Source organism: Scyliorhinus torazame, chromosome 6 (assembly GCF_047496885.1).
Source record: "Scyliorhinus torazame isolate Kashiwa2021f chromosome 6, sScyTor2.1, whole genome shotgun sequence".
NCBI classification, from domain to species: domain Eukaryota; kingdom Metazoa; phylum Chordata; class Chondrichthyes; order Carcharhiniformes; family Scyliorhinidae; genus Scyliorhinus; species Scyliorhinus torazame.
The window spans coordinates 62,101,192-62,337,505 of NC_092712.1; the positions used below are offsets into that span (position 1 = coordinate 62,101,192).

Genomic DNA, 236,314 nt, shown 5'->3' on the forward strand with positions numbered 1-236,314 from the left:
TTATTTATAATAACATATATATACACAACAGCAGCAGCAACTTCGCCTGCTGCTCATTCCTTCCTGCTGGTTCCAAACTAGCCAGCTTTACTTATACAGGGAGTCTGCTAATGATTTCTCCGCCCCCCTCATTGGGGAAGCTCATACTCACACAGGATTGTAGGATTGTCATTAGTCCCCAGCCAAAAGGTTATAACATCCCTCCCCCCAAAGTCCAAGGAATCCACCGAAGACCCTGGCGAAGGAGGGCGTCGGACTCATTTTGCTGCTGGCCGGACACCATTTGCACGAGCCGCTGGATTGGGCGGCGTGCAACGAGACGGAGACCGGCGCTTCCGTGATGAACGGCGTAACGGTTGTACATCCACGGCCTGTGGGCCCAAGGATTCCCCCTCTGCGTCCTGTGTCTCCAACACTGAGTCAGAGTCTGCTGCCCCCGTCATCTCGGCGTCTATCTCCACGCAGTTCTGTAACGACCTGCGCAGGCTTTGAGTGAGGCACCAGTGGAAGATTGTGAGGACTACTTTCCATTGCCTCTGGTCTCTGTGGTTGTAGAAATGAGCTCCGGGGGCGGGGAATCTTTGGAAGGGGTAGTCTTCTGGACCGAACGTGGTCTACATGTTTGCGCTGGAGATGACCCTGGGTTTGCACCTGGTAAGATATAGGGCCCGTTTGGCAAAAGATTACGCCAGGGACCCACTGGGCACCACCTGCAAAATTCCGAACGAACACTGGGTCACCGGGCGCAAACTGCCGAATCGCCCGATGCCGAGAAAAACCATGTCCCTGCCGTTCTTTGTGCGGCGTACTCTTGCGCCAATGTCCGGGAAAACCATGCTAAGGCGGGTGCGAAGTCTCCGGCCCATTCGGAGTTCTGCGGGAGCTACCCCAGTCACCGCATGGGGGGGTCCAATGCGAAAACAAAAAGCGAGCCAGTTTAGTGCCCATTGACCCGGAAGACTGCTTCTTTAGGCCTCGTTTGAATGTCTGCACTGCGCGCTCCGCCATCCCATTTGAAGCCAGGTGGTATGGGGCAGTGCGGATATGGCGGATGCCATTCATCTTCATGAACCTCGCAAACTCCTCACTTGTGAATGGAGTGCCGTTATCCGTGACCAGCACCTCGGGGAGGCCATGCGTACTGAAAGACAAACGCATCTTCTCAATTGTTGCGCAGGACGTTGTGCCTAGCATCTTATGCACCTCTAGTCATTTAGACTGGGCATCGATTAATAGAAGGAACATGGATCCTTGAAAAGGGATGGTGAAATCCGCATACAAGCGCGCCCAAGGCTGCCCTGGACATTCCCAGTGATGTAGGGGCGCGGCCGGCGGAAGCTTCTGGTGCTCCTGGTAAATGGAGCAGTTTTGGGCCACCTTCTCAATGTCGGTGTCGAGGCCTGGCCACCAGACATAACTCCGGGCCAACTTTTTCATTTTGGTCACACCTGGATGCCCAAGTCTCTTAGTATCAGCTCCTGTACTTTTTCCGGGCCAATCACACGCGTCCCCCACAAGGGGATGCCGTCTTCCACGCTGAATTCTGACAGCTTGGAGGAAAATGCCCGCAACTTGCCTGGGAGCTGTCTATGCTGCCCACCATACAGGACTATATGCCGAACCTTTGCCAGGACTGGCTCCGTCTGGGTCCACTCACGAATCTGTGATGCCGTGACAGGCAAGGTGTCCATAAAATTTAGGGTTGCAACCACCTCACCGGTCGTGGGGGTCGACATGGGGCCGGTCGATAAAGGCAATCGGCTCAGTGCGTCGGCATTCGCTTTCTGCGTTTGTGCTCCAGAGAATACTTGTATGCAGCGAGCAACAAAGCCCAGCGCTTGATCCGTGCGGAAGCAATGGGCAGTATTGGCTTATCCTCTCTGAAAAGTCCCAGCAGTTGCTTATGATCAGTCACGATAGGCGGCCATACAAGTACTGGTGTTAACGTTTCACCGCAAAGACCACTGCCAGGCCCTCCTTCTCGATCTGCGCGTACTTTTTTTCCGCTGCAGTCAATGTGCGGGAGGCGAAAGCTATCGGCCGCTCGGCCCCGTTCTCCATCTTGTGGGACAGGATGGCCCCAATACCATATGGGGATGCATCACATGTGACGAGCAAAGGCTTTCCAGGATCATAGTGGGTTAGTAACCCAGATGACGACAATTGTCGTTTTACCCACGGGAAAGCGGTTTCTTGCAGCTGACCCCAAACCCAGGTGTGATTTTTCTTTAGCAGAAGGTGCAACGGGGCCAGCGTAGTTGCCAGATTAGGGAGGAACTTCCCGGAATAGTTTACGAGGCCGAGAAAAGAATGAAGATGCGAAGTGTCAGTCGGGGCGGGGGCCTGTTGAATCGCGCGCACCTTCTCTGCGACGGGGTGCAAACCTTCGCGGTCCACCCGATAACCCAGGTAGACTACTTCCTTCACCTGAAAGACGCACTTTGTGCGACGAAAACGGACTCCAGCCTCCGAAAAGCGTCTAAGGACAGCCTCCAGATTTTCCAAATGTTCCTGCTCCAATGTCCCTGTGATCAAAACGTCATCTAAGTAGATAGCGACACGCGGTAAACCTCTCAATGCCCTCCATAACGCGTTGAAAAATAGCGCAGGCAGATGATACTCCAAAGGGCAAACGTGTATATTCATACAGGCCCCGGTGTGTATTAATCGTTACATATGGTCGGGAGGCAGGGTCCAGCTCCAACTGTAGGTAGGCGTGACTCATCTAATTTTGCGAACGAGAGTCCGCCTGCAAGCTTCGCGTGGAGATCCTCAATGCGAGGCATTGGATATCGGTCGAGTCGGGAAGCCGTATTCACTGTATGTTTATAGTCGCCACACAAGCGAACTGTGGCATCTGGCTTCATTACAGGTACAATTGGTGCTGCCCAGTCAGCGAAACGGACAGGCCTGATAATACCCAAAGTCTCCAAACGAGTGAACTCCCCTTCTACCTCTCGAGCAAGGCGTAAGGCACTGGGCACGCCCGGAAATAGCGTGGCATGGCTCCTGGTTCGACTTGGATACGGGCTCCAGACCCTTTTATTTTCCCCAAACCGGCCTGGAATACATCTGGGTATCGTCCTAGCACCTCAGTCAAACCTCCAGAAACCGTTTGGAGGATGTGCTGCCACTGCAACCGCAAATGGCACAATCAGTCCCGAACCAACAGGCTGGGCCCATGGCCACGCACCACGATAAGTGGGAAACGCCCCTCCTGGCGTCCATAAACAACAGGGGTCATCGTAGTTCCTGCAATGTTCAATGGTTCCCCCGTGTAGGTGGCCAACCTGGCCTGTGTGTCAGTTAATGTAAGGGTCTGTATACCCTGCTTGATGCGGTCGAATGTCCACTGGGCGATCACAGAGACCGCTGTGCCAGTGTCCAACTCCATCTCAAGCGGGTGACCATTGACCCGTACTGTCACCTTAATGGGGGCCACACAGGGAGCTGCCACACATTACAGCTGCAGGCAGTCGTCCTCCATCTCCATGTCCTCAGGAGCAGTCGGCGCAGGTTCATCCACATGGAAGGTATGGCCCCTGGGCTGGTCCCAGTTTCAGATGGAATGACGGCGCCTCTGGCGCCCCCAGGACCGGCATCCGCGACGGGGTCGGCGCCTACAAGTCTGACACGAACATGGCTCCTCATCCTTTGGTTCTGGAGAAAGCTCCCTTCGGGGAGGAATGTCGCCTCACCCAAGGTACCGCAGGAGTGCAGGGGGGCATTTTTGGAATGAAGGGGTTGCGCCCCAAGGCATGCACCTCCATTCCCTGTAGCTCCTGCACTCCTCGTTCTGCGCTCTCTCGGGACAATACTATTTGAATGACCTGTTGAAAAGTCAATGTTGGCTCAGCTAACAACTTTCTCTGGGTGGCCGCACTGTTAATACCGCAAACCAAATGGTCGCGTAACGTTTCTGACAAGGTCTCACCATAGTCACAGTACTCCGCAATCCTGCGTAGCCTGGATAGAAAGTCGGCAAGGGATTCTCCTGGGGTCCTCTCAGCGGTATTAAACCAGTAACGTTGGACTATCGTGGACGGGGTTAGGTTAAAATGTTGCCCCACTACGTTCACAAGTTCATCAAACGTTTTGGTGTCCAGCTCAGCTGGGTACACAAGGCTCCTAATCACCCCAAACAAATGCGGGCCGCAGGCAGTGAGCAATATGACCACCTGGCACTCATTATCGGTGATGTTGTTTGCCCAGAAATAGTAACGCATCTGTTGTGCGTACTGGTTCCAGCTTTCCAGCGCAGCATCAAAAACATCCAAACATCTGTACAGAGGCATGGTGTAATAGAAAACAACTTCCAACCTGTATCCAACAAAATTCCAGGGAGGTGGCTTCAGCAGTGCAGACAGCTATTCACTTTAACCCTCATCGCCAGTTTTGTGACGGCCACAAAGAATCCAGCACGAGTTTTAAGCATACAAAGAACTAACATTTATTTACAATAACACATATATGAGCATCAGCAACTTCCTGCTGGTTCCAAACTGGCCAGCTTTATTTATACAGGGAGTGTGCTAATGATTTCTCCGCCCCCCTCATTGGGGAAGCTCATACTCCCACAGGATTGTGGGATTGTCATTAGTCCCCAACCAATGATAAGCAAGTAGGTTATAACAGGTTATGAATCCAATAACAAGGTGGTGGTGCAGTGGTGTTGTCACTGGACTAATAATCTAGAGACTTCTGGGGACCTGTGTTTGAGTCCCACCACAGCAGATGGTGAAATTTAAATTCAATATATGGAATTGAAAGTTGAACTTTTGGGCAGCACAGTAGCACAAGTGGATAGCACTGTGGCTTCCCAGCGCCAGGGACCCAGGTTCAATTCCCCACTGGGTCACTGTCTGTGCGGAGTCTGCAAGTTCTCCCGTGTCTGCGTGGGTTTCCTCTGGTTTCCTCCCACAGTCCAAAGACGTCAGGTTAGGTGGATTGGCCATGCTAAATTGCCCTTCGTGTCCAAAAAGGTTAGGAGGGGTTATTGAGTTACGAGGATAGGGTGGAAGTGAGGGCTTAAGTGGGTCGGTGCAGACTTGATGGCCTCCTTCTGCACTGTATGTTCTATGTTCTAATAACACTCTGCCACCATCTACCTGTTAAGTGAGCTAAAGGCGACATGAGGAAAAAATGTTTTAATGCAAGCAGTATCCTAGGCTTTAATAAGAATGGCATGGAGTACAAGAACAAAGTTATGTTGAACTTTTATAAGACACAAGACCTCAGCTGGAGTATTGTGTACAGTTCTGGGTGCCACACTTTAGGAGGGATGTGAGCACACTGAGCAAGTGCAGAGGGGTTTACAAGTATGGTTCCAGGGATGGAAACTTCAACTATGAAGATAGATTGGAGAGAAGGCTAAGAGAAGAATTGAAAATATATTAAAAATCAGGAGGGGGATGGACAGAGAATGGGGAGAAATTGTCCCCGCTCCTAAAAGCACGAGGGTACAGATTTGAAGAAGCAAATGTGATGTGAGAGAAAAGAGTTTCACACAGTCAGTGTTTTGGGTCTGGAATGCACTGCCTGGAAGTGTGGGCGAGGAAGCAGGCTCAACGACGCATTGGATGATTAATTGAATAGAAACAGTTTGCAGAGTCACAGGGAAAAGGCTAGTGGAGATGGCACGAAGTCAGTTTGCTCATTCGGAGAGCCGGGTACGGACACGATGGGCCGAATGGTCCTACTTCTACAGCGGTGGCAAATTCCGTGGCCAAGTCGCCGGCGGCTTTGAAATCGGAATTGAATAAGTATGTGGACAGAAAATAGAAATGCACGGGTGTGGCGGTAGTCTGGGCGGGGGAGACGAGGCAGGAGGATCTCGGTGTTCCAGCAGCGAGCTGGCAGGGAGGCCAAGGGGCCGAGCGGCCTCCTCCGAGAGCGGCCGGGAGCGACTCCTATTGGTTTGGAAGGTGGGCGGGGCCGCACTCGTTGTTGTGATGACGCGCCGCTCGTCTCCCAGCGACAGGCCTGACGAACAAAGGAGGCGCGCAGGCGCAAACGGGGGGATGGGGGGCCGGCAACGGGGAGTGGGGGAGGTGGCGAGAGACCCTCACTCACCATGGCAACGGCTAACTTCCAGGCCGGATCCACCGCTTTATTATAAATATATAATCTCCATCCAAAATCTGTAGTGGTGGCGGGTGGGGGGGAGGAGGAACGTAAGGATATCATTCATAAATAGAGAGAGAGGGGGGCATCCGCTCTCCCCTCCTCCCCCACCGCTCACACGGGGAGGCTGGGCCCGGGGAGCAAAGCGATGAGAAGAGACTGAGGGATGGCACCGAGCAGCTCTGGCCTCTTGACCCTGGTGGCTTCGTGCCTGTTGCTTTGGCGCTGCTCGGCAGCCAGGAAGACGATGGTGGTGCTGCACCACAACATCTCGAACGAGGGGCAGCAGCCGCCGCCCGTGGCGCCGCAGGCCGTGTGCCCGGAGCTGTGCCGCTGCTACATCAACATCCTGTCCTGCCACCCGGCCGGCAAGCCGGTGGGCTCGCACAGCCACGACGCCGCCACCGGCCTGCTGGAGCCCGGCCCCACCGACGACAGCGGCAAGTCGCCGCACTCCAAAAACCACAACACCACGGCGGAGGAGGGCACGGACATTCTCACTGAAGTGCCCCAAGGGATCAGAGGCACCATGTCTGGCAATGTCCTGACACCATTCTCTGTATTGTAGGTTTTCATATCCACTTATTCTTCATTTTGTGTGTTTTCCTTTCGTAGTGGTGCTGTTAAACACGTTTGTCCTTGTTCATGAGTCACCAAAAGGTAGCATGCCAGGTGTACAGTTTTGGTCTCTTTATCTAAGGAAGGATATACTTTCCATAGAGGAAGCGCAACGTTGGTTCACCAGACTATTCCCTGGGATGTGGGGATTATCTTCCGAGGAGAGATTGAGGAAAGTGAGCCTTGTGTTCTCTAGAGTTTCGAGGAATGAGAGGTGATCGCATTGAAATGTACAGGGTGGATGTAGGATGTTTCCCCTGGCTCGTGAGTCTAGAACCGGGGGACGCAGTCTCAGAATAAGGGATAAGCCATTTCAGACTGGGATGAGGAGCAATTTCTTTGCTCAAAGAGTGGTGAAACAAATTCTCTACTCCAGAGGGCTGTGGAAACTTAATCATTGAGCATGTTCAAGACTGAAATCTACAGATTTCTGGTGAGTAGTGACATCAAAGGGTATGGAGATAGTATGGGAAAATGGTGTTGAGGTAGACAAATCAGCCATGATCGAATTGAATGGAGGAACAGGTTTAACACACTGAATGTTGCTATGTTCCTAAACTATGCTAAGTTTCATTTGACATTAAATGTTTTAAAATCCATGTGTTTAAAAGTGTTCTAATAGCTACTTCAATAATGTCATCTTCAATTTACGCGCATTATAGGAAAACGTCATGCAACCCATCCAGCTCACTTCATTCTTGCTGACTGTTTCATTCTACAATGTATCATAATTCCAAATGCCCAAACCATTGTGCTTTTCTTGACGAATTGGAAAAGGATCATAATTTGCATTATCATTCACGTTGCCATTTTTGTGTTGATTAGCAGTAGTTTTGTGTAAACTGCAAAGGTAGCCCTGTAAACCTGGAGATTCTGGAGTGTTTTAATGCCTTTAGGTATGAATCCAGCAAGATTATTCCCATTCAGTCAGCTTTTATGAAACTGTTGCACTTTATTGCACATGTCAACAGCATTACAGAAGACTTTGCATTTACAGAATCACAAAGTACAGTGCAGAAGAGGCCCTTCGGTCCATTGAGTCTGCACCAATACCTACCTATTCCTATTTGCCAGCATTTGGCCCATAGTCTTGACTGCTATAACGTGCCATGTGTTCATCCAGGTACTTTTATAAAGGATGTGAGGCAACGTGCCCCTGCCAGTGCATTCCAGACCGTCACAACCCTCTGGGTAAAATTTTTTTTCCCTCACATCCCTGCTAAACCTGCCCTTCACCTTGAATTTGTGTCCCCTCATGATCAACGAAGGAGAACAGCTGCTCCCTATCTGCCCTGTCCATGCCCCTCATAATCATGTACACCTGGATCAGGTCACCCCTCAGTCTTTCTGCTCTAATGAAAACAACCCTCTCTTCACAACTTAAAATGTTCCATCCCAGGCCAGATCCTGGTGATTCTCCTCTGCATCCAATCCAGTGCAATCACATCCTTTCTATAATGTGGCGACCAGAATTGCACACCACTACTCCAGCTGTGGCCTCACCAAAGTTCCATACAACTCCACCATGACCTCCCTGCTTTTGTAATCTATGCCTCAATTGATAAAGGCAAGTGTCACATATGCCTTTTTCACTATCCTTTAACCTGCCAACCCTCTTTCTGAGATTTAAAGAAAAAATAAAAAAAATTCTTTATTCTCCTTTTTCACATTTTCTCCCAAATTTATACCCACCAACCCCAAACATTAGCCCGCATGTTCACATAAACAAATGACAAAAAGGAATCAGGAATCACCCATAGTCACCATCAACACACACCGCCCCACCCAACCCCCCCCCAACTAATGTTCAATGTTATCCAGTTCTTGAAAGTGCATAATGAATAATGCCCATGAATGGGGGGGGGGCAGCACAGTAGCATTGTGGGTAGCACAATTGCTTCACAGCTCCAGGGTCCCAGGTTCGATTCCGGCTTGGGTCACTGTCTGTGCGGAGTCTGCACATCCTCCCCGTGTGTGCGTGGGTTTCCTCCGGGTGCTCCGGTTTCCTCCCACAATCCAAAGATGTGCAGGTTAGGTGGATTGGCCATGATAAATTGCCCTTAGTGTCCAAAATTGCCCTTAGTGTTGGCTGGGTTGTTGGGTTGTGGGGATAGGGTGGAGGTGTGGACCTCGGGTAGGGTTCTCTTTCCAAGAGCCGGTGCAGACTCGATGGGCCGAATGGCCTCCTTCTGCACTGTAAATTCTATGTAGAACCCCGCCATTGGCTTTTCACAGTAACTTCATTTGAAACCTACTTGTGACAATAAGCGATTTTCATTTCATTTCATTTTCATTTCATTTCATTTCTTCCCCTCAGTTCAAACTTAACCTTCTCAAGAGTCAAGAATTCCAACAAGTACCCCCGCCATGCCAGGGCACAGGGTGGAGAAGTTGCTCTCCATCCCATCAGGATCCGCCTTAGGGCGATCAACGAGGCCAAGGCTACAACATCTGCCTTCGCACCCATTTCCAACCCTGGCTGGTCCGACACCCTGAATATGGCCACCCGGGGGCCCGGGTCCAGTTTCATGTGCATCACTTTAGAAATTACCCTAAAAACTTCCTTCCAGTAATCCTCTAGCTTTGGACAGGACCAAAACATATGAACGTGATTAGTAGGGCCCCCCACCCGCAATGTTCACACACATCTTCTACTCCTTCAAAGAATCGTCTCGCCCTCGCGAGGTGTGCTCTGTATACCACCTTCAGCTGTATCAGCCCCCACCTCGCGCACGTGGTGGAAGCATTCACTCTCTGGAGCACCTCACACCAGAACCCCTCCATATCCTCTCCCAACTCTTCCTCCCACTTTGCTTTGATCCCTTCCAGTGGTGCCTCCTCCTCTTCCAAAATAGCTCCATAAACAGCTGATACTATCCCCTCCCCCAGTCCCCTGTCGTCTGCACCTCCTCCAGCAATGTGGAGGCCGGCTCCTCCGGGAAGTTCTGTATCTCCTTTCAGGCAAAATCTCGAAGCTGGATGTATCTAAACATTTCTTCCTGCTCCAGCCCATACTTCGCTTCCAGCTCCTTCACTCCTGCAAACCGACCCCGAAGAAACAAATCCCCTTCTCCTCCCATTTCCGAAAATTTCCATCCCACCTCCCTGGTTCAAATCTGGTTCCCCCCGAATCGGCATTTCTCTTGTCCCTGCCCCCAACCCGAAGTGTTGGAGAAACTGCCTCCCAAATTCTCAATGAAGCTATTATTACCGAACTCTCTGAGTACTTCCCCGGGGCTCTCTGGAGAGGCACTGTTGCTAGTGCTTTCAATCCCGGCCTCCTGCACAAACTCTCCTCCATTCTGACCCATTGGGGATCAACCCCTTTTACCCAGCTCCGCACCTTCTCCACATTCGCCGCCCAGTAGAAATACATCAGGTTCGGAAGACCCAAACCCCCTGCCTGCCTTCCCCTCTGTAGTAGCACCTTTCTAACTCTGGTCACCTTCCCTCCCCATATGAACCACGTAACCCTTCCCTCAATCGCCCTGAAAAAAGCCTTTGGCAGGAAAATCGGCAGGCATTGAAAAATATACAGAAATCCCGGCAACACGTTAATTTTAACCGCCAGTACCCGACCCGCCAGTGACAGAGGGAGACTGTCCCACCTTGCCAGATCATCTTTCACTCTCCCCACCAAACTAGAAATGTTGTACCTGCGGAGCGCCCCCCCCCCCCCCCCCCCCCAATCCCGGGCAACCTGCACCCCCAGGTACCGAAAGTGAGCCCCTGCCCTACAGAATGGCAGCCCCCCCACCCAGCCGAGACACCACAGAATACTCACTCTTGTCCAGATTTAGTTTGTACCCCGAGACAGACCCAAACACTCGAAGCAGCTCCAGTATTCCCCCTATCGATGCACTCTGTTACTACATGTATAACAGCAAGTCATCAGCGTATAAGGACACCCTATGCTCTTACCCCCCCCCGCACTATTCCTTTCCATACCGCCGAACCTCTTAATGCGATGGCCAACGGCTCAATCGCGAGTGCAAACAGCAGGGGGGACATAGGACATCCCTGCCTAGTCCCACGGTGGACCTGGAGCTGATGTTGTTTGTGCGGACACTCGCCCTCGGCTCCTTGTATAGTAGCTTTACCCCGTTTACAAACCTTGGTCCAATCCCAAATCGCTCCTGAACTGCCATCAAGTACCCCCATTCTACCCGGTCGAACGCCTTCTCAGCATCCAATGCCACAACCACCTCTGTTTCCTTCCCCTCTGCCGGTGCCATAATGACATTCAATGCCCTTCTAATGTTTGAAAAGAGCTGCCTCCCTCTAATGAACCCCGTCTGATCTTCACCTATCACCTTCGGAAGGCACTCCTCCAGCCTACCCGCCAGTACCTTCGCCAATACTTTTGCGTCCACATTCAGAAGTGATATGGGCCAATACGACCCACACTCCGTCGGATCCTTATCTTTTTTTAGTAACGGGGAAATCGATGCCTGCCCCAAAGTTTGTGGCAACACCCCCTTCCCTATCGCCTCTTCAAACATCCCCACCATCAGGGGTGCCAACTTATCCTTGAATTTTTTATAATATTCCACCGGAAACCCATCCAGCCCCACCACCTTCCCCGACTGCAGTCTCCCAATCGCATCCTTTATCTCCTGCTCCACTATCGCTCCTTCTAATGTAGCCCTGTCCCCCTCCCCTAACCTCGGGTACTCCAACCCATCTAGAAATTCCTGCATCTCACGATCTCCCCCCAGGTGGCTCTGACCTGTACAACCTCTCATAAAATTCCTCAAAAACCTTGTTCATCAGATCAGGAGCCACCACCAACTTCCCTGCCCGATCCCTCACCTGCACCATTTCCCTTGCCACCGCTTTCCTCTGGAGCCCTATCTCCATGTTCGTAAACTGCATCCATTGCTCATCTCAGTTGGCGCACCGCCTTCCTGGTAGATAGTCGGTCAAAGCTCGTTTGTAATTCCTTCCTCTTTTCCAGCTTTGCTGGGTCCCCATCCTCTGCATAACTCCTATCTACCTCCAACGTCTCATCTATTACTCTCTGCCACTCCAACCTCTCCTCTTTGTCCATCCTGGCCTGAAACAAAATCATCACCCCCCTCACCACCGCCTTTAGAGCCTCCCAGACGACCGCCTTCGACACCTCACCCGTACAGTTGAAACCTACATATTCCTTAATTACCTTTTCAATTTTGTCACAGAACACCTGGTCCCCAAAAGTCCCACATCTAATTTCAACCTCTGCGCTACCCCCTTCTCCAGCACCATATCCAACCTATGCGGAGCATGATTTGACACTGCAATTCCCGAGTATTCCGACCCCTTAACCCCAGCCAGCAAAGCCTTCCCACCACGTAAACGTTGATCAGCGAATATACCTTATGGACTGCTGAGAAAAACGAGTACTCCCGATCCCTCGGGTGCAGAAACATCCAAGGGCCAACCCCTCCCATTTCCACCATTAGCCCAGCAGTGTGTGTCCAAGTCGGGGATGGGCCAAAACACCTTCTTTGCAAATCCCAATTGGGGCCGTGTACACTTAACAGCGCCACTAACCTCCCCTCCAGCGCCCCTGTCACAATCACATATCCCCCCCCCCCCCCGATCTGACACCACCTTCTCCATCTGGAAGCGTAATCTTTTGCTGACCATTACCGCTACCCCTTGAGCCCTTCCGTCAAGTCCAGAGTGAAACACCTGACTAACCCAGACCTTTTTAAGTCTCACCTGGTCCATCCCCCTCAAGTGAGTCTCCTGCAGCATTGCTACATCGGCATTCAAACTTTTAAGATGCGCAAGCACCCTTGACCGGACCTCCTAACCCCCTCATGTTCCACGTAACTATCCTAACTGGGGGTCTCTCACTTTGCTCGGAGTCCTCTGTTGACCTCCACCACCCTCCGCAGCTCGTCCCCCATCGAGGTGAGCTGGTCGCTGTGCTGCGACGCGGCCTCCTCCACTTCCTTCATCTTCTTGCCCAGCTCTCTCACCTCGGCCGATGTCTTTGCCACAGCTACTCTCACCTCCTCCAATGACTTCAATGTGACCGCCATCTCCTTCCTCAAAGCCTCCATGTGCCTCGCAAACTGCTTTTCCAGCTCCACCGCCATCACCTCGGTCATCGTCTCCACCGTAAGCAGTGCGGCCCCACCATGTGGTCCGACCGCCGCCATCTTGTCAGCACTTTTGTTCGTCCTCTCATTCAACGGCGAGCCCGCGTTTCCTCCCTTCCTTGACGCTGCTTTTTGCATCCTTTTAACGGTTTATTATTTTTCCTTTTTCTCACCCATCCTTCCTTCTTCAATCTCAAATTTCTTTAAAACTTCTTTCTCTTCTTTTTATTTTGTATACCTCCAGAATTTCCCTGGGACCGGGCTTCAGTCTTCTTACCACATTTTAGGTGGGAGCCATCCGATGTGGGACATCTCACCTAGATCGTGCCATTAGGGGGGAACAAAGTCGCGATCCCTGCTCCTCCTCCATGTGCAGCCGCTCCGCCGAACCCACCGGGCTCCCTCTTTCAGAGATATATGGGCAAACACACCCAGTGTCATGCTGTTCATTTAATACTTCCTTGTCAAATTTCTCCTTCCGAAGTGTATCACCTCACGTTGCAGGGTTAAATTCCATCTGCCACTTTTCTGCCCTTTTGACCATCCCGTCAATATCTTCCTGTAACCCAAGGCACTCAACCTCACTATTAATTACCTGGCCAATCTTTGTCTCATTTGCAAACTTCCTAATCCTAGCCCTCACATAGTCGTTTGTATAAATGACTAATGGGGGAATCAGCACAGATCCCTGTGGTACGCCACTGGACACTAGCTTCCAGTCAGTAAAACAGCCGTCTGTTATCACCCTCTTTCTCCTACAAAGCCAATTTTGAATCCACCTTATCAAATTACCCTGTATCTCAGGAGCATCAGCCATCTTTATAAGTCTTCCATGTGGGACCTTGTCAAATGTTTTGCTGAAATCCATATGAACTAAATCCATATGAACTACATCAACTGCACTATCCACATCTACACACACACACACACCTGGTCACCTCAAAAAAAATTCAATCAAAGTTGATAGGCATGACCTCCATCTGACAAAGTCATGCTGACTATCCTTGATTAAACCTTGTCTCTCAAAGAGGAGATAGATTATCTCCTTCAGAATTTTTTCCAATTGTTTCCCTTCCTTACCACTGACATGAGACTCATTGGTCTGTTGTTCCCTGGCTTATCTCTACAACCTTTCTTAAATAGTGGAACCACATTTGATGTTCTCCAGTCCTCTGGCACCTCTCCTGTGGCCAGAGAGGAATATAATATTTGGGTCCGAGGCCCTGCAATCTCCTCCTTTGCCTCCCAGAGCAGCCTGAGATACAATTCATCTGGACCTGAGGTTTTTCTACTTTTCAGCCTGCCAAAACCGCCAATATGTTGTCTTGTCACTCCCTATGTCAGTTTTCTCAAGAACCTCAATCTCCATACTTATCTTATTCTCTTGGTTGAAGACAGATGTGAAATATTTGTTTCACACCCTATCAATGTCCTCTGGCAATCCCACAGATTGCCCCTTGGACCCTAATGGGCTCTACTCTATCCCTGGTTATCCTCTTTCCATATGGGCGGCACAGTGGTTAGCACTGCTGGTTCACAGCTCCAGGGTCCCGGGTTCAAGTCCAGCCTCGGCTGACTGTGAGGAGTTTGTACTTTCTCCCCGTGTCTGTGTTGGTTTCCTCTGGGTACTCCAGCTTCCTCCCACAGTCCAAAGATGTGCAAGTTAGGTGGATTGACCATACTAATTTGCCCCTTAGTGTCATGAAGGTTAAACGGGGTTAATGGGTTACGAAGATAGGGTGGAGATATGGGCTTAAGTGGGGTGCTTCCAGGGGCCAGTGCAGACTCGATGGGCCAAATGGCCTCCTGCACTATAGGGATTCTGTGAATATATACTTAAGAATATCTTGAGATTTTCCCTACTTTTACCAGCCAGAGCTTTCTCATATCCCCCTCGTTGCTCTTCTAATTGCTTTCTTTAGCTCCGCCCCCACTCTCTGTACTCCACTAATGCCTCGGTTGATTTGCTCCCTTCATAGTTGCGAAAAGCCTCTTTTCCTTCTCATTGTATCCTGAATATCACTGGTCATCCATGGTACTTTGGGTTTGTTACTCCTGCCTATCACCCTAGAAGAAACATGCTGGACCTGTACCCTACCCATTTCCTTTTTGAATGCCCCCTCTACTGCTCTTCATAGCACCTGCTTAAGTAAAACTGACAAGCATTTTGCAAGAGAAAGGCATTAGAAAACTAGCCTTTGCCTGAATATATAATTAATTATAGAATTTTCAGCGTCATGAGGAATTATAAGTTAATAACATGAGTAATGGGTTGATAAAATTGGTGTCATTGCAAAAATATTTGGAACGTTGAAGTGCTCTATTTTTTTTTTAAACAAACAATTTTATTGAGGTATTTTTTGGCATTGTAAACAGTTACAGATTACAGAAATATGCAAACATCAACGAAAAACCAACACTTCAACTAAACCATCATGCACATACCCACTCCTCTCCCATAGACACTACCCACCTATTTATCCCTCCTACTCTACTCTAATCCACCCCACCCCCCCCCCCCTGCTGACGTTCACTTTCCCGCGAAGAAGTCGATGAATGGTTGCCACCTTCGGGCGAACCCCAATACAGGTCCCCTCAAGGCGAACTTGATTTTTTTCCATTACCCAGAAAACCTGACATGTCCGAAAGCCATAGTTCGGTCTTCGGGGGTTTTGAGTCCCTCCATGCCAGCAGTATTTGACGCCGGGCTATCAGGGAAGCAAAGGCCAGAACATCGGCCTCTTTCTCCCCTGGATTCCCGGGTCTTCCGAAACCCTGAACATTACCACCTCTGGACTCCTCATCATCCTTGTTTGCAGCGCCCGGGACATGACCCCCGCAAATCCCTCCCAGTACCCCCTAAGCTTAGGGCACACCCAAAACATGTGAACGTGGTTCGCTGGTCCTCCCGCGCATCTAGCGGACTTGTCCTCTACCCCAAAGAATTTGCTCATCCGAGCCACCGTCATGTGGGCCCGGTGAACGACCTTAAACTGAATCAGGCTGAGCCTGACACATGTTGCGATTGAGTTTACCCTACTCAGGGCTTCCGCCCATACCCCGTTCTCCGCCCATACCCCGTCCTCCATCTCCCCGCCGAGCTCCTCCTCCCATTTGAGTTTCAGTTCCTCCGTCTGGGACTCTTCTCCCTTCATGAGCACCTTGTAAATATCCAAGACTCTACCCTCTCCTCCTTCTCCTCTAGAGACTATTCTGTCCTGGATCCCTATTGGCGGGAGGCGTGGGAAAGATGTGACCTGTCTGCGTACCAAGTCCCGCACCTGTAAGTACCTAAAGTAATTTCCCCTTTCCAGCCCAGCTTTCTCCTCCAACTCCCTCAAACTCGCAAAGTTCCCCTCCAGGAACATATTGTCCACCCTCCTCACCCCTGCCCGCCGCCATGTTCGAAACTTCCATCCATGTTCCCGGGGGCGAATCGATGGTTATCACAAATTCGAGCCCAGACCGACGCACCCACCTCCCCTGCATGCTTTCTCCACTGGCTCCAAATCCACAGTGCCGCCCCCACTTCCGGGCTGGTGGAGTACCTGGCCGGCGCAAGCGGTAGGGGAGCCGTGACCAGGGCTGCCAAACTGGTGCCCCTGCACGAAGCCGCCTCCACCCGCTTCCAGATAGACCGCATACCCATCATCCACTTCCTTATCATGGCTATGTTAGCCGCCCACTAGTAGTAGATCAGATTCGGCAATGCCAGTCCCCCCTCGCTGCGGCTCCTTTCAAGCATCGCCAACCTCACCCGCGGGGATTTTCCCACCCAGACAAAGCTCATGATGATTTTGCCGGTCCTTTTGAAGAAGAACCGTGGAATAAAGATCGGGAGGCACTCGAAGATGAACAGGAATCTAGGGAGGATTGTCATCTTTACCGTCTGCACCCTCCACGCAAGTGACAGTGGGAGTGCATCCCATCTCCGAAACTCCCTCTTCATTTGTTCCACCACTCTAGTCAAATTTAACTGATGTAACCTGCCCTAGTCTTGTGCCACCTGTATCCCCAAGTACCAGAAACTTTCCCCAACCAGCCTAAATGGCAGCTCCTTCAGCTTATTCTCCTGGCCCCTTGCCTGCACTACAAACATCTCATTCTTGGCCATATTTAATTTGTACCCTGAGAACCAGCCAAACTTCTTCAATGTTTCCAGTACATTTTCCATCCGGTACAGGAGCAGGTCATCCACATAGAGAGAGACCCTGTACTCCACCTCCCCCTAGTCATTCCCTTCCACCCCTTCGCAGCTCTCAGCGCAATCGCCAATAGTTCTATGGCCAGCACGAACAGCAACGGGGAGAGTGGGTATCCCTGTCTGGTCCTGCGATGTAGTCTGAAGTAATCTGACATTATCCTGTTCGTCCTTGCGCTAGCTTTTGGGGCCTGGTACAATAGTCTGACCCAATTAACCAGTCCCTCCCCAAACCCAAACTGTCCGAGTACCTCCCACAAATAGTCCCACTCCACCCGGTCGAAGGCCTTCTCAGCGTCCATTGCCACCACTACCTCCACCTCCTTGCCCGTCGGGGGCATCATAATCACATTAAGCAATCTTTTCAAGTTGGCTGTCAGCTGCCTGCCTTTCACAAACCCTGTTTGGTCATCCCCAATCACCTCCGGTACGCGGTCCTCAATTCTAATCGCCAGGACCTTGGCCAGGAGCTTGGTGTCCACATTGATCAGGGAGATTGGCCTGTATGACCCGCAGGATTCCGGGTCCTTGTCCCGCTTTAATATCAGCGAAATGGTGGCTTGCGACATCGTCGGAGGCAGGGTCCTTCTGTCCTTCGCCTCATTAAACACCCTAGTCAGGACCGGTCCCACTATCTCCAAGAACTTTTTGTAAAACTCTACTGGGTATCCATCTGGTCCCAGGGCTTTCCCCGACTGCATGGCCTTTCGGCCCCCCCAGTACCTCCTCCGCTCTAATCGGGGCCCCCACCCCGCCCACCCGTCCCCCTACTTTTGGGAAGGTTAGTCCGTCCAGGAACCGTTTTAGCTCCTCCGGGGGCTCTGAAGTGTAAAGCTTACTATAATAGTCCCGTAATTCAGTACTGATGGGTCCTCCACTCTGCTCCCCTTCCCGTCCACCACTCTACTTATTTCCATGGCCGCCTCCCTCTTCCTGAGTTGCTGTGCTGGCAATCTGCTGGCCTTCTCCCCATGCTCAGACACCACTCCCCTTGCCTTCCTAAGTTGTTCCACGGCCCTACTTGTGGACAGCATCCCCAGTTCCGCCTGCAGTCTCCGTCTTTCCCTGAGTAGGTCCTCCCCCGGGGATCCCGCATACTCCTCGTCTATCTGGTGAATCTCCTTAACCAATCTATCCATTTCTGCTCTGTCCGCCCTATCCCTGTGAGCCCAAATTGAGATCAGCTCCCCACTCACTACTGCCTTCAGCGCCTCCCACAGGGTCGCTGCTGAAACCTCCCCCGTATCGTTCACCTGCAAGTAACTTTGCATACACCTCCGCAGTCTCTCACGTATCCCCTCCTCCGACAACAATCCTCCGTCTAACCTCCATTGCGGGCGTTGGTAATTCGCTCCCCCGACCTGCAGGTCCACCCAATGTGGGGCATGGTCCGAAATAGTGATTGCCGAGTATTCCGTATTCTTTACCTCCCCTACACAGTCCCTGCTCAAGATAAAGAAATCAATCCTAGAGTGTACTTTATGAACATGCGAGTAGAACGAGTAGCCCCTTCCCGTCGGCTGTCTGGCTCTCCAAGGGTCCACTGCCCCCATTTGCTCCATGAACCCTTTCAGCTCCCTTGCCATTGCTGGGAGCCTACCCGTTCTGGGACCTGACCGGTCTAGCCCCGGGTCGAGGACCGTATTAAAGTCCCCCCATCATCAACTTGCGTGAGTCTAGGTCTGGGATCTTCCCCAGCACTCTTTTAATAAAGTCAGCGTCGTCCCAGTTCGGAGCATGTATGTTCACCAGCACCACTCTCCTCCCCTCCAGCTTGCCCCTTACCACAAGGAATCTGCCCCAGCCGTCTGCGATTACGCCCTCCGCCTCAAATTGAACCCGCTTATTTATCATAATCGCTACCCCCCTGGACTTGGAGTCCAAGCCCGAGTGGAAGACCTGGCTGATCCAGCCCTTCCTTGGCCTAGTCTGGCCAGACACTTTCAAATGTGTCTCCTGTAACAAAATTACGTCCGCCTTTAGAGCCCGCAAATGACTGGCCCATTTAATCCTCTGACATTCCAGGTGATCAGCCTGGTTGGGGGGCACACTGGCCCCCCCACGCCGGTCAGCCATAACCTTTCTTGGGCACACCCCCGGCCCATGCGCCGCGCCGCTCTTGGCTCGCCTCTTGGCCACCTCCACCCCCTACCTCCTCTCCATTACCTACTTCAAACCCCTCCCACATCAGCAGAATAACCCCCCCCCCCCCCCCCCCCCTCCTCCTAGCAACATCTCCCGATAGCCCCACCCCTGCCATCTACTGGCTGTATTCACCCCCCCCCCCCCCCCCCACCTGACTCCCTTGACTAGCCAATCTGCTAGCCCGGTGACTCATCCCTCAGGCGCCCCCTTGTCTCACTCCCATTGTTTCCCCGACCTCATCGCCCCACTCATCAACACACCATCCCCCACTCCGACCCACTGGAGCAGTCTCACTAAAATGGGAAAGATCAAACAAGATGGAAACATCAAACAGCACCGTGAGGCTGCTCCAGGTACAATACAGTTCCAGCTGTATACACCGATGAGTGTTAACCCACATCCCTTTCTGAGCATTAATAAAATAGCAACACAGTAACACAGTACCCGTATATCACCCACACGAAACAAACATAAAAACCATAGACATAAAAAAAACCCCCAACCAACATCTTTAATCCCCATTGCTTACCGGCCACCTTTATGTTACAATGAAGGCTCCAGCACACCCAGAAAACACGACGAAAGGTACCAACAACAGCAGAAAAAAGAGAAAAGAAATAAAAAAGAGCATACGAGAGGGGCATCCCCTCCCCTCCCGTAGGCAAAAGCTGCCCAAAAATACAACACATGGCACCTTTTAAAGCAGTAAACAGTCGACTGTCAATCCAGGCACAGTAGGCACCCCCCCAAACGGTAACTCTCGGACCCTAGCTTGCGTCCATGGGTCCTTTTTTCGGGACCAGCCACTGATCCCTCGCGAAGTCCATCGCTTCTTCGGGCTCAGAGAAGTAGTGGTGTTGGCCCTGATGCGTGACCCAAGACAAGCCGGGAAGAGCAGACCAAACTTCACGTGCTTTTTAATAACACCTCCTTTTTTTAAAAAATAATATTTTATTGAAAATTTTTGGTCAACCAACACAGTACATTGTGCATCCTTTACACAACATTGTAACAATACAGATAATAATGACCTTTTTTAAATTTAAACAAAAACAACAACAAATAAATAAATATTAAATAACAAAAAAAATAAAAATAAAAACTAGCCCTAATTGGCAACTGCCTTGTCTCAGGCCCCCCCATCCTCCCCACTCCCATCCCCCCCCATCCCTCCCCCCCCCCCCAAGTCCTGGGCCGCTGCTGCTGCCTTCTTTGTTCTCCCCTATCTATCTTTCCGCAAGATATTCGACGAACGGTTGCCACCGCCTAGTAAACCCTTGAGCCGACCCCCTTAGGACGAACTTAATCCGCTCTAACTTTATGAGCCCCGCCATATCATTTATCCAGGTCTCCACCCCCGGGGGCTTGGCTTCTTTCCACATTAGCAATATTCTGCGCCGGGCTACTAGGGACGCAAAGGCCAAAACATCGGCCTCTTTCGCCTCCTGCACTCCCGGCTCTTGTGCAACCCCAAATATAGCCAACCCCCAGCTTGGTTCGACCCGGACTCCTACTACTTTCGAAAGCACCTTTGTCACCCCCATCCAAAACCCCTGTAGTGCCGGGCATGACCAAAACATATGGGTATGATTCGCTGGGCTTCTCGAGCACCTCGCACACCTATCCTCCACCCCAAAAAATTTACTGAGCCGTGTTCCAGTCATATGTGCCCTGTGTAATACCTTAAACTGAATCAGGCTTAGCCTGGCGCACGAGGACGACGAGTTTACCCTGTTTAGGGCATCTGCCCACATCCCCTCCTCAATCTCCTCCCCTAGCTCTTCTTCCCATTTCCCTTTTAGTTCGTCCATCATAGTCTCCCCTTCGTCTCTCATTTCCCTATATATATCCGACACCTTACCGTCCCCCACCCATTTCTTTGAGATGACTCTGTCCTGCACCTCTTGTGTCGGGAGCTGCGGGAATTCCCTCACCTGCTGCCTCGCAAAAGCCCTCAATTGCATGTACCTGAATGCATTCCCTTGGGGCAACCCATATTTCTCGGTCAGCGCTCCCAGACTCGCAAACTTCCCATCCACAAATAGATCTTTCAATTGCGTTATACCTGCTCTTTGCCACATTCCATATCCCCCATCCATTCCCCCCGGGCCAAACCTATGGTTGTTTCTTATCGGGGACCCCCCCAGTGCTCCGGTCTTTCCCCTATGTCGTCTCCACTGTCCCCAAATCTTCAGTGTAGCTACCACCACCGGACTCGTGGTATAGTTCCTTGGTGAGAACGGCAATGGGGCTGTCACCATAGCCTGCAGGCTGGTCCCCCTACAGGACGCCCTCTCTAATCTCTTCCACGCCGCTCCTTCCTCCTCTCCCATCCACTTACTCACCATTGAAATATTAGCGGCCCAATAATACTCACTTAGGCTCGGTAGTGCCAGCCCCCCCCTATCCCTACTACGCTGTAAGAATCCCTTCCTCACTCTCGGAGTCTTCCCGGCCCAAACAAAACCCATGATACTCTTTTCTATCCTTTTGAAAAAAGCCTTCGTGATCACCACCGGGAGACACTGAAACACAAAAAGGAATCTCGGGAGGACCACCATCTTAACTGCCTGCAGCCTCCCTGCCATTGACAATGCTACCATATCCCATCTCTTGAAATCTTCCTCCATCTGTTCCACCAACCGCGTCAAATTTAGCCTGTGCAATGTGCCCCAATTCTTAGCTATCTGGATCCCCAGGTAACGAAAGTCTCTTGTTACCTTCCTCAACGGTAGGTCTTCTATTTCTCTACTCTGCTCCCCTGGATGCACCACAAACAGCTCACTCTTTCCCATGTTCAATTTATACCCTGAAAAATCCCCAAACTCCCCAAGTATCCGCATTATTTCTGGCATCCCCTCCGCTGGATCCGCCACATATAGTAGCAGATCATCCGCATATAAAGATACCCGGTGTTCTTCTCCTCCCCTAAGTATTCCCCTCCATCCCTTGGAACCTCTCAGCGCTATCGCCAGGGGCTCAATCGCCAGTGCAAACAGTAATGGGGACAGAGGACATCCCTGCCTTGTCCCTCTATGGAGCCGAAAATATGCCGATCCCCGTCCATTCGTGACCACACTCGCCACTGGGGCCCTATACAACAGCTGCACCCATCTAACATACCCCTCTCCGAACCCAAATCTCCTCAACACCTCCCACAGATAATCCCACTCCACTCTATCAAATGCTTTCTCGGCATCCATCGCCACTACTATCTCCGTTTCACCCTCTGGTGGGGCCATCATCATTACCCCTAACAACCTCCGTATGTTCGTGTTCAGCTGTCTCCCCTTCACAAACCCAGTTTGGTCCTCATGAACCACCCCCGGGACACATTCCTCTATTCTCATTGCCATTACCTTGGCCAAGACCTTGGCATCTACATTGAGGAGGGAGATTGGTCTGTAGGACCCGCATTGTAGCGGATCCTTTTCCTTCTTTAAAAGAAGCGATATCGTTGCTTCTGACATAGTCGGGGGCAGTTGTCCCCTTTCCTTTGCCTCGTTGAAGGTCCTCGTCAGTAGCGGGGCGAGCAAGTCCAAATATTTTCTGTAAAATTCAACTGGGAATCCGTCCGGTCCCGGGGCCTTTCCCGTCTGCATGTTCCTAATTCCTTTCACCACTTCTTCTACCGTGATCTGTGCTCCCAATCCCATCCTTTCCTGCTCTTCCACCTTGGGAATTTCCAGCCGATCCAAAAACTCCATCATTCTCTCCCTCCCATCCGGGGGTTGAGCTTCATACAATTTTTAATAAAATGTCTTAAACACTTCATTCACTCTCTCCGCTCCCCGCTCCGTCTCTCCATCTTCGTCTCTCACCCCCCCTATTTCCCTCACTGCTCCCCTTTTCCTCAATTGGTGTGCCAGCAATCTGCTCGCCTTCTCTCCATATTCATACTGTACACCCTGCGCCTTCCTCCATTGTGCCTCTGCAGTGCCTGTGGTCAGCAAGTCAAATTCCACATGCAGCCTTTGCCTTTCCCTATACAGTCCCTCCTCCGGTGCTTCCGCATACTGTCTGTCCACCCTCAAAAGTTCTTGCAACAACCGCTCCCGTTCCTTACTCTCCTGCTTCCCTTTATGTGTCCTTATTGATATCAGCTCCCCCCTAACCACCGCCTTCAACGCCTCCCAGACCACTCCCACCTGAACCTCCCCATTGTCATTGAGTTCCAAGTACTTTTCAATGCATCCCCTCACCCTTAAGCACACCCCCTCATCCGCCATTAGTCCCATATCCATTCTCCAGGGTGGACGCCCTCTTGTTTCCTCCCCTATCTCCAAGTCTACCCAGTGTGGGGCATGATCCGAAATGGCTATAGCCGTATATTCCGTTCCCCTCACCCTCGGGATCAATGCCCTACCCAACACAAAAAAGTCTATGCGTGAATAGACTTTATGGACATAGGAGAAAAACGAGAACTCCTTACTCCTAGGTCTACTGAATCTCCACGGGTCCACCCCTCCCATCTGCTCCATAAAATCCTTAAGCACCTTGGCTGCTGCCGGCCTCCTACCAGTCCTGGACTTCGACCTATCCAGCCTTGGTTCCAACACCGTGTTAAAGTCTCCCCCCATTATCAGCTTTCCGATCTCTAGGTCTGGGATGCGTCCTAGCATTCGCCTCATAAAATTGGCATCGTCCCAATTCGGGGCATACACGTTTACCAACACCACCATCTCTCCCTGTAATTTGCCACTCACCATCACGTATCTGCCCCCGTTATCCGCCACTATAGTCTTTGCCTCGAACATTACCCGCTTCCCCACTAATATAGCCACCCCCCTGTTTTTCGCATCCAGCCCCGAATGGAACACCTGCCCTACCCATCCTTTGCGCAACCTAACCTGATCTATCAGTTTCAGGTGCGTTTCCTGTAACATGACCACATCTGCTTTAAGTTTCTTAAGGTGTGCGAGTACTCGTGCCCTCTTTATCGGCCCGTTAAGCCCCCTCACGTTCCACGTGATCAGCCGAGTTGGGGGGCTTCCCACCCCCCCCCCCCCCCCCCCCCTTGCCGGTTAGCCATCATCTTTTTCCAGCTTCTCGCCCAGTTCCCACGCGGCTGTATTTCTCCCAGACGGTGCCCCCCCGCCCATCCTTTCCCGCACCCACTCCCCCCTTTCCCCAGCAGCAGCAACCCAGTAATTCCCCCCTCCCCCCCCCCCCCCCGCTAGACCCCCCGCTAGCGTAATTACTCCCCCCATGTTGCTCCCAGAAGTCAGCAAACTCTGGCTGACCTCGGCTTCCCCCCGTGCGGCGCCCCCTCCTTCCTGCTTCTCTATTCCCGCCATAATTATCATAGCGCGGGAACCAAGCCCGCGCCTCTCCCTCGGCCCCGCCTCCCATGGCCAACGCCCCATCTCCTCTCCCTCCCCACCTCCCCCATCACCACCTGTGGGAGAAAGAAAAGTTACCATACCGCAGGATTAATCATACAATCCCTCTTCGCCCCCCCCCCCCCCCCCCACTCGTCCCACCACTTTGTCCAAACGTTCATTTTCGTAGTCCAATCATTCCAATTTTTCTTCTACAATAAAAGTCCACGCTTCATCCGCCGTCTCAAAGTAGTGGTGCCTCCCTTGATATGTGACCCACAGTCTTGCCGGTTGCAGCATTCCAAACTTTATCTTTTTTTTGTGAAGTACCGCTTTGGCCCGATTAAAGCTCGCCCTCCTTCTCGCCACCTCCGCACTCCAATCTTGATAGACGCGGATCACCGCGTTCTCCCATTTACTACACCGAGTTTTCTTCGCCCATCTAAGGACCATTTCTCTATCCTTAAAACGGAGAAATCTCACCACTATGGCTCTGGGAGCTTCTCCTGCTCTCGGTCCTCGCACCATAACTCTGTATGCTCCCTCCACCTCCAACGGACCCGTCGGGGCCTCCACTCCCATTAACGAGTGCAGCATCGTGCTCACATATGCCCCGACGTCCGCCCCCTCCACACCTTCAGGAAGGCCAAGAATCCTCAAGTTGTTCCTCCTTGCGTTATTTTCCAGTGCCTCCAACCTCTCCACAGATCGTTTCTGGTGTGCCTCCTGTATCTCCGACTTCACCACCAGGCCCTGTATGTCGTTTTCATTCTCTGCTGCTTTCGCCTTCACGACCCGAAGCTCCTGCTCCTGGGTCTTTTGTTCCTCTTTCAGCCCTTCAATCGCCTGTAATATCGGGGCCAACAACTCTTTCTTCATTTCCTTTTTTATCTCCTCCACGCAGCGTTTCAAAAACTCTTGTTGTTCAGGGCCCCATATGAAACTGCCACCTTCCGACGCCATCTTGGTTTCTGCTTGCCTTCCTTGCCGTTGTTCCAAAGGATCCGCTGCAATCCGGCCACTTTCCTCTCCTTTTTCCATCAGTGTCCAGGGGGAACACCCTTCTGGTTTACCGCACGGTGTTTTCAGCCGTTAAAATTGCCGTTGGGGCTCCTATCAAGAGCCCAAAAGTCCGTTTCACAGGGAGCTGCCGAAACGTGCGACTCAGCTGGTCATCGCCGCACCCGGAAACCTAAATAACACCTCCTTAACTTGTTTAGAGGCTGCTCGACGACTGGCCACCTCCTGGCTTAGGTCCTGATAAATGCAAAGAATACTGTTCTCTTAGCGCTCTTTGCCCACTGCAACACCCGCTCCTTCTCCACAAACCTGTGGAACCTGATCACCATCGGCCAGGGTGGGGGGGGGGGGGGGGAACTCCCAGGACGCATCTGCCTCGCCTGTACCCTATGTACCCCCTCCAGCTCCGGTGGTCGCGGAAAGGCGTCAGCTCCCATCAGCTGCATCAACAGGTCAGCCACAAACGCTGTGGCATCTGCTCCCTCAGCCCCCTCCGGGAGGCCGATGATCCTCGGATTTTGTCTGCGGGCTCTATTTTCCAGCACCTCTACTCTGTCCAGCAGTCTTCTCTGTCTCTCCTTTAACCCATCGACTTTAGCGCAGCCATCGTCTGCGCGTTCGCCTGCTCCTCCACCGCCTCCCCAGCTCCTTAACTTTTTCGTCCTGGGCATCCAATCTCTGGTTCAATTGATCCACTGCCTTCTGAAGTGGGTCCAAGTTATCCCGCTTCAATTATTAAAAACTGCTTTTTATCACTTGCAGCATGTTTTCCAGCGCTTGCTGGATTGCCGGGTCCGTAGGTCCGCTATCTTTGCTCCCGGGTCAGCTTTCCCTGCACCTTGCCTTTATACCTTCCTCTCCCGTTTTCGCCGCTTTCTGCTGTCTGCGGTTCCATGCAGCTCTGCCCGTTCCTCAGCACCTCCGTGGCCACCTTTCCAGTGCTCCGCAGTCCCGCAAAACCGGGGAATCAGGTCCTCAAATCCCGCCCGAGTGAGAGCCACCAAATGTGCGGCTCACTCATTCATCGCCGCCACCAGAAGTGAAGTGCTCTATTTTGACTGTTGTGGTGTTGTACTTCATCTAGAAAAAGTTTTACATGTTTATTTACAGATACTTATAATGTGGAAGAATTGAAGCTGGGGACAGCACGGTAGCACAAGTGTGGCATTGTGGCTTCACAGCGCCAGGGTCCCAGGTTCGATTCCCTGCTGGGTCACTGTCTGTAGGTTCTCCTCGTGTGTGCATGGGTTTCCTCCGGGTGCTCCGGTTTCCTCCCACAGTCTAAAGACGTGCAGGTTAGGTGGATTGGCCATGATAAATTGCCCTTAGTGACCTAAAAGGTTAGGAGGGGTTATTGGGTTACGGGGATAGGATGGAAGTGAGGGCTTGGGTGGGTTGGTGCAGACTTGATGGGCCGACTGGCCTCATTCTGCAGTGTATGTTCTATGGGGACCTATGTGGGGTTGTGGGGCAAATGAGTCACACTGGTACAAGTCCAAAGTTGGAATTGTTTTGTTCATTGAAAACACAAATATGTTGAGTGTTCTCCCACCTGTGACTTGACTAGTCTGGGAGGGGAAGTCCTCTACCCATAGTTCCACATAAAATACTTGTGTATTCTCAGCTGAAAATTGGAGATCAGCAATATTACTGCTGGAAAAATAATGAAAGAGCAATTGGGAATTCTCAGAGATAAAGGGAAAAACTGAAATAAAGCAATAGTCAAATTAACGTTCCATTTTTTCAGGTATTATAAATCTTGTGCCTTCCTCCCGCCATCTTGTAAGATTTATTGTCTCAGTACTTTTCATTGTAACTTTCTATACCCTAAAGGAGACATTAAAGAGAATCGTCATTCAGATTCTATAATCTGGCCATCACCGTTTTCTTCAAGTACTGATTTTTGGTTTTCAATTGTTGTTTTATTTTTGTTTTTTCCACTCATAAGTAGAATTCTCAATGTCCAAAGTAAGAGTTTAGTCAATTAAAAAAAAAAAAATACTTGATCCACAAGAACATGATTTAAAAGTTTCAATTTATTGTCTTTTATGCCTCTTTAATGCCATATTAAATCTTTTACTCAAAGGACTCCACCTCCTTCTCAGACTTGGGCTTGGAGCTGTGGAATTACTGAATTGAACCAGTTGTATATTATTTAGACTTGGTAGTGTTTTCGTTTTCATTTGAGGCAAAAATTATTCCCAACATTTTATTTGCTGCTGCATCAGTTGAAAGTGAATCTTGTTTTTACTACTTAAAATGTAAATTAATTAATTTAATCCCCGATTTAATTGTTGCACATCCCTATTAAAAATGTAGATACCACCTTGTTGATCCTGTAAGTAATCCCAAAACCTTTGTGCTGGAGTAGTCTTACAATGCTCTATATCTAATGGTAGTGTAACACACATAATCTAGCCAACATATTGTGCCCATAATGTACTCTGCAATCTTTTTGGAGACTGACAAAAAAACATTTTTCGAACAACAGCTTTATTTTGAAGTATATGAACTTGCAGCACAGTAGTTATGCTTAAGATTCACTTCATTCTATCAGTATAGTTTGTTTTGGTGTAACACTGCAAAAGTAATAAACATGCTGTACAGCCCAACATTAATGAATCCATCTTCCTTGATTTTGCACAACATAACATCAGATTATTCCAATGCGTTCTCCTTCTGAGCTTGGTGACAACATGCAGCTACCATTTTCTCTTTCAGAACCTTTCTGTTTCTGTCTTTTTATCTTTCTGCATTCACTGACTGAGCTGAAATCCTTGTCCAATCTCAGTGCTACAGTCGCGTTTTAAACACTGGGGATGAAATACCGTATCGGAGTTCCTAATAGAAGACACAAGAAACTGAAGACTGGTTGTCCTCCTCGTTCTTTTCAAAGGCACATGAGAACCATGGAGTCAAGCCAAGAGAATTAAACCAGTGCCACCTCCTTATATGACTGGAAGGGGACCTTGAGGAGTCATTGTGGCAAGGACGCTGAGTGTACAGAATTATATTTCCCTCTGTAAATATGTATATGGGCAACGCTTCAGAAAGCCAGACCAGTCAAACAGCCTGTCGCCCTGAAGAGTGCAAAATTGACTTGGAACCATACAATGAGCAGGAGTAGGTCATTCAGCTGCTTGAGCCTGCTCAACCATTTAATCAGATCATGACTGATCTGATAGTGACCTCAAAACTGCATCCTATTTACCCCCAATAACTTATCACGCTCTTGCTTACCAAGAATCTATCCATCTCTACCTTAAAAATACAAAAGATTCTGCTTGCACCACCTTTTCAGGAAGAGAGTTCCAAAGACTCACGACTCCGAGAGAAAACATTTCACCTCACCTCCATTTTAAATGGGCATCCCCATATTTTTAATTGGTGACCCCTAGCTTTAGATTCTCCCACAAGAGGAAACTTCCTCTCCACATCAACTCTGTCGAGACCCCTCAGAGTTTTGTATGTTTCAATCGAGTCACCTCTTACTCTTCTAAACTCAATGGGATACAAGCCTAACCTGTCCTCATTAGACAACCCATCCATTCCAAGTATTAGTCTGATAAACTTTCCCTGAGCTGCTTTCAACACATTTACACCTTTCCTTTTAATAAGGTGACCGATACTGTACACAATACACCAAATGTTCAACTGAAGCATAATTTCCCTCCTTTTGTATTCAATTCCCCTCACAATAAATGATAACATTATATTAGTTTACTTGCTGTACCTGCATACTTAACCCTTTGTGATTCATGTACTCGGACACCTCGGTCTCTCTGTACCTCCGAGCTCTGCAGCCTCTCACCATTTAGATAAAATACTTGTTTCTTGAACTTCCTGAAAAATGGACGATCTCACATTTTCCCACATTATACTCCATTGCCAGATCTTTGCCCACTCACTTAACCTATCTATGGCCGGGATTCTCCGGTAACCGGCGGAGCGGGCCGTACCGGCGCTAAAGAATGGCGTGAACCACTCCGCCCGGAAGGTGTGGAATCCTTCGCACCTTCGGGGGCTAGGCCGGCGCTGGAGTGGTTGGTGCCGTGCCAATCGGCGCCGTAGGGCCTCTGCCAGCCGGCGTGAGTTGGCGCATGCGCAGGAGCGCCAGCGTGTACCCAGAACCGCTGGCCTGATTCTTGCGCATGCGCAGGGGGTTTCTTCTCCACGCCGGCCATGGCGGAGCTTTACACAGGTCGGCGCGGGGGGGAAAGAGTGCCCCCACTGCACAGGCCCACCCGCAGATCGATGGGCTCCGATCGCGGGCCAGGCCACCGTGGCAGCCCCCCCCCCCCCCCCCCCCCCCCCGGGGGGCCGGATACCCCCCCTCCGCCCATCCCGATGACTCCGTAGGCTGCCCTCAGAGCCAGGTCCTGCCGGTACGGACCTGGTCAAATGGCCAAATCCACGCCGGCAGGACTGGCCGAAAACGGGCGGCCGCTCGGCCCATCAGGGACCGGAGAATCGCTGGGGGGGCCACTGCCAACGGCCTCCGACCGGCGCGGCGTGATCCCCGCCCCCGCCAAACAACCGGCACCGGAGAATTCGACAGTCGGAGCGGCGGGGCGGGATTCACGCCGCCCCCCCCGGCGATTCTCCGAGCCCCGGGTCGGAGAATCCCGCCCTATATGTTTTTGTAGCCTCATGTCTTGGGGGCTGGTTTAGCACAGTGCTAAATCACTGGCTTTGAAAGCAGAACAAGGCAGGCCAGCAGCACGGTTCAATTCCCGTACCAGCCTCCCCGAACAGGTGCCGGAATGTGGCGACTAGGGGCTTTTCACATTAACTTCATTTGAAGCCTACTTGTGACAATAAGTGATTTTCAGGTCATGTCTTCTTCACAACTTACTATTTTATCTCTTTGTGTCATTGACAAATTTGGCAACCATTCCTTCACCCAAGTAATTTATATAAGTTGTAAACAGTTGTGTTCCCAGTGCTGAATCTGTGGCACACCACTTGTTACATCGCACGAACCTGAAAAATGCCCATTTATGCCAACGCTTGGTTTCCTGTAAGCCAACCAACCTTCTATCCATGCCAATAAGTTACCACCTATCATGAGATTTTATTTTCCACATTATCCTTTTATGTGGCACCTTATCAAATGCTTTCTGGAAATATAAGTCTAGTACATCCACTGGTTCCCCTTCATCCAGAGCACAGTTTGCTTCATCAAAGAACTCCAATAAGTTGGTGAAACATGATATACCTTTCACATTACCGTTAACGTATCCTAGTGCTCTGCTATAACTTGTTTAATAGTAGCTTCGAACATTTTCCTTGTGACAGATGTTAAGCTAACTCGTCTAGTTTCCCGCTTTGTCTCCCTTTTTGAATAATTGATTTCTGTTTGTTACCTTCCAGTCTAGTGGGACTTTCCCCGAATCTAGGGAGTTTTGGAAAATTAAAGCCAATGCGTCATCTCACCAGGCATATATTTTAAGACTCTTGGATGAAGTCCATCAGGACCTGGGCTCTTGTCAGCCCGCAGCTCCAACAATTTACTCTACCATCACATCTCTGGTGACTGTAATTTTGAGTTCCTTCATTCCCTTCCATTTCCTGGTTTATAGCTGCTTTTGGGATGGGTTATTTGTATCCTCTATAGTGAAGACTAATGCAAAATACTTGTTCAGTTCATCTGTCATCTCCTTGTTTTCTATTATCAATTCTCCAGACTCACTTTCTATAGGACCAGTGCTCTTTTTAAAGATGTATAAATGCTCTTACTATCTGTTTTTATATTTCTGGCTAGCTTTCTCTTGTCCTCCAGTTCTTTTCCTCCTCATTAATCCTTTATTTCTAATTTGCCATTCCTTATATTCTGTTCAATCTTCTGACCTGCCACCTGTCTTTGCGCCATTATATGCTTTTTCTTTAAGTTTTATACTATCTTAACCTGTCTAGTTAACCATGGATGATGGTGTGTCTGTTCCTTGGATATTTTTTTCTTGTTGGAATGTATTGCTTCGAGACATTCTAAAATATCCCCTTAAATATTTGCCACTGCACCTCTATTGACCTATCCCTTAACCTAATATGTCAATTCCCTTTAGGCAGCTCAGCTCACATGCGCATATAGTTGCCCTTGTTTAAGTTTAAAACACTCTCCCTCAAACAAAATGTACAATTCAATCATAATGGTCGCTTCTACCTAGGGCACCTTCACAATGAGATCATTAATTACCCCTTCTCATTGTCCAATACCATGTCTAGTGTAGCCTCCTGTTTGGCTCCAGAACCTGGCTTCAAGAAACTATCCCCAAAACATTCAGTGAACTCCTCATCTAGGCTACCTGTCCATCTGACTTTCCCAGTCTAAATGTAAATTAAAATCTCACATGATTATCACTGTGTCTTTCTCGCAAGCCTTGAATTTGTTTTAGTAGACTGGCCCTTTTGAAGTGCATCATGGCCCGTTTAGAGGTGAGGTTGGGTTCCCTTTCCTATGAGTGGGTGGGTACTGGACTTTCCAGTCGGCCTAATATGCCGGAAGTAGTGTTTGTATCCACCTGACCCAAGAATATTCGATGCTCTCTTACTGAACTTCAAAAGCTCCAGAAAAGTTAAATACCATCTCTCCATCAGCTTTGAGTTTATCATTTTTACAAGGCGGACACTGAGCTAACTGCCCTACACAATAATGCCTTTATTACCCAGGTGGTTGCATTGCAGCACTTCAGAAGCAGCTTCCTCATCTGGAATTATATGAATCAGTTTTGTGGCCTGTAGCCTGGTTCCTCCGTGTTGGTTTGCTTTGTATAACTTCTCTGGTTTGTCATTAGTTAATCTAGGACTCTTCAGTAATGATACCATATGGAACAGCTTCCAGAGGGAGTTATGATTTAATTTTCTTCTTGTCAATCATAGAATAGTTACAGCACAAAAAGAGATGATTTAGCCTGTTGTGTCCATGCTGGCTTTCAAGAAGGCGTTCAGTCCCACTCCCAGCCTTTCCCTCGTAACGCTGTAAACGATAATTCAATTCTCTTTCGAAAGCCTCAATTGAATCTGCCTCCATTACACTCCTGAGTATTCCTGATCCACATACCAAGTTTAAAAAAAATAGCTATCACTCATGTCGCTGTTCCTTCCTTTGCTAATCACCTTGGTCCAAATCTTCCAGTATTGGATTGTCAGAGATTTGGTGTAAACTTAGAGATGGGCGTCAGGGCCCTGCTGAAGTCCTGACTTGCACATATTCCATAGAATCACTACAATGCAGAAGTAGGCCATTCAACCCATTGACTCTGCACTGACCCTCCGAAAGAGCACCCTACCTAGGCCCACTCCCCTACCCTAGCCCCTTAAGTCCACCTAACCTTTGGACACTAAGGGGCAATTTAGCATAGCCAATCTACTGCATATCTTTGGACTGTGGGAGGAAACCGGAGCACCCGGAGGAAACCTACGCAGACACTGGGAGAATGTGCAAACCCGACACAGATAGTCACCCAAGGCTGGAATCGAACCAGGGTTCCTGACGTTGTGTGGCAGCAGTGCTAACCACTGTTTCACTGTCGGAAATTGCCTGAGGCGTTGCTAAACATCTGATGAGCTGGTTTCTGCTGCCGCCACTACACTGAGATCCATGTCAGAGACTTGTGTCAGATGTGCAAGACCTGCCTACATACTTATACTAGGAATGTTGTACTGATTAATGCCTGGTGTAAGTCAGTGATTAGCCAGTATAACTGAACTGTGCACCACAACCCACACCGCCCCCAATCTGAACCATCTGCCCCCTTTACCACTCACTTACCACTAAAAACTTGAAATCTTTTAAAACCTATCTGAATATGGCACCTACTGTTGCAAAAAGGGGGAGTGATCTTCCTTATGGATTTTTGCGCTGACCCTGTGTTGCTTCAGCTGGGCCAGATGTTCGACTGAAAAATCACAAATGGGTTGGGTCGCAGAAGTCTTTGTCTTTGAAATTTAGTGTACCCAATTAATTTTTCCCAATTATGGGGCAATTTAGCATGGCCAATCCACCTAGCCTGCAAATCTTTGGGTTGTGGGGGCGAAACCCACGCAGACATTGGGAGAATGTGCACACTCCACACGGACAGTGACCCAGAGCCGCGATCGAACCTGGGACCTCGGCGCCGTGAGGCTGCAGAGCTAACCCACTGCGCCACTGTGCTGCCCCAGGGTCGCAGAAGTCTTTGCGGGCATCGTCAATGCACGTAGCATTGATGCTGACTAGAAGATCTGGGCCTTTAAATCAGTACCCTTTGGCTTTCTCTCGATCCTTCTGCCCAGAGGAACAGTTTCTCCCTGTTGTCTGTCCTGCTCCCTAATAATTTTTTTAAATCTTTATCAAATCTCTTCTTCACCTTCCCATGGGAAGCAGCCACAGCTTCTCCAATTTATCCATGTTGCTGAAGTTCCTCATCCTTGAAACCATTCTTGTGCATCTTTTCTGTACCCTCTGTAAAACTTTCACGTTCTTCCTAAATTGTGGTGCCCAGTGGACACACTATTCTAGTTGACGCCAAACCAGGGTTTTATATATGTTTAAACTGTGATTTCTTTTTAACCGTTTTTATTTGAAATTTCTAATTTTCTCAAATAAAGCCGAGTACTTTGCACCTTTCCTTTCATTTATCGTGTTCATTATTTCACAGCTGCACAAAACACACACCATTGGTCTAATACTGTTTTCCTTTCAAAGATGAATGCTTATCAAGCACAATAATTGCAGGTTGCTTCTTATGTGTTCTGAAATATGATTCTAAAATTTTTACTGGTGGTAAGATGGACTATATGGTTTCAAACTGCGCTGTACAATTGTGTCTGTGGTTCTGCGATATTACTGTTTTCCGTCACAGCAAAGCTGTCACCTAATGTGGGAATTTTCCTGCAACAATATTGAATCTTTGCTTTATATCTATAATACTTCATGAATCTTTATTGGTATAGGTGAGATAGAGGAAGAAAAACAAATCGGTAGTCTTTTCACCCATGATAATTCACAATTTATTCTTCAACATTACTTTCCTCGCTGTACAGTGGCATCGCTGCCTCGCAGCTCAAGGGACCTGGGTTCAATTCCGGCCTTGGGTGACTGTGTGGAGTTTGCACTTTCTCCATGTATCTGCATGGGTTTCCTCCAGGTACTTCGGTTTCCTCCCACAGTCCAAAGACGTGCCGGTTAGGTGGATTGGCCATGCTAAATTGCCCCTTAGTATCCAAGGATGTGTAGGTTAGGTGGTGTTACAGGGGTAGGGCGGGGAAGTGGGCCTCTGTAGGGTGCTTTTTCAGAAGGTTGGTGCGGCCTTAACGGCCAAATGGCCTCCCTCTGCACTGTAGAAATTCTATGCTTTTAGATCCCTTTCAAAATGCATATTGTTTACAACGAGGGTGCAGAGTGATAAACTCCTGGGCTTCCTTTATATGCCGTAGGTATTCAGATCTTAAAGCACTAATTGAAGAATACTAGAGTCCATCATGTGCCCTGGTAAACAATCCTCCCGCAAACAAAGTATCAAAAATAGATGAATTACTGTTACGAAAGCAAAAAACTGCAGATGCTGGAAATTTTAAAGATAAAATACTAAACCTACTAAGCAAATCAGGCAGCATCTTTGGAGTTGAAACTGAGGTAAGGTTTTGGGTAGATGATCGTTCATCATCAGTTATTGACTTTAAACGTTAACTCTATTTCTCTTTGCAGTTGCTGCCTGACCTATAGATGAACTACTTACCACATTTAGTTGTGGGACTTGCAGTGCACAAGTTGCTTATAAACGTTTACTTTTTCTTGCTCCACCACAGAGATCTGGATTGACTTGGACTGTAATGTAACCTATAGGGTGAACATGGGACTGAGTACCCTATTGCCTACACACTATGTAAGCTAACACCTGATCTGCCCCATGGGGGTCATTCTAGTGTTGGATCATGCGCACAAGCAATCATTGAGCCAGCTCCTGGATTGAAACTTTTTCTGTTTGTATGTACGTAGTTCTTGAAGTTAATGAACACATTTAGTTAACTTGCTTGGGTCTATGAAGACTTCATTAAGACCTAATGAAAGGTATCCAACACTCCACAACATGGTGGCAGGGAATGTAAAAAAACCCCACCAAACTCTGAAAAAATGCAAAGAGAAACTGAAATCCTGCAAGACTAAAGAAAAATTTGAAGAAGCATTCAGACCTGAAGAAAAACTCGAGAAGCAGATGCGCAGAAGAAAATCGCCACGGAATAGCTCCAAAGAAAGTCACGGAAGTTGAAGGCAGAAGTTTGAGGCTCCTTGCTGCAGTGAGAAGGCTCCATGGGATTTCTTGGGTGTCTGGAATGGTTCCCAGAACACAGTCAGCAGACCTTGCAGGGGTGAGCTAAAACTTTGAAATTTCAGGAAAGCATGTCCTGATAAACTTTCAAATAGCTCAGTGGTCAGAAAGTAATTTTTGAAACCCTTGTTGGGAAAGCCAGATTCCTGAGCCAGCTCCTTAGTGTCCAAGCTTGCTCCAAAAAGGGGAAGAAAATTAATTTGGAAGGATTGCAACTAAGGAATCGGATTTGAAGACCAGCAAAGGTCAGGATTTGACATTTTTGTGACCCTAATGCTGAAAATTAGAAGTCTGCAGCCAGTTGATCCAAGCAACCAGTGTTTAAATTTTTGGGGGGGATTTAGCGCGAGTGCTATTGTAACAGAAGCCTGGCAGACTAGCAGGACTGGGTGAACCCTTGTCTTCAAATGAGCGGTGGAATCATTTTCAATTTCATGAACTTCATAAAAACTGAACCTAGACTTGATTTTTTTTTTTAACCTGTGGGTCAAAAATCCAACATATGATCAGTTTAGGCTTATCCAAGGTCCAGATCAATCATGTAATTGGGGACCTTTGAGAAAAAGATTACTTAGATTCATAATTGCTTCAGACCTGGATAAAAAGACAGAAGCTGAACACGTTTAAAATGTTTTTTTTTTTTATTAAGGCATTTATATAAACAACAAACACATAAATAAGAGCAAAAGCAAACGTTGACAGCATAATAAATAAACAGCACCCCCTGCTGACACCTCAATCCTCCTTCGAGAAGTTGATGAACGGCTTCCACCTCCAGGAGAACCCATCAACTGACCCTCTCCTAATTTAATCTTGGGTGGCACGGTGGCGCAGTGGTTAGCACTGCTGCCTACGGCGCTGAGGACCCAGGTTTGATCCTGGCCCCGGGCCAATGTCCGTGTGGAGTTTGCACATCCCCCCCCCCCCCCCGTGTCTGCGTGGGTTTCACTCTGACAACACAAAAAGATGTGCAGGTTAGGTGGATTGGCCTTGCTAAATTGCCTCTAATTGGAAAAATAATTGGGTACTTGTAATAATTGAACAAAAGACTAACTTAATCTTTTCGAACCTTAGGAATTCCGCCAGGTCACTCACCCACACCCCAGCTTTCGGTGGCTCCGAGTCCCTCCACCCAGGGTTGTCAGGGAGGCAAAGGCCAAGACATCGACCTCTCTCGCCCCCTGAACAACTGGGTCTTTCGAAACCTCAAATATTGCTACCTCTGGAATTGGGACCACATTTACCCCCAACACCTCGGATATTACGTCCGCAAACCCCTGCTAGGACCCCTTCAGTTTCGGACATGCCCAAAACATGTGGAAATGGTTTGCAGGCCTCCCCGCGCACCGTCCACACCTAACCTCTACTCCATCAAAGAATCTACTCATATACGTTCTGTGAACTATTTTAAATTGAATAAGGTTGAGCCTTGCCCACAATGAGGACGCATTCACCCTCCGCAAGACCTCTTCCCACGTCCTGGCCTCCTCCATTTTCGTTTAACATCTCCTATTGGGGCTCCCTCCCAGTCCATCAGCTCCTTAGAAACCTCAGACACCTTCCCCCCCCCCCCCCCCCACCTCCTCCCTCGACAACATATCCTGCAGCCCCGAAGGCGGCAACCCAGGAGAAGACGGCACCTGCCTCTTCACAAAGGCCCAGACCTTAAGCATCTGAACCCATTCCTGCTGAGCAGCGCATATTCTTCCTCCAGGTCCTCTAAGCTCGCAAAACTGCTCCCTACGAACAGATCCCCAAACCGCTCAATCCCCGCTTGCTTCCACCCCCGTAACCTTGCATCCAGCCCCCTCGGTGCAATCCTATGGTTATCACAAATCGGTGCCCAAACCGAGGCACCATCCAATTTCAGATGCTGCCTCCACTGCCCCTATACTCAAGACCGACACCACGGTTGCACAGTGGTTAGCACTGTTACTTCACAGTGCCAGAGTCCCAGGTTCGATTCCCGGCTTGGGTCACTGTCTGTGCGGAGTCTGCATGTTCTCCCAGTGTCTGCCTGGGGTTCCTCGATTTCCTCCCACAAGTCCTGAAAGACGTGCTGTCCGGTAATTTGGATATTCTGAATTTGAAGTGTGGCGACTAGGGGATTTTCGCAGTAACTTCATTGCCGTGTTAATGTAAGCCTACTTGTGACACTAATAAAGATTATTATTATTACCATTGGGCTCACAAAATCGGCAGAGGCGCCATCAATAATGCCCCTGAATCCATTCCCCTGCAAGAAGCCGCCCCCATAGCGACCCCTCTCCCACTACCCATTTCCTGTCTATAGCCATGTTAGCTGCCCAGTAATAATTCATTATATTCGGCAATGCCAGCTCCGCGCCCCCACGCCCCATTCCAAAAACACCCACTGTACCCTTGCTGTCTTCCCCAGCAACACAAACCCCGAGATCAACATGTTTTATTTTGGAATGAAGATCGGGAGGTTCTGATACACAAACAAGAGCCTTGGCAGCACCGTCATTTTCACTGTCTGTACCCGTTCCGCCAACGACAATGGAAGCACATCCACCTCTTAAAATCCGCCCTCATCTGCTCCACCAACTGAGCCAAATTCAACTTCTGTAGCTGTTCCCAAACCTGCGCCACTGGGTGCCCAACAACCTGAAACTCGCCCCCACCACCTTGAACAGCAGCTCCGCCAACCTCCTCTCCTGCCCTCTAACCTCAAACGGGAACACTCTTCCCAGTGTTTAGCTTGTATCCGGAAAACGTCCAAAGTCCTCCAAAATCCCCATAATTCTGCTGATGCCCCCAGTGGGTCGAGTCGCGCGCATACAGCAAAACATCATACTCGACTCTTTCCTCCCCTGCACAATCCCTTTCCAACCCCTCGGCACTCTAAGCACCATTGCCAATAGCTCTATTGCTAAGGCAAACAGCAACGGGGAGAACGGGCACTTGTCCCACGGTGCGACCCGAAATATCCCGAGCTCACCCGGTGTGCCGCACGCTCACTACCGGCGCCTTGTAAAGCAACCGGACCCAAACCATCCCAACATCTCCCACAGATATTCCCAATCCACCCGGTTGAAAGTCTTCTCTGCATCCATTGCCACTGCCACCTCCACCTCCTGCCACTCCGGGGGCATCATAATCATGATATCCAACCTCCTTACATTTGCCAACAACTGCCTTCCCTTCACAAATCCCGTTTGATCCTCGCCTATCGCCCCTGGGACACGCTCCTCGATTTGCGAGGCCAGCACCTTCGCCAGCAGCTCGGCATTCACATTTAGCAACGATATTGGACGGTCGGACCCACACTGCTCCGGATTCTTCTCTTTCTTGTTTCAAGGAAATAGATGCCTGCGATAGTGTAGGGGGAGCTACCCCCTCCACCTAGCCTTTTGCATCGCCCCCATATCCCCATCACCTCCCTCAACCCAGTGAGGACCCCCAGTGCCTCTACCAGGTCCTCAAGTTGGTGGGCCAGCATCCTACTCTCCTTCTCCCCATACTCGTACATTGGCCCTCTGCAAGTGCGCTACTGTGTTCCCGATAGACACCAGCCTAAACCCCATCTTGAGCCTCCACCTCTCCTTCAACACGCCTCCGAGTACCTCCTATCGACCCTCAAAATCTCTTCCACCAATCTTGCCATCTGTGCTTGTTCCACCTTTTCCCTGTGCGGCAGAATCAAAATACACAAACTTGTATACCCTGCCCCCTAACCACCGCCTTGAGTGCCTCCCACAGCATGGTGGCTGTAACTTTCCCCGTATTGTCGTGTTCCACATAACCCCAGATGTCAGTCCTCACCTGCTCGCACACCACCTCATCTGGCAACAATCCCACATATTTCTAGCCTCCACTGAGGATGCTCCCCCCCCCCCAACAGTCCACTCGCAAAATGGCCCGTGGTCTGAAACCGCAATCGCCGAATACCCCGAATCGACCACCCCCACCAGCAACGCCATGTCCACCGGAAAGAAATCAATCCGGGAGTACATGAGAAAAGTACAAAAGCTCCTTCGCTCTCAGTCTCCCAAACCTCCGCGGGTCCCCCTCCCCTTCCTCACCCCCATGTGCCCCATAAACACCTTCAGCTCGTCGCCACCGCTGACACCATCCCCGATCTCGGCTCAACTGGTCCAAGCTTTGCTCAATGAGAAGCTGAACAAGTTAACGTTTTGCTTTACCCCCGGTGCAGACAAAATTATTGTTAAACAAGGAATCAATGAGTTGTCTGCTAAAATCACCGGATATTTATTTTAACCTAAGAAGTAGCAAAATCCTTGACATGGCTAGGAGAGGCAGTGGCCTAGTGTTACTGTCACTGGACTACTAATCTAGAGATCCGGGGTAATGCTCTGGAATTAAAAGTTGTCAATTGTTGTAAAAACCCATCCGGTTCACTAATGTCCTTTTAGTCCTCTGCCGCCCTTACCTGGTCCCGGGATCTACCTAACTCGCAATTCCTCGTGAGATTTAACGCAATCACGCGAGACATTGATCAGTGAATCCTGCCCACAGGCAGGATCACATTTTAGCAAACCTGCAAATTTAGCAAAGGCAGTAAGCCTTACTCAAATGTGCAGATTCCTGAGGTTCCTGTAGCTTTGGAATTCAACCCCATCACCTCCGACCTCGGTGGCTGTAATTTCCCCCGTATCGTTGTGTTTCACATACCCCCGGATGGCAGCCCCCACCCACTCACAAACTGGTGGAACGGCACTCGTAGGGGTATCCAAGGGGATCGGAGCCGGAAACACATGGCTAAACGCGCTCATTCAGGGACTTTGTTCCCTTTTGGGAACATGCCTGCTGAAGCTGTGATTAAGGGGGTCAACAGCTAAGCAGACTGTGATGTTACTCATTGCAGGTGCTGGGTCTTTTTTTTTAGTTTAGTTTTTCTGCCCTGCCCTGTGTCTGTTGTTTTTTGTTTCCCCTTTAGAGTATTGCTCTGGTTTCTGAGGAAAGGAGATGTGTTTCTCAGACTGACTTCTCTCCCAAGGACTTTGAATAAATCTGTAAGCCACTGAGTGTTAATTTTAATAAGTGGCATTTGAGCTATGTGCATGGATTTTGCTTACTTTCTTATCTACTTCGAAACTTTTAATTAAGCTCAAAGACCTATTCTAATTTTTTTGTTACAACTGTTTAACTGTTCATTTAAAAAATGTTTTCTTGAATGTTGATGGAGTAAACTGCAACAGATTTATCACAAACAAATGTGTGATGAGGAGTATGTCTGCATCCATCGTTACTTCCAATAGGGGTAGCCATAACAGAGACCAAGTGGTGCTATCATGAAAGCTTGATCCCAAAAAGAAAAACACTATGGTAATAGATGAGCTCCTGGTCTGCAATGAGCAGCTAGTCACCCCAATCTCCCTTCGACCGGAGATCCTTCAAACAATAGACCCAAGACCGCCTGGGCATCACCAAGTGCAGGGCACAAGCCCAATCCACTGTCTCGTGGCCAGGCATTTCCAAGACAACTGAAGACACCGTAGCAACCTGTCAAGTGTGTGCACTGCAAAGGTGGGAACAAGAAGAGAACCTTATCCCACATCATTCCCAACAAGGCTGGGAGAGGCTGTACATTGACCTATTTGTCTTCAACAGCAAATTATTCCTGATAGTACGCGATTACTTTTGAGGTGGCAACTACCTACGACTAACACAGAGGCAGTAGTTAAGGCATTGAAAGAGAATTTGCGAGTCACGACATGCTGCAAAAGATTGTGTCTGATAATGGCCCACAATTTTCAAATGAGTACTTTGCACACTTCGCCACCATATCCAACTTCTACCACCATTCCAGCTACACGAGATATCCACAGTCAAATCGGGAGGTTGAAAGAGAGGTCTGCACTGTCTCTTGTCTTCTTAAAAAAGAATGAGGACTTTTCTGTATCACTGCTAACCTACCTATTAGAATGAGGCCTGGCCTTATCCGAACCTCTGGGCAGGAAATTCCGCACACAACCTCCAATCTTGACAAAAAGGCTGACATCAGCGTTGGAAACCAAGAATTGTCAGAACATACAAGCAAGAGAGCAGTTTTACAGACCGAAGCAGGCTTCCATCTAGAATAAAAAGCACTGCACCAAATATTTGCTTCAACTACAAAAGGATGGCAAGGTCTGGATTAAAGACCGAGAGGGAGGCAGTGGCGTAGTTGTATTGTCACTGGATTAGTAAGCCAGAGACCCAGGAAAATGCTCTGGGGACGAGGGTTCGAATCCCACAAGATGTTGAAATTTGAATTTTAAAAAAATCTTGAATTAGAAGTCTAAAGATGACGATGAAGCCCTTGTTGATTGTCGTAAAAATCCATCTGCTTCACTCATGTCCTTTAGGGAACAAAATCTATCATCCTTGTGTGGTCTGGCCTTCATGTGCTCCAGACCCACAACAATAATGCTGGCCCAGCCTGCGATGCCCACATCCCATGAACGAATAAAGGATTATCATCAGCAAGGACGATGAGCAACCTCAATCCTATCTGATTGGCAGAGGGTACAGTCAGGAGACTGCCATACAGTGGAAAGACATTGAGGCAGTAACGCAGATGGATTTCTTTTTTAATCTGAGGTACACTCTCCTTATTATCTCCCATCAGATTCCCTTTACCTTTTACCACTTGAATATTTCTCTTTTCCCCAGTTTCTATCCCTCACAGGCGGAAGCTGATGTCAGAAACCAAACTTTGATTTATGAACTAATTCAGTGATCTTCAAAGTCGGGGGTGCGACCCATGGGTGAGTCGTGGGCGTGTGTCGGGAGGGTCGCGGAGCCGTCCATCGTGGCGCTCGCGTGCGAATTTGCGCAATCGGAACAGCTGCAGCAGCCAGCTTTTAACTGTCGGCTGCGAGCAGCCTTTTTACCATATATTAAAAAAATGCGGCCGCACTGTGTGTGCGTGCCTGTTCATCGGTGCTCACCGATGAGCGGGCACGCATGCGCAGTTCGGACGCATTTTTGTTATATGGTAAAAAGGCCGCTCGCAGCCGGCATAGTTAAAAGCCGGCTGCTGCTCGCTCTGCCTGGTTCGGAAGTGCTCGGTTTTTCTGAACGAAGCTAAGGCCGAGTTTCCCCCTGGCGACTGGCACCATTGGACCTACCCGCAAAGATCCAGTGTATGGCCTCCACCTCAGAACTCGCCTGTATCTGCAATGCGCTCATCCTGCTCAACGACGAGGTCACTGTCACCGAAGACCTGATTAAACAGCTGGTGTGTCCATTGAGCCTTTCTGGCCCAGTCTGTTTGCCAAGACATTGGCTAATATTGACATCAATAATCTGATCTGCAACGTCGGTGCTAGTAGCAGTGCCCCAGCTGCTGCAGCAGTTGTGTCCACCGCTACCCCTGTTGCTGCTGAAGAGAATAAGGTAGAGAAGAAACGGGAAGAATCTGAAGAGTCTGACGATGACATGGGCTTTGGTCTCTTTGATTAAAACATGCTGTGCTACAACATTGTTACAATTTCCTTTTTGCTGTGAGGCCGAGTCTGTGATCATGGGTAAATGTCGTGGTCTTCGTACTGCCAGAAAGTTGCGTAACCTTCGGCGTGATCAGAAATGGCATGATAAGCAATACAAGAAGGCCCACTTGGGGACTGCCTTGAAGGCCAACCCATTTGGTGGTGCCTCCCATGCCAAAGGAATAGTCTTGGAAAAAGTTGGCGTTGAGGCTAAGCAGCCCAATTCGGCCATCAGAAAGTGTGTTCGAGTCCAGCTTATTAAGAATGGCAAAAAAATCACAGCTTTTGTTCCAAATGATGGTTGCTTGAATTTCATTGAGGAAAATGATGAAGTTCTAGTGGCTGGTTTTGGTCGTAAGGGTCATGCTGTTGGTGATATTCCTGGTGTCCGTTTCAAGGTGGTGAAAGTAGCCAACGTATCTCTGTTGGCCCTGTACAAAGGCAAGAAGGAGAGACCAAGATCTTAAACTTTTCAGTTTTATTAACAAAGATGGAAAATAAAACATTTCAAATAGAAAAAAAAACATTGTTACAATTTACAAATAAATAAAAATTGAATATAAAAGCCTGCTGCTGTGGCTGAAGACCGTAAATTTGCACAATCGGAGACGCAGAAGATTTAAAAAAAATTCTGTGTAATCTTCCTGTCTGAGGGAGGCAGAGAGCAGGTCATGGCCCCGAAAGTTGCCATCACGTGGTTTGGGCGCAATTGCGATTCCTCATTTTGTCAGCAGCAAACAAGGTAAGAGAAAATGGTGGGTCGCGAAGGTTGGTTGGCGTGGGTCGCGAAGGTCGGCCGGCGTGGTCGCGAAGGTTGGCCAGTTGGTAAAAATGGTTCCCCGGAATGAAAGTTTGAAAAACACTGAACTAATTCATAATCATCTGCCATTTCTGCTGCCAATCTCGCAGTTTTAACCCTCTGCTCTTCCACATGAGTTCTCACTACATCGGGAATTGAATTTTTAAACTCCTCAAAGTATAATTTCTCCAAGAGGTTCATACATTTTCTCTATTTTCAAAGCTCTTATCCACCTATCAAAATTACTCTGTTTGATCCTTTCAAACTCCATGTACGTTTGACCAAGTTCTTTCCTTAAATTCCTAAACCTGTGTCTGTAGGCTTCAGGCACTGTTCATATGCACCTAAGATGGATTTTTTTCACCTCCTCATACATCCCAAATACCTCCTCTGATAGTGATGCAAACAGTTCACTGGCTCTACCTACCAACTTTGTTTGAATCAGTAATACCCACATATCCTGTGGCCATTTCATTTGTTTCGCTACCTTCTCAAATGAAATGAAAAAGGCTTCCACATCCTTCTCATCACACCTTGGCAATGCTTGGAGATATTTAAATAGATCCCCACCAAGCCTTCGACTATGCCGCTCTTCCAATGAGTACCTTTTGTCTCAGCAGAACTATTCAAAAGTAATATAGGAGCAAAAATATAGTTACAGAGCCAGCTATAATTTATACCGCAGTCAAGTATCAGAAAATGTCCCCCAACACTCACTATCCTCATCACTATCCTCAAACTGTACGTTTCTCCTTGCATCCGCCAATTTTAACTGACTGTCATGTTTCATGGCCATTTTCTAAAGTTCAAAATCTCTCTCTTTTCCCTTCTCTCTCATTTTCTTTACCCATGTTATGCTTCTCGTGCTCAATGTGGGAGTTCAGGGACGCAGCCGATGCCCCTGACTCCTTCATGTGCGGGAAGTGTGTCCAGCTGCAGCTCCTGTTAGACCGCATGACGGCTCTGGAGCTGCGGATGGACTCACTTTGGAGCATCCGCGATGCTGAGGAGGTCGTGGATAGCACGTTCAGTGAGTTGGTCACACCGCAGATTAGGATTGGTGAGGGAGACAGGGAATGGGTGACCATAAGGCAGAGAAAGAGCAGGAAGGCAGTGCAGGTGTCCCCTGTGGTCATCTCCCTCCAAAACTGGTATACCGCTTTGGATACTGTTGGGGGAGATGACTCACCGGGGAAAGCAGCAGTAGCCAGGCTCATGGCACCGTGGCTGGCTCTGCTACACAAGGGCGGGAAAAAGACTGTCAGGGCTATAGTCAGAGGGGATTCAATCGTAAGGGGAGTAGACAGGCGTTTCTGTGGTCGGAAACGAGACTCCCGAATGGTATGTTGCCTCCCGGGTGCACGGGTCAGGGATGTCTCAGATCGGCTGAAGGGGGAGGGTGAACAGCCAGTTGTCGTGGTGCATATAGGCAACAACGATATAGGTAAAAAATGGGATGAGGTCCTACAATCAGAATTTAGGGAGTTAGGAGATAAGTTTTAAAAAGTAGGACCTCAAAGGTAGTAATCTCAGGATTACTACCAGTCCCACGAGACAGTCAGAGTAGAAATTCAAGAATAGTCAGAATGAATATGTGGCTTGAGAGATGGTGCAACAGGGAGGGGTTCAGATTTTTGAGACATTGGAACCGGTTCTGGAAGTGGTGGGACCGTTACAAATCGGATGGTCTACACCTGGGCAGGACTGGAACCAATGTCCTAGGGGGTGCTTTTGCTAACACTGTTGGGGAGGTTTTAAACAAATGTGGCAGGGGGATGGGAACCAGTTTAGGAAGTTATAGGTCAGTAAAGAGGCAGCAACTAAAGCCAGTAAGGTACTAGATAATAAACTCATTGTGACTAAGGGGAAGAGTAGACGGGGAAGAGATAATGAATGCAAAGGGACAGGTGACCTGAGGTGCATTTGTTTTAATGCGAGAAGTGTAGCAGGTAAGGCAGATGAACTTGAGGCTTGGATTAGTACCTGGGAATATGATATTGGTATTACTGAGACTTGGTTGAGGGAAGGGCAAGATAGGCAACTAAATAGCCCAGGGTATAGATGCTTCAGGAGGGATAGAGAGGGAGGTAAAAGGGGTGGAAGAGTTGCATTACTGGTCAGAGATGATATCACAGCTGTGATTAAGGAGGGCACTTTGTAGGATTCGAGCACTGAAGCAAAATGGGTAGAGCTAAGAAATAGGAAGGGTGCAGTAAAATTGTTGGGACTTTACTACAGGCCTCCCAAAAGCGAGCGTGAAGTAGAGGTACAAATATGTAGACAGATTATAGAAAAATGTAAGAGCAATAGGGTGGGCGTGATGGGAGATTTTAACTTCCCTAACATTGATTGGGACTCATGTAGTGTTGGAGGCGTAGATGGAGCAGAATTTGTAAGGAGCATCCAGGAGAGTGTTTTAGAGCAGTATGATAATAGTCCAACTCGGGAAGGGGCAATACTGGACCTGGTATTGGGGAATGACCCCGGCCAGGTGGTTGAAGTTTCAGTCGGTGAATACTTTGGGAATAGCGATCACAATTCCGTAAATTTTAGAATACTCCTGAACAAAGACGAGAGTGGTCTGAAAGGAAGAGTGCTAAAATGGGGAAAGGCCAAGTATAACAAAATTCGGCAGGAGCTAGGGAATGTTGATTGGGAGCAGCTGTTTCAGGGTAAATCCACATTTGAAGGAAAGGTTGATTAGAGTGCAGGACAGACATGTCCTTGTGAAAATGAGGGATAGAAATGGCAAGATTAGGAAACCATGGATGACTGGTGGAATTGTGAGACTAGCTAAGATGAAAAAGGAAGCATACATAAGATCTAGGCGACTTAAAACTGATGAAGCTTTGGAGGAATATCGGGAAAGTAGGACAAATCTCAAACGCGCAATAAAGAGGGCTAAAAGGGGTCATGAAATATCTTTGGCTAACAGGGTTAAGGAAAATCCCAAAGCCTTTTATTCGTATATAAGGAGCAAGAGGGTAACTAGAGAAAGGATTGGCCCACTCAAAGACAAAAGAGGGAATTTATGGGTGGATTCAGATGAAATGGGTGAGATTCTTAATGAGTACTTTGCATCGGTATTCGCCAAGGAGAGGGACATGACGGATGTGGAGGTTAGGGTTGGATGTTTAAATACTCTAGGTCAAGTCGGCATAAGGAAGGGGGAAGTTTTGGGTATTCTAAAAGGCATTAAGGTGGACAAGTCCCCAGGTCCAGATGGGATCTATCCCAGGTTACTGAGGGAAGCGAAGGACTAAGTAGCTGGGGCCTTAACAGATATCTTTGCAGCATCCTTGAGCACGGGTGAGGTCCCGGAGAATTGCTAATGTTGTCCCTTTGTTTAAGAAGGGTAGCAGGGATAATCCAGGGAATTATAGACCTGTGAGCTTGACGTCCGTGGTAGGCAAACTGTTGGAGAAGATACTGAGGGATAGGATCTATTCACATTTGGAAGAAAATAGACTTATCAGTGATAGGCAGCATGGTTTTGTGCAGGGAAGATCATGTCTTACAAACCTAATAGAATTCTTTGAGGAAGTGACAAAGTTAATTGATGAGGGAAGGGCTGTAGATGTCATTTCATGGACTTCAGTAAGGCGTTTGATAAAGTTTCCCATGGCAGGTTGATGGAAAAAGTGAAGTCGTATGGGGTTCCGGGTGTACTAGCTAGATGGATAAAGAACTGGCTGGACAACAGGATACAGAGAGTAGTGGTGGAAGGGAGCGTCTCAAAATGGAGAAGGGTGACTAATGGTGTTCCACAGGGATCTGTGCTCGGAACATTGTTGTTTGTGATATACATAAATGATCTGGACGAAGGTATAGGTGGTCGGATTAGCAAGTTTGCAGATGATACTAAGGTTGGTGGAGTTGCAGATAGTGAGGAGGACTGTCAGAGACTACAGCAAAATATAGATAGATTGGAGAGTTGGGCAGAGAAATGGCAGATGGAGTTCAATCCAGGCAAATGCGAGGTGATGCATTTTGGAAGATCCAATTCAAGAGCGGACTATACGGTCAATGGAAGAATCCTGGCGAAAATTTATGTACAGAGAGATCTGGGAGTTCAGGTCCATTGTACCCTGAAGGTGGCAACGCAGGTCAATAGAGTGGTTAAGAAGGCATACAGCATGCTTGCCTTCATCGGACAGGGTATTGAGTACAAGAGTCGGCAGGTCATGTTACAGTTGTGTAGGACTTTGGTTAGGCCACATTTGGAATACTGCGTGCAGTTCTGGTCGCCACATTACCAGAAGGATGTGGATGCTTTAGAGAGGGTGCGAGGAGGTTCACCAGGATGTTGCCTGGTATGGAGGGTGCTAGCTATGAAGAAAGGTTAAGTAGATTAGGATTGTTTTCGTTGGAAAGACGGAGGTTGAGGGGGGGACCTGATTGAGGTCTACAAAATTGAGAGGTACGGACAGGGTGGATAGCAACAAGCTTTTTCCAAGAGTGGGGGTGTCAATTACAAGGGGTCACAATTTCAAGGTGAGAGGGGGAAAGTTTAAGGGAGATGTGCATGGAAAGTTTTTTACGCAGAGGGTGGTGGGTGCCTGGAACACTTTGCCAGCGGAGGTGGTAGAGGCGGGCACGATAGCATCATTTAAGATGCATCTAGACAGATATATGAACGGGCGGGGAACAGAGGGAAGTAGATCCTTGGAAAATAGGCGACAGGTTTAGATAAAGGATCTGGATCGGCGCAGGCTGGGAGGGCTGAAGGGCCTGTTCCTGTGCTGTAATTTTCTTTGTTCTTTGTTCTCTCTATCTTTTTCTCTTTTTCTCTAATCTGTATCTCCCTTTCTCTCTCCTTTTTGTTCTGCGTGGTCAATTCCTTCTTCATCCCTCATTTTGTATTCAAGCTGCTTTAATTCTTCATGTTCAAGTTGCTTGATCTGTGACTGAATTCTTGCCATTTCCAATGAGTCTGACTGTCTTAGGCAGTTTTAAATGCTCAGCTACCACTGCAATTATCTCTTTTCATATGTTGTCAGGTAATGTTAACTGCAATGTTTTTGCCAAATCTAAAAGCCTTTTCTTAGTCTCTGTTCGTAAGGTACTGCGTGTGACCTTCTCCACTCCCAAAAAGCTCTGAGCCTCTGAAAGAGCTATTGTCAACAACACCCCCCCTACTTAAACTGGAATACCACATCTGAAAAGCAAACACAAGTATGTTCACCCCTTACTGTCTTTAAGTTCACTAAGCCAATCCAATAGATAGACTTTTATCCTGGACGAGCCCCCAGTTTGTTATGGGCCAGGGTTTAGACAACATCAAAGTATATCATGGAGTTCACCTGACCTACAACTGTTTATGGATTTTGGTTATGAGGAGCACAAGGGCTCTTTCCAGGTTGTATTGAACAGAAGGCCTTGAGCACTTTAAATCAAAAGCAAAGTTTATTCTACGAATTCAGTTAACATTTTATAAACACACACAGTAAGCATTTTATCAACTACAAACATAAAACCTCACACAGCTACAGTACTGTATATTTAACTCGTAATAATTCCCCTTTACTGTTTTTACGAAGTAACAACATCCTGTTATGGGTCAGGGTTTAGAGAATCCCAAAATGTATCATAGAGTTCACCTGACCCACAACTTTTAATAGATTGTGGTATGGGGAGCACACGGCTTACTCTACAGGTATGGTACAGCAGGAAATGGACCAGTGGTTATTAAAACAAAATAATTTTGTTTATTCTATGAACTCAAGTTAACCTTTTTAAAACAAACCGTGAATATCTTAGCAACCATTAATTCAAATATACCCCCAAAGAATAAAACACTAAGTAATCTGTATGCTGTTCTTTTAACATCCAAAAACGTAACAAACCTCTAAACAGGAGCACATTAGAGTTTACATTCAATGCTGAAATCCTTTATAATTCTGAATTCACCAAATGATTAAGATAGTCTTTGGATGGCAGACTTCAGATGCAGATCCCTGAAACACAGACACACCCAAGCTCTTCTCAAACTGAAACTCAAGCAGAAGTGGAGCTCAGCTCCACCCACACTCTGACATCACTCCAGTAACATGAGCAGCTCCATTTCTTAAAGGTACATTTCTTAAACACCCATTTCTTAAAGGGTACTCTCACATGACAATCCGTAAACCAAAACACCCTTTTTTTCACAAATCATTAGGTTTGAATTCCTTACAGAAAACAGGTATTACTTTGAAGTTATCAAGTGATCTGGAGACACCTTTAACATGCAGAGAGACCAGAGAAGCCTTATTTTGTCTGAATCCAGCTTCCAACTGTCTTAAACCGAAAGTAAAACTCAGAGCCCCAAACAGCTTCCAGCTCAAAACGAAAGTAAAAACTAGAGCCACAGTCCAGCTCCACCACACAATGACATCACTGCAGCCATTTGAAAAGACAAACATTTCTTAAAGGGACATTCCCATGATGATAGTTACAATAGTCGATTTAGATGCGAAAAGATGGACGGAGGCTCCTGTACATCATAAATTCCAACGTGGAGTTTTTATTCTTTCATGGGATGTGGGTGTAACTGGCTAGGCCAGCATTTATTGCACATCCTAATTGCTCCTGAAGGTGATTTGTGAATCGTCTTCTTGAAATGCTGTGGCCCACATGGTGTAGGTGCACACAGGAAGCGAGTTCCACAATTCTGACCTAGTGACAGTGGAGAAACAATGATAATAGTTCCAAGTTAGGTTGTGCGTGTCTTGGAAGGGATGTTGCAGGTGGTGGTGTTCTCCTGCATCTGCTACCTTTGTCCTTGTAGGTGTTAGAGATCATAGGCATAGAAGGTGGTTTCTAAGGAGCCATGGTGAGTTACTGCAGTGCATCTTGTAGATCGTATACACTGCTGCTACTTTGTGGCGGTGGAGGAAGTGAATGTTTGTGGGAGGGGTGCCAATCAGCTTTGTCCTGGATGGTGTGGAGCTTCTTGAGTGTTGTTGGAGCTGTGCTAACCCAGGCAAATAGAGAGTATTCCATTGTACTCCTGACAGGCTTTGGGGAGTTAGGAGGTGAGTCGCTGTCTGCAGAGTTCCCAGTTTCTGACATCTTGTAGCCACAATATTTATATGGCTAGTCCAGTTCAGTTTCTGGTCACTGATAACCCCCAGGATGTTGATAGTGCTTGGGCCGAATGGCCTATTTCTGTGCTATATTGCCTATCCAATCCTTTGTTAGATTTTGATAATCCCTGATAGCCAATCATTTGACGTTGACCAGTATTGGTGGCAGTGATTACATTTTTATTCAGCACAAGTGTTACCATCTTGGCATAGATCAGTAACTAAAATAAATTTAAGAAATACAAAATCCCTGTTATTTGTTAAAGCCTCAAGATACCGCAGTTTAAAACTGAAGAATTTTTACTTTGCATGTTTCAGCAGAGCAGACACTAAATGTTCTCTCCTCTAACATCCAGTATTAATATGAATTAACAGGAAAATTGTGGTCAAAGTGAACTCTAAATTGCACTAACTGGTAGATACATCTAAGACAGATCTTTGTCACTCAGATTTTGGAGATCACACTCAAGTCAGAGTCCTTCCAGCTGTTTTCCTCATGAGGCATTTCAGCTCCTCTCCTTCTCTGAGCTACTGGTCCCCAGCTGACAGCAATGCACAAACAACCCGAGTTCCATGGGCACGGCCTTCATCACAAATAGCACGTCTGCAGTACCTGCTCAGCTCATTCTGGATGGGGTTGACGCACCAATGTCATCTTCCAGTAAAGGAAACAGCTGTAACAATGAATTCTAAGCTTCTAGATATGGACTCTGTCACCTTCAGCTTGCTTGTAGTGCTAGTGCATCAACTATTGCTATCCAACTTGGACTGGTTTTTTCTTTTATATCTTTTAAATAGTTTCAGTTTTCCAGAAGTTTTGGTTTCCAAACCTCAGTTTATTTTTGTGTTCTTAGAAAGCGGGAGGCTCTGGTTCCTTGCTATGTTTACCTGTTCTTTTCCCCTTTTGTTCCCTTTTCTTCTGTTCAATTTCTGTTTTTGTTAGAGTTTCCCCACCAATACAAATTCAATTTAAAAACACAGATGGCCTCACATAGGCGGTGGCATAGTGGTATTAGCCACTGGACTAGTAAACCAGAAACCCAGGGTAATGCTCTGGGGACCCGTGTTCAAATCCACTGCAGATGGTGAAATCTGAATTCAATAAAAATCTGGAATTAAAAGTCTAATGATGACCATGAAACCATTGTCGATTGTTGTAAAAACCCATCTGGTTCACTAATGTCCTTTTGGGGAAGGAAATCTGCCGTCCTTACCTGGTCTGGCCTACATGTGACTCCAGACCCACAGCAATGTGATTGACTCTTAACTGCCCCCCTAAAGGGCAATTAGGAATGGGTAATAAATGCTGGCCCAGCCGGTAACGGACACGTCCCATGAATGAATTTTTTAAAAAGCAGGACTCTATGTTTATACTCACTCACTTTCCGCATCCCTGGTCCTCTTGAGTATCTGTTGAATTCCCTGATTTCTCGCTGAAGTCTTTTGTACCTCTCGACCATTTCAATCCCCTTCTTACATCTTTTTGTACAATTCAAAATTATTGAATTGTATTCTTATTGAATTGTACTCGACCTATCACTGACTTACACCCATCGTAATATTGCCAAGTTGTAGATTTGACACATCCATAAAGCCAAGGCTTCCTCGAGCCTTGTGACCCTCATACATCGCTTCTTATACTGGGGCTGTTATTTGTACAGTCTTGGCAATTAAAGAGCACATCGTCAATTTGGAAACTCTTGGCACCCTTGTGTGAAAGTTTCTGTGAAGCTTTTATTATCTGAGGCTTTAGCAGAGACACATACTCCCTTTTTGCAATATTCCAATAGGCTATGGCCAACCTTGGTTCTCATGCACATTCAGTCTTGCTGTATTTCATTCTTGCTCATGACAAATGTCTAACTTTCTGAACCATCCACAACTTGTGACTAGCTATGGCAGTGTCTCTTTGTCTCTCTCAATTTCAGTTATGAAAGTCATTTACAAAAAAATGACTTCACATACAGTGCAGTTAAGGAAGCATTACTGGAGTATTGGCATGTGTTCGTGCGTGTTTATTTTGGCACCGTCTAAAATTGTGGAAAAATCATGTGAGGATATGTGTGCTAAAATGAAGTGACTTTGGGATTTCTGTTCCAACTGAAATTAGCCTGATATTTGAAAAGTATCCTGACAAGTAAATATAAATAGTTTGTATAATGCAAGAGAACACTAAGGATAATATCTGAAATAAAAATTCAGAAATGTTCAGACTATAGCCATTGGATTGATACATTCAGAATAGTTTTCTCCTTGTTGTATGATTATTTTTATCCATTCATGGGATGTGAGTGTCACTGGTTGGGCCAGCATTTGTTGCCTATCCCTGAGAACATTGCTGTGGGTCTGGAGTCACATGTAGGCCAGACCAAGTAAAGATGACAGATTTCCTTCCCTGAAGGACATTAGCAAACCAGATGTTTTTTTTTTTTTACAACAATCGGTGATGGCTTCATGGTTATCATCAGATTTGTAATTCCAGATTTTTATTGAATTCAAATTTCACCATCTACCATGGTGGGATTTGAACCCAGATCCCCAGAGGATTAACTGGGGTCTCTGGATTACTTCGCAACAATACCACTACACCATTGCCTCCCCTAGCACTGTTAAAATACTGTATTCAGAATTGAGAGATTTAATTTTGAGGAGGAGCCATTCGGATTAAGGGAGAGGGGGAAACATTTTTCACTTGCCAGTCAAAATGCTAAACAATTGAGGAAAGCCCTAGCATCCCTGAATGTATTGGCTCCATCCATTTCCCAGTCAAACCTGTTATGAAGTGCGGCTGCCTGGTGATCATGAATGGAATATTAGGTGGCAGAAGGCCACCTATGGCTAAGCCCCTGGCAGTCTGGCATATGGTTTCGGAGGAGAATTGGGGTGGCCTCAAGAGTGGACGGAGTCCAGACCAGGAGAGGCTCGAGACCAAATCCATAATTGAGATAAAATTAGTGAGCATGTAGATGTGCATAAGCTGAGCAAAGACAATGAGCATAGATTTGTTAAGAGCAAGTCATTTTAAAAAATTCATCCATTCCCAGGATGTGTGTGTGTGTGTTGCTGGCAAGACCTGCATTTTATGGTCCATCTGCACTTGTTCTTAATCAGGTAATCATGGACCACTTTCTTGAACTTCTGCAGTCTATGTGAAGTAATCCCCCCTCCCCCCCATGTGAAATAACCTGTGTGGTGTGACTGTCACTTGCTACTTATCGGTCCAAGCTTGGCTGTTGTCCAGGTGTTTCTGCAAAGAGCCATGGACTGCTTCATTTTCTGAAGATAAATCTAATAGTCATTTGAAGGAGTATGTGATTGAAAGGATCACTGAAGGGATTGCAGTTGATGATATGGATACAAATTTGCAGAAGGTGTTTAATAAAACATCTCACAAAAGACTTGTTTAAAAAAAATCAGCTACATGATGCAAGAGGAAATGTAGCAGCATTCTCCATAGATTTAGTTCATCCAAAGTCCTGCTGCCTCTATTCTAACTTGCACCAAGTCTCTCTCACCACATCTTGATTGCTGAGCTGGATTGGATCCTACTTCCCAAATGCTTTCATTGTAAAATTCTCACCCTTCATTTCAAATCCTTTCATGGTCTCTCACCTCGCCCTATTTTTCTTCAGATCTTCAACACTGCCTCCCCCTTGCACACTTCTCTGATTCCAGTCTCGAGCATTTTCACCCCCTTTTTAATGCCTCCATTTTGGGACACATCTATCTTAAAGACACTGTATAAATGCAAGGTAAACAACATTGAGTTAGGATTAATGGAAGCTGTGCTGAACTGCAAAGGGTTGGAAATGGTACACTTCAGGAATTATTGGTGGAACCATTTTAGCTTTTATTTACCAATGAATGCGGTCTTGAAATTTGCTGATAAATGTGGACTGTGGGAGGAAACCGGAGCACCTGGAGGAAACCCACACAGACACGAGGAGAACCTGCAGACTCCACACAGACAGTGACCCAGCAGGGAATCGAACCTAGGAACCTGGAGCTGTGAAGCACCTGTGCTAACCACTATGCTACCGTGCTGCCCACATAGAATTTCAAGTGCAGAAGAAGGCCATTTTTCCCTCTTAGGACAAATTTCACCTTATCAACATGTAGGAACACTTCGTTAGATCCTCCAGCCTCGATGAGGCACAGGTTGGAGAAGCTGATTTCCATCCCAACACAACCCGCCTGCGAACGATCAACCAGGCAAAGGCTAAAACATCTGCCCGGCTCCCGTCTGCAACACCAGCAGGTCCGACACCCCGAATATGGCTCCCAGGAGACCCGCATCCAAATCCACATGCAGGATTGCCGACATGGTGCTGAAAAACAACCCCCAAATTTGGACAGGAACAGAGCAAATGATTAGACGGGGCCCCTCCCACACCGTTCTCAAGTATCCTCTACCCCCTCAAACAACCAGCTTATCCTTGACTTCATCAAATGCGCCCTATTCACTACCTTCAACTGTATTAACCCCAGCCTCGTGCACGAGGTTGATGCATTTACCCTCCTCAGCACATCACACTACAGCCCCTCCTCCAGTGCCATCCCCAACTTCTCCTCCCACTTGGCCTAACACCCGCCTTAGGTACCTTCTCCTTCTCCAAAATTCTCCTATAAATCGCCGAGATGACCCCATCCTCCAACCCATTGCCGACAGTACGTCCTTCAACAACAAGGAGCCATGCGCTATCAGAAAGGTCGGAAAAACCTTTTTAGCAAAGTTCCGCACCTGCATATACCAAAACCCCCACATGCGTGGAAATCCAAACTTCCCCCTCAATCTCTCCAAGCTTGCGAACCAAAAATAAATCCTTCATCACCTTCACTCCTCTTTCTTCCCATCTCCGAAATCTCGCAACCACCCTCCCCGGCTCAGCATCAGCCTCGACCCTGCTCTCAACCTAAAGTGCTGCTGAAACTGCCTTCAAATCTTCAGTGTGGCAGTCATCACAGGTATTCCCGAATACTTCCCTGGGGCAAACGTAAGCAAAACCTCTGCAAGAATGCGCCTCCATCCTCACCAGGGTGGCATGGCACCACTGGTTAGCAATGTTGCTTCACACCGCTAGGGTCCTGGGTCCGATTCCTGCTTGGGTCACTGTCTGTGCAGAGTCTGCATGTTCTCCCCATGTATGTGTGCCCCCCCCCCCCCCCACAACTGCTGGCCCTCTGAAGTACCACCTTCCTTATCCTGGCTACCTTCCCTGTCCAAACAAATGACAAAACCAACCTGTCCACCCCCTTAAAAAAAGACTTCAGCAAAAAGACTGGCAGGCACTGAAATAAGAATAAAAACCACAGCAAAATATTCATCTTACCTGCCTGCACCCAACCTGCCAGTGACAGGGGAAGACTGTCCCACCTCAATAAGTCCGCTTTCACCCTCCCAACCAGACTTGTAAAGTTCAGCTTATGAACTGCACCCAATCCCGGGCCACCTGCACCCCCGAATAACTGAAATTGGTTGTTGGCACCCGAAACGGCAAACCCCCCCCCCCCCCCACCCCTGGAGAAGACACCACAAAATACTTGCTTCTACCTCAAATTAGACTTGTATCCTGAAAACGCCCCAAATCTCTTAAGCAGACCCATTATGTCCCCCATCGAAGAGCTTGGGTCTGAAATATGTAACACCAGATCATATGCGTACAGGGACGCCCTGTGCCAACCCCCCCCCCCCCCCCCCCCCCCCCCCCCCTACTCCAACCTTACATAAATCTTTGCATCTTGGCGCAATGGCCAAGGGCCCTGTCACCAGCACAAACAAGGGGGAACATGGGGCATCCCTGCCTTGTTCCCCACAGCAGAATGTACCCTGAATTCATATAATTTGTTCGCACATTCGCCCACTGGATCGTTTTACAACAATTTCACCCAGGCCACAAACCTGGGCTCAATCCCAACTTCTCCAACACTGCAAATGGATAGCTCCACTCCACCCGATCAACGCCTTCTCTGCATCCAATACCACCACCACCTCCAACTTTCTTCCTTCTGCTGGAAAAAGCACCACATTCAGCAGTCGCCGCACATTCGATGGCAACTGCCTACCCTAACAAACCCCGTCTGATCCTTCCTAATCACCTTTATAAGGCACTCCTCCAACCTCAACGCCAACACCTTTGCCAGCATCCACATCCAACAGAGATATGGGCCGAAATGACCCACACTCCACCGGCTCGTTATCCTTTTTAAGCAACAACTAAATGGATGCCTGACCCATCGTTTTCGGCACGGCCCCCCCCCCCCCCTAACCATTGCGTCCTCAAACATTTCTACCAACAGTGTGCCAACTTATCGTTAAATGTTTTATAAGATTCCAAGGGAAAACTGTCCGGGCCCAATGCCTTACCTGTCTGCATCTTCCCAATCGCTACTTGCACTCCTTCCACTCCTACTGACTTCCTCCAATCTTGCCCTCTCCTACCTGCGAACACTCCAACCACCCCAAAAACTCCCACATATCCGGCGTATCAGACCTATACAGGCCCCTATAAAACACTTCAAAATCCTTGTTCAACTGTTCTGGCGGCACCACCAGCTCACCCTTCCCATCTCTTTTTTAAAAATAAAATTTAGAGTACCCAATTCGTTTTTTCCAATTAAGGGGCAATTTAGTGTGGCCAATCCATCTATCCTGCACATCTTTGGGTTGTGGGGGCGAAACCCATGCAAACACGGGCATAATGTGCAAACTCCACACGGACAGTGCCCAGAGCCAGAATCAAACCTGGGACCTCAGCACCGTGAGGCAGCGGGGCTAACCCACTGCACCACCGTGCTGCCCCTACCTGTCCCATCTCTGACCCGACCTATCTTCCTCGCCGCTGCTTGTCTGTGGAGCTGACCCGCCAACATGCGTCTGGCCTTCTCCCCATGCTCATAAATGACCCCCCTTGTCCTTCTCAGCTGCCGAACCACCTTCCCCATAGACAGAAGATCAAGCCTCACCTATAATTCCTTTCTCCTCACTAAAAGACCCAGATCCGGGTCCTCCGCATACCTCCCAACCACTTCCAAAATCACCTCTATCAACTGATGCCATTCCACCCTCACCTTCCTATCCACCTGAAACAAAATAACATCACCCCTCACTAACACCTACAGCGCTTATCATACCACTGACTGTGAAGCCTCCCCATTACGATTAAACCCCATATAATCTTCGATCACCTTCCCCGTTTTAGTACAAATATTTGGGAAAAAGTTTAGAGTTAAAGAGACAATTGCAGTAACTAGATTGGATTGGATTTGTTTATTGTCACATGTACCAAGATACAATGAAAAGTATTTTTCTGCGAGCAGCTCAAACAGATAATTTAGTGCATGAAAAGAAAATACGTAATAGGGCAACACAAGGTACGCAATGTAAATATCTCGACACCTGCAGCGGCGAAGTATACAGGAGTGTAGTATGGAACAGATCACTCCATAAGAGGGTCGTTTAGGAGTTTAGTAACAGCAGGGAAGAAGCTGTTTTTGAATCTGTTCGTGCGCGTTCTCAGACTTTTGTATCTTCTGCCCGATGGAAGAAGTTGGAAGAATGAGTATGCCAGGTGGGGGGGTCTTTGATTATGCTGCCTGCTTTCCCAAGGCAGCGGGGGTGTAGATAGAGTCAGTGGATGGGAGGCAGGTTTGTGTGATGGACTGGGCTGTGTTCACGACTCTGTGAAGTTTCTTGCAGTCTTGGGCCGAGCAATTGCCATACCAGGCTGTGATGCAGTCAGATAGGATGCTTTCTGTGGCGCACCTGTAAAAGTTGTTTAGAGTCAATGTGGTCATGCCGAATTTAAAGTGGAACAGCAGATTTTAGAGGTACATGAATCGCCGTTTTCATACAGTATGGGAATTGAGAGCTGAAGCAATTGTGAGCAGTTTGCATTGCTGTCAAGACAAAAATCCTAAAGGAGCTGGTATGAAATCCTGGACTGGACTCACTGTTAAAAGTGGAACAGAGTGGAGGGTGAGACCTCCCCGTTCTGATTGCAGGATATGTATCCACCGATGGCTTGTGGCATTCTCTCGTAGAGTGCCTTATTGGCGAGGAGGCTGTGTCCAGCCTCCATGGGGGTTGCTGAGCCCAGCCTGTCTCCAACCATAATGCCTGTCTAACCAATTTTCGCCATGATTAAACAACCCTTTCTCACTACTGACAAACATTCTATCTAAGCTGCGCATGTGTACAGCTGCATGGCAACCTGGCAGCATCAAACTGTCCACTTATTGGCCCTTTTCAAGATACTGTATGTATGGCATTTAAAGGAATTGTGCATTAAAGTAAATAGGCCAAGTACAAGAAAGAAAGTTAGGATAGGCATTGCTGTTGACCCTTCCAATCTCCCCACCCACCAGCTCTCCAATATTCCTCCCCCTCCCCCGGACACTGAGACCGTGGAACTCTTGAGACTTGGCTCTGTGTGAGGTGTCCCTCTGGACTTCCCCAGCTGACTGGAGGGCAAGTCTGTCAGTAAGGCTTGCTTCTGGGTGGAGAACTTGGCAGTGATGTCATGCACATGCTGTAGAATTACTCCAACACGGAGTGTGAGGGAACCCAGTAAGGCATGTTTTATAAGGAGTAGAATAGCTTTGTGAAAAGATAACTTTGAGATTTGTGACCTAAGCCAGTAAATTCTTCAAAACACCTTTATTCAGTATGTTTGGTCTGGGCTGTAATATTTTACGTATTTATTTTCACTTTAGGGATTTTCGAGATAACAACGTTTCATTTATATGGAAAGACAACTGGTTATTTTATCCGAGTACAGAATATCTGTGAGTATACTTGTGAGTTCCATTAATAGTAAAATTATTTAGCCGATGTCATTTGGCACCATTCATGGCTCAGTAATGAAGTTAAAGGCAGTATCAAATTGAATTGAAAGAAAAAGCGTGTAATTTCGCAAAGGTGAGTGATGGGTCATATCAATGGACAGAGTATAATAAAGAAAAGCAAAAAATGGTTAAGATTAATAAGGAGGGAGGAATTACAATACGAGAGAAAGCTAACTAGAAATATAAACACAAAGTTTATACAGGTATTTGAAAAGGAAATGATTAAGTAAGGCCTCCTAGAGAGTGAGAATGAGGAATTAATATGAAAGATAAGGAAATGGCGATAAATTGAAAATATTTATGTCTGTTTTCATTGTAGAGGATACAGATAACATCCCAGAAATAATTGGGAATCAGGAGGTGAAGGGGAGGGAGGAACTCAAAGCAATTACAATAACCAGGGGAAGGGTGCTGAATGAATTATTAGAACAAAAATTGATAGGTTCCCAGCTCCCTGCTGAAGCCTTAAAAGAAGTTGCTTCTGAGATAGTAGATGCATTGGTTTTAATTTTCCAGAGTTCTCTAGATTCTGGAAGGTCTCATCAGGTTGGAAAATAGTGAATGTGACTGCTCTATTCAACAAATTGGGAAGACAGAAAGCTACTGGGAATTTGCTGGAATCTATTATTAAGGAGATTATAGCAGAACACTTAGAAAAAGCAGAGTTAACGTGGTTTTGTCAAAGGGAAATTATGTTTGACTAATTTATTGGAGAAGAAATAGCAAGCATCATGGATGAAGGGGAATCTGTGAAAGTGCTGTTCTTCGGTTTCCCATTGTGGCCACCTCACATCACCGGGAAACCCATGGGCATTGGTGCACTGCCGGTGCAACGGAGAATCCCACTGGCGGGGAATCCAGCCCAAGGAGTCTGCAAAGGAACACATATAGATTAAATGAGTGGGGGGAAAAGAATTGGCAGGTTGAGTATAATGTGTGAAAAATGTGAATTTGGCATTTTGGCAGAAAGAATCATTAAAAATAATAATTTCATGGGATGTGGGCCTTGCTGCCGAGGTCAACATTTGTTGCCTATCCCCAAATGCCTTTGAACTGAGTGATTTGCTAGGCCATTTCAGAGGGAAGTTAAGAGTCAACTACATTGCTGTGGGTCTGGAGTCACAGATGGGCCAGACCGGGTAAGGATGGCAGATTTCCTTCCCAAAGAGCACTAGTGAACCAGATGGGTTTTTACAACGATGATGATAGCTCCATAGTCACCATTACTGAGACTAATTTTATATTCCAGATTTATTAACTGAATGCAAATTCCACCAGCTAACATGGTGGGATTTGAACTTGTGTCCCTGTGGCCCCAGTGCAGTGGCCTGGGCCTCTACTACTAGTCAACTGATATTTGAATGGAGAGAGATTGCACTCTTGAGGTATGGAGGGATCTGGGTGTTCTCGTACATGAACTCACACAATTTAGTACATATGTGCAGCAAGTGATTTGGAAAGCCAATGGAATATTGTCATTTATTGCAAGGAGAATGTATTATAAAAGTAGGGATGTTCCGTTGGTAAGAAGAAAGGATATTAGTGTGTTAGCTCAGATCAGAGAAGGCTCACTCGCCTGATATCTCTGATGGTGGGTCTATCTGATGAGGAAACGTTGGACAGGCTGGGCCTGTACCTATTGGAGTTTAGAAGAATGGGAGGTGATCTTATTGAAATATATAAGATCTTGTGGAGACTTGGCAGGATGAATGTGCAAGGATGTTTTCCCTTGGGGGTGAGACTAGAACTGGGAGACGCAATTTAAAAATAAGGGTCTCCCATTTAAGTTGGAAATGAGGTTTTTTTTCTTTGAAAGTCATGAATCTTTGGAACTTTCTTTCCCAAAGAATGGTGGAGGCAGCACTGTTGAAAATGTTTAAGACAGAGATAGATGACCTTTGACTCCCTTGTTAGTCAAGACTCTTTCAATCAGGAGGAGGCAAAATGTGGAATTGAGGCCACAATTAGATATGATCTTGTACAAGCTCGAGAGGCTGAATGCCCTAGTCCATCTCCTAATCTTTATGTTCATATGTAGGTTAAGTTCTATTTGTTCCCTACTTTTACCTGATTGTCAGCTTGATAACATCAACACCAACTCTCTGTATGAGAGTTGATGGTTAATAAAACACCTTGATTAATATTGTAAAAGAGTTATTAGCATGGACATTTTTTGTATCAATTTAATTTTACATGATGCTGAGGATATTGGATATGGATAAAGCTTTGGGCAGTGACGTGGTGCTGAAGACCTGTCCACCAGAATTATCCCCTCCTCTACCCCATGCCTCTAGTCAAGCTCTCCTAGAGCAGCTATGATATTTCTCGTCCAACAAGGTGGAAAAACTTTCCAAGTAAATCCTGGAAGTAACAAAGCCTTTTCAAAGACAGGCAGGCTGAGAGGGATGGAACCAGTAAGTGTTACTGAGGTAGCAATGCGGGATCTTTGTGACGGAGAGAATATGGAGTTGGAAGCTTAACTGTGATTTGAATAGAATGCTGAGGCTTGAAATTGCTTGGTTCAACCTGAGAGTAAAGCGCAGATGGGAATTAAGTTTTAGAGTTTGTAGAGATTGCAGTCTTCCCAAAATGTTTAAACATAATTACTCTTGGAGAAGAGTGTGCAGAACATTACAGATGCGTCAGCGCACCATGCAGGAAGCCCTGAGTTCCCTGAACTTCATGATACGCAGTCACTGAAAATGCCTTCCCTTGCATCACTAGAACAGTTCATTCTGTATTTTTAGTGCAGTTTAAAAATATTCGATCATGCCTCACTTAACCTCTCTGTTCTTCATTTTCTTTTTGCCTTCACAGGCACTTTGTTGCTAATTCTACAATCATGTACTTTTCTCGAGTCAAATTTCATTTATTTCAGTATTGATAAACATTTTAGTGTTTTTAGTTCAGTGAACTGGTTGGTCTCTCTCGCTTTCAAACAAAAGGCCAGCATTTGTATAATGATGATCCTTATTATTGTCACAAGTAGGCTAACATTAACACTGCAATGAAGTTACTGTGAAAATCCTCTGGTCGCCACATTCCGGCGCCTGTTCGGATACACAGAGGGAGAATTCCGAATGTCCAATTCACCTAACAAGCACGTCTTTTGGGACTTGTGGGAGGAAACCGGAGCATACAGAGAAAACTCACGCAGACATGGGGAGAACGAGCAGACTACGCACAAACAGTGACCCAAATGGGAATCAAACCTGGGACCATAGCTCTGTGAAGCAACAGTGCTAACCAATGTGCTACCGTGCTGCCTCTAAGGTTTAAATAATAATGTAAACCCCTTTTAATTAAAAAAAAAACATTGAGAAGTGAAAATTAGTAGACAGAAGGAGTAAAGGAGTGGATGTTAAATCAGAGTACAAGAATTAGCAGCTTGTATGAGAAGATGGGCTTTTGAGATTGGCGCTCTATCGATAAATCCAGAAGCGAGATTGGAGACAATTGAAGGCTTAATTAAACTAGATGTTTCCCCCAGCAGCGCAGGTACAGAAGGCAGCTGCTGGGGAGACACGGGCCCTTATACTCCGCCTTACTGGGCGGAATCAGCAGGCAGGCTTAACCAATGAAAATAGTACCTTCTACACCAATGGTCTTACAGCATTGCAGTGTACTGGAATACTGCTAATACCGACTACCACATTCACCCCCTGTTAAAAAAAGAGTCCGGCGGGGGTGGTGGCTTCGCGTTACACAGTGGTAGAGGTTAAGGTTACGGAGGTACCTGGTATACATCAGTACAGTGGTTTTGCCTCGTTACATCGCAACTATTTACAAAATTTATTTACAGTTCAGAATGAAGCAATTACTCGATCGGGGGCCCTGGTCGTCCTCTGCCATCGTCGTAGCTTCGGTGGTGATGCAGGCGCCGGCTCGGGCATCTGTGGCTCCGGGAGCGTGGCTTTGGCTTCTTCGGCAGCTTCATTACCCCTAGACGGGGCCGGTGGTAGGACCGATCCACCTGGGAAGGGGGCGGCTGTGGGGTGCGCGGGTGGGAGGGAGGGTGGGATTGGTGGTGGGGGTGTGTGTGGGGATCCAGCGGGCGCCAGGTCCCGTAGGGAGACCGTTTCCTGTCGGCCGCCGGGGTACGCCACGTGGGCGCACTGAGGGTTAGCGTGGAGGTGATGGACCTTCTCGACCAATGGGTCCGACTTGTGCGCCCGCACGTGTTTGCGGAGCAGGATGGGTCCAGGAGCTGCCAGCCAGGTTGGGAGCAAGGTCCCGGAGGAGGATTCCCTAGGGAAGACCAGGAGACGTTCGTGAGGTGTTTGGTTGGTCATGGTAAACAGCAGTGACCGGGTGGAGTGGTGGGCATCCGGGAGGACCTCCTGCCAGCGGGAGACTGGGTGATTCCTGGACCGTAGGGCCAGTAGGACGGTCTTCCAGACCGTTCCGTTCTCCCTCTCTCCCTGTCCATTTCCCCGGGGGTTGTAACTGGTCGTCCTGCTCGAGGCAATGCCTTTGCTGAGCAGGAATTGACGCAGTTCGTCGCTCATACAGGAGGACCTCCTATCGCTATGTATGTAGGCGGGGAAACCGAACAGCGTAAAGATACTGTGGACGGCTTTTATGACGGTGGCTGCGGTCATGTCGGGTCAGGGGATGGCGAATGGGAACCGGGAGTACTCGTCAATCACGTTCAGGAAGTACGTGTTGCAGTCGGTGGAGGGGAGGGGCCCTTTGAAGTCCATACTGAGGCGTTCGAAGGGGCGGGAAGCCTTTATCAGGTGTGCTTTCTCTGGCCTGTAGAAGTGCGGCTTGCACTCCGCGCAGATTTGGCAGTTCCTGGTGGCTGTCCTGACCTCCTCGATGGAGTAGGGCAGATTGCGGATCTTAATGAAATGGAAGAATCGAGTGACCCCCGGGTGGCAGAGATCCTCGTGGAGGGCTCAGAGGCGGTCCACTTGTGCTTTGGCACATGTGCTGTGGGACAGGGCATCGGGGGCTCGTTTAGCTTCCCAGGATAATAGAAGATCTCATAGTTGTAGGTGGAGAGTTCGATCCTCCACCGTAAGATCTTGCCGTTCTTTATCTTGCCCCGCTGTGCATTATCGACCATGAAGGCCACCGACCGTTGGTCAGTGAGGGGAGTGAATCTCCTGCCGGCCAGGAAATGCCCCCAATGCCGCACAGCTTCTACTATGGCCTGGGCCTCGTTTTATCGTTCTGCGAGGTAGTTAATGAACGGTTGCCACCGCCTGGTGAACCCTTGAGCCGAACCCCTTAGTGCAAACTTTATCCGTTCTAGTTTTATAAACCCTGCCATGTCGTTTATCCAGGTCTCCACGCCTGGGGGTTTGGCTTCCTTCCACATAAGCAATATCCTTCGCTGGGCTACTAGGGACGCAAAGGCCAAAACATCAGCCCCTCTCGCCTCCTACACTCCCGGCTCCTCTGCAACCCCAAATATAGCCAACCCCCAGCTTGGCTCGACCCGGACCCCCACCACCTTCGAAAGCACATTCGCCACCCCCACCCAGAACCCCTGCAGTGCCGGGCATGACCAAAACATGTGGGTGTGGTTTGCTGGGCTTCTCAAGCATCTCCCACACCTATCCTCTACCCCGAAAAATTTACTGAGCCTTGCTCCGGTCATATGCGCCCTGTGCAAAACCTTGAATTGTAAACCTTGAATTGTATCAGGCTAAGCCTGGCGGACGAGGATGAAGAGTTTACCCTACGTAGGGCATCTGCCCACAGCCCCTCTTCAATCTCTTCCCCCAGCTCTTCTTCCCATTTTCCCTTCAGCTCATCCACCATAATCTCCCCCTCGTCTCTCATTTCCCTGTATATATCCGACACCCTACCATCCCCCACCCATGTCCCTGAGATCACTCTATCCTGAATCTCCTGCGTCGGGAGCTGCGGGAATTCCCTCACCTGTTGCCTCGCAAAAGCCCTCAATTGCATGTACCGAAATGCATTCTCTTGGGGCAACCCATATTTTTCCGTCAGCGCTCCCAGACTCGCAAACGTCCCGTCTAAGAACAGATCCCTCAGTTGCACAATCCCAGCTCTCTGCCATGCTCTAAATCCCCCATCTATTCTCCCCGGGACAAACTTATGATTATTTCTTATCGGGGACCGCACCGAGGCTCCCGTCATTCCCCTATGTCATCTCCACTGCCCCCAAATTTTCAGTGTTGCCACCACCACTGGACTTGTGGTGTATTTCTTCGGGGAGAACGGCAACGGCGCCGTCGCCAGTGCTTGTAGGCTGGTTCCTTTGCAGGACGCCATCTCCAATCTCTTCCATGCCGCTCCCTCCCCTTCTCCCATCCACTTACACACCATTGAGATATTGGCGGCCCAGTAGTACTCACTTAAGCTCGGTAGTGCCAGTTCCCCCCTATCCCTGCTACGCTGCAAAAACCCCCTCCTCACTCTCGGGGTCTTCCCAGCCCACACAAAACTCATGACACTTTTCTCGATTTTCTTGTAAAAAGCCTTCGTGACCATCACCGGGAGGCACTGAAACACAAAAAGGAATCTCGGGAGGACTACCATTTTGACCGCCTGCACTCCACCCACCAGTGACAGGGGCACCATGTCCCATCTCTTGAAGTCCTCCTCCATCTGTTCCACCAATCGTGTTAGATTAAGCCTATGTAAGGTTCCCCAACTCCTGGCTATCTGAATCCCTAAGTACCGGAAATCTCTTGTTACCTTCCTCAGCGGTAAATCATCTATTCCCCTGCTCTGCTCCCCCGGATGCACCACAAACAACTCACTCTTCCCCATATTCAATTTGTACCCCGAGAATTCCCCAAACTCCCTGAGTGTCTGCATTATCTCAGGCATCCCCTCCATTGGGTCCGCAACATACAGCAATAAATCATCTGCATACAATGATACCCGGTGTTCTTCTCCTCCCCTGAGTACTCCCCTCCACTTCCTGGAGCCCCTCAGTGCTATGGCCAGGGGTTCAATTGCCAATGCAAACAGTAACGGAGACATGGGACACCCCTGCCTTGTCCCTCTATAAAGATGGAAATAGTCAGACCTCTGCCTGTTCGTGATCACACTTGCCACCGGGGTACCACAGAGATTTTAACGGTGGTGCAAGGAATTGAAGACTTTTTCAGATGACGATTTTAACTAATGCAATGGGAGTCAAGGAACTAACATAGCTGGGTGTGAGCCATTTTAAAGCACCTGTGTGTTGGACAAATAAGTTTATAAAGGATGGGAGGCAGCATGAAGACCTTTGGCGAAAATGGATGTTGAGGTGACACACTGACACAGGTTTTTCAGCAGTAATATAGGTGAGGAAAGGAATGAATAGGAATTTTATGGTGGAAGTAAGCAGTATTAGTGATAAACAAGATGGAGGGATTATCAGCTCCGGCTTGACCAAGAAGCTGTAAGTTTGCCACTTTGTGTTCATTTTTAAAATTCCTTTATCAGAGTTACAAAGACAAAGCTCAGAGTGGACAGGGGCAAACTCCTAATCCATCTCCTTGCCTGCACCAAAACCAATTCAAATTCAAATTGAATCCATTTCATGGTCTCCAGAAGAGAGACATACCAGATCCAGGCATTACATCTGACCTCGCGCTCGGCTGAGAAGCGATGATCTTTGTGTTCAGCCTGAGAATATGACCAGTAAAAAAATTGGAGTTGGATGATTTCAGCTTTCCTGATATTCAGTTGGAGGACTCATCCACAACATGATGTCAGATCAGCATCCTAACAACACAAAGATTGTGGTGGGTGAGGGAAGTGCTAAACAACTAAAACTAGTGTCATCAAAGCTGAAGTTTAAGTATAATAACGAACCGGTTAACTTTTCATTGTATCGCTTTCTGCTTGTTGAATGTCAAAAGTAGCTTTATGGTCAGTATCCTAGTGTTTTGCTCAGTGCATTTTATTCCACTTGTATACAAGTCCATTCATAATCTCCTCCAGTCAGTTGCTCTGCCTAAGTAAATTGTTAATTCAGTTGCTTTCCTCAGTCTTATAGCCAACCGTCATATGTTCTGGGATTGATTTTTGTTAAATTGCACAAGATCTTTTTAAATTACTAAGGGGATAGTCTATATCAGTGATAGGTATCCTAGGCAGGTGAATGGGCTACATGATTGGCCCTCTGCCATTCCAGCCACAAATTGAAATCGGGCATGTTTACTAACCATAATCCCAGGAATAATACGTTTAATACACACCAAATATTTCATAATCAGTTCTAGAAAATTCTTGAAAATTGTAAGAAATGCAATTCGGAAGAAAAGCTTGAAAAATTGGGTCCTTTTTATGAGTACACAGATTTAATTGTAAAATCAAAAGAAATATTTACGTTTTGGTTGGCTGCAGAGGGAGTACACTGCTCTTGCAGTCAATATTGTTTGCAATCAGCACGCACATCACTTCACATGCCCTTGCTGTACGTGTGTATCACTTTAGTCATTTCAGTAGGAAAAAACATTATGCAGGCGCAAACCAGTGGAACCTGGCAACTCTGCTCGTGGGCAACGGTAAACTAAATGTCTTGTGAGCTGGACTTGGATCCCAGGCTGCCCACCACTCGTCTTCATGCCTATAGAAGTTTTTGGAATGGGTTGCATTTTGGACAAGTGTTTCATAAACAATTGAACCGTTGTTTTCATTCCAGTTATGTTTATTTTCAAAATTTGGCTGCTATTCCTGGCCTCCATAAATATACACATGGCTTCAAGCTTCTGCTGTAGGACATGATTGCTGTTTCATTTGTTTTTGCATTCAAGATTTTGTGAAAGCGCTACATTTGGAACGGATTTTTGCTAGTCGTGTTTTAAAAAAAAATTTAGAGTACCCAATTATTTTTTTTCAATAAAGAGGCAATTTAGCGTGCCCAATCCACCTAATCTGCACATCTTTGCGTTGTGGGGGTGAAACCCACGCAGATATGGGGGGAATGTGCAATCTCCACACGGTCAGTGACCCAGGGCCAGTTTTCGAACCTGGGTCCTCAGCACTGCAGTCCCAGTGCTAACCACTGCGCCACATGCCTCTCCTGCTAGGAGTGTTTTAGTCTATTATGTGGACCAGAACAAGAAATAAATTTGACTAGTTGCACAAACAATCCTCCTAGGAATCACTAGCCAGCCTATTACAGAAAATAACTTTGTCCATATTGTAAAACTCCTGAATGAACAAAAATATTTATCAGTATCTACTGTGTATACTTTAAACAATACAATGTAAGCAATACAATTCGGAAGAAAAGCTTGAAAAATTGGGTCCTTTTTATTAGTACACAGATTATGCAATAATAATTGTACAATAATTGGGGAGACGGTGGCACAGTGGTATTTTCGCTGCTCTAGTAATCCAGACACCCAGGGTAATCTTCTGGGGACTCTGATTCGAATCCCACCAAGACAGATGGTGGATTTTAAACTGAATAAAACATCTGGAATTAAAAGTCGGACCATGAAACGATTGTCGTAAATACCCAACTGGTTCACTATTGTATTTTAGGGAAGGATACCTGCCGCCCTTACCTGGTCTGACTCTTAAGCCACTCAGTTGTATTAAACTGGTGCAAAGGAAACACAAAGGAATTACACTGGAAGGACCACCCGGCATTGACCTAGGCACTGGAAAGTCCAAGAACCCTGCAAAGTCCTCCTTGCTAACATTTGATGGTTTGTGCCAAAGTTTGGAGAGCTGTCTCACATACCAGTTAAGCAACAGTTTGACATAGTCATACTCACAGAATCATACCTTACAGATAATGTTCTAGTTAGCACCATCACTATTCCTGGGTATGTCCTGTATCACTGGCAGAACAGACCCAGCAGAAGTGACAGAAGAGTAGTATACAGTCTGGAGGCAGTTGTTCTGGAAGCCCTCAACATTGACTCTGGACCCCATGAAGTCTCATGACACCAGGTCAGACATGGGAAAGGAAACCTACTGCTGATTACCATGTATCGTCCATCCCTTTAGCTGATGAATTATTACTCTTCTATGTTGAACACCACTTGGAGGAAATGATGTGAAGATGTCGGCGTTGGACTAAGGTGGGCTCAGTCAGAAGTCTTAAAGTCTAACAGGTTTATTTGGAATCACTAGTTTTTGGAGCACAGCTCCTTCATCAGGTGAGTGAAGAGGTAGGTTACACAAACACAGCTCCTGACTTCATTACTGCCTTGGTTCAAACATGGACAAAAGAGCGGAATGCCAGAGGTGAGGGGAGAGTGACTGCTCTTGACATCAAGGCAACGTTTGACTGAGTATGGCATTAAGGAGGCTGAGTCAATGGAAATCGTGGGGGGGTGGGGGGGGGTGGGGGAGGACACTCTCCACTGTGGTCATACCTGGTACAAAGTAAGATGGTTCTTATGGCCATAGGTCAATCATCTCAACTCCAGAACATCACTGCAGTAGTTCCTCGGGGTCCTAGGCCAAACCATTTTAAGCTGCTTCATCAATTACCTCCCAGTCCTCGGATACTGAAGCAGTTAATCTCCAAATGTAGAAAAACCTGGACAATATCCAGGCTTGGGCTGACAAACGGGAAGTAACTCATGGCAAACAAATGGCGGGCAGTCACCATCTACAAGAGAGGATCTAATCATTGCCCCTTGACGTTCAGTGACATTACCATTGCTGAATCTTCTACTGTCAATATTCTGGAGGTGACCATTGACCAGCAACTGAACTGGACAAGCCATATAAATACTGTGGCTACCAGAGCAGGTCAAAGGCTAGGAGGCCCACGGCGAGTGACTCACCCCCCCCCCCCCCTCAAAAATAAAGCCTGTTCACCATCTACAAGGCACAAGTCAGCAGTGTGATGGAATACTTTCCCCTTGCTTGGATGAGTGCAGCTCCAACAACACTCCAGAAGCTCAACATCATCCAGGACAAAGCAGCCCATCTGATTACTACTCCTCCCGCAACCATTCAATCCTTCTACCACCGATGAACAGTAGCAGCAGTGTACCATCTACAGGATGCATTGCAGGACCTCACCAAGGCTTTTTAGACAGCACCTTCCAAACCCACACCATTAACATCGAGAAAGACTGAGCAGGTTCCCCTCCAAGTCACTCACCATCCTGACTTGGAAATCTATCACTGTTCCTTTAAAGCTGGATCAAAATCCTGGAATTCCTTCCCTAACAGCTCAGACTGCAGCAGTTCAAGATGGCAGCTCACCATTACCTTCGGAAGAGCAACTAAGGATGGGCAACAAATGCTGGCCTAACCAGCGATGCCCACAAAGAAATATATGATGGAAGCATTTAAAATTATGACAGGATGAACGATTCAAAGGAGCGGCACGTTGGCCCAGTGGTTAGAACTACTGCCTCACAGCGCCAAGGACCCGGGTTAGATCCCGGCCCCGGGTCACTGTGTGGAGTTTGCACATGCTCCCTGTGTCTGCTTGGGTCTCACCCCCACAACCCAAAAGATGTGTCGAGTAGGTAAATGTCCTCCTCTGCTCCTATTTTGTATGTTCGTATTAGATGGAGAGTAAACTAACATGGACTGGTTGGGCTGAATGGTTTGGTTTGTTTGTATGTGTTGTGACTTTTATGTATTTCCAAACCAAACAAAACCTTAAATTTTTTTAATGCAGGAAACCATGCCATACAGCAAAAACAGCAAAGCATGATATTGCTTTATTTGCAACAAGAATGATCTAATGAGCTTAGTTGAAGTTGTAAACTTGAACTTGTATTGTTGTTTGGGTTTGCTTGTTTGATCCATATGCTAGGATCCTACATGCATCCTTCGGATAAGTCATACATGTGTTTTACATACATCTATTGTAGAGATGTAAAAGCAAAATGGAAGGAGGGAAGAACTGAACTTGTAGTAGGATAGTGCCCAATTTTGCAACTTGGATCTGATTAATTGGTTGGAGATCTTGGAGTGGATTTTGTCTCCTTAACCCTGGTGTAAACTGAATATCAGAGCTAAAATTGAGATGATTGATTGACACATTGTCATTGTTTGTATGATGGCACAGAAGCCAACCTTTTGGATGATAGGCCTATGCAAATGTTTATGCTTCACATGATCCAGCTCCCATCCTTCTTCATCTAATCCTATTACCATTAACACATCCTTATTCTTTTCCCCCTCATGTGCTTATCTAGCTTCTGAAATGCATTGGTGCTGTTTGCTTCAGCTACTACTCGTGGTAACATGATCCATATTCTATCCATTCTCTGGGTAAAGAACTTTATTTTGAATCCCCTAGAGGACTTACAGATAACTTTCTTATAATAATGGCCCCTGGCTCTGGTCTCTCACAAAACTGGAAACACCTCTCTGACTAACCTATCAAACAATTTTCAAAAATTTTCAAAGATCTTTTATCAGGCCGTCCCTCAGTCTCCTCTCTTTTAGAGACAAGAGCCTCAGCATGTTCAGCCTTTCCTGATAACATGCTTGCTTTGTTCTATTTGTGTTGCAGTCTTCCACTAGATGGCCCAGGCACCAGTGTATATCAGGCCAGACTCTTGAGTCAATACAAGTTGGAGATCCTCTGTTGTGTGTGGAATTGGCATGCAATTTTACAGGTTTACTGGGTTCTCTGCTCATTTAAAAACCTGGTTGAAGGAGGAAGGGTGCAAAATAGTCCAAGATTAGAATTATTTTTTAGGTCCAAGAGCAAACCTCCTAGAACAGGCAGAATGTGGGCAACCATCCCTCCCCTTCCACCCACTGCATTCCCATGATCACACCAAGCCATGGGCCTCTGTGGTTTAAACAAGGCTCAATACACGTTTCACATAATTTTTCACATAAGGAAATTCGGCATGTCCACATTAACCCTTACCAACTTTTACAGATGCACCATAGAAAGCATCCTATCAGGCTGCATCACAGCCTGGTATGGCAACTGCTCGGCCCAGGACCGCAAGAAACTTCAGAGTCGTGAACACCGCCCAGTCCATCACACAAACCTGCCTCCCATCCATTGACTCCATCTACACCTCCCGCTGCCTGGGGAAAGCGGGCAGTATAATCAAAGATCCCTCCCACCCGGCTTACTCACTCTTCCAACTTCTTCCATCGGGCAGGAGATACAGAAGTCTAAGAACACGCACGAACAGACTCAAAAACAGCTTCTTCCCCACTGTCACCAGACTCCTAAATGACCCTCTTATGGACTGACTTCATTAACACTACACCCCTGTATGCTTCATCCGATGCCAGTTACATTGTATATGTTGTGTTGCCCTATTCTGTATTTTCTTTTATTCCCTTTTCTTCTCATGTACTTAATGATCTGTTGAGCTGCTCGCAGAAAAATAATTTTCACTGTACCTCGGTACACGTGACAATAAACAAATCCAATTTTTCAATTCTACCCTTCTAGAAATAAAACTGTGCTTGGTTAGCTTTTTTATGGCCTTGTTAACCTGCGGTGCAACTTTTAGTGATTGATATATTCATTCTCCAAAGATCTCTTTGTTCCTGTATCCAACCTAGAATTTCACCTTTGAAGCAACAAATGCCATCACTATTCTTCCTACCAAAATGTACAATCTCACATTTATCTATGTTGAACTTCTTTTGCCAATGCCCATTCTGCAAGTTTATTAATGTCCTCCTGTAATTTGTTGCAGTCCTCCTCAGTATTGACTATCACATTAATGAAGCAGCTGAAGGAAGTTGGGCTTGGGACAATGCCCTGTGGAACTCCTGCAACCATGTCCTGGGGCTGAGATGATTGATCTCTAGCAACCACAACCAGCTTTTTTTGTGCCAGGTATGACTCCATTCTTGGAGAATTTTCCCCCGATCCCAATTGACTTCAGTTTTAGCAGGATGCCCTAATTCTTCAAATGCTGCCTTGATGTCTTTATCACCTCACTTCTGGGATTTCCCTCATGTCCATGTTTAGACAAAGGCTAACTGGTTGTCCATGGCAAATGCACACTTGGGAGTGATGGGCAGCTTATTGTAAGTGTCTCTGCATAGCATTATTGATGATTCCTCCCAACATTTTGCTAATAATTGGGAGTAGGTTTATAGAATAGTAAATAGGCAAGTTTGAATTTATGCTGCATTGTGTGGATAAGGTAACTAGGCAATTCTCCACCTTGTCACGCAGGTGTTTATGTTGCAGCTGTACTAGAACCGCTTGGTGGGCCGTGGCATGTTCTAGAGCTCAGACCTTCAGCACCACAGCCAGAATGTGTCAGGGACAGTTGCTTTTCCTGTGTCCTCCTCACTTGGCCTTTCTTGGAGCTATAGCTGAAAACAAGCTTTTGTGATGCGGACTCGAGCAGTGGCAGGTTGGACACTTGGCACTTCTGACAGAGGAAGGTTGCAAATTCTTAAGTTTTTATGTTTTATGCCTAGGTGCTCGGCAATGCCTGAGGATGGTGTTATTTATGGAGAAGCATCTTCTTGTTCATTGCTTAATTGCCTCCCAGTTAGATGTGGGTTACAGAGTTCTGACTTGATCTTTCATTGTTGGATCATTTAGCTTTGTTCATGGCATGCTTATTTTTCTGTTTAACATACATATAGTTCTGTCTTGCAGCTTCACCAAGTTTGTACCTCCCTTTCTGGTATGGCTACTGCTGGACCTGACATGCTCACCTCCACCCTTCGCTAAACCAGGGTTGGTTGTCTGACTTGTTGATAATGGAGAAGTGAGGGATATACCATCCCAGGAATTTGCAGATTATGGTGGTTTTCAGTTCTGTTGCAGCTGATAGCATACAGCTCTCCATGGATGTCCAACTTTATGCTGTTTGATCTCTTCTTAAATTATCCCACTTAGCATAGTGGTAATACGACATGACATGATGTAAAATGACGCAGTATGAAGACAAGACTTGGTCCTTGCAAGGATTGTACGTGGTCACTCCTACCAGTGTTGCCATGAACAGCTTCATTCATGGCAAGTAGATTGATCAGACCGGCATTGTTCCCTTGCATTGTTTCTCTCAGTCCCTGCCTCAAGCCCAGTCTGGCAGCTGTGAACTTCAGGACTCCAGCTCGATTTGAAGAACGTGAACTATTGATAACGAGAAATATATCAATCTGTGAGGCTGAGCAAAGATCCCACAATTTCCCCTCACAATCAAACTCAAGTATAGGTTCATATAAACACAGACTATAGCTCATAATATATACTTGGATTTTGCAATTGTAATGAAGCCATAAGTGTTAGCTGTCATTACCAATGTGAAACAGATAGCAAATTCTATTGTCTGCTTATGTACAGTTAAACAAGGAAATGCAGATATTGGTGTCAGCAATTTCACTACTCTGTCACAAGAATACACTGTTAAAATCTCTGAAATCTTAATCATCACTTAAATTCATGTGAATCCTTGAAAAGGTTATGCCTTGTTAAGTGAGATGTAACAAGTATATAATTACTGTTGAACAATCTCTTTGGCCATGAAAGAACAATTTTGTATTTATGAAATGTCAAATTTTTGTTGTGATAAACTTCGTGAATTTTTAAAGTTTTAGAATTTTTCTATATTTTACCTTTTTCCTTAATTCCATATGTATGTCCAAAGCTTTATTTCACACTCTGCAAAATGAATAAAAAGGATCACCAGTGGTTTTTACTTCATGGTCTGCCCCTCTGAACATTTCTCAGTGTGACTGGCTGCTTAGTCTGTTGATGACTTCACTGTTTCTGGGTGCCAGAGATCACCTTGAGCTAATGCAAAACTGAAATTAGCATCTGGAAAGGTGAATTGCAAACCATAGAGATCCCTAGACCTTTGCGAAAAACTCTTTTGAGGTGAGCGGCGAGCACCGTTGCTTTTTTTGCTGAATGAAAAGCCTTGTGCCATAGTCTCTACAACTGCAAGAGTTTTATCTTTAAAGTGTGAGGCAGTTGACTATGTAAAGCATCTTGATTGTTGGCATAATGTGTTTAAAACTAATCCAATGTAAGTATCTGCACAGGAATTTCCTTGGTGTTCTCCCACTCAGCTGATGTAATTTTGGCACAAGATTGGTGGAACCCTATTTATATGTGTATCTGGGATAATGGGTATATTTTGCTCAAGGAGATTTGCTGAGTAAATTTCCAGTGTTGGTCTTTTCTACTCCAGGGAACTAGTTTTTTTTTTAGAGCTAATCATTAGTACAGTAACTCTGATTACCAGAGCTGAGATTTGGTACTTTTTAGCATGATTAAAAAGCACCCTGTTAGACAGCATGAAGCTCATTATAAAATGTATTAACTTTCAGAAATTTAAAGGGGAATCGTATAACGGATCTGATTCCAGAAACTTTTGACGGTCTCTCACGTTTGAAATACTTGTAAGTTTCAAACTTTACTTGCTGCTTTTGATGAAGTTTAGTGATTTGTGGGTTTTGCCCCTCAACAAGTTAAGGCAAGCTGTGTGTGTGTTGCTTAAATCTGCTTGTTACAATAAGATTGTTTTTTTGCTCAAATATCTTATTGTCACAGATTGTTGCATCTCACGGAGGGAACAAAAACGACATTGTCTTGCTATTCCGTATCAATTAACATGAATAGTAATCAATTTCCTAATTGAAAGAGATAGCATAACAAGAAAATATTAAGTGAGGAATAAAATAAATGATAACATCTCTCCATTGTAGTAGAAGAATCTATGAAGAATGGGGTTTGATTGTGTACAGTTTTTGCCTCTGGGAGCTGGTACAAATCCAGCACGGGTTGTTGGATAGTGTGGACTGTTTGAAGAATAAATCCAGAGTAAGATTCTTAGTAAGTTCTGTGTTACGACACCCTGAGCGAGGGCACAGCCAATCCCAGCGCCTCTTGACCCGGAGTCGCCACACAATTGAATTAACCAATAATTCTTCGAAAAATACCCAAAGTCTTTGGTCTCTGGCTGCTCAATAATTACAGTCACCAGGTTTGTAAATTTAAACACAATTTGTTTTTAGTAATAACAATAACTATAATTAAATGTGCAGCAAGTACAACTGGTTAACTATTATCCAATTCCTAACTCTCCTCTCTAACCCTGTACACACACAAGACAGAGAAACACACAAGACAGAGAAACACGGGGGGGGGAGGGGGGGAGGGAAAGAGTGGTGTAAAATAAAATAATATTAAAAGTTAAAAGGATAAAAGTCTCTCTTCATATGGATGTATTCCAGTATACCTTTCTTCAGTCTACACCTTCAGTTGGAGGTTTTTGCTTTCATAGAATTCCTCCAGGGCAGAAGGAGGCCAATTGGCCCATCAAGTCTGCACTGACCCTCTGAAAGAGCACCTTACCTGGACCAACTCCCCTGCCCTATTCCCATAACCCCATCTAACCTGCACATCCCTGGACACTAAGTGGCAATTTGTATCATGGCCAATCTACCTAACCTGCACATCTTTGGACTGTTTGAGGAAATCGGAGGACCGGAGGAAACCCACATAATCGCCCAAGGCTGGAATTAAACCCGGGTCCCTGGCGTTGTGAGGCAGCAGTGCTAGCCACTCTGCACCGTGCTGCCCTTTATTCTGTTCTCATTTTTTTCTATTAACCTTAATTTTTAAATGCTGCCCTGATGTCTGGAACCTCCACCATGACCTCTGCACACCACCCCCCCTCCCCAATGCCCCAACTTACCTGTTAGGGGGTTCTCAGTGCCAACTTGGCACCCGAGCACCTTGGCACTGTCAGTCCGGCACCCCGGCAGTCTGTAATGATTTTTGCTGTAGATTCATCCAAGTCTCAAAATTTCTGTGCCGATTCAGAAACCAGCAGGTAGGCAGCATTTCTGGAGAAAGAATTGGAGAGAGTCAGCAGCTCACAGCTTCTTCTCTCAGCATTCAGTACACAACTGTCCCTTCCTGGTTTCTCTGAAAACCATCCCACACGGGTAGGACCCAATAACTGCTTGTCATCAGACAGAATACGGCCTTTGGCCAATTCATTAACCACCAGCAATCGAACTGAATGCCTCTGATCTCTTGGGTTCCAGAAAGTGATTTTTTCTGTTCAAAAGCTAAACCTCCATAGCACAGTGTACCATTTTGCAACTTTTGAGTTCCTCACTTCCTTTGCATGACTTAATGGTATATGTCCATTAAATACCCATGGATCAAAATGATGACGACAAAGTAAAATAAATGGGAAACAAGGAAATCAACAGGAAGGTCCCTTACACATGATTTTCTGCTGTTGAGCACACATGTAATCTGGTGTCGTAGCTTCACCAGGTTAGCATCTCGTTTTTAGATGTTGTGGCTCCTGGCATGCTGTCCTGCACTGCTCATTGAACCAGGTACCCTGTCTTGATAATGGTGGAATCAGAGATATGCCGGGGCATAAGTTTTACAGATTATGATTGAATACAATACTACTGCTGCAGATAGCCCACAGTACCTCATGGATACCCTGGTCAGTTGCTAGATCTTTTCTGCATCAAGCCCATTTAGCACGGTGGTAGTGCCACACATAACAATGGAGGTGTCCTCAGTGTGAAGATGGGAGCTCATCTCCATAAGGACTGTGTGGTGATCAATCCAACCAATGCTGTCGTCAACAGATGTTTCTACAGATAAATTGGTGAGGCTGAGGTCATGCAGCTATTCACCTATTTTGTTGGTTCCCTCACCACCTACCACAGGCCCAGTTTGTAGATATGTCCTTCAGGATTCAGTCAGCTATTGTACTCTTGGGACTAACTACTTACATAAAACATAACAATCAGTGATTTGAGATGAGAAGACTAAGGACCATAAATACATACTGGTAGCGGAAAGTGATGACCTGCTGGAATGACAAGAGTTTAAAACGCACTTAGTTGCTCTGGAAAACTTTGTTCAAACGTCTGCTGGCTGGAACTGCTTGGGGCCTGTAGCGAAAGAGCCCTTGAAGGTCACAGCGCCGTGCAACTCTGGAGAACTCGGGGGAGAGTCCCCCCCCCCCCCGTACATTGATGACTGTATTCGTACTGTTTGCCTCTTTTGCCCTTCTGTCACCTACACCTGGTTATTTCCAATTCTTTCCTACCCTTCCTCGATTTTCTGTTCTCATTTTTGGGGTTAAGCTCTCAAACAAAATAAGTCACTGGACTCCCACAGCAACTTGATTATATTTCCTCACACCCGGTTTCCTGTAAGGACCCCATTTAATTCTCCCTGACGACACGACTGTAATGGGTCAGATCTTGAACAGCGATGAATCTAAATACAGGAGGGAGATAGAGAACCTAGTGGAGTGGTGTAATGACAACAATATCTCCCTCAATGTCAGCAAAACTAAGGAGCTGGTCATTGACGTCAGGAAGCAAAGTATTGTACACACCCCTGTCTGCATCAATGGGGCCGAGGTTGAGATGGTTGACAGCTTCAAATTCCTAGGTGTGCACATCACGAACAATCTGTCCTGGTCCGCCCACGTCGAAGCTACGACCAAGAAAGCACAATAGCGCCTATACTTCCTTGGGAAGCTAAGGAAATTCAGCATATCAACACTGACTCTAACCAACTTTTACAGGTGCACCATAGAAAGCATCCTATCTGGCTGCATCAAAGCCTGGTATGGCAACTGCTCGGCCCAAGACTGGAAGAAACTACAGAGAGTCGTGAACACTGCCCAGTCCGTCACATGAACCCGCTTCCCATCCATTAACTCCATCTACACCTCCCGCTGCCTTGGGAAAGCGGGCAGCATAATCAAAGACCCCTCCGACCCGGCTTACTCACTCTTCCAACTTCTTCCATCGGGCAAGAGATACAAAAGTCTAATAACACGCACTAACAATTTCAAAAAAGGCTTCTTCCCCACTGTTACCAGACTCCTAAACGACCCTCTTATGTATTACTCTGATCTCTTCACACATTTTCTCCACCGAGTAGTACTACATTTCTGTATGCTTCACCCGATGCCTGTGACTATGTATTTACATTGTGTATTTTAAGTTTGCCCTTTGTATTTTCTTTTCATGCACGACTGATCTGTCTGAGCTACACGCAGAACAATACTTTTCACTGTACCTCGGTACATGTGACAAACAAATCCAGTTTCTTTTTCTCCGTTGTATCTGTTCTGATTGTGCAACCCTGCATTTCAGCACTTCAGTGCGTCTTCTGTTTTCCCTCAACCTAAGATTCCTCCCATAATATTTGGCAGAGCCCTTGATCCTGTCTCTTCCATTTCCTGTACTTCTCTTGCCCCTTCTCCTTCCCAAAAAGGAGATAGGATTCCCATTGTCCTCACCTTATACCTCAACAGTCTCTGTATTAAATGGATAACCCTCCATCATTTCTGCTGCCCCCAAAGTGGTGTCACCACTAACACATCTTCCCTTCCCAGCATTTTCAGTATTCTGAAGGTACTATTCTCTCCATGAAACCCTGGTCCACTTATCAATCACCTCCCCTTCCTATGGCAACTTTTCATGCATGTGCAGGAGATGCAACATCTTGTCTCATCATCATCCAAGACTCCAAACACTCCTTCCAGGCGAAATTGCAATTTACATGTACTTGTTTCAATTTAGTATACTCTATTCTCTACTTGCAATGCAGTCTGTTCTACCTCGAGGAGACCAAATGCTCATTGGGTGACCACTTTACAGTATTTGGGGGTTTTAAATGCAAATACTCTGCTTGCCTATTCATGTGACTGCTACCATGAGGTAATGTCTGAGGGGATCCATGAATCCATGATGCATTCAGTTCAGTAAAGACATTGCACCTTGAGCTCATAAAATGATGTCAGAAGTGCAGCTGCGATTGAGTTTTGAAAAGCTGGAAGAGAGGCTACAGACAGAGTAACACTGAAAATGTTCCAACCTGCTAAAAGCTGCTGAAAGAAAAATGTACAGAAGGAAAAGTTTACACAACTCAAAGGCTGCAAGTGAAATACTGGGCAAGGCTGTAAATTAGTTATTTTTCTCTAATCAGTTTTTACAGTGGTTTCCATTGTGAGGCTCACAATACTGATCACATTTTTAAATTACCAGCTCATAGTTATTTTTATCATCATTTTCAAAATTAAATAATTTAAATAAGTCGTTGGCTTGTGGTCCAGCTATATTTAGGAGGAGGGCTATTTTTCTATATCTGAAGCTGATTCAAGCACAGAGGCAATTATAAAATTTCAAGTTGTTCCTTGAAGTTTTTCCAATTCAAGCTTCGTATTCCATACATTTTGAAGGGTGCTGGTTTGTTCAGAACTTCCATATTGGTCTCCGTTCTTCTTTTGTTTTTGCAGATTCTGAGATGTGTAGCGATACAATGACTTTTTCTTTCTTCTTTTCTTATTGCTTACACTTTAGGAAAAAACGCCTGGTACCATGTAGTGATCTTTTTGAGGGATTTCCAGGATGGAAGGCGTAGTGATCACAAAGCCACACAAAGCTCTTTTGAAGAACAAAACTAATTTTATTAACAGTACTAACTTTGAGTTTGACACTTATTCTAAATAGTAAACACATATATAAGAATTAAATTACACTCATTAACACCATCTCTATATACTAACTAACTATAATATCTTAACTAGCTCTGCAATACACTTTGAATCTTGTCTCCTTCAGTTCTAATCCGTTCTCCTCCGGACTCTCCTCTGAACTTCCCCAGACGTCCAAGAGCCAGTGCAATATATAGTTCTGTCCCGAAGCTCCATCTAGTGACTAGTTTTCACATAATATTAACTCTTCAAGAGAGGCTTCAACAAAGGGTCACCTGGACTCGAAACATTAGCTCTTTTCTCTCCCTACAGATGCTGCCAGACCTGAGATTTTCCAGCATTTTCTCTTTGGTTTAACTCTTTACAGGCTCTACATTTGTATAATGTCGCAATTCCATTGGAGTTTATTATTACAACAGTTCAACGTTAAAATTGTACATTTCCCCGGAAAGGATAATGTGATTGCGGATGCTTTGTCACAGGTTTAAGGGCTGACTAGTTACCAATATGGAGACTGGGAAGGGAACTTGTATAATGGGGGTGGATTGATTCATACGTGTTTGTGATTTATGTCTTGCTTACCTCATAATGAAACGTCCATGTCCTGACATTTCATTCTTTTAGGAGGGAGGTTAATAAGGTTTTTTTTTGTTTATTCCCTTATTTTATTTTTCTGTTATCATTTTTGACCCGTGGGTGATTAATGACCATGTATCTTTATATGAAGCAGCAGAGAGAATGAGGAATTCAGAAGTTACATGTGAGAACACACTGCTAGCTTTGAACAGGAACTTCAGACTTTTCGGCGCCAGAGAGAACGATGGGGCGGGACTCGATTTGATTGATTGGCTGGAGGCCAAAGAATTGGCCCAAAAGGCCGTACTCTATCCATTAGCTGGTGGTGATTGGATCCTATCCCAGTGGATTTTCAGAGTTCCAAAGAGCTCAGTTTGACTCCTGGAAGCACAGGAACATGGACTCTCTCTCCTCTGTGTTTTCTCCAGAAAGGCTGTGAATGCTGTATTTCTGGAACTGCAGAGAACCTGAATTAATAAATCCACAGGAAGCTTTTGGGTGGCAGGGCACTGAGAAAGCCGATGGGAAGGCATTCCTACTGATGCCGGCAGCTCTGATGCTATTGAACACTCCTCGAAGGCAGGGATTCCACCCTCACTTGGGCAGAAAACCTGCCTTGGAGAGTTGGAGAGTTACTGGCCAATCATGTAGATCAGCAGTTTTGTAGTCCCAGCAGCACCGGTAGGAACAATGGCCACTGCTGGAACTACCAACTTGTCCTTTTGAGTCCAGGTACTGGGAGAACCCGGGCACAGATAAAATGGGGACCTTGTGCCAGGTAGCATAGGAACATAGGAAACAGGAGTAGGCCATTTGGCCCTTCAAACCTGCTGCACCAGACAACAAGTTCATGGCTGATCTAGTTCAACTCTAAATCCTGAAACAAATTTATCAATACTATACGTGCAGTTGAGTTTGACCAAGCTTCTCTGCCGGGAACGACTCTTGCGGAGTTCTGCTGATTCCGATTACTTTCCTCTGAACTCCTCAGGATCTTCTTTGCGAACGATGGTCTTGCACACACTCATCTGTTGTCGCCATGTCTTCTCTTTGCTGGGATGTAGTCTTCACTCGAGGTGGAGACTTTGCTGGGGGTGGTTTCCAGGGATCTCCTTATACCCCCTCCCCTCTCTCTCTCTTTCTTGCCTTTCTGAAAAGTTCTCTGGCTTCCAGTCAATGACGTTGCCGGAGGGGCGTTGCAGCACCCAATCGGATTCCTGTTTCCATATATGGAAGACACCAGGAGCCCCCTGGAGGTTCATTCTCATGTGTATGGAGTGCACATAGCCCTGCCCACGTATGCTGTGGAGGCACCGTTGAGCCTGGCTGATAGTGGATTTGAGATGTCTGCGAGTCAGGTCAATACTAGACAATACACAAAATACTATTCTTATTTCGTCAAGGTCGTGCACCTCCAGTTCCAGCTTCTAGGATAAGTTCAGACTTGCCCTTGTTCGCCTCTGATCCATGTCTATGTTTATAAGGCCTGTCTGAATTCTTATCAGGCCTGGCTGCTGTTCACTTTAGATTGTCCAATTCTGCATTTGGCCTAGGTTTTCAGGCTGTTGGCATTTTGCCATGGTTACTTCAACAATCTGAAAAAGACAGATGACAATATACCTGCAAAAAGCTTTTGCAAGGTTGCTGCTGCTACCGGCTGGCTTTTTTCTTTGGTGTCATATGCGTTCTGACACCCCAGCACTGGTTCACACACACACACACACACACTTGGGGCAGCCTTTCAGCTGGCCTTCATCCCAGTTTTTGTATATTCCTCAAAAGTGAATTCTATTAATCCGTCTGTACATTACGAGGATCCCTTGTCGTCGCCAATCGAGGAAGCATTTAGTTTCTGTATGCTTTAGAAGTATCTTTGTCTGGACACAGGGTGAGTTTCATTGTCTCTCAGAGTATCTTAATTAGTGGGGTTACGTTTGCTACCGTTTGACCTGCAAGAACCATTCCAGAATCTGCAGAATTTTGAAAAATGACCACTCGGGCAAATTAGCATGGCCAATTCACCTTGCACATGTTTGGATTTGGGGGTGAGATCCATGCTGACACTGGGAGAATGTGCAAACTTCACACGGACAGTGACTCTAGGCCGGGATTGAACCCGGGCCTTGGCGCCGTGAGGCAGCAATGCTAACAACTGTCCCACCGTGCTGCCCCAGTTCATAGGCAATCATTAGATAATTTATTAAGTTTATTATAAAACAACAGTTTAGATATGATGCATTAATTAGATGGAAAAGGTATACGACACGTGACAGTTGGGAGGGATCCCAGTGGATGGGGGGGAAGCACAATGTGTTGATCTCAGTCGCTTGTGGTAACAGCATTTTGCTCTCTCGTCGAAGTTTTAGGAAATCCTTTCCTTGGTAGTCCTTCTTGTAATCCATCTGAGGTTACAGTGCCTGACGAGCACTGCAACCTCATCAGGACCCAGCCCCTGTGCCAGAGCATTTATTAATCCACCTTTTTTCTGAGGGCTGGTAGCTTACCTAGTGCCAAAAACATAAGAACTAGGTACAGGAGTGGGAAATTCAGCCCCAATCAACTATTTAAATCCTTCTGACCAATGGATATAGCACAAATACTCATACCTTCCTATTTGTCACTCTGTTCAAGATCAACGTTTTATAGGTTACATATTAAGGACCCTTTCTAAGCTCTTGCATAGTTAAGGGGTGCACCATCCTACCAGCTTGGAAATGTCAACATGGCAGTCTGAATTAAGTGACCTTGCTGTTTCCAAAGTGTTCAGAAATTGTTGTCTTTTTAGAAAGCGTTTGTTAGGTTTTAGACTGCAGAACATACCAATTCATTAAAGGCCCAATTTCTTACTTTGCCTCCTGTAGTACTTTCAATTCCCTCTTGGTTCCCTGTACTTGCTCAGATTCTGATGACTTTGTTCAGCCTTTTCACCTTCTCTGGACTATCCCTCACCTTTCAGGAGTACTATTTTCCAGCCTGCCTTGGCTGCCTCTACCTCCCTGCATAGTTCATATAGTCTTGTGTCCCTTTCTTGCTGTCTTCTTTGGACTTTCCCTCTTCCTTCAGTTCCTGCCATTCTCTCTTTTTTCCCGTTCCTCCAATTCCAGTTCCAATTTCCACTGCTCCAATCTTAATTTCTCTACCACTAATTTATCTGTTTGTGTCCTCAATTTCCACCTCCGGATGTTTCACCAGCCATTCTAAATTTCAGTTCTCCTGGCTTTCGAGTATTACAGACCCAAGAAAACCTTTCGTAGTTTTAAAATGTGTTTGAAGTAACAATTTACTTTCCCAAACTGATCTTTTGTCAGTCTATGGAAACAAATTCTGGATACGAGCCCCCAATTTTGTTATGACTATGTGAGAAGAAGTGAACTGGCTCTCTTCTTATCAGCTCCTTGGTTGGACACAACAAAACTTTAAGTTCGTTTTTTACGAGGAGAAACCATTTTCAAATCAGAATGTGTTCAACTAATGCAGTGAGCAATAAGGAGCCAATCAGACAAGGTTTTCTTGAGTTAAAGAAATAACATTTATTTATCGCTCAACCCAAGGAAAAAAATAATAACACTATGACACACACGCATGCTTATCAGAAATAAGGGAAGTTACAGTGCAATAAAAAAAGTTAAAAGAATATGTAGAAAAGAGACTTGCAGTTAACATAAAAGGAATCCCAAGGTCTTCTCTAAGCATATATTAAAATGAAAACCGCTTATTGTCACAAGTAAGCTTCAAATGAAGTTACTGTGAAAATCCCCTAATCGCCACATTCCGGCGCCTGTTCGTGGAGGCTGGTACGGGAAATGAACCGTGCTGCTGGCCTGCCTTGGTCTGCTTTCAAAGCCAGCAATTTAGTAGTGTGCTAAACCAGCCCCTATAAATAATAAAATCAAGAAGCCTGATTAGGGATAAAAAAAAGACTTGCACGAGGAGGCAGGAGAAATAGTAGAGGTATTAAACAAGAACTTTGCATCTGTCTTTATAAAGGAAGAAGATGCTACCCAGGCCGAGGTGAGAGAGGAGGTAACTGGTGCACGCAAATAATTTACAGTTGAGAAGTAGAGTTGTTTGGTAATCTTAAAATAGATCAGGTACCAGGACCGGATGAAATGCATCCAAGTGAAGTGAGAGTGGAAATTGCAGAGACATGAGTGATAATTTTCCAGTCTTCCGTAGACATCGGCATGTTGCCAGAGGACTTGAGAATTGCTAATGTTATGCCCTTGTTTGAAAAGGGCTCCTAGGATAAAGTTGGCAACTATATATCAGTCAGTTTGAGTTTGGTGGTAGGGAAACTGCTGGAAACTAAAGTTTGGGACAAATCAATAGTCACTTGGACAAATGCAGGGTAATTAAGAAAAGCCAGCATGGATTAATTAAGGGAAAATCATGTTTAACTAGCTTGTTGGAGTTTTTTTTTGAGGTAACATCTTGATGAGGACAATGCTGTTGATGTGTATATGGATTTTTAAAAAGCATTTGCTATAGTTCCAGCCAACAAATTTGTGAGCAAAATTCTAGCTCATGGAATAAAAGTGAAAGTAGGCACTTGGAAAATAAATTGGCTGAATGACAGGCAACAGAGCGTGGTGCTAAATACTTGTTTTTTAGATTGGGGGAAGGTTTGTAGTGGATCTCCCCAGGGGGCTGTGTTAGGATCCTTGGTCTTCCTGATATAAATTAATGACCTCGACTGGTGTTCAGCACATGATTTCAAAATTTGAAGTTGATACGAAGATTGGAAACACTGTCAACTGTGATGAGGATAGTTTTGAATTTAAAATGTTGGTGTGGTGTGATTCATTTTGGCAGGAAGAATATGTAGAGACAGTATAAAATAAAGGGAGAAACTGTAAAGGAGTTGCAGGAACAGAGGAAACTCGATGTATATGTACGTACGACATTATGTAAATATGTACAGGGCAGCATGGTAGCACTGTGGCTTCACAGCACCAGGATCCCAGATTCGATTCCCTGCTGGGTCGCTGTGTGGAGTCTGCACATTCTCCCCATGACTGCGTGGGCTTCCTCCGTGTGCTCCAGTTTCCTCCCACAGTTCAAAGACGTGCAGGTTAGGTGGATTGGCCATGATAAATTGCCCTTAGTGTCCAGAAAGATTAGGAGGGGTTATTGGGCTACGGGAATAGGGTGTCAGTGAGGGCTTGAGTGGGCCAGTGCAGACTCGATTGGCCGAATGGCCTTCCTCTGCACTGTATGGTCTGTGTTCTATTAAAGATGGCATAGAACGTTGAGAGAGCAGTTAATAAAGCACATAGTATGTAACGCTTTATTAATAGGGACATTGATTACAAGTCATGTTGAACTTGTATAAGACACTAGTTTGGCCTCATCTGGAGTACTGTGTCCAGTTCTGGCACCATATGTGAGGAAGGATATGAAGACATTGGGAAGAGTATGGAGGAGATGCACAAGATTAATTCCAGGAGTGAAGAACTGGAGCTATAGATTGGAGAGGTTGGGACTATTTTCCTTGGAGAAAAGAAGGCCGAGTGGAGATTTGATGCAGGTATTCTTAGTCCTGAGGGTATAAGTGGGGGGTCTCATAGAAACCCATAAAATTCTAACCGGATGGGACTGGGTAGACGAAAGAAGGATGTTCCCTTCTTGGATGGTCGGGGTGTCCAGAACTCAGGGTCACCACTTTAGACTGAGATGAGCAGAAGTCTTTTCACATAGAGAGTGGTCATCTTATGGAATTCTTTACCACAGAAAGCAGTTGAGGCTAAAACACTATGCTTTCAAGAAGCAGTTAGTCATAGCGTTTTGGCGAAGGGGATGAAAGGATATGGGGGAAGGCGGGACAGGAATTAAATTGGATGATCAGCCAGGATTATAATGAATGGCGGAGCAGGCTCGAAAGGCTGAATGGCCTCCTCCTATTTTTTATGTTTCTATGTAAATAGTGAGACACTGGTCCCACTCAAAAGAGCATTAAGAACTAGAGGGCACAGATTCAAAATAATTGGCAAAAGGAATAAAAATGATATGGGGAAAAAACCTTTCACCCAGAGGGTGGTTGGAATCTGGAGCAAACTTCCTGAGAGGGTGGTGGAAGCAGGTTTGATTGAGGTCTTTAAAATGGAATCGGATTGCAGATGGGAGGTCCTAGGATGTTGTGGGTTATCAGTTTGGACAGGCCTGAGAAGGAGGGAGCACCTGGTGAATTCAGAAGATAGGTAGATAAATTTATAAATTAATTCTCCTCTGAAATCCCTTCTATGATAGCTCCATGTTAGCTGTAATATTTGTCTCTGAGCTATGAATTTGTGAGTTGCTTCTATGGAAAAGGAAAGTGATATCGATCATAGTCATAGAGATTTACAGCGTGAAAAAAGCCCTTCGACCTAACTTGTCCATGCCGCCCTGTTTTTACCACTAAGCTAGTCCAAATTGCCTGCATTTGGCCCATATCCTTCTATACCCATCTTTTCCATATAACTGTCTAAATGGTTTTTAAAAGACAAAATTGTACCCATGTCTACCGATGCTTCTGGTAGCTTGTTCCAGGCACTCACCACCCTATGTGGAAAACATTGCCCCTTTGAACTCATTTGCATCTCTCCCTCTCACCTTACATCTATGCCCTCTAGCTTTAGACTCCCCTACCTTCGGGAAAAAGATGTTTACTATCTACCTTATCTATGCCTCTCATTATTTTATAGACCAGTCATATTCTTCAAACACCTTTGTGTGTTTGAAGTATTTAAATGCTAATCATGCCTTTTTGATCTTGGTATTTATTCAGTGGGCTAAAGTGCCACCTGTTTATGGAACTGTACATTCCTTCATGTTCTTTTTTTTACATCACAGGTTTTTATCTTATAATCAGATCAGGTTTATTGCAGATTATATGTTCCAGCCTACTCCAGAAATTGAACTCATGTAAGTTAAATTAAAACACAAAAACAAATTAAACCAAGTTTTGATACAAAAGACTGCATATTAAAATGTACCCTTTCTTTCAAAAGTGATATCAGCAACAACCATTTATATGCAATACAAAGGGATCTCTTTAGGACAAAGCACGGATTACCTTCCCTGAAGGTCTTGTAAGTAATTTAAGACTATAAACATCTTTGTCTTTTTCCAGTTTTTCCCCCAAAATATACCTTTCTCATAAAATTTGTAAAAGTTTCTGAGGTTTCAACTTCAAAATAACAGCAAGTGCAATAAAATTCAACTCGACTCCATACAGCATGTTCCACTTTCAGATGCCTCAATAAAATTTCAATACTCCTGATATTCATAAAATGCATCCCATGTCAGGCATATCGCCCGAGCAGGTTCACGCTGATTCTAATGCCTTTAGACAGCAACCATTCACCATCGCAGCTAGGTTGGCTGCCCCAAGCTTTTGTGTGTCCTTCACGTAGTCCTGGACCTTAGAATGTGCCAGTGTGTAACACCTCAGTCGAGGACAACTCTTTGCACTGGAACGCCACATTTCAGGCAGACCAAACAAAACAGCATCTTTCACCAAGTTAATAGTCCTCCAGTGCAACTGATGTTATCTTGGTGTGTGTCCCTGGAACACCTCTTAGAATATAGATTCCTGCATTACATTTCTGCTAAGGATGAACCTCAATACAAGCTACTGCATCTCCAAAGCATTTTTTCAAAGGCACATTCTGCAAGGAAGTAGACGAGGTCTCTTCCCCACCACAGCTAACTCGGGGTCGGTCAACATGCGAAGGGGCTGAGTCTCGGGGCATGTAGGAAGAATCTTGTGGGGGAGGGCCTTTCTCTTCACCAGCCAAACTATTTCTTAGTGCTTGTTTGAAAGTTCTGGCAATGAGGCATTCTACCAAATGACTTTGACAGTTTGCTCGGGGAACGGTCCGACACGATCTATCATGTTCTTTTCTCGCAGGGCCTGTGCAGACCAGTGCCTGATGGACTTGTGGTAAAAGGTGTTTTTTTGCATAAACTTTTCTATGAGGGATAGGTGGTGTGGCATGGTCCAACTGCATGGAGCATTTAACAGCAAGGTGGCCAGACACATCTTTTGCAACACTGGAGACCGGTAGAAACTAGACGTGTAGTAATGCTTGGTGTTTCGGTACCAAGGGTCCAAGCACATCTTGATGCAATTGCACACACAGGTGGCCATCAGAACGAGAGTGATTTTGAGTGTCAGTTTTCTCATGCTAAAAGCAATGGTTCAATCCTCCAGTGCGTGGTTCCACTGTTAGCATCAACCCTTCAGTACTTTACAGTGCACCATTACACAGTGCCAGCAGGCATTTTGATGAGAAATTTAAACAAAAATAGTTTTCTTCCTGTTGATTATAAATGTATTCTAAATGTGTTCGCCTTTCTGTGGTGTATTCACAATTTCTATAACTTGCATGTAACAACAATAACATCTGGATATAAAAGGCCTTGCTAACTTTTATAGCTTATTTTCACTTTCCAAGGAATTTTAACTTTTTTTAACTTGCTGTCGCTCTAAAATCAGAATACATTCCTTGAAGCAGGACCAGTAAGTGTCCCTTCAAGGCAAGGTAGCTCCATGGTCTTATGTTTAGTGATGGAAATATGAATGTTTCCTCTTGTGGGGAAGAGCATAACTAGAGGCCATCATTATAAGATAGACACCAGGAAATCCAATAGGGAATTCGGAAGAAACCTCTTAACCCAAAATGTCTTCATAACCTGGAACCCGCTACCACAGGAAGTGGTTGAAGTAAATATTATAGATGCATGAAAAGGGAAGCTAGACAAGTGTAGGAAGAGAAGGGAATAGTGAGTTGCAATATTAGATTGATATGAGAAAAGATGGAAGAGGCTCAAGTGGAGCACACCGGCATGGACTGGTTGAAGTCAAATGACCTGTTTCTGTGCCATATATGCTATATAATCTTATGAAACTGAGTTAATTCTCTGTGATAGGCTCAGGACAGGCTGGCACCCAGTGCCTCGAGCATTGTTGACTATTAGTTACCCAGGTTGACTGGCCAATTGAGCCTGTAAATGTAACCACTCTGCTCCACACAATCCTGCAAGTAGGTGGCCCTGGCTAGACAAATAATGTAAACTTCTAGCTATTGTCATGGTATGCTAAATGATTTTAGCTAATTGAACTCCTGAGCATATTTATGCACAGCAGATTTGTAATGCATTGCACTTGCTGGATGAGTAGAATTTTCTCCCAAATGAACATTAGCAACACTATTATGGTTCCTGTTCCTGCATTGTTCCCTAGCTACTAATTCCATCCCTCTTCCTGGCAACTGTCTGAGGCTGAACCAGACTGTTGATAACCTTAGTCCTGTATTTGTCCCCAAGATGAGCTTCCCACCACAGATCCATGCCATCATCAAGACCACCTATTTCAACCTCCAAAACATCATCCTACTCCACCCGAACTATTGCTCATCTGCTGCTGACACCCTCGTCCATGCCTTTGTTACTTCTTGGCTGGTCTCCTGGCCAGCCTTGCACCTTCCATTCTCCATAAAGTTTAGTTCATCCATGGTGGTGCAGTGCTTATCACTGCTGCCTCACAGCATCGAGGACTTGGTTTAATCCCAGTCCCGGTCACTGTCCATGTGGAGTTTGCACATTCTCCCCGTGTCTGCGTGGATCTCACCCCCACAACCCAAAGACGTGCAGGGTAGGTGGATTGGTACTCTAAATTTAAAAAAAATTGGGGTACTCTAAATTTAAAAAAAATAGTGTAGTTGATTCAAAATCCTGCTGCCCGTATCCTAACTTGTCCATGTTCTATTCACCATCACCCCTGTGCTTGCTGATCTACCTTGGTTCCTGGTCTGACAACACCTCAATTTTAAAAAAATGAATTTAAACACACCCCGGTCCTTGGTGCCATGAGGCACCAGTGCTACCCACTGTCACCGTGCTGCCCCTATAATTCCCTCCTTAATCCTCTCTGCCTCTTTCTCCCTTCAAGATATTCCTTAAAAACTACTACTTTGACCAAGCCGAATAAAGTAAAAGTCCCAGATGACCATGGCTGCTTTCCACTTTTGAGGGGGAGAGCTGACTGGTGGTGATTTAACCCAAGGATCACCACACCTCAGGCGAGGGGCAAGGTTGAGAAGACGGTACTTGCATGGATAACCTCAACCGGCATGGGAATTGAACCTGCGATGTTGGCCTTGCTCTGCATCACAAACCAGCTATCCAGCCAATTGAGCTAAACTGACCCAAGCCGAATATCTCCTTATTTGTGGCACAGTATCAAATTTTGTCCCTGTGAAGCACTCTGGGGCTCTGTACTATGTTATATATATGCAAGCTGTTGTTGCCAGTCTGCACCCAAGTTCTTTAGGTTTACTTTTCTTACGAGGAAAATCTTGGCGCTCCAGAGACTTTTTGTCTGAGTGTACTTTTCAGCCACTTACCCCTAAATTTTACACTAGGCTTCAGGACCCTAACATCAAGGTGAAAGTGGGTCTCAAGCCTGCACTTGCTGGCAGCAGGACCTGCTGGGCAATTTCCCATGTTGACCTTTAAATGGCCACCTTGTGGGCCTTCCGTCCAATTAAGGCAGTTGTCAGGCTCCTCATGCTGCCAGCCCAATGACATACTCAGCTGCGCCAACAGGATAAATGGTCATTGCTGAGGAATGCAGAAGCCCTGGGAGCCTACAACTGGCAATGTTTTAAAAATGTAGAAAATCACAGGGCTCACTGATAAAGGGGAAAGCTCATCCAGAGAAATTGTGGGGCCACAGGGGCAGGATTTCCTCCTGTAGCCTATTTTTTGATCCATTGGTCCTTCCATCCCGGGCTGTCGCTGGGATGCTACCTCCATAGAGTTGGCATTCCTCAAACCCGAGGGACTGCCTAAGAAGAGGAAGATGAGCAGCAAGTGATAGACAGAGCTAAGCGACTCAACCTCCAAATCTAAGCTCTGCAGTCCTGTCATATTTCGTCATGAATGGTGATGAACAATCATACAACTAGTGGAAAGAGGAGGCTCCACAAATATCCTCACCCCTAATGATGAGGGAGCCCAGCACTTCAGTGCAAAAGAGAAGGGTAAAGCATTGGCTACTATCTTCAGCCAGAAATGATAAGAGTATGATTCATTTTGGTCTCCCGTTGAGGTCCAAGCTATTACAGATGCTAGTCTTCAGCCAATTTAATTCACTTCACATATTATCAAAAAACAGTTGCAAGCTCAACTGTGGATGCTGTAAAGGCTATGAGCCCTGACAATATACTGGTAATTGTACTGAAACCTTTGCTCCAGAACTACGTGCACCCTTAGCCAAGCTATTCCAGTACGGCTACAACACTGGCATCTACCCGGCAATGTGGAAAATTGCCCAGATTTGTCCTGTCTACAAAAAACAGGACATCCGTTCAGGCCAAATATCACCCCATCAACCTACCCTTGATCCTTGCAAAAGTGATGGAGGGTGTCATCAACAGTACTATAATGGAACTTGCACAGCGATAACCTGCTCACCGATGCTCAGATTGTGTTCCACCAGGGCCACTCAGCTCTTGACCTAATCACAGTCAAAGTGCAAACATGGGCAAAAGAGCTTCAATCAAGAGGGGAGATGAGTGGCTGTCCATGAAGTGAGCATTTGACAAGGTCTGGCATCAAGGAGCTCTGACAGGTTTGAAGTCAATGGGAATCGGACTGTCAGGAAAACAAATAGTTTTAAGTGATCTATATTTTTATTGTTAAATTTTAGAAATAAGGTATAGATTTAAGTGGGCTTAATTTAGTGTTTCTGTGTAAAGAAGGGTAAACCAAAGTTAGACACAATATGTGTGGAAGTTTGGTCAACTAAACCTGTGCTTCTATCATGCTAAGAGAGGGTTATGGTGTGAAAAGTAAACCAGCTGGGAGAGGTATAAAATCATTTCTTAGTAATCAGGGGCACCGTTAGGGTAGGAATGGGCTTTGAGCTTAGTTTTAACTGGATTTATAGAAGTTGGGGCGAGGAAGCAAGAGCTCTGCTAGAAGCAAAAAAAGCCATACAATGGAGAAAGGTGCACGAAAGCAAGCTCCAGAGAAACTAAAGGACCGTTGGTTCTGAAAACAAGGGACTGGAAAAGAAGCTCCAAGAATATTGAAGTAGAAAAGAGGAACTGCCGAGAGAACAGGATACTGTTGATGGAAGTCAAAGTCAGACTAGGGAAGTTTTGATCCATTCACCTGAGGAAGGAGCAATGCTCCGAAAGCTAGTGATTTGAAACAAACCTGTTGGTCTTTAACCTGTTGTAAGACCTATTACTGTGCCAACGCCGGCATCTCCACATCAAGACTAGGGAAGAGAAGCGCTGATGAGGTTGGCTGCAGACAAGCCACACACCTGAAGCAGTCATAAGGTTAGGCATCCTTACTTCCAGTTTTTGAAGCAAACACATTCTGTTGGGCCCTGCGTATCTGAGTTTGTGTAGAATTTTGGATGCATGTTGCAATTAAATATAAAGGAAGCCTGAAAGGAGAGGCCGAAAACCTGATGCTGGAATCCTTGTTAAAAGTGGAGCGGAAGCTTTATTTGAAAGGATAGTTGAAAAACCCGGACTGGATGCTTGATGCTGATGGAAAATGTTTTTTGAAAGAAAAATTTCAAGCATGTCCTTTTGGGAGCGGGGTTTGGAGATTCACATATGACAATCATCTGGGGCGATTGAGAGAAAAATCCACGAGTGGCATTGGCCATATGGTTCAGAGTTGGGTGTTATTTTTTGAAAACCGTATACCTTTGTGGCGCTAAAGGTTGTGTAATGGAGTATTGTATTATAATCAAGCTTTTCATGTTTAAATATTTTTTCTTGTTAAAAATTAATTGGCAGTCCTGTACCTCTGTTTCCCCACGTTTTCTAAAAAAAAAGTACAAGTTACAGTCTTTTGAGTCAGGATTCCATTCTTGGATCTACCCATCTAGTTATAACATCAACTGGGATTGCAACACTGTACCGGTTGGAGTCATACCTAGGTGGAGTGCTCTTCTGGAGGGTTGGTGCAGCCGCGATGCACCGAATGGCCTCCTTCTGCACTATAGGGGTTCTATAGAACACTGGAGAAACCTGATGTCCACCAGGATAAAGCAGCGGGGTTGATCGGCACCCCATTCATCACCTTAACCGTTATCTCTCTCCACCACTGATGCCCAGGGACAAGATATACTGCAACAACTCACCAAGGCTCCTTCGCCAGCACCTTCCAAACCCATGACCTCTACCACCTAGAAGGACAAGGACAGTAGACTCATGGGAACAGTTTCCTTCCAAACCCTCACACTATATCCTAACTTGGAACTTTATCGCTGTTCAATGTGAGCAAGTGTGAGGTTATCCATTTGGACCAAAAAAGGTAGAGCAGAGTACTTTCTAAATGGAAAAAGGTTAGGTACAGTGGATGCCCAAAGAGACTTGGGGGTTCAGGTGCATAGATTCTTAAAGTGCCACGAACAAGTGAAGAAAGTAATCAAAAAGGCTAATGGAATGCTCTAGAGGATTGGAGTTATGCTGCCGGTGTACAAAACCCTGGTTAGACCCCACAGAGTATTGTGAGCAGTCTGGGCTCCACAACTTAGGAAGGATATTTTGGCCTTGGTGGGAGTGCAATGAAGGTTTACAAAAATGATACCTGGACTACAGGGGTTAAGGTACAAGGAGAGATTACACAGATTAGGCCTGTTCTCACTAGAATTTAGAAGGTTATGGGGTGATCTGATCAAAGTATTTCAGATATTAACAGGCTAGATAAAGATAAACAATTTCCACAAGTTGGAGATTCTAAAACTAGGGGGCATAGTTTAGAAATTAGGGCTAGACCACTCTGGAGAGAGGTCCCATACCTCTGCTAGTGGGTTCAATGGAAGGTGGAAGTGGTGGGGGGAAGAGAGAGAATTTGGTGAGAAGCCCAAAAGTCAGTTTTACGCCGGCTTGATTTTTCCACAGGATCTTCCTCTGGTGCCCACATGGCAGATCCGCTGGAGGCTGACGTGAAGTTCATCTGCATTCTGCTAATGGCATGCAGATGAAGGCCCGACCACCCACGCCTGATTGTACGCGATGCCAGTGGGTAAACATTCCGGTACAGAAATTATTTGGAGCAACATGGCGTGTGGGTGTAGGAACTAGCCTGAACAATGCCTGGGGCTGGCTCTGGAGATCAGGATGGAGACCGCCGGCAATCCAGGACACCCAAACACCACAACAGTGGGTGGAGGGGGACATTTGTTGGTGGATTTCCAGATTTGGTGTCCTGGTGGTATCCATCTTCCAGCCTCAATGTGCCCACAGATCCGTCTTCATTTTCAGAAGGCCCACCTTCTTTCTTTTATAGTATGGCAGTAATGTTTAAAAAAAATGTTTTTATTGAAGTTTGTTGTTTATGAGAGGCAAATCTAATAAACATAAAATTGCATTACACACCATTTTACTATACATACTTGAAATGTGCTCAAAATTTACACTTGTGTTTAAAAACAAAATACAAAAAAAGAAAAAAGCGGTCTATTTCCATTGTAATAACCAGCGTGGTAAAGATATAGTCAGAGCTGCCCCTGTGTAGCCTGATAACCGCACCCCAGGAAGAAGAAAAACAGGAGATGAGATCTGGCATGGCGGTTATGCCCTTAGTATGGCAGTAGTATTGCTGTGTAGCCGTTTGTGGGCACCCATGCGCCTCTCGAAGCTTTCACCTTCTCCTCCCCAGGCATTGTTCAGGCTAGTCCCGACACCCACACGCCATGTTGCTCCAAACGATTTTTGTACCGGCATGTTTACCTGCTGGCATCGCGTACAATCAGGCGTGGGTGGTCGGGCCTTCATCTGTGTGGTGTTGGGTTCTCTGGTGCACAGATGAGCCAACACAGTTGTATGTGGTACAACTCTATTTTATTTTAACTCTTATATACAGTTCGTTCTGGATACTCTGCACGTGCTGTCTCCCTGAGTGTGTCGTGTAGCATGTCTGTCCTGGTCCTCGTCTCCAGCTAATACTGACCACCAGGTGTCGTGTTTGTGCTTTTATATCTTTCTGTGATTGGTTGTGGTGTTGTGTGTTCTGATTTGTCTGTTGGTGTGTCCATCATGATGTGTGTGTTTGAATATCATGACATCCCCCCCTTTTTACAAAGATATGTGCCTACGTGGTTATAAATATAATCGTGTCGTGAGTGCATCTAAGAGTGTGTGTGTGTGTTGTGTACAGCGTGTGTATATGACGTAACTATTTACATGGGGCGATGTCGGGTGCGTCACACTAACAAGGTTGTACCATAACAAAACATGAATGCGAGAAAAAAAACAACTTGAACAGTGGTCCGGTCAGACGATATCAGAAACGATAAACAACAACAGGTTATAATACAGAAGTGTTTGACTTTTTGAACATATGAACAGCGTTATAAGTCCAGTCTAATGGGTGACCACCTCAAGAATAGGCTGGTCCTCAAGCCGGTTCAGCTGTGGAGATTTGGGTTCACACTGGTTCACCTTGGACTGTTGGAGGTGATGCTGTTGTCGACGTCTCTCGTTTTCCATTTGTGCAAATATAACATTCAACATCTTTGTTAGTGTTGCCTTGGCTGTGGTTTGGTTCTGGTGGCGATGGAAGGGGCATGATCCGTGGCATCTCCACGAAGTCATCCTTGGGAACCAGTGGAGGATCCGGCGTGTGCGTACGGTTCAGTTGCGAGCGTGGAAGGCGGCGCAAAGCTCGCTGATTGCGCCTACGCACCAATCCATCCGCCCTGCATGCCAGGAGCAAGGTGGAGTCTTTTTTCTTTTTATGTTTGTGGTGGACGGCATCTTGTAGCCGATGGGTCGTTGCCATCGAAGAAGCACCATCACTAATATCATGCAAGGCGATGACTGTGCCAGATGTGGAAGTTGGCTGAGACCGTGCACGCTGGTTCCGGCCACCTGCTGTGCCGGAAGGGCGACTCCGCAGAGAAACGTCGAAGCATGTCGCCTTGGAGAGAGAATTGTTGCTCGCATCAACGTCTGGCGATGGCGCGAATTGGTGTGTCCGTCTTGGACCGCCGGTGCTGGTCGCCACTGCCGACCCAGTGGGACTGCCACGCGATCCATTCCCTGTCGCCGTGGCATCCGCCGTCACCCTGAGCGTGCCATCACCGAGGCCGCGACACCGCCCGTCCGGAGCAAGGTCTGGCGCGCGCGAATCAGAGTCGGCGCTTGGCTGCTCCCCATCTGGAGTCCGGTCTGCCTTCCGTCGATGCTCCCCGTCCGGAGTCCCAACAGGTTCACTGGAGGCAGCCGAGATTCCCTGAAGCTGCACTTCTGGAGTCGGAACATGCAGGAATGCACCGACCAGTGGAGAGGCTCGAGCCATCGAGGGTGGAAGCGGTGCGCCGCCACCGCAGTCGTCAGTGGTCCCACCGTGATCGTCGAGTGCCTCGGTACGCACTAGGCGAGGTCTGTCACCTTGCACCTTTTGTATGGGAAGTGGGATGCTGTCGTCACTCGTCTCACATCCCGTGGATAGATCCTCATTAGCAGCTTGCTGTTCACTAGGGTTGGGTAAATTGTCAGAGTTTTCATCTGGTGGTGCACACCATGTCGGTGGACTGTCATTGTCTTGCCGTTGTCCTTCATTTGGGCTTTTCTTCTTTGGAATTTTAAATCTTCCCCCAGACATTGCAGAACCTTGTTTATTACCCCCAAATTCTCCCATATGTATGGTCTCGAATATAGGATCCAATGTTTCTATCGACATTGTACTATTTTCCAAAGAACATTCCGTTTCACTTTTCTTCTCAGGTACCTCCAATGTATCTTTGTCTAATGTACATGCCTTCATGGTCTCTGGGTCTGATTTTGCTGGGACTGGCATGGTCACAGTCTCTCTTTTACTGTTCTCAATTGCCCACATTATACTCCCCATACATAACTGCTTAATCACTGGGGTTAGTGTGGTACAGTGGATAATCGGGTCGACTTTATCTGCATCTTCACCATTAGTGGAAAGCACACTTGGTTCACTTGAAACTGCTGCGGGTTTTAAATTCGTTATCTGGCTACTCGATGTCGGTGTCCTCAGGATTCTTGCTCCAATGTTCTGCTCATTTATCAGTGGAGTGTGTATAGGTTCAATGCAATTAATGTTCCCCTCAAGGTTTGAAGAGTCATTACTGACTAACTGCTGGTCTCCGAAGTTGGGACTTTGCGGCGTTGTGTTGAAGGGAGACATTTGTCCCTGCTGTAGATATGATTCAGGTTGTGTTATTTCCATTACCTGAGGATCAATGTCTTGTCCATTTTTTCGATCCGTACTAAAACACTGGCAATTCTCAGTCTGCTCCTTGCAAGTTAAACATTCAATTAATTTCTTTAGCAAATCCTCAGCATCCTTCTGTGACCGTGCAGCATTATTAATCTCTGTTCGGCTATAATGATCCTGAAGGTCAGCGCATAAACCTTTTTTCTTCGTGCTTGGAAGAGGCGATTCCTTTGGCTTGTCTTCAGTTGGGCTGGAACAGTCTTCAGCGCTGTGCCCTTCATTGTAGCATGAGAGACCGTCATGGTCATGCTGCTGTGTAGTGGAGCATGGTAGGCTGTTATAGCCTTCTTGCTGTTCACGTGAGCATGGCAGACTTGCATCGTCTGCCGCTGGTTGGTCAGGAGAGGTTGCTAGACCCTCATGGTCTTGTTCCTGCAAGGACCGCACATTGGAGTCTTGCGTTGCTTCTATCATGGCGGCTGTCCACGAGCTCTCTGTGGAGGCTTGTGACACTGGAGACACTTCTTGTTCGTGCAAGGACTGCGCTCTGGAGTCTTGCGTTGCTTCTATCGTGGAGGCTGTCCACGAGCTCTCTGTGGAGGCTTGTGACACTGGAGTCACTTCTTGTTCGTGCAAGGACTGCGCTCTGGAGTCTTGCGTTTCTGCAATTGTGGAGTCTGTCCACGAGCTCTGTGTGGAGGCTTGTGACTCTGGAGTCACTTCTGGTTCATGCGAGGACTGCGCTCTGGAGTCTTGCATGTCTTCTTTCATAGAGTCGGGAACGTTGAGCGGGACGTGGACCACGCTCTGTGTGGCAGCAGGGCGCTCTCCGTGTGCTTGCACCACTCCCTGTCTGTTAATGTCAGGCTGCAGCATCATCCGGTACTGATAAGTTGGGACGTCATATCTGCTGGGTTGAAGATCCTCAAATCCGAAAAATGAATCCGCATCTGCGTCGGATTCAATGTGGGGGCCGCCAATGTGCAACACGAAAGGTTCGTCCGAGTCATAGTCGTATAGGACCACAGAGCTATCATTGGGCCAGTGAGGTCCGGAAACACTGTAAAGATCGTCATCGAAGTATTCAAGGTCGGAATCATCGGCTTGTGCGTAGGTAACTGCTTGTCGGAGGGTTCTTCGGAGGTCAAATTCATCTCCTGGGTCAATTTGCGGCAATGTGCTGTCATTCCAGGTGAGGGAAGGTTGTTTTACAGCTTTAACAGATTTTTGTTTTTTTGATTTGGGACGTTTCCCTTTTAAATTGGATTTGGGACGTTTCCCCTTTAAATTGGTGCGGTCTGGGGCCTCTGACATCCTGACGCTCGGTATGTAGCACGTAGGAAGCGACTGCGCATGCTCAGATCGCTGTTCCTTTACCGATGGCCGTTTTCTTGACTGCGCATGCGCAGCATCTCGCGCATGCGCAAACAAAACTTCCGGTTCTGCGCACTGCTCGCGCAACTGTGCTAGCGTGATACCTTTAGCAAGATGGCCGCCGACCTCGACCCAGCCCTCTCTCAGGCCCGGGATTTCGGCCTCTGGGAATTCGGGCTCCGGGATCCCGGCCACGAGGTGAGTACGGCCGCTTTTCTTACCTTTACTTGCCGATTGGATTGCGTTTTCTTCACAGTACTTGGAGAATTTGTCCAGGACTGCCTGGTAATCGTACCTTTGCTGCCTTCTGAAGAACCTGAACCTTGTGAATATTTCTCTTGCCCTTGCACCGGCGATGGTGAGGAGAAATTCAATTTTTTCACTATCATCCAGGTCTTGGAGTTCAGCTGCCACCAGGAACAATTCGAACACTTGCCGGAATCGCCGCCAGTTTTCGCGGAGATCGCCGTGGCACTGGAGCGGCTGCGGAACCGGGAGCTCTATCATTTTGCCTGGGCACTGCTGGTTGTCTCTGTACACTGAGGTATGCCGGCAGGTATCGATCCACTCCTGTACCATGTGGTGTTGGGTTCTCTGGTGCACAGATGAGCCAACACAGTTGTAAGTGGTACAACTCTATTTTATTTTAACTCTTATATACAGTTCGTTCTGGATACTCTGCACATGCTGTCTCCCTGAGTGTGTCGTGTAGCAGGTCTGTCCTGGTCCTCGTCTCCAGCTAATACTGACCACCAGGTGTCGTGTTTGTGCTTTTATATCTTTCTGTGATTGGTTGTGGTGTTGTGTGTTCTGATTTGTCTGTTGGTGTGTCTATCATGATGTGTGTGTTTGAATATCATGACAATCTGCATGCCATTAGCAGAATGCAGATGAACTTCACGTCAGTCATTTTTGGCTAATGTAGTCTTAGAATAAACTTTATTGAGTTTTTGGTAATTTTCGCCAGATTTGAGTTTCTGGCCTTTCATTGGAGAGTCAGCTGAAGAGCCCCAATTCGAGTAATTTAGATTTGATTTTGTAAGACAAATGAGCTATTGCAGATTAGGTAACACTGGCAAGAAGTTTATGCAGGATAGAAATTCTTTGTGGTTTCATTTGCATTATAGAGCCCTATATCAAGGTCTCCATGAACTAAGACGCTGCCAGCAGAAAATTAAAGCTGCACTGTCTTCCTAAATTCCACTTGCAAATCCATCTCAAAATGAAGGTGAAATGGATATAAATTGTGCTCAACTTGTAGGAAGTAGATTATTTTGGATTCATTCCACTGATTATAGAGCTGGTTATCATAAAATCACAGTGACTGTGAAACTCAGATTGCCATAAAAACTCTCCCTAAAAACTCTCCAGCTTACTCATGTTCTTGGGAGACGGAAACTTTCCAGCCTATTTCTCTGTGGTTGACCCCTAACTGACCTCTCAAGTGGCCTAGTAAGCCACTCTATTATATCAAACTGCTCCCCAGTGCTTCATTATTATAATATTATTATCAAGAATTAGACCTTCTAACACCTTCTTAGAACAATTAGGGATGGATTATGATGGGCACTTTGAATTTAGTCCATGGACCAAATTTACCGGCAATTCACGCCAGCGGGATATTCCGGTCCCACCAATAGCGCACGGGTTTCCCGACGATGAGGGGTACAGTCAACGGGAAATCTCGTTGACAGAAAATCCCACTGGCAGGCTCACTCCACCGCCGAAAAACCGTGGACGGTTGTTCGGTAAATCCAGCCGCATGTCTTTTTTCAAATGTCTCTTCAGTAATGAAACAAGTTCTGTTCTATTCAGAAATTGGATAGCTCAGTTATTGAAAATCCTTGCAGCTCTTTCCATTGAACACAAAAAGAAAGATGGCTGGGAAAAAGTTTTGTTCACAAATATCTTGCTTATTGCCCACTGCATTCTGCTGTAATATTTGCCAACATATCAGTATGTTTTTGAAGTTGGCCTGCCCAAGACGAGGCAATATTCTAACTGTGGTCTGACCAGTGATCACCTCCTTATTCCCTAAAGCCTGTCCGGCATCAAGAAGCTCAATACCAACTGGGGCAAAGCAGCCTGCTTGATTGTCACCCCATCCATCACCTTAAACATTCACTCCTTCCACCGGCAACGCACAGTGGTAGCAGTGTGTACCATCTATAACGTACACTGCAGCAACTCACCAAACCTCCTACAACAGCCCCTTCCAAACTCATGACCTCTGCCACCAAGAAGGACAAGGAGAGCATGGGCACACTACCATCTGTAGTTCCCCTCCACGTCATACACTTGGACTTGGAACTATATTGCCGCTCCTTCACTGTTGTTGGATCAAAATCCTGGAACTCCCTTCCTAACAGCAATGTGGGTGCACTTACAACATAGGAACAAGGAGCAGGAGTAGGTCAGTCAGCTCCTCACGCCTACTCCACTATTCAATAAGACCATGGCTGATCTGATAACCTCAAATTCACAATCTGTCTACTCCCAATAACCTATCACCCTTGCGTCCCAAGAAACTATTCACCTCTGCCTTAAAAGTATTCAAATCCACCACCTTTTCAGGAAGAGAGTTGCAAAGAATCATGACCCTCAGTGAAAATAATTCTGCTCACCTCAGTTTCAAATTGCGACCCCTTATTTTTAAACAGTCACCCCTAGTTCTAGATTCGCCCACAAGAGGAACCATCGTTTCCACATCCACCCTGTTAAGACTTCTCAGCATCCTAAAGATTTTGATCAAGTTGCCTATCACTCTTCTAAACTCCAATGGATAGAGGCCTAGCCTGTCTAACCTTTCCAATAAAACAACCCCGCCCATTCCAGATATTAGACTAGTAAACCTTCTCTGAACCCCTCCAAACATAATTGATTTGTTGGGTACTCTGCTACACAGACGAACCAACGTGGTTGCGAATGGTACAACTCAGTTTTATTACTAACATTTATTTACAGTGGTAAACTGGTTACTAAGGTTCGATCATAACCCGAGAATCTGTGGACCTATTCCTAATACTATCTTGTAGTGGCACTCAGCACATGGTGGATGTCTGAGTGGCTTGCTATGAGCTCTGTGCCCTGAGCTGTCTCCTGCTGGAATGCCCAGGAAGTGTCGTGTTCCCTGTTTTGTACTGTGTATGCTCTTGCCTGTGATTGGCTGTGGTGTTGTGTGTGTGTTGATTGGTCCTTTGATCTGTCCATCAGTATGTATGTATGTTTGTACTATGATGTTTACCTGAATATCATGACAATAATTATATATTTTCTTAAATGAGGAGACCAATATTGTACACAGTGCCTCAAATGTGGTCTCACTAGTGCCATAAGCAACTGAAGCCTAACCTTTTGTGTTTAAATCCCCTCGCAATAAATCATAACATTCTATTAACTTTCCTAATTACTTGCTGTACCTGTATATTGGCCTTTTGTGATTCATGCACTAGATCTCCATGATCCCTCTGCACTTCAGAGCTCTACAATCTTTCACAATTTAGATAATATGCTTTTTCATTCTTCCTGTCAAAATGGACAATTTCTCATTTTCCCACATTATATTTCCCCTTTTATTTTGCGGTTGCACTATTGATCTATGGATGATTAATGGATATGTCATTTTAAGGCAAGCAGTCTGTAAGAAGCCTGCAGCTTTAATTCAAACAGAAGAATCCAGAAGGTTGTGTTGGTTTAAACTGGTGATTGCAGACTGTCCGGTATCAGTGAGGACTCTGTTTGATTGATTGATTGGTGGGGCCAATTGCCCCGTTAAAGGTGGTGATTGGATATTATTCCACTGAAACGCTTTTTCAGAGTCCCAGAGTTCCAGTTTAGTTTCAGTTTTGATTCTGGCAGCTCGGTGAAGAGATACAACTAACTCTCTCCAAACAAATCCAGCTAATTCTCTCCAGAAGGCCACTATATGAGGGCTGACTCTCTCTCCAGCAAGCCTCTGAGTGCTGTTCTCTTGAGACTGCAGAGGCCTGAAGCCAAACCACAAGCTGAAAGCAAACTTTGATGTGAAATAAAGTGTCTCTCCAGAAAATTAAGAGGCATGAATGCGGACCATGGGCTGAAGGCCCAGGTTGATGAGAAATAAGGTATCTCTCCAGAAAACCTGTTGCCTGTGAATACTGCATTTTCTAAGCTACAGGGACCCTGAATGAATGACTACAAAGAAGACCCTTACTGGCGGTAAACCAAAGACACTAATCTACAGGTTTGTTGTGAAGAAAGCGTGCTGCAATAGAACCAACCTCTGAAGCAAAGGCTCTTAACTTTTGACTTTTGTTTTATTATCTTTCACCCCTTTCCCCCCTTCAGTCTGTGTTGTGTGTGTGGGAAAAGGGTGGGACAGTTAAAGTGGGTAGTAGGCATTAACCTATCATTTTCCAGTTGTATTTACCGCATAAAGCAAAAAGTGCAGAGGATACTGGAAGTCTGCAGAGGGATTTGGATAGGCTAAGTGAATGGGCTAGGGTCTGGCAGATGGAATACAATGTTGACAAATGTGAGGTTATCCATTTTGGTAGGAATAACAGCAAAAGGGATTATTATTTAAATGATAAAATGTTAAAACGTGCTGCTGTGCAGAGAGACCTTGGTGTGCTAGTGCATGAGTCGCAAAACGTTGGTTTACAGGTGATTAAGAAGGCAAATGGAATTTTGTCCTTCATTGCTAGAGGGATGGAGTTTAAGACTAGGGAGGTTATGCTGCAATTGTATAAGGTGTTAGTGAGCCACACCTGGAGTATTGTGTTCAGTTTTGGTCTCCTTACTTGAGAAAGGACGTACTGGCACTGGAGGGTGTGCAGAGGAGATTCACTAGGTTAATCCCAGAGCTGAAGGGGTTGGATTACGAGGAGAGGTTGAGTAGACTGGGACTGTACTCGTTGGAATTTAGAAGGATGAGGGGGGATCTTATAGAAACATATAAGATTATGAAGGGAATAGATAGGATAGATGCGGGCAGGTTGTTTCCACTGGCGGGTGAAAGCAGAATTTGGGGGCATAGCCTCAAAATAAGGGGAAGTAGATTTAGGACTGCGTTTAGGAGGAACTTCTTCACCCAAAGGGTTGTGAACCTATTGAATTCCTTGCCCAGTGAGGCAGTAGAGGCTCCTTCATTAAATGTTTTTAAGATAAAGATAGATAGTTTTTTGAAGAATAAAGGGATTAAGGGTTATGGTGTTCGGGCCGGAAAGTGGAGCTGAGTCCACAAAAGATCAGCCATGATCTCATTGAATGGTGGAGCAGGCTCGAGGGGCCAGATGGCCTACTCCTGCTCCTAGTTCTTATGTTCTTATGTTTCATGATAGTTCTTGGTATTAATAAACAGTGATCTGTTTAAACTTACAAACTTTGTGGATCTAGCTATTGGGCAGCCAAGGGCCAAAGAATTTGGGTATTTTTATAAGAATTATCGGTTAATTTACTTGTATTGTGACTCCGGGGCACGTGGGGCTGGGATTGACCGCGCATCAGCCCAGAGTGTCATAATAGCTTCCTTATGTCCCCTTCACGACTTCGTCTCCTACTTATCTTTGTCTCATCAACAAATTTATCAACCATCCCTTCAATCCCTTCATTCAAGTCATTTATATAAGTTGTAAATAGTTGAGGCCCCAGCACTAATCCCTGTGGCACGCACCACTCGTTACATCTTGCCAACCAGAAAATATCCATCTATGCCAAATTTTTCCTGTTAGCCAGCCAATCTTCTATCCATGCCAATATGTTACTCTATAACATGAGCTTTTATTTCCCACAATAACCTTTCTTGGGACGGTACCTTGTCAAATGCCTTCTGGTAATATAAGTACAGTACATCCACCAGGTCCACGTGATCCACAGGTTACTTCCTCAAAGAACTCCAATATGTTTGTTAAACTTGATTTCCCCTTCACGAAACCACGTTGAATCTGCCTGATGACCTTGAGCTTATCCTAAGCACACTGCTCTAACATTATTACTTCTAACATTTTCCATAAGACATGTTAAACAAACTGGCCTGTAGTTTCCTGCTTTCTGTGTCCTTTCCTTTTTGAATAATGGAGTTACATTTGCTATCTTTCAATCTAATGGGATCTTCCCCGAATCTAGGAAGTTTTGGAAAATTAAAACCAATGCATCAACTATCTCACTAGACACTTCCTTTAAGACCCTGGGATGAAGTCTATCATGACCTGGGCTCTTGTCAGCCCGCAGCTTCAAATATTTACTCAGTACCATTTCTCTGGTGACAATAATTTTCCTGAGTTTCTCCCTTCCTTCCATTTCCCGGTTTATTGCTACTTCTGGGATGTTACTTGTTTCCTCTATAGTGAGGACTGATGCAAATTACCTGTTCAATTCAACTGGCATCATCTTGTTTTCCAATAACAATACTCCAGGCTCACTTTCTATAGGATCAATGCTCACTTTGTTAATTCATAGAATCATAAAATACCTCACAGAGCAGATGAAGGCTATTTGGCCCATCAAATCTGCACTGACCCTCTGAAAAAGCACCCGACGGTCCTTTAATTCCCTTTCTTTTTGCTCCATGAATGTTTAATAGACTTTAAGGCAAAGCAGCCTGAAAACAGCCCGTACCTTTAATTCAAACAACGGGTTCCCAGAATCACAAGAGTGCAGAAGGAGGTCATTCAGCCCAACGGGTCTGCACCGACCCTCTGAAAGAGCACCCTACCTAGGCCCACTCTCTTGCCCTATCCCTATAACCCCACCTAACCTCTTGGACACTAAGAGGCAATTTAGTATGGCCTGTCCACCTAACCTGCACATTCTTGGACTGTGGGAGGAAATCGGAGCACCCGGAGGAACCCCACACACGTGGGAAGAATGCAAACTCAAGTCACCCAAGGTCAGAATTGAATCCAGGTCCCTGGTGCTGCGAGGCATGAATTGGCCCAAAGGGCTGTGCTCTGCCCATTAACAGGCGGTGATTGGATCTGATCCCACTAAAATGTTTTCAAAGTCATGAGGTTCCAGTTTGGTTCCACTTTTTATCCTGCAGCTTGGATGAAGGAATCTCACCAACTCTCTCCCAAAAGATCCAGCTAAATTCTCCTCCGAAGGCCACCGTGAGGGCTGATTGTCTCTCCAGCAACACTGGGTGTCTTTCTCTTGAGACCACAGAAACTTGAAGTCAAACCACGAGCTGAAAGCAAGGTTTGATGTGAAACAAACTGTCTGTACAGAAAGATATAGGCCTGAATGTGAACCTCAAGCTGAAGGCCCAGTTTGATCAGAACTAAAGTGTGTCTCCAGAAAGCCTCCTGCCAGTGAGTACTAAATTTTCTAACCTGAATGAATGATTCTGGAAGACCATTCCCAGTTGTAAACCGGAGACTTTCATCAACCAGCATGCTGTGCGGAAAGCGTGCCAAGGAACCACCATTTGAAGCAAAAAACTCATATCTTTTGACCTTCATCCTTATTATTTTCAGCTGTTTCCCTCTCTGTGTTTGTCTGGTTTGTGTATATGGATAGAGGGTGTGACAGTTAATAATAATAATAATCGCTTACTGTCACAAGTAGGCTTCAATGAAGTTACTGTGAAAAGCCCCTAGTCGCCACATTCCGGCACCTGTTCGGGGAGGCCGGTACGGGAATTGAACCCGTGCTGCTGGCATTGTTCTGCATTACAAGTTAGCTGTTCAGCCCACAGTGCTAAACCAGTAAAGGGGTAGTGGTTATAAATAAACAGTAATTGTGTTTCAACTTGCAAACCTGGTGACTGTAATTATTGGGCAGCCAAAGGTAATAGGATTCGGGAAATTTTATAAGGATTATCAGTTAATTCAGTTGCGTTGGAACTCCAGGATCACTGGAACTGAAATTGACTGCGCACTTGTCCAGGGTGTCGTAACAGTACCTGAGCCCACATCCTATCCTATTCTCATAACCCATCTAACCTTTGGACACTAAGGGGAAATTTAGCATGGCCAATCCACCTAACTTGCACATGTTTGGACTGTGGGAGGAAACCGGAGCACCCAGAGGAAACCCACATAGACATGGGGAGAATGTACAAATTCCACGCAGTCACCCAAGGTTGGAATCAAACCCGGGTTTCTGGTATTGTGAGGCAGCAGTGCTAACCACTGTGCCACCTTGCCGTCCCATAGTCTCAGACCCACTGCTCTCTCCCTCAAACAATGTAAAACCAATCATATGGTTGCTGCTACATCGGGTGCCTTCACTGAGATAGTTACTCCCATCTTGTGGCACAATACCAAGTCTAGGTATTCTGCTCTCTGGTTGGCTTCAGAACGAGCTGTTCTAAAAAGCTACCCCGAAAGCCTACTACGTTTGCCCGTCTGACTGTTCCAGTCTATATGTAAATTAAACTCTCCTGTGATTATCTGATAAGCTCCAATCATTTCTTCCTTTATGCTTCACCCTACCATATGGTTAATGTTAGGGGGTCTGAAAACTACACCTGCCAGCGACTTCTTGCTTTTACTATTTCTCATCTCTACCCAAACTGTTTCCACATTCTGGTTTTGTGAACTTAGATCATCCCTCTCTATTGTGCAAATATTGTCATTCTTAGAGCTAAACTTCCACCTTTTTCTCACTTCCTGTCCTTCCCAAGTATCCTGTACCCTTCAATATTCAGCTCCCAATCCATGCCCTTCTGCAGCCTTGTCTCCATAATTGCTATCAAATCGTACTTACTTATTTCTATGTGCTCTCACAGTTAATTTGTTTTGTTTTCAATGTTATGTGCATTCAGATACAGAGCATTAGCTTTATCCCTTTTTTCTTTTTATAATCTCCTAATCTCATCAGTTGATTTACTGTTAGATTTGTCTATCCTTTCCTGTCACGGTCTGTTTCCCATTTCCTGTAATAATACCTTTCTCTTTTGCCTTGTCTCTGCTCTTTCATTTACCACATCTTCCCAAATTTGATCCTTTGCCCCCACTAGTTTAAAACTCTCTCTATGTCCCTAGTTATGTGGCTTGCAAGAACACCGACCCCAGCACAGTTCAGGCGTTGACCATCCCAATTTCCCGACACTGGGGCCACTGCTCCACCAACCGAAACCCACCGTTCCCACTCCAGTCTCTGAACCACACGTTCACCTCTCTCATCTGATTTGTCCCATGTCAATTTGCACATGGTTGAGGTATTCCAGAGATTGTGACTGTTGAGGTACTGATTCTTAATTTGGTGTCTAGGTCCTCATACTGACTATACAGAATCTCTTCCTTTGTCCTATGTCATTGGTCCTTATATGGACCACAGCAACTGAATCCTACCCTCCCGAAGAAGCTCCTCTCCAACCCCGAGCAGATATTCTGAACCTTGGCATCAGACAAGCAATACAGCTGTCTGGACTCATGCCCTTTGCTGCAGAGAACAACGTCAATCACTCTGACTATACTGCCCCATACCAGATGGACTGCAGTGTTTCAAGAAGACAGCTCATCACGACTGTCTCATAGAATATAGAACTTTGGTCCTTGGTCTCCAGCACGATAACGTATTCCTCATGCTCGGACACCTTTTTCTCTACCTCCTGGATCGCACGTCTGTGGATTTCTTGATTCTGCACCACCTGATCAATCGAAGCCTTGATCGGGTCCAACATGTCCTTTTTAAGCTTGGCGAAGCACTCTTCAAAAAACTTCACCAGCTGCTCTGTCGACCACTGTGCCGTCTTCCCGCGGCCCTGCTTCTCCGCCATGCTTCCCCGCGTTGCCCGTTCTGCTCGCGTCTTTCTTGTCAAACTTTGTATTTTTACACGGCCACAGGCAGGAGTTATCAAATGTGCGACCTACTCATCCATGGCCGCCACCGGAAGTCTGTTTTATATATGTTGACTACTTGTTTTGATAAAAGTGCCGAGGAAGTCTTAAGAATCACACCTGCAGTGAAGGCTCGTGCTCATCCTAGCCAAATTCAACATAAAAATTATAGGTCAGGTGAGCTTCATAGTTCACTTTGGAGTTTCTAAGCCCTGGCCCATAACAAGTTGATGAGAGGAAAACATGACACATCATTGAACCACTTATTAACTCATTCCTGCTCCTGATAGGATTGTCACCATTTCGCCACGGCGGATTGGACAGGTTACCTGTCTACTTCAGGTGAGAGATCTTGAAGTTCCTATACCAATTGTAGGACCCTGATGCACCTTTGAGGTATCAGTGCATGGAGCATGGATTTTGCTCCCATTAATGCTATCTGTTCAGTGTTTTCATCAATACTCTTTGAAAGGGTTGCATAAGCATCTTTGACAACTGTCCCTTGCAGTATGTGCAGACTTCCTAATAGCTCAAGCATTGATGGAAGCTAGCAGGAATAAAAACTGGGAACCGTGGACAGTGGTCTGAGAAATCAAAACCATGGTGGGGTAAAATCAAGCTTTCAAAAAATTAATTATATGAATAAAACAAAACAAAAAACTTCTCGATGGCAATCGAGGGAACAATGTCCACTAGCAGGAGTCATACCCAGAACAAAGAAGATAGAATCATGGAATTTACAGTGCCATTCGGCCCATCGAGTCTACAGCGGCCCCTGAAAGAGCACCCTAACTAAGCCCACACTTCCACCCTATCCCCATAACCCAGAAACCCCACTTAACTTTTGGACACTACGGGGCAATTTCGCGTGACCAATCCACCTAACCTGCACATCTTTGGACTGTGGGAGGAAACCCGAGCATCTGGAGGAAACTCACGCAGACATGGGGAGAACGTGCAGACTCCGCATAGATAGTGACCCAAGCCGGGAATTGAACCTGTATCACTGGCACTATGAAGGAACAATGCTAACCACTGTGCTACCGTGCCGCCCCAAGATGATTGTGGTTGTTAGGACAGTCGCCTTAGCTGAGGACAGTGCAGCAGGAGTTCCTAAGGGCAATGTCCTAGGCCTGCCATCTTCATCAATGATCTTGCCTCGATCACAAAGTCAGAAATGGGGATGATCGCTGATGATTGCAAATGTTTAGTCCATTTGAAAACCCTCAGATAATGAGACAGTCCTTGCCTGCAAGAACTGAACAGGCTTGGACTGATAAATAACAATACACTTTCACACCACAAGTGCCAGCCAACTGGAGAGAATTAACCTACCTCCCCTGGACATTCAAAGACGTTACCCCATCAGCATCCAGGGGGTTACCATTGACCAAAAATACAACCATATCAGCTCTATAAATACCTTGACAAGAAGAACTGGTCAGCCATTTTGTATTCTGTGGTAGGTGGCTCACCTCCAGACCCCCCATGCCTTTCCACCATCTACAAGGCACAAGTTTGGATTGTAATGGAATCCTGCAGCTCCAACAACATTCAAGAAACTCAAAACCATTAGGACCAAAGCAACCTGTTTGATTGGCATTCCCTGCATGACCACGGCATTCATTTCCTCCGCCACTGGTTCACTGAGGCTGCAGTGTGTACCATCTACAAAGTGCAGTATGGCAACATGCCAAACATTCTTCGACTGCACCTTCCAAACATGACCTCTGACACGTATAAGGACAAAGGCACCAGGTACGTGGGGACACCATCATCTGCAAGTTCTGTTGAAAGTTATGCACCAAACCAGACTTGTAAATACACCACTGTTACTCGGTCAAAAACCTGGAATTCCCTCCTTAACAGCACTCTGGGTGGATCTACGCCAAATGGATTGCAGTGGTTCAAGATGGCAGTTCACTACCAACATTTGAAGGGCAATAAATGCCGGCCTTGCCAGTGATGTCCAGATCCCATGAATGGAAAAACAAGCTGAACAATAGTTTTATCAGTATATGATACATTAACATGATTATTGAGGTAAAATGTAATTTAGAACTTTGCAAACCATGTTCATATGTTTTGGTCCTGTCCAAAGCTGGAAGAATACTGGAAGGAGGTTTTTAGGGTAATCTCTAAAGTGGTGGACGTGAAACTGGACCCGGGTCCTCGGGAGGCCATATTCGGGGTGTCGGACCAGCCGGGATTGGAAACTGGAGCGGAGGCAGATGTTGTAGCCTTTGCCTCGTTGATCGCCCAAAGGCGGATCCTGTTGGGATGGAGATCAACCTCTCCACCCTGTGCCCTGGTGTGGCGGGGGGATCTGCTGGAATTCTTGACTCTTGAGAAGGTTAAGTTTGAACTGAGGGGAAGGATGGAGGTGTTCGACAATTCATGGGCGTTATTCATTATGCACTTTCGAGAATGTACATCGAACATTAGCGGGTAGGGGGTTGGGAGACTTGGTGGAGGGGGGGGGGGGAAGGGATTGTATGTGTTAATGGTGACTATGGGTGATTCCTGATTCCTTTTTGTTATTTGTTTATGTTAACATGCAGGCTAACGTTTGGGGGTCTGGTGGGAGGATGGGATTGTTGTTATTGATATGGGGATTGACATTGCATTCATTACTGATTTATTGTTTATTGTTGGTGGGTGTACATTTGGGAGAAAATGTGAAAAAGTAGAGAATAAAAATATTTTTTAAAAAAAAATGTAATTTGGATTAACACAAAGTACTAACTGCTGAACTTCTGGAAGATCCAATACTGGGAGGATACCCAAAGAAATGGAGAGAGGGGAATGGGGTTTTCTGGGGTTATGCCACCTCGTATGGAGTAGACGAGGAAGCTGGCCCCAGAATCTGCACAAAATTACTCTGAACAGCAATACACTGAAGAAGTATGGAGAAGCTTTCTGTCAGTTTTGCCAAGGGTGGATGTATAGTTAATGTAACATATTGTGATCATTTCTGTTCTTCCTGGATGTTACCAACTGTCTAATGGCATGAACATTGTTTTTTGTTTAAAAATGTTTTTATCAAGGATTTTTCATATTGTACAAAGCAAAGGCAAGCATGACCACACATCAAGAACAAAAGACAAATACATACACATGGTCGCCTTTCATTATTTACATCAGTTGACTTTTGTTATTTACCATGGGCCAGCATGGTAGCACAGTGGTTAGCACAATTGCTTCACAGCTCCAGGGTCCCAGGTTCTGTCTGCTGGGTCACTATCTGTGTGGAGTCTGCACGTTCTCCCCGTGTCTGCGTGCATTTCCTCTGGGTGCTCCAGTTTCCTCCCACAGTCCAAAGATGTGCAGGTTAGGTGGAATGGCCATGCTAAATTGCCCTTGGGTTAGGTGGGGTTATTGGCTTACGGGGATAGGGTGGAGGTGTTGGCTTAAGTGGGATGCTCTTTCCAAAGGCTGGTGCAGTCTCGATGGGCCGAATGGCCTCCTTCAGCACTGTAAATTCTATGATTCTATGACAATGGTTATGGCTTCTTGTTTTACTTTCTCAGTAGGTGTTAATTTCTAGCTGGGTTCCCTGCCTCCCTTTCCACCATTTCTTCCTGGCCCCCCTCCTCTGGTCTTCCAGCTTGCCCTATGTCCTGTTTCTGTTTTGTTGGACTGCCGCCATGTATTATTTTGTTTGCTGGGCATGGTTGGGCTTCATGTTTATTACCCCCCCCCCCCCCACCCTTTGTTTGCATTTGTTGTTATACAGTGGCTTTCCTATCCCTTCCTCTGGCTTATTGGCTGTTGCTATAAACAGGCTGGGAACATCTGGGTGAATGGCTCCCATGTTTTGTGGAAGCCTCCTTCTGACCCCTGGATGGCAAATTTAATTTTCTCCATCTGGAGAAATTCCAATTGGTAGGCCAGCCAGTTTGCAGCTTTGGGTGGTGCTGCTAATCGCCAGCCGGGCAGGATCCTCCGGCAGGCGATTAGGGAGGCAAATACAAGGGCATCAGCCCTTCTCCCCATGAATAGATCTGGCTGTTCTGAAACCCTGAGGTCTGCCACTCTCCGGCACGGCTCCACTCTCATCCCCACCACCATGGACTTTGCCTCGAAGAAGGCTGTCCAGAACCCGACAAGTCTTGGGCAAGACCAGAACATGTGGGTGTGGTTGGCTGGCCCTCCTTGGCACCGTTCGTATTTATCCTCCACCGCCGGGAAGAACCTGCTGATTCGGGTTCTGGTTCAGTGTGCTCTGCGTACTATTTTCAACTGCATTAGGCTTAGCCTTGCGCATGTGGAGGTGGAGCTGACCCTGTAAAGTGCTTCTGAAGTAAAAAGCTCACCACTATTCTTAGAATTACCCCTGTACTAAAAAGGGTCAATAAGACATTCTAAATGGTGAACAGGGATTCTCACTCCCTGACTCCTATGCAGACTTAGGTGGGTGCTATTCGAGTCAATCTTTTTTTTCAAGTTATCGCCCGGTATAAGCCATATCTTCAGAGAAGATTTTATCTACTTACGACTTAGTAGCATCGATCCTGGATCCCGTGTTGCTAAGTAAGTAAAGTAGACTTTGTAATAACCACTGATTCAGGTTAAAACTTGTTATTTTATTATTATATTTTTTCTCTTTCTTTTAAAAGATAAAACCACTGTCTTTACAGAAAAGTAAAAAAGATCTTTTCTTTGGATCCTCCTGGTCAGTTGTTAGACCAGGTCTACCGTGACAATTTTTCTTCTTTCGCTTTTGGTTTTCTCCTGATGGTTTCGCTGTTCTGCTCGGTTTCTGTGTTCTATCCTTCCCATGACCGAGGGCAGCTATGAGAGCTGACTCTGCTGGCTGCTATCGATTTAGGGTTTATATTGCCCTTCTAGCAGTTGTTAAGTTTATATGACATTATCGTAAAGTAACTTTGTTTTGCTCTTGACTGTTCAGTGTACCTTTAATCTTAATTACTTCTAACACGACTACGTATTCATGTTGAGCATGACTTTAGTTCATTGAACTCTGATTTCATTTATTCCCCTTGTAATGTTCAAAAGTGCTTTGATCCTAGAGGGGTTCTGGTTCCTGTCACTTCTAGAGTTGCCTTTTTACCAAATAGTGCCCTTAGCTTGTCAGAACTCTGACCCCGATTTGGTGTTAACTTGTGCTCTTGTGGACAGGTCGTCTCCGGCTTCCCATATTCACCTGGTGTCAGCAGAATTTCACACATAAACATTTGTCACCTAATTCAACTGAAGATCCTGGCAATTCTTTAATAACTGCTTACTAAAAGAATTAACTTCAAAGAAGGTGCAAAATATTGTTTCCCTTCATGTAACTAAAAGTTCAATCTGCTTTAACTTGAAAGACATGCATCAGTTTTACAGCTTGAGCTGTTACAAGCTGTTTTCTTAACGCCTGTTTGATAAAGGCTATCTGCATTTCAAACTTCTTTGCTGATGCTGTTAACCCTTCGTGGGATTTTTTCTTACATTTTCTCATGTATCCTCGGGTCAGGTTTTGCCAGACTTCCATGTTTCAAATGACATATTTTCCCATTTTTACTTTACACTTCGCTCCAGAGTCCCTACCCTATTTCAAACCCGAGGTCTAACTGTCAACGTTCCCCTGTTCTGTCTCCACATTTTGAAGGTGGCGTTCATTATGTCTGGCACGAACCTGTGGTTGTTGCAGATGAAGGCTTTAACGGACATTTTGGTTCATCCGAAGTGCTGCCACAGTTGGTTCCACAGCCGGAGTGTTGCAATCACCACTGGGGCTCATTGAGTGCCTCCCTGAACAGGCGCCGGAATGTGGCGACTAGGGGCTTTTCACAGTAACTTCATTTGAAGCCTACTTGTGACAATAAGCAAATTTTCATTTTCGTTTGTTCATGGGAATGGGAGTGCCGCCGTGGCCAGGGCCCAAAGGGAGGTCTCCATGCAGGGGCCCTCCTCCATTCGCACCCACTCGACTTCTGGCTCCTTTATTCACCCGTTTATCCTTTCCGCAGTTTCAGCCCAGTGGTAATACTGCAGGTTTGGGAGGGCTAGGCCACCCATGGTTCTCATTCTCTGCAGTACATTTTTGGGGATCCTAGAGTTCTTTCCCCCCCCCCCCCCCCCACCTGCCCTCCCCACCACATAAACGCCATGATCCGTTTTTCTAATGCGCTGATGAAGGCCTTGGGGAAGTTGATCCATATGGATCTGAACAGGAGGAGGAACCTGGGCGTATGATCATCTTGATCACCTGCACTCTCCCTGCCAGGGAGAGTGGGTGTGAGACCCACCTCTACAGGTCCTTTTTAACTTCCTTCACCAGACTGGTCAGGTTCCATTTATGGATCCGTATCCAGTCAGAGGCGATTTGGATCCCTAGGTAGCAGAAATTTGTGTTGGGCTTGTTTAAATGGCAGTCCCACTAGTGCTGCCCCTTCCCCTTGCGGGTTCACCAGGAGGATCTCACTTTTGCTCAGGTTAAGTTTGTAGCCCGAGAAGGCTCCAAACTCTTTCAGGAGTTTCATGACTCCCTCCATGATGCTTTGTGGGTCCGTGATGGAGAGGGGCAGATCATCCACATAGAGCAAGATTCTGTGCTGTCTGACTCTTCTCTGATCCCCCTCCAATTCTAATAAATAATAATAGGGCAATTATAGTGGGTGATTTCATCTGTGGGAAGTGCACCCATCTCCAGCTCCTCAGAAACCGCGTTAGGGAACTGGAGCTGGAGCTGGATGAACTTCGGATCATTCGGGAGGCAGAGGTGGTTATAGATGGAAGCTTCAGGGATGTAGTTACTCCGAAGAATCAAGATAGATGGGTGACGGTGAGAGGGGCTGGCATGAAGCAGTCAGTACAGGGATACCCTGTGGTCGTTCCCCTTAGTAACAAGTATACCGCTTTGGATACTGTTGGGGGGATGACTTACCAGGGGTAAGCCATGGGGTACAGGTCTCTGGCACAGAGCCTGTCCCTGTTGCTCAGAAGGGAAGGGGAGAGAGGAGTAGAGCATTAGTCATTGGAGACTCCATAGTCAGGGGGATAGATAGGAGATTCTGTGGGAACGAGAGAGACTCGCGGTTGGTGTGTTGCCTCCCAGGTGCCAGGATGCGTGATGTCTCGGATCGTGTTTTCGGGATCCTTAAGGGGGAGGGGGAGCAGCCCCAAGTCGTGGCCCACATAGGTACCAATGACATAGGTAGGAAAAGGGATAGGGTTGTAAGGCAGGAATTCAGGGAGCTAGGGTGGAAACTTAGATCTAGGATAAACAGAGTTATTATCTCTGGGTTGTTACCTGTGCCACGTGATAGCGAGACGAGGAATAGGGAGAGAGAGGAGTTGAACACGTGGCTACAGGGATGGTGCAGGAGGGAGGGTTTCAGATTTCTGGATAATTGGGGCTCATTCTGGGGTCGGTGGGATCTCTACAAACGGGATGGTCTACACCTGGACCAGAGGGGTACCAATACCCTGGGGGGGAAATTTGCTAATGCTCTTTGGGAGGGTTTAAACTAGTGCAGCAGGGGCTTGGGAACCTGACTTGTAGCTCCAGTATACAGGAGGTTGAGAGTAGTGAGGTCATGAGTAAGGTTTCAAAGTTGCAGCAGTATACCGGCAGGCAGGAAGGTGGTTTAAAGTGTGTCTTCTTCAATGCCAGGAGCATCCGGAATAAGGTGGGGTGAACTTGCGGCTTGGGTTGGTACCTGGGACTTCGATGTTGAGGCCATTACGGAGACATGGATAGAGCAGGGACAGGAATGGTTGTTGCAGGTGCCGGGGTTTAGATATTTCAGTAAGCTCAGGGAAGGTGGTAAAAGAGGGGGAGGGGTGGCATTGTTAGTCAAGGACAGTATTACGGTGGCAGAAAGGACTTTTGATGAGGACTCGTCTACTGAGGTAGTATGGGCTGAGGTGAGAAACAAGAAAGGAGAGGTCACCCTGTTAGGGGTTTTCTATAGGCCTCCGAATAGTTCCAGAGATGTAGAGGAAAGGATTGCAAAGATGATTCTGGATAGGAGCGAAAGCAACAGGGTAGTTGTTATGGGGGACTTTAACTTTCCAAATATTGACTGGAAACGCTATAGTTTGGACAAAAACAGACCCATCTAAAGTACTCAATGTGTGCAGGAGGGTTTCCTGACACCATATGTAGATAGGCCAACGAGAGGCGAGGCCATATTGGATTTGGTACTGGGTAATGAACCAGGACAGGTGTTAGATTTGGAGGTAGGTGAGCACTTTGGTGATGGTGACCACAATTCGATTAAGTTTACTTTAGTGATGGAAAGGGATGGGTATATACCGCAGGGCAAGAGTTATATCTGGGGGAAAGGCAATTATGATGCAATGAGGCAAGACTTAGGATGCATTGGATGGAGAGGAAAACTGCAGGGGATGGGCACAATGGAAATGTGGAGCTTGTTCAAGGAACAGCTACTGCGTGTCCTTAATAAGTATGTACCTGTCAGGCAGGGAGGAAGTGGTCGAACAAGGGAACCGTGGTTTACTAAAGCAGTCGAAACACTTGTCAAGAGGAAGAAGGAGGCTTATGTAAAGATGAGACATGAAGGTTCAGTTAGGGCGCTCGAGAATTACAAGTTAGCTAGGAAGGACCTAAAGAGAGAGCTCAGAAGAGCCAGGAGGGGACATGAGAAGTCTTTGGCAGGTAGGATCAAGGATAACCCTAAAGCTTTCTATAGATATGATGTGGAGATGCCGGCGTTGGACTGGGGTGAGCACAGTACGAAGTCTTATAACACCAGGTTAAAGTCCAACAGGTTTGTTTCAATGTCACTAGCTTTCGGAGCGCTGCTCCTTCCTCAGGTGAATGAAGAGATCTGTTCCAGAAACACATATATAGACAAATTCAAAGATGCCAAACAATGCTAGGAATGCGAGCATTAGCAGGTGATTAAATCTTTACAGATCCAGAGATGGGGTAACCCCAGGTTAAAGAGGTGTGAATTGTATCAAGCCAGGACAGTTGGTAGGATTTCGCAGGCCAGATGGTGGGGGATGAATGTAATGTGACATGAATCCCAGGTCCCGGTTGAGGCCGCACTCATGTGTGCGGAACTTGGCTATAAGTTTCTGCTCGGCGATTCTGCGTTGTCGCGGGTCCTGAAGGCCGCCTTGGAGAACGCTTACCCGGAGATCAGAGGCTGAATGCCCTTGACTGCTGAAGTGTTCCCCGACTGGAAGGGAACATTCCTGCCTGGTGATTGTTGCGCGATGTCCGTTCATTCGTTGTCGCAGCGTCTGCATGGTCTCGCCAATGTACCACGCTTCGGGACATCCTTTCCTGCAGCGTATGAGGTAGACAACGTTGGCCGAGTCGCACGAGTATGTACCGCGTACCTGGTGGGTGGTGTTCTCACGTGTAATAGTGGTATCCATGTCGATGATCTGGCACGTCTTGCAGAGATTGCCATGACAGGGTTGTGTGGTGTCGTGGTCACTGTTCTGAAGACTGGGTAGTCTGATCTCCGGGTAAGCGTTCTCCAAGGCGGCCTTCAGGACCCGCGACAACGCAGAATCGCCGAGCAGAAACTTATAGCCAAGTTCCGCACACATGAGTGCGGCCTCAACCGGGACCTGGGATTCATGTCACATTACATTCATCCCCCACCATCTGGCCTGCGAAATCCTACCAACTGTCCTGGCTTGAGACAATTCACACCTCTTTAACCTGGGGTTACCCCATCTCTGGATCTGTAAAGATTTAATCACCTGCTAATGCTCGCATTCCTAGCATTGTTTGGCATCTTTGAATTTGTCTATATATGTGTTTCTATAGATATGTCAGGAATTAAGAGAATGACTAGGGTATGAGTAGGGCCAGTCAAGGACAGTAGTGGGAAGTTGTGCTGGAGTCCGAGGAGATTGGAGACGTACTAAATGAATATTTTTCATCAGTATTCACACAGGAAAAAGACAGTGTTGTCGAGGAGAATACTGAGATTCAGACTACTAGACTAGAAGGACTTTTGAGGTTCATAAGGAGGAGGTGTTAGCAATTCTAGAAAGTGTGAAAATAGATAAGTCCCCTGGGCCGGATGGGATTTATCCTAGGATTCTCTGGGAAGCTAGGGAGGAAATTGCCGAGCCTTTGGCTTTGATCTTTAAGTCATCTTTGTCTACAGGAATAGTGCCAGAAGACTGGAGGATAGCAAATGTTGTCCCCTTGTTCAAGAAGGGGAGTAGAGACAACCCCGGTAACTATAGACCAGTGAGCCTTACTTCTGTTGTGGGCAAAATCTTGGAAAGGTTTATAACAGATAGGATGTATAATCATCTGGAAAGGAATAATTTGATTAGAGATAGTCAACACGGTTTTGTGAAGGGTAGGTTGTGCCTCACAAACCTTATTGAGTTCTTTCAAAAGGTGACCAAACAGGTGGATGAGGGTAAAGCAGTTGATGTGGTGTATATGGATTTCAGTAAAGCGTTTGATAAGGTTCCCCATGGTAGGCTACTGCAGAAAATACGGAGGCATGGGATTCAGGGTGATTTCGCAGTTTGGATCAGAAATTGGCTAGCTGGAAGAAGACAAAGGGTGGTTGTTGATGGGAAATGTTCAGACTGGAGTCCAGTTACTAGTGGTGTACCACAAGGATCTGTTTTGGGGCCACTGCTGTTTGTCATTTTTATAAATGACCTGGAGGAGGGCGTAGAAGGATGTGTGAGTAAATTTGCAGATGACACTAAAGTCGGTGGAGTTGTGGACAGTGCGGAAGGATGTTACAAGTTACAGAGGGACATAGATAAGCTGCAGCGCTGGGCTGAGAGGTGGCAAATGGAGTTTAATGCAGAAAAGTGTGAGGTGATTAATTTTGGAAGGAATAACAGGAAGACTGAGTACTGGGCTAATGGTAAGATTCTAGGCAGTGTGGATGAGCAGAGAGATCTCGGTGTCCATGTACATAGATCCCTGAAAGTTGCCACCCAGGTTGAGGGGGTTGTTAAGAAGGCGGACGGTGTGTTAGCTTTTATTGGTAGAGGGATTGAGTTTCGGAGCCATGAGGTCATGTTGCACCTGTACAAAACTCTGGTGCGGCCGCATTTGGAGTATTGCGTGCAATTCTGGTCGCCGCATTATAGGAAGGATGTGGAAGCATTGGAAAGGGTGCAGAGGAGATTTACCAGAATGTTGCCTGGTATGGAAGGAAGATCTTATGAGGAAAGGCTAAGGGACTTGAGGCTGTTTTCGTTAGAGAGAAGAAGGTTAAGAGGTCTAAGATCAGAGGATTGGATAGGGTGGACAGTGAGAGCCTTTTTCCTCGGATAGTGATGTCTAGCACGAGGAGACATAACTTTAAATTGAGGGGAGATAGATATCGGACCGATGTCAGAGGTAGGTTCTTTACTCAGAGAGTAGTAAGTGCGTGGAATGCCCTGCCTGCAACAGTAGTGGACTCGCCAACACTAAGCGCATTCAAATGGTCATTGGATAGACATATGGACGATAAGGAAATAGTGTAGATGGGCTTTAGAGTGGTTTCACAGGTCGGCACAACATCGAGGGCCGAAGGGCCTGTACTGCGCTGTTATGTTCTGTGTTCTATTTCAACTTGCCCACCAGAAACTGGGATAGTCATTGTGTTCAGGGCTTAGATAGAGCAGAGTTCGTAAAAGGTATACAAGAGAACTTTTTAGCTCAACATATGGAGGGTCCGACAAGGGATGATGCAGTGCAAGGCCTAATTCTGGGGAATGAAGCTGGACAGGTGGTTGATGTGATGGTGGGGGAGCAGTTTAGTGATAGAAACCACAACATGGTGCAATTCAAGGTTGTTATGGACAAGGAAATAGACAAATTGCTGAAAAAGCAGTCTGCCTCCCCATTCTCTTGGGTGAAGACAGATATGAATGTGAATGGGGAGGCCGACTGCTGACACTTCCAGAAGATGGCGCCGGAGCGAGGCGACTCTGCGAGCTCTCCCCAACAGATCCACGTTTTACTTGACTTATACTCGTTCTCATCTTTAAAATTTAATTCTAAGACTATGCTTCATCCGATGCCGGTGCTTATGCAGTTACATTGTATACCTTGTGTTGCCCGATTATGTATTTTCTTTTCCCTTTTCTTCCCATGTACTTAATGATCTGTTGAGTTGCTCGCAGAAAAACACTTTTCACTGTACCTCGGTACACGTGACAATAAACAAATCCAATCCAATCCAATCCAAAAAGATTGGGGGAGAGCAGACTTCAGTAAAATAAGGCAGGATCTGGCCAAGGTAAATTGGAACAAGTTACTGGTGGGAAGATCTACAGAAGGGGGTGTTCAAAGAGGAAATGGGGAGGGTACAGGCCCAACATGTTCCCTCTAGGGTAATAGGATGCAGTAACAAGCCCAGAGAACCATGGATGACCAAAGATATTCAGGATAAAAAGGAAGAGAGAGGCTTTTAATAAGTACAAGGGGAGCAACTCAACAGAGGTATTAGTAGAATACAGAAAATGCAGGATGGAGTTTAAGAAAGGAATTAGGAGTTCAAAGAGGGGATATGAGAAATCTCTCCCTGGTAAAAGGAGGGAAAATCCTCAAGATATTCTATAAGTATATCAATGGGAAGAGGATAACAATGGAAAAAGTTGGGACCAAGGGGGAATCTGTGGGTGCAGTCAGAGGACATTGGTAGGGTGTTAAATGAATATTTCACATCAGTCTTCACCCAAGAGAATGGGGAGGCAGATATGGAACTTGGGGAGAGAGACTGTGAGGTTACTGAGCATGTTGTCATAGGGAGGGACAAGGTATTGGAGGTGTTGGCAGGCTTAAAAGTGGAGAAATCTCCAGGTCCGGACGAATTGTGTCCCAGGTTGCTGTGGGAGGCGAGGGAGGAGATTGCAGGGACCCTGATCCAAATTTTTAATTCTTCTCTTGCCAGTGGATTGGAGAACCGCAAATGTGGTCCCACTATTTAAGAAAGGCTGTAGGGATAAGCCAGGGACCTATAGGCCAGTGAGCCTCACGTCAGTGGTGGGGAAACTAATGGAAAAAGTTCTGAAGGAGAGAATCTATCTCCACTTGGAAAGGCAAGGTTTGATCAGGAACAATCAGCATGGCTTTGTCAGAGGGAGGTCATGCCCAACAAATTTGATTGAATTTTTTGAGCACGTGACTGTGTGTTGTTGCTAAATGTTGCTCTCTTTCGTTGGCTCTGAATATGGCAGTCAATATGGTCGCCTTCCTTAATTCTAATTACGTTTGCTCTAGAGTCAGCAGGTATCTTTCGATACCGCCACAAGGTTCAAACCGAATACTGATCAAAGACTCGATACACTAGTTAGTTCAAAGTCAAATGCTTATTTATTTACACACACAGTTAAATATACTCATGCACAATTACTACAGACTAAACTATCACTACTGCTAAAGCACCCACTCAGTCAGAGGGACAATGGCCGTTGTTCGGTTCTGAGGCTTCTGGGGTGGAACTTGTATGGGATAACAGCTAAGGTCGTCTGTCTGGTAGCATGCGTTGACCTTGGACTTACTTGTTTCTGGTGCAGCTGGTGGACAGGCCTCTCCTCGGTGAGAGCCGGGTCCAAAAGAACGATTCTCTCCTGGGGGCTCCTTCTTATACCCAAAGGGGCTTCACGCTCTTTTGGTCGGGTCTTGAACTTGGCCCCAATCAATTGGGCTGTTTCTTGATCATTCCTATTGATTTCATCCAATAAAGGGGTGGGTGCCCTGATGGCTGGGCATATCCTAGGTGGCCGTTGGCCTGCTTTGTTCTGGTCTCCTCTGGCGCCGGGGTGTCTGCCTTGGTATCGGTTACTCAAATGTTACTCTTTTGTTCCCGGAGATGGGCCATTAGTATGCTAATGGGCCTACAGTTTTGGTCCTGTCAGAGCTGCGGCTCCAATAAACAGACAAACCCTGAACCTGCTTGTTTTCTCAGTATTGTCCATTTTCCCTGCAATCTTTGCAAAGTGTCCATTTTGTAATCTGGAAATGGCCATCCCAGATGGCTACAGTGTAGATGAGGTTAGTGCAGTTGATGTAGTTTACATGGATTACACCAAAGGGTTGGACATGGTTCCACATGGGAGATTTATAAAGAAGGCAAATGCACATGGGATACAGGGGAACTTGATAAGGTGGGTGGGTTCAAAGCTGGATGAGTTGTAGGAAACAGAGGTTGATGACAGACGGCCGCTGTCCTGACTGGACGCCAGTGTCCAGTGGAGTACCACAGGGATCTGTGCCGGGTTTCCTATTCGTCATTTATATAAATGACTTGGATGATTTTGTGGGAGGTAGGATCAGCAAGTTTGCAGATGACACAAAGGTGGTTATTAGTGAGGCTGAGAGTCTTGGGTTATAGGAAGATATAGACGGGATGGTCAAATGGGCAGAAAGGTGGCAGATGGAATTTAATCTTGAAAAGTGTGAGGTGTTACACTTTGGAAGGAGCAATTTGACAGGAAATATGCAATGAATGGCACCACACTGGGAAGTCCTGAGGAACAAAGAGACCTTTGCGTGTTTGTAAATAGATCTCTGAAGGTAGAAGGGCAAGTTAGTAGGGTGGTGAAAAAGTCATATGAGACACTTGCCTTTATCAATCATGGCATAGATTACAAAAGCAAGGAAGTCATGTTGGAGTTATATAGAACAATAGGTGAGGCCACAGCTGTGAGTACTGTGTGCAGTTCTGGTCGTCACATTATAGGAATGGTGTGATTGCACCTGAGGGGGTGCAGAGGCGTTTCACCAGGGTGTTGCCTGGGATGGAACATTTTAGTTATGAAGAGAGGTTTGATCGGCTTGGGTTGTTTTCGCTGGAGCAGAGAAGACTGAGGGGCGACCTGATCGAGGTGTACAAGATTATGAGGGGCATGGACAGGATGGATAGGGAGCAGCTGTTCCCCTTAATTGAAGGGTCGGTTACAAGGGGACACAAGTTCAAGGTGAGGGGTGGGAGGTTCAGGGGGCATTTGAGGAAAAACCTTTTTACCCAGAGGGTGGTGACGGTCTGGAACGCTACCACACTGCCTGGAAGGGTGGTAGAGGCGGGATGCCTCACATCCTTTAAAAAGTACCTGGATAAGCATTTGGCACGTCTTAACATTCAAAGCTATGGGCGAAGTACTGGCAAATGGGATTAGGATTGCCAGATCGGGTGCCTTTCATGCAGTGGCACAGACTCGATGGGCCGAAGGGCCTTTTCTGCACTGTATTTTTCTGTGATCCTGTGAATTCTTTAAAAAAAAAATTTGGAGTATAAAATTCATTTTTTCCAACTAAGGGGCAATTTACCGTGGCCAATCCACCTACCCTGCACATCTTTGGGTTGTGGGGGTGAAACCCACATGAACACGGGGAGAATGTGCAAACTCCACACGGGCCGGGATCCAACCTGGGACCTCGGCGCCGTGAGGCAGCAGTGCTAACCACTGCTCCACCGTGCTGTCGACACTTGATAAGGTGGGTGAATTCTTAGCCGCCCTGAGCGTGATCGCTCGGGCGAACAGCAGAGGGGACAACGGGCATCCCTGCCTTATGCCGATGGGCAGCTGGAAGTATTTAGAGCAGGTGGAATTTGTCCGTACACTTGCCGTGGGAGTGTTGTATAGGAGTTTCACTCAGGCAGTGAAACCTGCTCCAAGCCCAAATTGCTCCAGTATCTCTGAGAGATACTCCCATTCGACTATTTTGAAGGCCTTTTCTACAAACAGGGAGATGATCACCTCTGGTGTTCTCTCTCCAGATGGGGGTCATTGTTATGTTCAGCAGGTATGTGATGTTCTACTGTTAGCTGTCTACCACCTCAGATGCGCAGTCCTCCAATTAACTGGCTAGGATCTTGGCCAGTATTTTCACGTTTATGTTTAGCAGCGAAATGGGTCTGTAGGACCCCCATTCTGTAGTCTTTGTCTTTCTTGGATATCAGCGAGATTGAGGCTTGTGCAAATGTAGGCGGCAGGCTGCTTCTCGCCAGCAAGTCCGTGAACATCTCCCGCAAGTCAGGGGTTAGTGCCGGTGCACATTTTATGTAGAAGTCCGCTGGGAATCCATCTGGTCCCGGGGCCTTTCCCGCCTGCATGGAGTTAATACTCTCCATGACTTCTCCCAGTTCTCGTGGTGCTTCCATCCCCATTTTCTGTCTTCTCCCACAACTGGCATGTTCAGTCCATCGAGGAACTTTTTCATCCCCAAGGTCCCTGTGGGGGCTTGGGAATGTACAGCCCCCCGGTAGAAGGTCTTGAATGCCTCGTTGACCTTGTCGTGCTCTGCTACTAGTTTGCCTTTGTTATCTCTAATCTGAGTTATTTCCCTCATGGCTGCCTGCTTTCTCAGCTGGTGAGCCAGCAAGTTACTGGGTTTGTCTCTGTGCTCGTACAGGGTTCCCATGCCTGGCGGTGTTGGTGCATTGCTTTCCTCGTGGAGGGCAGGTCAAAGTCCATTTGTAGTTTTTTCCTCTCCACCAGGAGTTCTAAGGTCGGGGCTTCAGAGTATTGCTGGTCTACCTCCAGTATGGAGTTGAGTAGCTGTTGCCTAGCCACCCTCTCGCCCCTATCTCTGGCATGAACATTATTCATGATGAAGTGTACTCTCCCTGTCAAATTCTCGTAGCCGAAGGCCAATTTCAGTTCATATAGCTGATGTTCTCACAGTGCATTGTTAGAAATCTATTTGTATGGCATATTCGAGTGGAAATCCTATAGCAGATCTGGTAACACGTAAATATTTTTGTCAGTAGTCAGTAGAGCAGTATTCTTTTGTTTCCAGGTGTAGCATGTGTTTAGCTCCTGATGTTGATTTCCTCTTACCCGAGGATTCAATATCCTCCTATACCTCATTATTATCTTAGTCCAAGGTGGGTTGCCTCAAGATGTACCAGATGAAGATGACTTATCTGTTGATCGGTCAAAGAAAAGTTTTGATTAATGATTTAGACTAAGGTTTTCAAAGTCAGGGCCGCGACACGTGGGAGGATCGTGGGCGGGTGTTGGGAGGGTCACGAAACGATCGGTCCCACATGGTTCCCAATCACCAGAGAAGCGCCCCACAGCCACTAACGGCTTTTAATTTGAGAATGGCGGCCGCTCCCATCTTTTAAATGTGGATACACGAAGCTGTCTGGAGTCTCCTGGCCAGAAGCAGCAGAGAGCACCCTGCACACAGAATTGACATGAAACACCATGCAGGTCTGTGCTTTGGAGCCAAAGCAGGGAGCAGAGTAGCTTCGGTTTTGCAGCTGCTGGCATGCAAGGCAAGAGAACCGTGTGATGATCAATGGTCTTCTTAAAAGTGAGAGAGGGCCCGAGACTCAAATAGGAGGTTTCCTTATTGGACAGGATCTCACAACAGAATCTGCTTGAAAGAGCTGCTCGGGAGAGTCCAGGGCAGGATAAAGCAGTGGTAGTGTTAGAGCTCCAGGGCCTCTGGTTAACGGCCCTGAAAAAAGATACTTAACTCCGTACAAAGAAATATAAAGATGATTTATTGAGGTCTGGTTTTGTCAATTATGGCAATACAAATAAGGAGGCAAAGCCCGTGTGTGTTATATGCAGGGAAGTACTGGCAAATGAGAGAAGTTTCAGAATTTGAAGGAGAAGTGATATGTGAAAATCTCCTTTTCAGGTTATTAACTTGGAGCTGACTCCAAATTAAAAGCCTCCTCTGCTGTAGTTTACCTGTGATACCACATTAAAATGTACCAAAAGCACACAAGGCTGTCAGCATTCTGGTGTAACATCCCCCAGGAGTACCCAGTGCTGAGTAAAACACGCATTTTGTTGCTATTACCCTTCATGATGACCTTCATGTGTGAGGTTAGATTTCCGTTTTCATAAAGGTGAAGACGGCACAAAGAAACTGGCTGAACTCTGCACCTGATATGCGCATTGCCCTCTGCTCATTTGAACTGGATTCAAGTGATATCATGAGGGCCAAGCAGGGCTCCCCTTTCGCATTAAAAGGTAAGCGAACATGGCGTGTGTCATGAAAGTAGGCCAGCCTGGATCCCGAAAGTTGGTTGATTACCAAAAGTGGGTCCCGGGGAAAAAAGTTTGAAAAACGCTTATTTAGACTGCACTAGAAACTCAAAAGGACTGTGGCAGATGCTGCTGAGAAATAATGTAACTCATTCAAGTATGGCTGAGGAATGAAGACAAGGGATGTTATAAATGAATAACTGTGCAAACTGATATTAGCAACCAAATATGTATCCTGCTTTAAAACCACCGGAATAGTGTTTTTGTAAAAGAATATGTATTTCACACTTTTCAGACACTCAACATACTTGTAGTTATGATTGTTTGCAGATTGTCATTTAGGTCATGCTCTTTTCTATGTGGACTTGAAGACTATTTTTGCTGTATGAATGTTTCATTCATTGTATTCTCTTTTCCTGTTATCAGCCAATTAAAATAATTTATTTGCTTCCAGGAATCTTGTGCAATTTGAGAAATATCAATACTATGTACACTTGATTTTGTTGTAAATAAATAGGTGTTTTTGTACAATTCATCAAAATACACAAGATAATTAGTGTTACTCTTCATGCTGTTTTTTCTTTACCACCAACAGTACATGATTCCACAAAATTTAGTAGCATTTGGTTAATGTCTCATTATTCACATTTAGGAACGTTTAAAAAAAAAATAAATTTAGAGTGCCCAAATCATTTTTTCCAATGGGCAATTTTAGCGTGGCCAATCCACCTACCCTGCACATCTTTGGGTTGTGGGAGCGAAACCCACACAAATACCGGGAGAATGTGCAAACTCCACACTGACAGTGACCCAGAGCCGGGATCGAACCTGCGACCTCGGCGCCGTGAGGCAGCAGTGCTACCACTGCACCACCGTGCTGCCCTTACACATTCAGGAACATAAAGCACGATTCAACTAATTGGGAACAAAGTCCCATAGTGAGCCCGTTTTCCTGGTGTTTTCCTGGCGCTCGCAGCGGCGAGAAACACATGGCTATATTACGTTTCTTGCGTTGTATAAGGGTCCTCAATGGGGGAACGCACGGCCGAGGTTGCACATAGCCCTGTTTTGTACACTGAGGAGCTCCGCACGCCAGAACTGCCCAGTGTAGCGAGAGATAAATGGCGTCCCGATCTCCGAGGCTCTGGAAGCGACCCACAATCCCCCCTAGCCAGAATGCACTATGTGAGGGTCCCCCGCCCCCTGCACCCCCCAAAACCCGCACAGGGCACACCCGGCCCGATCGTGCGTGCACAAAAATGTCAGCTTGGCACCTTGGCAGTGCCCAAGCCAGCTATCAGTGCTACTTGGGCACCTTGGGAGTGCAGTGCCAGGGTACCACCCTGCCCAAAGGGCATGCAGCTGGGGGCCTCCAATCCTCTGGGAGACCCCCATGAGTGCCGTTCCTTCTGGTTCCCGTTTGTGGAGACTAGTACTGAACGGCGCTCGCCTGAGGTCTCCGAGGTGAAGGGGATAAATCCCAAAGCCTCAGGTACCTCGGGAATCTGCCCTAGCTGTCTCACATTAATATGCAGGTTTGCCAGAAAAGTGATCCCGCCGACAATGGGCTGGATTTACATTGCAACGTCTCTTGAGATCACGTTAGATCTTGCGAGGCATTGCGAGCCGGTTAGATTGGCCACACTAACGCCGTGGCGAGCTGACTTTCAGGCACAGCACGGCAATTGGATTCCATGCATAGGAACTGGAGTAAGCCATTTAGCTCCTGGAGACTACAGCACCGTCCAGTTATTTCAAGGCAGATCTGTACCTGACCTCCATTTACCTGTCATAGCTTCATATCTCTTGGTACCCTGGCCAATAAAGATTGAGTGATCTCAATCTTAAAAGCTTCAATTGTCAGCATCCACAACCTTTTGGGGAAGAAATTCCAGATCTCTACTATGATTTGTGTGAAAACGTGCTCCTGATTTTCTTTTTTTTACATTCGTTCACGGGATGTAAGTGCTGCTGTCTCGGCCAGCAATTATTGCCCATCATTAATTGCCCTTGAGAAGGCCCTTGAGAAGGTGGTGTTGAGTTGTCTTCTTGAATTGCTGGAGTCCATGTGGTGTATGTACACCCACAGTGCTGTTAGGAAAGGAGTCTCGGATTTTGACTCGGCAACAGTGACGGAATGGCGATATAGTTCCAAGACAGGATGATGGGTGGCTTTGCGCGGGACTTGAAGGTCATCTGCTGCCCTTTATATGTACTTGTAGCAGATAGTAGAGTTGTGGGTTTGGAAGATACTGTCGAGGGAACCTTGGCGAGCTGCTGCAGTGCATCTTGTAGATTCACACTGCACACTGCTGTCACTGTGCGTTGGTGCTGGAGGGAGTGAATATTTCTGGATGGGGTGCCAAACAAGCAGGCTGCATGTCCTGTTTTCCCACCAGATGACCTAGCTCTAATTTTTAGGTAATGTCTCCTCGTTCTTAATTCCTCCACTGAAAGAAACAGTTTCTTTGGATCTATTCTATCAAATCCTTTTAGCAGTTTAATCAGCTCAATCAGATCAACCTTTAATCTTCTGTACTCGAGAGAATACAAGTCAAATTTATTCAGTGTATCTTCGTAATTTTACTCTATAAATCCCGGCAACATTCCGTTGAATCTGTGCTGCAACACATCTTCTGATGTGTGTTGCCAACGGGAATATAGTACTCCGGGTGGAGTCAGATCACGGCACTATTCAACTGAAGCAGAATTTCCTCCCCTTCCAGCTCCATTGAGGTAAAGGCCAACATTTCCATTAGCCTTATTTATTTATTTTTTAATCTGTTTTCTTTAAATATTTTTTGCACTTGGACTCCCAAATCTCTTTACTCTTCTACAGTTCCTAATTCCTCACCATCTAGCAATACTCAGATTTTCCTTTCTTCGATTGAAAGTGAATGATGCACGCTTATCTACATTATTCTCCATCTGTCATTGTTCTGTCAACTCTCTCAATCTGTCTATGGCCCATCCTTTCTCCCATTCTCAACTTATTTGTCATTAAAAACAAATCTTTTACAGGACATGGGCATTACTGGCGAGACCAGCATTTCTATTCTCCATCCCTAATTACCTTTCAGAAGGTGGTGATAAGCCACCGTCTTGAACCACTGCAGCCCATTTAGTGTAGAAGTCATGTGTCAGAATTTACAGATATGCAGCTGAAAAATATAATCACTTCGAAAGACGAGTCATATCGGACTTGAAACATTAACTCTGGGCGGGATCTACCGGGCACTTTGTGCCGAAAAGCAATGTGGCGCATCATGACTGGTAGATGCCGGGAGATCCCACTTCTGTGATATACCCGGCTTGTCATGCCTCGCGAGATCTAACACAATCTAACAGACAGCTAATCTCACTCCAATATGCGTTCCCAAGATCTAACCAAGGCGTGGGATCTACCTCCGTCGCCTTGGGGATCTTGTGCGAGCGCTGTTCAGTACTTCTCTCCACAAACGAGAACCGAACGGCACTTGGGAGGGTCTCCAGGGGATTGGAGGCCCCCAGGTGCATGCCCTCTGGGCAGGGTGGTACCCTGGCACTACTGGCACCTGGACACCCTGGCACTGCCAGCCTCGCACCCTGGCAGTGTCAACCGGGCACCCTGATAGTGCCACCTGGGTGTCAGACTGGCACTGCCAAAATGTCCAGGCGGCACTGCCAGTTGGCAGGAACACTTCATGTTTTGCGCGGCGGTGATTGGGCGGGGTGGTGATCAGGCTGGCGAGCAGAGCTCCTCAGTGCAGGAAACAGGGCCAAATGCAGCCTCGTCGGGGAGTTCACCGCTGAGGCCCCCGATCTACCCACATGAGTGTTAGATAGCGTGGTGTTTTTCGGAACTCAGCGCAGTGAAACACCCGGCCAATCTCCCGCTATGGGAATCTGTCCCCATTTGGGTAGATCGCGGCCTCTGTTTCCCTCTCCGCAGACATTAATAGAACATAAGAACTAGGAGCATGAGTAGGCTATCTGGCCCTTCGAGTCTGCTCCGCCATTCAATGAGATCATGGCTGATCTTTTATAGACTCAGCTCCACTTTCCCGCCCGTACACCATAACCCTTTATTCCTTTATTCTTCAAAAAACTATCTATCTTTATCTTGAAAACATTTAATGAAGGAGCCTCAACTGCTTCACTGGGCAGGTAATTCCATAGATTCACAACTCCTTAGAAGTTCCTCCTAAGCTCAGTCCTAAATCTACTCCCCCTTATTTTGAGGCTATGCCCCCTAGTTCTGCTTTCATCCACCAGTGGAAACAACCTGCCCGCATCTATCCTATCTATTCCCTTCATAATTTTATGTGTTTCTATAAACCCCCACATCTGATGTGTTGGGTGCTCTGGATCCGTGGAACACATACAGGCCACCAACACTTAAAATAGTGCAACACTATTTTATTAAGTTAGAAACTGTTGAACAATCTTTCACTGTGGGTTAACACGATGTTAGATTAAACTAAAGACCTATGTCTGTCCGAACCAATATATGCCCTCAGCACATGGTGAGGATCTGTGCTGTAAGCTGTAAGCTCTGTCCTTGTTGGAGGCTGCATCCGATTGAGCGGGAACTCTGATGCCCCCTGTCTTTATAGTGAGTGTGCTCTCACTGGTGATTGGCTGCGGTGCTGTGTCTGTTGATTGGTCTTGCTGTGTGTCCATCAGTGTGTGTATCTGCACCATGATATACTGGTATATATTATGACAGCATCCTTTTAAATTCCAACGAGTACAGTCCAAGTCTACTCATCCTCTCCTCGTAATCCAACCCCCTCAACTCTGGGATTAATCTTGTGAATCTTCTCTGCACATCCTCCAGTGCCAGTGCGTCCTTTCTCAGGTAAGGAGACCAAAACTGAAGACAATACTCCAGGTGTGGCCTCACTAACACCTGAAACAGTTGCAGCATAACCTCCCTAGTCTTAAACTCCATCCCTCTAGCAATGAAGGACAGAACTCCATTTGCCTCCTTAATCACCTGTTGCACCTGTAAACCAAGTTTTTGCGACTCATGCACTTGGACACCCAGGTCCCTCTGCACAGCAGCATGTTTGAATATTTTATCATTTAAATAATAATCCCTTTTGCTGTTATCTCCTACCAAAATAGATAACCTCACATTTGTCAACATTGCATTCCATCTGCCAGACCCTAGCCCATGCACTTAAACTATCCAAATTCATCTGCACATTTTGCTTTACCACTCATCTTAGTGTCGTCTACAAACTTGGACACATTACACTTGGTCCCCAACTCCAAATCATCTACGTAAATTGTGAACAATTGTGGGCCCAATTCTGATCCCTGAGGGACACCACTAGCTACCGATTGCCAACCAGAGAAACACCCATTAATCCCCACTCTTTGCTTTCTATTAATTAACCAATCCTCTATCCATGCTACTACTTTCCCCTTAATGCCATGCATCTTTATATGATGCAGCAACCTTTTGTGTGGCACCTTGTCAAAAGCTTTCTGGAAATCCAGATATTCCACATCCATTGGCTCTCCGTTGTCTACTGCACTGGTAATGTCCTCAAAAAATTCCACTAAATTAGTTAAGCAAGACCTACCCTTTATGACCCATGCTGCGTCTGGCCAATGGGATAATTTCCATCCAGATGCACCGCTATTTCTTTCTTGATGATAGATTCCAGCATCTTCCATACTACCGAAGTTAAGCTCACTGGCCTACAAGTACCTGCTTTCTGCCTACCTCCTTTTTTAAACAGTGGTGTCACGTTTGTTAATTTCCAATCCGCCGGGACCACCCCAGAGTCTAGTGAATTTTGGTAAATTATCACTAGTGCATTTTCAATTTCCCTAGCCATCTCTCTTAGTACTCTGGGATGCATTCCATCAGGACCAGGAAACTTGTCTACCTTTAGCCCCATTAGCTTGCCCATCACTACCTCCTTAGTGATAACAATCGTCTCAAGGTCCTCACCTGTCATAGCCTCATTTCCATCAGTCACTGGCATGTTATTTGTGTCTTCCACTGTGAAGACCGACCCCAAAAAACCTGTTCAGTTCGTCAGCCATTTCCTCATCTCTCGTTATTAAATCTCCCTTCTCATCCTCTAAAGGACCAATATTTACTGTAGCCACTCTTTTTTATTTTATATATTTGTAGAAACATTTACTATCTGTTTTTATATTCTGAGCAAGTTTACTCTCATAATCTGTTACTTTTATAACTTTTTTTAGTAGCTTTCTGTTGCCCCTAAAGATTTCCCAGTCCTCTAGTCTCCCACTAATCTTTGCCACTTTGTATGCTGTTTCCTTCAATTTGATACTCACCCTTATTTCTTTAGATATCCACGGTCGGTTTTCCCTCTTTCTACCGTCCTTTCTTTTTGTTGGTATAAACGTTTGCTGAGCACTGTGAAAAATCGCTTGGAAGGTTCTCCACTGTTCCTCAACTGTTTCACCAAAAAGTCTTTGCTCCCAGTCTCTCTTAACCAGCTCTTCTCTCATCCCATTGTAATCTCCTTTGTTTAAGCTCAAAACCCTAGTGTTTGTTGCCAGACATCATGAGTTTTTCCAGCAATTTCTGTTTCTATTTTAGACTCTAGCAACGCAATACTTCCTTTCATTTAATGTGATCACTTGCTGCCAGAAACATGTCTAAACCTGTCTGGATGTTGCCCCCTTGGAATAATGTCTACTTTTGATTTATACACTTAAGGAAAAAGGGTTTAACACGATATGAGATAGGTAAGTAATGCAGAGAGGTTAAAGGAGGTAAAAAAGAAATTGAATTGGTGCAAAGGCGCATTTGTAGATGGAAAAGATTTAATGTGGAACTGATTGAAGCAAGAAATATAGACTGGAAAACTGGCAGCCCAGTTTAAGCAAATATTTAAATTAAAACCATTTAAGTTTTGGTTATTTAATTGGTAAAATAACGATCCTTGCAATTGTTTGGCTAATGAAAGCCTAGTTTTTAATCTGCCAATACATTTGTTAGAATTGCCATTTTCTATTTTAGGCTCAGTAGGTGAGGTCAGACTTTCTTTGCTGTCATTACTTGAATAGTTGGAATTTTTGGTTCCTGGGAGACACAAATTGAAAGTGACCATTTTGCTGTGTGCGTCAGGAGAAAAACATTTCGAAGAAGCAATAGTGTAAACACTATTTGCAACACTAGGTGCAAACACTGAGAAATTTAATTGATGAAAAGACCTAGCAAATTAAATAGATACATGTTCTAAAAGTACTAATTTCTTGAGATTTTGTAAAAATCAACTTCCTTGCATCATTTATGAAATACAGATAGCGATTCTCAAATGTTCAGCCCAGCATCATAAATGTATCAAAGTTAAGAATGTTAGAGAAATGTAAATAAAAGCAAGTTATTGCGGGTGCTAGAATCTGAGTCGTTTACACAGCCCAGTCCATCACGCGAACCCGCCTCCCATCCATTGACTCTGTCTATATCTCCCGCTGCCTTGGGAAAGCGGGTAGCATAATCCAAGACCCCGCCAACCCTGCTTTTTCTCTCTTCCAACCTCTTCCATTGGGCAGGATATACAAAAGTCTGAACACACGAACAGATTGAAAAACAGCTTCTTCCCTAGTGTTACCAGACTCCTGAATGACCCTCTTATGAACTGAACTGATCTCTCCATGCATCTTCTCTACTGAATAGTACTACACTCCGTATGCTTCACCCGATGTCTGTGTCTATGTATTTACATTGTGCATCTACTGTATGTCCTTTTTTTTTCATGTATGGAATGATCTGTCTGGACTGTATGCAGAATAATACTTTTCACTGTACCTTGGCACACGTGACAATAATCCAAATCCAAAAAACAGAAAATACCGGACAATCTCAGCAGGACTGACAGAATCTATGGACAGAGAAGGGAGCTATCGTTTTGAGTCTGGATGTCTCTTTGTCAAAGCTAGAGAGAACTGGAAATGGGGCCAGTTTTATACTGTAGTGGAGGGGCGTGGAGCGGTGGGGCTGGATAAGGGGCCAGTGTAAAGTGGAGATTGACAAAGATGTTGAGGCAAAAGAAATGTAAGTGAGGATGATTAAGGCTAAGAAGGATACTGATAGTGGCCCATAAATTGATTAGAATGTGTATATGGCGGAACAAAGATGAGCAATGTGTTAAAAGACAACTAGGAACAGTTAATCCAAGTGGAAGGGGGAACAATGGTGAGGGAAAAACAGATCAATGGAAGAAATGAAATCCTCGTAACCCTGAATGTTCCTTGTACTCCCTGAAAGGATACAACCTTTGTATTAAAAATTCACCAGATAGTTGGAACACAAGTACGTGATGGCACTATCTACACATTGATTATTTTCAGTTACCTTTCTCAAAGGATAAAACTTTTAAAGGGACTATTCCCTTCCTTTGACTATAGGTACTATTCTCCTTTAGAAATCTTTTTCCATGTCTCTAGCACTTGCAGGATTTTTAATTGGCAGGAAGTACCAAGTAATAGTAATAATAATCGCTTATTGTCACAAGTAAGCTTCAATGAAGTTACTGTGAAAAGCCCTAGTCGCCACATTCCGGTGCCTGTTCAGGGAGGCTTGTAGTGTGCTTTTTGCACATTATGATCAGCAACCTTGAGGATCTGATTACTGGTTTCTAGATATAGATTGGTTGGAGACTTTTGGGTGGGGGTGGGGGGAGAGATTTAATCTGGCTAAATGTGAGGTAATGCATTTTTGAAGGTCCAAAACTGATGGGAAATCTACAGTAAATGGCAGAACCCTTAAGAGTATTGACAGGCAGAGGGATCTGGGTTGTACAGGTCCACAGGTTACTGAAAGTGGCAAAGCAGGTAGAGAAGGTAATCAAGAAGGCATACGGCATGCTTGCCTTCATCTGCTGGGGCATTGAGTATAAAAATTGCAGCAGCTGTATAGAGCCTTAGTTAGGCAACACTTGGAATATAGTGTTCAATTCTGGTCACCACACTACCAGAAGGATGTGAAGGCTTTGGATAGGGTACAAAAGAGGTATACCAGGATGTTGCCTGGTATGGAGGGCATTAGCTATGAGGAGAGGTTGGATAAACTCAGTTTGTTCTCACTGAAACGACGGAGGGTGAGGGGTGACCTGATAGAAGTCTACAAGATTATGAGGGGCATGGACAGAGTGGATAGTCAGAAGCCTTTCCCAGGGTGGAAGACGAGTGGAAAAGTTTAGAGGAGATGCGAGGGAGGTTTTTTTACACAGAGGGTAGTGGGTACCTGGAACTCGCTGCTGGAGGAGGTGGTGGAAGCAGGGACGATAGTGACGTTTAAGGGGCATCTTGACAAATACATGAATAGAGGGATACGGACCCCGGAAGTGTAGAAGGATTTAGGTTAGACTGGTAGCATGGTTAGCACAGGCTTGGAGGGCAGAAGGGCCTGTTCCTTCACTGTACCTTTCTTTGTTCTTTGTTCTAGCAACTCAACAACTTCCTTCAATTAGAAAATTTTGCACTATCTGTTTATTGAGGAACTGTTGTGCAGGAAACTGCCAAGGTTTCTAAAGGGGTGCAGTGTTTAGTGCCACCATAATTCTTCCTTTAAGGTATTCAGCACCTTTAACTGCAGTGTAACCTAGACTGTGAATGTAGGCACCCCTAAAATCCTCAATTCTTGCATTGGAGACTTTGGTACCACACTGAATGGCACCTAGTTAAAGTCATAAATGACATCCATTGTGACTGTGGTGCAGTATCCCACCTTATCCTCCTCCAGTGCCTCTCTTTTGTCCAGTTGAGTGGGAATACCCTTGCCTGGTTCCACTCTTACCTATCCAGTCATGGCCAAATAATTGATCAGATTTTAAATAGGCGGTGGCATAGTGACTTGTAATCCAGAGAACCAGGATAATGATCTGGGCACCCGGGTTCGAATCCCACCATGGCAGGTGATGGAATTTAAACTCAATAAAATATCTGGAATGATGACCATGAAACCATTGTCAATTGTCGTAAAAACCCATCTGTAAATTTGATTCTTACCTGGTCTGGCCCACATGTGACTCCAGACCCACAGCAATGTGGTTGACTCTTAAATGCCCTCTGAAATGGCCTAGCAAGCCACTTATTTGTGTTCAACTACGAAAACACAAAAAAGGAATGAAATCGGACGGACCACCAGGCATCGAACCAGGCACCGGAAATGACAACGGCAAACCCAGCCCTGTCGACCCTGCAAAGTCCTCCTTACTGACATCTGGGGGCTTGTGCCAAAGTTGGGAGAGCTGTCTCACAGACTAGTTAAGCAACAGCCTGACATAGTCATACTCACCGAATCATATCTTACAGACAATGTCCCGGACACCACTATCACCATTCCTGGGTATGTTCTGTCTCACCAACAGGACAGACCCAGCAGAGGTGGTGGCACAGTAGTATGCAGTGGGGAGGGAGTCACCGTGGCAGTCCTCAACATCGACTCTGGACCCTATGAAGTCTCATGGCTTCAGGTTAAACATGAGCAAGGAAACCACATACCGGCCACCATCAGCTGATGAATCAGTACTCCTCCATATTGAACAGCACTTAGAGGAAGCACTGATGGTGGCAAGGGCGCAGAATATGCTCCGGGTAGGGGACTTCAATGTCCATCACCAAGACTGGCTTGGTAGTACCACCACAGTCCGAGCTGGCGGGTTCTAAAGCACATAACTGCTAGACTGGGACTGAGGGAACCAACAATAGGGAAAAACTTCATCCTCACCAATCTCCCTGCTGCAGATGCATTGGTCCATGACAGTATCAGTAAAAGTGACCACCGCACAGTCCTTGTGGAGACAAAGTCCTGTCCCCATCCTCAATGATGGAGGAGCCCAGCACTTATGAGCAAAAGATAAGGCTGAGGCATTTGCAACAATCTTCAGCCAGAAGTGCCGAGTGGATGACCCATCTCAGGTTCCTCCGGAGGTCCCCAGCATCACAGATGCCAGCCTTCAGCAAATATGATTCACTTCACCTGATATCAAGAAACGGCTGATGGCAGTGGATACTGCAAAGGCTCTGGGCCCTGACAATATTCCGGCAATAGTACTGAAGACTTGTGCTCCAGAACTTGCCGCACCCCAACCAAGCTGTTCTAGTACAGCTCCAATACTGGGATCTACCCGGCAATGTGGAAAATTACACCGGTGTCCTGCACACAAGAAACAGGACAAGAAATTACCGCCCTATCAGTGTACTCTCCATCATCAGCAACGTGATGGAAGGAGTCATCAACAGTGCTATCAAGCAGCGCTTACTCAGCAACAATCTGCTCACGGACACTCAGTCTGGGTTCCATCAGGGTCATTGAGCTCCTGACCTCATTACAGCTTTGGTTCAAACATGGACAAAAGTGCTGAATGCCTGAGTTGAGAGTGACTGCCCTTGAGATTAAGGCAGCATTTGACCGAGTAGGCATCAAGGAGCCCTAGCTAAATTGGAGTCAATGGGTTTCAGAGGAAAACTCTCTGCAGGTTGGAGTCACACCTGGCACAAAATAAGATGGCTGTGGTGGCTGATGGCCAATCATCTCAACTCCAGGAATCACTGGAGGAGTTCCTCAGGATAGTGTCCTAGGCCCAACCATCTTCAGCTGCTCCATCAATGACCTTCTTTCCATCATAAGGTCAGAAGTGGGAATGTTTTCAGATGACTGCACAATGTTCAACACCATTCGCGACACCTCATATAATGAAGCAGTCCATGTCCAAGTACAACAAGACCTGGGCAAAATCCAGACTTGGGCTGACAAGTGGAAAGTTCCATTTGTGGCACACAAGTGCCAGACAATGACCATCTCCTCTACAAGAGAGGATCTAATCATCACCCCTTGACATTCAATGGCATTACCATCATTGAATCCCCCACAATCAACATCCTGGAGGTACCCATTGATCAGAAATTGAACTGGACTAGTCATATTAATAATATGGCTACCAAGGCAGGGCAAAGGCTAGGAATCCTACAGTGAGCAACTCATCTCCTGACCCCTCAAAGCCTGTCCACCATCTGCAAGGCACAAGTCAGGAGTGTAATGGAATACTCTCCACTTGTCTGGATGAGTGCAGGTCCAAAAACACTCAAGAAGCTCAACACCATCCAGGACAAAGCAGCTTGATTGCTTCTCCTTCCACAAACATTCAAAAGCTCACCACCTATGAACAGTGGCAGCCGTGTGTACCATCTACAAGACGTACTGCAGTAACTCACCAAGGTTCCTTCGACGCAGCTTCCAAACGCACGACCACTACCATCTAGAAGGACAATAGCAGCAGCTACCTGGGAACCCCTCCACCAAGAAGTTCCCCTCCAAGTCACTCACCACCCTGACTTGTATATCGCCGTTTCTTCACTGTCACTGGGGCAAAATCCTGGAACTCCCTTCCTAACAGCACTGTGGATCTACCTACACTGCAGCAGTTCAAGAAGGATTTGGATTTGTTTGTCACGTGTACTGAGGTACAGTGAAAAGTATTGTTCTGCGTACAGTCCAGACAGATCATTCCATACATGAAAAAAAACATAGGGCAAACATAAATACACAATATAAATACATAGACACAAGCATCAGGTGAAACAGTACTCAGTGGTGAAGATGTGTGAAGAGATCAGATCAGTCCATAAGAGGGTCATTTAGGAGTCTGATAACCGCGGGGAAGAAGCTGTTAGTGAGTGTTCTCAGACTTTTGTATCTCCTGGCCGATGGAAGAAGTTGGAAGAGTGAATAAGGTGAGAGGGGTCTTTGATTATGCTACCTGCTTTCCCAAAGCAACTTACCACCACCTTCAGAAGGGCAACTAGGGATGGGCAATAAATGCTAGCCTAACCAGTGATGTCCACATCCCGTAAATGAATTTTAAAAAACCAAATGGTTAGATGATAAATTAATATCAAGATGTATTGTAAATTCTACGAAGATAACTTATGGAATCAGGCATTATACTACAGTTCTTCAAATTTTACATATGTCAACTACAATCCAACTACAATTAATATTTAATTGAGTGGTGGAGAACTGAACCCAACGATTGTCACAATTTCCAAATTGACTTGAGAACTTATTTACAGAGTCCTGTTCTTGGAAAGGACAAACTCTCATTGGATTGTATTTATTATGGATAGTTTGGATGAGTGTTCCACTGATGACATTCTGTAATTCTTGGATGACGTATGATCCATTCTGTATCCAGGCTGGTTTTCAATCCATAGGTGACATTCTATAGGAAATATTATAGTTATGCTGTATAGAAATATAAATATAAATTTATAGCTATATTTTATTTATATATATATTTTTTAATTATATATACTGGGTGGCGTTCTGCTACACCTCTATCCTTGTCTTTCTCGGTGGTAGAGGTAATGAGGTTGGAAGGTGCGGTTGAAGTAACCTTGGTGAATTGCTGCAGTGCATCTTGTAAATGGTACATTCTGCAGCCTGTGGTGGAGGGGACCAATTTTTAAAGTGGTGGATGAGGTGTCAATGAGAAAGCTTACTTTGTCCTGGACGAATAAAAGTAAAATACTGCGAGTGTTGGAAATCTGATATAAAAACAGAAGGTGATAGAAAACCATGCTGTTCTGGTAGGATCTGCGGAGAGAGAAACAGAGGGTGCGATTCAACTAAAAAGGGAACAAAGTCCTATAGTGAGCGCGTTTAGCTGTGTGTTTCCTGGCGTTCGCAGCGCTGAGAAACACATGGGTATAAAACGGCACCTGCATTAGATAAGGGGCCTAAACAAGAACTTGCGGCCGAGGTTGCACATATCCCCATTTTGTGAACTGAGGAGTCCCGCTTGCCATAACTCCTCAGTGCAGCGAGAGATTGCAACACCATTTATAAGTGGCGTCACGATCTCCCAAGGCCCTGACGCGCTCTCAAGCCATAACGCACTATGGGAGGGTCCCCGGCCCTCTCCACACCCTCCCAACACTCATACAGGGCATCTCCAGCCCAATCGCCAGTGCAGTAAAAATGACAACCTGGCACCCTGAGAGTGACCCTGCCAGCTGGCAGTGCTGCTTGGGCATCTTGGCAGTGCCAGGCTGGTACCCAATTTGCACTGCCAGGGTGCCCAGGTGGCACCAGCTGTGCCAGGGTACTATCCAGCCCAAAGGGCATGTACCTGGGCCATCTCCGATCCCCTGGAAGATCCCCACAAGTGCCATTCCGTCTGGTGCCTGTTTGTGGAGATCAGTACTGCACCACATCCACCTGAGGTCTCCGAGGCAAGGGAGATTGATCCCACGTCTCGGGTAACTCAGAAATCTGCACAATAAAGTGAGACTAGCTGTCTCGCTTTAATATGCAGATTTGCTAAAAAGTGATCCCGCTTACATCTTGCGAGATTGTATTAGACCTCGCGAAGCATTGCGAGCTGCGTAGCTCCTGGGAGCAGGATCTCCCGGCATCTATCGACCACGATGAGCTGTGGTGAGTGGAGCTGCCTTCCCGATGGGTCGTTGGATCATGGCCAGAGTTAATGTTTTGAGTCCAATATGATTCTTTGGAAGAAGAGAGAGATAGAAATGTGATTTATGCTGTTGCGAAAGAGGGGAGGTTCAGATGCAACAAATAGCAGGTCAGGGATAGGCTAGAGGGCAGGAGAGATAAAAGACAGTGGTAATGATAGTATTAAAGAGTAAAGCTTTGGTCCAGAGTAGGTGTTAATAGTAGACTAAAGGTCAGCATTGTCTGAAAGCACAATAGCAGAATGTGTTAGTAGCAGAAAAAGGATCAGTGCTGTCTGAAAGCAAAAACCTGAGAACAAGATACAGCCTTGTTGGGGTGGGGGGGGGGGGGGTGGGAGGAATTGAAAATGGAAGTCAGAGTTCATGGTCTGAAATTGTTGAACACAATGTTGAGTCTAGAAGGCTGGAAAATGCCTAAGCGGAAGATGGATGCAATTTCTCCAGCTTGCGTTGGGGTTCACGGGAACATTGTAGCAGGGCGAGGACAGAATTGTGAGCATGAGAGCAAGGTGATGAATTGAAATGGCAAGCAAGAAGAAGGTCAGGGTCATACGTGCAGACTGAGCAAAGGAGCCTCGGAAAACAGTCACTCAACCTGCGTTTGGTTTCCTCAAAGTAGAGGAGACCGCATTGTGAGCAGCAAATGCAGTAGACTAAATTGAAAAACATACCAGTAAATCATTGCTTCACTGTACCTCAGTTTTTGTGGTCTTTAACCCTGAGCGGGATGGAGGTAAATGGACAGGTGTTACACCTGTGATTGCATGGGAAGGTGCCATTGGAAAAGGGCTGATGTGTTGGGGTGATAGAGGAGTGAACCAGGGTGTCACCGAGGGAACGGTCCGTTCAGAGTACTGACAGGAGGGGGTGAAAGGAAGATGTGTTTGGTGGTGGTACTCTGCTGGAGTTGGCAAAAATGGCAGAGGATGATCCTTTGAATATGGAGGCTGATAAGGACAAGGGGGGATGCTATTATGGTTCAGGGAGGGGAAAATTAGGAGGAGTAGGCCATTTGGATCCTCGGACCTGCTCTGCCATTTTACCATGGCTGATCTATCAACCTTTGCTTTGAACATACTCAATGACTGAGCCTGCACAGCCCTCAAAGGAAGGGAAGGGGTGAGGGCAGAAGTGTAGGAAATGGGTTGAGGGCTCTGTACAGTGGGAGGGAATCCTTGGCTGAGGAAAAAGGAAGACATGTCAGAAGCGCTGTTGTGGAAAGTAGCATCATCAGAACGATCAGGACGGAGACAGAGAAACAGGGAGAATTAAATATAGTCCTTTCAGGAAGCAGGGTGTGAAAAGGTATTCTTGAGGTAGCTGTGGGAGTCGGTAGCCTTGCAATGAATATTGGTAGGCAGTCCATCACCAGAAATTGAGACAGAGAAGTCAAAGAAGGGAATTGTTGGAGATGGATCATGTGAAGGTGAGAGATGGGTGGAAATTGGAACAAAAATTGTTGAATTTAAGCAGATCCAGTTGAGAGCATGATGTGGCACCAATACAGTCATCAATGTACTGGACAAAGATTTGTGGCAGGGGGCCTGAGCTGAAATGGCGTGATGTTGAGTTTCTTCTAAGATTGTTAGAGCTGCATTCACTCAGGCAAGTGAAGAGCATTCCATCATACTGGGGATTTGTGTCTTGGAGGTGGTCAAAAGTGGAGTTAGGGGTGGCAGGGTGGTGCAGTGGCCTTCGCCACATTGATTATTCATAGGCAGATACTAATGGGGTGGAGGTCATTTTCTCCACCCATTGCCTCGATATGGCTTGGAGATCTTACGGAATTTTTATATCTCAAAAAAGTTAAGTACAACGTGATTGGCTCAATTGACAGGTTCTACCGGAGATGTTGTCCGTTTATTTTGTACTTTTAAAGAGTTGGTCACTGTTAACTGTTAAAGGGAAGGCCGGGGCGGGGGGGGGGGGGGGGGGGGGGTGGGGGATGTTGTTGTCATTGGGAAGGGAGAGGGGATTTTTCGTGTTATGAATAATATTAAATGAATTGTGTTCAGGATGCTGTGGGAGGTAAGGAAGGAACTGCAGGGGCTCTGATCCAAATTTGTAATTCCTCTCTGGCCTCTGGGTAGGTGCCAGAGGACTGGAGAACAGCTAATGTGGTTCCACTATTTAAGAAAGGTTCTAGAGTCAAGCCACAGAACTACGGACCAATGAGTCCCACGTCAGTGGCAGGCAAACTATTGGAGAAAATTCTGAAGGAGGCAGGGATTGATCAGGAATAGTCAGCATGGCTTTGTCAGAGGGAGACCATGCCTAACAAATAACATGTGACCAGCTGTGTAGATGAGGGTAGTGTAGTGTAGTTGATGTAGTTTACATAGATTTCAGCAAAGCTGTTGAAAGGCCCCACATGGGAGACTTATAAAGAAGGCAAATGTACATGGGATACAAAGTAATTTGATAAGGTGGATTCAAAATTGGCCTAGCTGTAGGAGACAGAGGGTAATGACATACGGCTGCTTTAGTGACCGGAAGCCAGTGTCCAGTGGCGTACCACAGCAATATGTGCTGGGTCCCCTATTGTTTGTCATTTATATAAACAACATAGATGACTATGTGCGGAGGGAAAGATCAGTAAGTTTGCGGATGACAAAAACATTGGCCGGGTGGCTAACAGTGAGGTTGAGTGTCTTGGATTACAGGAAGATATAGACGGGATGGTAAAATAGATAGAAAAGCAGCGGATGGAATTTAATCCCGAAAAGTCTGACGCGATACTCTTGGGAATGAATAATTTGACGAGGAGACATTCAATGAGCGGCCTGACACTAGGAAGTTCCGAGGAACAATAGGACCTTGCCGTGTTTGTCCATAGACCTCCGATGGCAAAAGGGCAGATTAATAGGATGGTGGAAAAGGCATATGGGACACTCTCCTTTATCAATCAAGGCATAGATTACAAAAGCAGGGAGGTCATGTTGGAGTTGTATAGAACTTTGGTGAGGCCTCACCTGGGGTATTGTGTGCATTTCTGGTCACCACATTTTGAAAGGATGTGATTACACTGGAGGGGAAGCAATGGCGATATACCAGGATGTTGCCTAGGATGGAAGAGAGGCGGGATAGGCTTGGGTTGTGTTTGCTGGAGCAGAAAAGACTGAGGGGCCACCTGATCAAGTTGCACAAGATTATGAGGGGCATGGACAGGGTGAATAGGGAGCAGCTCTTCCCCTTAGTTGAAGGGTCAATTATGAGGGGACATAGGTTTAGGGGGGTTTGAGGAAAAACCTTGTTACCCAGATGGGTGGTCTGGAATGCACTGCCTGGGAGGGTACTAGAGGCGGGTTGCCTCACATCCTTTAGAAAGTACCTGGATGAGTTTTTGACACGTCATAACATTCAAGGCTATGGACCAAGTACTGGAAATTGGGATTAAGTAGGTGTCTTTCATTTGACTGTGCAGACTTGATGGCCGAAGGGCCTCATCTGCACTATATTTTCTCTGATTCTGTGATTTCTGTGAAAAACTGACTAAAAATGTTTTTTAAAAATTCTAGCCAATGGTGATTCCCAGGATATTAATAGTATTGTCACTGAATATCAAGGGTTTGATTTGGGGGTTGGGTGATTGACCTTCTGGTTGAGGATAATTTTTGCTACTTAAGTATGTTTCTGTGAGCATGACTATGTCAAGCTGATCCTTGACTAGTCTGTGGATTAGGTCTTCAAACTTTGGCTCAAGTCCTTAAATGTTAGTGAGGAGGGCTCTGCAGGGCCAACTGGGAGGGTTGTGCCTTTTGTCTTCTTGGAATCCAATGCGTAGGTTGAAGTTGGGTGGTCAATTGATTTTAGTTTTATTACACTTCTATGCAGTGTTTTGATACCTGAGTGGCTTGCTTGGGTGCTGCAGAGGGCATTTTAGGTTCAAATACTTTGCTATGGGTCTGAAGTCCAGTTCAGACCCTACCAGGTAAAGATAATAGATTTCCTTCACTGACGGACATTAGCCAACCAGTTGGGTTTTTATGGAAAGCCAGTGGCCTCAAGGTCACCATCACTCATACTAGTGTTTTTGTTTCCGGGTATCTGTTTGTTTAAAATGAATTCAAATTCACAAAATGCCACTGTGGGACTTGAACTAACTTCTCTGAATTATTAGCCCAAACCTCTATATTCCTAATCTAATAATGTAGCTATTACACTGCACTACCCATGTTGTATTTATTTGATGATTTTATAATTATTTTATATTCTATCATTTATTTGGTGGAAGACAAGATCAAAGTTTCTCAGCTATCCCGTTGAACTTTTCTGTGAATATACATGCACTCCATGAAAAACTGTTTCATAAATCTACTAAGTGCACAAACAGGTCTTCGTTAAAAGAAATAATGTGGTGCATACACATAAATTGAACATTTATTCATTTGTGCTCTTCTTGCTGATCTCAGCCAGGGTATAGAAGAAGTACTACAATTGGTCACAGCATCCTCAGTTAGTATGGGGAAAATCAGCCGAGTTCGCTGCTTTCGACTGCTAGCCAGCAATACATGCTGAGAAATGGGCACACGTAGATGTTGGATCAGGACAAAATCAGCTGGACTATGATGTCCCTTCTGTCAGATAGCTTCCCATCACTCATCACTATCTTCAGACACAAGGAATGAACACATGTAGCTGAAACATGAAATCAGATTCTCACAGGGGTTGATGCCTTTTAGGAGTTGAGGAGAGAAAATTGACAAAAATAAAACCGGCAAAAGTAAATAAGAATGCAGAATGCTTGGGAAACTTTTTATTTTTGGTTTACGTTGCTGTAAAAAAAAAGCAGGTCTTACATCTGCTGTCAATGATAATTTCCGCGTCCGGAGGATGTGTAGGTATTATAGCCCTACAGCCTGTCCCCGTAGGCCTGTGGCAGCTCTATGGGATTTAGCACTATACATATATTTGTTCCCTGTTTAAGCCTTTGTTTACCATGGGCTGGATTCTCTGACCCACCTTGCCACATTTCTGCCCTGACCCGCTGGCAGGATTCTCCGTTACTCTGGCCGGTCAATGGGTTTCCCATTATGAGGCAGCCCCACCTTGTCGGGAAACCCCTGGGTGCCGGTAAAACGGAGAATCCCGCTGGCGGAGAATCTCGCCCCATGAGTCTGAAAGACTGCATTGATCCAGGATTTCATTTTAGGTGTCTGATCTCATGAATTACATGTTCTTGTACATGATCTACCCTCATTATTTTAGCACAAAGTGATGCTTCACATCTGAAATTACCATCTATGTAGAACATACATAATCTGAAATTGAAGAATGGGGACAACTTAGCGATAGCTATCTATTTTTTATACAACATATGTTGATACTCTGTATTAGAACACTAAGGAAAAATAGAAATAAGGGAAGCATAAAATAATTGAAAATATACATTTTATAAACAAAGGATAACTATTAATATTTCATATGTTACCAGATGCACATTTTGCCATTTATTACATAGCAGTTGGCTGCCTGTCCTTTTTATCCTATTACACATCTGAGCATGAGTTTTGTACTGAATCATATATTCTGTTTATGTTTTGCACTAGGGATCTGAGCAATAATAATATATTGATTTTGGGTCCTGGCGCCTTTTCACAGCTATCAAGCTTACACTTTTTGTAAGTATTTTTCTAAAGATTTTGAGTTGAAATTGTTAAAACATAATGACAATGTAGCACCATGCTTTTAAAATTTTGATAGTCGTCGAGTCATGTGTAATTTAATTAGCAAAACTGTGTGCGCATACTTTTAAAAATGTAATTGAATTACGTGATTTAAATAACTAATACAGGAGTATTACTGATTATCAATTAATGAGAATATCCTTGGACGAGTGCACGGAAGTAATTAGAAAGTTGTTTTTGATAACTGACATAATAGCTGATCTGGATATTTGAGTTTCTCTGAAAGGTATAAACGACTCATTGTAACTTATAGCAACAGATGAAGAAAACCTGCAATATTCTATTTAACCTTATCTGTTTCAATAATTTGCAAAATTCATTGGAAAGCATGATGAAAAATTACGAATTTATTAATCCAAAAGAGTAGTATGTTATTGGTAATTAGGGTGAAATGAAATGTTTAAAAATGGAAAACAGAGCTATTTCACAAAGTCATTATGACACAGAAGGAGGCTATTTGACCCACCGGGTCTATGTCAGTCCCATTTACCTGTTCTATCCCTGCAGCCCTGCACGTTTATTTCCCTCACGTGCCTATCCAGCTTTTTGTTTTAGATCATTGATTGTCTTTGCTTTCACCACTCTTGTAGACAGCGGGTTCCAGGTTATTACCACCCACTGCTTCAAAAGGTCCTTTCTCAAATCTTGTATCTCTAGCTCAAAATCTTAATCTGTGTCCCAAGTCCGTGTTACATCAGCTAATATTTTCTTTGTCTGCTTTATCTTGTACACATCCATCAGCTCTCCCCTCAACCCCATTTTCTCCAAGGAGAACGTCTCCAACTTCTCCACGTAGCTAAATTCTGTCATCCCTGAAACCATTCTGTAAACCTCCTCTACACACTCTCAAGATCCTTTGCATCCTTTCTAAATTGTGGTGATTAGTGTTTAGCTCCGATGGTATCCTTGTAATAAAAACTGGAAAGCAAGTCTTGACTTGTTCAACTCCAATTTTATTCTGTTCTGTAATCACTTCTCATCCAACACACATAGCCACCAGAATCCCCTTTATATATATATATGTCTGTGCAGTCTATCAAACAATAATCCGATCTATCAAACAACTAACACAGCAATTTTAACTTAAGCACTGGGGAGCACTAACTCTTTCCTAACAATCAAAAGTGTGTGCAGTGCTCCAGCTGTGGCCTACTCAGAGCTTTATAAAACTTCAGCATAACTTCCTTGGTTGTGCACTCAAAGTCTCTACTTATGAAGCCAAAAATTCCATATGTTTTGCTAACTACTCTCAATATGTCCTACCACCTTCAAAGATCGAAACACATGAAAACCAGGTCTCTTCTTCTGCACATTCTTCAGAACTGTGAAGTCTACACGGCTACATTCGGTGTATATTGCTTTTTTCTTTCCCTTCTGTCAAAATGCATCATCGCACACATCCTTGCCTTAAATTCCATCTGCCTCCTGTCCGTCCATCTGCTGGCCTTTGTGGTGTTACAGTCATTCTCACTGACCCGTGACAGGCTCCTCCTGCACAATGTGAGAAATGAGGGACACTGGGGACCAAGTGTGCAGAAGGTGTGTCCCAACTGCAGCTTCTAGCTTACCGGATTTTGGAGTTGGAGCTGCGGGTGGACTCACTGTGGAGCATCCGTGATGTTGAGGAAGTCACGTTTAGCGAGGTGGTCACATCGCAGGTGAGGATTGCACAGGCAGAAAGGGAATAGGTGACCATCAGGAATAGTAAAAGATTCGGGAAGGTAGTGCAGGAGTCCTCTGTGGTCACCCCCCTCTCAAACTGAAGTACTGCTTTAGATACAGGTGGGGGGTGGGGGGGGGGGGGGGGGGGGAATGGGACGATGGCCTCTCAGGAGAAAGCAGAAACAGCCAAGTTCACAACACCATGGGTGGCCCTGCTGTTCAGACAGGTGGGAGAAAAATGAGTGGCAGGGCTATAGTGATAGAGGATTCAATAGTTAGGGGCATAGATAGACACTTCTGTGGCCGCAAACGTGAATCAGTGTTGGGATGTTGCTTCCCTGGTGCCATCATCCGGGATGTCACGGAGCAGCTGCAGGGCATTCTGAGGAGGAAAGGTGAACAACTGGTCGTCGTGGCACATATTGGTACCAACGACATAGGTAAACTAGGGGACGAGGACCTGCAAGCTGAGTACAGGAAGTGTAGGACCTCAAATGTAGTAACCTCAGGATTACTCCCAGTTCCATGTTCCAAAGGGCAGCATGGTAGCACAAGTGGTTAGAACTGTGGCTTCACAGCGCCAGGGTCCCAGGTTCGATTCCCTGCTAGGTCACTGTCTGTGCGGAATCTGCACATTCTCCCCATGTCTGCGTGGGTTTCCTCCGGGTGCTCCGGTTTCCTCCCACAGTCCAAAGACGCGCAGGTTAGGTGCATTGGCCATGCTAAATTGCCCTTAGTGACCAAAAAGGTTAGATGGGGTTATCGGGTTATGGGGATAGGGTGGAAGTGAGGGCTTAAGTGGGTCGGTGCAGATTCGATGGGCAGAATGGCCTCCTTCTGCACTGTATGTTCTATGTTCTAGAGAGAGCAGGAATAAGACCCAATGAATGCGCAGCTGGAGAGATGATGTCGCCTGGAGGGATTCAGATTCTTGAGGGCTGAGGTGTGACTTAATTGAGGTCTGCACAGTTATGAGGGGAAGAGATACAGTTGATGGGATAAAATTGTTTCCTTTGGTGGAGAATTCTAGAACCAGGGGACATAGATTCAAGGTAAGTGGCAGAAGGTGTAGAAGGGAAAGGTGGAAGAACCTTTTTAACGCAGAGGGCAGTGGGAGTCTGGAATTCACTGCCCCGGATGGCAGTGGAGGCAGAGATTCTAAATTCTTTTAAAAAGTACCTGAATCTGCACCTTAAGTGCTGTAAGCTGCAGGGCTATGGTTCAGGTGCAGGAATGTGGGATTAGAAAGGGCACTTGGGTGTCCTCGGGCTGGGAGGGACACGATGAGCTGAATGGCCTCCTTCTGTGCTGTAACTTTTCTATGGTCTGCCGCACTTTCAAGTTTGGTACCATTGGCAAATTTTGAAATTTAATTTGTACTTGTGACATCAAAGCTATTTATATATTATATATAGAAGCTGTGTTCCTAGCACAGGTCCTTGGGGAGCACCATTTTACTGCTGGAAAAACAACCATTTGCAACTCTCTGTTTTCTGTCCTCTAGCTATTTTGTTTATCCAAGTTGACATTAACCCTTCTACACCATAAGCCTCAGTTTTGTTTACCAACTTCTTGTGTGGTGCTTTGTCAAACTCTTTCTTAAAATCATATGGACAATATCCATTGTTTTCCTTTCAACAACCTTCTCTGTTACTTCATCAAAAAATTCAATTGGAATAATCAAACATTATCTGCCTTTTAAATCTATGCTAGCTAACCTTAATTGACACAATCTTTTCTGTGTCTCTTAATTTTCTTCTTTGGGCAACACTTTATTAGCAGGTTTTGTGCATGGAAAGTAATAATTGTGGTTTAGAAGGAGCAGGGACCTGCTTGAGTGGCATAAATCACAACGGAAGTACCTAACACTGAAAATTGAAGGATTCAGCAAAGTGTTTGCTTCTCTTTAGTGACCCAACATTTCAGTCTTGGAAATCCATTAATTCGTTAGTTGGGATGGGCATTACTAATCACCATTACAGTAAACCTGTTTTCAGCCTCTCTCGATTTCTCACCTGCTACTCATTCAATGTTCACAAGCCATTTGTCTCATTGTCAAACAGAAATGCGATGGCTCTCTGCAATCTGTCAAATATTTCAATCAGTTGATTCAGTAAGCTGATTTTTTTAAAAACCTGGAAATGCCAAAGTCTGAATTTGAAGCAGAAAATTGTGGAAAAACATAGCAGGCCAATCAACATCTGTGAAGGGAAAAGAGAAATTAACATTTTGAGGGTAACCATTAGTCAGACTATGAAACTGAAAGGAAGGTTTGAAAAATTATGTAGTAACAGGGGAATTGTAAAATAATTACGTCTGCAATCATGGGAGGAAGAATATGACCTGCAAACTGCACTGAATTAATACACATCTGGCAAAACCAGCCGGAAATTTTATGCATGTTTAAACTACATCATATAAATTTAAACATTCTACTGTAATTAAGCTCCCAACTATTCCATCAAATTTATGCGCCTCAAGCCCTCAACCAGAAATACTGTGGTCTGCTCTATGATTCTGAGCAAATTTAATCACCACATCATGAGCAATGTAACAAAATCTACAATTATACTTTGGCTCATGCTCGAGACATGAGACTCATAAGGACCATACACATTGATCCTAACTGCACGTGTATGGATTGTTGAAGGATATTAATATTTACTGATGGAAATCGGCTATTTGAAGTCCAAACATAAGAAAGGTGAATGACTGTAACGAGCTTGAAGGCCAGAAACGAGACAGGCAGAAAATGAAAAGAATGTGGTGTCTCATCCCACATAAAGTCTTCAGTGATGCGCCAATTACTAACCACTGTGATGCCATTGATGCCACTCGCACTGGGCAGCATGGCGTGGACATTCACTCCGTGTGCTATGACTACTTGTATTGACCAGTTGTTTTCATATGTCAGGTGAGCCATGCACCAGAGTCAGCCAGGAGACCGACGGCCCTCTGCGCCAATGGAAGATGCACCCACTGCACATTCTCTCCCAGAGCCAAGCACTAATACAGATACTGGCACATCGGTGGGTAATAGCACGTTGGCTCATGTGGTAGTTCACAGGGAAGAGGGCACATCATGCTGACTTGAGCAGATGATGGAGGCAGGGAATGCCTTGGGCACTGGCAATAGGAGGACTGCTGAAGACAGCTGAGTGAGGTAAATGATGAACCTCTGGATTCGAAATTGGACTGCAAATACTGAATGTCCAGTGGGATGCGTGGAGAGATCTGGCAGAGATCCCGAGGGTCTCTTTCATGAGGGAATCCTTGCGGAGCATGAGTGCCGCATTGACCCTGAGCTACGAGCTACATCCTCACCCATTGAGAGAGTGACAACTCTCATGAAGAGCTAGCTCTAGGGTCAGAATGAGGGGCTCCTGGGGTTGTGTTTGGACCTGCAAGCCCTCACACAGGCAATGACCTCAGGAGGTAACTGCCAGTGTTGGAGGATGAAGCATTCAGTCTCTCAGATGGATGTTCATACATTAGTGGTGAGTCAGGAGGTCCAGACACACCTCACAATGTTGGGTGAGCTGCCTGTCATCTCTGTGGGCTCCTCTCATGGTGCCCCGGACGAGGCAGCAGCTCCTCCATCTCGCCACCAGTCACTGCGCCACGCTCAGAGTTTGCGGCGACTGAGGAGAGTCCAGCCATGTTGTTGGGCGCACCCTCTTGGACGGAGCCGATTCAGGCCCCGCCGGCCAGACGACAACCACCAAGGTCACCTACGCCAATAGGACACCATAGTCTGCAATCTACCTCTAATGCCACTGTCATTGAGGCAGGGGGCGGAGGTTGCAGGTGGGGTGCATGTAGCACCTGCAAACGTAAGACACAGTGAGCATAAAATGAGTTTGCACTGATGGTTTATGTTTTTCTTACATCACATGTCTTTGGAATTTTTCGTTTATTTGGAGGAACGTCTTCACCAAAGGGTTGTAAATCTGTGGAATTCCCTACCCAGTGAAGCAGTTGAGACTACCTCAATGAATGATTTTAAGGCAAAGAGCGACACTCACTGGCAGATATTGCAGGACCCCTGCAGGACATTGGGACCTCATTTTCAGCAGGACTATTGTCCTCTCCACCACTACCCTTGTGGAGACATGGCAAAGTGTATCTCTCCTCTGCTTGTGCCCTCGGATGTCACCAGTCACCTTTTCATCAAGTAACCATCCATTGAGGCGCGCTGGAGCTGCAAACAGGCGTGGCACTTGTGAGTGACACAATATGCCCATATCGTGGGAGCTACCAGGGGATGTTGAACAGACCTGCAGAATCTGGATCCTATGGTCACAAACTATCTGAACATTCATGGAGTGACAAAGGAATCTGGCTGGAGGGCTGGTGCCTTTATGGTCACATGGGTGCAATCAATGGCACCCTAGATGTGGGGGAACCTGCAATTGCAGCAAAGCCCCTGGCCCGCTCAGCCTGGCTGACTTGATCCGTCCTCTTTAACAGAGCATCAATCACCACCTTGACACAGCTGTGCGCAGCTGACTGGGAGACTCCGCAAAGATCACCCACAGAGCCTGGAAAGATCTGGAGGCATAAAAGATAAGTGACCTTTGAGAGTCACAGACATTGGGTGTCTACCCACACGATTGGAGGCTACCTCCGGCCCAATCATCAGGCATATGGTTGTGATGGCTTCCCTTGAAAACCTCAGCATCCTGCAGCACTGGACCTGTCATGTCATGGTAGTTGGATCGCTGCCTGTACTCCCTGGCAGCTGGGTAGTGGTGTCCTGTGTCTGCGGAGGTATTCTCCTTGCTCTCCATGCTGGCCCTGAGCATCCTGTGCCTGTGTCTTTGCTCTGAGGTGATACTTTCGGCCACCTGGCTTCCTCTCTTTGTCACTTGCCTTCCTCCTCAGAGAAGGTGCACCCTGCTGAGTCGAGTATACCCTCTGCTCAGATGCTAATGGAGCTGACCCGTTCATGGAAGGTGCCAGAGGGACACAAATCGCCGATGTCACAAGACTGAAATGTCCTGAAAGATCCGCATTGTGCGGAAGAAAGCAGTGAAGACATTCACATTGCTCCAAACTAAACCCTCACCAAACTCCCAAAATCTCCTTCCACCTCAGCCTTCCTTTGCTCCAGCCCCCTTTTAACCTGCCCTTGAATGAGAAAATGGCAAAAATGAATTGGCCGCCTGCCCATGCACCAACGTAAAAATCACAAGGGCAATGTAATAACCTGGTCAATAGAACTTTCAATCATCTAAACAAACTTTCTAATTGTCAGCAGGTGAGCATCTGATCCATGCTTGCACCTGCCAACCAAAATATCTCACGAGTGCACGTGACGGCGGGATGCGCATCCCATGTCTTCTTGCATGATTTCATGCACTTCTAGGTTGGGTGCGTGCTCGCCCGGGCAGTGTAAAATTTTGCCCTTGGCTGGGGGCGGGCCCAAGAAGGGGGATGGTTGATCGGCAAGGGGGGGAGGGAGGTGCCCTCTAATCAGGCTGATCACCTGGAATGTTAGAGGACTAAACGGGCCAGTCAAGAGGGTGCGTCTGTTCGCGCATTTGCGGGCTCTAAAGGCTGCAGGAGACACATCTGAAAGTGACTGACCAGACCAGACCAGACCAGACTAAGGAAGGGCTGGATTAGCCAGGTCTTCCACTCGGGCTTGGTCTCTAAGTCCAGGGGGGTGGCAACGGGTTCAGTTTGAGGCTGAGGGCACAATTGCAGATGGAGGTGGTAGATTTCTTATGGCCCGAGGTACGCCTGAGGGGGTGAGGTTAGTCCTGGTGAATGTATATGCTCCAAATTGGGACGACGCTGACTTCATTAAAAGGGTGCTGGGGAAAATCCCAGACTTAGATTCATGCAAGCTGATCATGGGTGGGGACTTCGACACGGTCCACGACAGGTCATGCTCCAGAACGGGTAGGCCCCCAGCGATGGCAAGGGAACTGAGGGGGTTCATGGAGCAGATGGGGGGGGTAGACCCATGGAGAACCAAACGGCCGACGGGAAGGGAATATTCGTTCTACTCGCATGTTCATAAAGTATACTCTAGAATCGATTTTTTTCAGGGACTGTAGGCGGGGTAAAAAATACGGAGTACTCGGCGATCACCATCTCGGATCATGCCCCACACTGGGTTGATCTGCAGGTCTGCAAAGGGAGCTACCAGCCCCCGCAATAGAGGTTGGACGTAGGATTGCTAGCGGAGGAGAGGGTGTGCGAGAGACTGCGAAAGTGCAGGCAGGACTACCTGCAGGTTAATGACACAGAGGAAGTCTCAGCAGCGACCCTGTGGGAGGCGCTGAAGGCGGTGGTAAGGGGGGAGCTGATTTCAATTCGGGCCCACAGAGATAGAACGGACAGAACGGTGATGGACAGACTGGTCAAGATAGGGAATACGCAGAGGCCCCGAGGGAGGACCTACTTAGAGATAGACGGAGACTGCAGGCCGAGTTGGGAGTGTTGTCCACGAGCAAGGCAGTGGAACAACTCAGGAAGGCAAAGGGTGTGGTCTATGAGCATGGGGAGAAAGCTAGTAGAATGCTTGCGCAGCAACTCAGGAGGAAGGAGGCGGCCAGAGAAATAGGCAGGGTAGTGGACGGTATGGGGAACAGAGTGGATGACCCGTCAGGACTGAACAGGGTGTTTCGGTTGTTTTACAGCAAGCTCTATACCTCGGAACCCCCTGGGGAGCCGGAGGAGGTGAAGTGTTTCTTAGACGGACTGACCTTCCCAAAAGTGGTTAGGGGGCTGGTAGACTGACTGGGGGCCCCGATCAGAGCTGAGGAAGTACTGGGGGGCTTGAAGGCCATGCAGTCGGGTAAATCCCCGGGGCCGGATGGATACCCAGTGAAGATCTAAAAAAAGTTCTCGGAGATAGTGGGGCCGGTGCTGACTAGGGTATTTAACGAGGCGAGGGACAGAGGGATGCTACCCCCGACGATGTCACAGGCTATCATTTCACTGATATTAAAACGGGATAAAGACCCGGAAGCGTGTGGGTCATATAGACCAATCTCCCTGATCAACGTCGACGCTACGGTCTTGGCGCTTAGAATTGAGGACTGTGTCCCGGAGGTGATCGGGGAAGACCAAACATGTTTTGTGAAAGGCAGACAGCTGGTAGCCAACTTGAGAAGACTACTCAATGTGATCATGATGCCCCCGGATGGCAGAGAAGTAGAGGCAGTGGTGGCAATGGATGTCGAGAAGGCCTTTGACCGGGTGGAGTGGGACTATTTGTGGGAGATACTCGGACGGTTTGGGTTTGGGGAGGGCTTTGTTGACTGGGTTAGACTATTGTACCAGGCCCCAAAAGCTAGCGTGAGGACGAATAGGACAACATCAGAGTACTTTAGACTACACCGGGGAACCAGACAGGGATGCCCACTCTCCCCGTTGCTGTTTGCACTGGCCATAGAGTCGCTGGCGATTGCCCTGAGAACTGCGAGGGGGTGGAAGGGAATGATTAGGAGAGGGATGGAACACGGTATCGCTGCACGCGGACGATCTGCTCCTGTACGTATCGGACCCGCGGGCTGGGATGGACAGTATACTAGGAATATTGAGAGAATTTAGCAGGTTTTCAGGATACAAACTGAACATGGCTAAGAGTGAGATGTTTGTAGTGCAGGCGAGGTGCCAGGAGAACAGGTTGAGGGGGCTGCCATTTAGGATGGTCGGAGAAAGTTTCCGATACTTAGGGATACAGGTGGCACGAGACTGGGGCAGGCTGCATAAGCAAAATGTGACTAGAGTGGCGGAACAAATGAAGAGCGAGTTCAGGAGATGTGATGCGCTCCTGCTATCACTTGCGTGGAGAGTGCAGACGGTAAAGTTGACAATCCTCCCAAGATTCCTGTTTATTTTTCAGTGTCTCCCGATTTTCATCCCGCGGTCCTTCTTCAAAAGGGTCAACAAGATTATTATGGGCTTTGTCTGGGCGGGTGAGGAAAGCGATGCTTCAGAGGAACTGTATGGAGGGGGGGCTGGCTTTGCCGAACTTCGGCAACTACTACTGGGCAGCCAACATAGCCATGATAAGGAGTTGGATGGTGGGTACGGGGTCTATTTGGGGGCCAGTGGAGACGGCTTCGTGCAGGGGCACCAGTTTGGCAGCCCTGGTCACGGCCCCCCTACCGCTCCCGCCGGCCAGGCACTCCACCAGCCCGGTAGTGGTGGCAGCTCTGCGGATCTGGGGCCAGTGGAGGAAGCATATAGGGGAGGCGGGAGCATTGGTCTGGTCTCCATTATGCGACAACCACCGATTCGCCCCTGGGAGTATGGACGGTGGATTCCGAGCGTGGCGGTGGATGGGGGTGGGAAGGATGGCTGATATGTTCTTGGGGGGGAGCTTCTCGAGCATGAGGGCCTTGGAGGAGAAATTCGGACAAGTCAGAGGGAATGACTTTCGGTACTTGCAAGCGCGTGACTTCATACGTAGACAGGTCCCATGGTTCCCACGCCTCCCGCCGAATGGGATCCAGGAGAGAGTAGTGTCTAGGGGAGAGGTAGGAGAGGGGAAAGTCTCAGATATTTACCGTGAACTTATGAAAGGGGAGGAGTCCCAGTCAGAGGAACTGAAGCTCAAGTGGGAGGAGGAACTCGGCGAGGAGATGGAGGAGGGGGTATGGGCGGAAGCCCTGAGTAGGGGAAACTCAACTGCAACATGTGCTAGGCTCAGCCTGATTCAGTTCAAGATCGTCCACCGGACCCACATGACGGTGGCCCGGATGAGTAAATATTTTGGGGTGGAGGATAAATGCGCTAGGTGTGCGGGAGGGCCAGCGAATCATGTCCACATGTTCTGGGCATACCCGAAACTTAGGAGATACTGGGAGGGATTTGCTGATGTCATGCCCCAGGTACTGAAAACTAGGGTGGTGATGAGTCCAGTGGTGGCAATTTTGGGGGTCTCGGAAGACCCGCGGGTCCGGGAGGAGAGGGAGGCCAACGTCTTGGCCTTTGCTTCCCTGGTAGCCGGCGACGTATACTGCTGGCATGGAGGTACTCAAAGCCCCCAAAGACCGAAGCATGGCTCTCGGACATGTCGAGCTTTTTAGGGCTGGAAAAAATTAAGTTCGCCTTCAGAACCCTGTATTAGGGTTCGCCCGAAGGTGGCAATCATTCATTGGCTTCTTCGCGGGGCATTAAATGTCAGCGGGGGGGGGGGGGTAGATTAGAGTAGAATAGGAGGAATATATAGGGGGGTACTGTTTATGAGAGAGGAGTGGTCTTTTGCACTATGTTTCTGCTTTATGTTGATATTTGCACATTACTGTACACTAACTGTTTACAATGCCAAAAATACCTCAATAAAATTGTTTATTAAAAAAAAAATTTTGCACTTGATTTTATTTGGTGCTTCAAACATAGTAAAATATCCTAAGTGGCTTCCCAGCGGCATAGTCTGACAAAATTGACATGGAGTCAAAGGATTCATTATTACAAGTGACCAAATGCGTGGTCAGAGAGGTCGGTTTTATGCAGTGTCTTAAAGGAAGAGAGAGAAGTGGAGAGGCAAACAGAACTGAGGGCAGAATTCCAGAGCTTTGAGCCTAAAAAGTTGAAAGCATGACTGCTAGGGTTACCAACTCTGATTAAGTGTATTCCTATTTCATCAAATGATTTGCCTCCGTACTCCAGCCATTAGTCAGTCAATACATCCATCCTTGTTATGCACTGCCTCCCTATGCCAATTGGAAAGCTAAAAGACTCTTTGCCCAATTGGATGATGCTTGATTGTCAGCCAAACATCCTTCCCCCCTCATTTTCAATGTTACTATATGCGGGAAAGTGAAATGTTTAAAACTTTTTAATATAAAAGTACCTTTTTCTTCAGGATCGTACATACTGGAGATTGATATTCAATTCTTGAAGACTCCAGGCCAATCCTGGAGGGTTGGCAGCCCAATGACCATCAGATGGGCAGCACAGTAGCACAGTGGTTAGCACAGTTGCTTCACCGCTCCAGGGCCCCAGGTTTGATTCCTGGCTTGGGTCACTGACTGCACGTTCTCCCCATGTCTGCGTGGGTTTCCTCCGGGTGTTCCGGTTTCCTCCCACAAGTCCCGAACGATGTGGGGCGCGATTCTCCACTCCCGCGCCGAAGTGCCCACGCCGTCGTGAACGGCGTTGAGGTTCACGACGGCGCGAAACGGCCCCGATCCCGACCGATTCAGGGCCACCTCACCCGGGCTGCCAGGGTAAGTGCCATTAGGGTGCCCCCAGGCACCCCCCCGGCACAGAGGGGGGGGGGGGGGGAAGTGGGGTGGGGGGGCAGGGGGGGTTGGGAGAGTTGGGCGGGATTGGGGCATCAGGGGCGGTGCTGGGGGGTGGTCAGGGGGGGTTGGGAGTGTTGGGGGGGATTGGGGCATCAGGGGCGGTGCTGGGGGGGGGGGGGTTGGGAGTTTTTGGGGGGACTGGGGCATCAGGGGTGGTGTTGGGGGGGTCTGGGGGGGCCACGGTGCCCAACTATCTACTCGACCCACATGAGCCCCGGGATTCCCCTGGAGCGAAGCCATGGCGTGCTGTCTCCTGAACCGGCAACAATGTTGTCTGTATCTGCATGCCCTGATGATACCCGCCTAATAGTGATGCTTTATCCAACCCCCCCCCGCCGGGGATCCGCCACCCGGGAGGTCGCGCCATACCAGGTCGGAGGCGCAGAAGCAAGTGATAGAACCCTGCATGTCCTCCCCACCCTCAACCCGTCATCGCCCCCCTCACACTCTGGCCACTGCACCCTCGATCCCATCCCCCCTCACACTCTGGCCACTGCACCCTCGATCCCATCCCCCCATACACTCTGGCCACTGCACCCTCGATCCCATCCCCCCTCACACTCTGGCCATTGCACCCCTGATCCCCTCCCCCCCTCACACTGTGCACCCACCACCACTATACACCCGGGCCACCGTGTCTAACGAACCCCAAATCTTTATGTTCCCCAGGGCCACCCGCCGAACCTTCAGGGATGTCTCGTCCAGGAAACAACGCAACATCGTCAACCGCAACTGCACCGAGGGACGCACGCCAGAGGTTGGCAGTCAGTCGGACAGGAGGGCAGACCTCTCAGTCTGGGACGCAGGACCGGGACGCTCAGACCACCGAGACAGACATCAGTGAGGGGCACAGGGTGGACAGTCATGCCGAAGCGCACATCACGGCCACACACCCGCTGGATCCACCTGGAGGTCAAGACGACATGGCCCACATGGAGCTTGCGCCGGGCATGAGGGGGACCAGTACACACCAGACTTCCTGACGGATGATGACCTCGAGCTTGCGGCACTGCTGTCTCCCACACCATTCACCATCACAGAGACACCCACCTCGGTTGGGCATATAAGTGATGAGGCACACGGGTCACTGTCTGGTGCGCACCCCACAGCCGACCCGGTACAGCAGGTGGAGTTTGGAGCAGCCGAGGGGCTGGACGGTTGGAGGGCAGCCCAGGCCCAGCAACCAGCTCCCACCCAGACGGTTCCTGGGTTCCTGGATGTAATTGACCCACCCGGACAACCGATGCATGTGGACACCCAGGGACTGAATAACGGGATGAGGGCCATCTTCCAGGACCTGCACACGCAGCTGGAGGAGTCTATCCGTGTCCAGGAGCAGGGAGTGGTGCCGCTCATCGCAGCCACCCAGGCCGACACCGCACGGGTGGCGTCCGCGGTGGAGGCAATGGGTGAAGGGGTTTCGGTCATGGGTCAGGTTCTGCAAGGCGTTGGGCTTACCGTGCACACGTCATCCATGGCCCAGGAGAGGGCTGCCCTCTCACAGGTAGCCATGCGCCAGAGCCAACACGACATTGCCGCCACTCTCGGGGCCCTGGCTGAGTCTCACCATGCCATGGACTGGTCCCAGCAAGCGATGGCATTGTCCCAGCAGTCGGTCGCGGAGAGCATTGACCGCCTGGCGCATGTGATGGATGGCGTCGCGCACTCACAGGTCGAGATCGCACAAACCTTGGCAGGAATGTGGCACTCCCTGGGCTCCGTCTCGGCAAACATTCGGACCGTGGTCGATACCGCTGCAGGCCTCCAGGACTGGCAGCGCCAGGTGTCGGTGGTGCGATGGAGCATGTCTCCGAGTGTATCTCCGTCCCACAGTGATGCCCGGAGGCCACCGGGCTCCCCGAGGAAGGAGGAGGTTCTCGGGCCCGTCCCGGTAGCTCCATCAAGGGACGTCCTGGTACACTCGGCCTCCCCCCGTTCCGTCCCTGGCGCATCTGGTGGGGAGCGGGCAGGCCAGGGTGGCACTACGCCATCCAGCACGCCCGCCGAGCAGCCTGGCCCATCGAAGCCGGGCCGCCCCAGGAAACGTGTGCCGACGGGGAGCCATGTCGAAGGGTGTGATTCTCAGCAGTCCGCCTCCACTCCTGCTGTACCATCTGGGAACACACCTAGACGTAGTGGTAGGGCCCGTAAGGCAAAGGCGTTAGGCACATAAGTTGGCACGGGAGCAGGGCACAGTCTAGTTGTAGTGGGTAGAGCACCTATGTTAACCTCACGAATAAACGCACTGTTAAATTTGACTTGTAAGACTGTGTGCTGAGCCAGGGGGCTCGTGAGGGTGCCCGATTGGCGTAGTGGTATACGAGCCGTTCAAGGTCCGATCCGGATGTGCTGACCCTTTCCATCCCTGCCTCCCATAATCGGACACCGTTGTCCTCGGTACACCGACACCAGCCACCCCACGGGCATGTGGTGAAATATCCGTCACGAAGGCTGTGACCACCAGAGTGCATGGTTCAGCTATAGCCATGAGTCAGACCTCGGCTGGCGAATCTGAGCACACAGCTCATCGCAGAGCGGGCTGTCATCATTCAACATGGCACTGTTCACACCCGCTTACCCAATCATCAATGTTGTGCAATCCCGTAGTGCCGCAGTGGTAAGGTGATGTGGAATTGTTGCCGTGAACGCAGTGCGGGGGTGCCGGGAGGTGGTGGGTGCTGTGTGGTGCCCGTGTACAGGAGTGATGGTGCAAGTGGCAATGTTCAGCGAATCCCACCCCCACAGTGCGTGAACAGTGCGGCCACCAACGCTGTCCGCGGCGGTGCCGTCGCGCAGCCTCCTGGACGTAACGAGCAGCCGGGCAGTGTCTGCGTCCTGCGCCCCTCCCCCACCCTGATGCGCGCCATCATCCTCATCCTCCGCATCCTCCTCTTCCCCATCCCCCTCGTTTGCGTTGGCTCCGGTGCCGTCGGGTCCTCCCTCCGACTCCTCCACCAGGTCATCTCCCCTCTGCATGGCAATGTTGTGCAGCGCACAGCAGACCACAACCATGTGACCGACCCTGCAGGGCCCCTCCTGATCGGTCCAGGCATCTGAAGCGCATCTTCAGCAGCCCGAAGCACCGCTCCACCACACCCCTGGTTGCTGCATGTGCCTCGTTGTATAGGCTCTCCGCGTTGGTGTGAGGCCTCTGTATTGGCGTCAGCAACCATGACCTCAATGGATAGCCCTTGTCGCCCAGCAACCAGCCCCTCAGCCGGGGGGGGGGCATCCATCGAACATGGCGGGGATGAACGACTGTGCCAGAATGTAGGCGTCATGCACACTGCCGGGGTACTTTGCACACACGTGCATGATCTTCATGTGGGGGTCGCACACCACCTGAATGTTCATGGAGTGTGCGCCCTTTCTGTTCATGAACACTTCCCTGTTGTCTGCAGGTGGGCGCATGGGGACGTGCACACCATCGATGACACCCTGGACCATCGGTATCCCGGCCACCTTGGCGAATCCACGTGCCCGTGCTTCCTGCTGTGCTCGGTCCTCAGGGAATTGAATGTACCTGTCCGCGATGGCGTACAAGGCGTCGGTGACGGCCCTGATGCATCTGTGGACCGATGCCTGTGATATCCCGGATAGGTCCCCGCTCGGCGCCTGGAAGGAACCGGTCGCATAAAAGTTTAGGGCCACCGTCACCTTGACGGAGACTGGTATCGCATGTCCTCCCATTCCACGTGGTGCGAGGTGCGCCACGAGCTGGCATATATGTGCGACCGTCTCCCTGCTGAACCGTAGTCTCCTCCTGCATGTGATGTCCGTTAGGGCCTCGAACAACATCCTGTCACGGTACACCCTCGGCCTTGCTGGACGCCTGTGGCGCCCTGGCACCACCATCAGTGGATCCTCCTGCTCCTCCTCCTGCTCCCCCCCAAGCACTTCCTCTGCATTCCTCGCCGTCTGGCGGTCAATGTTCCCCTCGGCATCCCCCTGTACATTCAGGTCCTGAGCGCCTGCGGCCTGCGCGGTGACGACGGGCCACTCCGCGGCCATCCCCTCTGCTGCACGGCAACCACTGCATCTGCAGTCACTGTGGGCCGTCCGACTCTACGCTGCTGGATGGCAAACTCCAGAACTGCGGCTCCAACCATGGCAGTAAACATCGCTGTCTGGTTGGCATACATGGTGACCTGCAGGAGGGTGGTGGGGGGCAGAGAAACGACATGTTACACCAAGGTTCTTCCACACCTCACCAGCCGGGTTGCATGGGATCCCTGTGTGTCCCGGTGGCTTGGTCGCGCTGCAGACACGCAGCCAGCCTAACACCTGGTCACTGTCTGCGCCCAACGGTCAGTTCACACCATACTGCTCACCAGTGTGACACTCGCCTGTGCCCATCAGCCACACGCAACCTGCGGCCGTGTCCTTGTCACCGTCCTGCTATATCAGGGCGGCTGACATATGGCATCCGCGGATGGACGATACCATCCACACTCTCCCTCACTCCCCTCCCACCTGCACACTCTCCCTCATCCCCCCTCCCACCTGCACACTCTCCCTCATCCCCCCTCCCACCTGCACACGCTCCCTCATCCCCCCCTCCCACCTGCACACTCTCCCTCATCCCCCCTCCCACCTGCACACACTCCCACTCCCCCCCTCCCACCTGCACACTCTCCCTCATCCCCCCTCCCACATGCACACTCTCCCTCATCCCCCCATCTCACCTGCACACTCTCCCTCATCCCCCCTCCCACCTGCACACTCTCCCTCATCCCCCCCTCCACCTGCACACTCTCCCTCATCCCCCCTCCCACATGCACACTCTCCCTCATCCCCCCCCCCACCTGGACACTCTCGCTCATCCCCCCTCCAACCTGCACACTCTCCCTCATCCCCCCCTCCCACCTGCACACTCTCCCTCATATCCCCCCTCCCACCTGCACACTCTCCCTCATCCCCCCTCCCACCTGCGCACTCTCCTACCCCCCCCCCCCGTTTGGCCGCAGTGTTCTCGGGGAAGCCGACCCGGTCTCCAGGAGCTGCGGAACAGTCCGCTCACCTCCTCCCTGCTCAGCGTCAGCCAGCACGACTGGCTGACGACTTTAAAAAGCAGGTTTGAACGGCGACGGCGTGAACTGGGGTCACGCCATCGGGACTGTGGCCCATCCGACCCTGAGAATAGCAGGGGTGCCGGAGAATCGCCATTTTGGGTGTCTCGGGCGTTTCTCCGGCCTGCACAGTGTGGAACTCGACGGGGCCGTTCTCGCCGCTTAGGAGAATCGCGGGAGGGCGTCGGACCGGCGTCGCGGGAAAATTTGGCGGCACAGGCGATTCTCCCAACCGGCGCGGAAGTGGAGAATCGCGCCCGTGCTGTTCGGTGAATTGGGCATTCTAAGTTCTCCCTCTGTACCCAAAGAGGCGCCGGAATGTGGTGACTAGGGGCTTTTCACAGTAACTTCATTGCAGTGTTAATGTAAGCCTACTTGTGACAATAAAGATTATTAATTAGTGTGGTAATAGAAGTGGGGAAATTACAAGAGGACAGTGTTGGAGGAGGTTACAGAGTTAGGGCGGGACGAGACCATAGAGGAATTTGAAAAGGAGGATGAGATTTTAAAATTGCAGCTTTGGTAGACTGGGTGCCAATATAGATCAGCAAGCAAGGGGCTGATGAGTGAAAGGGTCACCCCATTGTGTGCCCACCCATCTTCCAGCCAGCTCCCATTTTATTTTCATTATTTTCTTCCATTCCTGTTAATGCTAGCATCTTCTTCTCTGCCTCTTCCTTTTTCACACTGGAACAATTTTCCATTTGTATTCTGCCTGTCTTCTTCCTTAAGTATCCCAGTTCCCACAAACATTTGTGTACTTTTTCCCTGTCGGAGTTCATGGAGGCACTCCTCGAGTTCTCCTCACCCTGAGTTCACATTTTTTTTGTTCTTCCCTGATCTTTTTCCTTTGGTCATACCGAGAACACATTTGCACCATATAAATTTTTGCATAATATAAATGTCAAAGCAGGATTCCAAATGTCTTAGTGAAGTGTGCCAGAGATCAATAAAGGAGTAGAATTCAATGGAAAACTACAAAGTTGAAATGCATATAGGTGATACAAACGGATTAGGTCATTTAAATCAATTTTAAATAACTTTATTCATATTAAACCCATATCTTCAATAAATTATTTTCAGTAAATGTATGTTTAATGTAATGTGGAGAATGTATGCCACGAAGATACAAGTTTTTTGAAATATTTTGCAATTTATGCTCTCTTTTAGGAATGTAAGTGATAATTATTTAAGCTTAATAGGTAACGGAGCTTTTGATCATCTGTCTTCAATAATCTACTTGTAAGTACATTTCTGATGTTATTAAAGTTACAATAATTAAAATGTTAATTTTGAAAATATCTGCATTTCTATGTATGTGTTTGAATTACTTTTTAATCTTTTATATTTTTTAACTTGCGTTTGAAAGTGTTAAGTGGAACAATTTTAATAGGTTGGTACGGGCATTGGGAGTTGAAACTACCTATGAGACTCTGGGAGAAATCACACTACCCTGTTAACTGATAGTTTTCGTTATTAAATTATAGTCTTGAATTTTTAAATTTCTTTTTTTTTTCTTTTAAATTTAGAGTACCCAATTCATTTTTTCCAATTAAGAGGCAATTTACCGTGGCCAATCCACCTACCCTACACATCTTTGGGTTGTGGGGGCTCAATCCACGCAAACACGGGGAGAATGTGCAAACTCCACACGGACAGTGACCCAGAGCCGGGATCGAACCTGGGACCTTGGCGCCGTGAGGCAACAGGGCTAACCCACTGCGCCACCGTGCTGCCCTGAATCTTTAAATTTAAAGGTCTTATGTCATTTAGGAGATACGTGCATTGATACTTCATGCTGTGGTACTGAAACATACAGAGCATCTTTGATCATTGGCCTAGGCTGTGTTAGCTGGTCATGTTTGAGACATTAGTACAAGAGGAAATAGTTAGCCTCAACCCTCCTGGGCTCGAAACACAAACTCAAACAAAAGCTCTGTTATTGGTTATCAAAAGGTGACCACTGGCGGAAAATATGGAAGTCTAGTAAGAGCTGAATCGATTTCAGCGGAATTTTCCCATTTTTCAACAGAGTGGCGCAACGGGTGGGAAAAATGACATGACCAGCAGCATTTTCCGCTGTATTGTTCAGCGGCTCCCACAATGTAATGCTGGCGGGGCAGGCTATGAATGAATCCATCCCACCAGCAACTTAGAACATAGAACAGAACATTACAGCGCAGTACAGGCCCTTCGGCCCTCGATGTTGCACCGACCTGTGAAACCACTCTAAGGCCCATCTACACTATTCCCTAATCGTCCATATGTCTATCCAATGACCAGCAGATAGACTTAGCTTTTTAAAGATCGTGGTGCCGTTTTTAAAGGGCAGCCTCAGACAAAAAAGCCAAAACTGAAGACCCCAAACCCCCAAACGCGCCTTCCCAAACACAATCCCTGAACAAGCCTCTCTGAACATTCCCCCCCCCCAAACGGTGAACTCATTCCTACGCAGAACCCATCCCCATGCAACACTCTCCTGGCACTGCCCCCCGACACTGATTGGTTATGGTGGGAGTCGGTCCGATTAGTTAACTGGCAACTGATGGGTTGGCCAGGGACAATGTTCTGTCTGACAACGGTCAGAGATTGGTTTCTGCTTTCTGAGAGAACCTGGCAGAAGTGTTTAGACCTTGGAAGTACAAGGAACTCCCTCTCTCTCCTGCTTGCTGAAGTGAAAGAACAGCTCTATTGTCTTGAAACCAGTGAGTACCTGGCACATCCTTTGCTGTGAACCTGAAATGGTGGTGTATCTGCAGAGAAAGTAGACAACCATATCAGAGAAAACCATCTCAAGCCGAGCAGGAAGAAGTACCAAAACGAAAACCTGAACTTCTGAAAGACATTGACTGGAGGTCATCCCAGTACATCAAAGATCCTTTTCCTTTATTAACATTTTATTTCCCTTTCCGCCATCCTTTCCCCTCTGTGTTGTTTATCTGTGTGTTTATAGAGTGGTGCTAGTTCAGAAGGGGGCGGGGATTGTGAAACGGGTAGTAGATAGTCAGGTACATTGTCATTCCATTTAATTATAAAAGCGTACATAATAAAAGGTTACTTGTGTGTAAAGTTACAAACCTGGGGCGTCATTCTCCGCCGGCGGGAGTCTCCGTTTTGCCGGCGCCCGGGGGTTTCCCGATGGCGTGGGGCTGCCCCACAATGGGAAACCCCATTGACCGGCCGGTGTTACGGAGACTCCCGCCGGCCGGTCGGGGCAGAAATGTGGCGGGGCGGGTAGGAGAATTTCGCCCCAGGTGTCTGTGGTTTATTGGGCTCAGCCTGGTATTTGAAATAAAATCTAATGTTACCTGTGTTGCGACTCCGGGTCAAGTGGAGCTGGAATTGACCGCACACGTAACTCGGGGTGTTGTGACAATCCAGATTTTCTTTCAATTTACTTGTGTGATATTTTGTAATTAGTACTTTTATAATTGAAGTGTAAATTATTTTGAGTTAGTTGAAGGATAGATCTCTGGGAAAAAAGTAGGAAGCTAATTTTGACATTCCCCATTTTACTCCATCACCCAATATTGATTCAGCTGCCTGTTAACATCTCACTATTGAAGCTATTGGAAGTGAAATGAGAGAGAGATATCAGGTGACTTAATCATTATTGTCCATTTTATATTATCACCCAAAGTCAAAATTATGCCCATGTGTTTTTCAAACTCTGGCAACTCTGCCATGTACCCAGTGATGAATAGTGCGGTCACGTTGATTTGCCATTTAATCTTTCCTGTCTCAACTTACACAAAATCATACAATTAGTATTTTATGTTGGAATCAGAAAACTGCAAAATAACAATCAACACTTCAAAAGAATTAGATTGTACGAACATTAGAAATAAGAGCAGAAGTAGGCCATTCAGCCCCTCGAGCCTGCTCAGATCATGGGTGAGATTCTCTGTTGGCTGACACCGAAATCGTGAAACGCGATTGAGCGGGGAATCGGTTCTGACACCAAAATCGCATTGGGTGCCGATTTGCCGCCAAATCGCAATTCCCTGTCACCTCAACAGTGGGGTCAATGCATTCGGGAACGCACATGCAGTAAACACCGTTTGCATATCATTAGAGGGTCTGATCCGGTATTCTCCGGGGCCTCTGCGATTATCTGCCTCCGATGGGCCGCGTTCCTGACAGCACAGTTCAGTTGTGCTTTTAAAAATTGTGAAACCGGTGTCATGGCTGCTGAGGGAGAGAGAGGAAGTAGGTCATGGAGAGGCGCGACAGTGGGCTGCCGGACCAAGGCTGGGGTTGGGGGGCCCTGCCAGGGTTGGGGAGGGGGGCTGATGGGGTCAGGTCGGCATCTAGTCACGGACCGCCTGCAAGGCAGCCATCTTGCTGTGCACCCCACTGACCACCCGTCTTGGTCACTGGTTTTTCAGAATGCCACTGGCCGTATGGGTGCCCCCAACCCTGCACCCTCCCCTTCGCCATACCCCCCATCCCACCTGCCGGCGGGACATCAGGGCGTCCACCCACGGCAACGCCCACTGTAGCCCCTATGGGGGCGCTGGGTGGGGACTGCGGAGTGTATCGCTGGCAAGGGCAGTGCCAGCCGAAGGTGCCCCTGGCATCAGGGACTGGCGCTAGTGCCAGAGACGCCCCATGGTGCCATGCACAGGCAGGGCTAGGGGTGTGGGGATATCGGGAGGGGGGCATGCTGGAGCAAAGTCTGCCCTATCAACTGGGGCACCATGTCGCCCATTGGACGAGGTTTGACACTGGGTATGCACCATGCTAACATGTTGGCTTTTCACTCCTTGCAGACACTGGATATTGGAATTCAACCAGCAATGGATGCCTTCCTGCTAGTCACTGCAGCCCTGGGGGATGCCCTGTGGCTGTACGAGCTGGCGCTGCTTGAGGAGGAGGAGGAGGAAGCTGCAGCAATGGAGCGTTCAGCAGCAGAGCGTGCCACAGAGGGACAGGAGGCAGCCGCCCAGGATGCAGATCCAACTCCCAACAGGCTGAGGAGGAGGAGGTGCAAAGGAGATGCCACATGAGGCCTCCCGTGTAACGCCAGCGCCTGTAATTCGAAGACCTACCGGACCGGGCATGCTGTCGAAGACTCCGGCTGAGCAGAGAGACAGCGCGACATATCGACAGCCGTCAAGTGGAGATAAGCCCCGACGTTCCCATGCCATCTGGTGCTGCCAGTCCTGGCGACCTGCTATGGTCTCGACCATGATCTGCACTCTCACTGCCATGGAGTACAGGGAGTGAACCACCTCCGCCTAGGACTGCGCCACATCACCCATTGACTGTGCCACCACCTTCTAGGTCTGTGACACATCAACCAGTGACTGCGCCATCTCACTCTAGGACTGGGCCACCGCCCTATGTGTCTGTACCTGGGCAATGCCGCCGACGTTCCCAGCCATGGCCCACTGTGACTGTGCCACGCTCAGGGCGCCGCTGCAATGTCCAGGTGACTCTGGCACATGGTCGACTGTGAGTCGGCAACCTTGTCCTGGGCCATGGCCAGCACCTGCACAGAATGCCCCAGGCCTTGGACATGCTGATGCATTGCCAAACTGTCACCCCCATTGCTGGATGCGCGCCGACAACCCCTCATGCAGTCCCTGGCTCTGCGACTTCATCGCCACAATTAATGTCCGTTCCAGAAGCCTGAAACCCATCTGGATAGCAGCTAGTTCCTGGAATGGGCCTGCCTTTCGGCTGTTCGCCCCCTCGGGTGTTCCTACATCCACCTGCTGTACCGGATCAGCTGTGTGGTGCGCACCAGAAAGTGTCCCAGGAGCCTCATCACTAAAGTGACCAACCGAGGTGAGTGTCTCTGGGATGGTGGAGGGGGGTTAGAGACAGTGTGACAGGAACTCAGTGTCACCCTCCAACTCAAAATCCGGGCGGATGGCTACCATCCGAGCTGCTTTCGTTGCTGATCGGCTCACGGACGGGCTTTGACTGTGGCACTGGCTGGGGGCGGGGACACGGATGGACCCGCCCCATCTCCTGCAAGAGACAAGACAAGATGCATGATTAGATCACAGGCGGGGGATGGTGGGGGTGGTGTAGGGTGAGGGGGTGGTGTGAGGGCAAGGGTGATGGGGGGAGTGAGGATGGTGTGGGGGGTGAGGATGGTGTCATGGGGAACCACAAGTAAACGGGATTTCACTTCCTCGCCTGCAGCTGAACACCACCCCAGCGACCTCCCTTTCCTCCGGGCCGCCAACCACATCCAGGGTCCTCTACTCTCTCATGGTTCGGGGCTGCAGGTCCGGGGGTTGCCCTCCTGCATCCTCCCACTCCTGGTGGTCATGGGCGGCCTTCTGCTGGGGTGGGAGGGGGTGGGTGCAAACAGAAAACGGCAGTGTTGGACTGTCTGACGCATGCAGCCCAGGTGTTGGGTAGCTGGTGGCCTCAGTGGTCAGGGCACCCGGCCATGACGGCCGGTATGGGTGACGGCATGTGGGGCAGGGTGGGGGTTCAGACACCCTCCGGATTGGGGGGTAGGGTTACAGGTGTGTCGGACAGGATTGGTGCCAGGGCACAGTGCTGCTTACTCACCCAGGCCGTCCTGAGGATGCCATGCAGTTTTTTTTCGGCACTGCTGGCCGGTCTAGACAGAGCTGCCCACGCCGCTGACTGCCTCTGCCAGCTGCGCCCAGGCACAGCGAATGGTGGCGGCTGGCACCCTCCTTCCCGGGCCGGGGTAGAGGGTCATCCAACTCTCCTCCACCGTGTCCAGGAGGGTCTCGAGATCTGTGTGAGCAAAATGTGGGGCCGTGCATCTTGCTGCCATTTTGTTGGCTGGGATGGTGTATGTGGGGAGTGAAGTGTGTATATGTTGCAGCTTGTCAGCCCCCTGAGTGTCAATCATGAAACTGGCGAATCCAGCACTGTTCCTCATTGGAATCGATTGTGTTCCACGTGGTGCCGGTGCTAACCCCTCAAAATGAGCAGAAATGGTCCAGTTGCGGCGCCGGTTTTGCTGTTGTGGATCTCCACGAATCTTGCACCAGCGTCAACACTTAGGGAACGAACGTCCGGCCTCGTTATACTCTTGATCAAGCGAACCAAATCCGGAGAATAGTGGGAGAGGCCAAAAATAAGATCCACACCAGGCGCCAAACAGTTGGCGATGCAACCGCCGCCCCTCTCCCCTAGGCGTAATTGGGATTTCGCCATAGCGTGGTGAGAAACCAATTATCACCACTTAAGCCCTACAATTAACGAGAATCACCCTTTATCCAATGGCCTCCCGCCATTCAGTGGTCTCCCCAGCAAATAAAAAAGGGAGGCACGTTAGCACAGTGGTTAGCATAGTTGCTTCATTTCTCCAGGGTCCCAGGTTTGATTCCCGGTTTAGGTCACTGTCTGTGCGGAGTCTGCACGTTCCCCCTGTGTCTGTGTGGGTTTCCTCTGGGTGCTCTGGTTTCCTCCCACAGTCCAAAGATGTGCAGATTAGGTGGTTTGGCCATGCTAAATTGCCCTTAGGTTAGGTGGAGTTACGGGGATAGGTGGAGATGTGGGCTTAAGTGCGATGCTCTTTCCAGGAGCCAGTGCAGAATTTATGGGCCGAGTGGCCTCCTTCTGCACTGTAAATTCTATGATTCTATGAAGTGCTCATGCTGACGCCGATCTCCTTTTTAAAAACTTGAACCTGGCGGAAGGGCTTCTGTGGGGAGCTGAGGAGGTGAGTAGCCATCTTTGCTCACAGGGCTTGCTACCGGGGACCCTCGGCTGGGTGGGGGACCCTTGGCTGAGGTTGGGTACCCTCAGCAGGGGTGGTCCGCCATGGGAGGGTGGGTGGGTGGCGCTGGTGGGGCAATCGGGGGGCAACCGCTCGCGGCACCACCATGCCAATCCCTGGATCATGTGTACCCGTTCCGAGGTCAACCTTTGTCCCAGCCCGTCTGCCACTAATAACCCCCACCGACTGCTGAGCCTCTGGCTGTAGCAGCTGAAGTCTATAGCCTCTAGGGAATTGGCAGTCGTGATTAAATGAGCACTCCACACAACCCAACTGGATTCCCGTGGGTGGATGAGCCATGTAACATGTGGGAGCCATTGCCTAGCATCCCAATCAGACTGCGATGCCTGGACAGTGTACCTGAACACCACACATGCAGCAGCCAACTTCTGAACACCCAGGGGATGGGACACAGCACCAAGGACATGCCACGGCCGGAAGGTGGATGAGTGCCACGGGGAAGGGGAAGCACCCGGTCAGGTTGACGTTGTGAGCGGGTGTCTGTGGTACAGGGTCTGGGGCCTGTTGAGGGGGGCCCGCTGCAGCCGGGGGCACGTAGGCAGGGCGTTCCGGGTAGGGGGGATCAGTGGGGGAATGGAGGGTCCCGGGGTGGGAGCCACCGCTGTTTGTCTGTCTAACACCCTCTCCCAATTTCTTACAGATATTTAACGCTATGGTAGGGATGTTGGATGCAGAACTTGCCCTCATGGTGCTGGTGCTATGTGCTGCGGCCAGACGCTGGAGAAAGCGGCAGCAGCAGTGTCTGCAGATCCTGAAACATTTTGGATTATTGCTGTAGTTGTAAAATAGACAGTTTATAAGACCTCAAATCAAATATATATTTGATTCCAATTTTCTCAAAACATAACGATTTCATAGAAGCAGCATAATTCACTTTGCTAAATTGAAACAGATTTTGATTTATATTTTGCAAGTCATTTGCAATAGCCAAGCCAGCATATTTTGGCTTTGATAAAGCACCATATTGCATTCTTTAACATACACAAATATGCAGATACGCAACAAATAGAAGTAATGTTCCATATTAAAGATGGGTGGCTTGCCGTCAATTAAATGTGTTTGAGTCTGACCCAAACCAATTAGGATTATATTGGGGTGTGATTAGATGACTTAAGACAGATATGAAAGGGTATAACTAAGAAGTTTCGGCCCGCCATTTTGAGTTTTAATTTGAATTTAGTTGGGGATTAGTTTTGTTGTAGATTAGTTTTTTAGGTAGATTGGTAGGGTAGGTTTTTGTGGCTAGTTTGTTAGTTTTTGTTTTGTTGATTTAAAGCTGAAGATTAGCTCTCTCTCGCTCTTTTTCATATTTCATTTTCAGACTTTGACTTTTAAAAGTTATTGTCGAGCTGTTTGCCTAAGCAAGGAGATAATGTCTGTGATTCTTTAAAAGCTTCAAATTGTCTACAAGTTGCCTTTTAAATGACTTTCAAATTGTAATCAATAGAAGACAAATAAAACAATTCCTATTGGCACTTGAGAAGTTTTAACTTAAATTTCTACTGAGTTCCAGTAATCGCAAAGTGCTGCTGGTAACTGAATGGTAGAAATCCTTCAACTAAGATTTCTACCATTCAGTTACCAGCAGCACTTTGCCGAAATTCAGCCCTTGTCCTTGAAGAAATGTAGTTAAAAGTGTTTGTTTTATCAGGCTTCGGTGTTACTTTAAAACTATGTAAAATGAATTTGCAGAATATGTGTCTCTTCAATCCTTAATTTAAAACTGGGGCTTAATATTTACGCTTAAACAGCTATATTTTACCTATATTAGTTGTATTAGAAATACCTGGCTTCTACAGTCAGACCTTTGATAAATCGAAAGATTAAGTGAGATATATCAGAATAAGATAAAGACATCATTAATGCGATAGGATAGGTAAAAGCGCAAAGAATAACTCATTCATATTGTCTTTGCAGTTTTAAACAATAGAATGGACACTTAGCATTGCAACAGGCATTTCAAAATAATTATTATAATTAATAAATTAATCAAATTTGATACTACTGATTCAGTAGTAATAAATTATACAATATGTTAATAATACAGTCAAATAGTTGATTGATCAGTAACATTTCAACAATAGTATTTCAGCTCAAATTCATCAATTGGGGGTACAGTTGGGTTAGTTTGAATCATTCTGATAGTTGGTCCCCTGCGTTTAGCAAATAGTTTTTTGATGCACTTAGCACATTGGTATGTTATGTAAATGATGAATACAGCTACACAGGAGAATAGGATTATTCTTATTATGGACATTCCAGTGTGTCCAAGCCACCCGCAAATTTTATCACAGAGAGAGATAAATTGGGGTGGATCAAGTTTTTTGATTTCTTTTTGGATATGTAATGCCAAATCTTTAACTTCTTTAGAGTTATCGGGAATGAAAGTGCAACATTCTGCACCAATCAGGGCGCAGGTGCCACCCTTTTCAGCTCACCCATGGTCAAGTGCCATTCGATTTTGTAAACCACGGTTCGAATTGCTCGCATTTCGTCAGAAATTTTATCGAGGGCAGTGGCGGTGTAATCGGCTACGTTTTGTATGATGGTTGTTATTTTATTCAATTCATTCTCCATCCTCATTTCTCAATAGAAAGGAATCATTCTAGCATAAATTGCAGCTCTTAAGGTAATGAAACGTTTATTTCTTCGAGCAGCTGCTTCTGAAACATGAGGGAGATTAGTCATATGACGAATGGCCGGTACAATGTATCCTAAATAGCAAGATCCTGACCAGGATCTTGGGAGCCAGGGATATGCCTTATTATCACAAATAAAATAAGTTCCATTATAAGCAGATGCTTGAGGCAGCGGCCCATGTGCCGGACCCCACCCCACATCCTGAGGACCTGGCTGCCCATAAGACCAGGAAGGGACCCAGTGGGGGAGCCCCGTGATGGCCCAGGGTGTACAGGCGTGACAGGTCCTTTGAACAAATGACGGATAGTTGTGTCGCAGGACGTTCCGCCTCAACAAGGTGCGGAACCTGTGCCATATCCTCGCAGACTTGGCACCACGGGATCATTCCAGGGTTGAGTGGGGACCTGTGTGGTATCTCACAGGCATAGCCCACAGGTGCATTAAGCAGAATATAAGTAAATATATTCTAAGAACCATCGGTCTTCGAATGTTTTATTATTTTTGAGGTTAGGTATGCCTGTTGTCCTTGAGGACCGCAGAGCTCTTTGTAAGCGATCGTTTGTACATTTATAAGCTGTGTTAACATCTACATAATTAGTACAAACGCTAATACCCGTTTGTATCCCTTTAGGGTTCTTACTGATGAGGCAAATTGATCCTTTTTGTTTAATATTAGTTGGGAGGTTAAGATGTTGAGGTTTTTTGTCAAGGTTATATTTAAGTTGGTGCCATCCTGAAAAGGTATTTAGTGGCTAGCCTGCAGATTTCCATAAGCTAATAGATTTTTGGATGTGAACCTGGTACCTTCCTTTTCCACATGAATATGCTCCAGAACGGATCACCACAGAGTGAGGGACACTTTGATAGATGTACCATTCTGCTGTTTCAGAAGCATTAAAGGGAATAGTTAGAAAGGAAATACCCTCCCCTGAGTTAGTAGGGGTTGCAATGCATACCCAACAATTGGAAATATTAAAGTTTTTAGCATATATCTTAGATGTGTAAAGGAATGTGTTCTTATTCAGTTCTGGTGCAACGTTCACAAAGCCAATCAAATAACTGAAAATGAAAATTGCGGCAAACATTTTACTTCTCGCGTGCTTCACGTGCGATGCGTGAATCCAACTTTTCTTTCAGATAAAATTTGCGGGTGGCTTGGACACACTGGAATGTCCACAATAAGAATAATCCTATTCTCCTGTGTAGCTGTATTCATCATTTACATAACATACCAATGTGCTAAGTGCATCAAAAAAACTTCAGAGAAGGTTGGAATCAAATATATATATATTTAAAAAAAAAAAAATATTTTATTGAAAATTTTTGGTCAACCATCACAGTACATTGTGTATCCTTTACACAATAATATAACAGTATAAATAACAATGACCTGTTTTATAAACAAAGAATAAATAATATATAACAAAAACGAAAACTAAAACTAACTAAATGGCAACTGCCTTGTCTCAGATAAACACTCTCCAAAAATATGATTTAACAGTCCAATATACAATTATTTATAGCAACGACCTATACATATTATACATATATATTAACAATCCTGAGAGTCCTTCTGGTTCCTCCCCCCCCCCCCCCCCCCCCCCCCCCCCCCCCCCCCCCCCCCGGGCTGCTGCTGCTACCTTCTTCTTTTCCATTCCCTCTATCTTTTTGTGAGGTATTCGACGAACGGTTGCCACTGCCTGGTGAACCCTTGAGCCGATCCCCTTAGGACGAACTTAATCCGTTCCAGCTTTATAAACCCTGCCATGTCATTTATCCAGGTCTCCACCCCCGGGGGCTTGGCTTCCTTCCACATCAACAGTATCCTGCGCCGGGCAAAGGCCAAAACATCGGCCTCTCTCGCCTCCTGTACTCCCGGCTCTTGTGCAACCCCAAATATAGCCAACCCCCAGCTTGGCTCGACCTGGACCCCCACTACTTTCGAAAGCACCTTTGTCACCCCCACCCAGAACCCCTGTAGTGCCGGACATGACCAGAACATGTGGGTGTGATTCGCTGGGCTTCTCGAGCATCTCGCATACCTATCCTCTACCCGAAAAAATTTACTGAGCCGTGCTCCAGTCATATGCGCCCTGTGTAACACCTTAAATTGAATCAGGCTTAGCCTGGCACATGAGGACGATGAGTTTACCCTACTTAGGGCATCTGCCCACAGCCCCTCCTCAATCTCCTCCCGCAGCTCTTCTTCCCATTTCCCTTTCAGCTCATCTATCATAATCTCCCCCTCGTCCCTCATTTCCCTATATATATCTGACACCTTACCGTCCCCCACCCATGTCTTTGAGATCACTCTGTCCTGCACCTCATGCATCGGGAGCTGCGAGAATTCCCTCACCTGTTGCCTCGCAAAAGCCCTCAGTTGCATATACCGGAATGCATTCCCTTGGGGCAACCCATATTTCTCGGTCAGCGCTCCCAGACTTGCGAACTTCCCATCCACAAACAGATCTTTCAGTTGCGTTACTCCTGCTCTTTGCCATATTCCAAATCCCCCATCCATCCTCCCCGGGGCAAACCTATGGTTATTTCTTATCGGGGACGCCACCAAGGCTCCCGTCTTTCCCCTATGCCGTCTCCACTGTCCCCAAATTTTCAAAGTCGCCACCACCACCGGGCTTGTGGTGTATTTCTTCGGTGAGAACGGCAATGAGGCCGTCACCATAGCTTGTAGGCTAGTCCCCCTACAGGACGCCCTCTCCAATCTCTTCCACGCCGCTCCCTCCTCTTCTCCCATCCACTTACTCACCATTGAGATATTGGCGGCCCAGTAGTACTCACTTAGGCTCGGTAGTGCCAGCCCCCCTATTCCTACTACGCTGTAAGAATCCCTTCCTCACTCTCGGGGTCTTCCCGGCCCATACAAAATTCATGATACTCTTTTCGATCCTTTTGAAAAAAGCCTTTGTGATCACCACCGGGAGGCACTGAAACACAAAGAGGAATCTCGGGAGGACTACCATTTTAACCGCCTGCACCCTCCCTGCCAGTGACAGAGATACCATGTCCCATCTCTTGAAGTCCTCTTCAATTTGTTCCACCAATCGCGTTAAATTTAACCTATGCAATGTACCCCAATTCTTGGCTATCTGGATCCCCAAGTAACGAAAGTCCCTTGTAACCTTCCTCAGCGGAAAGTCCTCTATTTCTCTGCTCTGCTCCCCTGGATGCACCACAAACAACTCACTTTTCCCCATGTTCAGTTTATATCCTGAGAATTCTCCAAACTCCCGAAGTGTCCGCATTATCTCTGGCATCCCCTCCGCCGGGTCCGCTACATATAACAACAAATCATCCGCATACAGAGATACCCGGTGTTCTTCTCCTCCTCTAAGTACTCCCCTCCACTTCTTGGAATCCCTCAATGCTATTGCCAGGGGCTCAATCGCCAGTGCAAACAGTAATGGGGACAGAGGGCATCCCTGCCTTGTCCCTCTATGGAGCCGAAAGCATGCAGATCCCCGTCCATTCGTGACCACACTCGCCACTGGGGCCCTATACAACAGCTGCACCCATCCAACATACTCATCTCCAAAACCAAATCTCCTCAGCGCCTCCCACAGATAATCCCACTCCACTCTATCAAATGCTTTATCGGCATCCATCGCCACCACTATCTCCGCTTCCCCCTCTGGTGGGGGCATCATCATTACCCCTAGCAGCCTCCGTATATTCGTATTCAGCTGTCTCCCCTTCACAAACCCAGTTTGGTCCTCATGGACCACCCTCGGGACACAATCCTCTATCCTCATTGCCATTACCGTGGCCAGAATCTTAGCGTCTACATTTAGGAGGGAAATAGGTCTATAGGACCCGCATTGCAGCGGGTCCTTTTCCTTCTTTAGGAGAAGCGATATCGTTGCCTCAGACATAGTCGGGGGCAGCTGTCCCCTTTCCTTTGCCTCATTAAAGGTCCTCATCAGTAGCGGGGCGAGCAAGTCCACATATTTCCTGTAAAATTCGACTGGGAATCCATCCGGTCCCGGAGCCTTCCCCGCCTGCATGCTCCTAATTCCTTTCACTACTTCCTCTATTTCAATCTGTGCTCCCAGTCCCACCCTTTCCTGCTCCTCCACCTTGGGAAATTCCAGCCGGTCCAGAAAGCCCATCATTCTCTTCCTCCCATCCGGGGGTTGAGCTTCGTATAATTTTTTATAAAATGCCTTGAACACTCCATTCACTCTCTCCGCTCCCCGCTCCATCTCTCCTTCCTCATCCCTCACTCCCCCTATTTCCCTCGCTGCTCCCCTTTTCCTCAATTGGTGTGCCAGCAACCTGCTCGCCTTCTCCCCATATTCGTACTGTACACCCTGTGCCTTCCTCCGCTGTGCCTCTGCAGTACCCGTTGTCAGCAAGTCAAATTCTACGTGTAGCTTTTGCCTTTCCCTGTACAGTCCCTCCTCCGGTGCCTCCGCATGTTGCCTGTCCACCCTCAGAAGTTCTTGCAGCAACCGCTCCCGTTCCTTACTCTCCTGCTTTCCTTTATGTGCCCTTATTGATATCAGCTCCCCTCTAACCACTGCCTTCAGCGCCTCCCAGATCACTCCCACCTGGACCTCCCCATTATCATTGAGTTCCAAGTACTTTTCAATGCACCCCCTCACCCTTAGACACACCCCCTCATCTGCCATTAGTCCCATGTCCATTCTCCAGGGTGGGCGCCCTTCGGTTTCCTCCCCTATCTCCAAGTCCACCCAATGTGGAGCGTGATCCGAAATGGCTATAGCCGTATACTCCGTTCCCCTCACCTTCGGGATCAACGCCCTTCCCAAAAGAAAAAAGTCTATTCGCGAATAGACTTTGTGGACATAGGAGAAAAACGAAAACTCCTTACTCCTAGGTCTGCTAAATCTCCACGGGTCTACTCCTCCCATCTGCTCCATAAAATCTTTAAGCACCTTGGCTGCTGCCGGCCTCCTTCCAGTCCTGGACCTCGACCTGTCCAGCCCTGGTTCCAACACCGTATTGAAATCTCCCCCCATTACCAACTTTCCCACCTCTAGGTCCGGGATGCGTCCTAGCATACGCCTCATAAAATTGGCATCATCCCAGTTCGGGGCATATACGTTTACCAAAACCACCGTCTCCCCCTGTAGTTTGCCACTCACCATCACGTATCTGCCCCCGCTATCCGCCACTATAGTCTTTGCCTCAAACATTACCCGCTTCCCCACTAATATAGCCACCCCCCTGTTTTTCGCATCTAGCCCCGAATGGAACACCTGCCCCACCCAACCTTTGCGTAGTCTCACCTGGTCTATCAGTTTCAAGTGCGTTTCCTGTAACATAACCACGTCTGCCTTAAGTTTCTTAAGGCGTGCGAGTACCCGTGCCCTCTTTATCGGCCCGTTCAGCCCTCTCACGTTCCACGTGATCAGCCGGGTTGGGGGGCTTTTTACCACCCCCCCCTTGTCGATTAGCCATCCCCTTTTTCCAGCTCCTCACCCGGTTCCCACGCAGCTGTGTCCCCCCCAGGCGGTGCCCCCCCGCCCATCCCACCCCATGCCAGCTCCCCCCTCTCCCCAGCAGCAGCAGCCCAATAATTCCCCCCCCCCCCCCCGCTAGATCCCCCACTAGCGTAGTTACACCCCCCCCATGTTGCTCCCAGAAGTCAGCAAACTCTGGCCGACCTCGGCTTCCCCCCGTGACCTCGGCTCGCACCGTGCGACGCCCCCTCCTTCCTGCTTCCCTATTCCCGCCATGATTATCATAGCGCGGGAACCGAGCCCGTGCTTCCCCCTTGGCCCCGCCCCCAATGGCCAACGCCCCATCTCCTCCACCTCCTTTCCTCCCCCCACCACATCCTGTGGAAGAGAGAAAAGTTACCACATCGCAGGATTAATAACATAAAACTCCTCTTTCCCCCCTTTTTACCCCCCTCTTCGCCCCCATACTTGCCCCACCACTTTGTTTCAAACGTTCTTTTTTTAATAACCCGCTCATTCCAATTTTTCTTCCACGATAAAAGTCCACGCCTCATCCGCCGTCTCAAAGTAGTGGTGCCTCCCTTGATATGTGACCCACAGTCTTGCCGGTTGCAGCATTCCGAATTTTATCTTCTTTTTGTGAAGCACCGCCTTGGCCCGATTAAAGCTCGCCCTCCTTCTCGCCACCTCCGCACTCCAGTCTTGGTATACGCGGATCACCGCGTTCTCCCACTTACTGCTCCGAGTTTTCTTTGCCCACCTAAGGACCATCTCTCTATCCTTAAAACGGAGAAATCTCACCACTATGGCTCTAGGAATTTCTCCTGCTCTCGGTCCTCGCGCCATCACTCGGTATGCTCCCTCCACCTCCAGCGGACCCGCCGGGGCCTCCGCTCCCATTAACGAGTGCAGCATCGTGCTCACATATGCCCCGACGTCCGCTCCCTCCGCACCTTCAGGAAGACCAAGAATCCTTAGGTTGTTCCTCCTCGCGTTGTTCTCCAGCGCCTCCAGCCTTTCCACACATCGTTTATGGTGTGCCTCGTGCATCTCCGCCTTCACCACCAGGCCCTGTATGTCGTCCTCATTCTCGGCAGCCTTTGCCTTCATGACCCGAAGCTCCCGCTCCTGGGTCTTTTGCTCCTCTAGCCCTTCGATCGCCTGTAGTATCGGGGCCAACAGCTCTTTCTTCATTTCCTTTTTGAGCTCTTCCACACAGCATTTCAAGAACTCTTGTTGTTCAGGGCCCCATGTTAAACTGCCACCTTCCGACGCCATCTTGGTTTTTGCTTGCCTTCCTTGCCGCTGTTCTAAAGGATCCACCGCAATCCGGCCACCTTCCTCTCCTTTTTTCATCCGTATCCAGGGGGGATTCCCTTCTGGTTCACCGCACAGTACTTTTAGCCGTTAAAATTGCCGTTGGGGCTCTTATTAAGAGCCCAAAAGTCCGTTCCACCGGGAGCTGCCGAAACGTGCGACTCAGCTGGTCATCGCCGCACCCGGAAGTCCAATCAAATATATATTTGATTCAATGTCTTATAAACTGTCCATTTTAAAACTACAGCAATAATCTAAAATGTTTCAGCCTTATAAGTTATGGAATGTGGTTCACGCTGTAATCACTAATGGCCCGAAATGAGAACAATAGAGCCTTTACTCCTGCCACCTCATTGCCATGGAATTCAGCCCTTGTCCTTGAAGAAATGTAGTTAAAAGTGTTTGTTTTATCAGGCTTCGGTGTTACTTTAAAATTATGTAAAATGAATTTGCAGAATATGTGTCTCTTCAATCCTTTATTTAAAACTGGGGCTTAATATTAACGCTTAACCAGCTATCTTTTACCTATATTAGTTGTATTAGAAATACCTGGCTTCTACAGGCGGTGTGGAGAAACTTGGCAAGGTTGGCGTCGTGGTCCTGCTGATCATGGCTGCTGATGGTGACGTTGTCTAGATACGGAAAGGTGGCCCGCAAACCGTACCGGTCGACCATTCGGTCCATCTGCCTTTGGAAGACCGAGACCCCGTTGGTGATGCCGAAGGAAACCCTGAGGAAGTGATAGAGGCGGCCGTCTGCCTCGAAGGCAGTGTATGGACGGTCCGATTTACAAATGGGGAGCTGGTGGTAGGCGGATTTGAGGTCCTCCGTTGAGAAGACCCGGCACTGTGCAATCTGATTGACCATATCAGATATGCGTGGGAGGGGGTACGCGTCGAGCTGCGTGTACAGATTGATGGTCTGGCTGTAGTCCACAACCATTCTGTGTTTCTCCCCAGTTTTAACTACTACCACTTGGGCTCTCCAGGGGCTGTTGCTGGCCTCGATGATGCCTTCCCGAAGCAGCCGCTGGACCTCGGACCTGATGAAGGCCCTGTCCTGGGTGCTGTACCGTCTGCTCCTGGTGGCGACGGGTTTGCAATCTGAGGTTAGATTTGCAAAGCGGGAAGCCGGATCGACCTTTAGGGTCGCGAGGCCTCACACAGTGGTAGGGGCCCGCCGAATTTCAGGGTTAGGCTCTGGAGGTTGCACTGGAAGTCCAGGCCGAGTAGTAGGGCAGCGCAGAGGTTAGGGAGGACGTAGAGCCACTAAATTCTACGCCCTGGACCGTGAGTGTGACCGTACAGTACCCCCGGATCGCCACGGAATGGGATCTGGAGGCCAGGGAGATGTTTTGGTTGGCGGGGTGTACCGTGAGGGAGCAGCGCCTTACCGTATCCGGGTGGATGAAGCTTTCGGTGCTCCTGGAGTCCAGCAGGCAAGAGGTCACGTGTCCGTTGATTTTAACGCTGGTCAATGCGGTGGCCAGGTTGTGCGGACGCGACTGGTCGATGGTCACTGAGGCAAGTCGTGGTCGGTCGTCGCTGGTGTCGGATGGTGGAGAGCCAGGGGGGCACAGGTCCTGGAACGTTGGCGGTACCCATGTGCTGTGGGGGAGACAAGATGGCGGCGCCTGAAGATCTTGAGGAGGACAAAATGGCGGCGCCCATTGGCCGCACGTGGCGGGGGTTGAACAAGTTGGCGGCGCCCATGGGCCGCACGTGTTGCTGGGAGGGGAAAATGGCGGCGCCCACTGCCTGCGCTTGGTCTGAGGGGTAGAAGATGGCGGTGCCCACTGGCCCCGCGTGGTCTGAGCGGGAGAAGATGGCGGCGCCCACTGGCTGCACGTGGTCCGGGGAGGTGAAGATGGCGGCATCCATTGTCCGTAAATGAGGAAGGTGGGGGGCGATAGCGGCGACTGCGCGGGCCTGGCACACCGTGGTGAAGTGCCCCTTCTTGCCGCAAGCCTTACAAAGGGCAGCGCGGGCCGGGCAGCGTTGGTGGGGGTGTTTCTGCTGGCCGCAAAAGTAACATCGGGGACCCCCGGGGTTCGCTGGCTGGCGCGTGGCGCAGGCGTATTGGCTGGGTAAGGCCCCCGCTGGGGCGGCTGTCTGTGGGGTCCACGATGCGTTGGGGGTGTAGGCCTGAACGTTGCGCGAGGCGACCGTCATAGAGAGCGCTAGTTTCTTTGTCTCTGCTAGGTCGAGCGTGGCCCCTTCTCACTGTCGCTGGCATATGAGGTCCGACCCAATCCCCTTAACAAACGCGTCCCGCATGAGGAGGTTTGAATGTTCAGTGGCCGTACCGACCTGACAGTCACAGTCCCGGACGAGTGGGATTAGGGCCCGCCAGAAGTCTTCTATGGACTCACCAGGGAGTTGGGAGCGAGTGGCAAGTACTTGCCTGGCAAAGAGCGTGTTCGTCTTCTGAGCGTAATTCTCTTTGAGAAGCGTCATGGCTTCGGCGTAGTTCGGCGCGTCCTGGATTAGCAGAAAGACGCTGGAGCTCAACCTTGAGTACAGGATTTGTATCTTCTGAGCCTCCGAGACAGGGCTGGGCGCCGAGTTGATGTACGCCTCGAAACAAGCTAGCCAGTGTTGAAAGTCCTTTTTGGCGTCGCTTGAATGCGGATCCAGCTGCAGGCGACCCGATTTGATACGGAGGTCCATCTTTTGTAAATCTCAGAGCAATTAATTGATGCACGATCAATTGCACAAAGACTTGAGTTGGGTACAACTGAGGCTTTATTGCTCTAAGATGTGTGGCCTCCCACAGCAGCTGGCGAAATGGCTGCAGCATGGAGGACACACATATTTATACTCCGCCCAGCCAGCAGACAGGGACTACCAACGTAACTGTCATACAGGTCCTACCATACATCACCTAATAGAGGTGCAACAGTTGTTTACCACATGTGGTGCTCACCAGATTGTGCCCCAGAAGCGTGTCCACTAACATGTTCCACCGAGGTGTGTGTATCTGCGCCGGTAGAGGGTAGGAATCATAGTTGTGACCCGACTATAACTGATGAATCCTCGGAGCTCTCCTCCGAGCTGTTCTCCTCGGAGTCAGGAGAGGGGGCCATCCAGGATGGGCCGGTGCCGTCGGCTGCTCTACCTGCGGGAGAATGGACACGGTGTCAATGGGAGGGATGCGTCAGTCAGTAAAGCAATCACTATTCATGTTTGGCAATCTTCTGGGTGGAGCCTGGCAGTTCCTCATCTCTGTGCCGTCCACCTGCCTCCGTGTTTGTGACCGTCCTGTCCTCGGCCACACCGCTCACCTCCAGGGCCTGCTCCTCGAAGGAGGTGAGGATTCTCAAGTCCGGCACCCACCGCCAGTCTGGGCCCCCTCCCACCAATTATGGTAGAGCTTTTCCTGAGGAGACACAGAGATGGCATTGTTAGCTACATGTGTGGTTCACAGTTGTGGGGGGGCGGGGGGGGGGGGGGGGGGGGTGAAAGGAGGGTTGGGGTGGAGAGAGGGTTGAAAGGATGGGTGGAGGGAGGATTGAAGGGGGAAGGGTTGAAGGGAAGGTTGGGGTTGCCTGGGGGGCTCCCTTGAGGGGGTGTGGGGGATGTGGGGGGCGTTGGTGTCTACTCACTCATGCTGCCTGGTGTAGGCCGTTGACCTTCTGGCACTGGAGGCCAGTCCTCCTGATCACACTCCCAGAGCTGACTGCTGGCATCACTTCATCCCAGGCAGCACTGGCTGTCTTGTGGCTCACCCTCCAGGACCCCCAGGAGAACAGGACATCCCTCCTGGACTTCACCGCATCCAGGACCGTCCCCAGGTCAGCATTCCCGAATCCTGGGGCTGGTTTCCTCGGCGCCATTGTTCCGAGTTTTCTGTGGTTGGCTGAGCAAGTGCAGCTTAAGTGCTGCTCGACATTGTTAGCGGGGGACTGGCGAATCAGCTGGCGATCCATCATTTGGGGAGAAAAGCCCGTGAGGCCTCTTTAAGTGGACCAATTAACGTTGAATAGCGTTGCCAGCCTCGCTGGGCCAAACGGTGTGAAACTCGCAGCAATTCCCACTTGCTAGCACACTTAGAAATTTTTTTGGAGAACCACGCCCTTAGTCGCCGAAATGCAGAATCCCGTCCCATAGCTGATCTGTTGGTGTTTCAAATGCCATATTCCCATCTACCCCGGATAACTTTTGATTCCCTTGTCTAACACAAACCTATCTACTTCTGCCTGAAAAATAATCAATGCACCCCGCCCCCCCCGGACTCCACCACCTTCTGAGGCAGAGAGTTCAGTGGGAGTTCAGTCAGTCAGTCAGGCAATCACTACTCATTTTAATTGTGTTAGACAAGGTGCATAACCTTCTGAGTAAACAATTCTCATCTCTGTCCTAAAGGGGCAATCCCTAATTTTAAAACAGTGCCCCCTAGTTCTGGACTCAGCTACAAGAGGAAACACACTTTCCACATCAACAACTTATCATGGCCATTCAGGATTTTACATACTTCACAATCAAGTCACCCCTTACTCTTTTAAACTCCAATCTTGAGGCAGGTTTACAATGCTATACTTACTACGGGGCACTGTTTGTTTGGGAGCTTGTCTACCATCCCTCTTGTTTGTAGCTGCTAAATTGCATGGAAGATCTGAATAAGTGGAGAGAAATATAGCAATTAGACAAGAGGGAATATGGAAGTATGTAACACGTGTTTACCTTGTACAAAATTAAATGAACAAATATATATTTTTCTCAAGCTACTGGTATTGTGTTCAAAATTAACCATAAATTATAATACCATCTATTCATTTTTAGGGACCTTCGTGCAACTTCCATTTCTCTTGACATTCTGAAAGGTATTTTGGAGAGTACAATAAATATCGTCAATCTGTAAGTATACCTGTTGCCAGTAATTATGACCAGGAATTTTTTATTTTACTGTGTTCTGCTTTAATGTCAGTTATTTACCATGTAGACATGCAAGTGTTTTAACTTGTCTATGCTTCATCATTAGTCTGTCGGGATTTTGGAGGCACTAGATATCTGTTCATTAAATATTAGTCTGTATGCCAAGTAGTTTCATTGGAATGTAAAAGACCGTGTACTATCAACGATAAATTATGGTTAACTTCATTAAATTACATTTTCGGAATCAAGTTTCAACTTTATAATCTCTGAAAGTTAGAATCATATTAAATATTGAAACATACCTATGCACTCTGGATAATACATATTAATTAAAAATATTACTCGTAGCCTGTTTACACCATGCAGTATATTGGCTTCTACTGTACTTTTAATACAACTACTATTTTCTATCTCCCATTCTTTGTTCCTGATTTATTTGCTGCAGTAGTTAATTGAAAATTCCAATGCCCTGGCTGTATGATTTGCAATCTATATCATATCATCCAGTGCCAAAGGACTGGAGAAATGCGAATGCTACACCCTTCAAAAAAGGGTATTAAGATAATCCAGTAACCACAGACCAGTCAGTTTAACATCAGTCACGGGGAAGCTTCTCCAAACAAAAGGCTGAATTTTATGGGGCGCATACAGCTCGACCCATCACACTCCTCCCCAGAAGAAAAGTTGGCTGGAAATCGACCGACTTAAAAAAAAGTAGACAGCGGGTGACCTTAACAAGCTGAGGGCCAGACTTCTGCTCCTCACTGGAAGGAAATCCCGCCATAAGAGCTTCCACAGTCTGATTGGTGGCAGCCCATGCAGTCCCAAAAGAGGAGGTATGTCAGGCCTTTTAGAGCAAGAAGGAATAAGTAACTTGAGGGAGGTGAGTGAGAGGCAGATTTCAGAGGCTAGGCTGGAAAACAATCATAGTTGGTGGGAGTGGGGTGGGAGGCTGCTGCCACTAGAACACAGGACTTTTCACCAACATGGGTGAAAAAAATGACATTGCCACTCTCACCCGCCTTCCAATGCCAAACCTATAATGGCAGCGTGAAGAGATAGAGGGCCTTAAGTGACCATTATTTGGCCACTTTATGGCCTCAACAGACATGCAGATGGATGGGCCAGTGGATGTCCTACCTACTCCTGTATTATGGGGACCGAGCCAGGAGTGGGCTACCCACCCAACATATTTTACCACCCTCGCCTAACACATCCTGTAAAATTGGTAATAATTTAGGACAAAATTAGTATCACTTGGGCAAATGCAAGTTATTAAGGAGAACCAGCATGGATTTGATAAAGGCAAATTGCGTTCAACTCACTTCCTAGAGAATTAATGGAGTGGGCCAATGCTGTTGATTTGGAATACTTGGACTTCCAAAGGAATTTGATAGAGCGACACACAATAGATTTGGTATAAGGTTATCGCTCATGGAATAAAAGGAGTAGCAACAAGAATACAAAATTGGCTGAGTGACAGAAAGTAGTGGATGCTTTTCGGATGGAAGGAAGGTTTATAGTGGTGTTCCCAGGGGTTGGTATTTGGACCCTTGCTCCCTGATATTTATTAATGACCTAGACTTTGGTGAACAAGGCACAATTTCAAAATTTTCAGATTATACAAAACATGGAAACATTGCGAACTGTGAGGAGGATTGTGTATAACTTCAAAAGGACATGGACAGGTTGTTAGGATGGGCAGACAAGTGGTAGGTGAAATTCAGTGCAGAAAAATAAAGAATACGGAGAGAAAATAAGAAAATGGAAGGGTGCATTTCTAAAGGTGTAGGAGCAGAGGGACATGTGCATAATTTATCGAAGGTGGAAGGACAGGTTGAGAGAACAGTTAATACACCATACAGCATCCTTGGCTTTATTAAGAGTAGCATGGTGTACAAGAGCAAGGATGTTATGTTAAACTTGTTTACAATGCTGATTTGGCCTCAGCTGGAGTATTGCATCCAGTTCTGGGTGCCACTCAAAGTGGAATGATTGAAAAGGAGAAGGCACAGATTTAAGGTAATTGGCAAGAAAAGCAATGGAGACATGAGAAGAACATTTTTCACATAGTGGATGGTTAAGGTCTAGATGCACTGCCTGAGAGTGTGGTGGAAGCAGGTTCACTCAAGACATTCAAAATGAATTGTATTATTATCTGAAAAAGAATAATGTACAGGGGAAAAGGAAAATGAATGGCACGAGGTGAATTGCTTATTTGGATAGCTGGTGCAAACATGACTGGCCAAATGGCATCCTTTTGTGCTGTAACAATTCTGTGATGTAAATCATCCTTCTCTAGAATAGAAGACTGCTCTTCAGGCCAGTTACTTTGCTAGATACCTTGTGAGCTTCTGGCTTCAGGTGGATCAATATCAGTTGTCGAGTGAGTCATAGAGGTTTACAGCATGAAAACAGGCCCTTCGCCCCAACTTGTCCATGCTGCCCAGTGTTTACCACTAAGCTAGTCCCAATTGCCCCCATTTGGCCCATAACCCTATAATAATAATAATCTTTTATTGCTACAAGTAGGCTTACATTAACACTGCAATGAAGTTACTGTGAAAAGCCCTTAGTTGGCACATTCTGGCGCCTGTTCGGGTACACGAGGGAGAATTCAGAATTCTCTCAGCTGGTACAGGAATTGAACCCGCGTTGCTAGCCTTGTTCTGCATTACAAGCATGCTGTCTAGCCCACTGAGCTACCAGTTTTCCCATATAACTGTCTAAATGCTTTTTAAAAGACAAGATTGAACCCGCCTCTACTACTACCTCTGGCAGCTCATTCCAGACACTCACCACCCTTTGTGAAAAAATTGCCCCTCTGGACCCTTTTGTATCTCTCCCTCTCACCTTATACCTATGCCCTTTAGTTTTAGATTCCCCTACCTTTGGGAAAAGATGCTGAATATTTACCTTATCTATGTCCCTCGTAATTTTATAGACCTCTATAAGATCACCTCTAAGCATCCTAAGCTCCAGGGAAAAAAAGTCCTAGTCTATCCAGTCTCTCCTTATAACTGAAACCATCAAGTCCCGGTAGCATACTAATAAATCTTTTCTGCACTCTTTCTAGTTTAATACTATCCTTTCTATAACAGAGTGACCAGAACTGTACATAGTATTCCAAGTGTGGCCTTACTAAGGTCTTGCACCACTTCAGCAAGACGTTCCAACTCCTGTATTCAATATTCTGACCAATGAAACCAAACATGCCGAATGAGTAGGTCATGCCCCGATTCGATCTACCAAAATGCCTCACCTCACATTTATCAAAATTAAACTCCATCTGCCATTCATCGGCCCAATTGATGAAGATCCTGTTGCAATCCTAGATAACCTTCTTCACTGTCCACTCTGCCACCAATCTTGGTGTCATCTGCAAACTTACTAACCATGCCTCCTACATTCTCATCCAAATCACTAATATATATTACAGCACCGATCCCTGAGGCACACTGCTGGTCACAGGCCTCCAGTTTGAAAAACAACCCTCTCCAACCACCCTTTGTCTTCTATCGTCAAACCAATTTTGTATCCAATTTATTACCTCACCCTGGATCCTGTGAGATGGAACCTTTTGCAACAACCTACCATGCGGTACCTTGTCAAAGCCTTGCTAAAGTCCATGCAGACAACGTCGACTACACTGACCTCATCTACCTTCTTGGTTACCCCTTCAAAAAACTCAATCAAATTCGCGAGACATGATTTTCCACTCACAAAGCCATGCTGACTATCCCGAATTAGTCCTTGCCTCTCTAAATGCCTGTAGATCCTGTCTCTCAGAATATCTTCTGACAACTTACCCACCAGAGACGTTAGGCTCACTGGTCTGTAGTTCCCAGGCTTTTCCCTGTGGCCCTTCTTAAACAAAGGCACAACATTTGCTACCCTCCAATCTTCAGGCATATCACCTGTGGCTGTCGACGATTCAAATATCTCTGTTAGGGGACCCGCAATCTCCTCTCTAGCCTCCCACAACATTCTGGGATACATTTCATCAGGTCCCAGAGAATTATCTACCTTGATGCGCTTTAAGACTTCCAGCACCTCCTTCTCTGTAATATGTACACTCCTCAAGACATCACTATTTATTTCCCCAAATTCCCTAACATCCATGCCTTTCTCAGCAGTAAATACCAGTGAGAAATATTCATTTAGGATCTCACTCATCTTTTGTGGATCCACACATAGATGACCTTGTAGATCCTTCAGAGACCCTACTCTCTCCCTTGTTACTTATAGAAAATTATATAATTGTATAAAATTTCTAATTATTCCTCTACACACTTGGGGGAGCCATTTAATTTTGTTTTGTTCATTGTTTGGATATAAAATGAAGAATAGGGAACAAAGTGTGGTTGTATGTTCTCACCCTATGTGCCCCTCATATGACCAGGGTTACACTATTTAAAGTAGACACATGCTTGAAATTAGTATGAGGCACTTTGTGTATGCATGAGATTCCGAACGCTGATTGTAAAACCACAATGTTACTGGTAAGCACTGCCTAGTTGTACCAAGTTTTAAGCGCCTAGTTCGTCATACTTAATGGAACTGTACGACACAATCCTTTTTCAAGTTTACATTTATGTGTAGCTCGGAGGAGTAGAAGTGATCTTCCTGGCACCATTAATGGACCAGGTTAGACTCTTTCCATTTTGCCCCCCACTCCAGGTCCTAACTACAGTTTGGTTCACCATTGGAGTCAGTCGGAATTCATCAGGACCTAACCAGCATGCTGGATCCGGATGCCCGCTGCAGATGATCTGTTTCATTCAAATGAGATCCACAGCTGAATTTGGCTTGGGCTGACAAGAAGCTGACTTGCTATTATTTGAGTGCAAGTGTAATTTTACTGCCAACTTTAACTTTGGAGGATGCACTCCGAGCCTGTTTGCAGAATAATTTGTTTTGCCAAAATTGTACCAAACCATCATGACCTGTAGATGCAATATCTTTTACAGAGTTTAAAAATAGCCACTTTTTCACTAACCCACATGTTATTTTGTACAGATTTCGGAGAATCCATAACAAATTCTCTCTGTTAAATTTCATAAAACAACAAGTAGTATATTTCCTGAACCTTACTCATTACCGATGTTAAGAACCCCACTGATGTTAAGTTCAAGGGTACCCCAAAACCCAGAAGGGGAACTTGGAACACCGGTTCTTAGTGGCATATATTTTCAATTGGTATAATATGAGGCAAGATATACAAACCAATGAGGAACACAGTCAGTCTTGCTTAATCATTTAATAAAGAATAAATGTAAAAAATAATATTTATTAACTTAAAAAAAGTATTTAAAAAAAGACTACAATACACTACAACAGTACGCTTAACTGCAATAATGGCTATATGCACACAGTATCTCATAAAGCTAACCGTTATTCCTAACTACCTACGTTTGCAGAATTCTTGAGAAATGCTCCCTGTCCAAACAACATCCAATATGATATAACTCTAAGAGCTAAATACAGCATATTGTTAGCACCTACAGGTTATTTTCCAGGTTTGGGGAGGCCATGTTCAGTTCAGTGTCGAGGTACTTCTCTGTTAGAGTTTTTTTAAACAGCAGCTTTTAGCAACAACTTGTTTGTGTGAGAGCCTGTTTTCTACTGCTGGGTGTGGTTATATTGGTAGCTGCTTCTCTCCTGTCTTTCCATCTCCAGTTGTCCTGCTATGGATAAATTGTTTTCCCCCTTGATGTTACCTGATTCAGATAACCCCATGGTCCAGGATTTTAGCATAGAGGTGCAAATTATTTTCTTATTTCTCCACTTTGAGGTCACCTCTTCTATATGCCATTATTTTCCCCTAGTCACTGAGGTAAACACAGTTTCCTACTGTTCCGCTAATTCGCATATCAAAAATGTGGTGTTGGGCGTTCTGACACACAGATGAGTCAACACGGTTGTATATGGTACAACGCTATTTTATTTAAACTTTCTATGTACAGTTTTGTCTTGATACTCTGCACGTGGGGATTCCCTGTTTGTGATGTTAAAACCGGTCGTGTCCGTGTCCTTGTCCCCAGACCTACTGTCCACTAGGTGTCGTGTTCGTGCTTTTATATGGTTCCTGTCTTTGTGTGTGATTGGTTGTGGTGTTGTGTGCTCTGATTTGTCAGTGGTGTGTCCATCATGATGTGTGTGTTTGAATATCATGACAAAAAACACCCCTTCAGACAGTTGCACCCATCAGTTCCCCTTTTACCCAATATTTTAATTTTAGTCGTCCAGTTTCATTCTCAATCCTAATTTTAGTGAATTCTTGAATCTTTCTTTTATTCCGGTATCTTAACACCAGCATGTGTCAAAATTAAGGCTTATTGACATAAAGAACAATATAGCACAGGAATAGGCCCGCGGCCCTCCAAGCCTGTATCAGTCATGATAACTACCCTTGGCCAAAACACTCAGAACTTCCTTGTACTGTATCCCTCTAAACCCATCCTATCCATGTGTTTGTCAAGATGCCTTTTGAATCTGCTTCCACAATCTCCCCTGGCAACGCATTCCAGGCACTCACTATCCTTTGCGTAAAAAACCTGCCTCGCATATCTCCTCTCACCTTTTCCCCACAGACCTTAAACCTATGGGCCCCAGGTGACTGACCACACCACCCTGGGAAAGAGTGCCTGCCCATCCACTCTATCTATGCCCCTCATAATCTTGTAGACCACTATCAGGTCACCCCTCAACCTCCGTCTTTCTAATCAAAACAGTCCGAGTCTATTCAGCCTCTCCACATAGCTAACACCCTCCAGACCAGGCAACATCCTGTAAACCTCCTCTGCACCCTTTCCAAAGCCTCCATATCCTTCTAGTAGTGTGGCGACCAGAATTGTGCGCAATATTCCAAGTGCGGCCTTACCAAGGTTCTATACAACTGTAGCATGACTTACCAGTTTTTATACTCAATACCCCATCCAATGAAGGCAAGCATTCCATATGCTTTCTTGACTACCTTGTTCACTTGTGTTGCCACTTTCAAAGATCTGTGGACCTGCACGCCCAGATCTCTCTGACTTTCTATATTCCTAAGAGTTTTGTCATTTACGGTATATTTCCCCTCTATGTTAGACCTACCAAAATGCATTACCTCATATTTGTCCGGATTAAACTCCATTTGCCATTTCTCTGTCCAAGTCTCCAACCTGTCCATGTCCTGCTGTATCCTCAGACAATCCTCAACACTATCTGCCACTCCACCAACCTTGGTGTCATCAGCGAATTTACTAATCAGACCAGCTACATTTTCCTCCAAATCGTTTATGTATATTACAAACAACAGAGGCCCAAGCACAAATCCCTGTGGAACACCGCTAGTCACAACTAGGGTATAAATCCTGTCCCTGAGAATTCTCTCCAATAATTTACCTACTACCAACGTGAGGCTCACAAGCCTATAGTTTCCTGGATTTTTCCTGTTACCTTTCTTAAACAGCGATACCACATTAGCTATTATCCAGTCCTCTGGGATCTCACTTGTAGCCAATGAGGATACAAAGATGCCAGTCAAGGACCCTGCAATTTCCTCCCTTGCTTACCTCAGTAATCTGGGGTAAATCCCATCCGGACAAGGAGACTTATCTACCTTAATATATTTTAAAAGACCCAATACCTCCTCCTTTTTGATGTTAACATGATCAAGACTATCTACACACCCTACCCAAGACATAGATTTTCCAAGAAATCCCAACAGTTACCCTACCACTGGTGAGGACATGGAAAATCCATCCTTGAGAGGAAAACCATAGTGGGAAGCCTCCACATTTGCCGCATGAGTTGCAATCCATTGGAAAATGGACACACCTTGGCCAAATTTAACGTGGAGGTCATGGCCCTGACCGGCGGCTGGAAAATTGAAGGGTGAGCTAATTTTGCGTGACTTGAGCAATTAGTTTCCCAAGGTTGATGTTTTGCATCCCTGAGGCAGGATGTCCTACCCCCAAGAGCTGCTAGCCAGTAATCTCTCTGTTCCTGTCGCAGTCACTCTCTCTCGGCTGAGCATGTGTTATTGCTGGAGGAGCACTTTTTAGCCCACTGGCCTCAGGAGCCTTTAATTGGACGGCGAGCCCCCTCTGGCCATTAATTGGCCAATCCTGTAAAAAGATTGTTGTCGGGTGAATATTCCAGGTACAGTGGTTGGAATTTTCCAGCAGTTCTCACTGGCGGGATTTTCTGGTCCCGCTGACAGTGAACCCCTGCTGGGGGTTTCCGATGGCGGGGAGTGGGGTGCATAGAATGGGAAACCCCGTTGACATAGGACTGGACTTTCTTTTTGAAGTTCGAATCCTGATGTGGGATTAAATGTGGGTTCCAGTCCCACACACTGAATGGGATTTTCCATGTGCCGGCGGAGGCAGCCTGCCATTGGTCGGCGGTGGGATATTGGAACAGTAAATGTGACTAGGACTATTAGGATTTAGAATGGATGGGTTGTCTTATGAAGAAAGGTTGGACAGACACGCCTTGTTTCTAATGGAATTTATAAGGGTGGAGGGGGAATTGATTTTCATAGAATTTACAGTGCAGAAGGAGGCCATTCGGCCCATCGAGTCTGCACCGGCTCTTGGAAAGAGTACCCTACCCAAGATCAACACTTCCACCCTATCCCCATAACCCAGTAACCCCACCCAATACTAAGGGCAATTTATCATGGCCAATCCACCTAACCTGCACATCTTTGGACTGAAGTGTATAAGATCCTGAATGGTCTCAACAAGGTGGACATGGCTGAGTCCAGATCTAGGGACACTTTTTAAAATCAGGGGTCGCCCTTTTAAGACAGAGATGAGGAGAAATCTTTTCTCTCAGAGGGTGTACAACTTTGGAACTACCTGCCTCATAAGGTGGGGAAGGTTGGGTAATAGAACATTTGTAAGGCAGAAGTAGATAAATTCTTGTGAGGCAAGAAAATCAAAGGTTATCGCGGTAGAAGGTAAAACGTCAAACACAAACCGATCAGCCATGATCTTATTGAAGGGCTGAGTGGACTTTAGGGGCTGAATGGCATACTTCTGCTCATATTTCTTATGTTTGTATCCTTCCCTAGGTATGGAGACCAAAGCTGTACACAGAACCTCAGGTGTGATCTCACCAAAGCCCTGTGCAATTGTAGCAAGACTTCATTATTCTGTACTCTAATATCCTTGGATAGAACACCTTCCTAATTACTTGCTGTGCCTGCACACTAAATTCCTGGGCTGGATTCTCCATTTCTGAGACTAAATGTTGACCCGACGCAGGACTCATGGAGATCCATGACAGCAAAACTGGTGCTGCACCTGGACCAATTCTGCTACTGTTGAGGAGTTAGCCCACCGGCGCCATGTGGAATGCACTCGATTCCAATGAGAAACGCTGTGGGACTCGCCGGTTTCACAATTGACACTCGGGAGGCTGACAAGCTGCAGCCGGATATACACACTTCATTTCCCACACACACCATCCCAGCCAACAAGAAGGCAGCAAGGAAAACAGCACCACGCTATACCGATGCCGAGCTAGAGACCCTCCTGGACGTGGTGGAGGAGAGTCGAATGACCCTGTAACCTGGCCCGGGAAGGAGGCTGCAGCCACCGCCATTCACTGTGCCAGGGCGCAGGTGGCAGAGACGGTCAGCTCCATGGGAAACAACCTATGGAATGGCCGGCAGTGTCGGAAAAAACTACATGACCTCCTCAGGGTGGCCAGAGTGAGCAGGCAACACTGTGCCCCTGGCACTAACCCGCATCCCACACAGATGTAACCTGACCCTCAACAATCCGGTGGGTGGCAGAACCCCCACCCTGCCCCACATGCCGGTACCCATACCGGCCGCCATGGCTGCGTGCTCTGGCCACTGAGGCCATCAACTACCCATCCCCTGGGCTACATGCGCGGTTGGACTGTTAGCACTGTTGTTTTCCGTTTTCACCCCCCCTCAGGAAAGGGCCGCCCATAACCGCTGGGTGCGTGAGAAGACCGCCGAACCTGTGGCCCCTGACCGTGGCATGGCAGAGAGCCCGTGGTCGGCGGCGTGGAGGAAAGGGAGGTCACCGGGGTGGAATTCGGCCACAGGCGATGAAGTGAGACCCAGCTGAGTTGCGGTTCCCTGTGACACGTGCATCAACCACCCCCGAACACCAGCCCCATCCCCACACCACCTTCATCCTCAAACCACCCTCACCGTCACCCCACTCTCACCCTACTCCCCCCCCCCCCCCCCCCCCCCCCCCCCCTCAAGCTCAAGTCTGAGGATGACACAGATTTCCCGTCACAGATGGCTCCAACACCCTCCATCGTCCCAGAGGCACTCACCTCGGTTGGGCACTTTAGTGAAGAGGCTCCTGGGACACTATCTGGTGCGCACCACACAGCTGATTAGGTACAGCAGGTGGAGGTAGGAACTCCCGAGGGGGTGGACGGTCGGAGGGCAAGCCGATCCTAGGAACAAGCTGCTGTTCAGATGGGTTTCGGGCTTGTGGACCAGAGAGTCCAATCGATCGTGGAGATGCAGTCACAGAGCCAGTGACTACATGAGAGGTTGTCGGCAAGCATCAAACACCTGCAGGTGCAGTTGGAGGAGTCCAACCACGTACAGGAACAGTAGATGGTACCGACCATGTGTGCCACCCAGGCCAATACTCGTGGTGTCCACAGTGGAGGGTTTTGGCTACAGATCAGCATGTCCAAGGCCTGGGGCATTCAGTGTAGGCCCTGGCCGAGGCCCAGGACAGGGTTGCCGCCTCACAGCCAACCATGTGCGAGAGCCACCTGGAAATCGCAGCAGCACTTTTGAGTTGGTCCAGTCACAACAGGCCATGGCGGGAATGTCGGTGGCATTGCCCAGGCGCTGGGAGGGGTGTGGGGTGTGGGGCAGGCCGGTCGCCCAGAAGATGGTCGGCAACGAGGACCCAGGCCGCAGGGCTTGGTCACAGCAGCACAGCAGGCCGCCTTCATTCCTGCTGTACTGTCTGGGGATCCACCAAGTCATAGCGTAAGGGACCATGAGGCCAAAAAGTTAGATACCAGTTAAGTTGGCTTGGGTACAGGGCACAGTTTAGTGATAGGGGCTAGGGCACAAATCTGTGTATACGCTGTCACATTAAACACCTATTCTCACTGTTCCAACCTGCCTTGGTGCTCTGTCCAATGGGTGTGAGGGGTGGGCTGGTCTGGGCTGACCAGAAAGGGGGATCAGTGCCGGGGGCAGATTGGGCGGACATAGTGGGTGGCTTGGGCTCCCCAGCCGTCCGTCCCTACCGCATCATCCCAGGGATCCGAAGGCACCATGTGATGGAATGGCCAGGTCGCATGCAGGGATCACCCAGGTAGATGGTGATCCTCCATCCCATGTTACTGCCAACCCAGGCCCTGCATCCTGTAGTGCAGCAGGTATGTATCACGGGGTTGGGGGGGGGGGGGGGGGGGGGGGTGGTGGTGCCCGTGGATCTTGCCAGCATCCCCCCCCTCCCCCCCAAAATCAGGAACCAGAAGGCGAATAGAGCATTCCATGCGCATTGGTCCTGACGCACACGTCGTGCGGCCTCCTCTGCCTGCCTGGGCCCCATGTACTGCCCATCCTTACCTTCCCCCACATCCTCGTCAGACGAGGCCTGGTGTTCATCTTCCACCTCCAGTTCATCTTCCTTCTGCTGTGCGATGTTGTGGAGGACGTAGCAGACCGCCAAGATACGGGCGACCGTCTCAGCATCATACTGAAGATCCCTCCAGAGCGGTCCAGGCACCTGAACCCCATCTTCAGGAAGCCAAAGCACCGCTCGGACCTGGTCGCTATATAGGCGTCGTTGCAGCAGGTCTCTGCATTGGTCTGTGGCCTCCGGATAGCCACGACCGCAATGAATAACCCCTGTCACCCAGGAGCCAAACCCCAGCCAGAGGTGGGGGGGGCAGGCACGATGCCGGTTTCACGATTTTAAAAAGCACAAGTGAACCGCGCCATCAGGAACTTGGCCCATCAGAGGCTGAGCATCACAGAAGCCCCGGAGAATAATGGGTCAGGCCCGGTACTGATATGCAAATGGTGTTTACAGCACGAGCGTTCCAGAATGCATTGATGCCGCTGTCGAGGTGACGGAAAATTGTGATTTGGCGTCTGCTGCAATTTTGGCTTCGGAACCTATTCTTCACCCAATCGCGTTTCCCGATTTTGGCATCAGCAAACAGAGAATCCCAACCTCTGTCTTCCTTTTATGAGTACACCAAAGTTCTTAGTAACAGCAACGCTTACAATTTTCACACCTTTTTAAAAGTATTCTGCTTTTCTGTTCTCACTACTGAAGTGAATAACATCACATTCCCCCAAATTATTTTCCATTAGCCACATTTTTACACACTCAGTTAACCTGTCTTCTTGTAGGTTCTTTGTGTGCTCCTCTTAGCTTACATTCCCACATAGCTTTGTATTATCAGAAAACTGATGTACTGCTCAGTCTCTTGAGCTCTACTGTCATTAATTAAATAGCTGAGACTCCAACGATGAGCCTTGCGGCACTCCATTAGTCCTAGCCTACCAACTTGAAATGCCTCATTTATCCCTCATCTTTGCTTCCTGTCCATTGATTAATTCTCTACCCATGCTAATGTATCAACCCAAACTCCATGAGCCTTTATCTTGTGTATAAACCTTTTGGTGGCACCTTATCGAATGCATTTTGGAAATCCAGTCATTGAGTATACGCAAGAATGTGATCAATTGAGTTTTCGACATAAACCCTGAATTTCCACTGAGTCAATCACCCAGATGCTTTAAAGTTTCAACCACTGAAACTGCAGGCACTTAAAACCTCTTAATTTTGTGGAAATAAACATTGTGAAATTGACACAAAATATCAGAGAGCTAGAACTATCAAACTAGCAATGTTTTCTCTGTTTTAGTGTCCTAAATGTCTGGGCTCTCAGCCAAGAATACATAATTGATACTTTCATTTGGCTGTAGTAAAAAGGAGTGGGAAGTTATCAATGAATGACGTTTTTAAAGCTTTTTTTACGTATCCTGCTGTCACTGGAGTTTCTTGTTTGTATAACGTGTGAAAAGGATGAAGGGGCACATAAGTGTCATGGCTTAGCATGGGGCATGAGGAACCATAGGGGCTAGTTGGGGGTTGGGCAATGGGGGTCATTGGGGCGGCATGGTGGCTAGCACTGTTGCCTCACAGAGCCAGGGACCCGGGTTTGATTCTGACCTTGGGTGACTGTCTGTATGGAGTTTGCATGCTCTCCCCGGGTTTGCATGGAGTTTCTCTGGATGCTCCGGTTTCCTCCCACAGTCCAAAGATGTGCATGTTAGATGGATTGGCCACGCTAAATTGCCCCTTAGTATCCAAAGGTTAGGTGGGGTTACGGGGAAATGGCAGGTGAGTGGGCCTGGGTAGGGTGCTCTTCAGATGGTCAGTGCAGACTCGATGGGCCAAAAGGAGGCCTTCTGCACTGTAGGGATTCTATGAGTAGTCATGGGAGTGGGTGGGGAAATGAGCTGGGAAAAGTGGGACATGGGGAGTGGGTGGGGCAGTAAGGGCTGGGAGGTCCTTTCTGTTTTTATTTTAACTGGGAACAAGTCCCACAGCACTGAGGTGGACCATTTAAGCAGGCCATCTCGACATGCTGCAGCCCTTGCGACTGCCTCAGAATTTTTCTCCTGGCTGATAGCCCAACTCCTGCCTGCACCCATGCCCCCACAATGAAATTCCTGCTTTTGCAGGCACTTTCTCCTGAGCAGGCTAACCCGTGTCCAAACCTAGGATTGTGGAATAGGACAGGAAAGTAGGGTTCAGATTGAAGATCAACCATGATATCACTGAATGATGGAGCAGGCTCCTAATACTGTGTGGCCTACTCCTCTTATTTCTTATGTTTCTTATGTAAATATGCTAGAAAAATTATTGGAAAGAAGTTTTCCTCTTTTGCAAAGGATAAGATAGATTTAGCTATTGTTTCAAAATCTGTTTGTTTTAATTATTATCACTCCTTTCTTAATTATTATTGATTCTTCAGGTATATATCTCATACTTTGAAATGCTGCTTATGCAAGTATCCACATCTGGACAAACTAATTCTGGCAAGAGATGTGGAGATTAACTGCAAGAATATATTTTGCACCATATCACTGATGCAATGTTGTAAGTTGCTTATAACTGTTGTTAGTAATTATTTTAATTGCTGGAATAAAAACAGAAAATACTGGAAATATTCAGGAAGTCAGGCAGTATCTGTGGAGAGAACCAGAATTAGTGGGCGCAATTCTCCCCAAAATATTTCTAAGTGTGGTCTCTAGTGGGAAACGCGGCCCAATTTCTGCGGAGTGGGTCGGCGCGATCCAGATCGCAATCCAGCAACGCTTAGACATTGTTTTGGAGGTTGGGGTAGTTTGCATCATGAATAAGATGTGCGGGACCTAAAGACGCCGGCAAGTCTGGTTCCACTGAGATCGGGGCACCATTTTTAAAGGGTACCTCGATCCTAATACAATCCTACATATTCCCCATCCCCAATTTCTGACAAAGCCCCCTCCTCCACATTGCTGTCATCAGGTCCCCCCCTCCCACCAAGTGAACGACACTCCGCCAAAGATCCCCTTTTTCAGCCCCACCCCTCCAATACCCCACTTTCTGCCTCTTGGTAGTGCGATGGTACTTTACAGTCACGACCCTAACCACCTATGGGCTTCTATGGCCTCCGAACCTCCGATGTGGTCATCATGTCTGGTCTCCGTTTTTAGACTCCAGTAGTGAGTCCCACCAGCTTCACTTTGGAGGATGAGAATGCATGCTCCTCCAGTTTACGTTGGGCTTCACTGGAACATTGCAACAGGCCAAGGACGGACATGTGGACATGAGAGCATGGTGAGTTCGAATGGCAGGTGTGAGGAAGGTCTGAATGCTGCTTGCGGATGGACCGAATGTGTTCAATGCAAATTGGAGGAGGAGCACCTCATCTTCCGATTAGGCATGTTACAGCCTTCCAGACTTAACATTGAGTTCAATAACTTCAGACAGTGAACTCCCTCCTACATCTTCACCCAATTTTTATTTCTATCAATTTATTTTCATTTCTTTCATTGATCCGTTTTTCACTCACCATTGCCTCCCTTCCCCCCACCCTGCCCCACTAATGCCATCTGTTCCTTGTTCTAAGTTGTCCTTTGACATACTGCCTACTCCTGTTCTTCCATTAACACATTCTGATCTCTTAATGTGCCACAATCAGCATCTTTCTTAGTCATTATCACCACCATTTATATTCCTTTTGTCTTTATGTCCATGACATCTTTGTCAATCATGGTAGCACAGTGGTTAGCACAGTTGCTACACAGCTCCAGAGTCCCAGGTTCGATTCCCGGCTTGGGTCACTGTTTGGGCGGAGTCTGCACGTTCCCCCCGTGTCTGTGTGGGTTTCCTCCGGGTCCTCAGGTTTCCTCCCACAGTCCAAAGATGTGCAGGGTAGGTGGATTGGCCATGATAAATTGCCCTTAGTGTCCAAAAAGGTTATGTGAGGTTACTGCGTTATGGGGATAGGGTGGAGACCTGGGCTTCAGTAGGGTGCTCTTTCCAAGGGCCAGTGTAGACTCGATGGGCCGAATGACCTCCTTCTGCACTGTAAATTGATTCTAGATCTAAGATTGCAAGTTGGGTGGATTGGCCATGCTAAATTGCCCCTTAGTGTCCAAAAGGTTACTGGGTTTACGGGGATAGGGTGGAGATGTGGGCTTAAGTAGGGTGCTCTTTGCAAAGGCCGTTGCAGACTCGATGGGCTGAATGGCCTCCTTCTGCACTGTAAATTCTATGATTCTATCGCTGATCCTCTATCCAGCCCCACTGCTCCCCCCCCTCCCCCTCCCCCCTCCCCCCCATAGCAGTATAAATCTGACCCTATTTCCAGTTCTCTCTAGCTTTGACAAAGCATCATCCAGACTCGAAACGTTAGTTCCGTTCTCTCCACAGATGCTGTCAGACCTGCTGAGATTGTCCAGCATTTTCTGTTTTAGTTTCAGATTCCAGTATCTACAGTAATCTGGTTTTATTTTCGTGTTTAAATGTACTAACCTGGTTCACTCCCTCGTTGGGTTTGAACCAGATTATGTCGCTGGCTGGGGGTGGGGAGAATATGAAAATGAGTTCTCCCTGGCACAAATCGCATTTTGGCACCCTCATGAGGATCTTCGGCCATAACGCGCTTTGCACCTCCGCAGGCCGGGCCAGAGAGTTGCCCCCAATGTTTCAGGTCAATTACCTTTTGTCAAAGTTGGAAAATGTTATGAGGCAACAAGTCTTAAGCAAGTACAGAGGAAGGGAAAGGAAGGTGGGGTAAAACAAACGGGCAAGTCTATAATAGGTTGGTGGACAGGAGTAGCTAAGTTACAGAAAACATGATAATTCCAGGCAAAAGGAGATGGCATTTGGCACAAGTGAAAAAAACACAAGGGGGTGAATTGTTCACTGGCGGGATTCTCCATTTTGCCGGCAGTGCATCCCCGCCCGCGAGTTTCCTGGTGGAAACCCCATTGGCCAGCGGCGGAATGGAGAATCCCGCTGCCGGCGACGGCGTGCAGCCAAGGAACACGCGGCTGGGGAGGCAGAGAATTCACCCCCAAGATGTGTCTAGAGGAGGTGCAAACTGGAATAGTAAAACCATTATCAACAGCTGCTATCCAGAACAAAAAATGATCTGAAATTATTGATCTCCATGTTGAGTCTGGTGGGCTGTAAAGTGCGTAATTGAAAGATGAGATGCTCTTCCTCTAGCTTGCAATGGACCTCTTTTGAACATTGTAGAAGACCGAGGTCAGAGTGGGAGTGGTTCAGAGAATTTAAATGAAAGGCAAGCAGATGCTCAGCATCATGATTGTGGATTGAATAGAGGTGATCAGCAAAACTGTGACTATCTGGAATACTTTGCCAAACAGTGTGATGGAAGCAGGTTCAATGAAGGCATTTAGGAGTGAATTGGATTACCATCTGAAAAAGGAAATATATACAGGGTTATGGTACTAAGTGCGTTGCTCATTCAGAGAGCTGGCACAGACATGACGGACCAAATGGCCTCCTTCTGTGCTGTAACAATTCTGTGATTCTGCCGTTAGTCTCTCCAGTGTAGAGGTGGGTGACCGCATTGTGAGCAGCAAATATTGAAAACAAAATTGAAAGAATAACAAGTGAATTGCTATTTCACCTTGAAGTAGTGTTTGGGCCCTAAATGGTGGGGTGGATGGGTGTAAAAGAGCAAGTGTTGTATCTCCTACACTTGCCCATGAAGGAGAAGAGGTTTTGGGGTGATTGAAGAGTGGACCATGAAGGGAATCGTCCTTTCGGAATGCTGAAACGCAAAGGAAGGACAGAGATGGTAGTAGCACACTGTCAGTGACAGGAATGGCATCAGATAATTCTTTGAATGTGGAGGCTTGTAGGGGTGATGAGAACGCGAGGGAGCCCTGTTATATACAGTACTAGAATACTCATGTCATGCAATTTTAGGTATTTTAAACACTAATGTTTCTGCACCTTGTAGTAATCATTATTGCAAACCTGAATGTATCTTTTGTATTACCAGTCAATCTCCTGTGGTATTGCTCACAAGTAAAATGAGGTTGATTTGAGCGATATAGTCGGACTAAGGCATAGAGACATATATCAGCGCCCAATTTACAGTTTTGTATAGTAATTGAAAAAGATATTCTGCGGGATTCTCCGTCGGAGGGATCCTCGTCTTTGCCGGTAGCGCACCCACGCCTGTGGGTTTCCCAACGGTGTGCAATGGCCACAATGGGAAACCCCATTGGCCGGCTGCCGGAATGGGTGCGCCGCACCAGAAAACCGGGCTGGCGGGACGGAGAATCCCGCCCATTATTCATCGTTAAACAGCAAAACTATGACAAGCAGAGAAATAGAGTTTGTTAGATGATGGGCGTATCGCTGCAGTTCAGGCTAAAAATTGTACAGATGTAAAACTAGAACACCACCACTGGTGGAAGTGTACAATTACATCATGACAAATTTACATAGGCAGTTTCCAATATAAGCGTTGACATAAGGGCCGGGATTCTCCGACCCTGTTGGCGGGTTGGAGAATCCCCGGGGGAGGCGCGAATCCCACCTCGACGCTGACTGCCCTATTCTCTGCCGCCGTTTTTCGGGGGCCGGCGGGATTCCCTCCAGGCCGGTCGGGGGCTGTTGATAGCGGGCCCCCCAGCGATTCGCCGTGCCCCGATGGGCCGAGTGGCCGTAATGTTTTCCCCAGTCCTGCTGGCGTGAATTACTCACCTCACACACGGCGGGACCTGGCAGGTAAGTGTGCGGGGGCAGTCCCGGGGGGGGGGATCCGACCCCCGGGGCGGGGGGACCCCACGGTGGCCTTGGCCGCGATTGGGGCCTACCGATCTGCGGGCGGGCTGGTTCCGTGGGGGGCCTTCTTTTCTCCGCGACGGGCCCCTGTAGGGCTCCGCAAAATTGCCCAGGGCAAGCACGGAGAAGGGAACCCCTGCGCATGCGCAGAAAAAAGCCGACCTGTCCGCGCATGCACGAGATCATGCAGGCCTCTCCACGCATGCGCGAACATGCGCCGGCGCTTTGGTGCCAGCTGGAGCTGCGGGGACGACTCCAGCGGCGACCTAGCCCCCTAGAAAGATGAGAATTCCTCACCTTCGGCGGCCGTTGATGCCGGAGTCGTTAGCGCCGGTTTTCCCGCCGGCTTGGGGACATATCCCCATTTTTAGAGAACCCTGCCCCAGAATCCTGAAGGGGAAGAAAATTTAGGTCTCTCACATCCCCTGATTACGAGGCACATTCTATGGTTCATCTCAAGATATCAGGTACTCTAGATTTTTTTTTTAAAAGAACTGTCCTGAATCTAGTCCATTTAGCATGATGGTAAGGCCACTCAACACAATGGACAATATCTTCAGGGTAAAGACAGATTTCGAAGATTGGACTCAAATCATTAACTCTGCCAGATTTGCTAAGTTCTTCCAGCATTTTCTGTTTGAATTTCAGATTCCTAGCATCCACAGTATCTTATCCTCTGGATCACTAGTCCAGTACTATCACTATGCCACTGTGATCTGGAAATTGGGATGGGGCATTTGGGATTTGTGCATGATATGCCATCAATGAACACACATTGAGTGGTGAACGTAACTGAGGCTTTAATACATGAAACAGAAAGCCTCCTGGCCTCTGATCCTGAACTGGATCAGAGGCGGAGACCAGCCACCTTTATACATGAGCCCGAGGGGAGGGGCCTCAGGCGGAGCCAGCAGGGACAAGCCCTGGCATGTAACAATACAATGCAATACAGTGGTTTACCACATTCACCCCCTGTTTAAAAAAAAAAGAGTCCAGCGGGCTCTTAAGTGGGCTTAAGATCAAGTCTGTCGGGGGCCTTGACCTTCCGCCGTGATCGCCTCAGTCCCGGCTGTGGTGTGGGCACCGGTGTCGAGACCCGCGTGTCCGGGAGCGTGTTGTCCTCTTCTTCACCCAGTTGTTGAGTCGGTGGAGGGGGGGCGGTGGTCGCTGGGGAACCTGCAGGTGCCAATTTCCGAAGGGAGACTGTGTCCTGTCACCCGTCATGATGTGCCACATATCCTGTCACCCGTCATGATGTGCCACATAGACATATTGTAGATTGGCATGGAAGAGCATGACCTTCTCGATGAGGGGGTCTGATTTATGGCTCCTCGCATGCTTCCGGAAGAGGACGGGCCCTGGGACTGTCAGCCAAGAAGGGAGCGAGACCCCGGAGGTGGATTTCCTGCGGAAGGTAAACATACGCTCGTGAGGAGTCTCGTTGGTGGCTGTACACAGGAGCAACCGGATGGAGTGGAGCGCATCGGAGAAGACCTTCTGCCAGCGGGAGACTGGGAGACTTCTAGACCGTAGGGCCAGGAGGACGGCTTTCCAGACCGTCGCGTTTTCCCTCTCCACCTGTCCGTTGCCCCGGGGGTTGTAGCTGGTCGTCCTGCTCGAGGCGATGCCCTTGCTGAGCAGGAACTGACGCAACTCGTTGCTCATGAAGGAGGAACCCCGATCGCTATGGATGCAGGTGGGGAACCCGAACAAGGTGAAAAGGGCCTTGATGATGGTGGCAGAGGTCATGTCAGGGCATGGGATGGCAAAGGGGAATCTTGAGTACTCGTCAACAATGTTGAGGAAGTACACGTTACGATCAGTGGAGGGGAGGGGCCCTTTGAAATCAACGCTGAGGCGCTCAAAGAGGCGAGAGGCCTTTACCAGGTGTGCTCTGTCTGGCCGATAGAAGTGCGGTTTGCACACCATGCAGACCTGGCAGTCCCTGGTCACGGTCCTGACCTCCTCGATGGAGTAAGGCAGGTTGCGAGCCTTGATAAAGTGAAAAAAACGGGTGACCCCCGGGTGACAGAGGTCATTGTGGAGGGCCCGGAGTCTGTCAACTTGTGCGCTGGCACATGTACCGCGGGATAGGGCATCTGGGGGCTCATTGAGCTTCCCAGGTCGATACAAGATATCGTAGTTGTAGGTGGAGGGCTCGATCCTCCACCTCAGAATCTTGTCATTCTTCTCTGTGTGCTTTTGAACATGAAGGCAACCGACTGTTGGTCAGTGAGGAGAGTGAATCGCCTGCCGGCCAGGTAATGCCTCCAATGTTGCACAGCTTCTACAATGGCTTGGGCTTTCTTTTTGATGGAGGAGTGTCGAATTTCGGAGGCATGGAGTGTACGGGAGAAGAAAGCCACGGGCCAGCGCAAAGTCCGATGCATCGCTCTCCACCTGGAACAGAATAGACTCGTCCACAGTGTGCATCGCGGCGTTGGCAATATCTACCTTGGTGCGGTTGAAGGCCAAGCGGGCCTCCGCTGTCAGCGGAAAAACGGTGGATTTAATAAGCGGACGGGCCTTGTCTGCATAATTGGGGGACCCACTGGGCATAGTCGGAGAAGAACCCCAGGCATCTCTTCAGGGCCTTGGGACTCCGTTTTCCACAACGTAGCCAAGGATGGCTAGGCAGGTTGTGCGGAAAACACATTTTCCTTATTGTAAGTGAGGTTCATGAATTTGGCAGTGTGGAGGAAGTGCCGGAGGTTTTCATCATGGTCCTGCTGGTCATGGCCGCAGATGGTGACATTATCTAAATACGGGAACGTGGCCCGCAGCCCGTACTGGTCAACCATTCGGTCCATTTCCCATTGGAAGACCGAGACCCCATTGGTGACGCCAAAGGGAACCCTGAGGAAGTGGTAGAGGCGGCCATCTGCCTCGAAGGCAGTGTATCGGCGGTCCTCCGGGTGGATAGGGAGCTGGTGGTACGCGGACTTCAAGTCAACTGTGGAGAAGACTCGATACTGCGCAAACTGATTGACCATGTCAGGTGTGCTGGAGAGGGGGTCCGCATCGAGCTGCATGTACCGGTTGATGGTCTGACTGCAGTCGATGACCGGTGTTTCTCCCCAGTCTTGACGACCACCACTTGGGCTCTCCAGGGGCTGTTACTAGCCTCAACGATGCCCTCTCGTAGGAGTCGCTGGACCTCCGACTTGATAAAGATCCTATGCCGGGCACTGTATCGCCTGCTCCTAGTAGCGACGGGCCTACAGTCCGGGGTGAGGTTAGCGAAGAGCGTGGGTGGGGCGACCTTAAGGGTCGCGAGGCTACAGCCGATGAGGGGGGGCAGGGGTCCGCCGAACTTTAAAGTAAGGCTTTGGAGGTGGCACTAGAAGTTGAGCCCCAGTAATAGGGCAGCGCAGACGTGGGGAAGGATGTAGAGTTTGAAGTTAGTGTACTCTATGCCTTGTACAGTAAGGGTCGCGACATAGTACCTCCGGATTTCTACTGCATGTGATCCGGAAGCCAGGGAGATTTTCTGGGTCGCGGGTAAGATTGGGAGGGAGCAGCGCCTTACCGTATCTGGGTGTATGAAGCTGTCTGTGCTCCCAGAGTCGAAAAGGCAGGTCGTCTCGTGCCTGTTGATCCGGATGGTCATCGTAGATTTTGTGAGGTGGTGAGGCCGGGACTGGTCCAGCGTGATGGAGGCGAGCTTCAGAAGGTGATGAGTAGGCCGGTCGGAGGTAGCGGCGGCCAACGTATGATCGGGTGAGCAGGGCTCCAGGGAGGCTGCGGAGTGGTCCCAAGATGGCGGTCACCATGGGTCGCGCGTGGCAGGTGGCATCGGAGATGGCGTCAAAGATGGGGGCCCCCGTCTTTATTCTCCTCCTTTTCGCATTTTCTCCCAAATTTACACCCACCAACAATAAACAATAATCAGTAATAAACAATAATCAGTAACAAATATGTCAATCCCCATATTGGTAACGATAACAACGAACCCATCCTCCCACCAAACCCAAAACATTCGCCCACATGTTCACATAAACAAATGACAAAACCGAATCCGGAATCACCCATAGTCGCCATTAACACCCACTGCCCCCCCCAACCCTCCCACCCACCCCCCCTAATGTTCGATGTTATCCAGTTCTTGAAAGTGCAGAATGAATAATGCCCATGAATTGTAGAACCCCTCCATCCTTCCCCTCAGTTCAAACTTAACCTTCTCAAGAGTCAAGAATTCCAACAGATCACCCCCCCCCCCCCCCCCCCACGCCAGGGCACAGGGTGGAGAGGGTGCCCTCCAACCCATCAGGATCCGCCTTCTATAGATCAACGAGGCGAAGGCTACAACATCTGCCTCCGCACCCATTTCCAACCCTGGCTGGTCCGACATCCCAAATATGGCCTCCCGGGGGCTCCGAGTCCAGTTTCACGTGCACCACTTTAGAAATTATCCTAAAAACCTCCTTCCAGTTATCCTCTAGCTTTGGACAGGACCAAAACATATGAACGTGGTTAGTGAACGTGGTTAGCGCTCCCCCCCCCGCAACGTTCACACACATCTTCTACTCCTTCAAAGAATCGGCTCATCCTCACCCTCATGAGGTGTGCTCTGTATACCACCTTCAGCTATATCAGCCCCAACCTCGCACACGAGGTGGAGGCATTCACTGTCCGGAGCACCTCACACCAGAACCCCCCCTCCATATCCTCTCCCAACTCTTCCCACTTTGCTTTGATCCCTTCCAGCAGTGCCTTCTCCTCCTCCAAAATAGCTCCGCAGACCGCTGACACTACCCCCTTCTCCAGTCCCCCTGTTGTCAGCATCTCCTTCAGCAATGTGGAGGCTGGCTCCTCCGGGAAGTTCTGTATCTCCATTCTGGCAAAATCTCGAACCTGCATGTATCAAAACATTTCCCCTTGCTCCAGCCCATACTTCGCTTTCAGCTTCTTCAATCCTGCAAACCGAACCCTAAGAAACAAATCCTTCAGTGTCTTAATCCCATTTCCAAAAATTTCCATCCCACCTCCCTGGCTCAAATCTGTGGTTCCCCCGAATCAGCATTTCCCTTGACCCTGCCCCCAACCCGAAGTGTTGGCGAAACTGCCTCCAAATTCTCAATTAAGCTATTATTACCGGACTCCCTGAGTACTTCCCCGGGGCTATCGGGAGCGACCCCCTATACAAACTCTCCTGCATTCTGACCCACTGGGACTCAACCCCTCTTACTCAGTGATGCACTATCAATTACGACGAGACGAGAGTAAGAGTAATCGAGGCTTTATTACACAGAGATGTGTGGCCTCCTACAGCTGCTGCCGAAATGGCTGCAGTTTGGAGAGCACATATATTTCTACTCCGCCTACTTGGCAGAGCCAGCAGGCAGGGATCTACCCCCGTACCTGTAGTACCTACAAAGATGCTTCTGGATAGGAGCGAAAGCAACAGGGTAGTTGTTATGGGGGGACTTTAACTTTCCAAATATTGACTGGAAACGCTATAGTTCGAGTACTTTAGATGGGTCCGTTTTTGTCCAATGTGTGCAGGAGCGTTTCCTGCCACAGTATGTAGATAGGCCAACGAGAGGCAAGGCCATTTTGGATTTGGTACTGGGTAATGAACCAGAATAGGTGTTAGATTTGGAGGTAGGTGAGCACTTTGGTGATAGTGACCACAATTCGATTACGTTTACTTTAGTGATGGGAAGGGATAGGTATATACCGCAGGGCAAGAGTTATATCTGGGGGAAAGGCAATTATGATGCGATGAGGCAAGACTTAGGATGCATCGGATAGAGAGGAAAACTGCAGGGGATGGGCACAATGGAAATGTGGAGCTTGTTCAAGGAACAGCTACTGCGTGTCCTTGATAAGTATGTACCTGTCAGGCAGGGAGGAAGTGGTCGAGCAAGGGAACCGTGGTTTACTAAAGCAGTTGAAACACTTGTCAAGAGGAAGAAGGAGGCTTATGTAAAGATGAGACATGAAGGTTCAGTTAGGGCGCTCGAGAGTTACAAGTTAGCTAGGAAGTTAGCTAAAGAGAGAGCTAAGAAGAGCCAGGGGGGGAAATGGGAAGTCTTTGGCAGGTAAGATCAAGGATAACCCTAAAGCTGTCTATAGATATGTCAGGAATAAAAGAATGACTCGGGTAAGAGTAGGGCCAGTCAAGGACAGTAGTGTGAAGTTGTGCGTGGAGTCCGAGGAGATAGGAGAGGTGCTAAATGAATATTTTTCGTCAGTATTCACACAGGAAAAAGATAGTGTTGTTGAGGAGAATATTGAGATTCAGGCTACTAGACTAGAAGGGCTTGAGGTTCATAAGGAGGAGGTGTTAGTAATTCTGGAAAGTGTGAAAATAGATAAGTCCCCTGGACCGGATGTGATTTATCCTAGGATTCTATGGGAAGCTAGGGAGGAGATTGCTGAGCCTTTGGCTTCGATCTTTAAGTCACCTTTGTCTACAGGAATAGTGCCAGAAGACTGGAGGATAGCAAATGTTGTCCCCTTACTCCTCCAGTTACTAGTGGTGTACCACAAGGATCTGTTTTGGGGCCACTGCTGTTTGTCATTTTTATAAATGACCTGGAGGAGGGCGTAGGAGGATGGGTGAGTAAATTTGCAGATGACACTAAAGTCGGTGGAGTTGTGGACAGTGCGGAAGGATGTTACAAGTTACAGAGGGACATAGATAAGCTGCAATGCTGGGCTGAGAGGTGGCAAATGGAGTTTAATGCAGAAAAGTGTGAGGTGATTCATTTTGGAAGGAATAACAGGAAGACTGAGTACTGGGCTAATGGTAAGATTCTTGGCAGTGTGGATGAGCAGAGCGATCTCGGTGTGCATGTACATAGATCCCTGAAAGTTGCCACCCAGGTTGAGAGGGTTGTTAAGAAGGCATATGGTGTGTTAGCTTTTATTGAGTTTCGGAGCCATGAGGTCATGTTGCAGCTGTACAAAACTCTGGTGCGGCCACATTTGGAGTATTGCGTGCAATTCTGGTCGCCGCATTATAGGAAGGATGTGGAAGCATTGGAAAGGGTGCAGAGGAGATTTACCAGAATGTTGCCTGGTATGGAGGGAAGATCTTATGAGGGAAGGCTGAGGGACTTGAGGCTGTTTTCGTTAGAGAGAAGAAGGTTAAGAGGTGACTTAATTGAGGCATTCAAGATGATCAGAGTATCAGATAAGGTGGACAGTGAGAGCCCTTTTCTTCGGATGGTGATGTCTAGCACGAGGGGACATAGCTTTAAATTGAGGGGAGATAGATATAGGACAGATGTCAGAGGTAGGTTCTTTACTCAGAGAGTAGTAAGGGTGTGGAATGCCCTGCCTGCAACAGTAGTGGACACTCAACACTAAGGGCATTCAAATGGTCATTGGGTAGACATATGGATGATAAGGGAATAGTGTAGATGGGCTTTAGAGTGGTTTCACAGGTCGGCGCAGCATCGGGGGCCGAAGGGCCTGTACTGCGCTGTAATTTTCTATGTTCTACAGGGGCCTTACCGTAATACCCTCGTATGCAGTGCAGTAAATACAATATAATACAACAGCGGTGACTACCACGTTCACCCCTGTTAAAAATGAGTCCAGCGGGGGTGGTGGAAAACTATTTACATTCAGGTTGTCATTAAAATTTCAGAGAAGGTTACAAATTTAGACGGTCAGGCGCCTTGATCCGTCGTTGAGAGCGCCGCAGTGCTGGTGGCGAGTCAGGCGTCGGCTCGGTCGTCGGTGACTCCGGGAGCATGTCGACATCCTCTTCATCCCCGGGTGGGACCAAGTGGAGGACGGATTGTCCGGGAGCGGGGGCTGTGGTGGGGTGTGCTGGGGGAAGGGAGGGTGGCGCTGGGGCAGAGGGGGGTGTGTGTGGGGACCCAGCTGGTGCCAGGTCCCTGAGGGAGACTGTGTCTTGGCGGCCGTTGGGGTACGCTACGTAGGTGTACTGCGGGTTTGCGTGGAGTAGCTGTACCCTCTCAATCAACGGGTCCGCCTTGTGGAGCCGCACGTGTTTGCGGAGGAGAACGGGTCCTGGCGCTGCCAGCCATGTTGGGAGCGAAACCCAGAGGTGGACTTCCTGAGGAAGGCAAAGAGACGTTCGTGAGTCGCCGTGCACAGAAGTGACCGAATGGAGTGAAGTGCGTCAGGGAGGACCTCCTGCCAGCGGGAGGCCAGGAGATTTCTGGACCATAGGGCCAGCTGGACTGCCTTCCAGACCGTCCCATTCTCCCGCTCCACCTGGCCGTTTCCCCATGGGTTGTAGCTGGTCGTCCTGCACGAGGCAATGCCCCTGTTGAGCAGGTTCTGGCGCAGCTCATCGCTCATAAATGAGGATCCCTGGTCGCTGTGGATGCAGGCGGGGAAACCGAACAGAGCGAAGATGGTGTTGAGGGCTTTGATGACGGTGGCAGATGTCATATCGGGGCATGGGATGGCGAAGGGGAATCTGGAATATTCGTCGACCACGTTGAGAAAATACGTGTTGCGGTAGGTGGAGGGGAGGGGCCCTTTGAAGTCCATGCTAAGGCGTTCAAAGGGGCGGGAGGCCTTCACCAGGCACGCATGGTCTGGCCGGTAGAAGTGCGATTTACACTCCGCGCAGACCTGGCAGTCCCTGGTGATTGTCCGTACTTCCTCGATGGAGTCGGGCAGATTGCGGGCCTTAATGAAGTGGTCAAAGCGGCTGACCCCTGGGTGACAGAGATCGTCGTGCAGGGTCCGGAGTCGGTCCACTTGTGCGCTGGCACATGTACCTCGGGACAGGGCATCGGGGGGCTCGTTGAGCTTACCGGGGCGATACAAAATCTCGTAATTAAAGGTGGAGAGCTCGTTCTTCCACCGCAACATCTTGTGTTGATCTTGTTTTGATCTTGTGTTGTTAAATATGAAGGCAACTGACTGTTGGTCTGTGAGGAGAGTGAATCTCCTGCCGGCCAGGTAATGCCTCCAGTGCCGCACAGCTTCAATGATAGCTTGGGCCTCCTTTTCGACGGAGGAGTGCCGAATTTCGGAGGCATGGAGGGTGCGGGAAAAGAATACCAGGGGCCTGCCTGCCTGGTTGAGGGTGGCGGCTAGAGCGATGTCTGATGCATCGCTCTCGACTTGTAAGGGGAGCGTCTCATCGACCGCGTGCATCGCGGCCTTGGCGATGTCGGCCTTGATACAGTTGTAGGGCTGGTGAGCCTCGGCCGTCAGTGGGAAACCGGTGGAGTGGATGAGTGGGCGGGCCTTGTCGGCATAGTTCGGGACCCACTGGTAATTGTACGAAAAGAACCCCAGGCATCATTTGAGGGCCTTGGGGCAGTGGGGAAGGGGGAGATCCATGAGGGGGCGCAAGCGATCGGGGTCGGGCCCTAAAACTCCGTTCTGAACCACATAGCCGAGGATGGCTAATCGGCTCATGCTGAACACACACTTCTCCTTGTTGTAGGTTAGGTTGAGGAGTTTGGCGCTGTGGAGAAATTTGGAAAGGTTCGCGTCGTGGTCCTGCTGGTCGTGGCCGCAGATGGTGACGTTATCCAGGTACGGGAAAGTGGCCCGCAGTCTGTCCCGGTCAACCATTCGGTCCATCTCCCATTGGAAGTCCGAGACCCCGTTAGTGATGCCGAAGGGAACTCTAAGGAAATGGTAAAGGCGGCCGTCCGCTTCAAACGCGGTGTACGGGCGGTTCGCCTTGCGAATGGGTGGTAGGCAGATTTCAGGTCCACTGTCGAGAAGACTCGGTACTGTGCAATCTGATTGACCATATCAGATATGCGTGGGAGGGGATACGTGCCGAGCTGCGTGTACCGATTGATGGTCTGACTGTAGTCAACGACCATCCTGTTTTTCTCCCCCGTTTTCACCACTACCACTTGGGCTCTCCAGGGGCTGTTGCTGGCCTCGATGATACCTTCCCGCAGCAGTCGCTGGACCTCAGACCTGATGAAGGTCCTGTCCTGGGCCCTTTACCGTATGTTCCTGGTGGCGACGGGTTTGCAATCCGGGGTGAGGTTTGCAAACAGAGAAGGTGGGTCGACCTTAAGGGTCGTGAGGCCGCAAACAGTAAGGGGTAGTAGGGGCCCGCCAAATTTCAGGGTTAGACTTTGGAGGTTGCACTGGAAGTCCAGGCCGAGTATCAAGGCAGCGCAGAGGACATAGAGCCGGAAGCTGCTGAACTCTACGCCCTGGATGGTGAGGGTGGCGATGCAGTCTCCCCGGATCGCCATGGAGTGGGATCCGGAGGCCAGGGAGATTCTTTGGTTAATTGGGTGTACTGCGAGGGAGCAGCGCCTTACCGTATCGGGGTGGATGAAGCTCTCAGTGCTCCCGGAGTCCAGAAGGCAGGATATCTCATGCCCGTCGACCTTCACCTTTGTCGACACGGTCGTGAGGTTGTGGGGTCGGGACTGGTCGATCGTGATGGAGGGGAGACGCGGCTGGTTGGCGGCGGTTGCAGGCAATGAGCGGCCCGATGAAGTGCCTGACGGGCAGGGGTCCTGAGGCGGGGAAGATGGCGGCGTCCCGGGCCGCACGTGTCCTGAGGCAGGCAAGATGGCTCCACCCATTGGTTGTGAGGCAAGCAAGATGGCGGCGCCCACGGGCAGCACGTGTTGTGAAGGGAGCAAGATGGCGGCGCCCACGGGCCGCACTTGGTCTGAGGCGAGGAAGATGGCGGCGCCCACTGGCCGCACACGGGGGGTGCAGGGACAATAGCGGCGAATGAGCAGGCCTGGCACACTGCAGCAAAATGTCCTTTCTTGCTGCAGGCCTTGCAGAACGCGCTGCGCGCCGGGCAACGCTGCCGGGGGTGTTTTGTTTGTCCGCAGAAGTAGCACTTGGGTCCCCCGGGGTTAGTTGGCTGCCGCACGGTGCAGGCATGGGGTTGGCTGGGGGCGGTCGCTGATGGGGTCCACGATGGGGTGGCCGCTGGCGGGGTCCACGATGCCCAGGAGGGGTGAGCCATACGGTCCGGGGCATACGCCTGTACGTTGCGTGAGGCGACTGTGAGCGAGAACGCTAGTTTCTTGGTCGCCGCGAGGTCAAGCGTAGCCCCTTCTAAGAGGCGCTGGCGGATGTAGGCCGACCCTATGCCCGTAATGAACGCGTCTCTCATTAGCAGGTTAGAATGTTCAGCGGCCGAAACGGCCTGGCATTCACAGTCTCTCAACAGGGCAAGCAGAGCACACCAGAAATCTTCCACAGACTCACCGGGAAGTTGGTGCCGCGTGGACTGGAGGTGTCTGGCGTAGGTCTTGTTGGTCTGCTGAGCGTGGTTCTCCTTCAGTAGCGTGATGGCCTCTGCGTAGGTAGGCGCGTCCTGGATGAGGGGAAAGACATCAGAGCTCAGCCGCGTGTACAGAATCTGGAGCTTCTGGGATTGGATCTGTCACAGATCCGATGTATGCTTCAAAGCAAGCTAGCCAATGTGCGAAGTCCTTTCTGGCGTTGTCTGCGTGAGGATGAGCTGCAGGCGATTCGACTTGATGAGGAGATCCATCTTTGTAAAATCTCTGTGTAATTACGACGAGACGAGAGTAGAGAGTAATCGAGGCTTTATTACACAGAGATGTGTGGCCTCCTATAGCTGCTGCCGAAATGGCTGCAGTTTGGAGAGCACATTTCTACTCTGCCTACTGGGCGGAGCCAGCAGGCAGGGATCTACCCCGTACCTGTAGTACAGGGGCCTTACCGTCACACCCTCGTGTTCAGTATATACAATATAATACAACAGTGGTGACTACCACACCCAGCTCCGCCCAGTAGTAATACATCAGGTTCGGAAGACCCAAACCCCCTGCCTGCCTTCCTCTCTGTAATAGCACCTTTCTAACTCTGGTCACCTTCCCTCCCCATATGAACGACGTAATCCTTCCCTCAATCTCCCTGAAAAAAGCCTTTGGCAGGAAAATCGGCAGGCATTGAAAAATAAACAGAAATCGTGGCAACAGGTTCATTTTAATCGCCTGTACCGACCCACCAGTGACAGAGGGAGACCATCCCACCTTGCCAGATCAGCTTTCACTCTCCCCACCAAACTAGAAATGTACCTGCGGAGCCCCCCCACTTCCGTGCAATCTGCACCCCCGGGTACCTAAAGTGAGTCCCTGCCCTACGGAATGGCAGCCCCCTGTCCCCACCCCCGGCCGAGATACCACAAAATACTCACTCTTGTCTAGATTCAGCTTGTACCCCGAGAAAGACACAAACACTCGAAGCAGCTCCAATATTCCCCCTATCGACACACTCGGTTCCGACACGTACAACAGCAAGTCATCGGCATATAAGGACACCCTATGCTCTATCTGCCCCCACACTATTCCTTTCCATACCTCCAAACATCTTAATGCGATGGCTAACGGCTCAATCGCGAGTGCAAACAGCAGGGGGGATATAGGACATCCCTGCCTAGTCCCACGGTGGACCTGGAGCTGATGTTGTTTGTGCGGACACTCGCCCTCGGCTCCTTGTATAGTAGCTTTACCCCGCTCACAAATCTTGGTCCAATCCCAAACCGCTCCAGCACTGCCATCAAGTACCCCCATTCTACCCGGTTGAACACCTTCTCAGCGTCCAATGCCACAACCACCTCTGTTTCCTTCCCCTCTGCCGGTGCCATAACGACGTTCAATACCCTCCTAATGTTTGAAAAGAGCTGCCTCCCTCTCACGAACCCCATCTGATCTTCACCTATCACCCTGGAGGGGCACACCTCCAGCCTATCCGCCAGTACCTTTGCCAATACTTTTGCGTCCACATTCAGAAGTGATATGGGCCTATACGACCCACACTCCATCAGGTCCTTATCTTTTTTTAGTAACGGGGAAATCGATGCCTGCCCCAAGGTTTGTGGCAATATCCCCTTCCCTATCGCCTCTTCAAACATCCCCACCATCAGGGGTGCCAGTTTATCCCTGAATTTTTTATAATATTCCACCGGAAACCCATCCAGCCCTGCCACCTTCCCCGACTGCATCCTCACAATTGCATCCTTTATCTCCTGCTCCACTATCACTCCTTCTAATGTAGCCCTGTCCCCCTCCCCGAACCTCGGGTACTCCAACCCATCTAGAAATTCCTGCATCTCACGATCTCCCCCAGGTGGCTCCGGCCTGTACAACCTCTCATAAAATTCCTCAAAAACCTTGTTAATCAGATCCGGCGCCACCACCAACTTCCCTGCCCGATCCCTCACCTGCACAATTTCCCTTACCGCTGCTTCCCTCCGGAGCTGACCTGCTAACAGACTTATCTCCATGTTCGTAAACTGCACCCCTTGCTCGTCTCAGTTGGCGCACCGCCTTCCTGGTAGATAGTCGGTCAAAGCTCGCCTGTAGTTCTTTCCTCTTTTCTAGCTTTGTTTGGTCCCCATCCTCTGCATAACTCCTATCTACGTCCAACATCTCATCTATTACCCTCTGCCGCTCCAACCTCTCCTCTTTGTCCACTCTGGCCTTAAACGAGATCACCTCCCCCCTCACCACCGCCTTTAGAGCCTCCCAGACGACCGCCTTCGACACCTCACCCGTACAATTGAAACCTACATATTCCTTAATTACCTTTTCAATTTTGTCACAGAACACTTGGTCCCCCAAAAGTCCCACATCTAACTTCCACCCCGGCCTCTGCGCTACCCCCTTCTCCAGCACCACATCCACCCAATGCGGAGCATGATCTGACACTGCAATTGCCAAGTATTCCAACCCCTTAATCCCAGCTAACGAAGCCTTCCCCACCACGAAAAAGTCGATCCGCGAATATACCTCATGGACAGCTGAGAAAAACGAGTACTCCCGCTCCCTCGGGTGCAGAAAGCTCCAAGGGTCCACCCCCCCCATTTCCACCATTAGCCCCGCTAACGTGTTCGCCCCCCCCCCCCCCCCCCTGATGGGACCAGTGAGCGCGGCCATGGCCTGTCCAACCTTGGCTCCTGCACCAAGTTCCAGCCCCCTCCCACTATCAGTTTGTGTGTGTCCAAGTAGGGGATGGCCCCAAACACCTTCTTTGCGAATCCCACATCGTCCCAATTGGGGCCATATACACTTAACAGCGCCACTAACCTCCCCTCCAGCACCCCTGTCACAATCACATATCTAACCCCCTGATCTGCCACCACCGTCTCCATCTGGAAGCGCACTCTTTTGCTGACCATTACTGCTACCCCTCGAGCCCTTCCGTCAAGTCCAGAGTGAAACACCTGACTAACCCAGCCCTTTTTAAGTCTCACCTGGTCCTTCACCCTCAAGTGAGTTGATGCATAATCAATTGCGCAAAGACTAAGGTTGGGTACAACTGTGGCTTTTTCGCAGTCAAATGTGTGGCCTCCTGCTGCATCTGGCGGAATGGCAGCTAAATGGAGGACATGCATATTTATACTCCTCCTACTGGGCGGAGCCAGCCGGCAGGGGCTACTGGCGAACCTGTAGTACAGGTCCTACCTTACATCCCCTAATACAGGTGTACAGTGATTCACCACATTCACCCCCTGTTAAAAATGAGTCCGGCGGGGGTGGTGTGGAACTACAGTGTTGAACATTATTTACAGTGTCGTAGAAACACCATGAAGAAAGAGCAAAATATGTATCCATTTTGAAGGTCCAGTTAAAGGTTCAATCTGTCTGGAGCCTTGACGTTCCGCTGGGAGCGGCGTAACGGTGGCGGTGCTGGCCTGCTGTTAGATGACTCCGGGAGCGTGCCGAAATCTTCATCATCCTCTTTCGTGGGCAGTGGAAGGAGGGATGGGCCTGGTGGGGACAATGATGGAAGCGCCGGGGAAGGGGAGGATGGCGCCGGGGCGGGGGAGGAACCTGGCGGTGCCTGGTCCCTGAGGGAGACCGTATCTTGGCGGCCGTCGGGGTATGCAACGTAGGCATACTGGGGGTTGGCGTGGAGCAAGAGTACCCTATCCCCCAACGGGTCCGCCTTGTGGAGTCGGACATGCCTACGGAGCAGGACCGGTCCTGGAACTGCGAGCCAAGTCGGGAGCGACACCCCGAATGTGGACTTCCTGGGGAAGGTAAAAAGACGTTCATGGGGTGTGTTATTCGTAGAGGTGCACAGTAGTGACCGGATGGAGTGCAGTGCATCAGGGAGGACCTCCTGCCAGCGAGAGGCTAGAAGGTTCCTGGACCGTAGGGCCAGCTGGACGGCCCTCCAAATCGTCCCATTCTCCCTTTCTACCTGCCCGTTTCCCCAGGGGTTGTCGCTGGTCGTTCTGCTAGAGGCGATACCCCTGCTGAGCAGGAACTGACGCAGCTCATCAGTCATGAATGAGGATTCCCTGTCACTGTGGATGTCGGCGGGGAAACCGAACAGAGCGAAGATTGTGTTGAGGGACTTGATGACGGTGGCGGACGTCATATCCGGGCACGGGATGGCGAAAGGGAACCTGGGGTACTCATTGACCACACTGAGAATATATGTGTTACGGTCAGTGGAGGGGAGGGGTCCTTTGAAATCCACGCTGAGGCGTTCAAAGGGGCGGGAGGCCTTACCAGGCGCGCACGGTCCGGCCGGTAGAAGTGCGGCTTGCACTCCGCTCAGACCTGGCAGTCCCTGGTGACTGTCCGTACCTCCTCGACAGAGTAGGGCAGGTTGCGAGCCTTGATGTGATGGTACAGTCGTGTGACCCCCGGGTGATCCCGGAGTTGGTCTACTTGTGCGCTGGCACATGTACCTCGGGAGAGGGCGTCTGGGGGCTCATTGATCTTGCCGGGGCGATACAAAATCTCGTAATTATAGAGCTCAATTCTCCACCGCAAGATTTTATCATTTTTGATCTTGCCCCGCTGCGTGTTGTTGAACATGAAGACTACCGACCGTTGGTCAGTGAGGAGAGTGAATCTCCTGCCAGCCAGGTAATGCCTCCAGTGCCGCACAGCTTCAACGATAGCCTGGGCCTCTTTTTCGACGGATGAGTGCCGAATTTCAGAGGCATGAAGGGTGTGGGAAAAGAACGCCACGGGCCTGCCTGCCTGATTGAGGGCGACATCTGATGCGTCGCTTTCTACTTGAAATTGCAGTGACTCGTCTACTGCGTGCATCCCTGCCTTGGCTATATCAGCTCTGATATGGGCGAAGGCCTGTTGTTCCTCGGCCGTGAGGGGGAACTGGGTGGACTGTATGAGTATGTGGGCGTTGTCCGCATAGTTTGGGACCCACTGAGCGTAGTACGAAAAGAACCCCAGGCAGTGTTTGAGGGCCTTGCGGCATTGGGGGAGGGGAAGCTCCATGAGGGGGCGCATGCGGTCGGGATCGGGCCCCAGAACTCCATTCTGGTACACATAGCCGAGGATGGCTCAGCGGGTCGTGCTGATCACACACTTCTCTTTGTTATAAGTAAGATTGAGGAGAGTGGCGGTGCGGAGAAATTTAGCAAGGTTGGCATCGTGGTCCTGCTGATCATGGCCACAGATGGTGACATTGTCTAGGTACGAGAATGTGGCCCGCAAACCATACCGGTCGACCATTCGGTCCATCTCCCTTTGGAAGACCGAGACCCCATTAGTGACGCCAAAGGGAACCCTAAGAAAATGGTGGAGACGACCGTCCGCCTCGAAGGCAGTGTATGGGTGGTCGGATTTCCGGATGGGGAGCTGGTGGTAGGCGGATTTTAGGTCAATCGTTGAGAAGACCCGGTACTGCGCAATCTGATTGACCATATCAGATATGCGTGGGAGGGGGTACGCGTCGAGCTGCGTGTACCGATTGATGGTCTGGCTGTAGTCCACGACCATTTGGTGTTTCTCCCCAGTTTTAACGATAACCACTTGGGCTCTCCAGGGGCTGTTGCTGGCCTCGATGACACCCTCCCGAAGCAGCCGCTGGACCTCGGACCTGATGATGTTCTTGTCCTGGGTGCTGTACCGTCTGCTCCTGGTGGCGATGGGCTTGCAATCTGAAGTAAGATTGGCAAAGATGGAGGCGGGGTCGACCTTTAGGGTCGTGAGGCCGCACACAGTGAGGGGTGGAAGGGGCCTGCCGAATTTGAGGGTGAGGCTCTGGAGATTGCACTGAAAATCCAGGCCTAGCAATAGTGCAGCGCAGAGGTTAGGAAGGACGTAGAGGCGAAAGCCGCTGAACTCTACGCAGAACCCTCGGATCGGGACAGAGTGGTACCCGGAGGCCAGGGAGATCCGTTGATTGGTGGGGTGGACGCGAGGGAGCAGCGCCTTACCGTATCCGGGTGTATGAAGCTTTCGGTGCTCCCGGAGTCCAGCAGGCAAGAGGTCACATGGCCGTTGATTTTCACCGTTGTCGAAGCGGTGGCCAGGTTGTGTGGACGAGACTGGTCCAGCGTCATCGAGGCGAGCTGCGGGTGATCGTCACTGGTTTCAGACGAAGAGCGTTGGGGGCCCAGGTCGTGGAAGGTCGTTGGCGTCCATGCCCCGTGGGGAAGGCAAGATGGTGGCGGCTGGAGATCCTGCGGGGAACAAAATGGCGGCGCCCATGGGGCGCAAGTTGGTGGAGCAGGACACGATAGCGGCGCCCATGGGCCGCACGTGGACTGAGGGGGAGACGATGGCGGCGCCCACTGGCCGCGCGTGGCCCGGGAGGTGAAGAGAGCGGTGCCCATTGTGCGTTTGGCAGGAGGGAGGGGGCAATAGCGGCGTCTGCGCGGGCCTGGCACACTGCGACGAAATGTCCCTTTTTGCCGCAAGCCTTGCAGATAGCGGCGTGGGCCAGGCAGCGTTGGCGAGGGTGCTTCTGCTGATCACAGAAATAGCATCGGGGACCCCCGGGGTGGCGGGTTTTGCGTGTGGCGCAGGGGTATTGGCTAGGCAGGGCCCCAGCTGAGGCGGTCGTTTGCGGGGTCCACGAGGGATTGGAGGGGTGGGTCGCGCGGCTGGAGGGATAGGCCTGAACGTTACGGGATGCGACCGTCATGGAGAGCGCTAATTTTTTTGTCTCCGCTAAGTCGAGTGTGGCCTCTTTCAGCAATCGTTGTCGGATGATGTCCGACCCAATCCCCGTTACGAAAGCATCGTGCATGAGGAGATTAGAATGTTCAGCAACCGTAACGGCCTGACAGTCACAGTCCCGGACGAGTGGGATTAGGGCCTGCCAGAAGTCTTCGATGGACTCACCAGGGAGTTGAGAGCGAGTGGCGAGGACGTGCCTGGCGTGCTGGCGAAGAGTATGTTCGCTTTCTGCGCGTAGTTCTCTTTGAGGAGTGCCATGGCTTCTGCGTAAATCGGGGCGTCCTGGATCAGCGGGAACACGCTTGAGCTCAACCTAGAATACAGGACCTGTATCTTCTGAGCCTCCGTTGGTGGGGTGATCCCTGAGTTAATGTAGGCCTCGAAGCAAGCTAGCCAGTGATTAAAGTCTTTTCTGGCGTCGGTCGACTGTGGATCCAGCTGCAGGCGATCTGGTTTGATACGGATGTCCATCCTGTAGAAAATCTGACTGCAATAAATTGATGCACGATCAATTGCACAAAGACTAAGGTTGGGTACAACTGTGGCCTTATTGCAGTCAGATGCGTGGCCTCCTGCTGCAGCTGGCAAAATGGCAGCTAAATGGAGGACATGCATATTCATACTCCTCCTACTGGGTGGAGCCAGCCGGCTGGAATAACGGCGAACCTGAAGTACAGGTCCTACTTTCCATCCCCTAATACAGGTGTACAGTGGTTCACCACAAGTCTCCTGCAGCATTGCTACATCTGGGGCGTCATTCTCCGTCGGCGGGAGTCTCCGTTTTGCCGGCGCCCGGGGGTTTTCCGACGGCGTGGGGCTGCCCCACAATGGGAAACCCCATTGACCGGCCGGTGTTACGGAGACTCCCGCCGGCCGGTCGGGGCAGAAATGTGGCGGGGCGGGTAGGAGAATTTCGCCCCTGCGCAAGCACCCTTGACCTCTTGACCGAACCTCCTAACCCCCTCACGTTCCACGTGACTATCGTAACTGGGGATCTCTAACCTCCCCCACCCTTCTTATCCACCATCATCATACCACCGAGCCCTGCCCCATAAGCCTGACCCGCCCCTATCCATTATTAACATAGAACCCCTTCCCCCTCTCCCAAACCCCCCCCCCTACATTTCCTCTCGAAAAAACATGTCCCAGCATCAATCCCTTCCCCCCCCCTCGCTCGCCTCCTAGGCCCATCGAAACCTGCCAACCAGGCTCCAATGTCCGCAGCCCTCCTCTCACCTCACCTCCGTTCACTAGCCGACTTTAGTTAGCTAGCGCAGGTGGCTCCCCCCCGCCACGCTATACCGTCCCCTCCCACCCAGTCCCAAAGAAAGAAACAACAAAAACAACAATCCAACCCATACAATTCACGAAACCAAGATATAACTGTCGCAATACAGAATGCCAATCAACCCAACCAGTAACTTGAACTCTGTAACAATGTGAAGAGAAGTAAATTACAATACACATCAGTAAAAAGAAAGTTATAACATTTGTACATTTTCCAGCTCCCCAATCACAGTCCACAGTCTCTCTTCCAGCTCCGCTCCTCATGTCTGTCCCAAGCCTTCTGCCCTCACGAACGCCTCAGCCGCTTCCGCTGTCTCGAAATAAAAGTCTTTGGCACCATATGTCACCCTCAGCTTTGCCGGTTATACCATACCAAATCGCACCCCCTTCTTGCACAGTGCCGCCTTCACTCGCCCGAACGCCTCTCGTCTTTTTGCCAACTCCACCGTCAAGTCCTGGTAGATCCGAACTCCGGCACCATCCCACTGCACCTCGCCTTCTGCTTCGCCAGCTAACCCCTACTCCTTCATGCAGTACTTATGGAAACAGATGATTACAGCTCTTGGCGGCTCATTCACTTTGGGCTTCGGCCTTAACGACCGATGAGCTCGGTCCAGTTCATACTGAGAGGGGTTTTCACCGTCCCCTATCAGCTCCGCCAACTTCTTAGCGAAGTACTCTGTTGGCCTTGGACCCTCAATCCCTTCGGGCAAGCCCACAATTCTTAGATTGTGCCGCCTCGAGCGGTTCTCCAAGTCCTCAAGCTTTGCTCGGAGCCCTCTGTTGATCTCCACCGCCCTCCACAGCTCGTCCCCCACCGAGGTGAGCTGGTCGCTGTGCTGCGACGCGGCCTCCTCCACTTCCTTCATCTTCTCGCCCAGCTCTCTCACCTCGGCCGATGTCTTTGCCACAGCTACTCTCACCTCCTCCAATGACTTCAATGCGACCGCCATCTCCTTCCTCAAAGCCTCCATGTGCCTCGCAAACTGCTTTTCTAGCTCCACCGCCATCTCCTCGGTCAGCTTCTCCTCTGTAAGTAGTGCGGCCCCACCATGCGGTCCGGCCTCCGCCATCTTGTCAGCACTTTTGCTCGTCTTCTCATTCAACGGCGAGCCCGTGTTTCCTCCCTTCCTCAACGCTGCTTTTCGCATCCTTTAACAGCTTATTATTTTTCCTTTTTCTCACCCTTCTTTCTTCAATCTCAAATTTCTTTAAAACTTCTTTCTCTTCTTTTTTTTTTTGTATACCTCCAGAATTTCCCTGGGACCGGGCTTCAGTCTTCTTACCGCATTCTAGGCAGGAGCCATCCGATGTGGGACACCGCACCTACAATGCCTGCCATTGTAATAAACCATTCAGGCCTGCCGCCTCGGCCTCTGCTTGGCTCTGCCCCCGCTGCTTCCTTCAAGTTTTCAGGAGAGAGAAAAAACATGAAAAAAATGTCTCCTTTCCTCTCCGTTCTCTTTGAGACCTTCGGCTTTCAGGATGCTCTTTGGGGAACAAAGTCACGATCCCCGCTCCTCCTCCACGTGCAGCCGCCCCGCCGAACCCACCGGGACCAGTGTCTCCCCTGCCGCCTTTTCAACCCTCCCGCTCCATGAAACTAGCACAGGGCGAGGGAGGCAGGGCCGACCCGGAGTGATTTATTTCTTCAAAAAACTCTGCTGGGAACCCCCCGAAAAAGATCGTGGACCGGCGGGAGCTTCTGAGCACGGCCTCTCCTCTTGCAGACGCCACCGGAAGTCCCACTATTAGACAACTTTATTGTAGTTCTTGCGTGCAATATTAGTGATTACCTTAAACACAATTTAACCTATTGCATGCAATATATATCACTTCATTATTTTGAACACCAATGTACTTACTGTGTTCATTATTAATTCAGATATTATTGGATATATTTCATGCAATATTGGTATTTATTTTAAACAATGCCTACTGCATGTACTAATGGTTAATTTAAACATGAATGTATTTATTGGCTGCATTAGTCGTTATAATACGAATGTACTTATTGAATGGAAATTAAGAGGGGTGCAGTGAAGGTTTACTAGACTGATTCCTGGGATGGTGGGGCAGACGTATGAGGAGAGATTGAGTCAGTTAGGATTAAATTCACTGGGGTTTAGAAGAATGAGGGGGTATCTCATAAAAACCCATAACATTCTAACAGGACTAAGCAAGGCAGATGCAGGAGCAGGTTCCCAATGGCGGGGGAGTCCAGAACCAGGGGTCACAGTCTAAGGATATGAGGTAAACCATTTAGGAATGAGATGAGGAGACATTTCTTCACCCAGTGAATGGTGAGCCTGTAGAATTCACTAACCACAGAAAGTAGTTGAGGTCAAAACGTTGTATGTTTTCAAGAAGGAGTTAATAATAATCGCTTATAGTCACAAGTAGGCTTCAATGAAGTTACTGTGAAAAGCCCCTAGTCACCACATTCTGGTGCCTGTTCAGGGAGGACAGTATGGGAATTGAACCTGCACTGCTGGCCTTGTTCTGTATCACAAACCAGCTGTCTAGCTCACGGAGCTAAACCAGTTAGATATAGCTCTTGGGACTAAAGAGATCAAAGGATATGGGGGAAAAGCAGGAACAGGTTACTAAGTTAGATGATCAGCCATGATCATAATGAATGGTGGAGCAAGCTTGAATGGCCTACTTCGGCTCCTATTTTGTATGTTCTATGTTTAATTATTTTGAAAGCAAATGCACTGGTTACATGCAATATTAGTAATTCTAAAGTTTAATACTGCTGCCTGTAACATTAGTTCCTCATTTTAAAACAAATGTATGGCTGGCACGGCGGCACAGTGGTTAGCACTGCTGCCTCACAGAGCCCAAGGGCCCAGGTTTGATTCTGGCCTTGGGTGACTATCCGCGTAGAGTTTGCACTTTCTCCCTGTGTCTGCGTTGGTTTCCCTCGGGTGCTCAGGTTTTCTCCCATAGACCAAAGATGTGTAGGTTAGGTGGATTGGCCATGCTAAATTGCCCATTAATGTCCAAAGATGTGCAGGAGTGTGAGCTTAGGTAGGGTGCTCTTTCAGAGCATCATAGAATCCCTGCGGTGAAGAAGGAGGCCATTCGGTCCATTGAGTCTGCCCCGACCTACGAAAGAGGTGCAGACTCGATGAGCCGAATGGCCTCCTTCTGCCCTGCAGGGATTCTATGGCTAATTTATCTAATGACATAATTTTAGTTATTATTTTAACCATTCATGTATCTATTAAATGCAATAATTATTTGTTCTGTTTTTAAAACATTTGCAGAATCTTTATTTTGGGAAATTTGACCTAGGTTATGAATATTGATTAATATTACCAATTTACAGATACAAAGGAAGTCAAAAAACAGACTATATTAAAAGATAAAGAAAGAATTATTGAAGAAATGGAAGCAGTCAAAGCTAGTGCAATTACATCATTATCAGGAGAGAGAAATGGTGACGGGCCCCAAAATATTGGAGCTAAGTTGGAACGTTCACGACATCCTGAACCGCGCATTATGAGTGCCGCTCGAGTACAACCTGAATTAGGTCTCGAAATTCTGAATAAGGATTTACAATTAGGTGACAAACAGGCAGAACTAAAAGAAGAGATATTTAACAAAAACTTGGAAATAAAGAACAAAATAAAGAATGAGGAATCAACCAGGGACGCAGAAAGAGAGAGACTGAAGCAATACAATATAGCTAAATTGTCTTCAGCTTCACAACGACCAAAGCTGCCTGCTTCAGGACGTGAAGAAAACACTTTGGGAAGACTGCATAAATTGAAGGAAGCTTTAAAGTCACTTTATCACTATGCTTCTCACCGTATCGCAAACAGAGATGATAATCAATTTACAGTTAAACTTGAGTCCTAAAGCAATGGAGCATTACAGTTTGAACAGGACAGAACAGGAACATCAAACATTAAATTGTGATATAGTAATTATCACAATACCAACTGAGTCATTTTTTTGTGATTAAATAATCCAAAAATAAATTGGGGCCAACATTTAAGTAAAGGTAAATTGATTTTTTTAATGCTTTATGGTTGTCAACCCTAAGTAACACATTTATCCACATTGCAACAGTATTGAAGATTTTTCTCTATGACAAAAATATTGCTGTTTTATATTTAAAATGAATTGTAGCATTCTTCTTTACCAAATGTATCAACACATTTAGAAACTTGCAGCCAGCTTCGGAGTTTAGGCAACAAGTTCATCAGTGCAATAAAGGAAAATGCTTGAAAATGTCTCACTGTTGTCATAGAAAATTTATCAACTTGATCCCATTCCATCAAGGAAATTAAATTCAATTGGCAAAACCAAACGTTCACTCAAAAATACTCAAAGAGGCAAGGTAGAAATATAAAAGCTGCCCAATGTAACAAATAAGTGAGAAAAGATAAAGCAACATGGATGGAGGAATGAAAAATTATGGAAATGTGAGAGAAAAATTTAAAAGACCGTTAGAATGCTAGTTACATTCTTCATGACACAGAAAAGAGTTACATTTGTCCATATAGATCAAGTGTGAATATAAGTACATTTTGTGCATACTAGATTTATTTAATTTAAAGTTAAAAAAGCAATAAAATAAGCCATTTAGGATTTAGGCATCCGAACTAATAAAAGGTGAAGAATATGTTTCAAATATATTTACCTCAAATCAAGACAGCACGGTGGCGCAGTAGTTAGCACTGCTGCATAACGGCACGAGGACCTGGGTTCGATCCCAGCCCCGGGTCACTGTCGGTATATGCAACTTCAAATTGCATATATTTATATTTAGAAATTAAAGTTGAGAATTTCCTAAAAGTAAATTTAATCATCAACTAATAACCAAATTATATAGTATCTGTTTAGAATATTTAGTTGTTGAATTTGTATTAAGTGACAGCTTCCATGTTAAAATAGAATTGTAGAAAGATTGATGACAATCCCCTCGAATTACATGGTTTAAAGATTTGTTTTTGTCCTGTTATGCAAATTGACATCAGATTTAGAGCTTCTGAGGAAGTTGAGCATCATACCTAATCCTTGAAAAATATTGTTCACGGTTTATGCTTGATTGTACATGTGTCGACTTTTAAGTCATACACTGTACACATCATTGTAAGTGGTGTTTGTGCTTTCAAACAGATCAATAAAGCTTAACAAACAGCAAATTCATTGTGTTTTCAGTGATTAAGTAACTGTTGATTGGAAGTTAACTTTTGGAACAATTCTTGAACAGCAATTCACATTTATAAAACTACTTTAATGTAATAAGAGTGCTTCAAAGGAGAATTATAAAGGAACATATAACAGCAAACCACAAAAGCTTGGTAAAGGCATAGATTTTAAGGTGTATCTTAAAGGAGGGAAAGGTAGTTGAGAAGCAGAGTGGTCCAAGGAGAGAATTCCAGGACTTGGGGCCCTAACAGATGAAGCTAGTGGAGAAAATATGAAATAGGAGCAGAAATAGGTCATTCTGCCCCTCGAGCCTTCTCCGCCATTTAATAAGATCATGACTAATCTGTGTTTCGAATTCCACATTCCCATCAATGCATAAGCTTTGATTCTCTGCCGAACAAGAATCTATCTAACAAAATTCAATTAGCCCGCCTCCACTACTTTCTGAGGCAAAGTTCCAAAGTTGCATAACCTTTTGAGATAAAAGATTTCTCCTCATATCTATCTTAAAAGGGCGACCCCTAATTCTAAAACAGTTCCTCATAATTCTGGACTCACTCACAAGAGGAAACATCCATTCCAAGTCCACCTTGTTGAAACTGTCCAGGATCTTAGATACTTCAGTCAAGTCATCCTTCACTCTTCTAAACTCCAGTGGAATCAATCCCAGTCTGTCCAACCTTTCCCCAAAAGATAACCCCCTCATTTCAGGTATTAATGTAATAAAACTCCACTGAACCGCCCCCTTCTTTAAATAAGGGGACCCAAACTGCACACAGTATTCGAGATGTGGTCTCACTAAAGCTGAAGCAAAACATCCTGATGCACGACCAATTGCACAGAGACGAGAGTTGAATACAACTGAGGCTTTATTACTCTAAGATGTGTGGCCTCCTACAGCAGCTGGCAAAATGGCTGCTGTATAGGGAGCACACATATTTATACTCCGCCTACTGGGCGGAGCCAGCAGGCAGGGACTACCCCCGTACCTGTAGTACCAGGGCCTTACCACACATCTCCTAATATATACAACAGTGGTGATTATCACATTCCCCCCCTGTTAAAATTGAGTCTGGCGGAGGTGGTGGAGAACTATATACAGAGCAAGTTTAATGTACAGAAACAAAAAATATTATATTTCTTTTTGAAGTCCAGTACAAGGTGGTTTGATAGTCCCGAACCAATTATAGATTTAGCCAGTCCGGGGCCATGATGTGGCATTGGGAGCGACGCAGTGGTGGCAGCGATTCCGGTGTTGGTCTGGTCCTCGGTGACTCCGGGAGCGTGCCGAAATCTTCTTCATCCTCGGGCGTGGGCAGGGGGAGGACGGATGGTCCTGGGGGGGGTTGCTGCTGGGTGCGCCGGGGGAGGGGGGGTTGGAGCTGAGTCGGAGGGCTGTGTGTGTGTGGAACCTGCTGGTGCCAGGTCCCTGAGGGAGACAGTATTCTGGCGGCCATTGGGGTACGCTACGTAGGCATACTGGGGGTTAGCGTGGAGTAACTGCACCCTTTCAACCAACGGGTCCACCTTGTGGAGTCGGACGTGCCTACAGAGGAGTACGGGTCCTGGAGCTGCGAGCCAAGTCGGGGTCGACACCCCGGATGTGGACTAACTGGGAAGGCAAAGAGACGTTCATGGGGTGTGTCGTTAGTGGCGGTGCATAGTAGCGACCGAATGAAGTGCAGTGCATCGTGGAGGACCACCTGCCAGCGGGAGGCCAGGAGATTAATGGATCGTAGGGCGGTAGAGGCGGCCATCTGCCTCGAAGGCAGTGTATGGGCGGCCCGCCTTACGGATGGGGAGCTGGTGGTAGGCGGATTTGAGGTCTACAGTTGAGAAGACCCGGTACTGTGCAATCTAATTGACCATATCAGATATGCGTGGGAGGGCGTACGCGTCGAGCTGCGTGTACCTATTGATGGTCTGTCTGTAGTCTACGACCATTCTGTGTTTCTCCCCAGTTTTCACCACTACCACTTGGGCTCTCCAGGGGCTGTTGCTGGCCTCGATGATGCCTTCCCGAAGCAGCCGCTGGACCTCGGACCTGATGAAGGTCCTGTCCTGGGTGCTGTACCGTCTGCTCCTGGTGGCGACGGGTTTGCAATCTGGGGTTAGGTTTGCGAATAGAGAAGGTGGGTCGACCTTTAGGGTCGCGAGGCCGCACACAGTAAGGGTTGGTAGGGGCCTGCCGAATTTCAAGGTTACACTGGAAGTCCAGGCCGAGTAGTAGGGCAGCGCAGAGGTTGGGGAGGACGTAGAGGCGGAAGCCACTGAATTCTACACCCTGGACTGTGAGTGTGACTATACAGTACCCCCGGATCGCCACGGAGTGGGATCCGGAGGCCAGGGAGATTCTTTGATTGGTGGGGTGTACCGCAAGGGAGCAGCGCCTTACCGTATCTGGATGGATGAAGCTTTCGGTGCTCCCGGAGTCCAGCAGGCAAGAGGTCTCGTGCCCATTGATCTTCATGCTTATCGAGGCGGTGGCTAGATTGTGCAGGCGAGACTGGTCGATCGCGACCGAGGCGAGTCGTGGCTGGTCGTCGCTGGTGTCAAACGATGGGGTGCCCAGGGGGCATGGGGCCTGGAACAATGGTGGTGCCCATGTGCCATGGGGAAGACAAGATGGCGGCACCTGATGATCTTGGGGTGGACAAGATGGCGGCGCCCACGGGCCGCACGTGGCGTGGGTTGAAAAAGATGGCGGCGCCATGGGCCGCACGTGGTCCGAGAAGGGGAAGATGGCGGTGCCCACTGGCCGCGCCCGGTCTGAGGGGGAGAAGATGGGGCGCCCACTGGCCACGCGGGGTCGGAGGGGGAGAAGGTGACGGTGCCCACTGGCCGCGCGTGGTCCGGGGAGGTGAAGATGGCGACGCCCATTGTCCTTACGCGAGGGAGGTCAGGGCAATAGCAGCGACTGAGCGGGCCTGGCACACCACAGCAAAGTGCCCCTTCTTGCCGCAGGCCTTGCAAAGGGCAGTGCGGGCCGGGAAGCGTTGGCGGGGATGTTTCTGTTGCCCGCAGAAGTAACATCGGGGGCCCCCGGGGTTGGCTGGCTGGCGCGTGGCACAGGTGTATTGACTGGGTGAGGCCCCCGGTGGGGCGGCCGTCTGCGGTGTCCACGATGTGTAGGACCATAAGTCGCTGGCGTATGAGGTGGGGTCTGACCCTATCCCCGTAATGAGGAGGTTTGAATGTTCCGTGGCCGTGACGGCCTGACAGTCACAGTGTCTGACCAGAGGAATTAAAACACGCCAGAAATCTTCTACGGACTGACCAGGGAGTTGACTGCGAATAGAGAGTACGCGTCTGGCGAAGAGCGTGTTCGTCTGCTGGGCGTAATTCTCTTTCAGTAGTGCCATGGCTTTGTCGGAGTTTGGCGCGTCCTGGATTAGAGGAAAGACGTTGGAGCTCAGCCGCGAGTAGACTGTCTGGATCTTCTGAGCTTCTGGGATTGGGTCTGGTGCAGACCTGATGTAAGCTTTGAAACAAGCTAGCCAGTGTTGAAAGTCCTTTTTGGCGTCACTCGATTGCGGATCCAGCTGCAGGCGGTCCTGCTTGATGAAGAGGTCCATCTTCTGAAAACCTTAGAGTAATAAATTGATGCACGATCAATTGCACAGAGACGAGCGTTGAATACAACTGAGGCTGTATTACTCTAAGATGTGTGGCCTCCTACAGCAGCTGGCGAAATGGCTGCTGTATAGGGAGCACACATAATTATACTCTGCCTACTGGGCGGAGCCAGCAGGCAGGGACTCCCCCGTACCTGTAGTACAGGGCCTTACCACACATCTCCTAATATATACAACAGTGGTGATTACCACACATCCTTACTTTTGTGTTCAATTCTTTGCATAATAAAGGATAGCATTCCATTAACTTACCTAATTACTTGGTGTACCTGCATTTTGTTTTTTGTGTTTCATGCCTGGATCCCTCTGCACCATGGCATTTTGCAGTCATTCTCCATTTAACTAATACTCTGCTTTTTTATTTTTTCTGCCAAAGGATCAACTTCACATTTTCCCACATGATATTCCTTCTGCCAGATTTTTTTCCACCCACTCAACCTGTCTGTATTCGCCTGTAACCTCCTTATTTCCACTTCACAACATAGTTTCCTATATATCTTGGTGTCGTCTGCAAATTTAGCTCCCATGCCTTCGCTCTCTTCATCTAAGAAGTCAGGTGACCTGAGGAAGGAGCTGCGCTCCGAAAGCTCGTGATTCGCAGCAAACCTGTTGGACTTTAACCTGGTGTTGTAAGACTTCTTAGTGTCCCCACCCCAGTCCAACGCTGGCATCTTCACATCATGGCTCCTCATCTAAGTCACTGATATAAATTGTAAAAGGTTAAGGGCCCAACACAGACTCCTGCAGGACTTCATTCGTCACATCCTGCCAATTAAAAAAAAATACCCATTCATCTGTACTCTCTTTTTTCTGCCAGCCAACCAATCTACTATCCATGGTAATATTTTACCCCTACACCACAAACTTTTATTCCCGTAGTAACCTTTGATGTGGCAGCTTGTCAAATGTCTTCTGAAAATCCAAGCACAAGCACATTTACAGGCTCCCCTTTATCCATAGTGCTTGTTATTCCTTCAAATAACACAATTAAATTGGTTAAGTATGATTTCCCTTTCACAAAACCATGCTGACTCTTTCTGATTACGTGGAGGTTTACTAAGGAATTATAACATGGAATTTTTAAGATGCCAGAATTAGAGATCCTCAAGGGTTATGGGCCAGAGACGATTACAAAAGTATGAAGGAAATAAAAAACAAGGAAGAATATTTTAAAATCGAGTTATGGTTTAACTGGGAAGCAATGTAGGTCAAAAAGCAGATTGGCGACTTCCGGGTGCGGCGATGACCAGCTGAGTCGCACGTTTCGGCAGCTCCCGGTGGAACGGACTTTTGGGCTCTTAATAAGAGCCCCAACGGCAATTTTAACGGCTAAAAGTACTGTGCGGTGAACCAGAAGGGAATCCCCCTGGATACGGATGAAAAAAGGAGAGGAAGGTGGCCGGATTGCGGTGGATCCTTTAGAGCAGCGGCAAGGAAGGCAAGCAAAAACCAAGATGGCGTCGGAAGGTGGCAGTTTAATATGGGGCCCTGAACAACACGAGTTTTTGAGACGCTGCGTGGAAGAACTCAAAAAGGAAATGAAGAAGGAGCTGTTGGCCCCGATATTACAGGCGATCGAAAGCCTAAAGGAGGAGCAAAAGACCCAGGAGCGGGAGCTTCGGGTCGTGAAGGCAAAGGCTGCCGAGAATGAGGACGACATACAGGGCCTGGTGGTGAAGACGGAGATGCACGAGGCACACCATAAACGATGTGTGGAAAGGCTGGAGGCGCTGGAGAACAACGCGAGGAGGAACAACCTAAGGATTCTTGGTCTTCCTGAAGGTGCGGAGGGAGCGGACGTCAGGGCATATGTGAGCACAATGCTGCACTCGTGAATGGGAGCGGAGGCCCCGGCGGGTCCGCTGGAGGTGGAGGGAGCATACCGAGTGATGGCGCGAGGACCGAGAGCAGGAGAAATTCCTAGAGCCATAGTGGTGAGATTCCTCCGTTTTAAGGACAGAGAGATGGTCCTCAGATGGGCAAAGAAAACTCGGGGCAGTAAGTGGGAGAACGCGGTGATCCGCGTATACCAAGACTGGAGTGCGGAGGTGGCGAGAAGGAGGGCGAGCTTTAATCGGGCCAAGGCGGTGCTGCACAAAAAGAAGATAACATTCGGAATGCTGCAACCGGCAAGACTGTGGGTCACATATCAAGGGAGGCACCACTACTTTGAGACGGCGGATGAGGCGTGGACTTTTATCGTGGAAGAAAAATTGGAATGAGCGGGTTAATAAAAAAAGAATGTTTGAAACAAAGAGGTGGGGCGAAGAGGGGGGTAAAAAGGGGGGAAAGAGAAGTTTCATGTTATTAATCCTGCGATGTGGTAACTTTTCTCTCTTCCACAGGAGGTGGTGGGGGGAGGAAAGGAGGTGGAAGAGATGGGGCGTTGGCCATTGGGGGCGGGGCCAAGGGGGAAGCGCGGGCTCGGTTCCCGCGCTATGATAATCATGGCGGGAATAGGGAAGCAGGCAGGAGGGGGCGTCGCACGGTGCGAGCCGAGGTCACGGGGGGAAGCCGAGGTCGGCCAGAGTTTGCTGACTTCTGGGAGCAACATGGGGGGTGTAACTACACTAGTGGGGGATCTAGCGGGGGGGTGGGTGGGAGGGGGGAATTATTGGGCTGCTGCTGCTGGGGAGAGGGGGGAGCTGGCATGGGGTGGGATGGGCGGGGGGGC

The 236,314-nt window shown here is 47.8% G+C and overlaps 2 protein-coding genes and 1 long non-coding RNA gene across 9 annotated transcripts; all 3 read left to right on the forward strand.

The window, feature by feature from the left end:
• Positions 1-6,037: 6,037 nt before the first annotated feature.
• On the forward strand, positions 6,038-229,998 carry LOC140424818 (uncharacterized). 7 transcript variants are annotated; one of them, XM_072508275.1, is made up of 10 exons: positions 6,038-6,687; positions 59,866-59,937; positions 76,183-76,254; positions 88,755-88,826; positions 88,913-88,993; positions 148,186-148,257; positions 166,496-166,567; positions 187,249-187,323; positions 201,352-201,476; positions 228,174-229,998. In XM_072508275.1, exons 1-10 carry the CDS (start codon positions 6,290-6,292, stop codon positions 228,704-228,706), a joined length of 1,572 nt encoding a protein of 523 aa, XP_072364376.1. In that variant the 5' UTR covers positions 6,038-6,289; the 3' UTR covers positions 228,707-229,998. The 7 variants fall into 7 exon arrangements, with proteins under 7 accessions (XP_072364376.1, XP_072364377.1, XP_072364378.1 ...); XM_072508276.1 differs by lacking the exon at positions 76,183-76,254; XM_072508277.1 differs by lacking the exon at positions 59,866-59,937.
• Positions 15,341-28,134, forward strand: LOC140424820 (uncharacterized). The gene is made up of 2 exons (XR_011947695.1): positions 15,341-16,116; positions 26,631-28,134. It is a non-coding gene; the product is annotated as an uncharacterized lncRNA (long non-coding RNA).
• On the forward strand, positions 43,296-43,811 carry LOC140424817 (small ribosomal subunit protein uS12). Its single transcript, XM_072508274.1, has one exon. It carries the CDS (start codon positions 43,323-43,325, stop codon positions 43,752-43,754), a length of 432 nt encoding a protein of 143 aa, XP_072364375.1. The 5' UTR covers positions 43,296-43,322; the 3' UTR covers positions 43,755-43,811.
• Positions 229,999-236,314: the final 6,316 nt, after the last annotated feature.

What these genes read in the sequence shown, in the direction of transcription:
- LOC140424818 (XM_072508275.1), top strand. Translation starts at nt 6,290, where the DNA reads ATGGCACCGAGCAGCTCTGGCCTCTTGACCCTGGTGGCTTCGTGCCTG. An exon ending in CTCTCACGTTTGAAATACTT is followed by an intron (nt 76,255 to 88,754) that starts GTAAGTTTCAAA and finishes TTTACATCACAG; the next exon opens with GTTTTTATCTTATAATCAGA. An exon ending in CTGTCTTCAATAATCTACTT is followed by an intron (nt 166,568 to 187,248) that starts GTAAGTACATTT and finishes ATTCATTTTTAG; the next exon opens with GGACCTTCGTGCAACTTCCA.
- LOC140424817 (XM_072508274.1), top strand. Translation starts at nt 43,323, where the DNA reads ATGGGTAAATGTCGTGGTCTTCGTACTGCCAGAAAGTTGCGTAACCTT.